Source organism: Rhamphochromis sp. 'chilingali' (assembly GCF_963969265.1).
Source record: "Rhamphochromis sp. 'chilingali' genome assembly, chromosome: 2".
NCBI lineage: Eukaryota > Metazoa > Chordata > Actinopteri > Cichliformes > Cichlidae > Rhamphochromis > Rhamphochromis sp. 'chilingali'.
Genome location: NC_137930.1, coordinates 39,428,289 through 39,684,069, shown reverse-complemented (window position 1 = coordinate 39,684,069; position 255,781 = coordinate 39,428,289). Strand labels below are relative to the sequence as shown.

Below are 255,781 nucleotides of genomic sequence, written 5' to 3'. Positions count from 1 at the left end.
ATCATAACGTATAAGGTAGTTATTTGTAGAGTTATTTGGTTGTAATAGTTATTTGGCCCAAAACTTGAGATAATATACAGAAAAAGAAATCTATATTTTTAAATATGTAAACTATAACACCAAGCTAAATCACTAAATGATCCAGAACAACACAATAATGCTAAAAATTCAGTATATATAATCCAATATATCCATCCATCCATTCGCTTCCGCTTATCCTTTTCAGGGTCGCGGGGGGTGCTGGAGCCTATCCCAGCTGTCATAGGGCGAGAGGCGGGGTACACCCTGGACAGGTCGCCAGTCTGTCGCAATCCAATATATGTAGACAGAAATAATAGTACTCTATCACAAGAAAAATTCTTTCAAAATCAGACATATTTTAAAGTATTCATAATTTGCATTATATAATAAAATATACAATTATATTTAAAAGATTTTGTTGCAACTGTTGTGTTGCATTTGAAGAGAAAGATGTTAATGTTTTTGAAGTGATTTGAAAATTATTCCAGATTTGTGGACCACTGCATGGTCACACTGCAGGCACAAATGATAATTAAGCTGTTATAACAAACACATTAAATATCTTCATCCTTTCGTGAACATTAAAGCATTTTCTTTATCTTAAAATAAGCTCCTTGAGCCGACTGTTGTGATTTGGGGCTATATAAATAAAACTGCAGTGAATTAACTTCCTGTGCTAATCATGTGTTGTTAGACAATACCTGCTAAATATGTCCACCTCGGTCTCTTGTTACAGCAAAGAACAAATAATAGACAGACTCTGATAAAACATTGATGTGTTCCTCCGCTTCCTCTCTCAGCTGCTGCTTGTTAGACACATCGTCCTGCTTTCTTCAGCTTCCGGCTGCTCAAAGACTCCTCTTCGTCAGCCCACTTTCATTCAGTTCAGTTATAAAACAAACCAAACCGATAGCCTGCTTCTATATTTCACTGGTTTACTTTTTCTTTTCTACTTAATGTATTTAATTTAGAGGTAGGGTCAAGTTTTATTCATAAATTACTTTCAGTTTTTAAAATGTCATCATGTTTATCCAAAAGACAAAAGCAGAAAAGAGGTGAGGAAGCCGTCGCTCCCGAACCTGCATCACTGCATTTCTCTGTGTTCTTAACTTTCATTGTCAAAGAGCATTTGTGTTGAATAGAAAACATCTGCTGTTTCTTTAAAATGTGCATTAGACTGAGAACGTCACCAGGTGAGTCAGACTATCTAATATAATAATGTAACACTGAAAACACCTCAGCTTTCTGTTTTTAACTCAGAATAAACTTGGCCAGTTTTCTAGAAATGAGATCTGCACCCTCGCGAGTTGGATAGATGTGGTTGCTCTCAATGAGACCAGGTTTTAACCCAAACATTTTCCAGTTATTTATGAAGCCTACATTGTTTTCTGGACACCAGTTAGACAGCCAGCAGTTAAACGATGACAGGCTTCTAATGATGTGAGCATTGGTTCGACTGGGGAGGGGACCAGAGAAACCTACAGAATCCGACATCGTTTTTGCCAAGTTACACACCGACTCAATTTTAGGTTTTATGACCTCCAGTTGATGATTCTGGATGTCGTTATTGCTGACATGAATTACAATTTTATCAAATCTATGTTCATCCTGAGCCAGGAGTTTCAGTTTAGCATCAATGTCGCCTGCTGTGGCCCCTGATCTGTATGTGAGTGTAGTTGCTGGAATCTCTGGGTCCACATCTTTAAGAACAGAGTCGCCAATAACCAGAGTTTTTTGACGTGCGAGTAGATGAAAAATGGTCTTTAAATCCTGATATAATTTCTTCTTTTTTCCTCTCAATGTTTTCAGTAGTTTTTCAAACGTCTCTTCATCTGCCAGCTGATGAAGGAGAGGTCCACAGTAAAGCCTGACAAAGCAGAAAATCTCAGTTAAAGTTGATGAAGTGTGTTAAACATCTGTGGAGCGCATCATTGGTCTGGTGTTTACCGGGCACACTGAGGTTCTGGTAGAGGGGAACACAGCAGCTGGTTCAGGTGGAGGCTCTGCCTCATGCAGCACAGCCATTGGCTGAAAGCATGAGCCACACGGGGCTGCCATTTCCTCCTGATAGCTGCATCCTTTAAAGCTTTCATCTTCCTCTCAAACTCGTCCTCTACAGACAAAATAAGACAAAGTTTCAGTGACACAGAACCAGAGACCAGCAGCAGTTTGTCTTCTTGTTCAGGCTGATGTGGAAGCATCAGTGCTGCTGCTGTCACACAAACTCTGACTACAGGAACTCTGACTATAGCAAATCTGATTATTGGAACTCTGATTACACAAACAGAGAACAGCAGCAGTTTGTCTTCTTCTTCAGGCTGATGTGGAAGCATCAGGAACTCTGACTACAGTCCATCTGCTGACTGCTTTCAAAGAGACTATAACCTGCTGTAACATGCAGGGAAATATCCTCTGTATAAATAGTCTATGTGGACCCACTTCCTTAACCATAAAGAATGTAATTATGTAGATAACTGTAAAATTTAAATGTTCAGACTTAACTGTCTTTGTGAAACTGTAACAAAATGCCAATTTATAAGAAATACAGCTAATAAACTATGTTTCACAGAGTTACAGTAGAATAATGAACACTGATTTCCTTTTTTTTCCTTTCAATCAGCAGTGGGACATATTGGCTTGAAAACAGTGTGATGCTTGCAGACCTGTGACCTTCATTCAGCTGTCTCTAAAACCATCTCTCCAGTCTGAGAGACAAACTAAGCCTAATCTAACTCTGCTCAGGTTATGATGTGATGTAGATGTCTACTTTATTAGCAAAATCTATGAAATATAATGTATAAATATAATGTATAAATATAATGTATTTTTCTCCTCATTCAATGATATTATTACTTACATAGTAATAGTAGTGGTAGAATAGTTACTTGCATATTTCCACAACCCTCCATCCATAATCACATACTGTGTATGCAACCATTGCATATAGTGTATTATCTTACTTATTTTGTATTTGTTTATATTTTATTTGTATTTTTTTCAATTTTTCTTCTGCTATCCGTACCTGAGCTGAGGTAATGCACAAATTTCCCCACCACGGGATCAATAAAGTCTTATCTCTCTTATATCATCGAGGTCATATTGGGACCACTTAAACTGAAACATGCATCTCACCTTATTTCACACTTTTATATTATTTTTGATGCTTTTTGGGCTGAATCACATTTAGATGTTCCTAATAATTAGTCCACTTCAATGACAGACACAAAGAGAACAAAATAAACAACAACACTAATTAGGAGTGAAAACAATAGCAGGCGTATCACAAGTGTTACTAATAAAGTAATGAGTGAAAATACTGATTTACACATATTTCCATGTATTTGCTAGTAAAATATCAGTCATGCTCAGTCAGCTCAGAGACTTACCTGGACCATCACGATCACACACAAACCCCAGCAGGAGGGCGTGGAGGCAGTGGACAGTTTCAGCTTTTTGGCCAAGCTTTAAGTTGTTAAACCAGAAAACAGTCACACAGACTGGCAGCTTCAGCTGGTCGGGGATGTTTTCTAAGGCTGAAGTCTGAACCTGCAGAGCTTCTTCAAACACTCTGCGACGCAAACCCTCAGGATCCTGCACAGAAAGGTACCACACAGACAAGATGCTCACGTGTACCACAGAAACACATCTATGACCTGTCAGAGTAATTAAACACATATTTCATGATTAACCTCAGTACCTTATGCAGATGCTCTAGTTGCAGTTGTTTCCCTATGGATGGGACACGTTTGTCTTTGATCTCTTCTCTATCCCTGTCATATTCAGTGCACATCTGACCTCCAATTAACAGTCCATAGAAGTACTGTCTGATACGGTAAGCAGCTGTGTAACTACTGTGCTGTGAAAAGTCCTCCACAAGAGCAGGCAGCATCATAGTCTTCTGATCCACAACACTTATGACGAAAGTGGTGAGTTCTCCACGCTCAACTTTTTTACGCACCCATGATGGCAACTCAGAACTTGTTTCTTCTGGTTGAACATATTTTTGAATGGAGAGTTTGAAAGTTTGGTTTTCTTCTTTACCAACATGACTTAAAGCTTGACTCAGAGCACGTTCTCTCTTCTGTGAGTCGTTCAAACCGTCCAGATTCACTTTACTTAAAAACCTGAGCATACCATCCAGTCTTTTAATCCTGTACTCACCAGATGAAGATGATTGTCTTGCAAACCTACCTCTATCTTCTAATATTGAATAATCATTTCCTGCTATTGAAGCAAAGACTGGCATGAGAGCAGGGTCCAATTTAAAATGCTCACAAAACTTTGAACGTGTGTAGAGCTTAGCAGGAATTTTGCCATCCTTCTTTCTTTTCCATTCAAAGTTGTCAAGATGAAGGAAACCTTTGTGCACATCATAGATGCAGAAATCTGCGTCATGGGACAGCACAGCACATTGTTTCTGATTTGCAGCAGAAACAACTTCAGGGTCTGCCTCTCCTAAACACTGTTTAAACTCTATGTCTTTCTCCTTCAAGATTTCTATGAAGACATCTTTGACCAGAGGTGGTAAGACGTTACATCCTTTTGGCACAGCGTCAGGCTCACTCTCTGCTATTGTCTTTGCATTTTCTAGTCTACGCTTTAGACGCGAATGAAGAGTTTTCTGCTTCTCTGATCCTGCAGCTCCATCCAAGAAGATGTATGGAGTGACTTCACAGTCCTTCAAAGCCTCAAAGAACTTACAGACATTGTCTTTAAATCCAGGATAATCTCCTCCACAGCGCTGGTCCAGCTTTGGATCAGAATTATAATACAAACAATAATAAAGAGCTGCACCATCAATAATGAGATTTGTTTTTTCTACTTTAACCTCTTCACAGAGACACAAATCATCTATCATTCTCTGTAACTTTGAAATCCCCATGATTCCTTGAAGAGTATGAAGGCGAGCCGTGGTTATTGTGGTTTTGCCTCTGTGTCTGTAGATTTTTATGTACCTATGGAAACAACATATAGGTACACACCCACACAGAAACTGTCACACCCAGTGTTGGGGAGTAACGGAATACATGTACCGCCGTTACGTATTTAAAATACAAAATATGAGTAACTGTATTCCGTTACAGTTACCGTTTAAAAAGGTGGTATTCAGAATACAGTTACTTTGTTGAAATAAATGGATTACACTGCGGTACTTTCCTGTTTCATTTTGTCGCGGGTCAGGACTGTTTGGGTTTTGTTTGACAGCAACGTGCTGTTGTTCCAGGCGGCATGCGGTTGCCATGGTTACAGGGCGACGCTCTCTCTCTCTCTGCGACTGTGTGTTTCCTGGGTGAGAGAGCGCCTTTTCGTTGCTGTTGTGCTAAGCTAACAGGCAGAATGCTACAAGCATAGCTCTAAAGAATGTAGCATCATGGGCAGTGTAGTCCGTGCTGCAGGGAGAATGGACTGCCATACACGTTATGGGTCTGTGAGCGTAAGGAGGGAGGGAGAAAAAGCGGAGTGGAAAGGTACGAGTTGTCATCGAGGAAAAACGGGAGCTGGAAGCATGTAAATATAATAATAACCACTTCAGCCAAGAAGAGTGCCTGACGAGCCCAGTTGTAAGTAAGCTATTAAGACTCGACTGTACACTAGGGCTGGGCCATATTATACCGTCCACGGTAATACCGGTATAATGTTAGGCAACGATAGGAAAATGACATATCGCGATAGAATGGGAGTAAAACGCGCATGCGCAGTGCCTTTGTTTTCATACGCACATGGCCGATTGTTGAGTGAAACAGATGAACCAGAATTGGTTTGTAAAAATGGTGCAACTTCAGTGATGTGGAACTGGTTTGGTGTTTGTCCGTCAGATACACAACAAAGCACATTTTTTTGCAGAACATGCAAGCGGCCGTTGTTATTGTCATATTTGTCGGACTAAGATGCTCTTAAATCTGGGAGTAATCTGGGTCCTAAACTCCGTATGCTTCAGGTCAAACGAACACTGCAGCATCACTTAGAGTTAAAAACTGTCTAAATTCTTTCATCTTTAATAAAACGATCAGCATTGCTGCTTTACCAGGTGTAACTATAAAGTTTAACTTCCAGGCATCCATGAAAACAAAAGTTATTACATTTAACGGAGTTAGAAGCTAGCAGGAAGCTAGCGGAAGTTAGCTCGCTAGTTTCGCTAGTTACCTAAGCATGATATTGCATGTTCTGACTGAGAGATTTCTGAAAAAAAATCAAACGTACAGCTCTGCTATCACTTCCAACATAAATGAAGACAGGAAACTAAACAGCAGTGACGTTTGTAGGGTTACTGAAGTTGGGCTAGCTGGTATATAATGATGTGCTACGTGATCGCTAGCGACACAGCTATGTTAGCATAACATAAACAGTGAAGCTGGAGGACGAACACTAACACTTTTCCACTTATAAAAGTTAACGTGAAGGTTCTTCATGGTTAGAGACAAATGCAATCGCATGGCAGGATGCTGTAAACGGACCAAACTTCAGTCAGGAGAACAACTGAGATAATCCATCCACAATACGAGGTTAGTCATTAATATACTGCAGCAACATGGGAATAGAGCAGCTGCCAGAGAATTCAACATTAATGAATCAATGGTACAGAAGTGGAGGAAGCAAGAAGAATGAGTTTAATAAAGTTTGATTTATCTGACTGCTTTGTTTCGCTTAATGTGCCTTATAATCCCGTGCACCTTATGGTCCGAAAAATGCGTAATGCACACTGCAGTTTAATGTTGCAAAGCACCTCTTTTTAACTTCAGTGGATATTATACATGGTTATGCTCAGGATATGTCAGCCCATTTCTACTGGAAATGCCTTTTGGTTAAACTTTCAGCAAGGAATTTGCATTTGCACTGTTACATTTTTATAAAGCTTTAATGTACATAAAAACCAGCTTCTTGTTTAAGTGAAAATAAATGGAAGGTTGTCTTTTTGCGCTAGTAATGTTGTGGAGTTGTATTTTGTCTCGCATCAATTATATCGTCGGTTATATCGTTATCGCAAATTTTCAAATATATATCGTGATAAATATTTTTGGCCATATCGCCCTGCTCTACTGTACACCGTGTTCGTGTTTTCCTCCGAAAACAATAAGTTCCGTTGGAGCAGCCTTTCAACGCCTCTCTCTGTCTCTCGCAAGAAAAGTTGACCCACACAACAAAGTAAAGCTATTTTTCGGCTACAAGCCGACAGGGACCCCGCCGTATTAGTCAGAGGTCCCTTTACTACAGTTCGGAGTCGCGGACCTTCAGTAATAGTAACAAATCACACAGCAATAGTACATTCACGTTGTTGTAAAAAGCATGATAATATATTAAGTATTCCAAAGTATTCAGAATACGTTACTGTCATTGAGTAACGTAACGGAATACGTTACAGAATACATTTTAGGGCATGTATTCTGTATTCTGTAATGGAATACATTTTAAAAGTAACCTTCCCAACACTGGTCACACCTGCTCTGACGCATCTAACATACCTCTGTTACTCTGTTGGTTTTATTTCTATTTTATTGTGTGGTTTTCTATTTAATTTTAATCTGTGGAGCAAAACCAAATGTGTTTCTCTTAATAACTCTGTTGGAACAGAAACGATACTTGGTCTTTTTCCACACATGTCCAAACAAATATGGTAGTTTGGGCTGGATCAGGTGACCCTGAATCCTCTCTTAGTTATGCTCTAATACGGTCTTTAAGTGATGACGTATGAACCCTAAACTCTCCTGTGTTCAATATGGCGCAATGCTTCGTTCCTCGTTGTGTTAACCTGCTCCAAGCATTTCCACAAAGGTCAGTCTTCTGTTGTAGTTAATGCGTCATTTTTCTTAACATAATTGGTGATATAGGTTACAAGCAAGTCTGGCGCTGAACAGAAATTGTCGCGCTATGCTCCTTTATTTATTGTGCATAAATAGTGAATTGTCGTGACACAATATTGCGTTTCGCTTCTGTTATTACCATGGTACATTGACAAAAACATATACTTTTATTCACAGGATAAAACAGTTTATTTGTATCACTAATTGCCCAGTACGATTACAACATACAATATTATTGTCACTGCTACATTTCTGTAATGCAACCAGAAATTATTTCCACTACTAATTAATTACCGTTGAGCTCAAAGGTTATATTAATAAATGGTTAACGAATGTGTATTTATGAAGATAATTTGTGAGACTGGTAAACTTACCTTTGTTCGTACGATGGTCTTTCGTTCTACACGGTGCATTTCAAGGTCCTGTACCTGTCCGTTGGTAAACTGTACCTGGGCTTGTTGCAGTGACCTGAAGTTACTAAACTTCATGAGTGTATGCACTCACTCCAAGAACCGTATAATTATAAATATGAGCGTGGTGAAAGTTGGGCAGCACGCTAACGTCTTTTGTCCACTCTGTGTGCTCGTAAGGGTCTAAACCTTTCACTCCTTTGATTTTTTTCCTCGTATCTTTTCTTTGACTTTTCATCAAGTCTGTCTTTGTACGGACCGGCATTGTTCTCCTTCGTTTTGTACATAACTTTTTTGGGGGACAAAGAAAGAGCAAGAAGGTATTGGAACCAGAGAATGAACGTTTTGCGGTGCTGCAAATGCTTGCGATTGATGCGGTACTTGAATTGTTTTGCCACGAGTTCCCGGCATGCAATGGGCGAAAGTCACGTGGTCTGTCAATCTCTATTGGATTCTTCAGATCAGCCATATTGTGGAGAGCAGCTTTTAAAATTGAAAACCATTTGTAAATAAAGCCACTTTTATCTCTTTATCTCTCTTTTTATAAGTAAAATAATACGCTATATGCAATGGTTGCATACACAGTATGTGATTATGCATAGAGGGTTGTGGAAATATAACTATTCTACCACTCTCTTTTTTTCTTTTTCTGCCTGTCCTGTCCGGCACTGTAGCAATCGCAATTATTGTCTTAAGGCCAAGAATGCCCAACAGATTTATTTTCCCAAGTGGATCATTGCGACTTTGCCATACTGATCCATCTGATTGATCTGTATTACTTATTTATTTAATTACTCATTTACTTTTAAGTTGTTACAATTGGAACAGACATGACCGGGGGATAGGAAAGGGAAAGACATAGATGAGAAGTTCAAGAAAACCACAGCAACAACCTAAATAAGCATAAGTAACAGTACTGAGCAGCACACAAGATCAACAACGCACAATGTGTTTAGAGGCACCCGTGTGCACACCTGCTTGCACACCTCTGTGCGTGAACATGCTAGTATTTAGAAGGGCCCAAGGAGGACCACCCCAGGGGCAATCGCACCACCTACCTAGAAAAAAGCTAAGGAGAGCCCAACACGGGGGTTAAAGTGAGATTCGCCTAGTGGGGGAACACTAAGATCTGTTGTCATAGAAGCATGGAAAGAAATCATCTGGACGTAAGCCACCCCCCCTCTGTTCACAGGGGGTCACACAGGGAACATAGATGGCTGCTTTCGCTCTTCTTTAAAACCATCTGTCTTCTCTGTCCAAAATGTGAACACTGGCATCCTCGAAGGAGTGACCGTTATCCTTTAGGATCAATACAGGGTCCATGACCCTCCTGGTGACACTCCCATAGGGCTTAAATCTTTGGCAACAGTGGGAAGGAAAAACTCCCTTTTAACAGGAAGAAACCTCCAGGAGAACCAGACTCAGGAAGGAGCGGCCATTTTTGGCAACCGGTAGGGGTGAAAAAAGGAAGAAAGGATAAAAGACATGCTGAGGAAGAGAGCCAGAGATTAACAACAAGTATGATTCCGTGCAGAGAGGTCTGTTAACACATGTTGAGTGAGGAAGGTGACTGAAGAAGAAATATTCAATGCATCATGGGAATTCCCCAAGAGCCCACACTTATTGCAGTCTACACCTTTATATATAGTATAAAGACATGTATTGTCTTCATACAAGACTGTATACAGTTGATATAATAAAATTTGTATAGTTAGCTTGTTTTGCAATATGATTCAAAATATAAAAAAACAAAACAAAAACAAACAAATAAACAGTTAGGTCAGGAATCCAGGTGACTGTACTCCATAGAACAGCTTCAACCTGAAAGATCTGAAAACCTCATGTCTATACATGACAGACCAGCTGGAACACCTGGTTTAAAATAAATACAGTTTAAAATTAGCTAGAAGCTCCACATTTTCATTGCTTTCTTTCATACATTTAAAGTCTGTTTTCAGCGTGAGAGTCTTTGCTGAAGGAGTTTTTAACGTATGTCAAACTGTAACTTAGTAGAACCACCAGATGAAGCCCAGCTGTGAAGTTACTGTGCATCGCATTGTCACTTTAATGCGGGTACATTCACATCATTTTTGTGATGTTTGGTCCTAAAGTATATTTTACACTGTTTAATTACAGCTAACAGAACACTGATCAGTTTGTAGGACATTCATCATTTGGGATGTTCAGTCAATAAATTTGATCTGGTGACGAACCAAATTGATTTCCATGTCTGCTTTATTGATCTCTGTCACCGGTTCCTGAAGAAGTCAAATGAAACACCACCTTTTATGTGAGTGTGCTCAGAGCTTGGTTTGTAATATTTTCATGAAGGTCAGTTTGTGGTTCAGGTGTTTTTTTTCACTCAGCTTCGTTTGTGTCTGTGTTTTGTGTTTGTCTCCTGTGGAGCAGACAGCTGCTTTCACTGACTTCAAACCTGGTTGGAAGGAACACTGGAGAAAATAAAAAAAAAACACAATTTTTTCCACTGTATTTAGCTCTTTTTAATGCTGAACTTAAACATATGCTGCTGACCTGAGGGGTAAACTATAAAGTGAGTTCAACAAAGTCAGGCTTTCTTTGCATTACCAGTGTATTCTGTTGTTCTCATCTTTGTGCGGCATCAGGACTTCAGTTGGTGCTGGATCACTGTATGACAAACAGCGAGTGTAACTCTGACTCAGAAGTTAAGACAGTGTTCTTGTGTGGAGGCTACCTACCTGTGCTTTCCTTTTTGTAAAGGAGAGAGGTCGGAGGCTCCAGAGGTGTGGACTCGAGTCACATGACTTGGACTCGAGTTTTATGACTTTAGACTTGACTTGGACTAAAATGTTCTAAGACTTGTCACTTGACTTGGACTTTTACACCAATGACCTGGTACTTGAATTGGACTTGAACCGGTTTACTTGAAGAGACTTGATATTTCACCCCAAATATAAAATTTAACATGCATATTATATAGAAAGTGTGCACCATTAATTAAATTCATTTATTCAAACCACACTCTGTACGTATGTCTGCGTGAGCTGTAGCACAGCCAATCAAATTAACCAGATTTTTTTTAAAAAAGAAAAGAAAAAAAACCCCTCAAAAATGCTGCAAGGAGTTATTTTTTTCAGGTACATAAATTATGAAGTAGTCAAGAAAAAACCGAAACGCAATATGCAAAACATACAAGAAGAGAATCACAGGCAGAGATGGAACAACTTCCAACTTTGTCCGACAGTTGAAGTTCCGTAAAGAACAGGAGGTGGTCCTTCTCTTTTGCTACGATGAGATAGCTGACTTCATCTAACTAGCAAATCTTGTCCAGGCTACGTTGGTGATGCAGTTTTTTTTAATATGTATGATATTTTTGTCATGCGATTTTAAAGCCGGTCCTACAAGCGCATCCAAGAATAACATGCAGCTTATCTCAGAACTGTCGGTGAAAATTATTCTAGGAGCTAGGTTTAATTGAGCTGCATTTTATAGAGGTGCAATTTCACAATTTGTGTATATTTTCTAAGTTCACTATTTTGTCATGTGTTGAGAAAAACACAGATTTAAAAATCACATGGTCTAATATTTACATTTAGTATATAACTGCAACATTATTATTATTATTTTTTTTTTTTTGTAAGACTCGAAAGGACTTGAAATTCAAAGTTTCAGACTTGTGACTTTACTCAGACTTTTACACCAGTGACTTGAGACTCGACTCTTTCTTGCCTGACATTACTTGAGACTTGACTTGTGACTTGGGGATAAAGACTTGAGACTTACTTGAGACTTGCAAAACAATGACTTGGTCCCGCCTCTGAGAGGCTCTTTGTAAATAGTTTGGGAAAAGCTGTGGATGGAGTGTTTTTGTATTTGGAATGTTGCATCAGGGGGCTCGAGATTACGCTGCTGTGGATGCTTTTCTGCTCTGTCAGAAAGAGTTTGTTTACTGTGTGAGTGTGTGTGTGTGTGTGTGTGTGTGTGTGTGTGTGTGTGTGTGTGTGTGTGTGTGTGTACACCTACCTGTCCCACAGTATATTACCAATGAAGGATAGACTAAGAAAAGGGAAGTGATTTAAAAAACAATCAAATCATTATATGATATCATTATATCATATAGTTATAGTTACACCAGCACCTCCATCATGATTATATATGATAGATCAGTGAGGGTAGGCACTGTTTCAGCCCTAGCCCCCGGCAGGGACAGGTTCCTCTTTTGACTCCAGAACACCAAGGACAGCATAGTTAGTCATGCAGGTGAGTAATATCTTCCTTAGCTTTGTATAGCCCTGAAGATCGTCATGAAGAGGACAGCTCCTGCGTCATTGTTGCCATATTGTGCATTGGTATCTCTGGCATCTCTATCTCTCTATGGTAATCTATACACGTACTAAAATAACATAAAGGCACACACTGACAGGAACCTGCCACACCTACTCAACTGATGTGTTTATTCCCCTTTTAAGAAACAAGAATAAAAGGTGTGGTTTCATTACAGAGGCATCACACCCATCGGGCTTCCTGGGACTTCCAAAATCAGGAAACAAAGAACGCATTGAAGCTTGTAACAGGGCGGCCCTCAGTGGCTAGATTTCAGTGTGAGGCAGACCAAGACAATCATAGTGGAACAACAAGTATTTTTTTTTTATGCAGCTCTTCTCACAAACAATTCACTCGTCAAGCTTCTTCGCACAACAATCATTGCCTAATGACATCTGGCAGCCTTAAATACAACACTGATGGCTCCGTTTTGAGGGTAAAATGATAGGTGTAGAGCAAACACTGTGCACAAACCTGCAGTTGAAACAGAAGTTTAAGATTAATCTTGACAGACAGAGCTCATTAAGCAGGCAGGTGTGAGCCTGGTTGTGCCTGTCTGCTGCTGGTTGAATAAACAGAAAAGTCAATCTGAAACAAATGCTTCCCAATAGAAAATTACAACTCGTACTGAAAAAATTCTGTCACCGTGAGCGCCAGCAATCTCCGGTCTACAGAATTCTCAGTTTTCGTGTCAGTCGAGTTTATTATATGGACGTGGTGACAGTGTAAGTACAGCCTGTACTTCTGATTTTCAGAGGAGTTTTGAGAGCCATTTTAACATTGGATTCTGTGACAGACCGAACAGCGAAGGAAACCTAGGCACAGGTTAAAGTCCAAAAAAAGGATTTTTTTATTTATCCTAAAAACATAATTGGTTAAATCATGCAAAAAGAATCAAAATCTTGGGCCCATAAAAGAGGTCAAAATAACAGAACTGTACTCAAAGTTGACAACAATATCAATCAATCAATCAAAGCTTTATTCGTCACATGCAGGTTGCCCTGCAGTGAAATGGGACCCCCCCCCGACCTTACACATATAGCACAAACATTACATGGGAATACAGGTCGGAGATTGGTAGAATCAGAGAAAAACATTGAAATGTACACTACAATGGGGAAAGTACAAGAGGAAAAAAAGAGACCCCTGCTCATGCTATGCTTCCATGGTAGGACAGCATGAGAACAGGAAACAAAAAAACTCCTCTGCACAAAAAGCACATAAATGTCCACAGCACAACATTGTGAAGACATGACAAGCCACAGGGGTGGGTGGGGGTGAGGAGTAATCCGAAGCGAACACAGCAGCCGCCCTGCACAGCGCTACCATTCCAGCGCGGCACACAGACCCGCCGTGTTCCCTCGCAATACTGACCTCACTTGATGAGATAAAGGGGAAACTTATATAGTGGTTGATCAGCCCACAAAAAACACAAAAAAGGGGTAAAACACACAAAACTTAAACTAACATAGTGAACTCCAATTGCCCCCCATGGTCTCGATTTATGGAATGAGCCAATTTGCAGTCTTCCATCAAAGCTCGCTCCACCCCTTTTCCACCTCTTGGCTCTTCAATCAAGGGACTAGAGCAGCTGCAACTAAGGTAACTCAGAAACCAAAGATTAAATCATACATAACAGTGTAAACTAAAATGTGCGCACTTATTTTAGAATGCAGTGTTATGTGGGTATGTGAATTAATTAATTTATTGTCCTGTAAATTAATTCCTATATTTAAAGAAAGACAAATATGAATGCAAGTTTATGTATAAGCCTCTACACTAATATGGTGGATATTACCACTGTGTGGCTGCTAGTGCAGCCATCACAGCCTCTATGGCAGGGTGACCATATTTGGATTTCCAAAAAAGAGGACACTTGGCTCAGTAAAAAACTTGCTTAAAGAAAAATATTTAACATATTAAAATAATGCCTTCTCTGTGCGGTTAATGAATTGTGAAATAAAATATGCCATACTGTCGTGGTCCTGAGCCTGTTGACTCAGTGTTTTGTTTCTTTATGCTTTTGTTATTCTGATTAGGTATTCCATTATTATTCGCCATTTTGTTAGGTTTCTGTTCTGTGCCTGTCCTGGTCCCTCCTTCCATGTCCCCCCTGTCTGTCCATGATGTCATTATGCCTGCTTATGAGTCTGTGTGTCTTTGTCTGTCGTGTGCTTCCTGTTTTATTTTGTAGGTCTGTGTCCTATGTCAGTGCGTTCAGCTTTGTGCTCTCCCTGTCTCGTCAGTGTAATCAGCATCAGCCGTGTCTCCCAGCTGTTTCCTCTTTGCTCCGTTCATCTCTTGTATTTAGTGTCTGTGTCTTCCCCTACTCGGTGTCGCGTCGTTAACGTCTTCTACCCTCAAGTTAACTGTGTGTTCCGTCTGCTAGCCTGCCTGTCTGCTTAGTTTATTTCTGTATTCTTAGTTTAGTTAAGTTTATGTTCCTTTTCTGCCCAGCAATAAAGCTGCTTGTTTTGAGTTTACATATGCCTCCGAGTCCTGCATTTTGGGTCCTTCCTCCCTGCCTGCCTGCACACAGCCATGACACATATACGCTTTTACAAGTCAACAAGTGCAAAAAAATATCTTAAAAGCCTCTGGAATTAAATAATGGTACAGAATTAATGCCTCATCTGCATACCCATATGGAAAAGATATATATAAATCTTATAAAGTTTGTATCTGTCTTGTGTGAAACTTGTATGAAAAGCATCCAAGTGTGAAAACAGATATAAGATCCCTTGAAAAATTATATAAATGAAACTTGTATGTTTTGGATACTTCCTAAAACAATATATGAAAGTAATGAGAAAGTGGCCACTTTCATGAGTAAATCATATAAGCCTTATATGATTCACTATATGAAGCAAGCCAAATCTTATGCAAGTCTTTTATAAGTTTTTTCTATCTCTTTTCCATATGGGTAAGAAAAATTACCAGCACTGGGTCGGTACGAGGGAAATTTTTTTTGCAGTTTGTCTGAAAATGGACTTGCGCTTCGGGATCTTTTAAACATCATTAGGTGCGTTGCTGCGTGCTGTCTGTCCCATCTGTGAGTGCAGAACAAGCGCTCACAAAGCAGCAGTTTGGGGATGACGTCACACACGTGGGTCCTCTGTTGGAATATAGGAAAACCTGGACACTTTTATCAATCACGAAAATCCCCCAGATGCCCTGGACAGAACGTGAAAAGAGGACATGTCCAGGTAAAAGAGGACGGTTGGTCACCATATATGGAGGAAATGCAGGCAGGTGGCTGTGGATTGGTGACATTCAGAGGTGGAAAAAGTACTAAAATATTTTACTCAAGGAAAAAGTACTATTACTTTGCTGAAATTTTACTCAAGTAAAAGTAAAATTACCTGTCTAAAAATTTACTCAAGTAAAAGTAAAAAGTAGCTCATTTAAAATGTACTCAGAGTAAAAGTTACAAAGTTACTTTTTTGTCAGCAGGAGGACAGCCTCTAAGACAATGGGATAAATCTCAAAGTAGTTGTTTTTTTAATTTAAAGAAAAACTTTACAAATTAAAGCGCAGTAGTAGTTAAACTGCAAGTCTATACATCAAAATGAGGATGAGGATGTTTTACCAGTCAGTGGTTGCTGGAGTACTTTTCTATGCTGTGGTGTGCTGGGGGAGCAGCACAGCAAAGAAGGACTCATCCAGGCTGGAGAAACTGATCAGGAAGGCTAGCTCTGTGGTCGGCATGAAGCTGGACACTCTGGTGACAGTGGCAGAGAAAAGGACACTAAAAAAACTGCTGGACATTATGAACAATGCTGGGCATCCTCTGCACACGGCCATTAACAACCAGAAGAGTCTGTTCAGTGACAGGTTGCTTCTCCCCAAGACAAGAACTAACAGACTTAAAAACTCCTTTGTCCCACACGCCATCAGACTGTTTAACTCCTCTCTGGAGGGGAGAGGGAGGGGAAACAGGAGGACAAAGGAGGGGGGAACAACTAAGCTGTAGTGCCTCTTCACCTCACTGTGCAATACCTTTTGTGCAATACTTTTGTAAATAGTCAACGGTGCAATAGACTCAATACTTGAAATGTGCAATTCACTTGTATTTTTATTTTTATTCCTATTTATTCTATTTATCCCCTTTGTATATTTTATTTATATATGTCTCTGTATTTATATATGTGTGTGTATATATATATAATATTCTGCTCACGCTCTGTAACTTCTGTCGGTGCTGTGCTTTTGGAAACCGAATTTCCCAGAGGAACCCACCCGAGGGATTAATAAAGTTTTATCTTATCTTATCTTAAAATGGATAATGGTCACCAAACCAACCAACCAACCAAACTGTCAAAACCATATAATTCTTTTACATGTGAAGGTGTTCTAAACTGTCAACTTAGAGAACAAGTACTGAATTGAGCTGTACGGCAGCTGCTATAAAAATGTGTTTTAATTTTTTAAACTTGGCCCTGCTCTGTTAATTTTGAGGAGCAATTCAATTCAATTCAATAAAACTTTATTGATCCTGAAGGTTGACCCCGAAGGAAATTGGGTTAAGGCTGCCAACCTTTGCCAGCGCTATCTTACCCTTCTGACCATATATACATTACACAAACATCACAAGGGGAAGACAGGTCAGAGAGGTATAACAATGGAAAATGCACAACATGAGGAAAGATAAGGAGAAAAAAAATAACTCCCGCCAGACTGAGCTCCAACAGGGAGATCAGTTTGAGAACAGAAAAAAAACACCTCTGCACATGTTATTCTTTTGCCTACAGTGTGAACATATGTGGGTTCAGTAAGAAAGTAGCCGCTTCTGTCTTCTGTCTAATTTAACTATTTTTTTAAAATAAATTATTATTATTAACAAACAGGAAAAATGTAAGTAAACACATTTTCTTTTGGCAATTTACCAATCCAGTAAAAAAATTTAAGTTGCGTGGACAACAACGTGCCCAATAACAGCTTATGTCTTAACTTAATGTGATTAACTTGAGAGGCCCATGGTGACTCTGGACGAGCTGCAGAGATCTACAGCTCAGGTGGGGGAATCTGTCCATAGGACAACTATTAGTCGTGCACTGCACAAAGTTGGCCTTTATGGAAGAGTGGCAAGAAGAAAGCCATTGTTAACAGAAAACCATAAGAAGTCCCGTTTGCAGTTTGCCACAAGCCATGTGGGGGACACAGCAAACATGTGGAAGAAGGGGCTCTGGTCAGATGAGACCAAAATGGAACTTTTTGGCCAAAATGCAAAACGCTATGTGTGGCAGAAAACTAACACTGCACATCAGTCTGAACACACCATCCCCACTGTCAAATATGGTGGTGGCAGCATCATGCTCTGGGGGTGCTTCTCTTCAGCAGGGACAGGGAAGCTGGTCAGAGTTGATGGGACGATGGATGGAGCCGAATACAGGGCAATCTTGGAAGAAAACCTTTTTGCAAAAGACTTGAGACTGGGGCGGAGGTTCACCTTCCAGCAGGACAACGACCCTAAACATAAAGCCAGGGCAACAATGGAATGGTTTAAAACAAAACACATCCATGTGTTAGAATGGCCCAGTCAAAGTCCAGATCTAAATCCAATCGAGAATCTGTGGCAAGATCTGAAAACTGCTGTTCACAAACGCTGTCCATCTAATTTGACTGAGCTGGAGCTGTTTTGCAAAGAAGAATGGGCAAAGATTTCAGTCTGTAGATGTGCAAAGCTGGTAGAGACATACCCTAAAAGACTGGCAGCTGTAATTGCAGCAAAAGGTGGTTCTACAAAGTATTGACTCAGGGGGCTGAATAATTACGCACACCCCACTTTTCAGTTATTTATTTGTAAAAAATGTTTGGAATCATGTATGATTTTTGTTCCACTTCTCACGTGTACACCACTTTGTGTTGGTCTTTCACGTGGAATTCCAATAAAATTGATTCATGTTTGTGGCTGTAATGTGACAAAATGTGGAAAAGTTCAAGGGGGTCGAATACTTCTGCAAGCCACTGTAATTGTTGATGTAGGTTACAAATAAGTCTTATATTGATTTGAACTGAATTCGTTGCGCTATGCTGCTTTGTTTACTGTGGCTTTGTGGGCTGTTTGTTGTGTTTTGTAGGAAAATGCTGGAATACAATCCAGACTGGGCAGCCTCTATCAACCTGGGTCATACCGAGTTTAAAGCTGCTACCACAGTGAGATTTGATTGGTAAAGAGGGAGAGCAAGATCAAAACAGCCACGAAAAGTGCTACACATATGTGCCCAAGTGTTTGTATTGAAGCAATCAAGTGATGAATAATTGTTTTCCAGTATGTTGTTTTGAATTTTTTTTTTTTTTTTTGCAGTGTTAATTTGTTTTTCACCGAAGCAGCTGATAAAGCACAATGGAATACAGTTTTGCCTCTTTTTTGTAAGATTCTATAATAAAATGAAACAATAACGTCAGTCATAATAAAAGACAATACATTGAATGAATTATGAAACATGTATTTTATTTCTATTGGAAGTGAAAATGTTGCATAATGCAACAACATGAAAAGACAAATAGATTTCGTTGGCCTGTACAGGAAATAAAGACAAAAATTTAACGACAGCTGTAAAATGAAGCAGTCCAAATCAGAAAATAGATCAGAATCAGAATACTTTATTAATCCCGAAGGAAATTAGGGATACACCTAAGTAAACTGGACCTGGGCTTGTTGCAGGGATCTGAACATTTCATCAGTGTATGCACTCACACTTAGGACCATATAATTATAAATACGAGCATGATGAAAGTTGGGCCACACGCTAACGTCTTTAGTTCACTCTGTATGCTCGTATAGGTTTAATCCTTACGTTCCTTTGATTTTTTCCTCATACCTTATTTTTGCCTTTTTGTCAAGTCTGTCTTTGTACGGACCTGCCGTGTTCTCCTTCATTTTGTACATACCTGTTTTTGGGGCAAATAAAATGCATGTAGGGATTAAAACTCCAGAATTAATGATTTTAGCGGTGCTGGAAATGCCAGCACTTGATGAAGTGTTTCGATTTTGTTGCCACTCGTACCCACAATGCAATGTGCGTCACGTGGTCTGTCGATCTCTATTCGTAGACTCCTCCGAATCCGGCTGAAAAATGTGTCCTCCTTTTCCCCACATTTGAAGGATGGGTCAGGTGTATCCTTTGTGGCCCACCATATCCCAGAATTCATAGCGCGGCTCAGCCTATTCCAGTTTCCAGCAATGGCGGCAGCTACAGAGGAGGTAGAAAAGGCGGCCGAGGACACCTACGTTTTTAAATGTAAGTTGTTTTTGAAGTACCAATAGAAATGTTAAGATGTTAAAGATGTTAAGGTAAATTTAATAAGGCAGTTAAATGGAAGTAAGTTTTAGAGTCGTTAAACTTACGACATAAACTCATGAACATCAGTCACGTAGATGTACAGTCCCGCTCTTTTTTTACATAAGGGTTAGTTAATATTACTCTTTCTGGGTCACAAAATAAACTTTTAACATATTTTCAGGTGAGAATGTGGCTGTGTAAACTTCAAATATCTACTCGGTTTAGCAAGACATCACATACTGTATTTTAAAAAAGTGCTCTGACGTAAGTAAATGCTTCACCTTTATTTGCATTGGATTTTTCTTTTTTTTACCAAACTATGTACAACATTAATTAATTGTGTTAAGAAAATTTATGTCTGAAAAGAGTAGCAATAGAAAAAAACAACAGAAAAATGGAATTCTTAAGAATTATTATTACAGTCCAGGATTAACCTGAATGTCCCAATAAGCACAGGTACTTTTAACCAGGCCTGATCTTTGGCTGAGCAGGAAGTCTCGGGAAGTGCTGCTGAATGTGCTGGACCAGGACCAGACAGATGAAGGAGGTGCCACAAGTGAGACCTTGATTTGTATTTTCAGCTAGTAAGTGGAGCATCATACAGGGTGATCTTCAGAAGGTCTATAGGGATGCTCGCTTCCACTGTCCACCGCATCATCTGTCACTTGGGTTTGCACGGCTGATGTAACTGACGGCTGCCATGTCACTAAGATGCATTCAGAAAGATGCAAAACAAAGTGTTGCAAACAATCCTGTTAATAAAGATATAAAAAGTAATATTTAAAAATACACTACTAACAGAATACTTGCCTGTTAAAAATAATCATGGTCCTGGTGTAGCTCCTCCAGGGCAGACACTTCAGCAGATAGCTGGTCCCGCCAGAGAGCACCACTGACCGCCTCCAAACCAGCCTCCCCCTCATCTTCCAAATCATCCTCGGGCGCATCGTCCGGGTCCATAACGTCACCAGCGCCGAGGCAGATGTTGTGTGGAACAGCACATGTTGTTATGACCTGAAACAGATGTTTTGTTTTTTAAATTGTGTGTTTATACATGCACATACACTAAAGTTCCCATTATGTCATTATAATTGTTCAAAAAACAACGGCACTATATTGTATTGACTTACATGTGGTGTGGTGCACCTTCAGTGCTTGAAGGAAGATGGCCCAGAACCTCATCTTCATCAATCCAAAAGCATGCTCTATAATAGAGCATGCCCTGGAATAGGGTTGCCACAATTAGTCGACTAGTTACGATTACTTCGACTATTAAAATCGTTGACGACTAATTTAATAGTCAGGGACAAGAGACATGGATACTTTCCATCTGCAAGGATGAAATGCCCTGGAGGAGGGTAAATGGCCTGCCGGTAGAGTGGGGTGTTGCGCAGCACCCAGGAGTGATGCACTGACCCAGGCCAGCCCACATATGTGTCGATGAAACGGTCCCTCAGGGCTGCTGGGAGGATTGATGCGGACATGGCAGCCATCAATTTCACCAGCAGCCTTTAAAAAGGCTTTGTGTCTTGCCAGCCCTGCAAACGAGACATGACATCTACGTCTTCAGGAGTCCGAGGGAGGTGGATGACCTGATGGTGAATAGCCACCACCTCCTCTGTGACCCTGTGGACGATGCAGTGAACAGTGGAACGAGATATTGCAAACACCCTGGAAATGACTCTGTAGGATGCTCCACTTGCCAGCCAGAAAAGAAACACAAGGACCTCAATTGAGGCACCCCAACCTTTTGTTCGATCCTGCTTAAGGAGATTCAATAGCACTTTCAGAAACTCCCTGCTCAGACGGAAATCAGGCCTAGTGTCCTCATTATTAAAAAACCTGTCCAGGACTGGGACACTCAGGTTAATCCTGCAGTACTGTGGTCTCGTCTGGTGAAGAAAAATATGGAAAACAACAGAAATTGTTTCTGTTGTTTTATTCTTGTCGTTATTATGAATTAATTGCTGTTTTTCCTCTTTAAAAAATGTTTTATGTGTCAAAACATTATTTTGATTATTATACTTAAGTAAAATGCACTGGTTCACACTGGTAAACAGATTTCAAAAACAGACATCAACGATGGGGGAAAAAACTGAAGACATGTCTGCGACGACTGATTTGTTGTAATTCTTCAATTAACAAAAAGCAGATAAAAATAGCAAGAATTTCAACAGCACCCATCTTTTCACCGAGGGGGAGAAAGCGCTAAGGGCGGGGAGAAGTGGTAAGGGTGGGAACAGTTGGTGACGCAAATGTGAAGGCTAGACCGTTCCATTTCACAAGCCTCGCACTTCCAGCCTTCTCAGTCTTTGAAGGACCCGGCCCACGTAGACCGTGAAGGGCGGGTCCTCCGAAGGATGCAGCCGACGTTTTGGGACACAGCTATATATTACAATACTGCTAGCATTAGATGAATCTGCCCCAGGGCAGCTGTGGCTACATCTGTAGCTGCCTCCACCAGTGTGTGAATGTGAGAGTGAATGAATAGTGGCATTGTAAAGCGCTTTGGGTGCCTTGAAAAAGCGCTATATAAATCCAATCAATTAAAGAGGGCAATGACGGCTACATTTTGAGGGTGAAATGATGGCTGTAGACCAAATGCTGTGGACACAGTAGCAGTTGAAAGAAAAGATTTTAAGATGAATATTTTGCTTGCTCCCACTCTAGCAGTTGACTTTTCTCACTCTAACTGTCAACATTCCGTGCCATAACTCTGAAACAAATGTTAAAAAGCATGAAACTTTAACAGGAAATGAAGAAAAAGTATAAAAGATATTGACAAGATAAATATGAGCTGAATAGTTCGATGTCTTGGCTTCATTTTAAAGTTTGAATGCTGGCTGTATGTCAATGTATGTGGAAGTAGTTAGAGTTGAAAGAGGAATAAGTTGAATGAGAATTTAAAAAATATAAAAGTAAAAAATTAGAAAAATACAGCAGTCATCTCCAAAAGAAGAGGAATCTTCCCACAGAGCAAAATTGGTATGGCCCGGATCTGGCCCACACAATGTGCTTACACATGGCCCACAAACCACAAAGAATCATGGCCCTTTGGTGGCCCAGATCTGGTTTGCCAGATGTGGCATGCCATCACATAGACAGTGCCATCTATGCTAGGCCTGGCACCTATCTGGATGACATACGTCTTATCATGTCAGAAGTCAGCCAGCAGTGCCGACTTGACTGCCGACAGCAGACCTCCTAGCTATGTGGGTTATTGTGGTTGAATGGTTTTTGATCGGTGTTGGAGGAGATAGACGGCAAAAAATGTACGGAAGATGAAAAGTTGCAACACTTTATTAGTGTGGATGCTTAATCAGCATCCACACTAATGAAGTGATGATCAGCCTCATCCTGAACTTTATAGTTGTCGCGCTGACCTAGTAGGTGTGGGGTAAGCCTTGGCTGTGTAATGCCAAAAATAGAGCTTCAGGCAAAGTTTGGGTTGGTTGACGCTTTTAAATTGAGTTAGGGACTTTAGAGATGAGGCCAGAAACTGTTGGACAGATACTGGTTAATTGATTACAAAAAAGTTGGACTTTATCGGTTGGACCGTTAACTTAAATTTGTCAAAATTGGTTAGGCGCTAAAGCTGACAGATCTGACAGTAATTGTAAATATAAGACGTCTTTGTAAATATAAGAGATCTCTGTGTGAAAGGAGTCTGAGGCAATGCTGGAGCTATTTTTAGACGGTGTGTGTGAGTGTGAAATGCAAATGAGTAAGTAGTGAACTGTTTAAACCACAGTTGGTTTTACAAATACTGCTGCAAACATTGTTGAATGTGTGTTTAAGATGCCATTTATGTTCATTAGAGGGTTATAAATAAAGTTTTGAGTTGCCGTAGTGGATGTATAGTAATTGACTGAGTTTGGATGTAGATATATAAACATATTGAGCGCATTGTATATACTTAAGATTAACATATTACTTTAAGTAGCAACTTCTTTCCAGCAATAGTTGCTGGTGTGTTTTATTTTTTCAATTTCTTGTGTGCGCGGTGAGAATTAATGGAGGTTTCAATTTTTCGTGTGTTTGTTGTTGACTTGCTCTTTCTGATTATGACAAGCATGTCTAAAATACTCTTAGGAAAGCGTATTTTGAGTATATTCCTGAACTCCTGTCACAGTTTAAGGGTGAATGCTGTGAGTAGGAGGCTTTGAGGGATTGGGTGTGAGGTGTACAAAATACTAAATAATAATAACACTATGAAAGTTGATAGTAGAGTGAGTGCAAGGCGGTGTGTGAACAGAGGAAGTCTGAGAGAGAAGTGTGTGCGTAGGCAAAATGCAGAGTGTGTGCGTGAAATAAGGGAGTATTGTTTTTACATCAAGGTTTAGTAGAACTAAAGTAGAACGTCACAAACAAACAAAAGAAGGTAAAATGAAGAGAGAAAATAACTGACAATTACATTAATGAATAGAAAACACACATACACAAAGTGTCATATGTGAAATTATTCGAGGAAAGAATCAGAAGTGAGATAGTTTAATATAAGATGCAATGAAGGAAGCAGCTTATACTCCTTTAATTTCCAGAGCCAGTGTGTTCCCTCCCCTGCCCACTTGGCCCCCGTATCAGGCGAGTATGGAAGGCTGGATAGCCCATGACGGGTAAGATCCCACCTCGAAACCCTGGGACAACCTAAGGCAGGCACAGTCACGATTACTCGGCCTCAGTAAGAAGATGGGACCTCAAGGGTAAAGCCGCTGGGCCAAGGCGGAGGGGGTAAGTGGCAAGTGGAGCCCTGACTTCTGGCTGAGGAGCAGGAATGCTGTTAATAAGGTGGGAACTTAAAATTTGGATTAGCAAATTTGGGAAAGAGAACTGACGGCTTAAGTGGAGAATTGTGCAGGAGTCTGAAACACGGCAAAAGCAACATATGCAAATTCACATATCACTGTAAAACCCAATAAGTTAATTTTACTCAAAACTTTTGGTGAAACTGATTACATAAAATATTTTAAGTAACTAAAACTTAAAAATAAAAGTTAAATAAACACACTTTATTTATTAGCTTTAGATAAATATTTTTAAGTACCATTGACAAATGTTTTTATGTTATATCCACATTTTTGGTTTAGTACTCTCTACTTGATATTTTGAGTTTCAAGTACAAATCTAGCTCAAGTAACTTTAAGGAATTAATTTTTAGTTTCAAAATGTTAACCATTTTAAGCTAATACAACTCAAAAATTTAAAAAACAAATGCTTGTAATATCCAAATCTACTGTGTTTTGAATTTGATATAAAAAAAGTGCCCAAAATAATTACACTTGTAAAAACATAAGACAGAAAACATAAATTCAAGTTACAAATTTATTGAGTTACTTTAACACATAGCCTTTCTAACAAAAACCCCAAAGACATAAATCCACCACATTTTATAGGGAATAATGTCGGAAATTTTGGCACAAGGTTACAATATTAGAAATAAAGAAATTCACAACATGTTTTAAGAGTATTCAAATTTGATTAACACATGAGTATGGCCTGTTTATTAAAAAACAAACAAAAGGAAAAGAAAATCCTGCATTATTAGGTGGGAAAACCGAATGAAAGTAATAGTATAGTATAGTGCAGCTAATACACTGAAATATAATTGGTAACCTTTTTAATATGCCAATACTGTGGTTATGCAAAATGCACATTTGTAGAGTGCAATCACAGTCTCAACAACAAAGCAATAAAACATTAAACAGAAAAATACTTCTTTAGAGACATAAAACAAAGTGTTATAAACCTCCTTAGCGCCTTATGTCAGTTATGAATAGTTCAGGAGGAACGTTCCTTACGTGACATTCAAGATCCCACCTAGAAGCCAGAAATGTAGTGAGATTGTCCTTCATTTTCTCTATAGATTTACAGTTATCTGACTAAAAACACAATCAAAATCAACTAAAACACAAGTGATGTTGGGGGAAAAAAAATAAATTAATAAAATAAAATCACCCCTTTTACTTTGTATGTGGCTTTTAGATAATGAAGTATGAAACAGAGTCTGCAAAGATTTCTTTATTCTATTCTCTCTTTTTAAAAAAAACAAACTTATCCAGACTTGGAAACATGATAAACTGAATTACTTGCTTTAACAGGCACTTGAGGGCTGTGTAGGAACCCTGGACATTATTCTGCTGCCAAAAGATCATTTTTAAGACTCAGCACTTTGGGCTTCAACTTCCCACCCTCCAGACCCATCAAAACGTTCTGAATGAAGTCAAAAATGTTGGCCAAACATTTTGGGTAGCTTAGGTGCAGGGCGTAGGTGAGTCCAAATATCACTAGAAATGCATCAGCCAGGGTGGTGAAAACAATGATCATGTTACCCTCGACCAAAACTGCAGTCTTCTCAGGGCAGAAGAATGTTGCATCGCTGGAATTGGCTCTGATCAGGAGTCGTCCAAGTGGCACTTCACTAATATCTGGTCTATCAGAATGCATCATCTACAGAAAACAAAATTACTTCATGTTAGTGCATTCCTATTTCTCTTAGTTTCATCTATACAAGTCACATTTCTGGATTATTACTAGCTCAGAAATCAATTGTTTGAACAACAAAAAAGCCACAACACACCAAAGATTTGAAAAAACAAACTGACAAAAATAGTACTTTTAGTAAAGCAAAGTCATACCTCTTCGTAGCAATAACAACAGAAAGTCAATAGGAGTTATATATCTTTTTTCATTTGTACAGTGATGTATGGTTGGGCTAGGAACATTATAGAAGGTCTACGCACATTAAAAACATGTAGTGTTTCCATTATGTGACATGGACACTGTTGTAGACAGATCCAAGCATGGAGATGCTTCTCAAACTCTCAAAGTGTCATAATGTTTTGAGAAATCTAAACAAGGATGCTACTAAGATATTGTTCACAACTTTGTCCAAAACTTACATCCCATGTTTTGATGAAGGTAGAGGTGTCTTCGTACAAATAGGCAGAGAGGGCATGAAGCACACCAGCACTTTGGGCATGGATATCAGCTTGTTCCTACATCACAAGAAAATTTTTATTTTAAATTATTGGCTAACCTAGTCAAGAATGGTAATTAAAATTGGAAAAATTGATCAAATTAAATAAAGCTCAAAAACAAGACAAAAACCCACTAACCTGGAGATTATAGCTTCTGAAGAGCTGAGACAGGACATCAGACACGTTCCCTGTGCAAACAGCTTTCTTTCTGAATAAGCTCTGGAGCCGGGGAGCATGTTGGTCCAGCACAGCATAAAAGTGGTTCTTCAGGTGGAGGTTTGTAATCCTGTGGAATTCTGCACAGATCTGAACACACAGGATACATTTGTGTTTACAAGTTTCAATTAGTCTATAAATCTTTGCAAAATACATCAAAATCCTTACACTCCAAAGGCATAATTTGTTCAGACAGGCCAGATAACAGGAGTTGATATAAAATACACCTTGTTAGATACATCTATATACATTCTTACCTGGGACTGGGATTTCAGAGTAGGCCAGCAATCCAGGATCTGACCTACTGGTAGGTCATCATTGATGATCTCTTTGCATTGCAAGGCCAAAGTTGTGTGCATCAGCTTTGTAATCAGGATTCTTTTCACTTTTCTCGACTTCATCTACAATCTGTAGTCTTAGCTGGTCAAGGTAAACAGCATCTTCACCCCTGAAAATTTACTTCTGCCCTGGCATGGACATAACAGTAAAACACAGAAGACAAGACAGACTACACAGAGAACAGAAAAGACACATAACCAAGGAGACACAGATGAAACATAACCAGCCCAGAACTCAACTAAACCTTAACTAATAATAACAACAATACAAGAACTTCACCTCATTTCAATATAACATAAGAAAGCAAAAATACAAAATAAACTCAAAATGCTGTGTCACAGACCCAGCCCCTGACAGATAAAAAACTAAGTCTTTCACTAATGAACACTGGGCATCAGAATAAAATAAAACGAAAAAATAACTGTTTGGTAAATATATTATTGATGGATTCACCCTTAAGCTAACCTAAAATAGACCAGGCACAACAATTTTACAGTTCAGAAGATTCTACATTTCAACTTGGTATACATAACTATTTGCAATGTAAACCAAGTTCTACCGCGTAATTATGTAATGATTATTCACTGCTTTTGTAAGTATGTCCTGTGCCTACAATTTTGCTGCCCCAGTTTTAATATGTACAACTCCAGAGAACTAAACGTAAGTTTTAAGTTCCACCAGTTAGCAAATGGGTTAGCCAAAGTCAATATCCACGTATGCGCTAAGTGTGAAGCAGCGCAGCAGTGCATATTGATTCAACAATTTAACCACAAGGCAGTTTATAATCTGCAAATCCAGAAACGCCTTCTAAAGACTTCTTTTAAAATAGTAAGAGATTAGAAAAGTTATTAACACATTATTAGTCCCAGGGACTAATAATGTGTTATACTAAATATGAGCGTATTAGCATAATTCATGCAAAACACTTTGGGGCCAAGCCAACATGGATAAAACGACGCATGCATGTAATTCTTAAATGCCTGCTAGAGTTGTACATTTATGACGATAAAAACCCATATTACAATGGAGAACTATAGTTTCAGAAAAATAAAACTTACCACAAAAGCGCTCCTGAAGATGCTGCAAAGGCGGTAAATGCAGCTAGCCAAGTGCAGAGCGTTAGCTGTTCCAGTTCAAAAGTCCGTAACATACCATAGCATGCCCTCCTTTATCCAGCGTCAAAGGCAATGCCGCAAAAAACCCCTTGACAAATGTTTTTATTTCTGTTCGGATATTAACGTTCCACAAGTTTCTTTCGGAGTAATGAGCGGGCATTCGCACTCGAAGCGAGGAATCCAAGATGGTTGCCAGCACTTCATAAAGAAACAGGTGGCGCACGTAGGTACGTACGTAGGCACGTAAGTGACGTCAGTGTTAAAACTCAAATTATTTGAGGGCAATGCCAGAAACTAATCAATATATTCAAGTACTGATAACTTGAAAAAACAAACTTGTTCAAACTACTCAAAAAATAAAGGTGTATGAACTTATAACAGGTTTTTAAGTAGTTGGAACTCATTTCATTTATCAAACTATTACTATTCGGTCTTACAGTGTACACAAGCAGAAAATGCATTAACCTTATAAAGACAAGACAAGCTCATGATGATTATTTGTATAGATACTGATTAAACCTGGCTAAGAACACAAACATATGCAATGAAGAACAGCTTGCTACTTGTATGAGTGGTAGAATGGTGTGAATGTTTAATAAAATACATTTGAGTTTGTAATTGAGGAATAGAAGAAGTCATATGACAAAGGGAGTGAGTTATGAAAATAAAAAGTGATTAAAGTAGTTTTAAAAGAGTGACTTAGGAGTGCTCTCTCGTACTGAGTGATCAAAACCAGTGATCACTGTAGAAAGAAATAAAATAATTTAATAAGGGGGTAATGTTTAAACATATGTTTCTGTTGTTACGGCAACTTCTTGAGAGATGACTCAGTATGCAAATTAGCTGGAGTGAGTGGTGACGGAGGAACTTCCTGTGTGTGTGTGTGTGTGTGTGACTGAGGAAGTGACTTTCAGAAGAGGAAGCATAGCAGAGAAGAGAAGTGCAGATTTGGGTAGGAAATTTATAGTTTAGTGATATGTTGTTGTAAGGGGGGTTGTGTTTTATGTTGAATCCAAGTATGTTGAAGTGCATAAAGGGGGTGATTTTTTTGTGCAAATTGTGTGGTTTTAACGAGACTTTCGGTGTATTGAGGAGGTGACATTATGTGGTGGCAAAACTTGTGTGTTTAAGGTTGTTGGGGTGATGGGTTGATTTTGTCAGTTAGGTTTGGGTTGTTTTTGTTTTTAATAGAGGGAGTTTTAGGAAACATGTCTGAGAGGGGCCCATTATTTTTAACAGTGCACTTAAAGAAAACCTGCCAGGTGATTTTGTTTTGTGTTTTGTGAGCTAATAATCAGCTCTATTTTTTCTCATTTCTGTTCTAAGCAGGCCTGCAACAGCGCTGACAAATTCTCGGGGAAAGCAAATGTAAGGGGGGCTTTCCAGATTACAACTGGCTAAGGAGAAAGCTACCTGTGATCAGGTCTAAGTCCCTGTAAAAAGGATTGTAGCGATTCAATCCAGTCCAAAAGCATAAAGAAATATTTTCCTATGGAAAATAAAAAATGAGCTCATTTTGCTGAGGGTGGAGAATCTGATCTGAAGCTCCACTATTAGCAAATATATGGTGTGACTGAATGTGAATGTGTGTGACTGGATGAAGGTGGGGGAATGAATAAATGTGGACAAACAATTGGCTTCTACCAGAGAAAATTTCTGTTTTGTTGACTGGGGTTAGATTATGGGATTATAGTATATTGTTGGGAGAATGCCAAATGTTAAAGGGGAAACATTTTCGGTTATGACTCAGTTACCATTAATTGGAGGAACACATGACTGATAATTGTTCTGTTTTAAGTTTATTTTTATGACATAGATTGGAGCATGAGTGGGGAAAACTGAGCATTTTAAGTTTTGTATAGTATTGTGGATGTATAGTATTTTTGACACATGAAATGTGTCAAAAATAAAAGGGGGAGTTTAGGGTTTAATAATTTAGGATTATTTCAGGACTTTTTGGGGTTTTTGGTCATTTGGGTATGGTAAAACTGAAACTGTTATTTTTATGTTAAGGTTAAAGGATTAAAGTGAACTGAATCCTGTTTAGAAGATACAATGCCGGTTTTTCAAAGCTGTGAATAAATCTTAGAGGGAAAATTAGTGAGGGTTGAAGGAGGAGAACAGGTTTGATTTCTTTTGATTTCTAGAAGAAGTGGTTATAATGAAGGCGTACACATACAGATATTACATAGGTTTATTTTTAGGATAAAGAGGAGAGCTTATACGTAGAAATGATTTTTATACATATTGCATTTTTTGATATGAGTTAATAAAGGATTGCACACGCTTACAGACACAGAGTCCAGAAACACACATGACAGTATTGATTCCAGGCAAAAGGCCTCAAATTCATTTAGCTTTTAACTGAACTTAAAGAAGGACCAAAGGAAGGAAAGCATATATTTTGGTTAAGTCTGATAAACTAGAATTAGAAGGTATTGTTACATTAAAAGGAGCAAAATGAAATAAAAAGGCTATACCAAAAACAAGTTATAACATAGGAAATGTGAGGTTAAAATGAAGTTAGTGTTAACACACAGGAGTTGTTTCTAGGCAGCATTTAGCTATGATGAAATGTATACAGGAGTAATTGCTTATATGCTTAAACTTAATTGATTAAAGTGGTTGTTTTCTTTTGGAGCTTTTAGTAGAATAGGCGCATATAATGATTTTCTTGTTAAAAAGGTGACTTAAGATTAGAGTGGGGGCACTTGCAGCAGCGACAGTTTGTATACAGGATGTTGATGATCAGATAAGGGAAAATAGAGCAAGCAACCGGACGTGAAAGCAGCGCTTAAAGAGTTTCAAAGTGATGAGTAACGTTGAAGAATATATATAAATACAAGTCAATAAGTTAAGAACATAATTAGGATCAGGCTTTTGATTACAGAGTCCAGGTGCAGGAAAAGGTGCAGGAAAAGGTGTTTTGTTTCCTTTGCAGAAGATCTCGACGACCACAGGGAGGTCCGAGGCCACAAGAGAGGGACCGAGAAAACCTAAGCTTACGCATGGAGTGTTCTCGAATGGGAGCTGGTTGAGCCAGAGGACGGCTAGAGAGGGTCTGAGCGAGGACACAATGTATTGCGACCTCTGGTGTTCCAGAGGTCGAGAGAGGGAGTGTGGAGCAGGGAAATTATTTTACTGCTATTGTTAAAAATCATTATTACCAGCATAATATAATCTGCAATATGATCATTGCTCTAACAATGTAACAGATAGCTTTAAGATGGCCTTAAGATGTTTATGCATACAAGTTATTATATTAACTTTGTATTTCAGGTGCAGTTATAACTATTTTATACACAATGCATATCTGTGCCTATTTGAGTTGATGTTCAGGTTCATTAATGGTCTAAAGCTTCACTAGTGAGAGTGTCTAGATGATCCATGCTGAGGGAAAACTAGAACATAGAAGGAATTGCAATACATGCTTACAAAACACTTATATCAGTTTATTTTAATATCTTTTATATGTTCATATTCTTGTATTAAGCTTTTAGTAGGGGTTCTTGATTAAAACATTTATTTAGTAGATGACATATCCATAGTTTTAGTTCAGTTATTACATATCTGAGAGTGGCTTCTGTCTCTCTGTCTGGTTAGAGGTCAGGAGCTAGTCGGCGAGGTGAAATAGGGTGCAATTGTGGTTAGCACACAGACACACACACACTCAGTTAGAGAGAATCATTTATAGGTGAAAGTTTAATCATGTTTTGCTGGGGTTGCAAAAAGAGCAGTTTGTTGCAGAACTGCTGCTGAGGTGTCAAGATGACAAGCGAGCATCCGGCAGTGACAGGAAGCACCTGTTATGAAGATAGAAGACAATTGTTCTTTTAAATTGTGTCAAAAGTCGTTGTGGTTTTGATATTGACGTATGTGTATATATCCTGTCTGTGACGCATGAAGGGGCGTCAGTAAATCAAACCCTGATGCTATAAAAATCTGTGTATGCTTTAATTAAGTTGAAGACCACTTGCTGTCTGCGTACAGAGTGTTCTTCCCACACGTGTGTATTCATTAAAATCATTGTTTGACCAAGATCTTCTGGACCATGGTGGTTTGTACTCTCCTTCCTCAATTTTTGAACCTTAACATAGGTGTGGCTGTTATTCCTCTCTTCCTCCTCCTGCCCTCTACCTGTTCGGTGCTGCTGCGTGCGCATGGCCGCTGATTAGACCTGGGGTGCAATCAACAACTAAGCGCGGCCTGGTGTGCGCCGCCCTGCTAAGTGAGCCACATTAGAGCAATCAAGGGTGGGCGTGCCTAGTAGACCTTAAAATGCATGCAGCAGTCATTCAACCCGTGTGCGACATACTGAGAGGACAGCAAACAAAGTACGATCCACTTTTCCACTGTGAGGAAGACTTTGAACAAGATGGGCTATGGGTAAGCTCTTGAGCTCACATTTGCTGCACATATATTTGGAACTATGGAAGCTCAGTTGTGCAAATGTTTTACGCTTAGGGAAATAGTTGCTGCATTTAAGTTTAAAAAATTATATTGACAAAACAGAATGTTTAAGTTTGAATAAATTGTTTGTGCAGTTAGTGTTCCCACATATTTATGTTACTTAATATTAAAAATAGTTACCCCCAAATCCTTGGGTGGATCGTAAAACTAGTGAATAAATGTTTGGTTTTGATTTAAAGAAAATAATTCTTTGTAAAGAAAATCCTTAGTTAAAGTCTCTATTAAAATGTTTGTGAACTCTAAAATGTATACTTTAAAATACAATTGTTTATAAAAAAGTGTTAAATGGAAAGAAGACACATTTTGTATATTTAAGAACCACAGTTAAATTAACATAGTTAACCACATGGTAAATGGCTTTACTGAAGTGTATTTTGTTATTTCATCTGTCTTCTGTGTAATGCATGTAATTTATCTGAATGGTTACTGGGTAATAAAATGTTCTTTATTTTTGTGTTGAAAGGTTTTTCACCTGCTGCTACCTATCTACCTACCAGCTATCAAACTAGCTGGTCTAAATAAAGTTGAGTGAAATTTAAAGTCTGGTCTTTTTCAAGTGTGGACACCTCACAGTCAGAGGACACTTGACAATAGTGAGACCAGTTCTGTGGGCATGCAGACATACTGAATTCTGGAGTCTAACTGGCTGTTGTACAACATATCAATTCCTGTGTCTATTGTGTGACAGAACATAATAAAAAGATCAATTACTGACAATAAAATTATATCTGACTTTCTAAAAATAAAACAAAGGTGCAAGCTTCATCGCTTTGGTCCTCAATCTACATCTAATGAGTGTCCTTTAGATGTAGATGCACAGCTTAGTCTTGTCGTGTCGAGGTGGCTCTTCTATGTTGGTATGGTATCTTTGGTCTCTCTAATCTAGAGGTCTGAGGATTCCTTGCTGCACTGCACAGCATACACTGTTGTTTAGTTTGTGTTTGGGAGTTTTAAAAATTGGTCCCAGACTTAAATGTGGGACTCTCCACCATGAAGAACAGTCCCGAAGCATTGAAGCTTCTCGGATGAGAGGTAAAATGTCTTCAAGAAGTCCAGATGGTTTTTCTTTCAAAGCTCTTTAGACTACCATGACCTGGAAGGCTCAGAACCTTCACAGACATTCACACAGATTCTTTTTCTGATTGATGCATCGACAAGCAACTTGGGTTTAGTATCTTGCCCAAGGATATTTGGCATGCAGACCCGAGCAACCACCAACCTTTTGATGACCTATTCTACCTCAGCTACAGTCACCCCTAACAGTATCAAGGGCTGTATTAGGGTCCAGCAGGACCTCACAAACACAGAGATAACTCTGCTGTCAGAGGCCATAAGAAGACCCTTTGTGAAAATATGCTGATGCCTACATGGTCAAATTCATGAATATGAACAAAGTCTATTTGACTTTCCCTGTTCTGTTTCTTACTGCTGTATCTGACTAAGAGCACCATCAGTCAGTTAACCCTTTAAAGCCGGTCGGAGCGGGCACGCTCCGTTTTGCGTAACTATTTTTAAATCCTGGTAGCACTGCAACCATGTAAGCTAGTGCAATAATTTTTTTTGCATATGAAACCGGAGGAGTTGTACTTACATCTTATGCCATCAGCTTGTCCTAGGACACGGTTTCCTTCCACATATAGCTTTTCAAAAACTGCATAAAAAGCGCTTGCAGCAACAAAAACATAATATTCCAGAAACACGCTTTGCCGATCTGATCAGCTGTTCATAACACTTCCTACGTCCATCAGCGCGAACTATGCATATCCCCCATGACCTGCCTGAAACCGGAAGTGATGTCATTTTTGCAGAAATGTAGTTTTTTACAATCAGGGCCTTGTAAGGCTATACTGGTGTTTTTAAAAGTTATGTTTGACTTTATGACTTTCTGTGTCATTTCTGGGATGCTTAGAAGTCAAATTGCACTGCTGGAAATAGTTTATTTTGATGCATATGCAATTTATTTGCAAATTTGCATTATAATACTTATTTGAGTTTTTCCTGTAGTATATAAAAATTGGTGAATTTCAAAAATAAAACTATGAAGACACTCAAAATAAATTTCCTGTTGTGGGAAACTATTTTGTGCAACTTTTTTGTATTTACAGCTTTGAAGGATAAGCCTCTTAAATTTCTCTAACTAGAAATATATGTTAAAAAAAGCAAAATGATTTTCAATTTTTTTTGTAGTTTTTTTGCACTTTTTTGCAATTTATGTAATTACTATGCACTTAATGCATACATATTATTAAAATTTGGGCTATAATGGTTGTATTGGTGTACAGCAACTTGAAATGCTCCCAAAAATGGCTCCACAGCATGTAAAACTATAATATAAGCTCTGGTGGACTTCGTTCTATGGTAGGTCTTAAAGGGTTAATAAAGCTTAAGCTCATTTTAACAATTTTTATTTAAAAAAAAAAAAGAATATTAAACATCATAAATCAGTGCTTGTGAGGAAAGTTGTGTCCTTGCAGGGTGACTGGCCTCAGTAACCAGGGCTCGTCACTGATTTCTAGAATCGATTCGATTCCGATTCACAAGGTCCCATAACGATTCGATCCACGATTTGATTCAATTCGATTTGTAGTTACTGACTACTCATCAGTTACTGATAGGGGTGGGTTTTGATAATCGATTTATTGATTAAAATCGATTCTGGCTTGGATAACGTGATATCGATTCATTAAAATCCTGAATCGATTTTTTAAAATAAATTTATTTTGTCCAAAATGCCAGAATCTCAGGTGAAACCTCACAGATACAAATCATTTAGGTTCTAGGAACCCGAAACTATTTAAAGTGGTAGGAAGAAACAAATACTTTGTTACTGCAGTTAAGTAGAATTTCCAGTTATCTGAAATAGTGCAGGCAAACACACAAACTGTTTGTGTGCAGTTTGTCGCACAGTGTGCTACTAGATAAAGGTCCAGCTGCTGTACTCGTGGTCAGATTTAGGTTACATAGTAAATGGATTCATTCATACAAGCACTTTTTCATCCTATGTAAGTGCTTTCTAACTGTCATGATCCCTGTGTCTGCCCGGCCGGCTCAGCGAGGCTATATTTGTTATGGTTGTTTACTCTCCCCCTTGTCACTCTGCCTGGGTGGAGCTTACTGCGAGCTTTGGCACACGCACCAGGCTCTAATTGCTCAGATGATTACTCCATGGCTATCTGAGTCCTCTCCCTAACGGTGACTCTAACTGACAAACATTAATACTCTGATGGATGCATTAACGAGGAATATGGGGTTAATATTTTACCCAAGGATATCTGGCATGCAGATCTGGGCAGATGGGGGATCGAACCACCAACCTTGCAATTATTCATCTCAGAAAAATCATGGTTCTTAAATGGTTCTTCAGATGTCTTTATCGTTCTTAAAACAACCATCATATGTCAAAGAACCTTTTTATTTTGTGAATGGTTCTTCAGCTATTACAAATGGTTCTTTAAAGAATAAAAGGTTCCTTATCCTTAGCTATCTAGGTTCTAAAGATCCCCCCCCACCACCACCACCACCACACACACACACACACAAACCCCAACCCTGCAAACCCACTGATCACAAATGATATGGTAATAGAATATGGAATTTATTACTAAGACATTTATGAATATGGAGAGTGAATAACTTCGTGGCTCAAGAGTTGGCAGTTCGTCTTGTAATCGGAAGGTTGCCGGTCCAACCCCGGCTCCGACAGTCTCGGTCGTTGTGTTCTTGGGCAAGACACTTCACCCGTTGCCTACTGGTGGTGGTGCCAATGTCCGGCAGCCTCGCCTCTGTCAGTGCGCCCAATGGCGGCTGTGGCTACAATGTAGCTTGCCATCACCATTGTGTGAATGGGTGGATGACTGAATGTAGTGTAAAGCGCTTTGGGGTCCATAGGCACTAAGTAAAGTTGTCATGGTGCCGGTGTGTTTGTTAGAGCAGACCCAAAAGCAGACACTGGAGGCGAGCCTTTATTTCGACTGAAAATATGAAACACCAAGCATAACTATGTGAAACTATGACTGTGACTAGATGGAATGAGGAAAATTGGCAGACGTCCTGACAATGATGTCATACACACATGAGGTGATGAGGGGAAGTGGAGACACATGAGGAAACAGCTGACTAGGATGAACATAATGATGCACAGGAAATGTAAACTAAAACACAACGACATGAAAACTGGACTTGACAAGACAGGCATGACAGCATTAACCAGGCAGACCAGAAAACATGACACATAAGACACAATAAACAACAATGGGAACTTTAAGACATGGGAAGACGACCCAAAGGAGACCTAATAAACAATGAATAATAACTACAACTAAGGAACCCAGGACCTAATGCCAAAAGGACTAACTATAAACAATGAATATCAAAATACAAGAAAACAAAAGGCGCTGGGTCATACGACCCCGGACTGTGACAAATGTGCTATACAAATACAGGCCATTTTAAATTAACAATCCATTCAGGGGAAATTAGACACATTCAAAGTTTTCAATTTTAATTAAGAATTACTATTTTCTGCTTCAAGACATTACTTTTGAAAATATTATATACATATATTAGAAAATGTAGCATAATGATAATACTGGTTATTGTGAACTTTACAAACCACCCAGCAGTATGTAAAGTCAAATTATAAAATAAAATAAGTAAATAACAATTTCAAAATGTCAATGTAATGAACACACTTTTGCATATGTTCATTCAATACTTATAAAAATTCTACATTTTGTATGTAGAATGTTTAGTTTTCACAAAGCACACTGCTTAGGTAAATGATCTGAATACTTGTTCGTCACTGAGCCATTTATTAATATGTGTTTCGAGCCAAATGACAAGGAGAGAGAGGGAGTGACGTTAGAACGCGCCAGCTGTGGGCCTTGAACTTTCTAAGGGAAAAAAACTCTTTCTCGTGGATGGTGACAGCAAAGCTCTGGATTCTGGGACTGTTGGAAAAGGTAAAACATTTTCATTACAACATTTTTACGGTTTTGTTTTTGCTGCTTGTCATTGTAGCTTTAATGTTGCGCTAACAATAATGGTTAGCTATGCTAAGTACATTAGCTGCTGACGCTAACGCAATTTAGTATCTGGTATACAGAACTGTTTTCCTAACAAAACCACTGTTATAATTAAGTGAAGGTGCTCCCAACTAATTTGAACCTTAAGCTTCTAAAATATGTGGTTCAACTGTGTGCTGAGTACATAAACGAATATATTAAAATTTATAATATTGTTAAAAATGTGACACGTGAGAAGGTGTGTCTTTGACTGTTACTGTAGTGGCGAATTTCTGTCCCAAGCTTCGAAAAAATAATTCTTCCACTTCTTAATGTGAGCTGTTCAGATTTATTTCTGACTCGTACATACAAACAAAAGATGTCACGGTCAAAAAACTATTTGCTGCTACAGCGCACACTTCCATTGCCGTCCTGGCTCACTCTAACCTGCTACAACACATGCGCTGTAATGTTTTCTTACCCGACACAAATTAAACACGCAGCATTTATTCTCTAACAACATATAATACAAAATTAAACATGTAACAATAACTGAAACAGTATCAAAAATATTTCTCTATAGATTGGCTCTAACATTTCCAGCCCCCTAATTGGAGGGCGTGAAGACTGACAATTAGCGAACACTTACAAAAGAGCCAAATAACATTAACACTTCCTGTATCACACATGGTCATTCAAATTATCTTTCACAAAACCTGTAACCGATCAGAACATATACTGTATTTTCTCATTCCAAGTTACATGACATTCTCACAGATCAAGCATAGCTTGTCAATGGGTCTTTCTAAGGTGTTACGGTGTGTTCACACCGAACGCGATGGACGCGAATAAAACGCCCCAAACGCCCCTAATTTGACGCGTGTACATTCGCGTCTCAACGCGTGTCCAAGAAAAATCCATCGCGCGTCAAAATATGATATTTTGACGCGCGTGAACCGGAAATGTGGGAGGAATGTGGGAGGGAGTTGTGCCAGACCGGTATCTTTGCAAGATGGCAGCTATCGAGCTAGCGCTTGAAGAGAGAGTCTCCCTTCTCTATGTACTGTGGAGAGCAGAGCAGCAGCGTAAAAGACGTCCTCGCCGTACCTGGGTCCATCAGGTCCTCCAGAGGCATGAGCAGTTTGGTGAGTTTCACCACTTGCTCCAGGAGCTGCGCCTGGATGACGGCCGATTCCAGCGCTATCACCGTCGGCCAGTTTGAGGACCTGCTTTCCCTCGTCGGTCCCAGCATCGCCCGCCTAGACACCAACTACAGACGCTCAATCCCACCTGCAGAGCGCCTGTCCGTCTGCCTGAGGTTAGTAAAACTATTTAATACGGTAGTCCTTTATTGATATCTGTGCTAATATGCTAATCCATCCAGTTATACACTGCTAACATGGATGTGCTATGCTAACAGTGAATGCTGTCGGTGTTTACTGAAAGCAAACTGTGGTACAGAGACGACTCTTTATAATATTTCTAGTGATACTCAGAAGCTCTCATCAAGCCCCGATTTAATTCGATTTATGCTGTTATCAGTGTTTGCATGATAGCATGGCTGTGGTGTCACATCAATGTATGCGCTCGGTGTTTGCTGATATCAAACTGTAGCATTAGGACCACTGAGTTAACCTTTGTAGTGATACTCACTCCTTTTTATTTAGACCTGGTTTGATTCTGGGATAGTTGAATATTTGTATATAATCCCTGCAGCTGTCAGACTCTATAGCAGGGGTCACAGCCTTTATTAAAACAGAGTTAGATAAAACTGTGAACAGTTTGGTTCATCTCTAGTTACATGGTTCTATCTTGATAAGCTGTCTTATCACAGATTAATTTTTCAAAAATATTAATGATTTAAGCAAGGAAAGGGCTACATGTCAACATACAACTCTTTATTTCTATTAATGTCTCACTTCATTCCTACCTGATTGACATGTTTAGGAATTATGAGTGATTGGCTCACTGTAGTTGTGAAAGTTGCTACCAATCAAATTATGATATGTTAAAGTTAAAACAAAACACAACTGTTTTAGATATTATGTAATATACATTTTGTAATTATCCTTATAATTACAAAATGTTTTATGTAAGATTTAAGTTTTGTGATTAAATCTGACATCACAAAAGTATTTTGGAATTTGAATAATGTATTTTGTAACTGCAGCACACATAATACTGATTTTGAACAATTTTGTCCAGGTTCATTGTCACCGGGGACTCCTTCAGGACCATCGCGTTCAGTTTCAGAGTCGGTGTGTCCACGGTGAGCCAGATCACCCCCCAGGCAGCGACGTCCATCTGGGACTGTCTAGTGGACGACTTCATGGCTGTGCCTTCACCTGGAGACTGGCGGTCCATCACAGAGGGATTCCAGGAGCGCTGGAACTTTCCTCTGTGCTGTGCAGCTCTGGATGGGAAGCACATCCAGACAAAGGCACCCCATATATCATATAGGAGACACACACATTGATATACACTAAATATTCATTTCATTTCTTTTTTGTGGTGCCCAAATTGATGCACCTGCTTGATTTTGTTTAAACAATTATTGCACACTTTCTGTAAATCCAGTAAACTTCTTTTCACTTCTCAAATATCACTGTGTGTGTCTCCTGTATGATATTTAACTGACATTTTTTATTGTAACAACCAACGATTTATACAGGAAAATAATGTCTATTAACAAGGTTGCCCAAACTTCTGCATCCCACTGTATCAGTATATTTTGTCATTAGTATAATATGAAATAAATTCTACATGTGTCAAGTTGTGTGCCAACATTTGCTGTGTAGTAGAACTGAGACATTAGTCATTATAAAAATTTATTTGAAATAATATTAAAAGTCTCAAACAGAAAAACATTAAACATAAATATATAAAATATAAGAATTTACAGAGAGACAGGAATAAAAAGGACCAGCTGCTCTCCAGAGCAGGAACAAGGCTGAGGAGGAAATGCTCCATTGGAGACTGGTGTGGCCTCTTCAGGGACTCCAGGATGGCCAGCTCCACCGCCGATGGACCGTCCTGGGACCCGTCCCTCATCTGCCTCGGAGCCGTCCTCCTCTGTGGGCCTGTAAAACAGCACAAAACACAAAGAAATGAGAAGGCTGCTACTAGATTTTAATTTCAACATTGAAAAAAAAAAAAAAAAACAATAACAGGATATAATCAGATTGGTTGTAGATATTTAGTAAAGGTGATCACAAGGGAATCCCACCGACTAAAAAGGTATCAGTGCTTGCTGTACATATCTGTGGGTGCAGCAGCAGGAGCTCAGGGACTGGGGATGCTCTGCTGCAGAATCAGTTGGTTCTCTATCAATACAGTATTAAATGTTAACAGGTTGGATATAATAATCGTAGAGTAGACAGTGGTCCCTCATTTATTGCAGGGGTTCTCAGAATAACTAGCCCCTGGTCACAGTTCTCACAATTGATTCTCAAAGTGCAAACCTTTGTAGATTGCAAAACGTAAAAGTATTATTATGCCGCGGTTTGTCTTCATCTGCCCGCCACTTTCGTGCGCCTTTTTCCCTCACGGTGCAGGTGTCTATTTCCGAATGAGGCTCATAGTTATGGGTGTTTTTGTGCTGTTTTTTCTATTGGACGCGATGGTTATCAAAACCAAACGTGATAAATTTGGCAAGCGCAGGAGATTTGTCAATCAGGCTGCAGAATGCAATGCTGTACTGTGCAATAAAAAATCAGCGAAAAAGCAAAGCAGTGACGGATGAACAGCGGGACCACTGTGTGCTGTTTATTAATAAACAATAAAATATATTCCTAAATGACAACATGCATAAAAGCAGAACGGTATTTGTACGTCAGTGGGAAAATAGCGGTGGCTTGCTAGCTTTTGTGCGGCTTCCCCGGGTCAGTGAAAACTTTCAAAACAGAAATGAATGAACTTACCAGGTTGCCCGATCTCTTCACATATCTTCCTCCAAGCTCAGTCCTTTTTATTCCTGTCTCGGTACTGAAAGCAGCTGGTGTTGTACAGCTCCGAGTTGTTTGCTACCGCATTGATTAGCCTTCCCCTCCATTGAAGTATGAAAGGCTTTGGCTGGATCTGCCCCTTTGACCTAGGTAACAGCCACGTCACCAGGCTCCTGATTGGTTGTCGCGGCGCGATTTGACGCTGGAGTTCAGATTTTTCCAACTCGAGCGGTAGACGCGAAACGCGCGTATGCACAAAATGCAACACAAAAACTCACGCGCGTGGTTTTATTCGCGAGTCAAACGCGCCAGACGCGCTGCACTGACGCGCGTTTCACGCGTTTTGGCGTTTTCGCGACGCAAATCTGCTTCCGAATTTTCGCGGGACCCGCAATCGCGCGTCATCGCGCCTTTCCATTGACTTTACATGTAAACCTGACGCTCTATTCGCGTCCATCGCATTCGGTGTGAACACACCGTTAGTCTTTGTCTTGATGATCACACGCCGCACCAGACCCTTAGCATCTGGAATGACACGAAGAACTCTCCCCAACATCCACGAGCTTCTTGGCGCTGACTCATCGACCACCATTACAATGTCCCCCACAGTTACATTTCTTCTGACCTGAGTCCACTTTTGACGCTCTTGAAGCATAGGCAAATACTCGCGCACCCACCTCTTCCAAAACAAGTCAGCAAGATATTGCACTTGCTTCCAACGGCGGCGGGAGTATGAGTCTTCCTTTCTGAAAAGTCCAGGAGGCAAACCCGGCTTTTTCTTCATTAGTAGCAAGTGGTTAGGCGTCAGTGGTTCCAGGTCTGTTGGATCATCTGTTACTGTAGTCAGCGGTCTGTCATTTAGTACTGACTCCACTTCACACATTAGTGTCAGTAAACCTTCATCATTGACCAACTGTTCCTTCAGTATAGACCTCAGGACCTTCCTCACGGTTCTGATCTGCCTTTCCCATATCAGAATCAGAATCAGAATCAGAATACTTTATTGATCCCTGGGGGAAATTATTTTTTGTTACAGTGCTCCATTTTAAACCAACATTAAGACAAGACAGGCAATACACTAACTAAGAATAGTACAATATATACATATATATACATACATACATACATACATACATACATACATAAGTCACTTATAAATAAATATTTGAAAAAGAAACATGTGTAGCTGTAGCAGCAAACAGTGTGTTAAGTGGATGCGTTGTACAGGGAGATGGCCACAGGCAGGAATGATTTCCTGTGTCGTTCAGTGGTGCTTTTCGGTAATCTCAGTCTCTCACTGAACGTGCTCCTGTGACTGACCAGCATGTCATGGAGTGGGTGGGAGGTGTTATCCAACATTGTCTTTATCTTGGACAGCATCCGCCTCTCCGACACCACCTTGAGGGAGTCCAGCTCCATCCCCACAACATTGCTGGCCTTACGGATTAGTTTATTAAGTCTGTTGGCATCTGCGACCCTCAGCCTGCTCCCCCAGCATGCAACAGCATAGAGGATCGCACTGGCCACAACAGACTCATAGAAAATCCTCAGCATTTTCTGGCAGATGTTGAAGGACCTCAGTCGCCTCAAAAAATAGAGACGACTCTGGCCCTTCCTGTAAAGTGCTGTGGTGTTTTTAGCCCAGTCCAGTTTATTGTCAATGTGTACTCCAAGGTATTTATAGTCCTCCACAATGTCAACATTGACCCCCTGAATTGAAACAGGGGTCAAGTGTTTCCTGGTCTTCCTGAAGTCCACGATCAGTTCCTTGGTCTTTGCCACGTTGAGCTGCAGATGATTCTGCTCACACCACGTGACAAAGGAGTCGACCACAGCCCGGTACTCTGTCTCATCATCCCTGCTGATGCATCCAACCACCGCAGAGTCATCAGAAAACTTCTGAAGATGGCATGTCTCTGTGCAGTGGCTGAAGTCTGTGGTGTAGAGGGTGAAGAGGAAGGGGGAGAGGACAGTCCCCTGTGGTGCCCCTGTGTTGCTGATCACCTTGTCAGACACACACTGTGGGAGACGTACATATTGTGGTCTTCCTGTCAGGTAATCAACAATCCAGGACACCAGAGAAGCAGCCACCTGCATCGCTGCTAACTTATCACCCAGGAGGGTCGGCCTGATGGTGTTGAAAGCACTGGAAAAGTCAAAAAACATGACCCTCACAGTGCTCGCCGGCTGGTCCAGATGGGTGTAGACACGATTGAGCAGGTAGATGATGGCGTCCTCAGTTCCGAGACGAGGCTGATAAGCGAACTGAAGGGAATCCAGGTGTGGTCTTACTATGGGTCGCAGCTGGTCCAGGATGAGCCTTTCCAGGGTCTTCATGATGTGGGAGGTCAATGCCACGGGCCTGTAATCCTGGGGGCCACTGGGACGTGGCGTCTTTGGTACAGGGACGAGGCATGATGTCTTCCACATCACCGGGACCCTCTGCAGACTCAGACTCAGCATAAACAGTTTATGAAAGACTCCACACAGCTGGGGGGCACAGGTCTTGAGGACAAGGGGACTCACTCCGTCTGGTCCAGCAGACTTGCCTGAGTGAAGTCTCCTCATTTGCATCTCAACCTGGTATTGAGTGAAGGTGATGGGTGGGGGAGGGGTGTCAGGAATCTCACAGGAGGCAACAGCGCCATGTGAAGAGAGAGGCTGGCACAGTGGTGTGGCTCTGGATTCCAGGCTGACTACAGGTGAGGTTGTGGGGGTAGGAGCAGACACTGTGGTGTCGAATCTATTGAAAAATATCCCTCCAAAGTGAGAACCAGCGGGTGGGTTAAATACCCACTGGATTCCCTTTTGCATGAGACAATCTAGAATCTTTGACTGATTCCACTCTTGAATGGCTTCGCGTAACTCCCGTTCAGCAGCAACTAGATTGGTGCCATTATCTGAACGCATGACAGATACCTGACCTCTTCTACACACAAAGCGTCTGATGGCGTTCAGACATGAATCAGTGTCCAAAGTGTGCGCGATTTCAATGTGCACTGCTCTTGTTGTAAGGCAGGTAAACACCACACCATACCTTTTTACTGTGCTGCGGCCATGCTTCACATTAAACGGTCCAAAGTAATCCACCCCAACATTAGAAAAGGGGGGTTCATCAGGTAGAAGCCTATCCTCTGGCAAATCTGCCATCTTCTGTTCCAGTGGTTTGCCTCTAGTTTTCCTGCAGATTACGCACCTTGACAGAAACTTCCTCACTTCTGAGTTAGCGGATGGAATCCAATACTTCTGTCGCAGCCGTGAAAGCATATACAGTCTTCCACAGTGCCCAATCTTCTCATGTATATCCTGCAAGATCAGTGTGGTGATATGTGAGCCCTTTGGGATAATGACTGGGTGCTTCACATGTTCTGGCATCCCAGCAGCTGCGAGGCGACCACCAACTCTCAAAACTCCGTCCTGCATCACGGGATCAAGTTTCCTCAAGTGACTAGTCTTTGTCACACACTTGCCTTTCTTTAACATGGTGATCTCTTCTTGGAATTGTTGACTTTGACAGAACTTGATGATCTCTGTCTCAGCTTGCACCAGATCTTTCAGGGTAAGTGTTGTCTGCATTGATTCGTTGTCTTGTTCTTTCTGTTTAACGTACGTCTTGTTGAATTCTCCCAATTCTTTGAATCTTTGGGCTGAAGGAAGGACAATACTCGGTGTATAAATGCTCAATCAACAATCATTTATTTCCATACAATTCAACAATAAGAGCATTACAACGTCCGGACGGGAGAGATGCCTGCAGAGGTTCGACAGCATGTCTCAAAATGGTGGCAACTTTCACAGACTTTTATAGCTAATCCCAGCCCCCCTCTTTGTCATAAAAGCTGCATCTTCACATGTTTTTCTAATTCTTAGTGAGCCTGGCTCCTGACCTTGCCTCCCTGTCTTTCTGTGTGAAATTGGAAGGGGGGTAAAGAATGTGGTTTTATCTCTTCTGCCCAGACACCTAGTCTCCCTCTTACGGCCTTCTTCACATGATTCAGCAATAAAACATTTCAAGAAAACAGTGTCAGACATTCACAGCTGATCAAGGATACAGAGTAATGCACATTTTGTCTAATGAACTACAAATGATTATGTTTCTTTTATTCAAGAGTATAATAGAGACTAAACTACATACATAGCACACCATTAGAACTAAAGGATAATATATGGCCTGCAGCTGTTAAGCTAATTTACTACATTGACTACTGGTCATAAAATGGCATATGTTTAACTACTAGTCTTTAACAACACCCTCTTTGATCTCTTTTCTCAAAGAGATCACTTACAACACGCACTCCAGGGTCACAAGGTCCACGTCTCTCCATTCCTCAGGCTCATCCTTTAACAGAGGCATCATGACCCCCCGGCCCTCCGGCCCTGAGGTTACGGCCCTGTCAATAAGACGAACTACTAGTGCTCTGAGGCATGGGATGAAACAACAACCACATGTGGTTAAGACTGCAGTGAAAACAGACAGTGAGACCAAGATTGACATAACAAATCCCTTCCATTGCCCAAAAACAGAAGTCATCCATTCCTCCAGCGGATTTTCGATACCTGAATGTTCATGCATATTATGGGCCAGAGTTCGTAGCCCCTCCAGTGCTCGAGTTACAGAGCCATCCGGAGCAGTATTATTGGGAATAAAAGTACAACACATTTGTCCAAACATTTCACAAACCCCTCCTTTTTCAGCCAGAACCATATCCAGCGCCATCCGGTTCTGCACTGCCATCAGAGAGGTTGGACCTACTTGTTCTGCTAACCCCTGAATTGCATCACGGGTCAAATTTGACAGTCGGAGAACGTTATAATGCACATAGTTAATTCTATCTACGTTTTTGTTGGGGGTGACGGGAAACAAGGCAGAAAGTACTGGGATGTTTTCAAAACCGGCTGCTATCTGATCTACTAATTTAAACTCATTTGGAACGCCACGCGGAACACCGATAGAATCTATATATGTGGGTGAATTAACAGTTAAATCAAACGACCAAGATGATCCTTTAGGCCACCCTTGACGTCTGCGCCTAGGTGGTCGTCGCGCATTTCCCTCTACCCCCTCAGATTTATCCTTACCCCCTATTATCAGCAGAGGCGCTCCTAGTCTGACCATGGCACAAACACCAACCGCTTCGTTTGGTATTCGCACATGCAGACTCCCACCTCCACAATAATAGTACAAACCGGCTCGAGCCCAAGTCCCCACGACCGTGGCGCCCGCACGCGCTGCCTCTCCTCTTCCTGGAAATGTGACCTCACACCAATCAGCCGGGATCTCTCCAGCGTCATACTCCTGCTCTCCGGGATCATCTGCAGTAAAATTGAAACAAGTGTAATTAGCTTTCCTAGGTGTGAATGGTCCGGGAATGGTGTTATTATCTATTGGGGGAAATAAAGCAGATAATGGCGCACATTCTCCTGAATTTACTGCTCTCCGAGTAAGTCGGAGCATGCAATCAAAACCCCAGGGGTCCTCTGGATACAGAGGTGCCGGTTCAATAAATAAACGTGGGCGTGCTGTAGCGCATGCCACACAATCAGACACCTTTTGCTCTTTTGTATTTTCAATCAGGTACTAAAAATGCTCTTTCTCCATGTGTATTACCTGAAGGATGCACACTGATCCAATATGTGGACGATTTGCTGATTGCCGCTAAAACAGCTGATGCTTGTTTTCAAGCGACAATGACTGTGCTTCGTCAGCTGGCTAAAACAGGCTTTAAAGTAAGTAGAGAAAAACTCCAACTTGTCAGAACTGAAGTTACATTTCTAGGTCGTGTGGTGGCGATGCAGACGGTGGGCATGTTGGCGTCCCAGAGGGAAACAATTATGTCACACCCCCAGCCACGTACAGTCAAAGAAATGTTGTCATTTCTTGGGCTCACAGGTTACAGTAGACACTACATTCCTGACTATGTGGGCAAAACCAAACCTCTGAGGGATTTGGTAAAAGAACACGGCATGAGAGATCTCACAGCTAATCTCAACTGGACCACTGAAGCTGAAATGCGGTTCATTGAATTAAAGCAGGCCCTGTCTCGTGCAGCAGATTTGGCAATCCCCGATTATAACTCTGATTTCTCAGTTGATGTTTCTGAAACAAATGGAGTAGTTGCAGCTGCTGGCCCCTGTAAGTAAATGAAAAAATATCTCTTAAAGATGGATGCAGAGGGAGACAAAAGAAAGCATTTGCCAAATCTATGCATGTGAACCACCGCTGATCTGGAGATAAATTAGTCAAAGCTGTGTACGGGTTTGGTACAGGTACTGTTTGTGTCTTAAGGACAGCGTTTATTGCCCTAAGGTCATGTGCCATGCGATACTTGCCCGTGCCTGACTTTTCAACTGGGAGGATCGGAGTGTTCCATGCAGAGGAAGACGACTCCAGCACACCCACCTGCAGGAGCCCTGAAATAGTTTCTGCAATCCCATTATCTGCCTCTGGACTGTGTCTGTATTGTGAACGCCAAATAGGGGTGTCCTCCTTTAACTCAAATGTGATGGGTGAACAAAATGTTAAACCCACATCAGTTGGACCTTTAGACCACAGAGTGTCTGGGAGTTCTGTTAAGCCTTTAACAGCTTCCTCGTGATCAGATTTCTCCCTGCCATGTGTTCGCTTTAAAAGTTTGTGTTCTAACACACTCTGATCAGTAGCAGTCACAGAAATTCGATATGTTTTACAACTGGGTGAGTATGAGACATCAGTGAGTTGTGTTTGTTGCCAATCTGTGGCCCTTGTGGCTGTTCTCACCATGGGGCCTAAATCTTTTGCTTGATGACCCTCGTGTACTGCCAAAGACACATGGGGAACCGCTTCATCCCCCATTCTATACCAACTCATTTTATCTTCAGGGAGTGGAACAAACGCTGCCACTCCAGCTGTACCAACATAAATGTCCTGAGAGTTAAGCTCCCAAGTTGTCTCATCTAAACACTCATTAAACAATTCCTCAAAGCACTCAGTGCGCTCGCGATCATAAAACAAGGTCACGTGGTAGGGGTCACGCAAGGGTGAGTAAACAGACATGGACATTATCCAGGGACGCCAGAGTTGGTACTGTGCCAGAATTCCATCTGATGTGGTCAGTCGCGCCCAGTAAATCTGCGCTGTACATTCACAATCCTCAGATAACAGCCACTGTCCTCTCATTCCTGATTGCAAACAGGACAGCTGTGTGCCATCTTTCAAAGTCACTGTTAATCCATCAGCTCCACACATGATAGTAGCTCCCAGCTTAATGAGCAGGTCCCTGCCCAACAGATTAACTGGAACTTGTGATGAAATCATGTATGAATGTGTTAAGGACTGGCGTCTGTGACCAGGAGATATTTTATTTTGTATTCTCATAATCAGTTATCATTGATTAATCATTTACCATTGTGGAATCTGATGACAGTATAATCTTTGTTTTATATCTATGGTAATCTGAGTAAAGATTAATGTATGCAGGTTATCATCATTGTAATCAAGTCTCAAATGGTATCCACAGCATTGTATTCACCGTCCATAACTGGAGGGTCCAGCAGGACCTTGTTCTAATTCATTTGCAGGCCTACATCAGAACATGCACATAGAGAGTTATGTAAACACGCACGTTCACCCTTATTTACACAGGGAGGTCATGTCAGGACATTCTCTAGTTGGACACACAGGCTCACAGAACTGCACAACATGACATGTCACACACTTCTTTTCTGACATCTGATGTTTGTATAAGGAGAACTTTGGACTATGGGGAGACTGTTATCATTTCCAGTAAGGTCTAACTGTGTGATGTCGTCATGGGTTATATAAGGATAGGGAACGGTCCACTCTTTGGAGATCTGTGGCTGTACGCTTGTCTTCCCATGCTTCTGTCTTAGAAGTGTGTAATAAAATCACTATTTTTGTCACCTACACGGACTCGGCTGTTTTTCCTTCTTACCCAAACTGAACCAGACGTAACAACTTGGTGCCGAAACTCCGGTTGGGGGAGAGGGGAGCTTGCAGCTATCGTGTGGGTGACAAACAGGGGCGAAGGCCAGCAGCCTATCTGAGTGACGCTAGGCGACATAAGAAAGGTGAGTGCCACCTGTTGATTTTTATCCAAAGGCGCTATATTGGAAGTTAAAACTAAATTTAATTAAATAATATTCACTCAGTCTGGGTTTCTGGTGTTTGTCCATAGTGATTTTTTTTTTGGGTAATTTGTGTTTAAAGTTTGGGGAACATTTGACTGATAACATTTATTGCTGTTCATTGTGGGAGCGAATTTTAAGAGGTTTAAGAGGTTATATGAGGTTAAAATAATACGGTTTAAGGTGTGTGGAAACAAATAATACGGTTTAAGGTGTGTGGAAACCGATGTGGGTGGCTGGATGCCAGCAGTCACCTGGGTAGTGTAGGGCATTTGGTTTTAATTGGGTAGCAGAGACTGGGTCTTGGGCGTCAGATAATTGAACTGGAGGCGGCGACCTCACAGTGACGCTTATAATATATTGAGTAAATCTGTTTAGGACTGGGGACCAGGTCCCTTAAGGGCGCAGCTGCTCAGCGCCGTGGCGGCGACACCTAATCGCGGACGCGTGGCTAGGCTTTTTGCTCGGTTGGATTGCCGGGGGAGGTCGAGCACCCCGAAGAATCGGAAGTGATCGACGGAGATCGCTTTCTTTACTGCGCCAGATTGATTGAGAAGGTTAGACCTGGCTGCATCCTATCTAACGTTGGGCACACTGAGCTTTAAGTAAAGCCAAAAGCGTGATCTGTGAGGTGTCACGTGGCCGGTGGAGCTCCGTGTTTTCCTGGCGGGGAAGTAGTTTTAAAAGTAATTAGAATTTAGTAATTTGACCGTTTTTCAAGGCGGCGTACTTGAGACGTGTAATTGATCAGCAAGAGCTAGGCTCTGGGCTGAAAGATGCTTTTAAATTAGTGGAAAAATTTAGGAACACCAGCAGAGAAATAGAGAAGAGAAGTTGTTCTGGCATATGGTGTTTTCTGAGGAATTCGAGCGCTATCGGGAGGGCGTTCCCGAGGTGTGTATTGACCAGCAAGGCTAGGCCTGGGCTATAGGTGCTTTTAAATTAGTCAAAAAAGTTAGGTGTAACCTCTTCTAGCATATGACGTCTATGCGGGCCCGTGTGTATATTGTATATAAATTACCCGTGTGTGTGTGCATTTAAAAGTGTAAATTGTATAAACTGTCTTGTGTTGTTGAATTTCTTCTGTGTGGATCCAGAGTGTGAAAAAACGAAAACGCCTTTCTCTTCTCTCGCTGTTAGAGAAGAGGAGAGTGTGTGTGTGTATTTCTCCTTAGGAGAAAGGAGGGGTTGTGTGGTGCTGCGCGGTAGCGGGCACACGCGCGCGAGTACGAGCGGAGTGTGTGTGTGTACAGCTGCGGCCCTTGGTTTCATCTCCCTATTTCTCCATTTCTGTCCTTCTGAGCTTCTCTTTGTTAGGTGAAAGGGGGTCTCAGAAGTATGGTTGAAAGATTTCAGTATATTAAATAAACTAAACCTTGTAGTCTTGTGTTTGTGATTTCCTAATGTGACTATGGTTTAATAGAATTCCATGAGTAATGATCCCTTGTGTAAAACTCCCGTAAGGTAGGAGTGCGGGGATAAATATCTTGACAAAATTTGAGAACTTTGTGTGATTGCTGGGAGATTTTTTAGTTGGGTCGTATTTCTTCTCTACCTGGGAAAGGCAGAGATCTGTGCTTCATTTGATGTTGTGTATATAAAGTCTTTTAAAAAAAAAAAAAAAAAAAAGTTGGTTGAGCCTCTCGTATGAGGAGGGAAAACGGTGCATGGTAGATTGTCTGGATTATTTTTGTATGTGAGAACTTTGTAGTTGTTAGGGAAGTGAATGTGAGAGTGAATTTTCGCTGGCTTTGCGTGCTTAAAACTGTTGTATTAGACGTTTGTGAAGTTTTGTTGTGAAAGGAGGATTAGAGTGTGTGTGTGTGTAGGTGTGTCTGTGAGAGAAAGACAAGGTGGGGGCCGAGTGCTGTGTGTGTGTGACTTTCTGCATGACAGAAGAGGAAGGAGAAGTAGGTCAGTTGATTTTCTGTGAAATAATAATAGTCAAGGAAAAGGGAAAACAATAAAGTGTGGAAGTGTGAGTGAGATATTGTCTCTGACTGGGGAAGCAGTGAGAGTAGAGGTCACCATATTCCCCTGCGGGACACAAGAGAGAACATGATTTGGAGTGTTGTGGAGGAAAATGATTAGTAATAACATCAAGCAGTTTTTGTGTTTGCAGTCAAGAACATATGAAATTTTTACTTGTGGGGTTTAAAGTTAGTAAAGAGTTAAATCTACCCTCCTCAAGACTAGGAGTGAGTGATAAATACGGGAAATGAAGCAGGATTTATAAGGTCTTCAACTGATCTTTGGTTCAGTTCAATAATTTAGGCAGTTATGTTTATACAAATACTAAATGTATGTTTAGTGTCTTCATACAGGTGTTTTTTCTTAACCTGGAAACCTGAGTACGGCAGCAGAAGACAGGCCAAGCTTTGGCTAAAAATTCACGGCTGGACACCAGAGTTGTCCCCACCCCTCCCGGACAAAAAAAAAAAAAAAAAAAAAAAAAGGAAAAAAAAAAGAGAGAGAATGTAGTTTTAGGCAGGTTTTTCTCGCTGAACTGCTCTGGGTGCTGTGTCCCTGAATCTCACCAGTGTTAACCTCTGGCGGAAGACATGGAGAAAAGGAAAAGATGTTCCTGGTAAATGACTGAAACAAATAAAACCACACACAACCAGAGAAAGGTATGAGAAGTGTGAGGAACAGACACATGTGCGTGTTAGAGAAATGCCTCATTTGAGAAGAAGTTAAATTAACCCATACACTGCATTTCGTTGCCCTGTACCTGTGCATGTGCAATGACAATAAAGTTGAATTCTATTCTATTCTATTCTATATACAGACGCACCCATACATGCAATGAAGAAACAGCTTACATACATGTGCACGTACATGCAAGATTAAAGTAGCGACACTTAACATACACCTGTTTTTAAATGATATAGTTTATACACTACTGACAAAAGACTCTCTGGGTTGCAGGACGACAACTTAACGTTAAAAGACAAAGACACTGGTCTGATGATTAAGTGAGGATACGACAAATTTAGTGGTTAAAGTGGGATATGTTTTTGTTGAGTGTTTAAGACAAAGGACTACTGAATGGTAGAAAATTCCTTTTTAGGTTTCTAAACAGGATCTTAAGAATTTTAACACGTGCCTGTGTTGTCCTGTCAACTTGAGGGGTTATGAGTTGATTATATGGTGAGAAAAAACAAAAAAGGGGGGATAACACAGCCAACACAGCACAGCCAACACAACATCATTTTCCTGTTCGCCTGTTTTGTTTTGTTTTTGTTTTTTCTGAAAGCCGAAGCTGACCTGGACTCCTACCCTCCCCTCTACCATCGTTGCCCTCTCCGCAACTATCTTTGACCCTTTGACCCCTGAAGGCCACAGCAGCTGGACTCACAACAACAATTTGAGGATGTCAACAGTGCTGCAAAAAAGCGATCTCATGCAGCAGAGACGGAGAGCACTAAACCTAAAGCCCGTTTCACTACACGGGGGAAATTCCCAGACTGCGTCAGCTGACAGAGCTGTGACGAGACGCGCATTAAGCCCGGAGGAAAAGGGAGGGTGAGCAAAAGAATGCTGACCTCTGAGAAGAGCCGAACAGCAGAGCTGCAGAAGGCCGTGGAGCAAAGTAAGGACAACATAAACAGACTCCAATCTGACGTGGAAGGAAAAGACTCTGAGGTTTTTGCCCTCAGTAAGAGCTCAAGGCATCAGAGCAGAAACTGAGCATGGCTCCGGAGGAGCCGGCTGCTAATTGAACCCATCAGTCAGACTTGGAGGCCCACATACAGGACTTGAAATCAGGCGGAAGCTTGCTGGAGCAGGAGGTCGTCAGACCTGACGCAAAGCTCCAACAGCAGGAGCAAACCCTGAAAGAGTTACAGAAGCAAAAGGGTCAAGTTACAAGGAGAAGATGCAGGCAGCTGCAACAACGGATGAAAACAGACCCAAAGAGGAGGGGAGGACCCCAGGGCATGCTTCAGGCCGCTGGTTTACCCAAACAACAGAACAGGAAGGTGATGAACACAAACACACAAACACACACTTCTGCATCCGCCGACTTAGAATGAAGAGAAACACACACATGAACACTTATGCACTCGTTGAGGGAGTGAAAACTGATACACACCCATGCACCAAAATCAAAATGTTGATTTAATTCACTAAGAAGTGACACACAATGCTCCAGCTGCTGCAATGAAGAATGCTTTACTGACAAAGGCTCAATGCTGCACACAACAAATTCAAATACAGAATTTGCTATAATAATAAGCCCAGAGGGCATTTGTGTGGTCTGGTGAGCAGGGGCCGGAGCGGTTTGGTTATGAAAACGATGCCCGTGCGAGATATCTGGGGCTTAAGGCCTCGACTCAATTGTTTACTGTACACTAAAAAGAAAAGAAAACAGCCTGAGCAGTGATGCAGAGTGAAAACGATGAATTAACAGTGTGAGTCTTATTTCAGAGCGCCACATCATTGTGATGGAGATTTAATAAAAGGAGGAACACACGGACAAAGAAGAAGAGAAAGGGGGGGCAGCCCTTGAGCACGATTGCCTGAGGTATTAAAGATCTGTACTAAATTCTGGTTTCCAGTGTGAGAAAAGTCACGCAGTGCCAGTAGTAGAGCTAGGTTGAGTGATGATTCTAAATTACTGTAAGTAAATCATTGTACACCCGTTCAAGTTTCATGATAACGGGGATCTAGACTTTGTTGAACCCTAGGCAATTTGAACAGGTAAAATTTGAGTGACCAAGTAGCAGTTGAATAAAAGTCATTGAATAAGTGTTGAAATAAACTGGCAGAATTAAGAGAATTAAAACATTTCAAGAGCTCAAATTACTTAATATGGAAACGGTTCTATTTTGTTTCACGAACGCAAAACATATAGGTTTATGAATATGAAAAGGTTGAGGTGGTGTTGATTTGACTCTGTGTAGGGTTAGGTGGGCATTTTTACTGATAGGAGGAATATTCAGTGACAAGTCCTAAGACCCGGGCGTCTGCATTTTTGTTTTTGTTATCTTTCATTTTATTTTGTTTTATATTTTGAACAGTGCACTGATTTTTGTTTGTGAATCTTTTCTTTAAGCAGATCTGCACATCGGAAATTACAAGCATTACACGTCGGCGAGAAAATTGTTGTAAGTGAGTTTCTCCGCATTAGAATTGGCTCTGGAGGAAACCACTTATGGGGACAATTAGAAAATGAGAGTCCCTGCCCAAAAAAAAAGGATTCAGCGAGGTAATCCGATCTCAAGTTCTTCTTTTTCTTTTTGAAATGACGTCATTTTGCTGAGGGCGGAAATCTAAATGCGACGATGGTTTCCACTATCAGCAAAGAAAGAAAGAATGGATGAAAGACTGGAAACAAAACAAACGGACTGACTGGTAAAAGCTGACAAGACTTGACTACGACTTAAGGTTAACCTCCACCGAGATAGAACAAGAGGGTGGATGAATTTATGTGTGATTCTTTTTACAGGAAATCTTTTTATAGCACCTCTGGAATGTGGATGGGCTGCTAATGTTTGCTTTGCTTTGTTAAGAATGCGTGAGAAGGGTGCAGTAGAAAACAGACAAGTGACATGAAAACAAGTAATAATAACAAATAACAAATTTGGGGACAGTTTAACCTAGAGCCCACTAACTGGCCATTAGGGGCTCTCTCTCTTGGAGTAACATTGCCCAAAGGGTGAATAAAACAAATTGTGGCAATAAAAGTGATTTAATGATTGGAGAAACCGGAACATGATACTTGTCTGTTGTGCTGAATCTTTTATTACTCTTATGATTTGCAGGTGGTTGTAAATAAGCTGTTTGCTTTAACAGGTTTGCTTTTTAACTGAATTGCAAAATACAACTAGAACGATTAATTGAGACTAATCGCAACTAACCTGAAACTGAGGAGGTTCTATATAAGGAAGAATTAAAACAGGTATGAAGTGCATTTGATCTTTAATTGCAGGTGTGACCATGAAGATTTTTGGTACAGATTGCAGGTTGTTGCTCATTATTGAAGTGTGCTCATAAAGGCAAAAGCTATATAGGGGGTCTATGATTTAGTCTGTGTTTTAATAATTTAGGTATGGCAAAATTAAAGGTTTCTAGACAATTTAGGGAACGAGTGAGAAGCATAATTAGATGATCAGAAACTGAGTACTACACTTAAGTTAGAATTGAGTACGCCCAATTTGTTTGAGGTCTGTTGTTCACTTTTATACACACATTGCAAATGTGCTTATAAGGAGCTGGCACTTAGTCTGTGAAGGTCAAAAGCTTCATCCGACAACGGATCGGATTGATATATTGGAGCTATTGACTTCACGTGCAGAGGGTTAAGTGCATGCACGCTTACACACATAAGCATGGCATAGGATTGGAATAAACAAAGTCAACAACATTAGGTTAGGAGAGCCAGCGCAGGAGAGGTGTTGGCTTTCTGTCTCTTGCAGAGAAGGGAACAGACACCAGACGGGGACACGGAGATATGGGGACCCTTCACAGCAACTGGGGTCAAGTGTCATGGCCTTGGGGCTCCTTGAGAAGATGGATCCCATAACCACAGCGATAACCAGGAAGGGGTTGGCGAAAACTAGGAACACCAGAGACCAACGAGGTTCGAGAGGCTTTTGGCAAAAAGGGGGACACGGCGGTGACAACGGACAACAAACACACAGATCTTTGTTTGAAAGTGGGGCAGAATAATCCCCAGATCTGTGTAACGACTGAAGGGTGGTCTACCCCGGAAGTCGAAGAAAGAAGAATCCGAGGGCGTTTCTTCACTCCAAGAGGAGGTGGTGAAGGGGCCTGAAGCGTGACAGGCTGAAACTCGAGTCTGAAGCTAAAAGAACAGCTGGGTTGTGGGAAAATTGGAAAACAACGGAGGTGTTGGGGTTGATAAGTGTCATAACGTGTTTGTTTGGTTTGGAGACAAATCCTGGTGTGAGTTGGGCTGGCAAGCCAGCCCAAAGAGGAGGAATGTGACCAGGAGATATTTTATTTTGTATTCTCATAATCAGTTATCATTGATTAATCATTTACCATTGTGGAATCTGATGACAGTATAATCTTTGTTTTATATCTATGGTAATCTGAGTAAAGATTAATGTATGCAGGTTATCATCATTGTAATCAAGTCTCAAATGGTATCCACAGCATTGTATTCACCGTCCATAACTGGAGGGTCCAGCAGGACCTTGTTCTAATTCATTTGCAGGCCTACATCAGAACATGCACATAGAGAGTTATGTAAACACGCACGTTCACCCTTATTTACACAGGGAGGTCATGTCAGGACATTCTCTAGTTGGACACACAGGCTCACAGAACTGCACAACATGACATGTCACACACTTCTTTTCTGACATCTGATGTTTGTATAAGGAGAACTTTGGACTATGGGGAGACTGTTATCATTTCCAGTAAGGTCTAACTGTGTGATGTCGTCATGGGTTATATAAGGATAGGGAACGGTCCACTCTTTGGAGATCTGTGGCTGTACGCTTGTCTTCCCATGCTTCTGTCTTAGAAGTGTGTAATAAAATCACTATTTTTGTCACCTACACGGACTCGGCTGTTTTTCCTTCTTACCCAAACTGAACCAGACGTAACACGTCCTAACTCCGTCTTTAGAGGGACGGTCACTGGCAAGGTCATGGGTACCCCAGAGAAGCCGATAACACTGATTTTTGTGTCTGTGAGTGGGATGTCGTCAGGAGCTGTACGAATGGTGGAATACGTCGCTCCTGTGTCCACTAAAAAGGGCAGGTTACGTCCTTGAACCCTCAGTGGCAGCAGGGGGTCTGCCCCTCCCCCTATGCCCAGGCCTCTCTGTGGGGTGTGTCAGTATTGTCCCTGCTGCCAGCATTCCACTGAATATTGGCCTGGCGGAGCCATCTGTGAGTTGGGGGCCGACCATTGTCCACGCCCCCTTCTGGCCGAACGTGGCATGTCGCTGAACGGCTGAGGTGGTTCTGGGCACTCTCGAAACCAATGTCCAGTCTGACCACAGTTGAAACACACAGTCCCTGGCACATATAGACCTCCTCTTAGCGCACCCCTTTGCCTGCCCATGCCGCCGCCTCCTCCCCGTTGACCACCACGTGAGCCCCAATTTCCTCTACCGACCCCACGGCCACCCCAATTTGTGCCTCGCGCGGGTCCCGGTGTGTCTACTGGCAATGCATTAGGATCAACATCAGTCCCCATTTGCTGGAAACCTTGAGCTACCATTACTTTTGCTATTTTTTCATCCTTTTTCTTGTCATTTGCCTTTCCCCTCATTTCACCCAGCTGTAATTTCAACAATTGCTCTTTCATGCTATCCATCTCCTCAGTTTTAGCCATAACCTCATCATGAGCTATCTGCAGGCGATGCACCAGATGTTTCTCCCACACGTGAGACTCCGCTCCCTCCATGTCGGGATTATCAGTCATGGCCACTCTGACCCTTTCGGGCACACCTTTTAACACAGCGTCTCTAAACCACAATTGTTGCATCCCCTCTCTGCCAGGATGCTGGCCAGTGTTAAGGGCCCATGTGGCTTTAGCCTGTTCTATGTACTCCCTTGGAGTTTGATCAGGCTTCCACAACAACTTCAAAATCTTAGCAGCATTTGGAGTGGGATATTTTTCACGTAATGCATGAGATATCTCATTCACAACACGGCAAAACGGGGTGCTATCAACCATCAATGCTGTACCTGCTATTTTTTCTATGTCATCCAGTGCTGTGCCTTTAACACATCTGGCCACCACAGCTCTGAAATCACCTAGGGCCAGTTGAACACCTGTTGTTGCTCTATCAAACTCTCTCAACCACCCCGCACCTCCGTCTGTAATAGGAGGTAATAACTCAATCAATGCAGTTACATCTCCCACCCCGTATGGCTTGTATTTCATGTGACCCCCAGCGGTCACCACCAGGGGGAATGTCCCCGGCAGAGACAAAGTGTCCCTATCATCCTGGCTCCGACGCGTCATGGGGTGTGGTTTGTTTGCAATTTTGGGCCTGACTACTCTGCCTCTTCCTGCTTTTTCTCTAGCTGCTCTATTGTGAAAGGCCTCTTCTAGCTCCGGCACTGCATCTAATTTCTGCTTTTCCCAGACACTTACTGGCGTATTATCATCCAGTGTGCCGGATAACCAGCCCTCGTATGCGTCCCCATCGGGCCCGCACACCTCACCTTTCTCAACCTGTGGTGCAACAACTACTCCACTACCTGCCTCATCCTCAGAAATTTGATGACGCTGCTCTAGAGTTATTATAGCTGTTTCAAGCAGCCGCACAGCCCGCTCTTCTTCAGTCTCTACCTGCTGGGGAGACTGTTTCATGGGCGGTGTCTGCACTCCGCCACAAGCTCCCTCTTCATTAACAAAAGTGGAGCTCTGCTTTATTCTTTCACCCTTCGGGGGTGGAGTAGGTCGTTTGGGCTCTTTAGATATATCACAATCTACATAACCTCCTGTCACTTCTAAAACTTGGCCATTTTCACTAGAGAGACAGCCCTGCTCCACCCTCAGCACAGGGTAGAGGGGGGCGGGGGCCTGATAGGGAGGGGGAAAGCCAGTGAGCGATGACTTCACCGGAGAAGCCGGCAGCATCAGCTTCTCAGGCTCCTCCCTTCTCTCCCTCATCCAGTGCTCCACCCCCTGGCATGTCACAGCCCACCTCGTTACACGGGCTTTCTCCTCCTGAACTTCCTGCAACTTTTTCCCGAGTTTCCGCCTGCTCCAAAAAGCGGCCTCCTCTAACTGTGTACTAATGTCCTGTTCTTCTTCCTGGAGCTTCTGTGCTATTCCCAGAAGTAATTTTGCCAGCGAACCTCTTGTTTCTCCTCTCACTCCTTCCTTATCACACAACTTTTTGACTTTCGCTGCTACAGCTGCAGTCTTTGATTTTTTCTCACCCACGCTGCCAGGTCGCATGACCCTCAGCGCCCGCAACAACTCCTTCACCTGCTCATCAACAGTTTTCCACTCACCCTGCATTTCTCCTCTTTCTATGTCAGATTTAAGACCCGACATATTCACACCACCACACACTTCTCACCCTTTCACTCCTTTTTTATATTTTTAATACTTTTTAAATGTTTACACCACAGAGTAATACACCCAATTATGCCCGTCTATCTCTATGTGGCTCCAAATTCCCTCTTTATTCTAATTTCACACTCGTCAGGGGACAGGCACACAACAATTTCAACCACTGAAACGAGGAATTCAACCTTTTTATATTTCTTTACTAATCTAGACTCAACGTTTGTTCGCAAAATGTGTCTTGTTCTAGTCCGGAAATAAATGTGAACCCGTGATTACACGGCCGTTCCAGTGTTATTTCCGTGGCTATGCGGGGGCCCTCACCTCCCCAAGTCACCACCTCGGCACCCGGACGACGCCGGTCCTGGCCACGCGTCCACGGACAGGAGGGTCGCCACTCCTAGGGCAAAGTTCCACAGGTATACCAAAATAGACCAAAATACCCCTTTCTCTGCGCTTATGACCGCCACCACGGGGCAAAGTCGCATCATAAAAGTGATGCTTGCATCCCCGAAGTTATACCTGACATCATAAACCAGGTGTTGCTATGTACTTAAATTTTTACTTTGTATTATGACCGCAGCCCTTTATACTCGACTGACGCCACAAACCACCGTCAAAACCTCTATCCAATGTACTAAAATTAGCACCAACCACTACTGCACTTCACGGCCGCACCACCGGAACACGCCGTATCATAAACCAAACCTACGGACGTGTTTCGCTCTCGCGTTGCCAGCGTTCAACTGCACCGTGAAGCCAGCATCTGCTTTTCCTTAAATCAACTTCTATTTCATAGCCGGCAAAAGCCAGGACGTCACTGACACCATAAACAAAATAAACAAACCTCGACTTCAATGTACTGGACTAATGGCCGCGTCTTCAGAATAAATTCTAATGTATTATTGCTACAGAAGCCAGTATTAGACAAAATTAAATGTGGAAGGTAAAGTGGCTGCAACTAGTCCAACGTAGTATGTTATTAGTATCTCGGTAGAAGCAGATTACTGCAACTAGTCCAACGTAGTATGTTATTAGTATCTCGGTAGAAGCAGTTTATTTAACACACTGTAATTCAGCCTCAACTTATGTTGTTAGTATCTTGCGCCAAAAACCAGACACCGACAAATTTACTGTGAAAATACATGTGACTCAGCGAACAGATTAATTTGGAAAGCCCAATATGCACATTTGGTATAATACAACAGGCTGTGCTTACCTTTTTGTTGTTAGACCGGTCTTCCGTTCGCCTCGCCCCACGATCTCACCAAAGGCCAAATCTGCACCTCCTCAGCACACCAAAGATCCGGGTCACACGGCACCAAGTTGTTGAATTCTCCCAATTCTTTGAATTTTTGGGCTGAAGGAGGGACAATACTCGGTGTATCAATGCTCAATCAACAATCATTTATTTCCATACAATTCAACAATAAGAGCATTACAACGTCCGGACGGGAGAGATGCCTGCAGAGGTTCGACAGCATGTCTCAAAATGGTGGCAACTTTCACAGACTTTTATAGCTAATCCCAGCCCCCCTCTTTGTCATAAAAGCTGCATCTTCACATGTTTTTCTAATTCTTAGTGAGCCTGGCTCCTGACCTTGCCTCCCTGTCTTTCTGTGTGAAATTGGAAGGGGGGTAAAGAATGTGGTTTTATCTCTTCTGCCCAGACACCTAGTCTCCCTCTTACGGCCTTCTTCACATGATTCAGCAATAAAACATTTCAAGAAAACAGTGTCAGACATTCACAGCTGATCAAGGATACAGAGTAATGCACATTTTGTCTAATGAACTACAAATGATTATGTTTCTTTTATTCAAGAGTATAATAGAGACTAAACTACATACATAGCACACCATTAGAACTAAAGGATAATATATGGCCTGCAGCTGTTAAGCTAATTTACTACATTGACTACTGGTCATAAAATGGCATATGTTTAACTACTAGTCTTTAACAACAGTCTCTTTCCTTTTTTCACATCGTCGTAGCAGTAAGTCTTTGAGTTTGATCATCCATGCCACAGCTCTCTTCACTCGATGCCAGCTGGAATAGTGATTGATCAGCTTGTTCAACGTGTGAACATTCTCAGCTGCATTTGTGAGATGTACCATGGTTGCATGCCTCACTTCGCTGTCATCTTTATCAATCCTTTCCTTGTCAGGTCTTTCTGGCCACTGTCTTTCTGGGGTTTTCAGGAAAGCTGGGCCGTGGAACCAGCTTAGATTCTTCATGAGCTTAGATGGTGCAAGCCCTCTGGATGCACAATCAGCTGGATTGATTGCTGTACCAACGTACCTCCACTGCTGGGGATTTGTTAGCTCTCTAATGACCGCAACGCGATTGGCCACGAATGTCTTGAAGCGAAGGTTTTCATTTTCAATATACTTCAACACAGTTGTGCTGTCAGTCCAGAATGTAGATTCAAGAAGATTCATCTGAAGCTCCGTTCTTAACATTTTGTCTGTCTTTGCAGCAACCATAGCTGCAGTCAACTCTATTCGTGGAATAGTGGTTTGCTTCAGGGGCGCCACACGGGATTTTCCCATCATTAACGTACAGTGAACCCGTCCGTCATTGCTGGTCATCCTCAAGTATGATGCTGTTCCATATCCACTTTCGCTCCCATCAGAAAAATGGTGGAGCTGTGCTGTTGCGACAGGACCGAAGTCCAATGGTCTCACACACCTGGGTACGGTTACCTCTGACAGCTGGCACAGCTCTTGTAACCACTTGTTCCACTTATGACTGAGCTGTTCTGGGATCTCATCATCCCAAGCAAGACCCTCCCTGCATAACTGCTGCAAGATCATTTTTGCGGGGAGAGTTCCTGGGGAAAGGAATCCCAGTGGGTCGTAGATGGAGCTGGTGACGGAAAGTATTCCAAGTCTCGTCACAGGTCTTTCTTTGATGTTAATCCTGAACTTGAATGCGTCAGACTCAGGGCACCATAGAACTCCTAAAGCACGTTCCATAGGCAGCAGGTCATGGTTCAAGTTCAGGTCTCTGACATCTTTGGCTCTCTCATGCTCAGGGATGAATGAGAGCAAGGCACGACTGTTGCTTGTCCATTTCGTTAGGTGAAATCCTCCACCAGAACACAATTCAGTGAGGTCTGTGTATAACTCCATACCTTGAATTTCCGTGGCAACAGACTTCAAGCAGTCGTCAACATAAAAATTTTCCAGAACTGTGCTTACAGCTTCAGGTGATGATTTGCTGCGGTTCTCCTCTGCTGTTCTTCGCAGTGCATAGTTGGCACAACTGGGAGAAGAAGTCGCACCGAAGATATGCACCATCATCCTGTACTCAGCAATGTCTCGATTGAGGTCCCCTGCTGGCCACCACAGAAAGCGCTGCAGGTCAGCATCGTCATCCGGGACACACACCTGATGGTACATTGCTTCAATATCTGCTGTAAAGGCTATAGACTCTTGCCTGAACCGTGTCAGCACTCCGATCAATGAGTTTGTTAAATCTGGCCCTTGTAGAAGTTCACTATTCAGTGAAACTCCTTGGTAGCTGGCAGCGCAGTCAAAGACCACCCTCAGCTTCTTTTTTTGTGGATGGTATACCCCATGGTGGGGAATATACCACTGTTTTCCATCCTTGCGGTTTAACTGTGTTGTTGGAACCTCAACGGCATATCCCTTGCTCAACATGTCACTCATGAAGGCAGTGTATTCTTCATGGAGTGCAGGATTCCTTTTCAGCTTGCGCTGAAGGCTCAGTGCACGCTGTAACACTGCACTTCGATTGTTCGGCATCTGAACGCACGACTTCTTCGTAGGAAGACTTATGGAATAGTGTCCATCAGTGAGACGAGTAGAGCTTGACACAGACTCCATAAAGTGGTGGTCCTCTTGAGACATTCCTGCTTTATCATCACAGTGACGCTCTGGAAAGTCGTGGTTATACTGTCGTACAAGCAGTTGTTCCACGTTGTCGATGGCTATTCTGTTCACAATAGCACATGGTTGTACATCATTGGCTGCAGTATCCGTTTCTCTGAGTGGTCCATTCAGAATCCATCCAAGTGCTGTCTTTACGGCATATGGACCATTGTCCTCACTTGGGATCACCTTCCATGGCTCCAATATGGTGTATTCTTTAGTTCCAATGAGAAGCTCCACTTCAGCCTCAATATGAGGCAACCTCACTTCGCGTAGGTACGGCCACTTGTCAACCTCTTTCTGGAGTGGGATGTTCTCTCTGGAAACAGGAATACTTTTCTGTGTGAAGACCTTTGACAGTGCGATAAAGTTGTTGTCTGCCAGACTGCTGACTTCCAATTCTGTGAGCACATAACTCTCCTCTCGACTTTTGGAATTAATAACAGTTACTGTATGACTTATTTTCAGACTAGTTGACAAATTATGCTCTGGTCATTTGAAGTTACCAAGATAGATGTCCTTTTGTAATATAGTTTAATTTTCTTTGTACATTTCCTTTATCCACCATCATACATTAAACTAAGAAGAGTCATAGAGCTGAAGCAGGTAGCATCAACACATAAATCTATTTGTGCTGCCGGCTTAAATCACAAGATTACCTCTGGCTGAAAAGCTGTCGATTTTTTTTTTTTGCACAAATTAATTCAGGTTCACACTAATTCTGTTCACAGCTCCAACAAAATGGGGAAGTGGAGGGGGGTAAACACAATTAGATTGAATTACAATTGGATGGAAGTCGAGGACAAAGGGAAGGAAGCTTAGGATGAGGAGGAAGAGAAGCAGCCGGAGCGTTTTTAGGGATCTCTATGATTTCATTGAGGTTTTCTTTCATTAATATGGTCCTCTCACAAAAAAGATGACCTAGTTCACCTACTTCCTGTATTAAATAGTGATGTGGAAAAATGGTAAATGGCCTGCATTTGTATAGTGCTTTACTTAGTCCCTAAGGACCCCGAAGCGCTTTACACTACATTCAGTCATCCACCCATTCACACACACATTCACACACAGGTGATAGTAAGCTACAGTGTAGCTACAACTGCCCTGGGGCGCACTGACAGAGGCGAAAACCACAGAGCAGGCACGTATAGTGCATCTAGACTGACTAAGATCTGTATTATAGTTTTAGTCTTAAGACCTTATGTTATATGTTATATATTTATCACCCTTGTGATAAAACCCAGGTCAGCCATTGATCCAAGTTGTGCCCTGAAAACAGGAAAGTCGTCTGCATACAGGAGAACTTTAATAGCAGGCTTGTAAGAAGTGAGGATTGTACTCACATTTGCTGCAAACTCTCATTGTAATTCTGTCACCCTGTTTTGATGCAGAATTCATTTCAAATCAGGCAAGAGCGGGACTTTGTTTTATAATGTGTTCTTGTGAATTGAATGTATATCGCATACATTTGACTTGGGTTCCAGTCCTTCTTTCTGGAAGACAACAATTGCAGGTAGGTGGCCAAAAAACTTTTCCAAATACCTCCACGTGATCAAGCCTGGATGTAGATTTGGAGGCAAAGTCATCCTCTCCCAAACAACACCTCACCAAGAGGTAGGTGTTATTTATTTAAATTCTATAGCAATGCTTGTGTCCTACATAACAGAATAAAGAGTACATTCATTAGAATTCAGATTTAGACTGGAACAGCAATTTATTGTCATGTAATAATATTTTTATTATTCTATTAATATAATACAAGCTTTAATTACCTTTGTACAAAAATCCTAGTAGAATGTCCTTCAACAGGCTACTTTTTACTTCATTACTCTGAGTATACCATCTGGGTATACTCTGAGTATATTGCAGTGCTACTTTTTCACTTTTTCTTGAATAAAGAAGTTGCTTCAGCAATTAAACTTTTACCTGTATATATTTTGTTTATATACAGGTATCTGTACTTCTATTTATGTAAAGAATTTCTGTACTTTTGCCACTTATGACTACTTTACAAACGGTGAACAACACAATGATAATCAGGTTACTGAAGTCCCAAACAAAAAAATTGTAAATCATTTCCGTGTTTATTGAACTGGATCAAACATATTTAGCCCATACTGCTAAAGATTTTTACCTACATGAAGAATGCATCACATTTGACCAACCCTCTGAAAAATTGAGTTTAATCATAAAGACAAAGCGAATAATAAGAACTGTGTAATAGTCCTCCTTTGACCAGCAGCTCTTTTGTTCCTGCCAGGAGTAGCAACATCATTCAATTTCAATAATCACTTCTTTTTCTGCAATTTGTTCTTCTTCCCCCCTTCTTTTTTCCCCTCTTTTTTCCCCTCTTTTTTGTCTCCCACTCCCGACTAGAGGACTCCATGTCAGTAGAGGAAACCTCAGCCTTAGAGGACTGAGAGGATCCCTCTCCAGAATATGGATTACAAACAGTTGTTAGGTTCTCATACAATTTCTTCTTTTCTGCTCTCAGTGTTTTCTGTACTTCTTCAATCGTGCCTTTATCTGCCAACCGATGAAGAAGAGGTCCACAGTAAAGCCTGACAAAGCAGAAAATCTCAGTTAATGTTGATGAAGTGTGTTAAACATCTGTGGAGCGCATCATTGGTCTGGTGTTTACCGGACACACTGAGGTTCTGGTAGAGGGGAACACAGCAGCTGGTTCAGGTGGAGGCTCTGCCTCATGCAGCACAGCCATTGGCTGAAAGCATGAGCCACACGGGGCTGCCATTTCCTCCTGATAGCTGCATCCTTTAAAGCTTTCATCTTCCTCTCAAACTCGTCCTCTACAGACAAAATAAAACAAAGTTTCAGTGACACAGAACCAGAGACCAGCAGCAGTTTGTCTTCTTGTTCAGGCTGATGTGGAAGCATCAGTGCTGCTGCTGTCACACAAACTCTGACTACAGGATGTCTGATTACAGTCTTAACCTGCTGTGACATGCAAGGGCATGAGTCATCTCTGTGGGCCCTCTTCCTTTCAGTGTAGCCAGTAGTGATTCATATTCTACATTTATTAACAGTCCACGATGTCCATGTCTGCACAGTTTTCACATTGATTTCCCAACACTTTATAATCTACAAATATTTTTTGGTTAAATAAGTTTTTTTTTGTGTATCTTGAAAAATTGAAAACTCCGATTACACTTGTAACACTAAAGACAACTAACAACATTTCACCAGAAACATGTTTTTGCCACTGTCATCCTCTGTCATGCTCACAATCTTCTTCTAGCCTGGTCCCAAGTTAACCTGCTTAGAGCCTCAGACTGTTTTCGACCTGTTTGGTGTTGAAGGTCAACAGGGGTCAAAGCAGCTCATCAAGACACACCAGAATAACTGTAAATAATATACTTATCTTTGTAACTGAGAAAGTTTAAAGTTTTGAAACTTGTACTTAGGGTGTTGATACAACTGTTTATAACTTAAGGTCTCCGCTATATGAGCTCACCTTGTTTCCCATCATTTGGAGAGGAGGCTGTCGATGCTGCTTCAACCTCTCTGTTAGGCTACGTTCACACTGCAGGTCTTAATGCTCAATTCCGATTTTTTGATCAAATCCGATTTTTTTGTCTGCTCGTTCACACTACAAATAAAATGCGACAGCAAACGCGCTCTAGTGTGAACGCTCAAAGCGGCCCGCATGCGCAAAAGAAGCTGTCACACACAACGAGCTCTGTTTAGACCCAGAGCAACAGTATTGTTTGACTGATGGCCCTTAATATGCAGACTTCGGACTTCGTTTCCCAATTTTTGCTTTAAGTTATTTTGTTATTTACATAATAATGTAAATAACCTAATAATGATCCTTATTGCTGTTTAAGAGAGGAGCGGTGCTTCAAATGATAGCTGCAGATTTCTGTCAGAATCTGCAGATTATACAGTACAAATAAAATGTTCACATTGTCTTCCCAACAGTTTCACTAACATCTACACTGGATGGCCAGGAAGCGTTCGCGATGTCTTCTCGGGCGCTTCTCTGGCGCTGATAATTGGCTTCAGTCTTGTGTCGGTGACGTAAAAGGCGGATTTAATGCGACTTGACCGTTCAAACAGCAGTCGCTTTGTAAAACATCGGATATGTATCGGATTCAGTACCACATACAAAAGTGACCCAGATCGGATTTGAAAATATCGGATTTGCGCCGTTCACACTGTCATAGCATGATCGGATATGGGTCGCATAGGGTCAAAAAAATCGGAATTGATGCGCTTTCGCCTGCAGTGTGAACGTAGCCTTAGCTTCTGAAATGAAGGAACATCTTTCACATGTGACACTTTTTCATTGTTTTCAGTGACAGCTGATAGCTAAACCAGATTTTATTTTAAATTGTATAACAGTTAACTTCCCTCATTTTGCTTTTCTTGATTTCCTTCTTTTCATTTCTAATACCTTTTATTCTTCTTCCATGGGGAAAGATATCCCTCATGGTGCACATTCGCAATTACTTAGATAGAATAAATAAGCAGTGACGTCCAGTGTAGGACGGACAACACAATCTTATAAGTGCCATCAGAAAGCCTCCATTATATTGTTTTTTTTTTAACCATTCTTCCATAAAAAACAATTGTAAGGTCACTGATGTTGGACGAGTAGGCCTTGCTCGCACTCTCAACTGTAAATCATCCCACAGTTGTTCTGTCAGGTTGAGGTCAGGACTCTGTGCAGGTCAGTCAAGTTTGTCCACATCAAACCTACTCATCCGTGTCTTTATGGACCTACTTTGTGCAGTTATGTGCAGCGATGTTGGAACAGGAAGGGGTTGTCCCCAAACTGTTCCCACACAGTTGGCCAAAATGTATTGGTATGCTGAAGCATTAAGAGTTCCTTTCACTGGAACTAAGGGGATGAAACCAGCTCCTGAAAAACAATCCCACACCATAATCCCCTCTCCACCAAACTTTACTCTTGGCACATTGCAGTCAGACAAGTACTGTTGTCCTGACCACCATCAAGAACAGACTCATCAGTCGGATATCCAGACAGAGAAGTGTGGTTCATCACTTTAGATAACATGTCTCCACTGCTCTAGAGTCTTTGCATTGTGGTTGGTGATGCAAAGCTTGGATACAGTTAGTTGCCATAGAAACCCTTTACACAGGGCTCTCTACGCACTGTTCTTGAGCTAATCTGAATGCCACGCGAAGTGTGGAGGTCTGTAGTGACTGTCTGCACAAAGTTGGTGACCTCTGAGCACAATGCTTCTGCTTACTCTGTAATTTTACATGGCCTACTACTTTGTGAGTTGCTGTCATTCCCTATCGCTCCCACTTTGTTATACTGCCACTAACAGCTGACTATGGAATTTTAGGCTACGTCCACACGTACACAGGTATTTTTGAAAATGCAGCCTTTTCTATGCGTTTGGGCCTTTCGTCCACACGTAAACGGTGTTTTGGATCATTGAAAACTGAGATTTTTTAAAACTCTTTGCATTTACGTGTGGACGAGGAAAACTGAGATTTAGTCAACCAACGTCAAAGGTGTGCGCCATTTTTGACTTCATGCTGTGTTCACATGAGATAAATTTCTACAATGGCAGATATAGACAAAATACTGTTGCAGTTTTTTCATGCTTATATACACACACGGAGTTACTTTCCCTCCATTTAGAAAGACTGAGGCGTCAGAGTGAACTTCTACTTCTGTGGCTTCTACATTCAACACATATGCTCTCACAGCCCAAATCCCAATGCCAAAGTCGTCTGTTTCTGACGAAGACTGGGTCGAACCACCTCTTGATAGACAACTTTGAAAGCACGGAGGTACTTCCAGAAAAATGGCGAGAGAATTTTTGCATGTTGAGGACTTCACTTTTGGCTCTTTGTGAGCTACTTCGTCTGCACATTGAAGCCCAAACAACCAAAATGAAGTTGCCTGTCAGTGTTGTAAAAAAAAAAAAGTTGCATGCACATTGCATTATTTAGCTGATGAAGTGAGGTTATGCAAGACTGCAAACGCTTTCGGACTATTAAGGCAAGTGGTGTTGAAAATTGTAAGACAAGTTTGTACTGCAATTACTGTTCACTTGGGCCCTGTGTTTATACAGTTACCAGCAAGTACAAAGTAGAGGAACTTGTAGCAGGGTTTTACTGAGCCTATGGAATTCCTCAGTGTATTGGTCCTGTGGATGGGACCCATGTGGAAATAAAGCAACCATCCATGAATTCTGTGGACCATGTTAACAGGAAGGGGAGGTTTTCTCTGAACATACAAGCCACCTGTGACTAAAGGTATTAATTTATTGATGTTGCGTTGGCAAGGCAGTGTACACAAAACCCATATTTTTGCAAATTCTATGCTGAACACACATTTGAAAAATGGCATGAACTGTGGAACATAAAGAGGCAATTCCAGTTTTCCTTATTGAGGATCCAGCATACCCATGGCTTCCTTACCTAAAGAAAGAATACGCAACTGTGGGAAGCACTGCTCACGAATATTATTTTGGACTATGCTTAAGTCGAGCTCATTGAATTTGTTTTACAGACTGAAAGCATGGTTTGGAGCATTGCAAAGGCCCTGGCAAGTCTCCCAGTTCGTGTTTTCGTGTGTTTTTGCTGTTTTATATTCCAGCGTGATATTGAGGAATAATTCCACCTCACTGTCTCTCCACACATAGGACTCCTTTCTGCTTTTATGTGCCATCTTTGTTTGTGCTTAACTGGCCAACATGGTTAGGATTATTTTGCCACCTTTTTATTTATTTTATTTTTTTGCATGTTCTTGACAGCATTTGATTTGTTTTTTGCCTTTACATGTGGACAGAGATATTTTTTCAAAACTGCATGTGTGGTCCGGATTTTTTTTTTAACGAAAACTGAAAATCTCTGTTTACAAAAGTACCTGTGTACATGTGGACATAGCCTTGGTAGGCAGGAAATTTCACGACTGTACTTGTTACACAGGTTGCGTGGTACCATACTGGAATTCACTGAGCTCCTGAGAGCGAAGCATTCTTTTACTCATGTTTGTAGGAGCAGTCTGTATTCCTAGGAGCTTGAGTTCAGACACCCTAGACCACGAGAGTCATTGGAACACCTAAACTCAATGATTTGGATGGGTGAGTGACTACTTTTAGTACAGGGTGGGCCATTTATATGGATACACCGTAATAACATGGGAATGGTTGGTGATATTAAAGTCCTGTTTGTGGCACATTAGTATGTGAGGGGGCAAACTCTTCAAGATGGGTGGTGACCACGGTGGCCATTTAGAAGTCGGCCATCTTGGATACAACTTTTGGTTTTTCAATAGGAAGAGGGTCATGTGACACCATAAATGTCACAAGAAAAACAATGGTGTGCTTGGTTTCAACGTAACATTATTCTTTCATGAGTTATTTACAAGTTTCTCTTTGTTCACAGCCATTGACATGTCGAAGAGGTTAACACGTGAGGAGCGGATCGAAATTGTGTTGATATCTGGTGAACGCAGTAACCAGGTCATTGCAGCAGATTTCAATGCAATACACCCTACGAGACCACCCATCTCCCATGCTACAGTTAGCAAACTGTTTCGTGAAACTGGTTCAGTGTTGGATTTGCCAAAATGTGGACACAAGAAAACTGTCACTAATGAAGAAACATCAGTGGCTGTCCTAGCTTCATTCAGCAAGAGCCCACAGCGTAGCACTCGCCGCATGTCACTGAAGAGTGGCATTAGTCGAACATCCCTTCAGCGGATATTAGCTACTCACAAATGGCACCCTTACAAACTCCAGCTACTGCAGCATCTCAACGAGGGTGACCCAGATCGGCGCACAGAATTTGCAGAATGGGCAAAACAAAAATGGGAACAGGACCCTCAGTTCACGCAGAAGATTTTGTTCAGTGATGAGGCAAACTTTTATGTGAATGGTGAAGTTAACAAACAAAACCACTGCTATTGGTCTGACACTAACCCACATTGGATGGGTCCCTCTAAGACTGTTGGAACAACAAAAGTGATGGTTTGGTGTGGTATATGGGGTACAACGATAGTGGGTCCATTCTTCATCAATGGAAACATCAAGGCCACTGGATATTTGAAATTGCTACATGATGATGTGTTTCCCTCTTTATGCACTGAAGCTGGCACGCTCCCTGAGTTTTTCCACCACCACATTATGGGTGCCAGGTCCAAGCATTCCTAAATGAACAGTTTCCTGGAAAGTGGATTGGTCGTCGTGGGCCAGTTGAATGGCCCCCAAGGTCTCCCGATCTGACCCCCTTAGACTTTTATCTTTTGGGTCATCTGAAGGCAACTGTCTATGGTGTGAAGATACGAGATGTGCAGCACCTGAAACTACGGATACTGGATGGCCCTCCCTGTAGTACAGTATATTTTCTATCCATTATGTGGGAAATATATACCATGTTACCCAGTGAGACTTACCTGGACTGTAATGGTGATACACAAACCCCAGCAGGAGGGCGTGGAGGCAGTGGACAGTTTCAGCTTTTTGGCCAAGCTTTAAGTTGTTAAACCAGAAAACAGTCACACAGACTGGCAGCTTCAGCTGGTCGGGGATGTTTTCTAAGGCTGAAGTCTGAACCTGCAGAGCTTCTTCAAACACTCTGCGACGCAAATCTTCAGGAGCCTGCACAGAGAGGTACCACACAGACAAGATGCTCACATGTACCACGGAAACACATCTATGACCTGTCAGAGTAATTAAACACATATTTATTGATTAACCTCAGTACCTTATGCAGATGCTCTAGTTGCAGTTGTTTCTGTTCATCACTGATGAAGAGTATTGATGGGACATGTTTCTCTTTGATCTTTTCTCTATCCCTGTCATATTCAGTGCACGTCTGACCTCCAATTAACAGTCCATAGAAGTACTGTCTGATACGGTAAGCAGCTGTGTAACTACTGCGCTGTGAAAAGTCCTCCACAACTGGAGTCAGCATCATTGTCTTCTGATCCACAACACTTATGACGAAAGTGGTGAGTTCTCCACGCTCAACTTTTTTACGCACCCATGATGGCAACTCAGAACTTGTTTCTTCTGGTTGAACATATTTTTGAATGGAGAGTTTGAAAGTTTGGTTCTCTTTTTTACCAACATGATTTAAAGCTTGACTCAGAGCACGTTCTCTCTTCTGTGAGTCGTTCAAACCGTCCAGATTCACTTTACTTAAAAACCTGAGCATACCATCCAGTCTTTTAATGCTGTACTCACCAGATGAAGATGATTGTCTTGCAAACCTACCTCTATCTTTTAATATTGAATAATCATTTCCTGCTATTGAAGCAAAGACTGGCATGAGAGCAGGGTCCAATTTAAAATGCTCACAAAACTTTGAACGTGTGTAGAGCTTAGCAGGAATTTTGCCATCCTTCTTTCTTTTCCATTCAAAGTTGTCGAGATGAAGGAAACCTTTGTTCACATCATAGATGCAGAAATCTGCGTCATGGGACAGCACAGCACATTGGTTCTGATTTGCAGCAGAAACAACTTCAGGGTCTGCCTCTCCTAAACACTGTTCAAACATGATGTCTTTCTCCTTCAAGATTTCTATGAAGACATCTTTGACCAGAGGTGGTAAGACATTACATTCTTTTGGCACAGCGTCAGGCTCCCTCTTTGCTATTGTCTTTGCTTTTTTTAGTTTATTTCCAAGGCGAGACACAAGTGTTTTGTGCTTGTCAGGATCTGAGCCTCCATCCAAGATGACGTACGGAGTAACTTCACAGTCCTGCAGAGTCTTAAAAAAGTTACAGACCTCATCTTTGAATCCAGGATAATCTCCTCCACAGCGCTGGTCCAGCTTTGGATCAGAGTTATAATACAAACAATAGTACAGAGCTGCACCATCAATGATGAGACCTGTTTTTTCTACTTTAACCTCTTCACAGAGACACAAATCATCTAGCATTTTCTTTAACTTTGAAACCCCCATGATTCCTTACGGTGTGGTGAAGGTGAGCGGTGGTTATTGTGCTAATGCCTTTGTGTCTGCAGATATTTATACACCTACTAGAACATCGTACAGGTACACGCCCACACTGACAGAACCAGTCATACCTGCTCTGACTAATCTAACATACCTATGTTACTCTTTGGTTTCATTTCTTTCATCTTCATCTTGTGGCTTTCAGTTTTATTTCACTATGTGGTGCAAAATGAAATGTGTTTCATTAACTTTCCAGCTCTGTTAATATATCAAAGATACTTAGTTCTTTAAGATAAGAAAATGATACGATAAACCTTTATTAGTCCCAAACTAATAAAGGTTAAAAAAAATTTATTATCAACACATGTCCCCCAAAAAAATCAGTATTTAAATTCAGTAATGAACCATGTTGTGAAGAGGAGCTTTTCAAATTGAGAGCCACTGCTAAAGAAAGGCACTTTTACTACAAACAGTCCAAACTCAGGTGCACTGGCTTTCTGTGAAACAATGAATTGATTGACTCATTAGACCATTCACCCATACTTTTAAATAACAGAGTGAAAACAGTGTTAGTGATAAGTTAGACAGAATCATTACCTCGGACTGTCTTCTGATTATTGAGAGAAATAGAAGTGGAGATACTTCTGTTACAAATGCAATATTAATATAATATCAATAGATAATAATACAAATTTTATTTCAATGAATGTAATCACTCTGATCATCTTTTATGTAGAACATAAGCAAAGAAAAACACTGTACAGCTGTGGTCAGAAGATCTTAATAATAACCCCGAACCACCAAGGCTGCAAACAAGTCGACAGCTGAGCTACTAAGTTATACATGAAAAAACACTATTTTTTTTAAAAGAAAGATAGCGATGTAGAAATACACACGACTGTGTTTTCAGATAAAAGTAACAGTCACACAGAGAAAGGCAGAAATAGATGAGGAACAAACGGTGCTAAAAGAGAAAGTTATCATATTCATGAAGCTAAACTTAATAAATTGTGCGTTATTGATCAGTATTTACTCAGGTGTGGATTTATGCATTTGTAATATAGTCTTACATGTGTTTATATTGATTATTTGTGTGTGGATTGAAGCACGCATTTCCTGAAAAGTTACACACAAATCATTGTACACATTTGTGAGTCTAATTTTAAGCTTTTGGGTGATCCTTGAATGAATGTTTGGATGAAACACCCTCGCTTTCGCAGAGAATTCATTCCAACAGCATTTTGATTCTATAACTCCTCAATCACAATATCATGAGTCACAGGACATTCTGGACATTCATGGACACGCTTCATGCAAAATGCACCTTTTATTTGTATGGATGTGTGCAGGTATATGTATACGTATGTATATTTAGTGTACATGTAGTATAGACATGTACATGTGTATATTAATATTTACATATATCTATTACTTACATAGTAATAGTAGTAGTAGCATAGTTAAATTCATGTGAATCTCTGCTACACTTCATGTAACCTACCTGTGACCATGAAACCACAGACACTGTGCAGCAGTCACACACAGTTCTTTACTTTGAATCCATCACAGTGCAGCAAACTAACCTGTTTATCCTGCATTACCTGCAGAGGATGTTCATGTAACCTTTAACACAGTTTACCTCAGTTCGTTTAGCAGCAGGTTTCACAATATGAAAAAGCCCAAGTCTCATGTATGCAATGTGTGATTTAAAAACATGAGCACTTACATGTAAGCTTTAACCCTTGGATGCACAACCTACCAATACCTACGCTCTTTCTTTTTGTGGGGTCAAAAATGACCCCAAATAAAATCAGTTTTTGCAATAAACTGGGTGTTATTCTTCAAAATCTTTAAAACAAAGAGTTGTAATATATTCATATTCCAGGTGTTCCTCATAAAACACATATGTGACATGAGGCCATTTGCATTTTTACGTATTTTTTCATTAATTTTAAGAAATTGCAGTTTTTGTATCACTACCTAAGTCTTCACAAAAAATCAATGCTTTTTTGCAATAAACTAAAGACATTTCTCTCATTTTGGTTAAGATGATATATCTTGTTCAAACAAAAGAGTAATTTCATTTTTGACATGTACATTTTTTTATTTTCATTCACATTTTAGCACTTAGCAATCAATCAATCAGGCGTCAAAACATGTTTGTGTTCAGAACTACAAATTAAATGTCTTTTATCAATTATTTTTTTTTAATGTCTCAATTCCAACCCTCCTCCTTTATCCGGGCTTGGAGCAAGAAAAAAGTGACCCGAAATAGGCTCTCTGGTGAAGTTACTTTGTGTGTGTGTTTGCATTTATAAGTAGTTTTAAATCTTGTGATCCACAAAACATCATAACAGTAAAAGAAGAAGTGACTGCGTTACAGTCATTACGGGAGCAGCGGCTTCACTCATGCACGATTCATTTGGAGGTGTGAACGTCTTCTGCCCTGATAGCAGCTGGGGGAGGACTATCCTCCACCTGTGAGCGCTTTGGCACGGGTGAGGTGCCCACGGCAGCACCTGCTGCTTGTTGAGATTAAGAGTGATAAACACTTTCACGTCAAAAAGTTGTCATAAATAAGTCTCCAATAACACCAGAAAAAGTCGCCAGATTTGTCGCTAGTCGCTTTTTAGAAAAATAAGTCGCTATGGGGGTCTGAAAACTCACTAAATATAGCGACAAAGTCGCTAAGTTGGCAACACAGGTCCTGGATCATTTGTAGGGCAAGGTCCACAGGGATCCTAGCTGGCCTTCGAGCAGCCATGTTTAGATCAGAGGTTCCCAAAGTGTGGGGCACCTAGATAAACACAAAGCAGGAGATGAAACATCGCCAAATATGTTTCCAAACCAACTTCATTCCAAGCCAAAGACTAGAAAATATGATGAAGCTTGATTGAACTGCTCCAGTAGGAGAAACTTAAGTTATTTTACTTTTCCTTTCTTGTTATTTTTCCTTGCTTTTGTGCAGACATGGTACCTGCACAATCGTTTTGTGTTGTGTTTATTTATTGATTATTGAACATCAGCTCCAGTAGCCCTTCTTAAGTCTAACGATCGAGGCAACTGATAATCGCACAATATCTAGCTTAATACCTGGTTTCTATGAATTCATTAGCACTTCATCAGTGTTACATGAGGTTATAGTCTGAGAAGCAGTGCCAAGACAAAAGGTATTGATATTTATGCAAACAAAAAGAGAAAATAAAATGTCTTTATCTTAAATAATATTTTCTTTTTTCCTGCTAATGTGCCCGGTAAACTCTGTAACATTGTTCATGGTGTTACATGTGATTTCTGTGTCATAAATCTTTTACATGTTGGTTAAACTGCAATAAAAATGATGGGGCACATAAGGATGTTGAGTAACTTGAACTCAATAGTATAATGTGGACTCATAAAAATATTAATCCTTGATGATATTAGTGAACAAAAAAACCTCCAAAATCATATTTTCAAATTTGTTGTCCATAACGCAGTTGAAAAATAACAAATTCGAATGATAATTTAAATTTTATTTTGTTTTTTATTCCAACATTTTATATCCCACTACGTTTTTCTGACCAATCCCAAAACAAAATAGAAAACATTCTTTTAAAACAATTTATTACTTAGACTGTAAATTAGTATTTACAAACTCATAAAGCATAAAACTCCTAACAACATGTCTCCTGTACTTGATGAGGTACGGGCTACAGCATGGCGATACAAATGACATGCAACACACACACACACACACACACACAGCATTAACCTTGTACAACAGCAGCACAAGCTGAAGCACAATATGCAACACAAACTGTGCTCACCCGACTTTATTGATCATCAATGACACGTTCTATTAAAAGGGTCCAGGTGATCAGGAAAATTGACAAAATGTGTCCCAGTCAGAAAAAGGAGATAGGGAGGCAAAAGGGTTAAATTAAAGAGTTTTATTTAAGTTTCTATTAATAACTCAACTAAAAGAGAAGGACAAGCCGCTATGACCAGTTAAAGAAACAAACAACTCAGACATTGGTCAGAAAACTGAAAAGTAAATAAAAAGAAAAAAAAAAAAGAGTTTGGTCACCAAACACTCCTCTCCACAGAGCAGGCGTAAACAATCACCAAACATAGCTCTCTAGCTGCAACAACCAGAGCTCACCGTTCTCCTGCCTTAAATACCTTTAATTGCTGATGGGAGTCAGCTGTTCAAAAGCAAAAAGGTGGCAGCTCAGGCAGGACATACGTAGGACACGCCCACACAGGCAACTTCAGGAGAAGGCCCTGCTAGGGCCGTAACAGAAACAAACACCCCTACAATCAAACACCAGTGAAACACACACACACACACACACACACACACACAGGGACATTAAACAGAGCAAAACAATGTATTTATTTTTCATCACCTTTTATTTCCTGAACTAGCAAAACTGAGGCTGGTCCAAGTTTGTATTTGTTAAACTGAGCATAAAGGGGGGGTGGGGTGGGGGGGATCTGATGAAAAGAAAATCACCGGAGAACAGCATGAAATCACAGAGTTAACAGGATTAGGGGCTGTATGTCAGTATGAGCAAACAGAATGTAAGATGGCTGATTACAGACACCACCTGAGATTCAGCCTCAGATGCAGAAAAAACAGAGTCTGCAAATGAGCTCTGTTAAGGCCTTGAAGCAACAAAAATACTCCAGAAGGCACAGCACCAGCTGAACGGGTAAGATAAAGACATTTTTACCATCAACATGCTAAAATTTAAAGAGGACCGGATCTGACAGAGACTACAGTTTTTCTGGATGAGAATACTCTCCAAAAGGTGTTTGATTTTACAAAAAAAACTTGTCTATACCAAATGATTTGTCTGATAAATTCTTGAAAGGCTCCTCCTTTCCTCTCTCAGCTGCTCATTAAACACCTGACTGGCATCCATGTTCCTGTTTTCTTCAGTTTCCTGCTGCTCATAAACTATATTTGAGTTAGTGCAGCTCAATCACCTGACTGAAAGAAGTAAAACAAACCAAACTGACAGCTCTTTATTTCCCTGATTTTGTTCTTTTCTTCTTGCTGTATTAAATGTTGAGGCAGGATTGTGTTTTATTTCTGCATTACTTTAAGTTTTAAAAACGTCATCATGTTTATCCAAAAATATAAGGAAGCCATTAATCTCTTAAACCTGCATCACTTCATTTCTCTGTGTTCTTAACGTCTACTGTAAAAATAATATATTTAGTAAACCACATTTAGCTGTTTTGACTCTTTGGTGTTATGGAGTCACAGTCTCTATGACAACAGACCCTAACTCGGCTTTCTTGTCCAAATTCTGTATAAATTCATCCAGACGTCTAGAAAGGAGAGCTGCACCATCCAAAGTGGGATGGATGCCATCTTCCACAATAAGACCAGGGTTTTCCCAGAAGGTTTGCCAGTTATCTAAGAATTTCACGCTGTTTTCTGAACACCATGCAGACAGCCAGTGGTTCAATGACAGCATGCGGCTATAGATGACATCATTGGTCTCATAGGGGAGGGGACCAGAGAAAACTACAGTGTCTGACATTTTTTTGGCAAAGTTACAAACTGATGCAATGCTAATTTTAGTGACCTCGGATTGACTGAAAATGCTGTCATTACGGCCAACGTGAATTACAATCTTCCCATATCTATGTTCATTCTGAAACAGCAGTTTCAGATAAGCTTTAATGTCACCTGCTCTTGCTCCTGGAATGCAATTGATCACAGTTCCTGGAGTCTCTAGCTGCACATCTCTGAGTACAGCATCACCAATAAGCAGAGTTTTTTCCACAATGTGTGGATTGTCTGGATTGGTTTTGGAATCTTCATCTGAGTTCTCCTCTATCTCAGTCTTCTGTACTTGTTCCTCACTTGAGGGCCCTTCCCCAGTAGTTTTTGGATAAGAAATCGTCTTTAAATATTCATATAATTCCTTCTTTTCTCCTCTCAGTGTTTTCTGTACTTCTTCAATCTCGTCTTCATCTGCCAGCCGATGAAGGAGAGGTCCACAGTAAAGCCTGATAAAGCAAAATCTCAGTTAAAGTTGATGAAGTGTGTTAAACATCTGTGGAGCGCATCATTGGTCTGGTGTTTACCGGGCACACTGAGGTTCTGGTAGAGGGGAACACAGCAGCTGGTTCAGGTGGAGGCTCTGCCTCATGCAGCACAGCCATTGGCTGAAAGCATGAGCCACACGGGGCTGCCATTTCCTCCTGATAGCTGCATCCTTTAAAGCTTTCATCTTCCTCTCAAACTCGTCCTCTACAGACAAAATAAGACAAAGTTTCAGTGACACAGAACCAGAGACCAGCAGCAGTTTGTCTTCTTGTTCAGGCTGATGTGGAAGCATCAGTGCTGCTGCTGTCACACAAACTCTGACTACAGGATGTCTGATTACAGTCTTAACCTGCTGTGACATGCAAGGGCATGAGTCATCTCTGTGGGCCCTCTTCCTTTCAGTGTAGCCAGTAGTGATTCATATTCTACATTTATTAACAGTCCACGATGTCCATGTCTGCACAGTTTTCACATTGATTTCCCAACACTTTATAATCTACAAATATTTTTTAGTTAAATAAGTTTTTTTTTTTGTGTATCTTGAAAAATTGAAAACTCCGATTACACTTGTAACACTAAAGACAACTAACAACATTTCACCAGAAACATGTTTTTGCCACTGTCATCCTCTGTCATGCTCACAATCTTCTTCTAGCCTGGTCCCAAGTTAACCTGCTTAGAGCCTCAGACTGTTTTCGACCTGTTTGGTGTTGAAGGTCAACAGGGGTCAAAGCAGCTCATCAAGACACACCAGAATAACTGTAAATAATATACTTATCTTTGTAACTGAGAAAGTTTAAAGTTTTGAAACTTGTACTTAGAGTGTTGATACTGATAGATACAACTGTTTATAACTTAAGGTCTCCGCTATATGAGCTCACCTTGTTTCCCATCATTTGGAGAGGAGGCTGTCGATGCTGCTTCAACCTCTCTGTGAGCTTCTGAAATGAAGGAACATCTTTCACATGTGACACTTTTTCATTGTTTTCAGTGACAGCTGATAGCTAAACCAGATTTTATTTTAAATTGTATAACAGTTAACTTCCCTCATTTTGCTTTTCTTGATTTCCTTCTTTTCATTTCTAATACCTTTTATTCTTCTTCCATGGGGAAAGATATCCCTCATGGTGCACATTCGCAATTACTTAGATAGAATAAATAAGCAGTGACGTCCAGTGTAGGACGGACAACACAATCTTATAAGTGCCATCAGAAAGCCTCCATTATATTGTTTTTTTTTTTAACCATTCTTCCATAAAAAACAATTGTAAGGTCACTGATGTTGGACGAGTAGGCCTTGCTCGCACTCTCAACTGTAAATCATCCCACAGTTGTTCTGTCAGGTTGAGGTCAGGACTCTGTGCAGGTCAGTCAAGTTTGTCCACATCAAACCTACTCATCCGTGTCTTTATGGACCTACTTTGTGCAGTTATGTGCAGCGATGTTGGAACAGGAAGGGGTTGTCCCCAAACTGTTCCCACACAGTTGGCCAAAATGTATTGGTATGCTGAAGCATTAAGAGTTCCTTTCACTGGAACTAAGGGGATGAAACCAGCTCCTGAAAAACAATCCCACACCATAATCCCCTCTCCACCAAACTTTACTCTTGGCACATTGCAGTCAGACAAGTACTGTTGTCCTGACCACCATCAAGAACAGACTCATCAGTCGGATATCCAGACAGAGAAGTGTGGTTCATCACTTTAGATAACATGTCTCCACTGCTCTAGAGTCTCTGCATTGTGGTTGGTGATGCAAAGCTTGGATACAGTTAGTTGCCATAGAAACACTTTACACAGGGCTCTCTACACACTGTTCTTGAGCTAATCTGAATGCCACGCGAAGTCTGGAGGTCTGTAGTGACTGTCTGCACAAAGTTGGTGACCTCTGAGCACAATGCTTCTGCTTACTCTGTAATTTTACATGGCCTACTACTTTGTGAGTTGCTGTCATTCCCTATCGCTCCCACTTTGTTATACTGCCACTAACAGCTGACTATGGAATTTTAGGCTACGTCCACACGTACACGGGTATTTTTGAAAATGCAGCCTTTTCTATGCGTTTGGGCCTTTCGTCCACACGTAAACGGTGTTTTGGATCATTGAAAACTGAGATTTTTTAAAACTCTTTGCATTTACGTGTGGACGAGGAAAACTGAGATTTAGTCAACCAACGTCAAAGGTGTGCGCCATTTTTGACTTCACGCTGTGTTTACATGAGATAAATTTCTACAATGGCAGATATAGACAAAATACTGTTGCAGTTTTTTCATGCTTATATACACACACACGGAGTTACTTTCCCTCCATTTAGAAAGACTGAGGCGTCAGAGTGAACTTCTACTTCTGTGGCTTCTACATTCAACATGTAACCTGGACGTGTGTCCCTCTATCTATAAAGAGATGATCTATACTGCTCGCCCAAGTGCAATGTCTACAATATCCGAATCTAGGTTTGGGAAGGAGATTGGCGGTAGCAACTCTGTAAGAGCAATGAGACTTCCAACCCACATAACACGCACGACCACAGGTTTATGAAACAAAGTTTGCTTTATATATTTCCTTTTGGATCAGTTCCCTTTGCTCATCCTCAATGTAGGGATACCTCCAAATGCAGTAACCATCTCAAATGCATCACAAAATAATTGAAACAATCAAAATAGATGTAAGACAAGAAACACAATATTTCAACACCCCAAAGAAAAGGAAAAAGAAAAGAAAATAGCACGTGAGTGTCCAGTTCCTTATGGTGTCAGTTTATTCAGTTACCCACTGTCCTGGGTTAAGAACTGAAAACGACCTGAATCTCAGGCGGAGAAAAAGTAGCAAAAGAAAATGATAAGGTATCTCTCAGGTGGGCTTCCTTTTGTTTTTTTTCCTACCGCCCTCCTGGTACGGCAGGCATCAACGTGTAGCGTCCTGACACAGAGAAGGCCTCCACAGCAGCAACAGTGTCTTAGACCCACGATACCAGCTCCTCACTTGGCACCCATGGAACTGTACCTCAAAAAAAAACCAGTCTGCACACAAATATGCAGAATGTTAGATGTCCACATTCCTTAAATGTCCTTGTTCCTAATGTCCTTGGTTCTTTTGAAATATTAAAATAAATTTGCATCTTGTGACACATTAAAAGTAAACACACCGGTATTACTGTGCATCACCCGCAGTTACAGTAACAGCACAGCTATTGCACGTGAACTGCGCATAACCACTTAGCTGGCCGCGGCTGAACTAGCAGGCCCAAGAAAGTAAAACACTAGACACTCATAATAACCAAAACTGTCACAACATTGCAATACTATGAAAACACATCTTAAACATCATTAAACACATTTACTACTATTCTGACTGGTTAGTTATTTTTTCCAGTGCATTGAACTGCAATAGCGGTGCTAAGTGAGCTAGGCTAACTCACCAGAATAGTTCAAAAAGTTCAAAGAAATACTCCGGCTCCTTTCAGGTAGGTACCCGTCTGTGGTTCACCGCTAACGACAGCTCTCTCACAAATGTTAATTAAACCTCTTTCCTCTCTTTCAACTGGAAAAAACCGTGCTCCGCGGCAGCATGGAGTTTTTCCTTGCCGTCCTTTTTCCTCTACACCACACCTTCACGCGCACGGAGCTGCAGATGGTGCCTTCAGGGCAAGCCCGGAAATTAAACTATCAGACAAGGACTACGATGCATTCAAAGAACCCTGTACTTCTGATTGCTGTAAATCTTACCAGGGTTACATTCTCCCCCTCTAGACTGCATGAGTCCCAGCATGCATACCTGCCCCTACCGGTACAGACACATGTGAAATAGCAGCCCCTAAAGCCTGAAAGAATGAACTAATGGCCAAGGTTAAAGGCTCCCCCAGCTCATCGTAGGTGAGTTTCCGAGGCGGACGTCTCTCCCTAGTAGAACGCCGGACACTTGCGTTCTCGGACTCTTGACTCTCAGATACTACATTGTCAGTGTCTGCAACTACAGGGTCTGTGGTGATGAGATCTGTGTTCTCTTCATCAGGTGAGATTTGTGTCACATCAGGTTCAGGAATATCAATGACAATATGGTCCGGAGTCCTACAGTGTGAAGTAGGATGTGTAACTGAACCACTATTCTCAGAGCTAACATAAGGAGTTCCTGGTTGAAGCTCGTGAGTAGGTCTTTCAGGTAAGTGTGCGGAACTTTGGGGCACAAAAGAAGGGGTGTCTGGGTTTAATACCCTGGAAACTGGCTGAGGCTCATTGAAGCCTCCTTCCCTCTGCAGGAAAGGACCCTTCGTGATGATTTCTGGCATCCATGTATTAGGATACAGTTCATCTTCATCACTGTACGACTCGTCCTCCTGACAATCAGTGTCCCCTTGCACGCCTTTTGTTGTTTTGCCCCTCAGTCTCATTTTCCTCGATGCGTCAGTGGAAGAACTTTGCTCTCTGATCTCAGTTACAGGTAGGAACCCGCACGGCAAAAGAAGGTCTCTATGCAACGTACGGTGTGGCCCCTCCCCTGTCTCAGGTTTGACTACATAAACAGGACTGTCGCTAATCCGTCTGACAACAACATGGATTTTCTGTTCCCACCGATCTGCCAGTTTGTGTTTCCCCCTGATATTCACGTTTCTCACTAAGACCCTATCCCCTTCTAAGAGTTCAGCTGCCCTGACCTCCCTGTCAAACCTAGCCTTGTTCTTCTCTCCCATCTTCTTGGCATTTTTAGCAGCTAATGAGTAGCTCTCCTGTAGGCGTTGACGAAGGCCCTTGACATACTCTGAGTGGGTCTTGTGACTTGCCATATCAGGTTGGATTCCCAGGACAAGATCAATCGGCAGTCTGGGCTGCCTACCAAACATTAGTTCGTAAGGCGAATAGCCTGTTGTACTGTTTCTCGTGCAATTGTATGCGTGGACCAGAGGTTTGACAAAATCTCTCCAATGATATTTGTCTCTCTCTTCCAGGGTCCCTAGCATACCAAGGAGGGTCCGGTTAAATCGTTCCACTGGGTTTCCCCGGGGATGGTACGGGGTGGTACGAACTTTGTCTGCTCCAATCAGTGTGCAGAGTTCTCTGATCGTCTTAGACTCAAAGTCCCTGCCCTGGTCGCTGAGCAGACGACTGGGGAACCCGTAGTGACCAATAAAGTTCTCCCATAAAGCCTTCGCAACAGTTCTGGCTTTCTGATCCCTAGTCGGCACCGCCACAGCAAATTTTGTAAAGTGGTCGGTGATGACTAAAATGTTTCTCGTGTCTCTATCATCCGGCTCAAGGGATAGATAATCCATACAAAGAAGTTCAAGTGGATAAGTAGCAGAAATGTTTTCCAAAGGCGCGGCCCTCTGAGGCACAGCCTTCCGCCTGAAACAGCGTTCGCACTTTTTGCACTTCTCCTCGATGTCTCTGGCCATTCTCGGCCAGTAGAACCTGGCACGAGCAAGCTGAAGTGCACGCTCAGAACCGAGATGGCCAACATCATCATGCACTCCTTGCAGTGCCCTCTCTCTGAACTGTTCGGGTAAGACCAACTGATACACCAGTTCGCCTCGCTCAGACCACTTCCTGTACAGGACACCATCCCTGAGTTCAAGTTTTTTCCACTCCCTAAAAAGAAGTTTGACATCGGGATGTTCAAGGTTTGTCTCTCTGAAACTGGGTTTTACAGCTCTCCTCACAAAGGTGATGACACGTGAGAGAGACGGATCATTATTTTGAGCATTACACCAGTTAGCCATGGATGGTAAAGTGCCCTCATCGAAAACATCAGGCACTACAGAAGGGTCGACAACAAGAGACTCCGCAATGACAGGCTGCTCTGAATGAGGGTGACGTTCATCTTTAACCATCACAAGATGACGTTGACATAATGCAGAGAACACCTCATGATCCATGTCATCTCCTGCTTCCATGAACCGTTTTTTCATGTCCTCTATTCTCTCTCTTTCTTTAGTGAAAGCTTCATCCTCAAGAGGCGGACCTTGAGGCCGCCGGGATAACCCATCTGCATCGCGGTTGGCCTGCCCTGCTCTGTACTTGATGGTAAACTGGTAAGTAGAAAGAGCGGCTAACCAGCGATGACCAGCAGCATCTAACTTCGCAGATGTCAAGACGTATGTGAGGGGGTTGTTGTCGGTAAGCACAGTGAAACTTGACCCATAAAGGAAATCACTGAACTTTTCACAAACGGCCCACTTTAAGGCCAAGAATTCGAGTTTGTGCGTAGGGTAGTTTCTCTCGCTCTTGGAAAGACCTCGACTGGCATACGCGACAACTCTGAGCTTCCCCTCCTGCTCTTGATAGAGCGCTGCCCCCAATCCATCGCGACAAGCGTCAGTATGTACAACATATGGTAGTTGTGGATTCGCAAAAGCAAGGATGGGCGCAGACGTCAGTTTCTTGATCAGGGTTCTGAATGCACTCTCACACTCCGAAGTCCACTCCTCACCGAGCGGTGCATTAGGGCTCACAAGAGTCGTGAAGCGTTCCCTCTTGTACACTTTGCCCCTTTTCTTTGGTGGATAGTAGCCTGCTGTCAGGCTATTAAGAGGTTTGGCTATCTGGGAATATCCTTCGACAAACCGCCGATAATACCCAGCGAAGCCTAAGAAACATTTAAGCTCTTTCCTATTTGAAGGACGAGGCCAGTCTCTCAAGGCGGATATCTTGTCAGGGTCAGTATGAACTCCTCGTGCATCCACGACATGACCAAGATACTTTACTGACGTCTTAAAGAAGTGACATTTCTCCGGAGAAAGCTTTAGACCGAAATCTTTAAGACGGTTCAGCACCTTCATGAGTCGTGCTTCATGTTCTTCCAATGTGTCTGAAAAGACAATCAAGTCGTCCAGAAACACCAATACCTCATTGAGATGCAAGTCACCAACACACCTTTCCATAAGGCGCTGAAAAGTGCTTGGTGCGTTCGTGACACCCTGAGGCATGCGATTGAATTCAAAGAAGCCGAGGGGACACGTGAAAGCGGTTTTAGGCTTGTCTTCTTCGGCCATCTCAACCTGGTAATAACCAGATTTAAGGTCCATGACGGAGAACCATTTAGCACCGCTAAGGGCAGCAAAGGTCTCCTCAATGTTCGGAAGAGCGTATGCATCTCTGATGGTTCGAGCATTTAGCTTCCTGTAGTCGATGCATAACCTGATAGAACCATTCTTTTTCCGGACCAAGACCACTGGGGATGCAAAAGGGCTCTGTGACTCTTTAATAATTCCTGCATCAAGCAGTTCTTTAAGATGCTCCTTGACTGCCTCCCTGTCACTGGGATGAATAGGCCTTGGCCTCTCCTTAAAAGGAGTCTCGTCATGTAGCCTGATGTGATGTTTCACTGCAGTGGTGTGACCATATGACAGGTCATCCACAGCAAAGACTTCTGGAATAGATCTAAGCTTGGTGATGATACGATCTTTCCATTGTTCAGATATTGGTGAATCATCAAGATTGAACTCGAGGTTGTCACTGTCAGGCTTATTGTGATGAGAGTCACCTTTCACTGGTCCAAGTGATGTGACCTGCTGAGCTGCACATATTTGAGCAATGATGCATTTTGGCTGCAGCGTAACATCATGGTCACTAAGATTGCGCAGGACGACCGGGACCTTGCAGCTAGACTTAAATGGAATGTCCATCAGAGCAGCCTCAAGGAACACGCCACCTGGCAACCTGTGATGTTCATTGGGTTCAAGCACAAATGTGGTCTGACTGTTCCTTTTCAACCTGACATCACCTGTGATGCAGCACTTTTGTTTTGCAGGGATGGTGATGGGGTTTCCACCATGTAACCTGACAGGATGAGCATGGTTGTTGAGGTCATGGATCTGGGCAATATGCTGGAAGATCACTGCAAAATCTCTAGAGAAGAGTCTGCAAACAACCTCTGGACCATCCTGTTCAAGTACTTGTTCATAAAGTCGTAATAACACATTGGTACCAATCAACAGGGGGGTCCTGCTGTTGAACTGACACTCTGGCACCACAAGTGCTAACACGACTAGCTCCTCTTTCCTGCCAGGAACAGACAGCGGGAAAGTGACACGCGCTTCTATGTAACCAAGATAGGGGACCTGCTGTCCACCTGCTCCTTCGATTTCAAGAAGGGCATGAATTGGATGTATAGGTAAGTGAGACAGATGGTTCTTATGGAAACACTCGGACACTGTTGTAACTTGTGAGCCGGTGTCCATTATGGACTCACACTGTACACCCTCAAGAAAGACAGAAGCCGCACAACGAGGACCTACAAGCCCTGCAGGTATAGATCGCTCTGTGCAACGGTAGGTTTCAGTCATTGTGTGGGTTATGACTTTCTTCTGTGTTCCAGCACCATCAACTGATCTGTTGGGACAGGGGTTATCATCAACTGCAGCTCCTGGACGTCCCACAACAGGAGCTGCTACTAGTTTAAAGTGAATGGGGAAGCAGCCTGCTGAGCTAAAAACTTATCCTGCCTCTCCCGGAGTTCTGCATTTTTCTTGCGAACCAGTGCGGGGTTGGGTTCATTGGAGCAGTGAGCAGCAATGTGGTTGTCTTCCCCACACTTAAAACAAAACCACGGCCTCGGCATTCCAGGCACCTTAAGGCCCCTCTTCATGTTACTACTACTGATTGCAAAGCAGTCGGTCTTTTCAGTACTCTCTCTCTGATTTTGTGCTAGTTTTTCAACTTGCTTTGTCAGTTCAGCTATCTTGTTCTCAATATCAGAGGTTTCATCTCGCTTTGCTTTTACCACTAGGGGAGGATTACTATCATGAGTGAGGCTCGGTGGCTTTTTGTTTAGCTTTTCCAACTGTTTAGTTAGCTCATTTACTTTCTTTTCAAGCTTTGATGTCTCATTCGGCTTTGAGTTAGGCAGTGGGACAGGCTCACAGTCATAAGAGGGCATATCAAAAACATGGTGGGCATACATGTTAGCTTTCGAAGCACCTAAATGCTTTTTCATCCTATCTAGCTTTGTGGAACGGCGGTCTTCCTCAGTCCTCAGCATGAGGAGGAATTCAGGAAATGTTGGTGGATTTCCCTTTTTGCACTCTAACTGTAAGCCGATGATGATGCTCTGATCCCAACAGCCCCTACAAAACTGTCTGAGCAAATGATCATTGGAATTTCCAGCTGAGGCTCCCCCTCTAGAAATTGCTCTTGTGAGGAGGCTATGGAGCCTGTTCAAGTATGTTGATGGCTTCTCTCCACTATCTTGGTTAGAGCCGAGAAATGCCGCAAACAACTCCTCTCCATCCTCCACAACACCAAAAGCAGAATCAAGTTGAGTGATGTAGACACTTGGTGGTGAAGAGATGCCAAGAGGCTTCACAACATCAGCTGCTGGACTCAGCAAGCTCTCAAGAATCCTTCTCACCTTGTGAGCATCATTCAAGGAAGGATCGTTAAGGAGAAGATCAACTTGGGTGTGCCATGTTTCGTAGTCCACCTCACCGTTTGGCCTTGGCATCCGCCCAGAGAAGGTGCGCAACCTTATTTGTGGGGATGGTGAAGTGGTGGACTCACTTCGGATGACATGCTCCACAATCACTCTCTGGATCTGGGGGGGGTTAAAAACATCCTCACTGATGTGGACTGGGCTCGTTGGTAAACTAGCAGATGCACTATAAACATGTGTGGGCTCTGCAGGCTCATTTTGATCATTATTAGGTGTGTTAGCATTTTGAGCTGCATAGGGCTGTGTAGCATTACTGTGTACGTCATGTGATGTGCCCTGGTTCCCATGCAGTTCCTCCTGAAGCACATTCAAGAAACCTTTCCTGCCACTGCCTGCGACAGACTTTAGTTCGTCCAGGTATCTGCAAGCTATCTCCCTCCCCACCACTTCCTGACAAACATCTCTAATGGTCCTCGCAAACCACATCACAGCTGGGTCCTTTGGACTTGGTACGGTACCCAAAGTAATGGGGTCGATTCTAGAGATAGACCTGTCAGATGCATACTGGACCAGGGCTCTACCCTCTGGTTGTCCTGATTCGTCAGGGATCCTCACTAATTTAGAAATATCTCCATTAACTTTGAACACAGCAGTTATTTCCTCATCTGTGTATTCTGGTCCTATACCTGTTACATACAGGGAGTTTTGACCATTAACCTCAAAACGATTGCAAATATCCATACCTGACTCAGTGGAACAAATCTCAAAAATCTCAAACGTGCGTAGTGTGGGGTGGAAGATCAGAAAGCTACTATTAACCAATCTCCTGGCTGGCTCGCCACTTTTTATGTAACCTGGACGTGTGTCCCTCTATCTATAAAGAGATGATCTATACTGCTCGCCCAAGTGCAATGTCTACAATATCCGAATCTAGGTTTGGGAAGGAGATTGGCGGTAGCAACTCTGTAAGAGCAATGAGACTTCCAACCCACATAACACGCACGACCACAGGTTTATGAAACAAAGTTTGCTTTATATATTTCCTTTTGGATCAGTTCCCTTTGCTCATCCTCAATGTAGGGATACCTCCAAATGCAGTAACCATCTCAAATGCATCACAAAATAATTGAAACAATCAAAATAGATGTAAGACAAGAAACACAATATTTCAACACCCCAAAGAAAAGGAAAAAGAAAAGAAAATAGCACGTGAGTGTCCAGTTCCTTATGGTGTCAGTTTATTCAGTTACCCACTGTCCTGGGTTAAGAACTGAAAACGACCTGAATCTCAGGCGGAGAAAAAGTAGCAAAAGAAAATGATAAGGTATCTCTCAGGTGGGCTTCCTTTTGTTTTTTTTCCTACCGCCCTCCTGGTACGGCAGGCATCAACGTGTAGCGTCCTGACACAGAGAAGGCCTCCACAGCAGCAACAGTGTCTTAGACCCACGATACCAGCTCCTCACTTGGCACCCATGGAACTGTACCTCAAAAAAAAACCAGTCTTCACACAAATATGCAGAATGTTAGATGTCCACATTCCTTAAATGTCCTTGTTCCTAATGTCCTTGGTTCTTTTGAAATATTAAAATAAATTTGCATCTTGTGACACATTAAAAGTAAACACACCGGTATTACTGTGCATCACCCGCAGTTACAGTAACAGCACAGCTATTGCACGTGAACTGCGCATAACCACTTAGCTGGCCGCGGCTGAACTAGCAGGCCCAAGAAAGTAAAACACTAGACACTCATAATAACCAAAACTGTCACAACATTGCAATACTATGAAAACACATCTTAAACATCATTAAACACATTTACTACTATTCTGACTGGTTAGTTATTTTTTCCAGTGCATTGAACTGCAATAGCGGTGCTAAGTGAGCTAGGCTAACTCACCAGAATAGTTCAAAAAGTTCAAAGAAATACTCCGGCTCCTTTCAGGTAGGTACCCGTCTGTGGTTCACCGCTAACGACAGCTCTCTCACAAATGTTAATTAAACCTCTTTCCTCTCTTTCAACTGGAAAAAACCGTGCTCCGCGGCAGCATGGAGTTTTTCCTTGCCGTCCTTTTTCCTCTACACCACACCTTCACGCGCACGGAGCTGCAGATGGTGCCTTCAGGGCAAGCCCGGAAATTAAACTATCAGACAAGGACTACGATGCATTCAAAGAACCCTGTACTTCTGATTGCTGTAAATCTTACCAGGGTTACAAACACATATGCTCTCACAGCCCAAATCCCAATGCCAAAGTCGTCTGTTTCGGACGAAGACTGGGTCGAACCACCTCTTGATAGACAACTTTGAAAGCACGGAGGTACTTCCAGAAAAATGGCGAGAGAATTTTTGCATGTTGAGGACTTCACTTTTGGCTCTTTGTGAGCTACTTCGTCTGCACATTGAAGCCCAAACAACCAAAATGAAGTTGCCTGTCAGTGTTGTAAAAAAAAAAAAGTTGCATGCACATTGCATTATTTAGCTGATGAAGTGAGGTTATGCAAGACTGCAAACGCTTTCGGACTATTAAGGCAAGTGGTGTTGAAAATTGTAAGACAAGTTTGTACTGCAATTACTGTTCACTTGGGCCCTGTGTTTATACAGTTATCAGCAAGTACAAAGTAGAGGAACTTGTAGCAGGGTTTTACTGAGCCTATGGAATTCCTCAGTGTATTGGTCCTGTGGATGGGACCCATGTGGAAATAAAGCAACCATCCATGAATTCTGTGGACCATGTTAACAGGAAGGGGAGGTTTTCTCTGAACATACAAGCCACCTGTGACTAAAGGTATTAATTTATTGATGTTGCGTTGGCAAGGCAGTGTACACAAAACCCATATTTTTGCAAATTCTATGCTGAACACACATTTGAAAAATGGCATGAACTGTGGAACATAAAGAGGCAATTCCAGTTTTCCTTATTGAGGATCCAGCATACCCATGGCTTCCTTACCTAAAGAAAGAATACGCAACTGTGGGAAGCACTGCTCACGAATATTATTTTGGACTATGCTTAAGTCGAGCTCATTGAATTTGTTTTACAGACTGAAAGCATGGTTTGGAGCATTGCAAAGGCCCTGGCAAGTCTCCCAGTTCGTGTTTTCGTGTGTTTTTGCTGTTTTATATTCCAGCGTGATATTGAGGAATAATTCCACCTCACTGTCTCTCCACACATAGGACTCCTTTCTGCTTTTATGTGCCATCTTTGTTTGTGCTTAACTGGCCAACATGGTTAGGATTATTTTGCCACCTTTTTATTTATTTTATTTTTTTGCATGTTCTTGACAGCATTTGATTTGTTTTTTGCCTTTACATGTGGACAGAGATATTTTTTCAAAACTGCACGTGTGGTCCGGATTTTTTTTTTAACGAAAACTGAAAATCTCTGTTTACAAAAGTACCTGTGTACATGTGGACATAGCCTTGGTAGGCAGGAAATTTCACGACTGTACTTGTTACACAGGTTGCGTGGTACCATACTGGAATTCACTGAGCTCCTGAGAGCGAAGCATTCTTTTACTCATGTTTGTAGGAGCAGTCTGTATTCCTAGGAGCTTGAGTTCAGACACCCTAGACCACGAGAGTCATTGGAACACCTAAACTCAATGATTTGGATGGGTGAGTGACTACTTTTAGTACAGGGTGTGCCATTTATATGGATACACCGTAATAACATGGGAATGGTTGGTGATATTAAAGTCCTGTTTGTGGCACATTAGTATATGTGAGGGGGCAAACTCTTCAAGATGGGTGGTGACCATGGTGGCCATTTAGAAGTCGGCCATCTTGGATACAACTTTTGGTTTTTCAATAGGAAGAGGGTCATGTGACACCATAAATGTCACAAGAAAAACAATGGTGTGCTTGGTTTCAACGTAACATTATTCTTTCATGAGTTATTTACAAGTTTCTCTTTGTTCACAGCCATTGACATGTCGAAGAGGTTAACACGTGAGGAGCGGATCGAAATTGTGTTGATATCTGGTGAACGCAGTAACCGGGTCATTGCAGCAGATTTCAATGCAAGACACCCTACGAGACCACCCATCTCCCATGCTACAGTTAGCAAACTGTTTCGTGAAACTGGTTCAGTGTTGGATTTGCCAAAATGTGGACACAAGAAAACTGTCACTAATGAAGAAACATCAGTGGCTGTCCTAGCTTCATTCAGCAAGAGCCCACAGCGTAGCACTCGCCGCATGTCACTGGAGAGTGGCATTAGTCGAACATCCCTTCAGCGGATATTAGCTACTCACAAATGGCACCCTTACAAACTCCAGCTACTGCAGCATCTCAACGAGGATGACCCAGATCGGCGCACAGAATTTGCAGAATGGGCAAAACAAAAATGGGAACAGGACCCTCAGTTCATGCAGAAGATTTTGTTCAGTGATGAGGCAAACTTTTATGTGAATGGTGAAGTTAACAAACAAAACCACCGCTATTGATCTGACACTAACCCACATTGGATGGATCCCTCCAAGACTGTTGGAACAACAAAAGTGATGGTTTGGTGTGGTATATGGGGTACAACGATAGTGGGTCCATTCTTCATCAATGGAAACATCAAGGCCACTGGATATTTGAAATTGCTACATGATGATGTGTTTCCCTCTTTATGCACTGAAGCTGGCACGCTCCCTGAGTTTTTCCACCACCACATTATGGGTGCCAGGTCCAAGCATTCCTAAATGAACAGTTTCCTGGAAAGTGGATTGGTCGTCGTGGGCCAGTTGAATGGCCCCCAAGGTCTCCCGATCTGACCCCCTTAGACTTTTATCTTTTGGGTCATCTGAAGGCAACTGTCTATGGTGTGAAGATACGAGATGTGCAGCACCTGAAACTACGGATACTGGATGGCCCTCCCTGTAGTACAGTATATTTTCTATCCATTATGTGGGAAATATATACCATGTTACCCAGTGAGACTTACCTGGACTGTAATGGTGATACACAAACCCCAGCAGGAGGGCGTGGAGGCAGTGGACAGTTTTAGGTTTTGGGTGGTGTTGTAGCCACTTGAACCAGAAAACAGTCACACAGACTGGCAGCTTCAGCTGGTCGGGGATGTTTTCTAAGGCTGAAGTCTGAACCTGCAGAGCTTCTTCAAACACTCTGCGACGCAAATCTTCAGGATCCTGCACAGAGAGGTACCACACAGACAAGATGCTCACATGTACCACGGAAACACATCTATGACCTGTCAGAGTAATTAAACACATATTTATTGATTAACCTCAGTACCTTATGCAGATGCTCTAGTTGCAGTTGTTTCTGTTCATTACTTCTGAAGAGTATTGATGTGACACGCTTGTCTTTGATCTCTTCTCTATCCCTGTCATATTCAGTGCACATCTTATCTCCAATTAACAGTCCATAGAAGTACTGTCTGATACGGTAAGCAGCTGTGTAACTACTGTGCTGTGAAAAGTCCTCCACAACTGGAGTCAGCATCATTGTCTTCTGATCCACAACACTTATGACGAAAGTGGTGAGTTCTCCACGCTCAACTTTTTTACGCACCCATGATGGCAACTCAGAACTTGTTTCTTCTGGTTGAACATATTTTTGAATGGAGAGTTTGAAAGTTTGGTTCTCTTTTTCACCAACATGACTTAAAGCTTGACTCAGAGCACGTTCTCTCTTCTGTGAGTCGTTCAAACCATCCAGATTCACTTTACTTAAAAACCTGAGCATACCATCCAGTCTTTTAATGCTGTACTCACCAGATGAAGATGATTCATTTGCAAAGGTAACATTGTCTTTTAATATTGAATAATCATTTCCTGCTATTGAAGCAAAGACTGGCATGAGAGCAGGGTCCAATTTAAAATGCTCACAAAACTTTGAACGTGTGTAGAGCTTAGCAGGAATATTTCCATCCTTCTTTCTTTTCCATTCAAAGTTGTCGAGATGAAGGAAACCTTTGTTCACATCATAGATGCAGAAATCTGCGTCATGGGACAGCACAGCACATTGTTTCTGATTTGCAGCAGAAACAACTTCAGGGTCTGCCTCTCCTAAACACTGTTCAAACATGATGTCTTTCTCCTTCAAGATTTCTATGAAGACATCTTTAACCAGAGGTGGTAAGATGTTACATCCTTTTGGCACAGCGTCAGGCTCACTCTCTGCTATTGTCTTTGCTTTTTTTAGTTTATTTCCAAGGCGAGACACAAGTGTTTTGTGCTTGTCAGGATCTGAGCCTCCATCCAAGATGACGTACGGAGTGACTTCACAGTCCTGCAGAGTCTTAAAAAAGTTACAGACCTCATCTTTGAATCCAGGATAATCTCCTCCACAGCGCTGGTCCAGCTTTGGATCAGAGTTATAATACAAACAATAGTACAGAGCTGCACCATCAATGATGAGACCTGTTTTTTCTACTTTAACCTCTTCACAGAGACACAAATCATCTAGCATTTTCTTTAACTTTGAAACCCCCATGATTCCTTACGGTGTGGTGAAGGTGAGCGGTGGTTATTGTGCTAATGCCTTTGTGTCTGCAGATATTTATACACCTACTAGAACATCGTACAGGTACACGCCCACACTGACAGAACCAGTCATACCTGCTCTGACTAATCTAACATACCTATGTTACTCTTTGGTTTCATTTCTTTCATCTTCATCTTGTGGCTTTCAGTTTTATTTCACTATGTGGTGCAAAATGAAATGTGTTTCATTAACTTTCCAGCTCTGTTAATATATCAAAGATACTTAGTTCTTTAAGATAAGAAAACGATACGATAAACCTTTATTAGTCCCAAACTAATAAAGGTTAAAAAAGGTTTTATTATCAACACATGTCCCCCAAAAAAATCAGTATTTAAATTCAGTAATGAACCATGTTGTGAAGAGGAGCTTTTCAAATTGAGAGCCACTGCTAAAGAAAGGCACTTTTACTACAAACAGTCCAAACTCAGGTGCACTGGCTTTCTGTGAAACAATGAATTGATTGACTCATTAGACCATTCACCCATACTTTTAAATAACAGAGTGAAAACAGTGTTTGTGATAAGCTAGAGAGAATCATTACCTCAGACTGTCATCGGATTATTGTGAGAAAACCTGATATTGTTGGAGACTATGTGAGGAGCAGGCATTGCACTGAAGTAAAACACATTTACAAAAGATTTCAACATTTCATATCTTGACTCATGAGCTTTGAATAGCTGCAAATCACTGCAGTGTGTTTGTATTCACATTTTTAGGTTTCTAATCATACTTGTTAGAATCAGAATCAGAATCAGAATCAGAATCAGAAAGGGGTTTATTGCCAAATGTTGAGCAGGTTTACAACATTAGGAAATTGCTGCGGTGCTTCAGTGCAAACATACTGTCATAAATTACGCTTAAATAGACATGAAAATAAAAATAAGAATAAGAATTAAAAGTGCTAAGTAGATAGATATATACATGATATATACATGATATATACATGAGTGCAGGTGGTGATCAGTGCCAAACATGGAATGATGCAGTGAACACAGCGTAGGGTCATGTGTTAGTGGTGGGAACAGTCATATGGTTATTGTTCATGTGTCCAACAGCAGAGAGGAAGAAACTGTTCTTATGGCGAGAGGTTCTGGTGCGAATGGACCGGAGCCTCCTGCCTGAGGGGAGCAGGTCAAACAGACTGTGTCCAGGGTGAGAAGGGGCAGCTGAGATCCGAGCTGCACGCCCCAGTGTCCTGGAGGTGTACAGGTCCTGCAGAGATGGGAGTCTGCAGCCAATCACCTTCTCAGCAGAGCGCACAACACGCTGCAGTCTCTGTTTGTCCCTGATAGTGGCTCCAGCGTACCACACGGTGATGGAGGAGGTGAGGATGGACTCGATGATTGCAGTGTAGAATTGCATCATCGTCCGTGTTGGCAGGTTGAATTTCTTCAGCTGCCTCAGGAAGTACATCCTCTGCTGGGCTTTCTTGATGACGGAGGTGATGGTGGGCTCCCACTTCAGGTCCTGGGTGATGGTGGTACCCAGGAAGCGGAATGAGTCCACAGAGGTGATGAGGGTGTCAGTCAGGATGATGGGGGGGAGTGGGGCTGTGTGCTTCCTGAAGTCCACAATAATCTCCACTGTCTTCTGGGCGTTCAGCACCAGGTTGTTGTGGCTGCACCAGGACACCAGACGTTCAACCTCCCTCCTGTAGGCAGACTCATCCCCGTCCGAGATGAGTCCAATAACGGTGGTGTCATCTGCAAACTTGATTAGCTTGACAGACTGGTGGGTGGAGGTGCAGCAGTTGGTGTACAGGGAGAAGAGCAGAGGAGAAAGAACACAGCCCTGAGGGGAGCCGGTGCCATATTAATATAATATTAATGCTTAATGTGAGATTTTTCACATTAAGGGCTGTAGCAGGACAAACGCGTGTTGGTGTTGGAGTCAGACACAATATTAAAATATGTCATTCTTTATGTTAAATTTGATACAAGTATATACATTCATTCTTCTGTATTTACTGTCATTAAAACACACAGTTGACCTGAGTTGTACTTCAACTTGGGCAGGACTTTCATTTTGAAGGAAATCCCCTCCATCACCACCACCACCCTACCTGTGGAAGGACAGAGAGCATGACCAGAAATACTGTGAGTGTTACCTGAACAGAGAAAATCTGATTTTCATACATTTAAAGATTTTCAAGACTCGCTGAATCCAAATATATGCAGAGATGAAGTTTGTTTCCTCTGCTATCTGAGTCAAAATGAATGACATGAGTGTTGAGATGAATTCCTCAGCAGGCTGCAGTGGCCCTGAGGAGTAAAACTGGGGAGTGGTTTTCCACGACCATCTATGGATTACCTTATATTTTAATTACCTTTCAAAGTAAATTCCACAGAAGAAAATAAAGATAAAAAAAGAGAAGTGGCTCCTGTGTGCGCCAGACTCCATTCAATATTTAGGTAAATTACTGTGTCCTTGGTTTGCAGCCAAGAAAGTGAGTTTTATATCAACTCCAAATTTGTGCTTGAATTATGCAGGGAGGTTTTAATGAATTCAACAATGGATGTTGATTCCAGAGAATTTCTCCTCAGCAGAGCTGTGCAGCCCTCATGTAGCATCCCAACCGAAAAACTCAATTAAAAAAAAACAAAACATGGGAGTTTATTTCCCATCTCCTGCAAGATCTTCTGAAACTGAATGAAGCACCTTTGTTAGATCGGGTTCACAGGTCCCTTGGGTCAAAGCCTAGAGAGGGAGCGCCTCCTCGCCCACTTCTCATTAGAGTCCATTACTTCCATGTCAAGGAACAGCTGCTACGTCTTGCAGGGGCAAATTCTCCTCTACTTTACCAGGGCAGAAGGATTTCCATTTTTCCAGACTTCACACCTGCAGTGGCTAAAAAACGTTCACAGTTTACTGGTGTCAAGCGCCTTCTGCATTCCTGTCCTGGGATTAAGTTCGGCCTGTTCTATCCTGCGGAACTGAGGGTGACACTTCCAGATGGAGCTATACGTAAGTTTACTGATCCTGCGTCTGCCACGGACTTTGCCAATAAGATCCTGGGGGGCCCAGCCTCTCAGGGTACATAAGTGTCTTAGTCCATGGGCTGATATGTCCATTTTGCTTAATTTCTTTGAAATAATTTTTTTTTTTTTTTTTTTTTTTGATTTATAGGATGTGTCTCGTTCTAATATATTCTCATATAATCCTTGATTTGTCTTTGCCTTGTAATGCATGGAGCTTGAACTCAACTGGGACTTCGAATTGTTGGGAGGAAGTGCTCAGGGGTGTGTTTAGCGAGGGGTGCGCGCATCTTGTTAGGGAAGATGCTTCAGCATTTAGGGGGAAGTTTGGGTGTTTTTTGTTTTTTATGTTGTACTGCTCTGTACACTGATTTTGTTTTTTGCGTGTTTTTCATTGGTCAGCTTTGGCTTTTCTCAACCTATGTTTTAACATGGTATCGCAATTAAATATTAATACTCAACAAGCAGGTTACTCATTTAAGTTCTGTAGCTGGAATTGTAAAGGCTTGAACCAACCTATTAAAAGGAGCAAGGTCCTTCATCATTTGCAATTTTTGGGCGCCCAGGTTGTGTTCTTACAAGAAACACACCTAAAAATTTCAGATCATTTTAGACTTCGCAAGGGGTGGGTGGGTCAACTCTATCACTCTACATTTAATTCCAGAGTTCGTGGTGTTGCTATTTTAATACACAAATCAGTGCCATTTGTTTCTTCTAAGGTTATAGCGGACCAGAATGGTAGATTTATTATTGTGAGTGGTAGTATTTGGAACACTAAATTCATTTTTGCCAATGTTTATGCTCCCAATTGGGACGATCCAAATTTTTTTAGTATTCTTTTCACTAAAATTTCTGATTTGTCTTCCCACTATTTGGTTCTTGGTGGCGATTTTAATTGCTGGCTCGGGCCGCTGGATCGATCCTCAAATAAGCCTGGTAGGCAATCCAACTCTTCCAAAATTATTAATACGTTCCTTAAAGAATTCTCTGTTATTGATGCCTGGCGTTTCCTCAACCCTACACGTAGAGAATACACCTTTTTCTCCCCTGTTCATCATACATACACTCGTATTGATTATTTCCTACTGGACAGTCAACTTACTTCACAGATTCGCTCTTGCTCTCATAGTGCTATTGTCATTTCAGATCATGCTCCGTTGACTTTAGATTTGGCAGTGGGCCAATGTTCTCCGCCAGCTCCATGGTGTTTGAATACACGCTTGCTGTCAGACGATAAGTTTACCACATTTCTGAATTCCAAGATAGACTTATTCATAGAGACAAATATTACACCCGGAATCTCACCCTCTATTTTGTGGGAAACGTTTAAGGCTTTTATCAGGGGACATATCTTATGCTGGTTTTGAGGCAAACCAAAGGAAAGCAAAATTGTCCGAGCTCATAATACGCATATCGCAATTAGACAAGTTGTATGCTGTTTGCCCGGCACCAGAGGTCTATAATGATAGGCTGTCTCTGCAGACTGAGTTTGATCACCTGTCCTCTGCTCGGGCTGAAGAGATGTTGCTGAAATGTCAGTACTCCCAGTATGAATATGGGGATAAGGCCAGTAAACTGCTCTCTCATCAGCTCCGTAGTGCAGCAGCTGCACACTCCATTCCTCGGATTCAGACATTAAGTGGTGTCTCTACGGATCCTAGAATAATTAATGACCAATTTCGAGACTTTTATTCATCTCTCTATGCGTCTGAGTGTGCATTTAGTACGGAGGCTTTGGACTCATTTTTCAATCATCTTAAGCTCCCATCAATCGATCAGACTCACAGCCTCCAGCTGGAGGGACCAGTAACTGTAGAAGAGATCATGCAAGCTATCAGCAAACTGCAGTGTTCTAAGTGCCCTGGACAGGACGGGTTTCCGGTTGAGTTCTATCGTAAATTTATGCCTAAACTGGCTCCGCTCATGATAAATATGTATAAGCACTCACTGGAAGTTGGATCCCTCCCACCCTCTCTACTGCAGGCATCTATATCCCTGATCTTAAAAAAGGATAAGGATCCACTACAATGTGGCTCATACCGTCCCATTTCTTTGTTAAATGTGGATTATAAAATCCTTGCTAAACTTCTAGCGATGCGTGTAGAAGCAGTCTTACCATCTGTAATCAACCCGGACCAAACAGGCTTTATTAAAGGGAGATACGCCTTCTCTAACCTTAGACGTTTGTTTAATGTTCTTTACAATCCTTCAGACTCCAAAAGCCCGGAGTTTGGGATCAGTCTAGATGCTGAGAAGGCTTTTGACAGGGTAGAGTGGGGATACCTCTTTTATGTCTTAGATAAATTCGGCTTTGGTAAAATATTCATCTCCTGGTTGAAACTTCTTTATACCTCCCCGCTTGCCGCTGTCAAAACAAATGGCACATGCTCTGACTTCTTTCCTCTGTTTAGGGGGACCAGGCAGGGCTGTCCTATGTCGCCGTTGCTATTTGCAATTGTAATTGAGCCCTTAGCCATATCGCTAAGATCAAACCCAGGTATCACCGGGGTTTCTAGAAATGGTATAGAACAAAGAGTCTCCTTATATGCAGATGACTTGCTTCTTTATATCTCAGAGCCAGCATCCTCATTCCCTTTGGTACTTTCAATACTTGAACAGTTTAGCCTTATTTCTGGCTATAAACTGAATCTTGCCAAGAGTGAACCGTTTGCCCTGAATGCTGCTGCACAGAAATATCAGTGCACAGCACTACCTTTTCGAGTTGTATCAGACAACTTCACATATTTAGGGGTTAAAATTACAAGTCATTTTCATGCTCTTTTCAAGCTTAATTTCGACCCACTTGTGGAGAAAGTTAGGCAGGATTTGGACAGATGGTCTCTACTCCATCTGTCTGTAGCAGGGCGCATAAATACAATTAAAATGAATATCCTCCCCAGATTTTCTTTTCTTTTTCAGTGTGTCCCTGTATTTATTCCAATTTCCTTTTTTGTTAAATTAGACAAGATTCTGTCTGGGTTTATCTGGAACAAAAAAAAACACCCAGAATACGCAAGACATATCTTCAAAGACCGAAAAAGATGGGGGGGGATGGCTTTACCAAACTTTGTTCTATTATTGGGCATGTAATATTCGTATTCTCAGGTATTGGCTACAGGGGGAAGACACGAATAATGCCCCGGCCTGGCTCAGTTTGGAGACTTCTTCCTGTGTCTCAGCCTCTTTACCAGCCCTGATTTATGCCCAAAAGCAGCCTTCGAGTAAAGGCTCTTATAATAACTCTATTGTCAAAGTTACCTTGAAAATATGGTATCAATTTCGTCGTTATTTTAAGTTGACCTTTTTTCCCCTTCAATCACCCATCTTGAAAAATCCCTCTTTTCAGCCTTCGTTAGCTGATGGTGCTTTTTATTTGTGGGCCTCTTTGGGTATCAGGTCTTTTTCTGATCTGTACATTCAGAATACATTTGCCTCCTTTGAACAGCTCTCATTGAAATTTGGCCTTCCAAAAGGTCACTTTTTTCGCTATTTATGTAACGCTAAAAAGAAAGATTCTTTAAAATACAAGGGGGAGCAAGCGAGTCAGATACCACGGGCACAGAGGGGAAGCAGGTCTGATCAGAAACAGTTTATTACTAGGCCAGGGAGCACAAATAAAACACCCTTAAAATGTACGTAATAAAATGTTTGCTCTCTACTAAAAACAATTCTAAAACCCGTAAAACTACCATTTTCTACATTCACTAAACCCCCCCCCCCCTTGCTATAATTAGGCCACATGTTCATTATGGGTCCATCAGCAGGCCAGGAATTCCTCCTTTAGAGCAGAGTCCACGCCAGCCCCGTCTTCAGCAGACAAGAAAGAGCCACCCATCTTCTTGTCCTTCCGCTGGCCCATCACTTCCCAGCCCGGCTTGCGTTCTGCACCCGAATCCATGATGCGACCACCGCCACAGCTCCCCTTGCGTCGGTGTCCTGCAACATAACAAATAGGGGCCAGAACAATGGTCCCAGAAGCGGCCCTGGCTCATGGCCATGGTGACCCTCTCCCAATCCAGCTGCACCCAGTAAACAACAGTAGAGACCCTACTCACAAATGCAGGCAGAGGTAAACCTCTGCCCTGCTGCCAATCACACGCGTTGTTTCTTACTGTTGCCGTTCCATGAGGTCAGGACTTGGTCACCGCATCACACTGGCCATCTCGCATTAACCTTCCAGTCTGGGGCCTCTCTCTTTCAGTGCCCAGCTAGCCTGTTTTTAAAAGGTCTTTACACAGCTGATAGGCCACCTCTGGGCACACCCCTGCCTCAGCAGGTGGTCCCTATGAGCTAATTTGTCCCATGTGCAGCCAGTCCACAGTGGATAAAAACCATGTCACATAAAACACTAAAAACCATGCAATAGAAACAGAATAAAACCATGCAAATAAAACACTCATAAATAAACACTAAAAATCAGAATAAAAACAATATACAAGATAAATACAAATTTCCACTGTGTGACATTTACAAATCCGGAGTTTTGTTAAGGAGAAATCCTCTCAGTTCCCATCTAGACCTTCTTATCATGACTTTGATAACCTTCTATTGCCTCCGCCCTCATTACAGGGCCTGATCTCCTGTTTGTATGGGAGAATATGTTCCTTTGGCAACTCTTCAATCTCGGCTATTAAATTGGCATGGGAGCAGGATCTGGGGTGTGTGATTCAGGATGACTCTTGGGATAAAATTCTTTACCGGGTCCATGGCTCCTCATTCTGTGCCAAACACGGGCTGATTCAATGTAAGATTTTGCACCGTGTACACTGGACTAAAGTCAGACTAGCTCAAATATACCCCAATCTTAGCCCTGACTGCGACCGTTGTCATCAAACACCTGCCTCTTTAATGCATATGTTTTGGTCATGTTCATCCCTCAAACAATACTGGATTAATATTTTCTTGATTTTATCTAAGATCATCCAGCTAACCCTCCAACCTGTGCCCTTAACTGCTTTGTTTGGGGTTCTTCCTGATTCAGTTGCCTTGCCGACGCCTCAAGCGGATCTGGTCGCATTTCTCACCTTATTGGCAAGACGCAGAATATTGCTATGTTGGAAGTCCCCTTCTGCCCCATCCTGGGAAATCTGGATCAGAGACGTTCTGCATTTTAGCAAACTCGAAAAGATTAAATTCACCCTGCGCGGGTCTACGGCCAAATTTTTTAAGACCTGGCAACCCTTTTTTGATCATGTTCAGACTTTGCGGTCTCGCAATGCTCCCAATTAGCCAGCTCAGACTCTATCATATTTTATTTTTTCTTATCTTATGTTCAAGTAAGAGGCCTAAGTTTAAGTATATGGATTCTATTGTGCCTGCGTTCTATGATGGTATTTATTTAACTACTTTATACATATTTCTTTTCTCTAACAGAATTGATTTATCCCTATAACTAAGTTGACCATTTATCATGTGTGGGGGTTTTTTTTGTTTTTGTTTTTTTTGTTTGTGTGTTTTTGTTTTTATGTGTCTGTGTGGAGGTGGGGGTTTTGGATACTCTCCACATCTCCCTTGTACACTCAGGAACTGTTGTCTTGTACCCTAGGGTTTGTTACTAGTATTATTAGATTGGATTTTTTCCTTTTTCTGTTTGTACACCCACTGGTACTGCTATAATTATGAGGTGGGAGTGTATGTCTTATATTGCTTTATGTTCTTTAAAAAGAAAACGGCATATTGTTCAATTTGTCTTTTGTAAAAGTCGATGCAAAAACTTTAATAAAAATATCGGGAAAAAAACCAAAAACCAAAAAAAACAAAACAAAACAAAACATGAAGGTCAAGTATTCCCCACAGTGTGAGCCAATTTTCTCAGCAGGATGTGTACCTCTGCTTAGAATAATGTTTGAAGCCGTATTTCACAAATGTACAAGTTTGTCTTTTGTGAATTAAGCATGTTAATCTGCAATAATAAAGGTGTTTTTTCTGACCTACATTTCAAACTTAAAACCATCATTTTAACCGTTCAGTTCTCCAAACTTTCGTGAAGCTGGGCTAAAGCCGTTCACCATCACCTGTCCTCCTTAAGATTGGAGATTGTGGGAAGAAACCCGACATAAGCCTGAACGTCTGATCAATATTTTATTCTGGATTTGTAGGTTGACCGACTGGTTTACTCTGTGGTGTCATGAGTCATCTTTGTGACCTTGTTAATGATTTGATCAAAGTAATTTATACTTTTAATGGACATCTGTGATGTGGCTGATTTCCTCCTTTCGCACTCCCACTACGCAGCTTGCAGTCAGACAGCGATGCCCTAAGATTACTAAATATTACAATTTTTATACGGAGTCTGGTGAGGTCTGTCGTCTTAAATCAGAGACTCTTATATCTCAGTGTGTGGCAGGTTGGTGGAGCTGCAGGTTTTGTTTTTGTCATTTAAACAAAAGCAGACTTCCTCCTTCAGTTTAACGCAGGAAAATAAAGACAGCAAAGCAGTTTTTAGTCCACACATACACTTAATGTTCAGAGGCAGCATTCAGTATAACAATAATTAAGAGAGGTTTTAAAATAGAGGCCAGATCAGGAGCTGTTTCAGAGGCAGTCAGCAGCAGAATGAGTCCAGGTCCTGCTGGGATTCAGAAAATCTCCATATCTGAGTCCTGATGCAAGATCCGGACCCTGTGGAGGTCTTTCTGTTTGAGTGCAGCAGGGCCGGGTTTCTCTCTCCTCCCCCCTCCTGATGGTGTCTCTCTCCCAGCCAATCATTGCTCCCAGCCTGCAGGGCGGGTGAAGGTCAGTCGGGGGTGGGAGGGTTGTTGAGTCGGCTTTTGTTCTGCTGCCTTCAGCCGTCCAATCAGTAGCGTATGAGTACAATCGATCTGTGTATATTACCCACAATGCCTCAGTGTGTCTCACAGGCTCAAAGTGAAAGCAGAGAATGAGGAACAGACTCAGACTGGCGCTCTCTGAGCCTCTGTGTCTTCTTACAGATGTATAACCGACCCAGCAGCACCCAGACGTGTTTCTGCTGCAGTTTCCCACCAGTTTAAACGCAGTTTAAGCCTCTTCCCACTGTAACCGTGACTCAGACAGCTTCCGTGACGGAGGGCTTTAAATAGCTCCCGGGTCCTTGGAGCTGTCGTGTTACTTCGGTAGCACATATACTAAAATTGGAACGATACAGAGAAGATTAGCATGGCCCCTGCGCAAGGATGACACGCAAATTCGTGAAGCGTTCCTCATTTTCCCTTTTAAAAACACGCACAAAATCTGTGTTTAATCATTCTTTAGCTGACTGACTGTAGCTCCTGTGCGCGCCAGACTTCGTTCAATATTTAGCTAAATTACTGTGTCTTTGGTTTGTAATCAATAAAGCGAGTTTTATATCAACCCCAACGTTGTACATGAATTATGCAGGAGGGAGGGGGGGGGGGGTTAATAAATTCGGCGATGGTTGTTGGTGACAGAGAGTTTCTGCTCTGCAAGCTTTGCAGCCCTCATGTAGCATCCCAGCCGAATGTCTGAAATAAAAAACATGAAGTTCAAATATTTCCCACAGTGTGAGCCGATTTCCTCAGGAGGTTGTGGAGCTAGAATAATATTTAGAATAGAATAGAATAGAATTCAACTTTATTGTCATTGCACATGCACAGGTACAGGGCAACGAAATGCAGTTTGCATCCATCCAGAAGTGCTTTAGTGATATAGATATATTACAATATATATTAGCAATAATATAGATATGTGAGTATATTACAGAAATGGGTCTATTATGGTATGTTATAATGTACACGGTATGAAGTATGTTGTGAATATTCTATAACTATAAGTATGTACAGGCTGTAGTGAGTACAAGCTATGTACAGGATATGAACAGGATATAAATATGAAAAACTATACAGAATATGAAATAAATAACTTTACAGAATCTGGGATATACAGCTATACAGAAATGGGAACTATGCAAGTTGTAAACAGTTGTAGGGTTAAAAATTATCGAATGTACAGAATGATTATTTACACAGAGCTATACAGTAGTGCAGTTAAGATAAGTGAGGGTGTAGATAGTTTCTACAGAGGCTATATAAAGTGCTAGTGGTTGTGAGTGGTGGTTCAGTCCATGTTATTATTGTGTTTGAGGGTACAGTTGTCCATTGTGGGTGTGTGTATGTTCAGTCCATGTGTTAACGTGGGTCAGATGTCAGGAGGCAGAGTTCAGGAGTCTGACAGCTGTGGGGAAGAAGCTGTTCCAGTACCTGGTGGTCTTAGTCTGGAGGCTCCTGTGGCGCCTCCCAGAGGGCAGGAGGGTGAAGAGTCCATGTGATGGGTGACTGGGGTCTCTGATGATTTTCCCAGCCCTTTTCAGACACCGCTTCCTGTAGATGTCTTTCATGGCAGGAAGTGGTGCTCCGGCGATGCGCTGGGCAGTTTTCACGACCCTCTGCAACGCCTTCCAGTCCGAGGCAGAGCAGTTCCCGTACCAGACTGTTATACAGTTGGTCAGGATGCTCTCGATGGTGCAACGATAGAAGTTCACCAGGATGTCTGAGGACAGGTGGTTCTTCCTCAGAGTCCTCAAGAAGAAGAGGCGCTGGTGAGCCTTCTTGACCAGCTTGGAGCAGTTGGTCGTCCAGGTGAGATCCTCGGAGATGTGGACTCCCAGGAACTTGAAGCTGCTCACACGCTCCACAGCCGTCCCCTTAATGTGGATGGGTGGATGTGGGTCAGCATTCCTCCTGTAGTCGATGAGCTCCTTGGTCTTCTCGGTGTTAAGCAGCAGGTTGTTTCTGTCGCACCACTCAGCCAGACGATCCACCTCCTCCCTGTAGGCGGCCTCATCGTTGTCACTGATGAGGCCAATCACCGTGGTGTCATCTGCAAACTTAATGATGGTGTTGGAACCATCAGCAGGTCTGCAGTCGTGGGTGAAGAGGGAGTAGAGGAAAGGGCTCATCACACAGCCTTGTGGTACACCGGTGTTCATCGTGATTGTAGATGAACAGTGGTTATCCAGCCGGACATGTTGGGGGCGGTTGGTCAGGAAGTCCAGTAACCATTTGCAGATGAGGGAACTGATGCCCAGGTCTGTCAGTTTCCTGATGAGTTGTGAGGGGTGGATTGTATTGAATGCTGAACTGAAGTCTATAAACAGCATTCTGGCGTAGGTGTTGTTGTTGTCCAGGTGTGAGAGGACAGAGTGCAGTGCGATGGAGACTGCATCCTCTGTGCTCCTGTTCTGGCGGTATGCGAATTGGTGGGGGTCCAGGGTGGGGGGGAGACAGGATTTGAAGTGTGCTAGGACCAGCTGCTCTAAGCACTTAGTGATGATGGGGGTGAGTGCTACTGGGCGGTAGGCATTGAGGCAAGATGGGTTGGAGTTTTTGGGTATCGGGATGATGGAGGTAGATTTGAAGCAGGCTGGTACCACAGCGTGGGCCAAGGACAGGTTGAATATGTCTGTGAGCACTCCTGCAAGCTCCCCAGAACATGCTCTGAGAACACGCCCGGGGACGCCATCAGGACCTGCAGCCTTGTGGACATTGATCCTGCTCAGCACCGCTCCTACATCGGTGGGGGAGAGGGTCAGAGGTTGGTGGTCTGGCGTCACGTCTGCTTTGGTTGTGGTTGTGGGGTTCCCTCGCTCAAAACGAGCATAAAAGTTGTTGAATTTGAAGCCGTATTTTGCAAATGTACGAGTTTGTCTTTTGTGAATTAATACAGAGCATGTTCATTTGCTGTAATAAATGTGTTTTTTCTGACCTACATTTCAAAATTAAAAGCACAATTTTTAACTGTCCAGTTCTTCAAATGTTAGTGAAGCTGGGCTAAAGTCTTTCACAGTCACCTGTCCTCCTTCAGGCGGGGATTGTGGGAAGAAAACCGACGTCTACTGAGCTTGGAAAGAAAAGAGTCTGGACTTCTTTAAGTTGCTTGAAGACGTTTCACCTCTCATCCGAGAAGCTTCTTCAGTTCTAGGGTCAGATGGTGGAGAGTCCAGAAGAAAACCGACATAAACCTGAAAATCTCACAAATATTCTACGCCGGTTTGTAACCTGGTCCAACTAGTTTAGTGCAGGCTGTCATGAGTCATCTTTGTGACGTTGTTAATGCTTTGATCAGAAGTAACTGATAATTTTAATGAGATTGGTGATGCGGCTGATTTCCTCCTCTTGCAGTCACACTCCTCAGCTTCGCGTCCACACAGCGACGCCCTGAGGCAGCCACTGGAACTGCGGCTGGTGTTTTAAGAGATAAGAGATAAGAGATAACGCTTTATTGTCGTTGCACAGTCATACCTAGTGCAATAGTACAATGAAATTGCACAACTGTCCCACGTTGGCAGTACGTACAACACAACACAAACAAGAGAACACAACACAGTAACTTAATAAATAAAAAGAATGAGTGTATATTTTTATTGCACATTATTAGTATTATTTTTATTGTCCATAAAGGCAGATATTCAGGTCAGCTTGGACCTGATTGGCTGCTGTCAGCTGTTAGCATTGATTAGGGCTATTGCACTGTTGTACAAGCTGTCCTGGAGTCTGTTTGTCCGCGACCTCCGCAGCCTGAAGGAGCTGATCAGTGTTTTTGCCCACAATAAGCTGAGATTCTGAAATATACTATGTGCCGAGTAATGTTTGTTATTATGGCTCACATTAAGAACACTATTACTTTTGTTCTGCTGCCTTCAGCCGTCCAATCAGCACCGTCTGAGTACAACCGATCTGTGTATATTACCCACAATGCCTCAGTGTGTCTCACGGGCTCAAAGTGAAAGCAGAGAATGAGGAACAGACTCAGACTGGCGCTCTCTGAGCCTCTGTGTCTTCTTACAGATGTATAACCGACCCAGCAGCACCCAGACGTGTTTCTGCTGCAGTTTCCCACCAGTTTAAACGCAGTTTAAGCCTCTTCCCACTGTAACCGTGACTCAGACAGCTTCCGTGACGGAGGGCTTTAAATAGCTCCCGGGTCCTTGGAGCTGTCGTGTTACTTCGGTAGCACATATACTAAAATTGGAACGATACAGAGAAGATTAGCATGGCCCCTGCGCAAGGATGACACGCAAATTCGTGAAGCGTTCCTCATTTTCTCTTTTAAAAACACGCACAAAATCTGTGTTTAATCATTCTTTAGCTGACTGACTGTAAAGTTAAATCATGCAGGAAGTGCCTCTGACTCCGCCCCCTGGTGGTACACAAGCAGGCGATGGCAGCGGTGCCGAAACATTTAAATTTTAAGATTTAGGATTTTTGTCCACATGCTAAGTTCTGCTTCTCCTGCACGACTTTTACTGAGATCACAGCAGGATTGTAACATGAGATCAGTGTGAAGTTTAAAGCCGCACATTATGCTGTAAACGTTCCTGATCAGAGGCTGGTTAGGTGCTCAGAAACGTGTTTAACAGCAGTTAAGTAATATTTTTATATTATTAAAATATTTATAAAATTAATGAGTGCGTGTTAAAAGAGAGAGAGGGGACACTTAAACGCTCTGAATTGAAATGTAAACTTTGATCAGAGTTAATGAAGTTTTTATATCCTGTTGGTCTCTGAAGATAGGGTTAGTGTGGATAATGCTTCAGTCCTGTGCCAGGACCAGAAGTACACAAATACTTAGATACTCAGAAGTACAGAACAGCCTCAGGGAGAAGCTGAAGTACTGATTTATCTTTAAAGAAATGGAGAAGTTGAGGCTCTGAAATATGCTTAAAGGTTAAAACGGCAGCAGATTTCTGTAACATTTGTTATGTTTAGTTCTTTATAGACTCGTTCACGCTCGGCCTGACTCTCCTCAGACGACTGAGCTAACCTGTAGTAAGCAGTGATAAAGTGTGTCTGTAGAAAATGTCCTTCTCATTCTGCAGTGTTTCCTCCTGACATGGAGGCCACGGACCGACTCCTCAGTGTGACTTAATATCTGAAATGTGTGGTGGAGTGTAAAGACCTTCATCACTGACACTGATGTTTCTAATTGAACTCCATCATATGACTGTGAATATCTCAAAAATTGGTCTGAGCTGAAATCACACAGAAGTGAACTCTGTTATCAAATCAGGTGTAATTGTAATTCAATCATGTTTGCACTGTTTGACCTGTTGAGCTTGTCTTGTTGTTTACATGCATGTCTAAATATTTCTTCTACCTTGTATATTTTATATTTTCTTCTGTTTTTGCATTATTGTTATTATTGTTCTTCGGTATGCTGCATCTATTGATTTATTCCTTCTCTTTCTACTTTGCTGCTATAACAAAGTGAATTTCTGGGACTAATAAATTCTTTCTTATCACTGTGGTGGAAATAACTGTAAACAAAGATGGCAAATAGTTCTTTCTTTTTTAAAAAGGAGTCTGGAGACATGTCACTGTGCTGGTGATATCCATGTCGATGATTTGATTTGATGAAGCCTTTATTTGTGACTTGCAGTTGCCTGCAGCAAAATTGGACCTCTTGCAACCATACATACATTACACAAACTTCACATTGGGGAGACAGGTCAGAACAGGTAGCGTAAAGAACAACAATGAAATGTACAACACAAAAGGGCAGTGGAGGAGAAAAAAGAGAACTCTGCTCAGACTGAGCTCCTGATAGGGGATCAGTATGAGAACAGAAAACAAAAACTCCTCAGCACAAAAATCTTCACACCATAACACCATGGAAACACGTGACAAGCAACAGGGATGGGTGAGTAGGGTCAGAGTAAGCCAATGCAGACGGCAGCATCAGGTCATCTCTGCGCGTTGCAGCTGACCCACCGTCTGCATCGGAAGGGGGGAAGAATTGGAGGTGATGACGGTGGGTCGGTCCCCTCGTCCAGAACGTCAGCTGACATCTTTGAGCTTGATGCCTGCTGCTGCTGCAGCTACTCCACCCCGATCAGTTTTGTGTAACTCATCACACGTAGATCTCAAAGTATGAACGTCATTTATACTGTGAGAACAGAGCAGCTTAAAGGTGAAACCTGTGTACACAGCAGGCTTGATCAAACCCACGTGAAGACTAAACACCTTTGGCTCACCTCATCTGGTCTGGCAGTGGAAACCAGGGCTCAGGTTGGACGAGGTCAGGAACTGCTCGGTTATGGTGGAGGAGCCACCAAAGATGGAAGGGGAGCCTTGTGAGGAGTAGCAGCAGGAGATGGCACCTCCGCAAGCTGATCCAGGCCCTGTGAGACCTCCAGCAGCTCCTCCTGTGACTCCTGGTAGGAGCTGGATGTGGTTGTAGTGAGAGGCTGAACGAAAGAGAAGTAAATGTTTTAGTTCATGAAGCGTTTGATGTTTAAATTGAAGAGAGTGGAAGCTGATCAGACTGCAGAAAGAAACCATTTCTTGTTGGTTGGTGTAGCTGGTGTAACAAACCCTCTGAGGCATCCACCTCCTCTGGGCTCCGCAGCCTGCCCGACGTGGACCAATGACCTGGACTTCTTTGGAGGCTTCTAGGATGAGGGTCCCAGTGGGGGCTCTACCAGATGTTAAATGCTCCTTCTAAAATTAGGCATGAGTATGAGATAGTAAATGCAGTGATTAAAGAAAAATCTAACTCAATATGTTTGGTTTTAAAGCACTTTGGATGTGAAACAGAGAGAATTTGACACAGTTTTTAGTAATCTGCTCACTCTTTCATCAAAGCCTTCACTTGTAGAATCAGGTGTTTTATACAGTTTGATGTATGCAGCGAGCACAGATGTTATGATGATGAGCTGGATCATCCTCTCACAGTGGAATAAGTCACCGGATGTACAGCGTGAACGGTGCTCGGTTAACACAACACTGACCAACACTGTGTGCTGACTTTAAATCCTCCACCCGTGTGTTAGATAAACATTGAAATCACTGATTCACACAGTCACAGAAAGAAAATCACAGAGAGCCTCGTGTGAGTCTGAAATAATATAATTTAACTGTTTTTCACCATTATTTCATGAAAATAAAGCAAAGAAAGACTGAATAAATCGGTACTCACAAGATCCTCTGGAGCTCTGCCGATGGGAGGGTCAATGAAGAAACTGGAACAAATCCTCGAACTGTGTTGCTAACAGGGATGTTGAAGAGTGCCCTCTAGTGGATAAACTCTGACAATGATACTCACAGCACAGATGAATGGTGTTTCTCTCGTCTCTTCTTTACTTATTTAGATTTACAAACCATTTTAAATGCTGATGCTGATAAATCAGGTTGTTTAGGCTATACCACGTATTAGTATTGTTTTAAGGACCTTAATCACAGCCTGTAACCAATGTACATTTACTGGAAATATCATTTATACACGTTTTCCTCATACTGGTGCTGAGCGTGCAGCATCCACAGCATGAAACAATTCACACCTGGATTCACTTTCTCATTGGCTCTGCCTCTTCGCTACTTGTCCTGAATCTTTTAATACTTTTATCTGCACATGTGACCAGTCAGCATGACTGATATACACTTTATTGGTTATTGGGTCAGCAGTTATTTCAGACTCATCACTTTGTGGATGGTGTGACTTTAAAACAAGAATAATGTAGTTTATTGTTTTAAATATGAAGCATGGCTTTGTATTTCTGTCTGTTTTCCAATGAAAATTAACACTAAAGTGACTTTATTTCTATTTATTTCATAAAAGAAGACTTTAAAATCTTCTTTTATGTGTTAATGAGTGTAAACTGGGTGCAGTCACCTCCACTCTACTGTAAAAAGCAAAGATAAAGTCACTGAATCTGTTTCCTGTCATGTGCCTCTGACAGACAGCCACAGCTGCCCCGGACCAAAATACCACTGGGGGAACCGACCCAAACAAGGGGTACCCACATGCACCACCTCATACCTCCGTCACCTCCCTCCCTCTCTTACCGCTCTGCTGAGGTGGTTCAACCCCTTCAGGGTTATTTTTGGCCTCTGCAGGGGTCGGCCTAAGAGGAGAGAGAGAGGGCACCCGAATGTTAGTGAGAGTCCTGCACTCCCTCAGCCTGTCCCGCCCTCGGCTGCTTTCTCCTTCCTCACTGTCTCCTCTGTGTTTTGTTTGCCCGGCACAATGACTGTAGGGAACATGGAGCGAGCCGAGCTGTTTGATGCCGGGAGCAAAGGTCGAGGCTTGAGGGCCACCAAAGAGCTCAACACGGGGGAAGTGATCTTCTCCGAGCCCAGCTTTGCAGCTGTGGTCTTCGACAGGTACGGGTCTCCTGGTCGTTCTGGGTTTTGCATGAACATGTCTCAGGTGTACTCAGACTGTGGGCGTTGGTCACCATCTCAGGGTCGTGACCTTCCTTCTAGACCTCTGAATTCTATGACATCAGCAACACGAAGGCCATCGAGGTGTCATGTGAACTTGAGCGTGACATTCTGGATCCAATGTGAGGAGGCTCCAGCAGAAAGGATTATGGCACCTTTACAAGGTTTAACGTTCAGGTTATATTAATATAAGATCAGATTTGAGAGTGTAACGGCTTTTAGCATCATATATGGAACATAAAAAAGCACATTGTGGTTGGTTTCAGGTATGCAGTGATCTGCAGGTTGATTCTCACTGTTTAGTTTGGCCTCTGGAGACAGAAAACAGACCTGTCCCCGAAAATCTGAGAGGGATGGATGTTTGACAACGCAGCAAAAGTCAAACTGGGACACACAGGAGGCCATTGCGACGTCATTAGGAACTGGATTGATGTGGTCTGCTTTGCTGGTTTCAGTGGTTTGAATAAGCTGCAGCCATCTGAGTTTAAAGTCGTTCAAGCTTGGTTTTGTTTTTTTGGCGCCAAAGTTGACAGTTGACCTTTTGACATAGAAAATGACTCTTGTGTCCAAATGTAGGTAAAAGAGAAAAGATTTATCCAGCAAATTATTGGAAAACAAACATCCAGAGAACCAGTTTGTTTTTTCTGTTCCTCTACGAGGACATGGAATCTTTGATCTTTATTGAAACTATGAGATATTATGATGAGGGCCTGCAACTGTAATTTCATACAAGAAGGTAAAAATTTTATGCCTTCGTTAAATGAACTAAAGTTATTGGATCTCAGGATCAGGCGGGAGCTGATTCCTGATTTTTTTTTTGAGCGTTCTACATGTTTGCTTTGGTTAGTAATGATTTGCTGATGGCTAAAATCAGCTGGTATTAAAGGGAACACTGGTTTGTTGATGTGCTAGAATACCAGACACAGATCTGGTAGCAGTGTTAGTGTTACAGCCTTATAAGAGCTCGTATCTGCAAGACGGCAGCTCACCGAAGCAGGCATGTACTGAGGGTTTCTGCACAGTGTAAGGCGGGAGCTGTCCAAAACTACAAAGAGACTGAGGACGCTGTAAGTGGTGAGAGGCATTAACAACGCTGCTTGGCGTTGTTTTGGACCGGCACAGAGGGCTAAACAAACAGTTTACACACAGACCTGCAAACTTCTGTGAGGTTTAAAGAATGATAAAGAAATGAGAATCAGGGAAACTAGAAAAACAGCTACATACTTTCATTATTCTCTGAACATAGGAGCACTCCTCATCTCTGTGATTTTACCATTAACCTGTCTGTGTTTCTCTTTCAGTTTGGCCACCCAGGTGTGCCACAGCTGCTTCCGCCATAAGGCCAATCTGCACCGCTGCGCTCAGTGCAAGTTTGCCCACTACTGCGACCGAACCTGCCAGACCGCGTGCTGGAACGAGCACAAGCAGGAGTGTGGCGCCATCAAGAAGCTCGGCAGCGCGCCCAGCGAGAATATTCGGTAAGAAAAGGTGCATGACAGAGACCTCTGGGTTTCCCACCATCGAAAAATGTGCTAACATCTGAAATGTTTTTGCTTCCTGGATAAATAAAGTTTGTAGAAGAGAAGGGAAATAAACTTTGTATGAAAAGACAGATTTTCACTCCCCTTGAACGCTTACAGACTTCACACATTCCCTGCAGTTAAGAGCTGTTTACAGGCCGCGAAGTACCAGAAAGTGTGCTTAAACTAAGATTTATTAATACCGGAAGTGATGTTAAATGTGATAATGCAAGGTTTGTCCAAATGTGCTCAATCTTGTTTTGTATTTGGTTACTACCAGCAATCCCATTTATCTGTTATCCCCAAATTACCTGTGACTCATCTAAAGCTAAGATTGGCATTGGATTTTGTTTTAGCCACGTGCTAAATAGGTAAAGTTTCTTTTGGGGTGGGGTTCAATTGGGGTGTTCCAAATTAGGTGGACCAACCCAACTAAAAAGCTTAACCAAAGTCTAAATAGGTCATTGGGGACCTGGTTAAAGCCTTTGCTGCTGTCATGATCAGAAGGTTGAACTTCCAGGTATCTGAGGCTAATAAATCAGCCAGGCTGGGGGTTTGTGTCACATGATTGTTTTAGAATTGTGTGTCTACAACAAAATCCCAGTTACACCTGGAATCATTGCACTACATCATGCGTTTCCTGCCAGGTTTATTGTTCTGGACTATGATCTGGCTGATATTCCCAGGAATCTTGGACATGGATGAATGAACCTTCAATTTCCTGTTTCTTCCTGCGACAGCTTGGCAGCTCGTGTGCTGTGGCGTATGCACAAGGACACGGGCATCGCTTCCGACAGTCAGCTGATCTCTGTTGACCAACTGCAGGAGCATGTGGCCGACCTGGCCGCCGAAGACTTTAAGCAGCTCCGGGCTGACGTGCACAAGTTCCTTCAGTACTGGTCTTACGGGACGAGGCAGCACTCTGTCGACTATATCTCACACATCTTTGGCATCGTTAGTGTTTCATCATTAATCACCAAATCCAACATCCTAGCCCTGCCCCTGCTTCTTCTTACCCTTCCTGCCATCTGTGTCTGTTCTTGCAGATCAAGTGTAATGGATTCACCCTGAGTGACCAAAGAGGGCTGCAGGCTGTGGGTGTGGGTCTTTTTCCCAACCTGTGCCTGGTCAACCATGACTGCTGGCCTAACTGCACCGTCATCCTCAACCACGGGAAGTACGTATCCGAGCTGCGGAGCCCTGCTCCATCATGAAATAAACCTCTCAGGGTCATTTCATAAAAAACACTACAATTTGAAAAAATCTTAATGAAAGCACGCAGAATTTTATCCTCCTAACACTAAGAAGTTGTTTATTATGTGTCTTTTGCGCTTGTGACGACTTAATTTACAGATATATATGGAGGCATATATTAGGGAAGTAAAGTACAGTAATAAAGCCAGAGTCTGGCAGATTTAGTGGACCACACCGATGCTTTACTTTAAACAGAGTGCAGCGTATAAACGTCTGACTCTCTCTTTTCTTTGCAGCCAGTCAGCTGTGAGCTCTGCTCTCCACTCTCAGAGGAGGTATGTTTTGCAGACGTTCACCACTCGTTCCGACATATGACTGGCTTTAGTGAGAACACACAGAGACACACGCCAGTGTTTATTCCAGCTATAACGCAGAACGCTACATACAGTTTTATTATCTTTCTGTTTCTCCTGTGAGGCTGAGGAAAAAAACACAAATATTAGACTGAGGTTAGAGTTGCAGTTCCTGTGATGTCCACTGGAGGCTCCCTCGAGAAGTGCACAAGTCCCCATAGGACTTGTGTTAAAATATACAACTTCACAGCAGAAATAAAAATGTTTACAGCCTGGTACAAAATCAGTTTTGATCTCTGTGGATAGTTTCCTCTTCATAGCATCTGTGCAGGTTTGGTTGCACTAAAGAAGTTCTTAGACGTGAACTGCTTTTCCACAAGAACTTTTGAAGTTTTCAGTTTAATAACACAGTGTCTACAGGATCCACCTAAGGCTGTTAACCACTAAGGTTGCATATAGCTAAATATCCACGTTAGTTCAAATATAGTGTATCCAAACAGTAGCCAAAACGTCACTAGTCTCAGGGCTGCATTAGGTTTTTACCTTACAATTCTATGATTATAAACAAGAGATCAACCTGCCCCATATCTCTAAAAGTACACTTGTATGCAGAGATCATAGTGAACATGGACTAATCAACTTCCAGGATTCAAGATATTCAGATAGGTAACAAAGTCCAGTTTCCTCCGCTATAAAACAATTTACATGCATCGTGGTGTCCTCAGAGTTGTCCCTTAAGACGGTTGATAACCATCGTAAACCCTCACTGGGGTTTACTGAGACTCTACACATGGAACCAAATGTCTTCACCAAACTTAAAGAAGTCCAGTCACTTTCTGTTCAAGCTCCTTAGACTACCATGACCTGGATGACTGAGAAACACCATCCGGTCCTTCTCTGTCCCAGGATTGAGCTACGGGCTCTGGGGAAAATCCCTGAGGGAGAAGAGCTGACCGTGAGCTACGTGGACTTCCTGAACCTTTCGGCTGACCGCCAGAAGAAGCTAAAGGAGCGTTTCCACTTTGACTGCACCTGTGAGCACTGCGGCAAGCACATCGAGGATGACCTGATGACAGCGGGTGCAGACAGCAAAGTGCGAGGGCAAACATTAGACTGTTTTTAAAGTGCATTTTCAGTTTATTACCTCGACTTTTCTCTCATTCTCTCAGCCATCTGCGGATAAGGTAAAGGAGGTAACAGTCTTCAGTAAGGAGTCTTTGGAGAAGATTGAGAAGTCACGTGTTGAGGGAGATTACAATGAGGTACACCACGCCCCTGTCAGCTTCCTTCCACCTAACCCTCTCTTGATGACTGTTGCCATGCTTTCGTTAACTCCTTCAGTCTAGTCAGCATCTCTCCTTTCCTCTCTCAGGTGCTGAAGTTGTGTTATGAGTGTCTGCAGAAGCAGGAGAATGTCCTGGCAGATACTAACCTGTACAAGCTGCGAGTGCTCAGCATCGCCAGCGAGGTCCTGTCATACCAGCGGTCCTTCGCCAAGGCAGCAGACTACGCCCACAGGATGGTGGAGGGATACAGGTTAGTGCTGATAATAGACTCCGTATCATATCAACATAGCCGCCAGGTTTGAGAAGTGAGGCCAGTCTGGAAGCGCTTCCATGAGGCAGACCAGAACAGCACATTTAGGAGTCCCGATGTCTGCTAAACTCTCTGCAGACCTCCATAATTAAACTTTGGTAGGTCATGCATGGGAGCTAGGGTCTAAAACCATGTGTGAAATGGAAGAAGTTTGGAACCACCAGGACTCTTCATAGAGAAAGTGACTATCTGAGGTCTTGATTGGGGAGCAACGATGAACTGGTTATTCCAACAAAGCTTCCTCTGAAGAGATTAGGGATAGCCATCTCAGTAGCTCATTAATAGGGCCCTTCTGTTAGAACAGCTGGAAAGACCCAGACTATTAGACCTGATGAGGCAAAAAATTCAGTTTTGAGGTAAAAAAAAAAAAAAAAAAATCAGTCCCTGCCTGTAATCTGCTAAAACTGCCCCTATAGTAAAGCATGGTGGTGGTAGCATCATGCTGTGTGGTTGCTATGTTAGTAACTTGGACATGGAGGCTGGTGTAGACTGAGGAAAAAGTAAATAATACCTCTGGTGTATACTGGGTTTGCCCCAGCACCTTATCCTGGTAGGATGTGTCCTACACTTCACTTAGATTGCATCCAGGTGGCATACTAGTCAGATACCAAAACCGCCTCAACTGCCTCTTTCAATGTGGAGGAGCACAACTCAAATGGTTGCAAACAAAGGCTACGTTCTAACGCTTTTTATCTGCTGCTTCTGAGCTTTGAAACAGTCCATCACTTCATAACAGATCTGCCTAAACATCAGCGCCTTTTAAATGAATGCATGAGACACTACTTCAACCTGGCCTGTAATCCTGCTGGAGCTCAGAGTTAATGTAAAATAAATCTACAAATAATAAATAATTTATAATATATACTCATTGCTTTAGAGTGTGTATGTAAAGCATCTAAAACGTTGATTTTGGATGACTTTCGCCCCCTTTGCTTTTGGAAACAGGAAGTTGTACCACCCCAATAACGCCCAGCTGGGTATGGCCATTATGCGGGCAGGTGTCACCCACTGGCATGCAGGGCAGATTGAGGAGGGCCACAGCCTGATCTGTCAGGCCTACCGCATCCTGATGGTCACCCATGGATCCAACCACGCCATCACCAAAGACCTGGAGGTCACAATGCACTCACATGTTTGGTCTTTAAGTGCTATAATAAATTGTAAATTCATTGATTTCACTGTTTTTGCTTTAGGGGATGCGCACACAGACCGAGCTGGAGCTGAAGATGTTCAAGCAGAACAAGGCTGCGTACCAAACCATGAGGGACGCTGCACTGAAGCACTGAACACCAGAAACCTTCACCGCTGATGCTCCTATCTTAACTGTCCGCTGACATGTACATACCGAGTCCCCTAAAGCTCTGCAAACAGCCCCTGAGCAGAGATTGATCTGATTGCAAAGCTGCAGCTAGTAATGCAATATGCTGCATGTATGTACAATAAAAGTGGAGATACATGTGCTGTAACTACAGGCATCATTAGTGTTTATCATTCAGTGTAAATTTTATCTGCCTGAGTAATGCATCTACACAGCTCGCCGAGCAAGGACAAAGTTGACACTCCTGCTTCTTGTTGAAATACAGTCTCACAGTCTTCCCCGATGCCCAAAAACCTAAAACCAGTGGCTGAACTCACGGTTGCTACATCCTTTTTTTACTTACAGTCTGTGGTTTAGCCTCATCATTTACGTGTAATCTCACTGACAAACCAACAGACTCTTTGGAGGAGGCAATTCTCTTTAATAACTGACAGTTTTAAATCTTACAGTAAAGCGACTTTAAAGGTTAAAACTCAGGTAGCTACACAGTGCAAAATCACTCAGCTGAAATCCTGAAAACATGAAAAACTTCACTTTATTCAAAGCAGTTTTTGCACCGACACAAATTCTATTAAAAAGGGAAAAGACTGAGCAAGAAAACTGTATCAAAACAGCTGGGAAGCATCAGCATCACAACAGATCACAGTGAGCCCTGAGAAGCACCTCTTCATGGGCGTCTGCATAGAGGTCAAAGGTCGTACACTAACAGGGAGTATTGCTTCCGGTATTTCACCCTCATCGCTCCTTCCTTTTTGTCTTTAATTTAAAACTCTAAATTCATAGAAACATAGAAATCTCTCTTTAAATAAAAGCAAATGTTTGAGATTCATTTTTAAATAAAGTCAACAACAAAAACAAAAAAAGAGGAAATGAGGAGGTGTGAATGTTCATAGCCGCCACACAGAGGAGGAGACACACAGGACTGTACATTAGTGTTGCACGTGTAAAGTCACATCAAGAAGACCGCCAAGTCTTCAGAATCCTCTCCTGAGAAGCTCCGCCCCTTCTCCCTTCTCATTGGATGACGCAGAGCTCAGTGCTGGACTGATTGTGAGGCTCCTGCCCCCCCTCAGCGTCTCTAGGACTCCGGCCGTGCTCCTGCGCCGCCCCCTCCTGATCGTACAACCCTGGCGGCTCTAGGCTCTGCCGCAGCTCCATCAGCAGCTCCTTCCCGTCACTCGAAGGCAGGTTTCCAAGGAAGTACTGTGGCGCCAGCTCCACAAGCCTATGAGGAATCACGATAGGCGTCAACAGAGATGCTTAAAGGTGATAATAATCAGCACTAAGTGACAACAGCGTCTCAAAACACGACTCTTTTACGCCCTCATCCTTCACAGGCTGCTCGAGGCAGCTGAGAGCGTTGTGGAGGGTCTGATTTTTAAATTAGATTATAATGTGCTCAGACACTGGGATTAAAAATGTTTTTCACTTTAATAAAGTTGCATGAAGCCACTTTTTTACTACATTGCAGCCAATTTGCAGCTTTAGCTCACATCTGTGGGTGGACGTCAGAGGCGATGCGAATGCAGTTGTCGCGGGAGATGGTGAACTCGTGATAGAGGACCCAACTGGGGGGGTCGGGCCGCGGCTGTCGACACAGGTAAGAGGAGAAGGGGTGAAGGTGAGCCACGTGGCGGTGAGTTAGCAGGAGGTAGTTACCGGAGCCGTCCACATCGTGAGCCACCTGAGGAGGAGGAGTCAGTGTTACACAAATTCACCAAGTGGAAGAGCAGAAATATGGGTAAAAATATTTTTAAAATGAGGAGTTTACTTTGAGGAAGAAGCCTGAGATGAGAGCCCGCTTGATGTTCGTGCAGTTGTCTTGGCATCCGAAAGTGGGAGGAGAAACGGGAAGCTCTATCCGCTGCATCACCTCCAGCAGCTGCGCCCTGATCACCACAGCCAATCGCAGGGCGGCGTGACAGAGGAAGTTCGTCGTGCACCAGGCCTCATCCTGATTGTCTGCAGTGATCACACACAGGCCGGCCAGCAATCAGAGGAACCAGCAGAAGCAGTTATTGAATTTCAGGACTTGTACCCAGAAAACAGTGAAAATGTTTTTGGGGTTTTTTTTTTTCCTTTAGGCTTCAACTTGATTAATGTCAAATACAGCATGGAAACGGGTCCACGGGCTGTTCTGTTAAATTTCTGTTTCATGGAAAAAAGTTGCCTAAAGCTTCTGAAAAATATTGCACCATCACTGCTGAGCACAGTACATCTGTGATGAAGGTTAAGTGTACGTACGCTCCAAGAAGGCATTATATATATTGATGAGAGTCATGTGATCTCCCTCTGTGTGCATCAGAGGCCTCCAGTGTGTGACGGCAGCCTCCTCTCTGCTGGGCTCTGCAGTGACGAAGCAGGAAGGAGCTGCAACAAGAAAACACAAAGATCAGATCAAATGTTCTTTATTAAAAGAGTCAATGTAGAACGAATGTCTCTCATCGGGCTTCACTTCCTGCAATGCTTGCTTACCCGTGAGCATCGCAGCTATCGTGAGCAGCTCGTCGACGCAGTCGTACTCGCAGGCGGCGATCAGGGCTTTCGCCAGCGACGGCTCCAAGGGCAGCTCTGACATTATGATGCCGACCTCCGACAGGTTTCCGTCGTCGTCCAGCGCTGCCAGATAGTCCAGGTCCTCCAGGGCCTGCATCAGGGCCTCAGGGGCTGGGGGGAGGGGCAGAGAGAGGAGGGTATGAGGGTAAATCCAAACTACTACCAGTTTGGACTGTCTCCTTAGCATGGGTACAAACGTGTACCTCCTTCACTGTGTGCTCTGTGGCACAGAGGAGGTTTGCAAAAAGTCACCTGGTCTGTCCAGGAACTTGCACTGCCCCATGTCAGCAATATCCAGCCTCTTCAGCAGCAGCACCAGGTGGCTGAGGTTCTCCTCCATCACACCTGGACAGTGAGCCTCCGCCATCCCCTCTTCATACAGGGACTGGGAGTACAGACGCAGGCACAGGCCTAAAAAGTGAGAGAAGTCACACAGTTAACAGCCATGGTGAAACACTGCAGGTGTTAAAGGTATTTTCTGTAAACTCCTGTTTAAAAATAGTTCAAATCCTCCCAGAATTATCCAAAGCAGCCAGCAGAGTGTGAAGAAAGATACAGAGCTAGGCCTCTCCCTGTCCATGTAATACCAAACTTTACCATAAGATGGCAGCATGCAGTCTGCCGAGAGGAACTGCACTATAACTACATGGACGACCCTGTTTTACACCTCACAGTCACCTAAAGTTAAAACCATTTAATCCCCGCTGTATTCTGCTCATGTTTAATGGTCTTCTTTTACTTCTGTAAAACCATCACTGATACATTTATGCTATCATCTACTGAAAGGTTTTGGAAGTTACCGTTTGTCCCTAAATCCTGCACTGAGCTTATTTTGGGGGATTAGTTAGAAAAGTTAGAATTTGTCGCTCCCTTTGCCTTTAATCAGTTGGTAAAATTACATCTAAACTAAACCTCAGTGAGCTGCTGTCACTAAATCAATTTCAGGCCATTTAAAGTTACCCGGCAGCTGTTCAGCCTGGAGCGACTGTAAAGATGAGCTGTTCTGCTGCCTTAAAATGGTAGATACTGCAATACACCCTATAATCAAGCACTTAGTGACAGTGGAAAGGAAAAACTTCGTTTTAACACGAAGAAGCCTCCAGCAGAATCAGGCTCAGGTAGGGGCTGCGACCAGCTGGGGGTGCAAATATGTGCAAACTTAAAATTAGATCAACGGTCACTTCAGACTCTCACCACCAAAGTTGAGAAACCAGCAGGTGACATCATGGCAGCTATGGACATCTTTTATTTACAGTCTATGGGAAATACCAATGGAGTTTTATCTTTCAGTCTTTGAGCTGTGATTAGCTCAGTCAGTGCTTCATAACTCTTCAGCAAACTGTTAACCCTCAGGAAGCATTTGTGTGGGAGTGAAACCTGAACAGATGCGTACCTGGAAGGTGGCTGTTCACCCTCTGAGTGCGCATGTCGGCCTGGTGTTTGCTGATCGTCCTCAGAACCTGAGAGTTTGCTCTTATTTGTGGATTATAAACCTGCCACAGAACATGAATTAAATTCAAGCTCAAAAACAGGCCTGAATATGCGTAAAGCTTATTAAGTGATAATTAAAAAAAAAGAGTACTTTTACATGAAATATTGCTGTTGATACAAAAACAAACTCACATTTTTTAGTTGGAGCCCCATGTCGATGACGTAGCGAACTCCGGGCAGTGAGAAGGATGCCTCTGCAAGTGCATCGGTGAGGATGACTTTCCTTTTTTTGCCCACACCTCCAGCTCCCAGTGCCGAGCTGTCCTCAGAGCTGCCGTCCTCCCTCAGGGTGGACGCATCAGGGTCGGACTCGTAGATCCGCTGTGTAAGCCCACCCAGTCCGGCATGGAGGGGGAGGAGTCGCAGAGCGCCGAGCTGAGGACTCAAAGCTACACACTCCTTCTCCAGCAGGGCGGCGCACTCTTCTATTTCCTGTTTAACAGAGAGGAGACAGGACATGATCAAATCCACTGTGAGGGTGTGATTCAGGGGACATGTTTTCATCACCAGGCTGAAAAAGCACCAACAGCTGCAGTTCCCCTGATGTCCACTGGGGCTACAGCAGTGAGGCCCCATACTCTCCCGTGTTAAAGTGCCTGACATTAAAGCAGAAATAAACATTTACAACCTGATACGTAACCGGTTTTGCCTCCATTGCCGATTTCCTCTTGTTTGCGCTGTTGGTTCCTTTTGGGGCATTTCTCTAAAAATGAAACACCTTCCACAAACAAACAAGCACAAAAAACCCTCACCTAGCTTGTGCTCTGTGAGGTTAAATGATGCTCCTGCCAAAGTTTGATGGTTTTAGCTCTCTGATAGAAGACAAAGAAGTCAAAATGTTCTAAATAAAGAGCACACTTAACAGAGTGAATGTTTTTAGGTGGCCTGCTGTCACCTGCAGCTGTCCTTCTTTTCTAGCGTTGCTTCTCCAAACTGAGGACGAGCTGATTGTCACTTAGTGGCAATTTAAAAAGAACTTGACAGTGTTCCACTCCAGGTAATCCTAACTAAACCACCCTCGAGGGAGACAAGGCCTCAACAGTGAGTGAAGGAGCAGGAGGTGTGGTGATGTTGACACAAAGGGAGTTTAAATGAGAGTCTAAAGTGAAGGTCAATATGTACAGAAAGCACATGAGGGATTTCTGCATATTTGTAGTTTCATTTGAGCTGAGACATCAGACACCTGCAAAGCCCCAGACGCCTCTCAGGCGGAGCTGACCTTATTTCACTGCTCTGCAGGACAAAGGTGGTGAAACTCTACAACTCAGAATAAAGAATGAAGATCGGTTTGGGTAATTTGCTTTGTGTTAAAGTGTAAAAACTAAACACTGTGTTAAAGGAATAAGATCAGGGGTCATTGTACCAACAGGCCCAGGCGTTGTTTACTTTGTTTGAAACAGAGATAGCTCAGTGGGTGGTTCCATGATTGGAAGGTCGGGGGATCGAATCCACCGAACCCTGAGGTACCCCTGAGCAAGGTACCGTCTCCGCACACTGCTCCCCGAGTGCTGGATTGGTGGCTGCCCACTGCTTCACTGAGTGAATGGGTTAAATGCAGAGGACTAATTTCCTACAGACTAATTTCCTATGGCATTAATATAGTGTACATCATTATTAAATCAGTCTTTGGTTTAGTTTTTGTTAAATGAGTCATGCTTTCCTTCATTAGAGGTTGTATTTAAATAATTTTCATGCCTGCTGATGTGGAGATTAATTTTTAAAGATATTCTGTCACAAAAAACCTCGGAGGATCTACTTTCTTCTCCGTGGCCGTTTACTCGTGTACCTGTGCACTGGCCAGAAACACCATCACGTCTCCTTCCTCTCCTCTCCGGTGCAGATCCAGCACCATGTGACATGCGACGGCGGTGGGTTCCTTTCCCGCTGAAAGCTCCCTGTACAGTGTCTCCACCTCCGCGTTCACAGCCTTCCTTTCCACTGCTCCACCCTCTTCCTCCTCCTCCTGGTCTCCATTAGCAGGCTCTGAGGGGAGGTTGTCCAAGGAGAGGTGAGGGACAGAGGGTCCCAGGAAGGTGGCGAGCCGAGGGGCGAGAGTGGGGTGAGTGAGGAGGACCACTCGGAAGTTGTCAGGCCTTTGGCGGCAGACGTCGCACAGCAGGCCAAGCAGCACGTCTGTGGGCACTGTGCGCTCCTGGAGCTCATCCAAGACCACGACGCCGTACTGATGCAGCAGGGGGTCTGACATCATTTCCTCCAGCAACAGCGTGTCGCTGACAAACCTGCGGAGAGGGCATCAAAACAGGACACGTGGATCAATCTCAGAGGAAACTAAAGTGTACAGAGTATAAGAATTGATGGTGAGGCTGTGGGCAGAAGAAAGGCAGAGGAATATTTTCATCCAGAACCAAAGAAATCCAGAGATGCAGAAGTTTAGACTTTAACATGGATCAAATGTTTCATGCAGGTTTGTTTCAGAGACTTTTCAAAGAATAACAAAAAGGAATAATTTGATACTTGCTTCCTTGTTGTGAGTTAAATGAGAACAGGGAACGAGCTGCAGTAGCTCCGTTCAAAGCAATCCTTATTTATCTTTTATCGAGCCTTTATGTAACCACTCTGTTCATCTAACTGAAACGAGCCATTTCAGCTCCCGTCTTTTTAAGACCCCCCTGATTGATCACCTTCTGAAAGCCTGCAGAGGGGCATCATCCAATGCTTATAAGATATACTGCCTGTACCTGCTGGATTAGAGTGTAAACGTGTTATGAAGTGATGGCAGCTGATCTTGAAAGCAGAAGAAAGACAATATCTAGTGTAAATATTGAAGCAAAGATTCAGAGCAGTCTAAGGTTTATCGCAGATTAATTACTTTTACTTACGATTACCTAATTGTTTGATACTGACAACAAGAAGCAGTGCTGCTCTGTTCTATGCACTGTGTGCCTCATTTTTTAAATAACATTATAATTCACAATAAAAAGCATTTATCTTAAAAATATATTGTATCTAAAAGGTACAAGAGACAGAGTAAAGGAGAAATTTCAGAGTAATCTGAATACTTTTTATTTGCCACTACAGAAATGAAATTACTTTGAAAACAGCGTAAGATTTCAAAAGGATCTAACCTGAGCATGGTGTCAGGCGTGCAGCCGTCATCGTTGGGCACTCTGTAGCCGACCTCCAGACCCAGGCTGAGGTCCATCTCATCGGCCACGCGCAGGGCCAGACTCACCGCCGCCACCGAGTGAGGCTGCGAGCAGCACACGAGGCCATGAGAGAACTCGTAGGAGAGCGCGTACTCCACGCACCACTGAGGAACCTGCAGTGAGCACATGGGAGGACAGAGGTCACACAATGTTTTTAGACTTATTCACACTATACTTGCGCAACATCATGAGCTTTTGGATGGACTGCTGTCATTTGGCTGTAAGCATTCAAATTCTGAGTGCTGCTTGTGATTGGTTCTCTTGCCCTCGTCTGCTAGTCAAGTCTGCTCACTGAGCCTGCCATGGCTGCGACCAGACAACCACCGCCATGCTGCATGACCTCAGACACCACAAGAAACCAGTGCACAAGTCCCAAAACCTGCACATGACCTACGTTTAGTCATCTTCAAAAGGTGCAGAAACCAGTGGGTGACATCACCATGGCTACATCCATCCCTTATTAACAGCAATAAATAAACTGCCAACAAGTGTCATCCACGCATTACCAAAGAGAACAAGCTGGGCCTTAAATGGAGCTTAAATCCATGTTTAATCAAAGCTTTCATTTGATCTTAAGAGGAGGAGGGGGAAGCTGATGGGGACCCAAACTAAGAATAAAGAATTAAATACAAAATAAGCAAAATATTCAGACCCAGAATAGACAAAAATGTACCCTTATGACACGTTTTTGTTCTTCTAAATTAAACCTTGAAGAGGAACTCAGGACTCATCAACACTGAGTAAAAACAGAAGAAATTACTGACATACAGCGAGCGCACTGAGGGGCAAAGGTCAAAGTGATAACAGATATGTGACCCAGATTCAGGTTAATAAACAGACAGCGCAGATAAAGGCTGTAACACAAAAAGAAAGACAAAGTGAAGGTATCACAGAAAACAGCCGATCAACAGAGACCGAAGCAACGAGCACATAAAGACTCACAGGGAGGAGGAGGAGGTGGTGCTGGAAATGAGATCTGTGGGTGTTTCAGGACTAAATGAGCGTTCAGGTTACAGCACAGCACTGTGAATCTATCACATTGGTTTAATGGTGTCATTCATTAGCCTGTGGGTGGATGTAACTATGGAGCAGGCATATAGATAACCAGATTGTCCCTGAGAGACAGACCCAGCACAGAAACCACCTCCAGGCCTGCAGTTCCTCTGATGTCCACTTGAGGCTGGCTCCACACACGAGTCATGTTAAAAGACCGGGTGTCAGACTGGACACATACAGCTCAGTCTGATCTTAAATGAGTGAGACCAGTAAAACCACCGTAAAGCACACAGGCTTCTAAACCAGCAAAACTCAAAACACAGTTTGAATTTACAAAGAAAAGACCAAAAATCAAGCCAAGTGTAAGATAAAGAGGGATTATTTTGATGCAAGTCATGCAAAGCGTCTCTAGTAGAGTCCAAGAATGAAAATATGGATTAGGAAATTTTCTAAATGGGAGCAACTGGGAGGCAGTCACAGATCTGACTGGCTTTGTTACATTTTCGAAAAAAACAAAACAAAAAATGTTTTCCTGCCTGTGGTTACCTGCGTGCTTTTCCCAGACCCACTGGGCGCGCTCAGTAGGACCATGTTGTGGCTCTCGAGGTGCTCCAGCAGACTCTGCCTGAGTCGCCACACTGGAAAGCGCTGCCTCTCCTCCAGCAGGGCATAGTATCGCGAAGAAAAGGGCAAACCATCATAAGGGTTCACCTCCAGGTCTCCCAGTCCTTCATCCTCACCGCCTCGACTTCCTCCATCTTCTTCATCGTCCAGATCCCCGCTTAAGAGGGAAGACACGGACAGTGAGTCCAGAGCTGTGGAGGGCCGAAGTTGGGAGGCAGAGGCAGTGGATGGCTTTGCTGCCATCGGTGATGACATCATCAGCAGGTTATCTGAGATTCCTTAGATTACCTGCAGAGAGAAAAAAAAACAACTAAAGGTCACAACGAGCAAAGTTCACCAATTCCTGCAAAACCAGAGAGGAAGAGTCTGAGGGCCCAGACTACTTCCTGAGACTTCACAGGAACCATCATGTTTGGTATGTAGCTGAGGAATGTGCGTCTCCGCCCAGACGCCACCGTGGTCATCAGACAGCTGCAGCACACACCCGCTGGGTGCCTGCTGCTCGGCTCACTTATTAATGTGTGAGGAAGCCAGAGAAGCAGATAAAAGCACAAGAAGAGGGAAAACACTGAGGTAGGGATGTGCAGCGAGAGTTCAATTTTTGATCTATTTTTAGATCATGATCACGCCTAATTTCTCCAGCGGTCCTCAGGGTTTGACTCAGTTCAGTGGGAACTGCGAGGTGTCTTTATGTAAACAGCAAAAAGTACTCTGCATGGCCAAAAACATCCAAACACACACAAAGCAAAACCAAAACCAGCAGGTGGAAGTTAAACAGATGACAGAGGCCGTCTACAGATTTTGCTTCATGTGCCACACCCTCCTCCACCTCCCTTTCCCTCCTGCTGACCTGCGCCCCTCCCTGAGCGTCTCCTTTTTGTGTTTGTGTGGTTTCAGGTGTGCCGGAGTCAGACCAGAAGCACACCGGATGACAGCAGCTCCATAATCAAATACTCAGCCCTGCCAAATGTGCCGGCGCCAAGCCAAATTTATCCACCTGTGCTGCTTTTCAGCACTCGGCCTTTGTTGCTGGTTTCCCAACATTCATCCTTTTCTATGTCTTCTTTACAGTCTCCAGATATGCTGCTAATAAGCCTCCCTTCCCACTCCACACTAACCCCCCTAATCCTGCTCCCATCTATCCAGACAGCACATCAATAGATTTTATTTAAGCCTCTCTGCAGCTTGAGGACATGTTTTTTGATATGTACTGTATTATTAATTATCATTAAAAACTCCTCGATTGTGTTACGGTGACAAAAACTACTCAGACCGCCTGGATACTCCTGCTCAGTAGCCCACCCACTTCTGTTTACAAGGAGCAACCAATCAGAAGAGGACTGTATAAGATGAAGGAGGATTATTTTTTAATTTGAAGCATGCTAAGCTACTCATATGCTCAATACATAGCTTGAAATGAGCAGAATGGATCTGTTTTTAATGAAAGATGAGAAACAGAAGCAGGTCGTTCATGTCGATGGCTGCTTCCTTGCTCTATTCAGCTACTGAAAACTGTTGGGTTGGATGTGGCTGGGCTGAACCCATCATATCAGCCTCTGGCAGAGGGGATATTCCTAACATGCCATCTCAGTCACACAGAAGCTCCACCCACTTCTGCCAATAATTAAAGAGAGAAAAGCTAAATAAGACCATTATATAATAAAGAAGGTTTATTTTGAAGTGTGACTCATGCAAAGCTATTCAGTTCAGTCCAGAAATAAAAAGTTTGGAGCAGAATAAGTGGAGGGGATTATCTAATATGAATCACTCATGGGTGGAGCCACCACCAGGTTCAGGTGTTAATGAAAACCACTGATTAGATTTGGATGACAAACAAAAGACCTTCTCTTGTGACTCTACAGCAGAGACAGTGGAGTCTCTGTTTAGGAGAAACTCGGGTTTAAAAACAGTCTCTGAGAAATAAGCCTGTATCAGGGTGATGTGGCACCGTTCTGACCCTTAACCTTAATAAGCCTGACGAGTCTATTTAAGCAGACTAATGTCACAGCAGTCAGCCGCCCGCTCCTCTTTTCTTATCTCTGAGAGCCATTTTAATGCCAACGGGTCACCTGACTTGGCCGAGAGGAGGGAGGAAAGCCAGCACAGCAACGAGCCATCACAGGTACGCCTTCTTACCTGAGAGACATACCGGTCGACAGGTGAAGAAGCCCCGCTGAACCAGCCCGCCCTCCGCTCCTCCTGTTGTTGTTGCTGTCGGTTCAGAAAAAAAGCCGGCTTCACGTACCGGACAACAGCGAGACAGAGACCGGGACAGACATCCGCTCACCGGCCCTCTCCGTGAATCTTCCCCGGGCCCGCTGATCTCTTCACTGCTGACAAAGATAACGATAAAGACGGAGGAGGAGGCGTCTGCGTTAGCTGCCAGCCGCCATGTTGGCACGTCGAGCTGTCAAAGCTCGTGTTACTTTGAGGAAACCTCGGAGAGTTCAGAGCGTGACAGAGAGGCGTTCACGGAACAAGTTCGACATTTTTACTTGAGTAAAGACAGCCCAGTTAATATTTTCTTCCATTTTCCCCTCCCACATTCCCTTTATTTGTTTTTTTACTTATGAAGAAATTAAAATTATGTGTATTATTTGGACATCAAGGTCAGCAGTTCTGTGGCGCGACAACGAGACATAACCACGGTAATACGAGAAGAATTAAGATTGTTAAAAACAAATGAATAGAATAAAATAAAATACAAAAAGGGTACAATATCACACAAAAATGAATAAATATTTAAATAAATCAAAACTTTTTGCCTGTCTCCTTTGGATCTTTAGACATCAGAATTGTTGCCTGAAGGCAACAATTCATCATGGCCTTGCCATATTGGTCAGTTTGACTGACCTTTATTATAATTCTATATTTATTTAATTTGATTTTCGGTTGTTACAGACATGACTGGGGGATAGGACAGGGAGAAAGAATGAAAGAAAGAGAGGGAGAGAAAGAAAAATAGAGGGGAGAAGAGATGGTGAGGAAGGGGGGAAGAAAAAAAAAGAAAAACAAACAAAACACCTGGATCACCTGTATGGAGATAAGAGAAAACAGAAGAGAAAACAAACAAGAAAGAGCAACATAATAAATACAACATCATCACAATAAACTAGCTAACGGTAGATACTAAATATTACATGTTATTGTGCAGTACGCAAGATCGAGAGCGCACAATGTGCTTTGAGGTAGCAGCCAAGAAAGGTGTAGTTTGTGTCTGTGAACACCCGTGTGTACACCTGTGTGCACACCTGTGTGGATCAGCACGCTTGTATTCAAAAGGTTTCTCCATGTAACGATCTGCTAGGGAGTGTGGGGAGCCATAGCCCCGCCCCTCAGGGCATGAAGCAGGTATGGAGGAGATTCAGGCCCCAGAATACGAATGAATGTTAGTTTTGATGTTTGATGAGTAAGCTTTAAAAAAATTCTTTATGTAATTTTATACTCATGTGTCTGTATTTCATATATTTCTGTATTTTCATAATTAATAGTTTAGATTGATTTATTTCAGTATGTATACACTGATTGTTATCTGTTTTAAATATATTTTAACAATAATTTGTTTAATTCTGTATTTTTTGTGTTGATTATTTATGAAGATTTATTTTTAAATATTTATTTCTTCATTTATTATGGCATGATGCAAGTATTTATTCCTGTATCTGTATTTTAAAATTTGCTGTACTACACTGATATTTATCTAATATAAAGTATATCTATAGCCACATCCAGTAAGCAGTTTAATTAACTAATTTATTTATATTTTTGCACATATGTATTCCTGTATTTTTATATTTATTTCTAAATCTTTATATTTCATTAATGAAATTTATAAATCTATATTTCTCATTTTTATAAATATATTTGGATATTTATGTATGTCTACATTTATTTAGGTTCCTCCACCTTCCTTTCTGTATTCATATATTAGTATTTACTTTAAACCACATGTTTTTTCAGTCATTTGGTCACAGGGCAGCTTTAAGGAGCCAAAATGAGTATATTTTATCAAAATAAATGTGCAATCTTACCATAATTTTTGACAAAAGTGATAGTGACAGGAATATTTATCTGTTGGTGTGTGTGGGTTCTTTTAACCTCCCTCAAATCTGGAAAACTTTCACATTTAAAGTAGTGTTTGTAATTGCCATCTGGAAATTTTAATTGATACATTCCCCAGCAGAGGGCAGTGTTTTACCAGTGGCTGTGTTTAAAGGTTTCGTCAGCTGATTCCTCTTCAACATGACACACAAAAACAAAAGTTGTAAAATTATTCCAGGCCCCAAAAGTACAAAAAGTACTTGATCCTGATATGTAGGTGCCAAAATATGATGAAGAATGACATGCCAAAAATGTATTTGTACAAAAATATGTGGATTTGACATTTCAGGGTGAGCTGTCATGAAAGCTAGACTGTTTTTATCTGTTGACCAACTCATAACTTAAAAATACATAAAGGCCTCAAACATCCTTTTAGTGTTTCCATGACTGCATGACTACAGTGATAAAAACAGCAGCTGAGACGGTTAAAGTCATAGAATTTAGCTTCATTTTATTTGTCACATACAGTTTGAAGCTGTGGAGAGACGGCTTCGTTTCAGGTGTGAAAACACAAAAGTCATATGACACCACAGACCAAAGTCCACCTGAGGGCTCACGTGATTCCTTTGCCATCAATATCATTCACTAAATCCTGATAAGCAGGTTCAGAGATCAGCGACGTGCTGCCACAGTCACCTGACCTGAAAACTGTTTAATGTCCACTCAGGTGTAGTAAGTCATGCCATTCTTCCTCGCCACGCTCACAGACTGGATTGTCTCTCTCAGTCTGTCCTCCCAGTCTTCGCACCAGTTCTGGCACCGCTCCAGCTCCTGATAACGGGTCGGCAGCTTTTCCAAAGCCAGCACCGCCTCTGGAAGGTCAAAGGTCAAAGCTGCCTTCTCCACTGCTGCCTGAAACTTGGCCGGAGAAGCAGTTGCAATGTAACATCTGTAACGAGAGAAAAGTGGACTTAACACGCAGATGTCACATGCCTCCCAGCAGGTTATTACTACTGCTAACTAACTTTATTAGAGCAACTCAGTGAACTATCAGCTGATTATTATCTGTCACAGAATAAAATATCTGCAGAGGAGAGCCTCAAGAACAGCGGGAGCACAGGTGATATGACTGAATATTTAAACTTGGCATGTCTGACCTGTTGAGCTGGGCACTGTGAGGACAGTGGTAGTGATGCCAAACTGCCACAGCTGTGTGAGGACACAGCACATACTGGTTCTCCTCCCAGCAGCTCTTCATGGTCTCCAGGATCCCCTCGTCCGTCACTGTCCCCGTCGACAGAACCTGTGACAGCTAAAAAGGAAAAAAATCAGATTAGAAGCTCAGAGGAGAAGCACTGGCGTGAACCAGCTAGGTGGCGGGTACCAGTCTGCGGTGGTTTTCAGGCAGCAAGTGTCGGCGCGAGCGCTGAAACCCCTCCATCATCGTCTTCACTTTGGCACCGTCTCTGCCCAGCAGCAGCCAGAACACTCGCTCCATGTTGTATGGGTCCTGCAGGAGACAAATAAACCAGAGACATGTCACCTGTGTTACCACCCACCTGTCAGTCAAAGAGGCCACGCCTCTAATAATGGAAACTTTAAGCATTTATACAATTTAAACAGGTGAGACCAGGTGAGATTTACCCCAGTGCAGCTGATATAAAGGAGGAAATCTGCTGTAAAGTTGGACATTTTAACTGACTGTCAGCGCTTCAAGTGAACATCAGAGGAACTGCACTGTAATAAAATGCTTAAGCCATCAGGCTGTCTGAGGACTGGAGGAAATAGATACACTCTGCACACATGAGCAGGTGTAGTGTCTCTACCTGGATGTCTATAGCCGGGGCCAACGTCTGTGTGACATTAGCCGCCATGGAAAAGTCACCGCTGGTTACCATCCTGTGCACGATGTCATTGGAATTCACCATGGCAACCAGTTTCAAGGGGAGTCCCATCTGCTTTACGATGAGGCCGGCTGACCAAAAAGAAAAGAGACAGGAACAGCTTTTATAAGGAGGCACTAGTGTAAGGACAGAGAGACAGACACACAGAAAAAAAGAGGACCAAAACGACAAGATTATTACAGCTGTTCATAGATTCTAAGAGTATATGATTTAACTTTAATACAGAAAAAGAAAGAGAAAGAAAAGAAGGGTCTGGAGAGAACTGAGCAAAATCACAGAACTACTTGGTTAGTGTTAGAAAAAGACTTTTCAGAGTCTTACTGGCAGCTGTGGTGACACTTTTCTTCTTAACACTCAACAAAATATATGTGCTGCAGACAGGAAACATACTGACTAATGGAAACCATCAGTTTCAAAATAAGAGAGAAAGATTTTTTGGTGACTATTTCAAATTTTTCCATGGGACCTTGCAGATCTATGTGGCCCATCCACTGGGTGTGCACCTGCGAGCTTGACCTCAGGTCCCAGTAATTCTGTACAAAGCAAAGTGATGTGCTCGCTTGGTCTTTTCTTCATAGACGTCTTTGGATCATACTTAGTCTACTTAGGACGTAGGATAAACTTTCCCCAGGACCAAACAGAGTGTCTGCAGTGATCAGGACATTGCAAAGGTCTGCTGCATTGAAGAGAGCTGAGCTTCTGTTTTGATAGAAAAGTTGATCCATGAAGTTCAAGCTCAAACATCACTAAGCTCCTCCTCCTTTTCTGACTGATGGTAGCGTTAGGAGAATCCACGGTCTGTGATATAGTATCTGCAGATAAATCCATTTCTTTCTGCATCATCAGGTAAATTTGCATCAATTTACCTCATTTCATGGGTATGAAATCGAACTGTGGAAAAACTTCACACTTTAAGAAACAGGACAAGGAGCTTAGAGAGGAGTCGATGCTCCTCCACATCAAAAGAGTCAGTGAAGGTGGTGCAGCATCCGACCAGGATGCCTCCTGAACACCTTCTAGATGTGGCGTTGTGGGAACGTGCGACTGGGAAGAGCTCGGGATGGATTGTAACGATAAAGAAAAACATTATTTGTGTCATATTTGGAAAATTCTTGATGTTTCCTGGATGCTGAGGACACTGACCTGCAGCCAGGACCCAGATAAGCGGATGTTATTTTTGACAAAATAATAAATAAAACTGAGTAACTGAAATCTCCCTTTTTAAATAAAAATGGTTTTTAAAAAAGTAATGCTGGTGATTTTACTTTGGCTCTCAGATCAGTCTGACCAAGATTTCTCACATGGATGAGAAATCTTACATTATCAACCCACCTGCGATGTTTCCTGCCCCTCCCGTGGGAACCACCACCTCTAGCTCCGGCAGCGCTGCGCCCACATCGTCCTGCTTCACCCCACTGAGCTCCAAGTAGGCGTAGACGAAGTGGGCGAGCTGGATCATGACCCTGGACCAGTTCACTGAGTTGAGGCTCATAAGGCCGTGAGACTTAACAAGCTCCTGGTCGGCAAACAGGCGGCGCAGTGGCTGGTCTATGTCATCAGAGCTGCCGTCGGCTACAGACGGAGTGAGATTGATTCAGAGAAACTTTATAACCATAAAAAACGTGGCTGTTTGAGCTTCTCTGCGTGTACCTGCAAAAACATGGACGTTATCCTTCAAGCAAGAGATCATGTGCTTCTCTTGCACTGGAGTGATGCGTCCACGGGGGTAAACCACCACCATGTCCAGCCCAGGGAGACCTTTGGCGCTCTGGATGGCCGAGCCGCCGGTGTCCCCAGACGTACCTGAGGATGACATTTATGCCAGTTTTTCACCTGCATCTAGTTCTCTGGTTTTAACCCATAATAAAAACATGTTTCCCTCTCACCTACGAGAACAGTCGCCCTGCGGTTCTCTTTTTGCAGGAAGTAGTTTAGGAAGCGTACAGTGCAGGTCATAGCCAGGTCCTTAAAGGCCAGGGTGTCTCCATGGAAGAGCTCCAGGACAGACAGACCCCCCTTCAGCCGGGCAATTCGAACTACCTCCGGCACAGAGAAGCCAGACAGGGCTTCACCCACGAGAACTGGGAGAGAGAAACACGGGAAACAGGACTCACTGATTATCTGATCAGTTCTACCTGCATGCAACGGTGAATTTTTCCCCCCAGCTCACCTTCCAGGTGGTCTCTGGGGATCAGCTGAGGAGGGATGAACAGTGAAGCAACCTCCATCACTACTTTGGTGTAGGACAGCCCCTTCCAGCTCCTCAGGGTGTCGGGGCTCAGCAGAGGCAAACTCTCCGGCATGAACATCCCTCCATCTGGGGCATAGCCCGAAAACAGCACCTCCCGGAAGTCCCAGCCCCTGACCCCCCCACGAGTACTGCAGTACTGCATCCTACACGCCTGTGAAGGAAGGTAACAGTCATCATATCCTGGTCTGAGTTCTGTGACATCATTCTGCATCATCTGCCAGGGTGCACTTCTCTGAAACTATGTGTGTGTGTTTTTCTGTAAAGCAAAAATTTATAAGAAAAGCTTGAATTTAAGCCACACTTTATGTTGTTATCGGTACAGGTTCATCAGCAGTCTTGACACAGACAATACCAACATGTGAATGGGTGAAAGTTTTGACTGCCATTGTACACATCCTTGGAAAGCAGGACTAAAACGCTAAGAGTAAATGTGCATGTGTAAAACAAATCAGCTTTGTCTGTGGCGACACAGAATAAACAGATTTTAGAGTAAACACAAACATGTTGTGACCTTTATGAGTTATATTAAGCAGTAAATGAGCACTTTAAATTTTACTTATTATTATTTTGTGGCAGATATTGTTCCTACAAAGAAAGCCCATTTCACACTGCCAACTATAAAACACACACTTACCGCTCCGCACTGAGCAGAACTGCTGCAGTCCTTTTTTCATAATTCAGAAGAACTAACTCACAGAGTTGCTTTTTAACCAAAGCTTTCTAAACCTCGAGGCATGGCTCTACTAACCAGGAAGAAAAAAACCTGGACTTTGGAACAACCGTCCTGAAACCAGGACACACTTACTTAATATAAAGTCAGTCTAACTAAGATTTTCCCAGGTTTTCACACACATCCATGTCAGCAATATTTTCTGAATTCACTGAAAATAAAACACAGTGAATAACCGTCACATGATTCTAACATAAGCTTTGGTTCTCATTATTTTGATTGTGTTACATAAAATCTAACTGTTCTATCACGTGAACAGTGTGAAGCACCAAAACACCCACCTGTTAACCGTGCACTAACAGTGATTTTAATAAAATGCGGCAAATAAATCAGAGCCATCAGACACATGAAATTAATCTGGTACTATAACTATTATCAATCTTGAAGCTCAAGTTATCCTTCTTTTGAAAGTCTGCCGTTTTAAATTTGTTTTAAAACTTTTTTTTTTTTTTTACCACTAATTTGAGTTTTTTTAAGGTAAATTATTCTGAATCAGTTTTGGTGATGCAACTGTTTTTAAATTAACCCTTTCGGCAGCAGCAGGTTTAAGTGAACCTCTACAAGAGTTTAGGTGATTTTTGAACAGGGCAGCCTCCTGTGATCAGGTAAGAACACAGTTGCGGGTAACACCACACCTCCTGAGGCCAAAGAAATTAGATTAAGTGAATATTTGTAAACAAAAGCGGTAACTTCATGTCAGCTAACATTTGTTTATCCTCTGCAGGGTTTTCTAATCTGTTTATACCTATATTAATATGCTGAGTGGGGTGCTCCTAAAGCAGTTTTCACATGACTAAGGTTGCATTCACCACAAGCCAAAATAGAAAAAGCAATCAGGACTTCATAAATAAAAATCAGTTTAACATAGTGAATTCTCATCAAACATGCAGTGTGTGCGGTTCTGTGTTCACTAAAATAGGCAGTCATTAATTTTAACCGTTAGTTTTTGCTTTTAAAGCCGCTAAAACTAGCCAAGTTACCTTCAGTCTCCAGGGTTCCGAAGAAACGATGGGAGAAGTTAGAAGTGTCCGTTAGCTTAACGTTTTTTACGGAGCAGGGGAGGGAAACCGGTGCGTGTATGCAAAAACATCTTACTCTTCTTTCTTAGTGTCCCTCTTTTGCTCAACTGAAAAAAACCCCTACTTTAAACACATCTAATAGTGAAGAAATGTGAACTTTGTGTGAAGCTTATTTATCCATAAGCAGCATTTTCATCAGCGAACTGAGCTCATTATTGCCCCCTGCGGTGGGAGGATGGAACAGCACCCGCTGGTGTTCAGTATGGGAGAGCAGCAGCAGGCCCTTTCTGTATCGGAGTTGTTTCAAAGTTATTTATGCATGTAATAAACCACCCGTAGTAAAAGCAATGCGCTGTTGTCACCTTACCTGAAGAGTAATGTGTTTCCTGTTATTTAGGACCATACGATACACAAATGCCCACAACGCTTGAGTAAAACTAATTAAATTATGCAAAAAAAAAAAAAAAAAAAAATTTATTGATGAATTGTCTACACTTTGTGCAGTAAAAAACAAAAACAAAACAGTAATGTGGGTCGAGGATGTCTGATTAATTAAGTCTTTTTGTTTTACTCTTACCCTGTAAGTAAGTGTGTGTGTGTGTGTGTGTGTGTGTGTGTGTGTGTGTGTGTGTGTGTGTGCGCGTACATAGCTACTGTGATACCACCCACTGATTTCAGAACTCATTTTAGAGCTTCAGTGTTTGTTGTGGCTGTCACACCATGTTAGATAATTCTGTTAATTCTTCAAAAGCCATCAACAAAACAAACATGGTCTTTAGGTCCAATTCAGGCACTCCAGCTCATTCCCCTAATATACTAACTTTAAGCTTAAGTACAGTTTGAAGGAGTGAGAACCAGCCTCAAGATAACATTAGAGCAACTGCAGCTTTTATACTTCAGTGCTGGAGGCTGGTGCTTGTTTCGATCTGTGATAAGAAAAACATGTGGTTTATCAGTAATGATGTGTGAAACTGTCTGCTGTAAAACATGACTTAATCTCAGGGTAGGCCCAATCTAAGGCATACATTACTTTTACTGTAAATGAGATCATGATTGTAAATAAAACATGATAATTATTTGACCAAAGACTTGAAACTAGCAGCTGAGATCATAAACTCATCATGAAAGTATTTACAGAGGCCACCGGAGAAGTAGGGTCCTCATAGACAGAATTTTACAGAATCCGACTTATTCTGAAACCAGAAAGAAAGAGGCATGCGATTTATCCCATTGTTCATTTTAATATTTTAATGCACGTCTGCAAACATGTAAAAACATATTTACAAGTCTTAACACTGGAGACGTTTTACAAAAATCATCTTACAAAATCCATTCCATGCATATAACTGATATAAGACTGAGTATAGAGAACATCACCCCCTTCAACACACACACACACACACACACACACACACACACACACACACACACACACAGGAAATAAAAAATAAATACACATTAAAAGAGGAGCATGGGAATCTAACTAGTAACAGTCCCTCAAAATAAAAAAAGTAAAAATCCCAACATGGTAAAAATACAGAATAATTTTGGTCTTCGTAAACTTGCTCTTTCACACTGAACAGAATATTCCAGATGTTCAGAAGTGGTTTAATGAGACTAAAATACACTTCAATACTTTCATTTTCATGCCGGCTTTTTCTTGAGATGCAAAAAAACCCAAAAACTGCAGATTTAACTTCAGCTGCAGGTTGTCAGGAAACAAAGATTAGTGTAGTTGTGCGTTTGTTCCTTGCGGAGTCAGAAACATGAAAGATCGATTTAACAGTGTCAGCAGAAATGTGAACAACCTGTGTAGCTGTGGCAGGGCTACTTATGGTAAAAATCATAATTGTGATTATTTGGGGGGAAAACTAATCTCAGATTTTTAACGTGATTACTGATCTTTAACCTCGTATCAGTCACAGTGATGTTGCATTTTAAGCATGTTAACAAACATGCTTAAACAGCACGTGGGCCTCTCAATTCAACTCTCAAAGCAACTTTGGCCTCAACGTTCGTCTGTTATAACATAAAACAGAAAAGGAAGATCTGACTGAACCCTTAACTACTCAATGGACAGTAAGAGGTTAGAAAGTACAACAAGAAGTGCGGAAGATTTGATGTAAAATCAGCAAAATATGAGAAAGGTTCCCAGCGGACCTCCTCAGAATCAGCTCATTTTTGTTTGTACAATAACGCCAGTGCATTTATTGAAGCTACTTATAATTTTATCTTAGCACCATGGCTGTTTGTACACTAACAGGACATGGAACCTCAGCAACTGGGATGAAATTTGGTGCTTTTTTATTTATTTAATCTTTCCAGAATTTCTGAGATCTAAATATTTTTGTGGTTGAAAAACCCATTTAAACAGCAGGAGTCACAGCTGGAGGACAACCCTGGTATCAAAGTGCAGGTAGAAAGGAGGCCGGTCATATGTTATCACTTGTTTTAAGCAGCCATATATCTCACATGGTGATATGAGCCTTGAAAGTTTTACCCAAACTGCACTTTTTGAAGTTTTCTGCAGTTTATTGTCAGGAAAGATTAGAAAAAAAAAAATCTTGCTGACTAAAGATCTGATTGTGGCTTCACATTATGAAACCTGTAGTGGGTCTAATACTGATCTGGTTGCAGTTTTTAAAACGGAGCTCAAATGTGTTTTTCCAGCCTAATATTTTGCACAGCTTCATTAAATAAACTGAAATTATTGTACAGAAAAAAATGATTCCAGTTTTCCTTAATAAAAACACAAAAACAGCTCAGATTATTTGAGACAATCTGAAAATACAGATTTTGGGAGATCTGTCATTTCATTTAAAGTGCGACGTACCATCTCCAGCTTGACTAAATATTGATTTCTATTGTTAGTTTAGGGGGATTTCACACCTATTGTTCGTTTAATCTGGTCTAAATAAGTGATGAGTTTGTAAACTTGTAGATTTTCCCTGTGTTTTGGTCTGTTTTCACACAGAGATGAAAACAAGTGAACTGTTCGGTCCACTCAGCGACCAGATGTGTCTGTACTGTGACTCCAACCTTATATTACTCTTTTAAGTTTTTTAGCTCAGACTTGTAGCGTATATCTAGTAGTTGGTTTAGCCACCATAAACGAACCGCAGCGTGACCACCTCCAAAGGGTCTCGGTGTGGTTGATTTGCTGTGATCACCATGTTCACACATCCTCGATTTAAACAGACTAAACAGCGTTGGTGGGAAAACACCTTACGATCACTTTTACAGCAGAATGTATGGGCCATTGCAGGTTTAAAGAAGAGTGATATTTAAAGAAAAAAGTTAAGCATTAAAGTTTTTTGTTTTTTTTTGTTCTTTAAAAAAAAAAAAAAAGAAGCCAAAATGACATTTTAAAGTCATAATTTTGCAAGAAGATTTGTGTTTTTCCCCCATCAGGAAAAACTTTATCTGGATTCACCTCATCACCTTTTTCTCACAAATGTTGACTTTATCGTCTCAAAGTGTTAAAGCAGTTTATGTGTAATTCATAAATTTTTCCCTACATATGAAGCTATTGTTAGATTAACAGTTAGTGTTATATTAAGTCTGACAGTTAAAAGCGGTCACTAAAACTAAAACAAAACAGCCATTTCTCAGGTTCTGAGATTTTACTGGTTTTAGATTTAAGTGGATGCATTGTTCTAATTTCCAGCTCCAGTTTTTTCCTGAACTCTACAAGAGGAGCTTTGCATAATTCACAGTTCAAAATAATACTTCTTTATTTTACACGGAGCCTTGGAGCAGACCTTTAGATCTCAAGCTAGCCATTTTAGCTCCTCCCCCTTTAAGCCAACTTTATTCTGACTGACTGCCCCTTGTCAACTGAAGTGTGTGGGTCGTCTGTGCTTAACATGACTGTATTAGGGACGTCCCTTCTCTGTGACTTCATGCAAGTCCAAAAGTAGAAAGGAAAAAAATGAGTGTTTGGAGCATTTTGCAGCCTGAGCTTTGGTGTCAGAGGGACTAACTGTACACTGACCTTGTTATTTGTTAACTTTGGCCGTGTTTAATATGAACATCCACCACTGGAGCAGGAACTATGAGACAGGAAACAGGAAAAGAAGAACAGGTCCACTTTGATTCATTATGATAAGTTGAGCAAGAATAATCTTTTCAGTTTAAGTGAAAGAGCAACTTAACACTTCCTCAAAGTTCAGCACTGTTACAGACTGTAGGTAAAAGTAAATGAAGAAAAGTAATGTTTCTATAGTGTGGAAGATTAGGTTTAATTTTTAGAAGCAGAAAATAAAAAGCAGACAGGGAAAGCTTAGATTATTTAATGCCGAAACCAACTTCTGAGAAGTGTTTGTAAAGACGATAAACACTGCACTTTAATGGCCCTGGGCCTGTGCATGTAGGGCCACATTACAAATTCTTAGAGTTAGAATGACCTCTTTTCATTCGTGTTCAGATCAAATATCCACACAGAGTGCCTTCATATGAGCGTCATCACTCAATAAGCTTCAACAGTTCGCTTCTTTTCTGATTCTGCATTGATTCTCCTCACTGACGTGTTACAAGCTCAAGGCTGGACACAGACGTGCACATCAGAAGAGAAAAGTGCAATGAGCCAGGATGCCGTTTTCACACTGAACATCATCAGTCTAAACCAAAGTGATTAACTTAAATTTAGCAAGGCTATTATTTTGTTATAAACAGCCAAGCCTCCTTTCTGACTGAACAACTGCACTCTGTAAAGAAGAGGAGAAAAGAAGTGTTTCATGCCAACTTTTAGAAAGTTTGCCTAAAAGGCAGCTGTGTGGTTGATGCATTGCTATGTAAAGATAATTCCTCACTATCCAAAAACATCAAACAAACAAAAAAAACACCCTCTTTTCATTTTAAGTTACTTGAGCAACTGTGCATGATTCATAGATAAGAATAATCCTTCTTTATCTTACACTGGGCTCAGTTAATCCTTCTGTCTCAAACAAGCTATTTTAGCTCCTCACACATTTCCTCCGATTGGTCGATGACATTGGCAATTTCCAGAAGCTGGACTGATTGCTGATCAAAAATTAAGAACTTCACTAAACCATACTGTTAATATTTCATTACTATTAAAATTAAGTGCACATTGGTCCCAACGTAGTTGTGAGACTTGCTTCTTTGGGCTAGAGGAAGAAAAAAATAAAACTGCTGTGAAAATAGTGTTCAGTATGAAAAAACAACACCATTCTTTCAACAGCAGTTTCCTTCTGCTGTGATTCTCCAAAAGGTTAGAAAGCATTGCTGAGATGATAACAGGCGGAAACTATCGCTTCATGTTTCTGATGTCAGAGTGAATATATACACAGAAATGCCATCTCCCATTTCACATCCTTCAAAAGGTAAGGCATACATGTTTCTTACATCAGCAAAAATCATTGAAAATTAACTTTTTTTTTTTTAGAAGAACAAACATGCACATACTGCTCAACACAGTTAAACTCAATCGGACTACATACGTGATCGCAGTGGGAGTTTCCTTTGAATTCTTGGCTCCTTCGTTGAACATGTGGTTACGATTGGTAGTGTAGGATTACTGTGGCCCCGCCTCCCTACAGACCTTCATTTGTCTCCACGGGAGAGATGGCTGAGAAAGCAGGACAGGCACGTACCAAGGGAGCCTTTTCCCATAATGCATTATGACACAAGGCACCCCTCCATCCTCCACTCATTTCGAGGAAGTTTCAGCATGTCCTCCCAAGTTTTGCACGCTGTCCCCAACATCCGTGCAGACTCTTCATTGGTCAGGTCCATCCACAACACATTTGACATGACAAATGTTTTTTTGTTGTTTTTTTTTTTTTTTTTCTCCTTTTTGTTTTAGACTACCACCTACCACACGTGACCAGAGAAGGCGGGAGGACGAGGACCAGGTTAGGATGTATCCTGCAGGTCTTTGGCTTTGGTCAGGATGGTGTGGACGTCTGAGATGGGGTAATCCTGAAAGACATATCCAGCCCAATTAATCCCTGTAGCATCAGCTGCATGTCTGAACATGAACACTGTGTGCTTTAGAGTTGTACCTGCAGTAATCTCATGTTCACTGTGAAATCACCAGCCAATAAGTTATCCCGGATAAGTCTGTGAGAAGGAGGAGTTGACACAGTGTGAATGCTTCCCTTAGGAAATGTTATTTAAAAAACAAAAAAAAGAAAGTGCATACACTTCTATGCAGATGACACCCACTTATATCCATCTATGAAGCAAGACAACTAATGCCTACTTCTAAATTCACACAAAACTCAAGTACTTCTGCAAAGACTGCCGAGTCATTTTTCCTCTTCGCAAAGAACACTGTAATGCTAAATAGCACCCTGACTCGGACTTTGAAAGCCTAGTCTGCCCATAGTCTTTTACACCTGAATAATTAACATTTCATGCTCTGTGCGCGTTCTTCAGGTAATCTATTAGAAAATAACACAGTTTCTATTGTATGCAGATGATACCCAATTATAATTATGAAGATGACAGATCAATTAATAAAACTAGAGTCATGTCTTAAAGACAAAGACCTGGATTGCTTGCATGTTTGTATTTATACATTTAAAGTAAACTAAAGTTATTGTATTTGGCTCTAAAAATCTCAGGAGAATCATGTCCAATTGATGACATATAAAAATAACTGAAATAAATTCAATCCAGTCTGAAAGACTCACATGAGCATGGCGCAGCAGACCAGGATGAGGAAATGGAATCTGTCCTGGTCAGAAAAAAGTGTGTCCCAGATGCGGATGACATCTGGCAGGAGGAACTCCTGAGATAACAACAGGGTGAGCCAGCGGAAGGTGAAATATTGTGGTTTGATGTTCTGCTCTTCCTGTGGGGGGAAGACACACAGGAAGTCAATGCAACAATTTTTAAACAAGAATTTAATCTGCATTTTACTTTTTTAAATTTTTATTGCAGGGAGAACATGAAGCTGTTCCATAAATGAAAGAAAACACAGCAGTACTGGTTTGTTTTGATTTTGTGTTTGTTTATAATTATGACTAATTATGAATTTATGAATAATCAAAGTACCGGTAGATATCTTGGTAATTCCAAGGGCTGTTTATTTTTTCCTTGCACCTGCAGCTGATCAAGAAAAAAATTTAATATTTTGACAGTGAATTAGAAGTATGCCCTATGGGTGCTGCTTTGGGAGCACTAGGTGTATTGCCCAGAAACTGCTTAGTTTGGGTTGTTGAAAGTAACTCAGAATACTTCCCAGTGGGCTCACACCCAGGCAGCCATTGTCACCAGATCTATTTGGAGTTGGAAGGTTTATTAGTATCCATTTGGATTTCGCTCAGGTCTACAGTTTCAGTCTTGACTGCAGTTTTTACCTGTCTGCTAGGCCTATCCTCAGCAAATTGGCCCAGAAGATGCAAACACCATACAGTCCAGAGGTCCAGTTCTGAGACTCCAGTTAGCTGAGGTGAAACCTAATAGACAGCTAGCAGCTACAGATGAATGTGTCACCATCCACCTGTCAGTCACATTCTAGAAGCTGTAAAGGTGTTTATTTTTGCTGAAAAGTTGGACATTTAAACCCGGGAGTCTACAGGGAGTGCAGAATTATTAGGCAAGTTGTATTTTTGAGGAATAATTTTATTATTGAACAACAACCATGTTCTCAATGAACCCAAAAAACTGGAAGTAGTTTTTCGTTTGTGTTACGGCTGTGGCCATAAGAACACTGTGTGGGCTGTTTGTTCTGTGTCTCTTTACTGTGTTTAAGACTCTTTACAGGTCCCTCCCCTAATGAAGAGTAGTGAGCAGCTGATTGGACCATTCAAAAAGCTGCTCTGACAGCTCCAGAGAGAGAGAGAGAGAGAGAGAGAGAGAGAGAGAGAGAGAGAGAGAGAGAGAGAGAGAGAGAGAGAGAGAGAGAGAGAGAGAGAGAGAGAGAGAGAGAGAGAGAGAGAGAGAGAGAGAGAGAGAGAGAGAGAGAGAGAGAGAGTGAGTGTGGAACGAGCGAGTAGCCTGACAGCCGTCGCAGTCCTGACCCTGGTTTTCCCAGCCTGTGTTTATCTTGTGTATTTGTGGGAGTGTGAATTGTAAAAGCCGCTCCTAGTGCATTAGCTGAGAGCTTAGGCACTCGTGGGCTGAAGCGGAAGGGGTGAGCTGCCTTTTCTTTTGGAATCGTTTTCTCCTGTTTTCTTGGTCAGGGAGCGAGGGATAGCTCTGTCATTTGTTTGTTCTTTTTTCTTTCTTAGGGTTTAGTTAGTCTTTTCTGGTGGGACTTAGTTGGTTTTGTTTATTATTTTGGCCTGGGCTCACCCTGGAGCTATGCTTCTTGTCCTTAAATAAAATCACTTTTTTTACTCACAACTGGTTTGGACGTTTGGCTTGGGAACCAGGGCGGGGATTTGTCTCTCTCTCCTCCAACCTTATGTGCGTCCCTACCCGCCTAGACTAGGGGCGTAACAGTTTGTTTTTAGTTTTAGCTATTTTAGGGGGATATCTGTGTGTGCAGGTGACTATTACTGTGCATAATTATTAGGCAACTTAACAAAAAAATATATACCGTATTTTCACGACCATAAGGCGCACTTAAAAGTCTTAGATTTTCTTCAAAAAGTGCGGCGCGCCCTATAGCGCGGTGCGCCCTATGTGTTGTAAGGAGGACGTAGTAGAGAACACCATGAGAACGTTAAAGGGTGAAGTGTGGGCGTTGATGGTATATACCGGGACAATCGCACATACCTGTATAAAAGAACAGGTATGTGCATTATGCAGGACATCGTTGTTTTAACAACCCTGAAAATGGCAAAGAGACACGCTTACGAAGCACAGTTTAAACTGAAGGCCATCAGCTACGCGGAGGAACATGGAAATCGAGCAGCCGTGAGAGAATTTAAGATTAACGAATCGATGGTTTGCAAATGGAGGAAGCTGGAAAACAAGCTCCGACAGGTCAAGAAAACGCAGCTGAGTTTCCGCGGACATAAGGCGAGGTGGCCCGAGTTGTAGGAAAGACTCGAGCGGTGGATCATCGAGCAAAGAGCGAGCGGGAGAAGCGTTTCGACGGTCACCATTCGGCTAAAAGCAGTTTCACTAGCTGAAGAGATGAACATTGAACATTTCCAAGGAGGTCCGTCTTGGTGCTTTCGTTTTATGAAACGGTGCCATTTTTCCATCCGGACCAGGACTACGGTAGCGCAGCAACTTCCAGCGGATTATAATGAAAAGCTGGCCATCTTCCGCTCCTACTGCAGCAAACACATCGGCGACAAAAACATCCAGCCCAGCCACATCACAAACATGGACGAGGTCCCGCTCACTTTTGACATCCTGGTGAGTCACACTGTGGAGAAGAAGGGGACCAGCACGCTAGCGATACGCACAACGGGGTATGAAAAGTCTTCTTTTACTGTTGTGCTTGGCTGCCATGCTAATGGACAGAAACTGCCGCCTATGGTGATTTTTAAGCGAAAGACTTTGCCTAAAGAGAAGTTTCCAGCAGAAATCATCATTAAGGCAAATGAAAAGGGCTGGATGGATGAGGAAATGATGAAAGACTGGCTGAGGGAGGTGTATGTAAGGAGACCAGGTGGTTTGTTTCACTAAGAGTGGAAGGCAGCGCCGGGCGAGTTACGCCACAATTTGCCAATGGATTGTAGATGCTTGGGCTAACATGTCTGCTGGCACTGTTGTTCGAGCTTTCGCAAAAGCCGGCATCGTTTCCGAGGAGCCGCACGGCACGGAAAGTGACTCTGACAGTGAAGACAGTGAACCTGGCATGTTTGATGGAGATTTAGCGCAGCTGTTCAATTCAGACACAGAGGATGAGGACTTCGATGGGTTTGATTGATGATAAAAATGTGAGTACCAAACTTTGTTTTGCTCCTGCTTTATTTTTAAATACGCACACTTGTATGCTTGTGTGTTGTTGATGATGACGATTACCGGCAATAGAAATGTGAGTAAGGTACCGAATTCAGGTTTGCTCCCGCTTTATTTTTAAATACGCATACGGTACTTGTATGCGCCCTATGGTCCAGTGCGCCTTATGTGTGTGTTAAATACAGTAAGGGCACACATAACTGAGACTGCGCCTTTTAGCACAGTGCGCCTTATGGTCGTGAAAATACGGTACCCATTTCAATTTTTATTTTTACCAGTGAAACCAATATAACATCTCCACATTCACAAATATACATTTCTGACATTCAAAAACAAAACAAAAACAAATCAGCGACCAATATAGCCACCTTTCTTTGCAAGGACACTCAAAAGCCTGCCATCCATGGATTCTGTCAGTGTTTTGATCTGTTCACCATCAACATTGCGTGCAGCAGCAACCACAGCCTCCCAGACACTGTTCAGAGAGGTGTACTGTTTTCCCTCCTTGTAAATCTCACATTTGATGATGGACCACAGGTTCTCAATGGGGTTCAGATCAGGTGAACAAGGTGGCCATGTCATTAGTTTTTCTTCTTTTATACCCTTTCTTGCCAGCCACGCTGTGGAGTACTTGGACGCGTGTGATGGAGCATTGTCCTGCATGGAAATCATGTTTTTCTTGAAGGATGCAGACTTCTTCCTGTACCACTGCTTGAAGAAGGTGTCTTCCAGAAACTGGCAGTAGGACTGGGAGTTGAGCTTGACTCCATCCTCAACCCGAAAAGGCCCCACAAGCTCATCTTTGATGATACCAGCCCAAACCAGTACTCCACCTCCACCTTGCTGGTGTCTGAGTCGGACTGGAGCTCTCTGCCCTTTACCAATCCAGCCACGGGCCCATCCATCTGGCCCATCAAGACTCACTCTCATTTCATCAGTCCATAAAACCTTAGAAAAACCAGTCTTGAGATATTTCTTGGCCCAGTCTTGACGTTTCAGCTTGTGTGTCTTGTTCAGTGGTGGTCGTCTTTCAGCCTTTCTTACCTTGGCCATGTCTCTGAGTATTGCACACCTTGTGCTTTTGGGCACTCCAGTGATGTTGCAGCTCTGAAATATGGCCAAACTGGTGGCAAGTGGCATCTTGGCAGCTGCACGCTTGACTTTTCTCAGTTCATGGGCAGTTATTTTGCGCCTTGGTTTTTCCACACGCTTCTTGCGACCCTGTTGACTATTTTGAATGAAACGCTTGATTGTTCGATGATCACGCTTCAGAAGCTTTGCAATTTTGAGACCGTTGCATCCCTCTGCAAGATATCTCACTATTTTTGACTTTTCTGAGCCTGTCAAGTCCTTCTTTTGACCCATTTTGCCAAAGGAAAGGACGTTGCCTAATAATTATGCACACCTGATATAGGGTGTTGATGTCATTAGACCACACCCCTTCTCATTACAGACATGCACATCACCTAATATGCTTAATTGGTAGTAGGCTTTCGATCCTATACAGCTTGGAGTAAGACAACATGCATGAAGAGGATGATGTGGACAAAATACTCATTTGCCTAATAATTCTGCACTCCCTGTATGGGGACTAACTCGCTTTTAGAGCCAGCATCAAGAGACCACGAGAGAAATTAGCTTGTGGTGCTGCAGCACTGGCTTTGATATTTATTCCCAGAGGTTGATTCTTACCAAAAAATAAATGAATAATAATAATAATAAAAAAAAATCATCATCTTTTACATACAATCTAACATGAAAATTACAAGTTGCTTTGATTGTGAGAGCTCATGTTTAGTAATTCAGAGTCAGTAGGCTTTAAACGTATCTGGTCAGCCCAGTTTAACCTGTGGGAGTTTCTGTTTTGCTGCTTTGTAGGAAATAAATTCCTGATGAGTGAGAAGAAAGTCTGTCAAACAGCCAAGAATCACAGCAGTTACAGGCGATTATCTTGAAAAGAAACATCATGAAAAGTGCTGACTGTCCGACAAAAATTATTTAAATCCTACAAGAGGAAGGACAGGAGAGATCTTTTCTACTTTTTTAAAGTATCTTATCAATAAGAGAAACTGGAAAAGGGCTGACTGGAAGCAGCTCTGTTACAAACAAGGTTATCATCGTTAACGAAAACTAACGAAATAACGAAAACTAGAAGTGAAAAAACATTTTCATTAACAGAAATAAAAACAAAAAAAGGAAAACTAACTAAAACTGTAATGAGTGCTCACAAAACTAACTAAAATTAACTGAATTTATAGCAAAAATGTGTTTAGTTTTCATTGATGTGTGCGTGTCATACAATAGTCAAGAGTGAAAATGAAGTTGAGTTTCCAGATTTTTGTCTTGCTGTCTCATTATGCCTGCAGGTGGCAGTATGTTAGTCGAGTCGTCTGTGTTGCTCCGTCCTCGCGCAGAATCATGTCAGGAAAAGTCGGGAGAAAGCGCCCGAGTCCAATTTGGGATTACTTTGAATATGACTGTGTTTTGGATAAAGTGACTTGTAGTGGAAAGACACAAATTATGAGGGACATTTCTAAAGGGAAAAAAAATCCCACAAACCTTAAAGTGCACTTGAAAAGCTCACACAAGAAGGCTAACCTAGCTTACCTTGAGAAGGTAAGGGAGCACACTCAACCCTCATCCCCAGAAAACAGAAGCTAACCCCAGGCAAGGCAGCGTGATGCATCCCGAGACAACAGGACTGGGATGTCTACATAACTGTGTGAGTCAACTGCCTTCAAAAAGTTTATCAATTCACTTGAACCAAAATTATGAACACCCGGTGCTGCAAGAGTTAATAGTCTCAGTGGGGCCAAGATATACATTTTATAGTTGCCTGGTATCAATGGTTGTTCATCTGCCCTAATTTATTTATTTATTTATTTAAAGAACCCATAGGTGGGAATGTGAGTTGTCTGTCTCTGCGTGTTAGCCCTGCAACAGACAAGTGACCTGTCCAGGGTGCAGGGTATGGTAGCTGGAATAGCAACATACCCAAGGATAAGCAGAAGAGCATGACTGATATGATGAAACTGGGATTTTGCTGCACGTAATTATTGCAAACACAACTAAAACTATAACTGAAACTAAGGATTTTCAAAAAAATAAAAACTAAACTAGCAAACAATTGGTAAAAACTAATTAAAACTGATATAAAATTGAAAATCTGAAGTCAAAACTAAATAAAAATAAAAACTAATGAAAATTGCAAAACTATTAAAACCCTGGTTACAAAGCATATTCAAGTCAATTTGGTAATTGAGTTATTGAAGAAAATACTTGTTTGCGTCTGTGTTTAGTGGAAGGAACAAGAAATGTGTTAAAGGTGAACCTTACCAGCTTAAGATATAGCTCCATGTCTTTGTCTTTGAGCATGGAGTACACACTCTCCATCTTGTAGGTAATGCCACACTGAGAGTCGTCCAGGCTCTTGATGAAGTTATCTCTGTTCTCCGACATCAGATTGGTGAAACAGAAGAAGGTGTCTGCCTCAGCGTGCTCTGTGAGATGCCGCAGTAAAAAAAACAAACAAAAAAAAAAAATCACCAAAAGGAAAACAGAGTTTATGTAAGCTTTTTTCCCCTTTTAAACGTTACAAACCTTTCCACTCGCTGTTGGGATCTGTGGCAAACGTGTAGTAAATTGGCCCCACAATCTCATTCATGCCCTGGACGTAGGCGATGCCAGGGTTCAGTTTGGCATAAATGAAGAGGATCCGCTCTACCACCTCCCAGTGGGCTTCACTGCCATTGGGCAGCACCTCGTACTCGTTAGATGGATACAGGTTCAGCGCCTTTCCAGGTGAACTCACCTGAGAAAACAAGACACAGCTGATCCGAAACAGATTTTAAGTAACATACACTCAATGGCCACTTTGTTAGGCACACCTGTACAACTGCATAGCAACAGTAATATCTAATCAGCCAATCACATGGAAGCAAGGATTAACGCCGCTTCTAATTTTTTATGCTAACAGACAAAACTGTAATGCAAATATGCCAAACACATAAAATATTCTTATTATCACAGAACACATGCTATTAATGACAATTAGACATGTGCCCATGTTATTATCGTTTACTGGCGAAGGAAACACCTGATTTATGCCAGTTATGTCTGTAAATGTTACCAAATATCAAATAGATGTGAAACAAATGGAGACATGGTGCTCATGCTGATTAGTCATATCCACATGAGCAGGGTTTCTCCACTACATAAATAATCTTGCTGCCCTCTGAATAAAACTGTTTCTTTGTACACACAAACTGTGTGACCAAGGCTGCTTTGTGAACACACACTTTTTCTGCACATAACTCAAACTTAACGTTTACACATTATGTGCACGTTTTAGCAGTCATCAGGGGGTTTAAGTTTTAACAACTGCCAAGTTTTTATTTCCTGCCTGGTACAGGACATGATCTACATTTTTCACCATTAACTGAGGTTGAAAGACTGTCACGGCAGAGAGAGGAATCTGTCTAGATATTATCCAAAGAACCACGATCATTCCTTTGAGGTAAAGTATTGCCCTTTCAGTCATTTACATCTAAATTTCTAAGTTAATTAAAACCCCTTTTACAGATATTAACCTGAGGGTTAAAATGCCTGACCTGTAAAAAAATGCTGCACCATTTCCTCTTTAAGTGACTGTGTAAACGTGTAGTTTTAAAAACTTTATGTAATGTTGCAGTAATTAAGCAGTAATTCAGGTCTGTGATTTATAGGTGGATAAATGTTTACAGAAAAGTCATGTACAACAAACGAATGTAAATAGCTGACGATGGCCATCATCATTCCATCATAAGTTATACATTCCTATTACATTTCTAATGAGATGAATTCTTAGTCATTAACTGTTTTGTTTTCTCAGCTGTACCGGTGTCAGCTTTGATGTAGGCCGTGTGAGTAACTTCAACCCTTCCTGCTGTTAATACCAGGATGATGGTTTTGTTTCAGCGCGTCACTGTACCTGAACTAACCTGTTTGTACTGTAAGCGGGGCAGAAAAGTCAAAATTCGACAGATGGGCCTGAATCAGCAAAACTGAGCTGGACCCCACAATCGCATTCATGCCCTGGATGTAGGCTTACATTGGTGACCCCGCTGCGGTTGCAGTTCACCGTTTGTGCCTTCAGCGTCGTCTGCTCCACTCGGCGACGCAGTGTCTCGTAGTCGTTCTGAGGGTCCAGGATCAGCTGACAGGGGTACTCTGTGGGGCGCTGGAAGAACGCCATGTCCGGGTACAGCCGCCTGCAGGTGAACACTCACATTCACATTACTGTTATTTAACAGAAGTAACAGAACAGCTGGTAAAGGTGTTTACCTCACGTCTTTGTCGATCTGCAGCAGAATTTCATTATCTTTAAAGTAGGTGTTCCACCTGCTGTCAGGGTTTGGATTCAGAGGCTGAAAAGAATCAGATCAGATAAAAACTATTCAATCAAACTCGTCAAGACAAGTGGCTCATGACAAAGAGCCACAGGAGAAGGTGATCTATATTTCTGTGATCTGTAAGGACGTGCTGTACATCTCTTCAGCGTTTATCTGACTGCAGAGCAAATTTGACTTTAAAGTGACTTCAAAATATAAATCCGACAGTTTCAGAATCACGCTGCTGCGTGTGTGCACTGTGTGCATGGAGATAACTTGGCTTCTTATCACTTCAGACTCTGACTCCCACGTTTTTAGAGTCAAACAGATGAAGCACAGCCATGTGCATATGAGTGATAAATAATGATGATAATAATAATAATAATAATAATAATAATGGATTGGATTTGCATAGCGCTTTTCAAGGCAGCCAAAGTGCTTTACAATACGACTATTCAGTCACTCTCACATTCACACACTGGTGGAGGCAGCTACAGTTGTAGCCACAGCTGCCCTGGGACGGACTGACAGAAGCCAGGCTGCCATGTCGCGCCATCGGCCCCTCTGGCCATCACCAGTAGGCGGTAGGGTAAAGCGTCTTGCCCAAGGACACAACGACCAGGACAGAGAGCCCAGGGATCGAACCAGCGACCTTCCGGTTACAGATGCGATTCCCAACCCCCTGAGCCACGGTCGCCCCCAAATTAATTCATGGTAGGCACTCATTGTGATGGATTTGGTTGTTTAAAAAGCCTCTGTAACAGCTCTAGTTTATGCTACACTGTGTGCCATCGTTCAAATATAAATTACTGCACAGTCTGTGCCCAGTGTGGGCAGCAGTCACAAAGTGAAAGGTATTATTCAGTACTCACACGTTTAAAGGTTCACTCAAGCACAACCTTATGAAGCCAAGCCATAAAATTTAATGTTGCGAGTCCAGTAAAATCTTTATTATGCAGACCTCAGCTAAAGATCTGTAACAGAATCAGACCAAACTCCTGCTTGCTGAGTGCTCGAGTTGAAAACGGCAGCAGTGAGTGTTTTACGACTTTAGACTCTGTAATTATATTCACCTGACACAGTTTAATGGCACTCAGCAGGAGAATCCACACTGTTTATCTCAATCTGACACTTGTATAACTGTTGGGAGGTGATGCTAATTTTCATTTCGATTTATCACTCATAGCACAATTTGGTTTCATTATTTCTTTCAGCTCGTCACTGCAGCGAAGAGAGAACGACAGAGGATGACTCACGTGATCCTCCATCGTCACGTCTTCTCTGGAAAGGCCCAGGTTGGCGTTGGCAATGCCGGGCTGGATGATCATCTCCTTCAGGAACTGGGAGTACACCTCTCTGTGAGACCCATGGAAGAAAAGGAAAGAATACATTAATTGATTAATAATCACTGAATTTGATTAGTCACATCAGATTCTCATATATTAGTGAATCACATGGAAGGATTCACGTCCTGTTTTTGAAGTTAAATAAAGTTTCTTTTTAGATTTTCTATTCTTTGACAAGTTTGACTGATTAAATAGTTTAAACTCTAAAAGAAAAATGACTACAGTTTTTCCTCTTGTAAATTTGTCAGCGTTTCCCTTCTGAGTTTGCTTGCTTTTCCCCCTGTGTATGTGTCACCTTTTTTAAATAATAATAATAATAATAATAATAATAATAATAATAATAATAATAATAATAATAATAATGGATTGGATTTATATAGCACTTTTCAAGGCACCCAAAGCGCTTTACAATGCCACTATTCATTCACTCTCACATTCACACACTGGTGGAGGCAGCTACAGTTGTAGCCACAGCTGCCCTGGGGCAGACTGACAGAAGCGAGGCTGCCATATCGCGCCATCGGCCCCTCTGGCCAAAAGTTTTAAGATTACTTTGGGTCCTTGTATTTGGATTGCTGATGACTGGTAAAACTTGTGTGTCCTTTTCCAGCTACTGAAGTGAAGCAAAAAGTTTAAGAACTACTCAACTGAGCCGCAGCATTTAAAATTAGGTTGACTCATCTTTTCAAATTAAGCAGCATTCACAAAACAAAGCAAAAGAACCACAGTGTAGTGTGGCCACTCGTGAGTTCGGCACATTTAAAGTGAATAAGAATCGAGAAGCCTCCAGCTTTCCATCTATGCACATGGAACATCGGGAAGCTCACAGAGCAGACTTACTGCTAAATCTAAATAATCAGAGGTGGAAAAGACAATCTTCTTTAGGCTGCATATTCATTTACTAAAAATGTCCTTTTTCAACACTCTTAGATTTCACTGATTACCCCAGTAGAAGGAAAGAGTGGTTAAGACCAAACTGGGTCTCAGTGCTCTCATGTGAAACAGAGGAAACCACAACAGAGCTGCGACTTCAACCATAATGCATCATAATAAGCAGCATCAGGTTTTGTGAGTCAGACTCAGAGCAGCTGACACAAAACAAGGGTTCTCCTAAATAAAATCAAAGCACCAGCTCTTTGATCGGGCTTTAAACTGATCCACTTACCTTTGCTTTTTCAGGAAAGACTCCCACTGGGTCTGATCAACAGGTAGGTAATTAAGAAGGATCTGAGAAGGAGGTAAACAAAACACAAGAAGAACGACGCTCTGTGTTAAAAACATAATTAAAGCTGTTTCACTCCTACAAACAGATCAAAGCTCCTTGCACACTCCAAAACCACTGGGTGACATCACTGAGGCTATGTCCAGCTTTTATATACAGTCTGTAGTTTGGTCTCATGTGGTGGGAGTGTTGGAAGTGTCATGTGTCAGCAGGGATGTAGACACAAGCTGTAGTATTAAAAAGAAAGTGCAGACAACAGATCAGCAGCTATTAGTGAAACTCTTAGACAGCATTTTTTCCGTGTTTCCTGGAGTTTGGATATTTCACGGAGAGAAAATCAGTTCCCTGATATTGTTAGTTGTCTTAGACACCAACAGCCCAGTAAACTGTAAAGTGTTCAGCCGTAAAAGGGCAGCACATCTTTTCACAGTATGAGGTAATAAAGTATTGGAGGCATTTCCTCAAAGTACACCTTTGAGTCTGCTGGTATGTTTTTGTCTGTAAAGTGAGACGCCAGTTTATACAATTACAACCAGCTAAAGCTAAAATGGTCCCATGAGGCAGGGCGACTCACCTTCCAGCACAGCGCTCGTATGCCTCCTTCAAAAGGGATTCCTGCATTAAATAAAGAAAGGTTCCGTCAGTAAAGCTTAACAGAATATTGTACTATTACATTACCAGTCCCACCCCTTCAAAAAATCCAGTTACCATTAAAGCACAGCTCCCTCAGTGTCTTCAAGTTGATTTTTTCTTCAGCCAAGGCAACTTTGAACTCTTGTATCCTGAAAAAAAGGAGGCGAGATTAGAGCCAGTTTCATTTCTGACCCAAATGTTAACTCACCAGAGTTAGAGAGACAACAGGAGAGAGTGAATTTTAGAAGAAGATTGATGACAGCCTCTTGTCTCTGAGTCAAATATGAAGATGGGGAAATGGCATCGCTCACTATTAACACTTTTCAATCCCGACTGAAAAGTCTTAATTAGGGCTGCACGATTAATCGTTAGAAAATCGCGATCTCGATTCATACTTATGTGCGATCTCATTTCCAAATGACAACGATTTTTTAAAAAAAAAAGAGAGAGAGAAAAAAAAAGACGACGACGATTGTACCGCATTTTGATCCGGGACGTAATCTGCATGAAAACAAGCGCTCACTCTTCCTGCTCAACAAATGACAAGGGCGGAGCCTTATACCACGTGATACAGAAGCTGTGCCGTGTGATGCTAAAATTAGCAGGGAAAAAACAGCGGAGAGCAAGTCAGGGATGACGAGAAAGTGACAGGAGAAAATCCGTCCCGGTCAACCACCCAAACATCAATAACGGGAACCTTATACAGCGCTTCCCTATACACGTCGAACTCCCGCAGGCACAAAGAAATTACGGAGGCTATCACTTATCACCTGACCAAAGATATGGCTCCATCAACACTGTGCAAAACGAGGGATTTAGGAAAATGATCAACACCCTAGACAAACGCTACACAGTGCCGTCCCGCAACTGTTTTTCTATTGTTGCACTACCTGCTCTATACACGCAGTGTCGAGCAACGGTGGAGACGGAATTTCAAGCAGTACAACATTTTGCGGCAACAACAAAACCTGAGACATTTGTTGTTTTTATGTTTTTATGTTTTATGCAAAAGAGAAAAAAACCCCATAAAAAGGCATTATTAAGGTCTTTTTGTCGAGCAGTTATCAGGTCAGAGGGCCGGGTTCGTTTGTAGTAAGCACATGTGTTTGAATTTCCGTTCAGGTCTAGTGTTTATGTGTGAACAGCTGATTTATTGTCAATCTTTCGGTGACACAAACAAAGTCAGCACATACCGTTAGCCGGACAGTGGCTAATTGTTAGCCTTTTGGGAGTGGAGGAAGTTGTGTCACCTGATGTGCTAACACGGAGGTAGCATAATACTTGAGTTTACAAAGCACCCTGCGCGCTTTCCATCTGCGATACTAACGGTGACTCTTTTTTTAGCTGAAAAACCCATATTAGCGTTCACAATGCGCGTGTTCCAGCGGCTGTAACTGGGCTCGTGTCTGGTCAGCGGGGCTGCTAATGCTAATTCTACGCTTTGGAGGCTAGCTGCTGAAATAAACAGCTTCAGTATGTGCGCGCGCCCTATATCCCTCACGAGGGCAGAGATTTGAATGCCTCTCACCTGTTTTTGTACGCTGTAGACATGTCGAGGCAGGAGACGGTGCTTTCCTTTAACTGTTTCCAAAGAGGAATGAATTATTGGCCACAGGGAAGTCTTCCTACTTCTCTTCTTCTTTTACCAAGGAAATCCGACAGGTAATGCACTGTCGGCTGCAATGCTGCCTCCTGCAGACCAGTTAGTAATACATTTTTAAACGGAAGAATTCGAGAAGATTTATTCCAGAGAATACATTCTGAGTAAAGCTTTTGAGGTCCGAGTTGAGCTTTTAATTAATAAATTAAAAGACAGTTAATTACTGCCCAAACCTTTCTTTGTAACTGACAAATGTTGGCATAGATCTGACATAAATACACTCCCGCTGACAGTCCTCCCCTCAACAGCTGCAGGGTCTCTGCATGCCAAGATGCCTGAATACACGTAGTTATGGATTCACAAATATGTGACACCATCTGTAATACGACTGTTTGATCTTTCTGTTTTTGCAGCGCAGTGAGTGAGAGATAAGATGTAGGTAGTTGATTGCAGGAATTTGCTTTACAGACACAAAACATACATCACATACATCAGGAAACAAATCAAAATAATCCTACACTGTCTCCATGAATCATGGTGAAAATGTTTTGTATTTTTTTGTAAATAATAAACAACAGACTATTGTAAAAACGACAGTCTGATTCTGAACTATTAAGCATGCTGAATGTCTGAAACGATTATCCTTTCCAAAGGACAGTTAGAGGAGGTTGTCATGCAATCAGTAATATTTATTCATTTTGTTATTATGTAAAACATACAGATTTAACACAGACGATGAAAGTCACTCGGCTGGCATCACTAATCTCACCAAACAAGTAAACAGGAAATAATAAAAAATAAGATAGACGTAAACAGGAAATTCAAGTATCGTGTCATGTTTACATTAATACTCAATCTTTTACCATGGTTCCTGCTTTTTTTTTTTTTTTTTTTTAAAGAAGAAGCTTTTTTGTAGTGTTCTTCTTATTATATAATTGCACTACAGCATCCTCTAATTACCCAAAACCTTTGCGCTATTCTTTTGCAACAATCTCAGTCTTGCTTTTAATCCTCCTGTAGGAAGGAAGGGAAATTAATTATTTAACTGAGTAATACCTCTACTTTCTCTCTTTTTTCATTTTTTTCCTATTTAATAGCATTTGTTCGTAGTTCTGATTTTTGTTTCTTAAACGTGGCAGTTTGGGTCTTCCACATACAAAGGTAAGTCAGTTTTTCTCATTTTTGTGGAAATGACAAGGTTTTGTTTTGTTTTTGTTTTTTAAAAATTCATCAGATTTCGTCCTCCATACAAGGGAATATAGATACATTTACCTTTTTTCCTGTATGTTTTTAATATCTTGGTGGGTCTAATTTTGATTTTTGATCCAGTACTCAAAAGAACTGCTGGGATGACCAAGATGGCTGCTGAGAGGCAAGAAAATAAAGGACTAATCTGCGAACGATCTTGGGTTTAACAGAATTTAAATAGGTGTCCACGTCAAATAGTATGTGTGACTATAAACATCTTTTTACTTGTGGCGATTTACGTAAACTTTACAGGTTAATAATGAACCGTTATTGGTATTGTTTAATGTATTACTTTGTTGGAAATCCATATTTATAGGAGTATTTCTGCAGATTTGGAATCAGCCTCACTCCACTGGCGGAAGTTCACCTGGCTGCTGGATGCCACCGACCTCGGAGAAGAAAAAGACGACGAAGAAGAAGAGTTGTAGAAGTAGCAGGAGGCGGAGCCTGTTTGTTGACATCGGGTGAAATCGAAAATCAGATGAGTGAAGGCTGCTGATAATTATCAGTTTGTCGCTACTACCGGAACGCGAAGCCTTGGCGAGAGCTAAGGTAGGACCCCAGCGGGGGAACCTGGCACTCAGATGCCGCTGCCCTGCGCTCGGATCCCGGCTTCACACACGCACAGCTCTGCGCTAGCTCCTCCGGCTAAGTCTGCTAGCGTCGTAGCACAGGGGGAAAGTCATCGTTAGCTTTGAGCTAATGCAGACGCTGAAATCCACTGCTGACCCGAGTTATAACTAAACTCTGAATAACAAGTGCTCATCCACGGTGTTTGAGCCTGTTGAGACTCTCTCATGACTGTTGTGTGTTTTCTCGCAGCGTTAATGATGTTAAAAGGAATTATTTTGCAGTGTAGGTAGCTAGCTAAGCTAGCTTGCTAACTTGGTAACAGTCAGAATTCATTGCTGTGTGAGTGTTTGGCTAACTCAACAGAAAAAAAAACAGTGAAAGCTGGACCTCTGGCTTCAGTCCAACAGGAGCAGTGATCACCTTTTGGTATTAACACGAAAAATGTGTTTATAGAAAATGTTAGGAGGTACAGAGCAGTTAGAAGTAAAATGCTAACATGTATGCAAATAAGTGTAAACACGCTGTGTGACAGCAGTTAGGCCCTTTAACAGAAACATGTTCATTTAACTGACAGGACAAAAACTCAGCGAGTTTGTAGGCAGACAGCTCACTTCAGCTCCCAACTTATGCCACAGAAAAGTTTTGCATTTAAAGTATTTATCAACTTGCAGAATTAAGTGTTTGAACCTTTAGTGGAGTTTACAAAAAATAATTTGGTTATATATTCAGTTTCAGGCAGCAGTTAATGCTAAGTGGCAGGTATTATCTTATTTTAACATTTGTAATAGCAGTGATCAGAGCAGTCACAATGTGAGGTTATGGTGGTAAAAAAAATTGTGATGTTAATGTAAAAAGTACAGAAAATTTGTGTGTGTTTGGGGGGGATAATAGCAGTTTCACGATCAAAGTACTTCTGTTTATTGTGATTTTCACCAATTAAACTCAAAATAAAAGTGTCAGCATCTATAAAAATATGATTATAACTGTTTAAATAATTATTGTGTCATGAATGGGACAGGGACCGAGTTTTGAGTGGAGTTAACTTTCAGCGTTGGTCGAGGTCTGCAGGCGCAGTCTGCTTGTCTATTTGATAAGAAATAAGAAATGTTTTTGCATATGCACATAGCTCTGATGATAATCATTTCACCACAAGAGGAAGGCTTAAAAGGTTGCAAGCACACCACTCGAATTGCTCTAAAAATAACATAGGGCTTCTAGAATAAACAATGTTATTACCTGTAAAACCGTATAGTTACCTGATATATCAAATATAGTACCAAGGTTGCTAACGCATAGAAGCGCTTTGGCCTTCCGCCTAAAGAAAGTCACCAATTTTCTTAATCAAATGGCCAAAATTAACAGGAAAATGCTCATGTGATCCCCCTCATTCATTGTCTAAATTACTTGTGGGCCAGTTGTTTTTCTGAGCAGTGTAAAAACCCTGACCGTAACATAAAAATGCTAAATTTACTTGCTAAATATACCTAATTTTCCGAGTAAAGTGTATGTGGTGGGATCATTATGGTCATACTTTGGAAGGAAGTAGTTCTTCTATTGCCTGAATATTTATGGGTTGAAATAGCCCAGAAATCTCCAGTGAATTTATTTGCACGAGCGATCCGAGGCTAAACTGATCTGTCTCTTACAGCTGTTCCTGAGTAAATTTGGGTGCTGTTTAGTTGGGTTTAAAGGCTTAGAAAAGGGAACTATTTTTTTTCTTCTGTTTCATTAGAAATGCTTCACTCGTTTTATTCTCACAGGTCCCCTGCACTGCCCCGTCTTGATCTGAGCCAGAGAAGAAGAGGCGAACATGGCAGCCAAAGCAGGAGACAACCCCGACAGCCTCATGACTCTGGCGACTGTCTTCTGCCTGAGGAACCTGAAGAAGACGATGTGCTACCAGGGCTTCAGGAACAAGCTGTGCCTGCGCTCAGACATCTTCCTCCCCAGTGAGATCTGCGACAAGCTGGTCAACACGTGAGTAACAGTCTAAAGGGTTCAGCCTGTCATGTCAGTAGCCATGGACTTTTAATTGCTTTTTGTTGTTGTTGTTTTTTTTACAGATACATGGAACTGGTCCACACAGACAGTAACTTTGAACCAGAGGAGAGCTTCTTCCAGCTCTTCTCAGATCCCCGGAGCACCAGACTGACCCGGGTGCAGCTCAGAGAGGACTTTGTCCGTGACAGAGACCTGGAAGCCATCAAAAAACAGGTGGGAGGCAACAAGGTGGTAAGAGTAACCACACCAGTTTAAGCTTTTGGCAGGAGATATGACCATCGAAACCCACCAAAAATTAAGAAAATTTGTTTTTGTTCAGCCAGTGCTGCTTCTAATTTCTGGTTGGTACTTATTCTAAAAAATAAAATCTCTGTTTTGAGATAAACTATCCATAAAGTATCAGAAATCATGGAAGAAAAACTGCATTGAAGGTGGATGGTGTAGCTGACAGAGCATGTGACGGAGTCTATCCAGTCTTTTAAATTACGTCTTAAAACTTATTTTTTTACTTTGGCTTTTGATTCTGTCTAGTTGGCTGTTTTAGCTTGTTGCGTTGTTACCTATTGTTTGTTGTCCTCTTATTGTTTGTTTTAACTGTCTCATGTTTTTATTGACTGTGAAGCACTATGGTCAAAACTGTTGTTTTAATATGTGCTATATAAATACATTTTGATTTGATTAACATTTAAACACTGGATAGTTTAAAATGCTTGAGTTTAAGGCAGCTGAGCTTCCGGTGGGTTCTTGAAGATGTCTCGCCTGTGATCCAAAAGGTTTCTTCAGTTCTAAAAGTTGATGGGGAGTCTCAGGCATTACACCTGCAGTGTGTTTCTCACAAAACTGAACAAATCAGATTTAAATAAAATTATAAGTGACAAGGGAATTCTCCTAAAATGTCTCTAAGCAGAAAATAACTGTATAATTTAGATAAGATGAAGTTATATAAACTGTATTTATCCATAAATTCCTGCGTTACAGCAGCAAAACATTAAGCACAACCTTGGGCACTGAGATAGACGAGCTTGAGGGAGCACAGTGAGCAGAGTTTCATGTGTCCCATGGAGACGTGGCTGCTCGTTCCCCTCCTGGATCACAGTGTTACTGTGTGTGGATTCTGGACTGTTTGTCCTAAATAGTGATAACACTACAAATAAAAGACTAACAACAGCAAAAACTATTTTCAGCTCCCACTGTAGTGTTGTATGCTCTGATGTGAACTGCCCTGGTTTTAAAAACAAGTCAGTGTATAAATCTGTTTGTTACTTGACCTTTGACCTCAGTAGAGACTTTCCCGATGAGTTTATGATCTCAGACTCTAATGGGACCATAATTCAGAAAAGTAGAGTGAAAAAGGGCATCAAGGCAGGGAGGATTTAGGGTGGGGCTAACTTGTGATTGGTAGGTTGCTATTGTGTGATCACACAGTGTCCCTGTGTTTCAGATCTGCCATGAGGTTTCACCCACAGGTTATTAATAAACTAAAAAGCTGGGGGAAAAAATGCCGAACATGCAGCTATAAAATCAGGATTCCCCATGTCTCTCATTCTGTTGTTGGACAGACTCCAGCTTTACCTTCTTGACTGTAGTTGGTGGTGGGTCACTTTAAGGAGAACCTGCAGCAGGTGGAGAAGTGGTCTATGTGCTTCTAATCTAAACAAACCGAGGCTGCAGAGCGAGCACTAGCAGCTGCAGACCAAGATGGAGGAGCTGGAGTCTATCTGACTGCTGGATGACATCCTCTCTGAGGATTTATATTGAGGACTGGCACAGCAGCAACGTTCCCAGAGAGCCAGCCAGTGGAGACACGAAGTGCTAGAGCTGACAGCAACTGAATTTTCAAAATAGGACTGAGGGAAATGTTTGCTAGTAAATTAAGTGTGACTGGCATTGTCCTCACTGGTGGCCCGCACAAATAAAGCCTGTGTGAAGGAAACATGAGCTCAGAACAAGGCTTTGCATGGCAGTAAGCACGATTAGAGTGTAAAGTCAAGTGAATGAATGCCTTGTTTAACAGAACTCTGATGTATTTTTCTGACCTTGTTATCATCAAAAATGCTAATTATTTGAAGTAAATACACAAAACCGGAGGAAGGAGAGAATTCATGTCTCAAGCCTGGGAAAACCCCGTCTGACAGGAATTTCATGATATAGAGACAGTGAGAAGTTAATGTCAGTGGTTTCTTCTCTTGGCCCCACTAATCACTGCCTTTGTGTGCAGGACCTGATCGAGCTCCACCTCACCTACTGCAACAACCTGTCGTCCCGCAGCTTGAAAGCACTGTCCTGCTTCCGCGACACTTTGGTGTCTCTCTGTCTTTTCGGCTGCAGCAACATCTTCTACAGGAAGTGCGGCGCCCCACTCGCCTGCAACGAGGACACAGACGAGGACGAGGAGGAGAGCCCCTCCTCTCGGCATGCTTTAGAAACAGACTTTAACTTCCAGGGATTCAACCGGCTCAGGCTGCTCAACCTGGGTGGCATGCCGAAAGAGCTGGACCCCGAGACACTGCTCAAACCCCTGAAGTCGCTCACCTCGCTAGATCTGTCCAATGTACAGTTACTGGGGACATCTTTTCTCACCCAGTGGAGGGACAGACTGGCCTCTCTTGTTCTCTACAATGTGGACCTATCCGAGGAGTTGATCAGCACAGTTTTGGAGCTCGTTAATCTCAGGTAAGCTCTGGGGGTGGGGGATGAGAGGTTAACGTTCATTTAACGCATCAAATAAAAAGTATTAATGTCTGGTTCAAGACTGGGAGGAGACCTAAATCCACAGAAGGGTCAAAGAGGGCAACCAGTGTGAAAATCAGTGCCAAATCAAAAATTCAGATCTATCTGCTGTGGTCATCTCTTGTAGGTAAAAGGAGACCTTTCATCAGACACTGAAGTTTCCATAAACTAATCATGGGCATGAATGATGGGGAATCTTGGGCTTTTAATGATATCTTTAAACTGTTCTGTGAAATGACTGTACCGCATACATCTGTAAGGGCTGTAAAAAAAGCCAAACAAACAAACAAGAACTGAGTGCACAAGTTTGATTTTATTTTGGATTTTCTCTAATCCACACAGGGTTAAAAGATATATCTCCACTAATATTTAAATGTCCCTTAGCAAATTGCTGAGGAGTCCTTAGCAACCAGATGCTTTGGTAGCCATCAACAAGCTTCCCTGATAATTCTGGCTGGATATTTGATCACATTTAAATTGTTTGGTGTCCTGGCACGAACTCTGGCATTTAAGCAGGAAGGGAATTCCAGAAGCTTAATGTTTGCCTGCTTTATTTATTCTAAGACCAGTTTTGATGTGTTTGGGATCACTGTCCTGTTGGAACATCAAACTATGTCTAAGTTTAAGCCATCTAGATGCTGAGTTAAAGTTGATGAATTTGGAGGTAGTCGGTTTTCATTGTAGCAGTACCACTGGCAGCAAAACAGCCGTGCAGCATCATGTTACCACTGCTGTGCTTCACACCTGATGCAGTGTTCTTAGATTTTAAAGCGTCATCTTTATTTGTCAAAACAGACTCCCTGTCATTTTGGCTAAATGGTGACATCATCCTGAGCCAAGAGAAGGAAAAAAAACTGTGATAAACTGAGAGCAGTTTGCATGTTGTCATTTTAGTACATGTGTAGCTCCCCTTGTATGCCCACTGATCACTTGAAAAATAGTCACTGATGACACTCCCTCCTTCTTCAGGCACCTCGACATCTCCCAGGAGAGCAGGCGGATCTCAAAGTTTAAGATGACCAAGAAAATCCTGACGGCCATCGTCCAGCGTCTGGTACACCTGATGTCCCTGGACATCTCGGGTCACATCATGCTAGACAACTGCACAGTTCCACACTTTGAAGAAGCGATGGGGCGTCCGAGGTGGGTAACGATGAGCTGAGGCTGGAATCTCCCTTTATTGACCCTCAGATGATAAATGAGGTTCTTAACAAGCTGTGTTTTTCTCTCCATTAGCACTGAACCGTGCAAGAGCAGCATCTACCCTTTCCAGGAGCTGAAGAGGGCCCTGCAGTTTCTGGGCTTGTACGACACCACCCTCTGTAATGTGACGCACATCCCTGCCTATAAGGTACCTGAACCTGGGTTTCTTTCAGCTGATCACACCAGGCTGAACTGCAGATTAATACAATCTATAGCGCTTTATTCAAGGTTTGTTTTGTTGGTTAAATCTTTGTGTTTCTGGACTTTTTCAGGTGACTGGATCAAAGAATGAAGACCAGGTCCTGAACGCTATCGAGGCTTACACAGAGTTTCGCCCTGAGCTCGCCCACAGAGCCATCAATCAGCTGTTTGACATCGCCAGGATACAACATTGCAGCCAGCTGCTCCGCGCTCTGCAGGTAGGACTTAAAGTTCTCCTTCAATTACTTCCTGTGATCATCTCTCCTGACTGCTTCTCATTCCTCCCCTGAAACCTTTGTTTCCTTGTTTGCAGCTTGTCATCGCAGCACTGAAGTGCCATAAATACGATAAGAGCATCCAGGTGACGGGCAGCGCTGCTCTTTTCTACCTGACCAACACCGAGTACCGCAGCGATCAGAGTGTGCGGTTACGGCGGGAGGTCATTCAGGTGGTGCTGAATGGGATGGAGCACTACCAGGAGGTCACTGTAAGTCTGATATCATCCCCATGAACCAGCTGCTGCATAAATAAGCTGAGCAGAGTGTTATGGTCAGTGGCCACACTAACAGAATTAAAGCAGAAGGGCAGATTTTGTGTTATGTGAAGCTCTAAAACCTTCAGTTGCGTTTTTATTGTAGGACTGAAGTATGTATAAAACGGCGTCTTCAGAACTGGGGGCAGGATTGGGAGATCAGAAAGGGCTCAGAAATTGTTCAGGTCCACTATTTGATAGGAAACCTTGACTATGCATCTTAGCCTTCAGTTGATTATTAACAAAGGCCATCATATATTTAGAATCACGCTCTTCGATTACATTTGATTTGTGAATCTGTGAGTTCCTGTTTCCTCACCAGGTCCAGAGGAACTGCTGCCTGACTCTGTGCAACTTCAGCATCCCAGAGGAGCTCGAGTTCCAGTACAGCCGCGTCAACCAGCTGCTGCTGAAGATCCTGGAGCCGGCCCGGCAGGATGAGTCCATCCAGAGAATCGCCGTGCACCTCTGCAATGCTTTGGTCTGCCAGGTGGACAACCACCATAAGGAGGCTGTGGGCAAGATGGGATTTGTGAGGGTAAAGAAACCTTGGAAAGTCTTGGATAAATTTCCTCCTTAGTGTAGAAGTCGGTGATCCGCTTCAGATCTCAGGCCTGTTACTTATTGCCAGTCAAGGTCAGCAGCAGGAGTTCCTATTATCTAACAAGCTTATTTTTGGTGTGGCAGGAAACCAGAGCACCCAGAGGAAAGCTGTGTGAACACACTGAGAGCATGTGATGACAGCAGTGCAGATATTTCAGATCCAATCTCAGCGCTTTAGCCATGTTTGGAAAAAGAACGTGCTCTGTAATTTGAATTTTATACCAACATGCCATCGCACTCACTATGGGCTAACATGCTAAAATTGTACTACATCTATGGTGTGATATATGGCTGCAGCAGCATTATTTAGTCTGATTTACGATAACTTAAAGCAAACGTTATAGTAAAAGTAGCCTTCAGGAGTCTGTTGCTGGTGTCCTACCTTCAAAGTGGATTCAGGATTGTTTCTCTGTAGCAAAGCTGCATTTTCTCATGTTTGTGTTGCATTTTGACTGAAATCAGCTGCTGATTATACAGGTGATAAATTCATTCCTGACTCTTTTCTCATTCTCAGACAATGCTGAATTTAATTCAGAAGAAGTTACAGGACAGAATGGTGAGTTTAAGTGCTTTACAGATTTATATGTGGCTTTTAGAAACTGAAAGAGTGCTCACAAAGGCCGATGCACTCTCTCTCACTAATAGCGCCCCGTTTAATCATCTTTTCACGGCCTACAGGCTAGTGACACTGGCTCATTTTAGAGAAATATTCATGCTTATTTTTAATACTACTGTATACATCAAAATGAGCCCTGCTTTACTATTAAAACCATGATTACTAAACTCAGCTCAGTAATCATGTGACTAAATTGATATGCCAGAGTGTTTGTAGCATTTTATGTCTTGAATGTAGTATACTCTCCCTCTTAGTGAAACAAATGTGGAGGTGTTTAATTTTGAAAATTCCCAGACATTTATAATGACTGAGAAGGTGTTACAGTGTTACAGCGTCTCTTCCTTTGTCTGTGCTCCACCAAATCTCCTGAAGCCCAGTTTTTGTTTTTTTTATTTATTCTTGGTGAGAAGCAGGCAAACAAGCAGCACTGAAAACATAACACTTCCACCTGCTGGAAGCAGGAAACAGATCCTCATCATCATCGTTTAAATGAAAACTAACCTTTATTCAGTTATACTTTATTTTGTTTTGTTGTTTAAAGCAGATGTTTTGTGTTTGCGTGTGTGTCTCAGTGTGACCAGGTGATGGAGTTTTCCTGGAGCGCCCTGTGGAACATCACAGACGAGACGCCCGACAACTGTCAGATGTTCCTGAACTGTCGGGGCATGAGCCTGTTCCTGGAGTGTCTGCAGGTGAGTCCAGGCTGCACCCATCTGTGTCTATGGTGATGAAGATGAGCCAGGCTGCTCGTTATTCTTCAGAACTGATATAGAAACTGAACTGATATAGGAAGTTGCTCGATTCACAAGAAATGACTCGAGAACAACGATCGCTTTTGTTATTAAAGCCAAAACCATGAAAGGAGCTGTTAGGAGTATAAAATAAAGTGCAGCCGTCCTTTTACTACTCGTGTACAGCTCGTGTCCACACACTGTTAAGGTGATGATAAGTGTAATAATTGAAAAATACTAAAATAAATATTTCTGTCAAAATTAATTTTGTGTCAGAGGAAACAGTTTTAAAAAAAAAGTTCACCATTATCCTTAAACTTAGTGTGTACCTTTATTTTGCTGTTATGTTCCTTTCAAAGAGTCGTTACATTTTTGCTTTTTATGGGTTTTTTTTTTTTCTGCTGTAAGTTTGGTCTGAAATTTGTCTTCACCTGTAAACACTGAGTGGATTTGAGGGGATACAATTATCACTTAACTATACAGTTCTGCAATCGTCATGGAGAATTTCGCTGTGCCATCATTTCTAAATGTTTTCATCTCATGTTGTATGATTTCTGTCTGCAGGAGTTTCCAGACAAGCAGGAGCTTCATCGCAATATGTTGGGTCTTCTGGGAAACGTGGCTGAGGTCAAAGCTCTGAGGCCACAGCTGCTCACCCCACAGTTCATCACAGTGTTCAGGTACCAGAGGCAGAAACACCTGGACTGAGACTCTGTTGGTGGTTACTATTGGTCCGCACAGTCTCTCCACTCAGCCTCTTCATGTCCTCTTCTCCGTCTGTTTTCTTTGCAGTAACCTGCTGGACAGTAAGGCCGATGGGATTGAGGTGTCGTACAACGCCTGTGGAGTGCTGTCGCACATCATGTTTGACGGGCCTGAGGTTTGGAAGATGGAGGAGCCGCGGAGAGACATGGTGATGGAGAAGATGTGGGAAGCCATCCAGAGCTGGGACGTCAGCTCGCGGCGCAACATCAACTACAGGTGATCGATTACCGTTTCCCCTCTACAGTGAACTTCCACAGCTGCTGGTGGCTTGTCCTGTCTGAATGTATTAACAAAGCGACGGTCCTCTCTCAGGTCATTCGAGCCGATCCTCCGACTGCTGCCTCAGAGCATCTCTCCTGTCAGTCAGCACTGGGCCACATGGGCTCTTTACAACCTGGTGTCAGTTTACCGTGAGTATCAAGAGGCTTTGAGAGCGCAGCGTGTGTCGTTTACCCCTAAAGCTGTCCTGAAGGGTTTATATGTCACCTGACATATGTGAAACATTGGGGGTGTCCAAATTCATGGGCTGCATCCTCCTAAGTAAATCGGTTTGGCTGAGATTAAAGTTATAGTTTTCACACAGCTGAATAAACATCAAACAGAAGTGTGAGATGATCGAGAATTTGCATCAGTGTCCTGTTATATTTTGGGTAGAAAGGAGTAGACGGCCGAGTTTATTAAACTCCTCCGACACAGCAATGACGCAAATCAGAAGGCTAGACCGTCCAATTTCACAGCCGCGCACTTCCGGCCTACCCGACCTCCTGAGGACCCGGCCCACGTAGACCGCAAAGGCCGGGTCCTCAGGAGGATGCAGCCCATGAATTTGGACATGGCTATTATCTTTACTTGTTTACTTGTCTCCAAACTGCTTTGTTTTTTTTGTTTTTTTTTTATTTAATTTTTTTTATTTTCTTTACCTGCTTCTTTTGGGCCTAATGTTCTATCCAGTCCACTCTCTGGGAATCTCACACTTGTTCCATTTGCATTTTTCCTACTCTGCAGCAAGCAAGTATTGTCCTCTGCTGATAAAAGAAGGAGGAATGACTCTTCTGGAGAAAGTTCTGGAGCTGGAGAGTTCACATCCGGACACAAAGGACATGGCCCGGTGAGACTGACGGCTCTGAACAAACTGTAGGATGATGTGGTAACTGAGTCAGAGGCTGGGCAGCAGTCAGAAAGCCTCATTTTCCTGCTTTTAGAAGCCCTCTGTTGCATTCAGCAGAGAGGATGATAAGAGTTGTTGGGGCTGATCACCGAGTGTTTGAGGCTGAATCACATATTTCTGTATTTTTTTTCTTACAAACACAGCAGGTCAGATATCACAAGCCCTTTTTTTAAAACATGTATCAGGTGACATTTTTCTACTGTTAGGTGCTTTAATGCCATTACCTTAATAGATGGTAATTCAATTTTTTAAAAATGGGATCTTTCCTGAGTCAAACTAACGCTAGCTGAGAAATAAAGCCCACCAGTCACGACCAGCTCCCAGCACAGCAAAGAAACTAACGCTGATGTGGCTTCACAGATGATTTCCATGGAAATAAAATAGATATATATAATATTTTTACGAATTAAGAACGTCTTGGTCAAAATTCCAACCTGTGACTGTTGTCTTCTTGCAGAAAAGTAATGGAGCACTGTGAAAACTTCAAAGAAGACCCGATGGAAACAAATCCCGGACAGGATGCAAACTTTGGACAGAGAGGGTGACGCCAAGGGAGCCGAAATTCCCAGTAAATATCCAGAAAACCAACCTGAGGCCCCTCCCACCATCATCACCACAAGGGTCAATTGTGTGCATTATTCTTATAATTCTTCTTTTGTAGAGTTAGAACAGTGTCTCTGACCCTCCTCACAGCAGTTTGATATTTGACACATAGAACTTAAGACGTGGTGCATGGTATTTTGTCGTGAGGGTGTTTACATCTGCTGCACATCTCTTCTGTTGGGGGCAGGTTTGTGGGGTTGGGTGACTGTTATTTCTCAGTGTGAGTGTGAGTGTGTTTGCGTGTCAAAGGTTTAAACCAGAACAAAACAGCCGTAGTGATGCTCGGTTCTCAGCGGACGGCAGCGCCAGCCGCCCCCAGCTCGCTGTCGGTAACCGAACAAAAAAAAAAAAAAAGGCCGCGTGGCGAGTCGGAGGCCTCAGCTCACACTCGCTCGTGCTAGCGAAGGCCGCGGAGCCGTGGGACACATGTACAGTGAATATTAGCCATTAAGTGTGCGGGCTGCAGACCTCGCGGCTCTGTGATGGACTTCTTTGTTTATATATGTAAATATTATGTGTGGGTCTCATCCTTTTACTGTGTGTATGTTTTATAATACAACTGTAAACACTCATGACTTTACGCTGTATTTAAATCTCTTTAGGTCTGGCTGATTGCAGTCAGTGCTAAGAAACTATACACAGAATCATTCATAGCAGTCCTGTAAACTCTTTAAAGGACCATTCACATGTAATTCAGCCTCCCGTCTTAAAGGTACTCAAACTGCAGATTCCAGCTTTTAAAATGAGTTTAAAGTTAACTCAAGGTAACAACAGACTGTAAAGAAACAGCAGTTCTGACATTATGTCCAACGCGTCTGTGTGCTGAGCTACAGAGATATCAGCTGAGGTTTTAATGGGGACAGGCTGTACTGTTGTGCAATACTTTGAACCAAAAAGTGCAGTCGGCCAGTGTAGCATCCTTTTTTTCTAACATTATAAAGCCTACATTCTTTCTAGTGACCAGCAGGGGGCAGCTTCTTGGGTTGGGGGGAAAAGGCTTCTGGTTGTATAGAAGTCAAACTTGAGTTGATATCTCTGCAGGTCCATACGTAACAACGTAGTAATTTCTTCTCATTCTGTTGGTGTTTGTGATTTTTGTTTAGGTTTTAAACTCTTTTTAAACAAAGACTTACAACAAAAAAGTACCTTTAACCAGTCTGGTAACTCTTACTGGAAGCAGCGGTGAGCTTTAAACTAAGAGGGAGGTGAAATTAATCAAAGCAAATACACTTCATGGACAAATGTATGTGGACATTAAGGCTTCTGGATACAAAGTGATAAAGCCTCTATACAAACAAAGAGCTACTGATGACAGACAGTAAGAATTGATCCCTGCACAGGCTCTGGGTGAATTGACTTGGACATATACTGTATATCAAAAGATTCACATAGCCTTTTGGGCAGACATGTGTTACTTCTAATGTCCAGCAGGGGGTGACTCCTGTGAAGTCAGATTATAGAAGTCTAATGGAAAAAAGACCCAGACATGCAGACCTCGATTCTCATGCTTTGTTTTACAGCACTAAACATGGACTGTCAAATGCCAGACCTCAGTGGTGTCACATTCAGCGGTTCTACATGATGAGAATCTCCATCAGTGTCAGTACAGCTCTACTCAACTCAGTAAAATATTCAGCAATTTTCATTTCATTATTAACAGAGTTGAGTCTTCTGGAAGCCCAACACTAAATTAAATGAAACAACAATAATCCAGTACAGCTGGACACCTAAACACCTGGAAACGCAGGCTAATGGAAAGCCTTTGGAGTTCCTCTACAGGTCTACTCACGTGTCCACATACTTGGCCTTTACTAGAGCTTTGATGCTTCGTACTGCTCTCTCTGTGGTGTTAAAAGCCCAGAACCCTCTGAACTCCCTGGTGCTTCCAGTGGTCCAGATGATACTAAAAGAGAGGAGGTTGGAAGATAAACGGTTATCCTTTGAGGACACCTGACGGCCCATCATGTTTATTGGTCGTTCAGCTTGCTGCTAAAATAACTCCTTCACTTAAATCAAACAGTTTTATTTTGAAAAGCTAAGGGGAGGAAAATAAAACTGCGTGTTCACTTGTATGTTCAAAACTGGTGATGGGATCTTTAAAAAAAGACAAAAAGAAAATCACATCTGACTTGTTTCAAATTAAGGTTTAGTCATCCAGAAGGAAGGGAGGTTAAGTTTCATGTTTAATCCCCACCCCTGCTGACCAGGTTACGGTTAAACTTAACACTTTAACACATTTAAACACATTAACAACAACCAGACTCTTAATTTCTCCTCTCTGTTTGCTGTAGTGTCCCTGAAGATGCCCTGTGGAGGTCCCATGGTCAATTTGTTTGTTTCACAATAAACATTCAAAAGCTGAATATCTTGAACACCTGAATCAGAAATCCAGGAAAAGTGTTCTTTCTTAGCTCAACAGCACCCCTAGTGGTGGAAAAAAGAAAGGAAAAACCTCCACAGGGCACCTTGAAGATGTCTTTGAGTTTAAAAAGTTTCTTCACTGGCATTTTTCGTCTTGTAGCTTTAAAGATGACTACAGGAATTTCCTCTTTTAAACGGTATTCTTAATTTATTAAGTAACTAAAACTTTACTTTATTAAAAAAATTTAAAAAAAATATGTCAATCTCAATTCCGAAAAGTTGCTTTTAGCTTAGTAGGTGGAAACTTCCAAATGCAGATAATTCTAAAGAATTTTAGTGTTTACAGATTTAATGTAATTATTTATTTCTAAACTGCAGTTTCAGGTTGTTGTAGTTTTTTGTTTGTTTGTTTGTTTGTTTTTTTAAAATTACATTAATCACCATTAGCAGAACCAACCAAGTAAGACCAACAGCTTTGGCAACGTCACAAACCACCTGGTTACATCTGGCTGTTTGATTTTAGTGTGAACAGGACAGTTGGCATTCGTTTCCTTTTTTCCTGCTCGATTGGTGCTGCTCCTCTAGCACGAAGTTGTGAATAAATCCTTCGGTATCTTCTGTCACATCAGTTCTGCTCCTCCTCGCACTCGCCTCTGATGTGTGTGTTTTTTGTTGTTGTTTTTTTGGGGGGGGGTTCTGAGGAAAAACTTTGAACCTTCAAAAATATCTGTTAAACTGCCAGAACTACAAACAGTACAGGATATGGAGGACTGTGGCTCTTTAATCGAAAATAAATAAATAAATAGGTTCTAAATCTATAATTTTCTATCATAAACTAACCAGTTTAATGTCAGAGGATATTACAGGTTTTTTTTTTTTATTATTTTCTCTCCTTTAGTCTTTAAATCAAGTTTTTAAAGCAAAATTGGTTCCTACCTCAGTTTAACATTGGTCAGTGTGACTTTAATAACCTGAAGCTATATATAATATAGTCCATAGTTTATTTGTTCATTTCCAAAAATGTAAAACTTTGAAAGGAAAATTTCAAAGGTTTTTACAACCGTAATCTCTGTTTCATAATGTTTCTTGCAAATTTAAGACATTTCTGAGGTTTTTATTGGACATTTGAGTTTTATAACCTCAACAAATACTTCAGTGCTTTCTTAGAAGTGTACTGAGAGACTTTGTTTTTAACCATCAAAGAATATTAGTTTTTCCATCTCAAATTTAGAAATTCAAACTTTATGACCTAAATACATATTAGTTTATTTTCTTTTAATTTAAATTTGATTTTATTGTATCAAAAGAATTTTTTTTACTAATTTATATTAAAGTTTTGTCCTTCCTGTGATTTTTATATTTTCACAGAATATCAATGTAGTTTTTTTTGGTTTGCAAATAAACAGCAAACCTAGGAAACAATATTAGATTTTCATTTCTTTTTCTTTTTTTGACTTTTTGTCTCAGAGATCAGTCGTATCCAGTGAATTAACAGCTTTAATCTCACAGCATTTTTGATATTTTTACAAGTTTGATTTCAATAAAATTGCAGTTTTTCTCACATTTTTTTTTTTCAACCATCTCAGAAATGTTTGTTTTCCTTAACATTAAAATCTATAATTTCATAATACCTCAGAATATAAGAGTAGTCCTTACAGATTATGCCTCTCGTTTTAAGAATATTACAGTTTGTTCCCACAACGTTGCGACTTTAGCTTCAGACTTTTCCTCTGAGGATAATCGCCCTTCCTCGGCTCCTCTTTTTAAACCTTATGTAATGCCCCCAAACACTTATTTATTCTTTGAATGCAGTTTTACGTCAGTGATTCGTTAATTCTCAGAATTGATTTGATGCCACTTTAATAAATTGCCTGCGCGGGGCTGGAGGAACAGGGATTAAGTACTGTCTTCACTTCATGGGGTGAAAGCGGCGCTGATGCTGTTAACAGGATTTAGTTGGAGTGCAGTTTGATTCACCAGGCTTCTGACGCTGGGCTTCCCTCCCAGATGACGCCAGTGAAGGAACACATCACCAGCTGTCCTGTTTCCTGTGGTTTAACGTTACAGTCCTCATGCTCATGAGCGGTGCCTGACTGATGGATTTAAGCTACTTCATATCAGCCGCGTCGGTTTTCCAACCAAACGCGCTTCCTGGTTCTCGTGTACAGTTTTTCTTTGTGTGATTTCAGGGATCAGATTGGTGCAGGTCTCTGTTGCTTTCTCACGGTCACCATTATGATCATGATGATTCAGTGTGTGTGGAAGTTGAATATGAGGAGGACTTGATGCATGATCAAAGCTCTTTAGAGTCGCACAGATCTTCTTTCTCAGTCGCCTGTTCTGTTCATTGAATGTCTCCATTTATGCTTTCTGGACACAACATTATTCTTTGGGTTTAACTGTTCTTTATTTATGAAGATGTATGTACTGATAATAATAATAAAAAAAAAACACAGAGAGAGAGAACTGCTGTGTGGCAAAGCCTTTCAGATTTCATCCACTAGGTTTCCTGTTTGTCCACACTCTGTTCTCAATTTGTTTTGTAACTGCTGATAAGTTTAGTCCAAACTGAAGTGAAGAACTTTGGATCCAGACAGTTTGGAGTTCCACGTTTTCCTGATCACAGTAGTTCCAGGACATCGGTGTAAAAATATGACAAAGCAATAAAGATGGAGTGGTTTAAAAAATAATGTGTTTTTTTTTTCTTTGCTTGTTTGTTTGTTTGTTTGTTTTAAATCCTCAAACATTTAGACCAGCGGTCCTCAACCTTTTTTGCGCCACAGACCCTTTTATGTCTGACAATATTTTCACGGACTGGTCTTTAAGGTGTCACGGATAAATACAACAAAATAAAAAAATAAATAAAAAAAGGATTTCTTCATAACACACGGGAAAAGAGCCAGGGAAACAGAGTTAACGATAAAACCCCTTAAAACCATGAATTTCATACCCGGTACCAAACGCCTCACGGACTGGTGGTTGGGGACCACTGATTTAGAACAGTCCAAATTCGAGGGCCTTTCCTCATGTAGATAACAAACTGCAATTCAGTAATAGGGGCATTTTGTCTGCCCAAGAAAAAGAAGCTTGCCTTATATGTGACATTAGCAACTCCTTACAAATCTATTATAACAAATTAATTTTTTATTAAAAAATAAATAAATCAGCATTAAATCATCTTTATCAGAGGACTGAAATTCAAACAAACAAAAATATTTTACACAGTCAAAAACTGCTGTGATTGTACCACCTTCAAATACAGTAACGTAAAGTTCGTCTGTCTGTACCTTAAGATTTAAATAATGATCATTGGCTAAAACTTGCTGTATTCCTGATGCAGCCCTCCCCATTTCTCCAGGCCTGGGATCCAGTGCTAAGAGTATATGTGCACACTTCTTAAGTATTTACCTTTTGCAAGTTAAAAAACTCTGCATTTTATATGTATTTGATCTCAATCTGAAATATACAGGCAGACATTTCAGTCTTCACCTGCTTTCAACTAAATCAGTGGTTTCCAAACTCTTTTTGCTAGGCCCCCCTTTGTTTTACAAGAAAAATGTTCTCACTGTAACTTTACTGTATAAAGAGCTAACATCTCCAAAATGTCAGGAGTAGTTCTGACATTCTAAAAATCAAGAATGTGGGATACTGTTTGTCCGTGATTTAAACAGCCCAGCATGTGCACCCAATGAAGGGGAAACCAATGCTGCAGGGGAGACCAAAGGGAAGACATGCTTCACCATATTTTCTAGTCTTTGGCTTGGAATGAAGTTGGTTTGGAAACATAATCAGCTATGCTTAATCTCCTGCTTTGCGTTTTTGTAGGCGCCCCATGCTAGCAGTGTCCAAGCGTTTTGTCCCCCCCCCCCCCCCCCTTTCATACCGTGCCCCCCCTGCCATGGCTCTGCCCCCCCCCCCCCCCCCCCCCCAGGGGGCGGGCCCCACACTGTGGCAAGGTCTGAACTAAATGATATATCCGTAAACATATTTATTTGGATACTTTAACATGGGGACCAGCTCACTGTTAAGAGCCACTAGTGGACACTAGAGGGACTGCAGGTTTTGGTGTTTTGTCTGCAGCCACCCCATCAAAAAACCGTAGAAACGCCCCTGAATGATGGATGTGACTGGAGAAGACATGAAAAGCAGACAGGTCCGCTTTGAATGCGTTTTTTAATGCAGATTTGTGATATTTCCGCAGTGCTTTTGTACTCAGCTGCCGGTAAAGGTGTCAGGGGAGGTCATGTGGAGATTCAGTACCGCTGCAGGGGAACCGGAGGAGTCGTGACTTGCAGCCCGGTGCGGTGTCTCTTTAAGCGCAGGGCGGTGAGCAGATTTCCGATCGTGCACGAAGCGGATTACAGTCCCTGACATCAGTCCTCCTCATCCTCCTCCTCTTCCTCCTGTTCCTGCTGCTCAGCTGATCCGGAGGATTCCCTCTGCGGGGACACTCAGCACAGCCCCGCCTGTATGCTCGCCTCCGCTCGCCTCCATCATGGACTTCAACGTGAAAAAACTGGCTTCTGATGCGGGGGTCTTCTTCACCCGGGCAGTGCAGGTAAGACCGGACCTCCCTCCAGCTGCAGGCGGTGATGTGTGGACCGATTTACTGCTAGGCTCTCACTGCATCCCGTTGGGCCTGGAGCTCGATGAAAGCAGCTGAAGCCTTGCGTTTTCTTCGTGAGGTCTGTGGGTATAACGGAGTGTATTTGTGTGGCGTGTTTTCCATGCAGACCGAGCAGCCCGCTGCGTGTAAGCCGATAAAGGTTTGTCTAGCCTCGATCCATTATTGATGGCTGTGATCGGGTGCATCACCCATGTGACTCCAGCAGACTCTGTCCTGCTCCCCTCCAACTCCCCAACATAGAGATTCATTCATTTATCTGGCTCACCAGCAGTAAACAGCATTAAATCCTTCACTCTCGAGAACTTGTACACCAAACCTCATTCGAAAAATTGGAAATTCATTGATAAAGTCTGTGCTACGAGTCAGGTAATGAGCAGAACAATACTGGATCTTTAGGCTTCAGTAAGAAATTCGGCAGCCATATGATACACTTTTTATTAAAAGCTTAAAAAGGTCTCCCATCTCACTCAACAAAGAAAGAGAAGACATCAAAACTGTATTTAAAACGTTATAATCAGGATACACTGAATTGTTACAGTAAGAAGCAAATATAAGATTAAAGTAAAAAAAAAAAAATGAGGGCACTTCAAAGAGTCAAGTTTTTAAGCCCTGTTTCAAACTAACTCACCATATTTTCAGGATGTTTGTTCCACAGCTGGAGAGCATGAAAACTGAAAGCTACTTCACTTTGTTTAGTTCCCATTTGTCGCAAGTAAATTCACATGCATCTATACCCAAGTTCATTTAGTGCTGCGTAGACTAAGAGCTGGGTTCTTGGGATCCCCTTTGGGCATTAGTGGGTGAGTTGCAGTTGTCTGTCACCTGTAAAGACAATAGTCTACAGTGCAGGAGGTCAAACTGACTTTCATTAAAGGCTGAAGTCGGTTTGGGATCACATCAAGGGCCACATAAAAACAGGGTCTTCTGTATAATATTGTTGAACATTGTGGATAGAATTTAATCTGCATAAAAGCCTCAATGACGCAACAAAAATTCAACAAGTTGCCTCATTGTTTCTGAGCAAGTCGAGCACAACAGCTGCTTATTTTCACTGTTTCTGTTAAAATCCTGAACATGGATCCACGTCACACCAACTCTGCAGTTAGAGCTGGATGTTGTCCATGAGCTTAAAAACTTGTGGTCTGACCAATGCATGAACAATGCATGAATGCATTTTTTCTGGGGGGGGGGGGGGGGGGGGGGGGGGGGGGTTTCTAGTCAGAAATCATTGAATTTATTGCTAAGTTATTATGCTGTTAAAGATTTCTTTATTTGAAGAGTGACACTTCATCCTATCCAGACAGAGGCTCTTCTGACTTCACCAAACATGAATGTTCACAGTATAATTCAAAGATTAAAATAATGTATTTTAAATCATTTAAGAATAATATTAATCAATAAAAGGAGAAAAGTCCAGTGAAGCATATTAACTGGTTTATTCTGCACACTGCTGCTCCTATTGGAAAAAATGAACCCATGAATGCAACAAGGTCAGACTGCTTTCCTGGAGGTTGTCCAAGTGCATTGTGGGAAAACACAGGAAACCAATGAAGGCAGGAAGCGGGATAAAAAACAAACAAAAAACAGCTCTGCACAACACCAGAAAACCATTAACTGTTTCTGTATTTTACATGTCTACACGTGTCATATATGACTCACGGACTGGGAGTGAAAGGGTTCCTGCACACTGACTTGAAAAGTCTGACCAACCATTAGTGAGACACTAAGAGAGAGAGGGAGAGAAAGAGACTCAGTCGTTGTTCTGTGTCTCTTTGTGGTTGGTGCTGCCAGGGCCGGCCCGTGGCATAGGCCGTATAGGCAAATGCTAAGGGCGCCGTCCATCAGGGGGCGCCACGCCAGTGCCACAAATGTTGAAAAAAAAAAAAAAAAGTTGGTACTATTATTTCTAAATACAAAAAATAATCCCACGTTAATTAAAATGCAAAGTAAAGCTTATTTAATAGAAATATTATTTGTTACAACATTACACTACACTGCTGATGTAGGGGGGCGCCACCTAAAATCTTGCCTAGGGCACCAGATTGGTTAGGGCCGTTTCTGGGTGCTGCGTCTGGGTGCAGATTTTGACACAATGCAACTACAGTACTGGATGTTGTGTTTTAGTGGTGCCAGTGACCAAGCAAAAAACTTAATAAGCAAATTTAAAGACCGTTAGATTAAATTTTGTATTTGGATAAACACTCAAATTTATCCCAGTTTGACTCTTCAAGATTCAAGATTCAAAAGCTTTATTGTCAATACAGCAGTATACACAGTATACAGAAATTCTGTTTCATCCCAAGCCACCCATGGTGCATAAAAGATATAACTCCAAGAGATATAAAACTAGAAATTGCAAAGTGCTGAGTTAATGTATTTTGCATAGTCCTTAAATTGCTCTGCTGTAAAGGATGGGAACGGTTAATTAAATACCCACAAATTAATTAAAACTTGGTGGACCTACGGCTTTTACAGTCCCTAAGGCCCTAAGTGGAGTCCAGTAATCCAGCCCTGAATAAGAGACTGTCCATCGTAGAGCTCCTGAATACCTGCCAGTACTTTTGCCTTTTAAAGAACCGATCTGGCCCATGAAGCTGCTGTCAGTCAGAGCTTCTCCCTGCTGCTTGGTGACAGTGACGGTGAATTCCTCAGCCTGCCTCTGAAGTCCAGCTGGCCGCCGTCGCTGTATGTCAGTCAGATTTGAATGAAAGAAATCATCTGACAGCCCGGCCTGATACCACAGATGGTGATCTTTGGCCTCAGTTATTAGAGAGCAGAACTGGGCCTTCTCATCTTTGATTGCATAAGACATGCTTCAAAGTTCCAGTTAGTGAGAATAAAAACTTATGTGTAAGTTAGAAACTGAGGTTTAAGATAATTTGTCTGGGTCTTAAAATATGATGGGTTTGTTCTGATTATTATAGAATTGCGATCATAAAGATCGAGTAAACGGTGGATGAAGAGCATGAGGACAACTTTAAAAATTAAGATATTTTCACATTGGTTTGTAAAACCTTTGAGATTTTCTGTAATTTCTGTATAAATAAAAACTAAAATGCCATGTGATCCTTTTTTTTTTTTTTTTAATGAACATCCTTTTGAAGTAGATGAAGAGAACCTTTGGACTTAGTCAAGGATTACCTTTTAATCTTGGGAATGCCAACCGAACAGTGACAAACTCTATTGATTTGGTGGTTTGTTGGTAGATAATTCATTCTGTTAAGTAAGTAATTCAATCTGTGACTTGTTGATTATGTCGCACTTCTTCTAATATGATCACAGATTAAGCATTATTAGAGATTTTACGATATGTACGCTGTGTTCACTGCATCATTCCATGTTTGGCACTGATCACCACCTGCACTCATGTATATATCATGTATATATCTATCTACTTAGCACTTTTAATTCTTATTCTTATTTTTATTTTCATGTCTATTTAAGCGTAATTTATGACAGTATGTTTGCACTGAAGCACCGCAGCAATTTCCTAATGTTGTAAACCTGCTCAACATTTGGCAATAAAACCCTTTCTGATTCTGATTCTGATATAGTATTCCATAGAAATCTAGGCAATAACTGTTGAGATGTTCACTCAAAGCTCCAAACATCAGCCCCATGCAGTCCCTCTCCACCTACGTGGGCCCGTGGCCCAAACGAGAATGGATTCCACCAAAAAAACAATTGGTGCCAGCAAAGTTGGAATGATGTTGAAGTGGCTATTGGACCCCTACAAAGCTTTTGGCAGATGCAGATCAGAATATTCCCCATGAAGTTACCCCAACTTCTGTAAAAATGCTATGTGATGATCAACTCTCAAAACTGTCAAAATATCAGCTGGTTTTCATAATCCAAACCGGCACTAGAACTGTGTGGTGATGGGCAGTGGATGACCTGGTTTAGATTCATACAGTCGTTGTTCTTCTAGAGCTTGTTTGCCTGTTATCAGTGTCATCTACCTGTGGCTTTTCACTCTTAGTTCACAGAAGAGAAGCTTGGCCAGGCTGAGAAGACTATGTTGGATCCACACTTGGAGAACCTGATCACTCGTGCCGACTCCACCAAGAATTGGACTGAAAAGATCTTAAAACAAACAGAGGTGCTACTGCAGCCCAATCCAAGTAAGTTCTACACATCGCGGAAGTTCCCCTACATATACAGGGAGTGCAGAATTATTAGGCAAATGAGTATTTTGTCCACATCATCCTCTTCATGCATGTTGTCTTACTCCAAGCTGTATAGGCTCGAAAGCCTACTACCAATTAAGCATATTAGGTGATGTGCATCTCTGTAATGAGAAGGGGTGTGGTCTAATGACATCAACACCCTATATCAGGTGTGCATAATTATTAGGCAATGTCCTTTCCTTTGGCAAAATGGGTCAAAAGAAGGACTTGACAGGCTCAGAAATAGTGAGATATCTTGCAGAGGGATGCAGCAGTCTCAAAATTGCAAAGCTTCTGAAGCGTGATCATCGAACAATCAAGCGTTTCATTCAAAATAGTCAACAGGGTCGCAAGAAGCGTGTGGAAAAACCAAGGCGCAAAATAACTGCCCATGAACTAAGAAAAGTCAAGCGTGCAGCTGCCAAGATGCCACTTGCCACCAGTTTGGCCATATTTCAGAGCTGCAACATCACTGGAGTGCCCAAAAGCACAAGGTGTGCAATACTCAGAGACATGGCCAAGGTAAGAAAGGCTGAAAGACGAGCACCACTGAACAAGACACACAAGATGAAACGTCAAGACTGGGCCAAGAAATATCTCAAGACTGGTTTTTCTAAGGTTTTATGGACTGATGAAATGAGAGTGAGTCTTGATGGGCCAGATGGATGGGCCCGTGGCTGGATTGATAAAGGGCAGAGAGCTCCAGTCCGACTCAGACGCCAGCAAGGTGGAGGTGGAGTACTGGTTTTGGTTGGTATCATCAAAGATGAGCTTGTGGGGCCTTTTCGGGTTGAGGATGGAGTCAAGCTCAACTCCCAGTCCTACTGCCAGTTTCTGGAAGACACCTTCTTCAAGCAGTGGTACAGGAAGAAGTCTGCATCCTTCAAGAAAAACACGATTTTCATGCAGGACAATGCTCCATCACACGCGTCCAAGTACTCCACAGCGTGGCTGGCAAGAAAGGGTATAAAAGAAGAAAAACTAATGACATGGCCTCCTTGTTCACCTGATCTGAACCCCATTGAGAACCTGTGGTCCATCATCAAATGTGAGATTTACAAGGAGGGAAAGCAGTACACCTCTCTGAACAGTGTCTGGGAGGCTGTGGTTGCTGCTGCACGCAATGTTGATGGTGAACAGATCAAAACACTGACAGAATCCATGGATGGCAGGCTTTTGAGTGTCCTTGCAAAGAAAGGTGGCTATATTGGTCGCTGATTTGTTTTTGTTTTGTTTTTGAATGTCAGAAATGTATAATTGTGAATGTGGAGATGTTATATTGGTTTCACTGGTAAAAATCAATAATTGAAATGGGTATATATTTGTTTTTTGTTAAGTTTCCTAATAATTATGCACAGTAATAGTCACCTGCACACACAGATATCCCCCTAAAATAGCTAAAACTAAAAACAAACTAAAAACTACTTCCAAAAACATTCAGCTTTGATATTAATGAGTTTTTTGGGTTCATTGAGAACATGGTTGTTGTTCAATAATAAAATTATTCCTCAAAAATACAACTTGCCTAATAATTCTGCACTCCCTGTATAAAGTCGCATCTTCAACTCTGCGCACGGGGTTTAAAGAAGATGTAGTTCTTAAACTTGTTGACAAAAGATCTGTTCATACGTGTTTTGCTAATTGTTGCTCAGTAACATTAAGCTTTGAAACTAAAAGTTAAGGTTTCTACTAAAGAAATTTCCCTGGGAAGCAGAAACCGGTTGAGCTCTATCATTTCCACCAGAAGTTCCCGAATTCCAGCGATAGATTATTTCCCCCTTTCCCCTTTTGTTGAACTGTATATGTAATAAGTCTTTGCTCAGGAGCTAGTATTTTCTGAAGATTGACAACCTTCCCGTGTTAACAACTAATGCTAAGTGGTCATGTATAAAAGCTTTTTAATCTTGCAATTTTTTAATGCTCTACATTTCTGAGAAACCACTACTAAAAGCAGGATTTGTTTTTAGTGTCTGACAGTAATTGAAAATAATTAGCCAGGGGGATTTTGTGTTTGGACTAACAAGAAAGTCGAAGCTTCTGAGGTTGTTAGGTCAGAATTTGAGACAATTTCCCAAATTAATTTTAGTTTAATCAGTTTAACTTGCTGGAGGAACCTTTACCCTGGGGAAGGTTCCTGGACGTTAGTTCCTGGGTGTTTTGGGAACTTTCTCTGGAAATGTGCCTTTTAGAAGCTTCTATAGTTAAACGTGAACATGATTGGGTTTTTGGGAGTAATGCCTAACCTTTGACCTGTGTATTTTGTACCCTCCATGCTTCAGTTGACCACACTGGTAAGTCTTGGCCTTGTTTCCCAGAGTGCTTTGTGTAAAAAGCCTCCTCAGCATTGTGATGTGACTACAGATTATACATACATAGCTGTGGTCAAAAGTTTCCATAAACTCATCATGGGCAGGAATGTCAAAGTAATCTTGGGCTTGAGAGGTGGTGTAGTGGCATAAGGTTGGAAAGCCTCACATTTACTCCTCCAAACACACATATTGTCATTGTGGCCAAATAGCGGTGTTCATTTTAGAGCAGGGGCTTCGTTGTGGGTTGGTACCCTCTCAATCCAAGGTGGTGTAAAGCTCTAGATAGTTTATTAAAAGCCCAAAATTACTCTGGTTTTTCATGCACATAAACTTCTGACGACATCTGTAGTCTAGCACATACCACAGACCTACAGTACGGCCCCACATTTTAAGCTTCAGGCACCGTCTGCTGTGCTGTTTAAGGTCTGAACTGGAGCTTGTAGATACAAACAGGTGTTGAATTACTAATGACCTTCTATTCAGGAAGACAGCTGCCAACTTTTGATGGGATACAGCCATTGATACCTTCGTGAGGCCTGGTTGATTCAAATACCATACTCGGGTACAATTGTATGTACTTGTATTTTTATTTCCCATCACACATTATACCAATCAGACCCATCAGATGGTTTGAAGTCATCCTGGAAACTATTTGGAGAAGGGCTGGTTCTTTGATATAATGATTAGCAGGCGATTGAACCATCTGTCTGTCACTGCTTTTCATGGGCCACTTCAACCAATCATGTCACGACAGATATGATGCCACCCACAACATTTATCTGCTGTTATATGCTGTCGTTAAAAACAGGTTGAAGTCTAGATTACAGATCCATTTGTGATCCAGCTGCCATGGAAAGCAAAGGCTATACTTTCATTAGCTGAACGGAACATTGGGCTGCAGCTTTGATCTTGCTGCCAATATTTAATGATCAAAGACGCCGATCCACTCCTACCCCTGGATAGCCCTGTTGGTGGGATTGGTCAGTTGCAATTCTGGTCCCAGAGAAACATAATGTGATACCATAGGAAGACCACTTATGTGGCAATGTCAGATAAAATATCAGATAGAAGATTATGACACTAGTGGGTTCCCACTAAAAAACGCTTCAAGAGCTGTACACGCCCACCACCGACCCCAACCACCTCCTGCCAGCTCTGATGCAGCTTGAATTATTAATAACCAAGGTTACATCTGTGCATAAGTGAATGTTTTTCAGAACCGCCAACATGTCTGCACTTACTGAAGATTAACTGAAGATTAAGCATCTGCAGTGAACTGGTGTTTACACATAGCGTATCAGAGGAATTTGGAGGAATGTTTCCCCATTTAAAAAAAACTTATTTTAGAAGCAAAGATAACCTTTGGTATTAAGAGTAAACTATGGATAAATTCAAGACAAAAATGACAGCAAATTACCTTTTGTTAAACTCTCTTTGTTCAGAGAGATTAATAACACCTTTCGTACAATTGAACTCTTAAATGTAGGATAATAAACAGTGTGGGATATTCCTTTTAATGTGTTGGTCACAGTTGTCTTTTTATCACCTTGTATCCAGGTGCTCGGATCGAGGAGTTCATCTATGACAAGCTGGACAAGAAGCTTCCCTCCAGGACGACCAACGCGGAGCTGCTGGGTCAGTACATGCTGGACGCCGCCATCGAATTCGGTTCAGACACGCCATACGGTGAGTGGACCTGCAGCTGAAACTGACACTGCTGCAGCTAATGACTCATGAAGCTCTAAATGCTCCTCTGAAGCAGCTCTCTTTCTGTTAGCAGTTAAAGAGCACACCATTTTACAACATTTTCGAGAAAACAAAAAAAAAATGTGGATGTGGATGCTGCTTAAACAGCTAAAACACACTTTAGTCCAAATTGTATTTAAAAACCGATTTGATTGTTTTGTCTCCATCAAACCTGTGGTTTGAACCTGAGTGTGCTGCTGTGCTGTTGTAACTGTAGGCAAGACCCTGATCACAGTAGCGGAATACCAGAAGAGGCTCGGAGGAGCCGAGCGCGAGTTCCTCCACACTTCAGCCGTCACTTTCCTCTCACCTCTGCGCAACTTCCTGGAGGGAGACTGGAGGACCATATCAGTGAGTGTGTAGTATGAAAATATGGTAGTATATGTAAATACGGACGTGCTGATACAAAATAGGAATGAAGTCTTTGCAGCTGTAAGCATCCTTATTACATCCTTTAGGAAAGCAAAAGAGAAAGTGCCGTCCCAGAATTCACAGCATCATTAAAAACAACAGTGATGTGTCGGTCGCGAATGAAACTGCTCTTAGAGCCGGCTCTTTGAAGTGAATGACGCGAGCCGTGGGTTGTTTGTTTTTTTTTTCTTTCTCTCAGCCTCTCTCTCGCACTTTTTTCCGCTTCACTCTGCACGCGAGCCTTGTGCTTGCGCTGGGCAGAGGGGGGAGGGGCGGTAATTACACTCACAGTAGCACAGGAACAGAGCGGGAGGGAGAGAGAGAGAAAGAGAGCCAGGGACAACAACGTCACATCAGAAAGGTATAGTAATCATCCACAACTATATTCAGTTGCGGATGATAAAGGATTGAGAAAGTTTATTCATGCAGGCCCATATGACAGAGAATGTGCATCTTCTTTTTATTTTCATATTTTAATTTATATTTAATTGTGTTGTGGTTTGCAGTGTTTTGTGTTGTTTCAGTTTAAATTTGTAAAAGGAAAAAGCTGAAAATTTAAATAGTTAAAAGTTGAAATGTGAATAGTTGGTTTTTGTATTATATGATTTATTTATTACATTTTATGTGGAGTGAATAAATAAAAGTATATTTACGGTGGCCCGTACAGACAAAACACGTACAAAACACAACAGAAGTGCTCTAGGATGCTGGGCGCAGTGTTGAGCTTTTGTTACCTGGTGGCTACACAAGCCAGGAAGTACCAACGACCGGATTTGATGTGTGGTAGTAACATGTAAATGAACATTTTTTTATTCTATTTTTTGTATATATATGAGTGCTTGTGTATAAATACACAAACAATACACATATGCTTTCAATTGTGTTATTTAAGTGATCTAGGTAGCTCTGTTTAGGAAGTTCAGTTAACTCTAGGAATGTGTTTTGGAGTTTGCGTGTGCCTTGTCTCTAGGGGCCACCGTATATATTTATATATAAATAAAACCACGTTTTTTTAGATTAGTAATTCCTTTTGTGCATAATTTCATATTGTTGTTAATAATAAATTAATGAAAGCAACAAAACAACCTGAAGAGCCGGTTGGGAGTCGAAAGAGCCGGCTCTCTAAAAAGAGCCGGAAATCCCATCACTAAAAAACAAACAGTCAACATGGCTGTGTGGTGAATATCATGAAAATGTTCATTAATAGTGTGTTTTTCATTTAATGCCATAACCTGCTGATATGTTTGAACCTTTAAAACCGCAGCTGAACTCTGACCTTTACACAGCTGCAATAACAGATGAGTAGGTTTCAGTGACAGCGTTGGCATGCATGATGATCTCAAGCATACCTGAAGTGAGAATTTGGACAAAGTTAAACTACTGACAAAGTTTAACTTGTAATTTGCACTTATTGGAAATCTCAGCAAGTCTCAAAATGTTAAAAATCGCAGTAATATCATATTGTGATTTGTGATAATATCGTATCGTATTGAGAGCAGTCAGGCTCTCTGAGCAGCAAACCTCTCCTTTCCTCTGTCCTGACCAGTTCTTCTTCACATTTTTCCCTAACCTCATGACTTTTTCCACAAAAAAAGAGTGACTGGGAAAGGGAAAGTGGGAAAGGAAAGCAATACATAGGAAAAAGTGCTTACCAAAATAAAGCGGGAAGCTGAAAGAAAGAAGAAAATGTTCCTAACGCAAAGATAAAGAAGGGAAAGAATATCAGTAAAAATAAAATGGTGATCAAAACACAAATCCTGAACTCAGAGTCAGAGTGATGTACTCGCTGCTGGAGGTCTTCAGGGTGATGATGTGTTGCACAGGTTTGCTGCAGGTTTGATCCTCGCGGTTGTTCCTGAATGAATCATTTTTCTTCCTCGTGCAGAAAGAGAGGCGGCTGCTGGAGAATCGCCGGCTGGATCTGGACATCTGTAAGGCACGCCTGAAAAAAGCCAAGCTGGCAGAAGCCAAAGCGGCGGTGAGATCAAATTTCAACAGTTCTTCTTCTACCCTAAGATCAGAAACCATCAGAGCACAGCCAGACTCAGACAGCTTTAAGTGAAGTCAGTCAGGTGCTCATTTTGTTCTTGTTTTGGTCACATGTTCAGAGTGCATGTGTGCAGATTCACCTCTGACATGTTGGAGAGCTTACTGGCTGGCTGCGCTGCTTGTCGCATGTTTGTCAGATTCATGAAGGAAAAGTTCCTAACGCTTCTTTATGCACCAACTCTGCATGGAAATATTACAAACAGTCTTTTGGTTTAGTCTTTAAAAACTCCAACAGATGCAGTGGACGCCTCGTTAGCAGACGGGTTGATGGCTGCTCTGTTAACACTCGTAGAGCAGCAGATGTCTCAGCCATGACCGGATTATCAGAACTAAAGTCCAGTTCAGTGATCACTGGGAGCCTTCAGAGTTCATCTGTTCACCATCGCATTGATTTTAAAGTGATTTAATCTAACACAGCTACCTCAGATTATCCTATGCATGCAGGAATGTAAGAAAACAAACACGGTAAACCTGATATTAGTTGATGCTGGTGAGCTATCTCAGACGCCTGTGGTACCAACAACTCTGAATCAGGAACAGCAGGGGGCGCCCGTGTCACAAAACAAAACATCAGTACCGGTTTACTCCGATCAAATGAGCCCTTCAGTAGTAGATTTATGACAGGGATTAATAATCTTTTACATCACAAGAGACATTTTATGGGGATTTTTGATCCTCAAAAATCTTAATGGGGCCACAAAACATATTTAAGCTTAAAAATGGAAGGTCCAATCAATCCAATCAATGTCATTGATGTTAGTAATTCAGATATTTTAACACAAGATACTTTAAGTTCAATTTTATTTCTACAGCATATTTAAAAGCAACAAAGTTGATGGAAGTTCTTTACAAGTTAGTTTAAAACAAACAAGAAAAGACCATAGACCAATAAATAAATATTATAAAGTAAGTCGTGAAAACAAACAATAAATTTAACTTACAACAAGCTAAAAAAAGACACTACAAGATAAAAAAAAAAGCCAGATGGGACTCAACGTGAAACTTAATTTAAAGCAAAGGTAAACGAAGTGAGTTTGAAGACAGGATTTAAAAGAATCTCCAGCACAAATATGGAGTTTCAGGTTATTCCAGAGTCTCAGGGCTTCAACTCGAGACCTCAGCAGTCAGAGGAACTTTAGCTGCTTTAAATCTAGAAACCTGAACAGAGGTAGAGTCTGTGTAAACCTGCTAAAACCGCAGTGATGTGATCATGTTTCTAACACCTGTTAAAAGATGAGCAGCAGTATTTTGGACAAACTACAGATGAGTTTTCAAGACACACCTGTAGAGAATTACAGGCATGAATGAGGTTTTTCATGGAGGACGATAGGATTTCTAAAATTATAGAAGCTGAAAAACTTCTATTTCCAATAAAACACAAAATTTTTAAAGTGGAAGAAAAATCTACCAGCATGATCAGACCTTCCTCTGTTTGTGAAAAAAAAAATCAAATCAAAAGTGTCCTTTTAGTAAACTTTAAAAAATAAAACCACACAGCAGCTTTAAAAGGAGATAAATTATTCACTGTGACGTCTCTTTGGGGTCAGCAGGAGTCACAGGTTAAATGCTGTGGATGCTTCCAGCTTCAGGCTCAATGATCCGCTCTCGTTGTGGTTGCTTTGTGCTTCCTGCTAACATGTTTTTCTTTGTCTGCTCACGGTTTGTAACTGCATGACAACCTGTGTTTGTTTCCTCCTCCTTGCTCTCCTTTGCTGTAGGCTACACCTGATTTTCAGGAGACTCGGCCTCGAAATTATGTTCTTTCTGCCAGTGCATCTGCGGTAAGAGAAACGAGCAGCACCGCAGAGCTCATGGCTCACATGACAATCAAGAAACTGCATTTTTAACATGTCATATGCAAACAACTCCATAAGAAGCTAACAGCAGCATCTTTAAGTCTGACTGGCAGCTGAAGCTGTTAACACAGGCTTGTTTAACAACCGGGTTTCCATTTACCATCAACCTGTTTATGTATTTTCTTTGGTTTTACTTATTATCAAAAATTTAGTTTTTCTTTCTTTTTATATTAAAATATACTAATTTCATGGCAATCACAAATGAACAAAGTGAACCGGAAGTGAGGACAGTGGGGGAAAAACAGCCGTATGATTTTTCTAAAAAAAAAAAACCAAAATGCAACAATTTCTGCATATGTTGGAAATATATGAAAATGGATTTTTAATTGTATTTTTATTTATTTTCTTTTTGAGAAAGCAACCTCACTAGTCAAATAAACAAAAATAGCCTGAGGTGAGGAAAGTGAGCCGTCATTAAAAAAACAGCCATTCTGTCACATTAAATATGAATTTATAATTAATGACTCATCAGGTTACACAAAGGTTACATTGACAAACAGAAAAAAGCCAAATGAAATCAATTGTATCCATAATGTAGGTGCAGAAACGTAAAAGTCTGGTTTACTCTCTTAGTTTTAAATTATTATTATTATTATTATCATTATTGTTATTAATGATAATGATAATAACAACAATGAAACAAGCCTTGTTCTGATGGAGGTTTCTTCCTATTAAAAGGGAGTTTTTCCTTCCCACTCTCGCCAAAGTGTTGCTCATGGTGGGTGATCTGATTGTTGGGGTTTCTCCGTATTAATGTGTCTTTAATTTACAGTGTAAAGAACGTCGAGGCCGCTGTTATTGTGGTGAAATAAAACGGAAATGAACTATCACTCCCCTGATACTAGTACTGCTACTGTTATTAGTGCTGCTACTGCTTCTGCTACCAGTCTTGCTATCAATATGATTTCAGCTACTGTAAAATAGAATTTCCCAATAATGGGCAGAAATACTATTTATTATTCTTTTTTATTATTATTATTTATGTATTCTTTTTTTTTTTTGCTTGCTTGAGAAAAGGAAACCCAATAAGCTAAAGGTTTTGTGTTTCACTGCTTCAGTTTTTTTTAATGGTTCTCAGATGTATTAAAAAACTGTTCAAATCAAAATGTAGTTTTGCCACAGCTGTATTAGCGAACACTGCAGGCTGCTGCTGTCACTAACAATTTGCTGCTTAAATGAAAGTTAAATAAACAGAAAAGGGGAAAAAAAATCTAATTTCATTACCAGGATCTCAGATTTTTAATCTGAGCAGCATTTTTCTGCAAATCGCACTCAAAAAGTTTTTTTTTTTTTTAGACTGAAACGCACACGTGACAGCTTTTTAACCCAGTGAGATCCTGACCTGTTGTTTTTAGAGGACAACACAAGAGTTTATTTCTTTACTTCTGCTGGAACGTTTATAATTTCAAAGAAAGCTCAGGGATGAACAATAGGAAGGTATAAAAATGAAAACACAACACAGCATGTAATCTAAACCTGGCCGTGTCTTCTCAGAAGAAAAGCTGTTTACAGAAGTCTGTGAGCACAGATGAGGAACACAAAGATCTGAAAGTGAGATTTGTTTTATCTCAGCTGAACCCATCAGGGCTCTGGAGTTTACACTTCACTGGCTCCTTTATTTTGTGCTAACACCTAGAAAATAAAAAGTTGTCAGATTGCAGATTTCACAGCATGAGTGATCTTTCAGGGCTGTGTTTTGAATGTTTAGTCAAGCATGTCGTGTTAGCCATGAGATAACCGTGTTTGTGCATGACGTGTTACAGATGACACAAGCATGTTTGAGCATGGTTATTATTGTTTAGTTTTGGCTCTGATGCTTTTTAAATGAGGCCTTGTTGAAGTTTATTGTATGTCCATGTGAAATAAAACAAAAACGGCAGCTTCAGCTCAAACAGAAACACCGCTCAGCAGAACCTGGAAGAAGCATGGACTTTTATTTTGAAAAATCACTGTAATTCATTGGAGTCATAAGTTCTTAATTATTTTTATGATCAAATCACATTTCCTGATAAATACAGTCCCTGGGATCCTTGTCACTTTATATTCAACTATCTTGTATTTGTAACCTGCCTGATTTTTATGGCTTCACTTACGATCGTGGCTCAAGAGTTGGGAGTTCGCCTTGTAATCGGAAGGTTGCCGGTTCGAGCCCCAGCTTGGACAGTCTTGGTTGTTGTGTCCTTGGGCAAGACACTTCACCCGTTGCCTACTGGTGGTGGTCAGAGGGCCCGGTGGCGCCAGTGTCCGGCAGCCTCGCCTCTGTCAGTGCGCCCCAGGGTGGCTGTGGCTACAATGTAGCTTGCCATCACCACTGGGTGGATGACTGGATATGTAAAGCGCTTTGGGTCCTTAGGGACTAGTGAAGTGCTATACAAATACAGGCCATTTACCATTTATTTTACCATAAAATTAAAATATCCTTAAAGAGCCTCTGTGCAAAGCCTCAGTTCATGCTCAGTCTGAAACAAGCCTTTTTAGCTCCTCCCCCTTTCAGAGGGCTTTCTTCTGATTTAAGCAGAAGTGGTTGGAGCTTCAAATACCTGGTTTAGAGTCGACTGAAACCTGAGGTTATACCTTCATGTTGTTATTTATTGGCCGTGTTTAATATTAGTGCTGGAAATGTATGTGACAGGAAATAATCTGTTATGTTATTTCAGACAGTTACAGTGTTTATGCAGCGTATGATTTTTTTTATTTATTTTTGATTTTTTGACCCCCTCTGTGGTTTCATTAAACCAGCTGCAGAGCGGCTGGGAGAGCTGGGACGTGGAGCCCGACCCGGTCGTGTCAGAGCAGAGGAAGGTTGGACACGTGGAGAGACTAGAAGTCCCGTGTTTGTTTAGTAGTTTGGGTAGAAAAGACATGTTTTTTAGGGTGTTTCATGGTTATTTCCCCCCCTGTTTAGAATTCACAGTTGTTTTGTTCCCTCCCTTTGTTATTTTTAGAGCGCACAGAACACAGAGATAAACTAGGCATCGGTTAGGACACTCTCAGAAGATCAGATTTTAGGAAATTCACTGATTACTTTTGCAGATTGAATCAGCAAACTAGACCAAAGAGATGTCACACAGTTTCCACTGGAGACTTTTCTGGTAAATTTGGGAAATAAATTAACTTTATAAAAATCTGTGAAGCTGGAGAAATGCAATAAATTGTATTCTTTGTGTGACACAAGATAGGAAGGACCGTACCTTTTATTCACAAAAAGAGCCTCAAGGTTACCGTTTCATTCATCCCAAATGGACAGGGGAATTTTTTATTTTAATGTTAATAACATTATAACAGACATGCAGTGTTTTAAAAAAAAAAAAAATCATAGCCTCTTTAAATTTTTCACATTCAGACCAACACGTTGTTCAAAATGTTTTACAAATAAAAATCTGTGTGGCCTGCGTATGTATTCAGGCCCCTTTACTCTAACAGCCCTAAATAAAAGAGGTCGTCTAATAAATAAACAGAGTCCAGAGTATGTCCTTTAATCTCAGTCTAAATACAGAACACGGTTCTGTGACAGCCTCAGAGGAACATTAGAGAACAAACTGCATCGTGAAGACCAAAGAACTCACAATTTTTCACATAAACTAGTATAAACCTGCACACAGGGATACACATCTACATTTAGGATGGTTAAACATGAAGTATCTGTCCATAAAGTCTTTTCAAAGCGAAAGATGCTCCCTCCCTGCTACAATACTGCATGTTTACCACCGGGGGGCGCAGCTCCACACTAGTTCCTCCAGTCTTCAGCATCTGCAGAATGCAGAGTAAAGGTCGTGTGAAGTTCAGCAGCAGCTGCAAGAGGCGCGTCATCGCTGTGTTTACAGTGCATTTGAGGTCATGCTTTCCCTTTACTCAGCATCTCCTGTAACTCAGGTTCACTCAATGAAATGATGCGTTTGAGTCTTAATTATAAACATTAGCACAGTTTATATCGCATGCTGTCGTCATAGCCCGGGTAGAAGGGCATGAATTTGGGATCATTTCACAGGGAGACCAGATCCCAACGAACCAAAAAGTGTTTGTAAAGCAAAGTGTGTAAAGGTCGCTAATGCAGGGTTTGGCATTACTAACACAAACAAAAAACTGCTTTTATTTGATTTAAATGTTTCCTTTCTGTAGTGGAATTGTTCAGCAGCGGGGTTTCCCCTGTGATTTCTGCTTTCAATGCAAACAACAAAAAGCAATTTGTTGTTTCTCATTTGGAAGGTGACTCACACGATTTTATCCTTTCCCTTTGTAATCCATCTCACTTCTCCCACAGCACAGGATAACCCCACCCACCAGTCTTATTTACAAACGGAGATTCCTGCCTTGGCATCTTTTTATAGCTCTGTGTGCTGGATGATGAAACTTGAGCATTATTTTCCAACATGGGAACATTTAAAACCTGCAAAAATCCTCAGAGTCCCACTGCGTCTCGCTAAGTAACTGAAATAAATTTTTGTTTTGGTATGTAATGCAATGTAATGCAGGCTCGACCCCAAGTAAAAGATGGGATGTTCTGAGAAGATAGAAGTTAAAGTTAAGTGGGCTAAATAAACTTAATTAAAGTATACTTTTCTTCCATAGTTTGTGCCTAAAAATTGCCAATAAAAATTACTTTAAATCCACCTTAAATCTACCCTGATGGCTGCTTTCCCCCTTCCCTGTGTGAAACTAAAGCCCTAATGTAGATTTAGTTGTGTCTACCAAGATAATCTGCTCTTCCTGACTTTTTCTTTCTTTCTGTCCTTGCCACACTCGTCTCAGCTGCTCAGTGAGGAAGTGGACAAAGTGAGTACCGTCACCAGCAGGAAGCGCTCTCTAGATTTAAAGCATGACTCGTGTTGTCAGCTTCCTTCCTTCCTCTCGTCTTGTTTTCCAGGCAGAACACGAGCTTCGCGTAGCCCAGACGGAGTTCGATCGCCAGGCTGAGGTCACCAGGCTGCTGCTTGAAGGCATCAGCAGCACACATGTGAGTCACCGCAGGCCAGTCACCCCACTGGGCTCCTGTTAAAGGCCTGGCGGTGTAAATCACTTCAATGTTTTTGTCAAAATATTGCAGATGAACACATGGGAACCAAATCATGTTATTCTCACGGTGATCTTAAATTGGTTTTAAATAAGCTTGAAATGAAATGCATGAAGGCAGACAGCTTTTAGGTGCCAGATAAAGCTTTGTTGATGTTTACACATGTTTACACATCAACGAAGCTGGCAGGCTTTAGAAAACTTTTGAACTGTCTAGATTTTTATCCAGTCGATGGTGCTGAGAAACTTTTATGTGAGCCCACCCTTCAGGCGGAGAGGTTTGTGTGGGAGTTTGGGAGCATTTCAGTGGCCTGACGTCATCTTTGTCTGTGTGTTTATATTGTAATATATGTGTTTATTTTTAATAAAAGTACACACACACACACACACACACACACACACACACACACACACACACACACACACACACACACACACACACACACACACTTGTTTTCATATCTTGGTGTGGACATCTAATTGACATAATGCTTTCTCTAGCCACTTACCCTAACCCTTAGCATAAACCTGATCATAAACTAACTGTAACCCTGAAACTAAAACCACATTTTGAGCCTCAAAAATGCCTTCAAATTCGTGCGGACGGGCATTTTGTCCCCACAAGTATTGTGGCATGCCAATTTTCACAAAGACTTCTAAACCAGTACACACACATACACACCCTCTCACTAACACAAACACACTCACACCTCATTGTTTCCAGACGACCAGCTTGTAGATATGTCTCAGTATTACAGTATGAGTGGAAACATACGAAACACATCGGTGGTAACAATGTTTCAGTATCATCACAGCTTCATCTCTCAGGTGTGCGACACTCATTAAGCATAATTTAAAATGCCGGCTGACTGCTTGATAAGACACTCACTGAAAAAAAAGCTGTTGCACAGTTAACGTCTACGGGTTCACCGCTGTTTTGCACAGACGACAGGGAAACACAAGCGATATTTTTCCCAGCATGCCCTTCCAACATAACCATTTTCCTTTTGAACCATTACCAGTTTATGCAGTATACATTTTCCTTATAATCAAAAGTTAAAAAAAAAAAAAAGAGCCGTGACTAAAACACACAGGGGGACTCTTTTAATGTGTCCATCCTACTGTAATGCTGTGAATATAAGCATCCTGTGGAATATTATCAGGCCGCCATGATTAAAGCATTTTTGTGCCTTTAATCATGGCACAAAGCTGGGCAGTAAATGGTGACTGTACAGCTTTGATTCTACTGTTTGACTGTCAGTGGTCATTTCTAGAGCTAAATATTTCAGTCCCATCTTCATCCATGAGTGGGAAAACTGGCTGTAAAAGGTGCATGATGATTTATAAAATCTTTGGTGTCCTTCACTCCTGTTGAGTAAATCATCTCCTTTCTTTTCCCACCAGCTCAACCACCTGCGCTGTTTGCAGGACTTCGCTGAAGCTCAGGCCACATACTACGCTCAGTGTCATCACTACATGCAGGACCTTCAGCGGGAGCTCAACAGGTCGGCATTTATTTGCAGAGACTGCTAGGACTCCCACTGACCGTAATATTTCTTGAATCAGAAACATTTTTACCTTTTCTTGAATTGTTTAAGTTATGGGGAAAGATCAGAGTTAGTCACATCATAAAATACTGAAAATGACCACATAGTCTGGGTCTGGTTATGTGCAGCTGGGAGTTGGTGCAGTCTCTCAAGGACCCATGATGGCTTTGTTTCCAATAATTAACTCGGATCCAATGTCTGACTTATCAGTAAGGCCTTCAACTAAGCAATCACAATGATCAATAGTTCATGACTATGATTTTCTCTGTGTTATTGGAGGGTTTTGACCTTACAATATAAATCACCTCTAAAGGGGAGGATATAGTCACAGAGGTTTTCACACCATCTACAAGCAGAAAACAGGTACACAGTCACTCTGCCTTAAACACTGAGATTTCTCCTGGGTACCTGAATAATGTTAGCAATAAAAAAACATCCAGAGAAACATCCAGACTCAAAGAGATACCCAAAACTAGTCCAGTCCTTACTGACCTCAGGGTCATCCAAAATGCTGCTACTTACAGGAACTAAAGATATTAGTAGAAAGGGATGGTCCCCAAACTCTTCCCACAAAGCTGGGAGCATGAACTTCTCCAAGATATCTTGGTGTGCTGAAGCATCATGAATTCCTTTCACTGAAACTAACCAACTCCTGAAAAACAACCCTCCACCATAATCCAACAAACTTTACACTTGGCACAGTAAAGTCAGACAAGTACTGTTCTCCTCTCAAACGCCAAACCCTGACTTGCCCATCGGATTGCCAGATGGAGACGTGTGATTCATCACTCCCAGTGTTGGGAAGGTTACTTTTAAAATGTATTCCATTACAGAATACAGAATACATGCCCCAGAATGTATTCTGTAACGTATTCCGTTACGTTACTCAATGACAGTAACATATTCTGAATACTTTGGATTACTTAATATATTATCATGCTTTTTACAACAACGTGAATGTACTATTGCTGTGTGATTTATTACTGTTACTGAAGGTCCGCGACTCCGAACTGTAGTAAAGGGACCTCTGACTAATACGGCGGGGTCCCTGTCGGCTCGTAGCCGAAAAATAGCTTAACTTTGTTGTGTGGGTCAACTTTTCTTGCGAAAGACAGAGAGAGGCGTTGAAAGACTGCTCCAACGGAACTTATTGTTTTCGGAGGAAAACAGGAACACGGTGTACAGTCGAGTCTTAATAGCTTACTTACAACTGGGCTCGTCAGGCACTCTTCTTGGCTGCAGTGGTTATTATTATATTTACATGCTTCCAGCTCCCGTTTTTCCTCGATGACAACTCGTACCTTTCCACTCCCCTTTTTCTACCTCCTCGCGCTCACAGACCCATAACGTGTATGGCAGTCCATTCTCCCTGCAACACGGACTACACTGCCCATGATGCTACATTCTTTAGAGCTATGCTTGTAGCGTTCTGCCTGTTAGCTTAGCACAACAACAACAACAACGAAAAGGCGCTCTCTCACCCAGGAAACACACAGTCGCAGAGAGAGAGCGTCGCCCTGTAACCATGGCAACCGTAACGCTGCCGCCTGGAACAAAGAGCGTAGCTGTCAAACAAAACCGAAACAGTCCTGACCCGCGACAAAATGAAACAGGAAAGTACCGCAGTGTAATCCATTTATTTCAACAAAGTAACTGTATTCTGAATACCACCTTTTTAAACGGTAACTGTAACGGAATACAGTTACTCATATTTTGTATTTTAAATACGTAACGGCGGTACATGTATTACGTTACTCCCCAACACTGATCACTCCAGAGAACACATCTGCACACAGAACAGTGAACACTTTGGTAATGGAAGGGTTGGATACAGCTGGTCACCATGGAAACCAATTCAATAAAGTTCTCTATGCACTGCCCTGGAGCTAATTAGTGATGGGATTTCTAGCTCTTTTTAGAGAACCGTCTGTTTCGGCTCCGAACTGACTCTTCAGGTTGTTTTGTTGCTTTAATTAATTTATTATTAACAATAATATTTAATTATTTACAAAAGGAATTACTAATGTAAAAAAAAGAAGTGGTTTTATTTATATATGTTTATATATAAATATATGCGGTGGCCAATAGCGACTTTCCTTACTGAGGAATTGGCAACACTGGCTCTAAGAGCCATTTCGTTCGCGACCGACACATCACTAGAGCTAATCTGAGGGGCACATGAAGCTTGGACGTGCACTCTATGTGCCTCAGCACCCATTGACCCCACTTTGAGTTTACATGGCCTACCACTTCATGGCAGAGTTGCTGTCATTTCCACTTTGTTATAATACCACTAACAGCTGACTGTGGAATATTTAGTATTCAGGAAATTTCAAAGCTGGACTTGTTGCACTGGTGAGCTCCTATCATAGTACCACGCTGGAATTCACTGAGCTTCTGTGAGCGACCCATTCATTGACAAATGTTTGTAGAAGCAGTCTACATGCCTTGATGCTTGATTCTATACACCTGTGGACATGGAAGTGATTGAAACACCTGAACGCAATCATTTGGATGACTGAGTAAAAACCTTTGGCAATACAGTGTAGCTTAAAGACCTCAAAATAGCTACTATTTAAACTAAGCACTTTACTCTTCACCTACTTGTAGTAACTTGAGCTAACCTGCATCATCCTTTAGTAATGTCACTCTTTGCCTGTTCAGTCTAATGTCAAAAAGAGTCAAAAGTGGTCCAAATTATTTCCACTGCAGTGAAATGACTTTGGCTGATGTCTCGGGTGTTGGAATAAAATCCTGGCATCCATGGCTACGTCCACACGTACACGGGTATTTTTGAAAACGGAGATTTTCCGTTTTCGTTTTAAAAAATAATCCCGTCCACACGTAAAGGCAGAAATGAAGAAAAACGCTGCTATGAACATGCCAAAGCAACAGGTGGCGATATATTCCTAACCTGTAGAAATGTTGACCAATCAGAAGTCTAGAAGCCTTGGTGGGAAAAAGTAAACAAAGCTGGGGCATAGAAGCAGAACCGAGTCGTATGTGTGGAGGGACAGTAACTGTGTGTATATGTAAGCATTTAAACACTGCAGAGAGTAGAATTAACAGTAACAGTATTGTAGAAATTCATTTCACCGAAACAATAACGTGGCGCACAGTGTGACGTCAAAAAATGTGCACACCTTTGACGCTGCGTTTTCTCCATTTTTCTAGTCCACACATAAATGCAAAAACTGAGTTTTCAAAAATATCCACCCTGGCCGGAGTTTTTAAAAATCTCCGTTTTCAGTGACCAAAAACGCCGTTTACGTGTGGACGAAAGGTGCAAACGCATAGAAAAATCTGTGTTTTCAAAAATACCCGGGTACGTGTGGACGTAGCGCATGACAGGGAGGCTGATTTATGAAGCTGGACCCGTCATTGGCCAGAATCTGGAGGCGTTTGTGTCAGTGAAGGTCAGAGGTCACTGAACACACTGCTCTCCGTTTGTTCCCACTGATGTGAAAATGTAAATAAAAGAGCCATGCAGTGTTTTGGAAATCATTAAATGCCAGTATCTGATTAAAAATAAGAGATCATCAAATGACATTAAAATGGAGTGTTTACGTTTGTAAAACGTTTTGAAATATGCCATACTGAGCCAAAAAAACAGAAAGACGTTCCCTCAAGACCAAGTTGGAAAGACTTGATTCATAGTAATCTTGAGATCTGGTTCAAATCTGAAAACTAATACTTGTTGGTTTCAGTATTCAGACAGCATGTGAGAGAGATACTCCCATACAGCTTATGACAAAATTTAATCCGAAGTGATTGATGGCCCTAATCACGACCTTTTGACCTCCCCCCTCCCCCCCGGAAGTGTGTAATGAGCGTGACGAATCGCATCCGGAGAAGGGGGGGTGAACCCCGGAAGCGCGCCATCTGTTGCTAAGCGTGACGAATTGCATCCTGAGAAGGGAGGGGGAAACCTCCGGAAGCGCGCCATCTGTTGCTAAGCGTGTCGAATTGCATCCTGAGAAGGGAGGGGGGAAACCTCCGGAAGAGCGCCATCTGTTGTTGGGAAAAAAAGTTTTTAGTGGGAGGGAGTGCAGCAGGGGAGGAGAATAAAAAAGCAGAGAGGTGGAGTCCGTCACAATTTCTAAGGCACAGACGCAAGATGGATTTCCTTCTGCAGCCCAGCAGCGTTCCTGTGTCCGATGAGATCTGCTCTCCCAAAGAAGAAGGCTTTGAATATGACATATTCAAATACAGCATATTTACTATGGAAGGCCTCGATCCGGACCTTATGACCCTACCGGAAATACTCCGGAAGTGTCTAGTCATTTTCAGACCTGATGCGTCATGTTCCCTAAGCACAGCGGTGATGCAGCAGCTGATTCTGTGCTGTATAGAGAGACAGAGCGGCAGCTAGTTTTCCGCAAACTCATAGTCTGAATTCTGTTTCAATATTATGACAATTTTCTCTGTTTTTTTTTTACAATAGCGGGTGTAATTTTACTTTCTTAAGCTGCACCGGCGTTTGTAATGGAAATAAAGAGTGACTTCCTGTAGAGATTTCAATAGTATTTTATTTTCCTATAATACAGACGCTGTAAAAAACCTTTAAGATACACCATAGCTTGTGATGAAAAGAAGAACTTTCTATCCGTTTGTAACCTACAGGCTGCCTATGTGTAAAAAACGAATAAATATCCCTTAGTGAATACTACTTTTCCTTTTGAGAGACTGAAAAACAAACCATAATTGCAGCGACAGGCGATCTTGTTTCACACACACACACACACACACACACACACACACACACACACACACACACACACACACACACACACACACACACACACACACACACATCGCGGGTCAAGGAGGAGTTTTTTCCTTCATTACTTTTACAATGGGTTTTCTCAATAGATAGAAAATGATGACGTTGAGGAGTCAACAGCCGATATTATCATTGCTTGTAACCCGGTAAATAATTTCGTACATCTCCTCCCCTAAAATAAGCCTTAGCGGAAAAAAAAGCTCATATTCGAATAAGTTTATTCCCCTCTGTGGGAAAGAGTTTTTTTCTCAGAGTCAACCATGAGGCGAGTTTTGTCAACAACAAGAACAACTGTTGCCCATAAAGTAAAACAAATATCCGCCTCTAAGTCGTATTTTACCGTTGCAGAATGTGGAAAACAGACAGCCCTCACAGGAGGCACCATAGTTAAAATATTTAAATTTCAACTAAATTTGTAGTAATGATCGGATTTCCTCACTTATCTACACCACACTCCTTGTCCTTGATTTCTTATCGTTTCTTATCGTTCCTCTGTCCCTTAATAGAAACCACATATATAGAAACTATCCTCCCTTTCAGTTGTCTTTTGCACTTCCATATCGCAAAGCAGTTACTGTAGGTTATTTTCTGCTTATGCATTAATGTAATTAATTAACTTATTTATCCTTAAGTAAGGTAATGACTTGAGTTCTAATGCTTTTTGTCTCTTGAGTTAGCTGTCAATGTGGGATTTTTTTCCCCTTTTGTCCAGTTAAAGCTGCCTTTCATTCTTCAACACAGCTTAAACTCTAATAGGTAAGCTTTCTTGTAATTTCTTAGTTCTGCAGGCTTCTTGAAAGACATCCGAGACTCTTCTTTGGATGCTGGCTGCCTTTTGTTTTGTTTTCTGTCAAGATGATCCCACACTGCTTCGATTATCTTGAGGTTCGAACCCTGGAGAGATCAATCCATGACTGATGCGTTGTTTCATCCAGGCATACTTTGACTACATTGGCAGTATGTTTGCGATCATTGTCGTACTGAAAAATGAAGTTGAAGCCAATCAGACACTACGTGGTAATACATGGTCGATCAAAATCTGGTGGAACTTTTCTACATTCATAATTTGATTAATTTGGATAAGAGCTCCAACAACACTGGCTGAAATCCAGCCTCAAAGCACGGTAGAGTATCCACGCTGTGTTAAAGACGGCTATAGACATTCACTGTTGTATCTCTCTTCGGACCTCTTCCATGCATATTTCAAATTTGGATTCATTACTCCATAAGACATATTACAGCTGATTTCTTTTTCCAGTCAATTTCTTGTGTAATTTGGCACACCTCAGCCTTATTTTTCTCTGTTCTCCTTCCTTAAGAATGGCTTATTAACAGCCACCCTTCCAACTCAGATAACTTTTGATGAGGTTTCATGAAATGTTTACAGCACTTGAGTTACTCGCCACGGCCATCCTAAATGCTAAAAACACTAAACTTTAATTCTAAATTACGTAATTAACGTTAACCAGAAAAAACAAGCCAAAGTCGAAATGTTGCTGAGCTGACCTGTGGTATGCTATGTCTTCTAAAGCACGTATAATGTAAACAGAACTGGTCTTTGCACAGAAGCCTGTGGAGCTTCATAATTAACCTCAGTGTGTGAAGAGGACTCTCCATTTAATAATAGCTGTAATAAAATGTTATGGCCGACGGTGTTAAACGCTGCACTTGGGTCTAGCAGGGAAGATTTCAACTTTTCAATATGAATGAAGGCTGAAAACTGATTAGATTAATGTCTGATGATCTTTTCTGTGCTTCTTCAAGTTTGTAACACCAAACATATTAAAGGATGATGTAAGGCTCACAGGAAGAGTTTAATTAGACACACATTTACTATTTTTCTTTATACTCTTTCTTTCTTGACATGTTTAATATGATTACTATCAGAGGAGAAAATGAACCTTGTGTAGTCTAAAAACTTTTTTATTTAATCAAACTGTAATGTTGTTGAACTCTGACGGACGTGTCTTTTAATCTTGTCAACAAATCCTTAATCATCTAAATCTGCCATTTATCATCTTGTAAAATGTTCCCTCTGCTTCTGTTGCACATCTCCCCCGACACTCTCTGCTTCACCTGTCCTGTGCAGGTGGTCCAACCCCTGCCTGCCTCCTTAAACTGGGGTGTTTAAATCTCTTTACCTCTGTTGTGAACTTCACACAAAGTTTGTGGTAACAAAATCAAACTGACGAGGATCTCGTTTGAAAAACACACACACACTCACGAGACAAAATAAAAACAGACTGCTCAAAGCAAAAGCAGAGCCCTCACAGCTGGTAGTACAAACACAGTGACAACATGCGTATTAGATACCCTCAGTGCCAAAAGCATAAATATGAAAAAAATGTGATCACCAAGAATATCCTAAAAATGGCATTGAGGTGCGTGTTACAGTAAAGAAAAAAAAAAAAAAAAGTAGCCAAATTTTCATCGGAAAATGTTGAATTTTAGTAAAAACAATGCTCTGTAGTTTGATACTGTCGTTACAGACAAAGCAGATGTTTAAAGCCTTTGGACGCACATTTGAAATGCACTCATTCTCCTTATCAGCTGGAAACATTAAAGCCGTAAAATGACTTTTTCAAACGGATAAAAACTATTGAACAGCAGCAATGTTGAGCCTGTTCCAAAATTTGAATGTACATGTGTTGAAGGTGCGGGTCTTGTTGAATTATTAAACATACTTTCTTTAATTTTTCGAGCCACAAAAACAACAACTTTTAATTTCTTCTGCTTGAGTCTCGGCCTCGGGTAGCTCTACTTATCATTGCTCAGTCAGTTGTCTGTTTGCGCTACTTTTTCAAGGAGCAGCGGATTATTGGTAAGGGTGACTTTATGTGTTTAGCTACTTAAGTGGAAGTACTGTGGATAGTTTTACCTTACATACATAAGGCTGACAGTACAGCTTCTGAGGTAACTGTTTACAAAATGTTATATTCTATCCACAAATTCTTTGCAATTTTACATTGATAAACATTATCCTTAACACATTTGGCCCACATAAAGTACTATGGCCATCACACTGTCATTTAGAATTGTTTAAATAACTCGTGTCTTAAGTCCTTCCATCAAACAGAAAAAAAAAAAAGTCGCATGGTTCACTTTATATTTCTAACATTTTGTGATATAAAGTCGTTCATAACAAACTGAAAGGCCGGGAGTTTAAAATGCAAACCGATGGAAGCAGAAGTAGAAGACTATAATGTCTCAGAGCACACGGTGTCTATTAATGTGTAGACATGTATAAATAAGAGCTTAATAAAGATGCTTAATTTCTTAAGAAATAAACAGGTGGAGTGATCTTTATCAAAAGTGGATGTTGCATCTGTGGCTAAACCACTGTACCCAAAAAAAACTTTAAAAATCTACTGTGTGTGAGGCTGTGTAAGTAAAGCTTGCCCTTCACACCTGCGTGTAATAAACCATTTGTTGGGGGTTGTGGATTTGGCACCTCAGCATTGTGAAAGTGGGGAAACATGTTTCTGGCTGTGCATAAGATTCCTCCTTACAACTTAGAATCTCAGTTCTAAATGAAATTCAGATGTTTTTTTAAGTATGGCTAATGTATTATTTGACTTCTAAGGCACACACACACACACACACACACACACACACACACACACACACACACACACACACACACACACACACACACACAAGAACAACACAGAGAAGAAGAAGAGGGGGTCGTTTTACTACACATCATAAAAACGCAATCATTCATCTTCCAACTGTATCTTTCTGTTCTGTCTTTAGAATCATAGGTTGTTTACTGAGCCGTACTTTGGGAGTCATACTATTGTGATACTGGGGAGAAAAGGGTGAGGTTTGATAGACTAAACCCTTACACACACACACACACACATAACTTGAAAAACCTAAAGAGTGTGTGAGACTGCTAGCTGTGTTGTTCAGCATTAAACTCATCTACAAATGTGTTAGTAAAGAGTGACTTGTACTTCTGTCCCATTAAGCAACGGTTTAACAAATGTCACTGCAAACTATAAAAGGAATCTGGATTTATATAGAACATAGTAGTGATGGATTAAGTGCAGGAAACACTAGTATAAGGTGTCTATTGAACAAATCTCCTTCAGCGTTCAAAATGACCAAAGTGAGGCCTACAGGCGTTTCTCTCGGTTGGTTGTGTTCAGGGAAAAAGCAGCTAAATACACTGAGATTGCTCCACATTGTTAGTGAGTTAACTCTGGATATCTGTAGGTTTTGTCAAACTTGGAGTGAACAAAAGCAGAAAAACAGTAAAAGATGCAGACAGTGAAAGTCTGGTTTATTTCATGAACACAATGAAACATTTTACAGTCCACAGAGCAAAGTAGCATACATGATAAATAGATACACATAACATGAGAAGTAAAACTCGTCGTCTTACCACATGTTATATTCTGTAAACTTAAAATAACCACAGAAATTAGAGTTTAGTGTTTTAAGTCATCTATTAAAAAACATGAGTCAACATTACTGAAGTGACGCTTTAACGATGCGTCTTATCACCGTGTTTATGATGATAAAACATGTTCTCTCGTTAGTAGTTGTCTGCGCTGTCACTTGTCATGAAAATGTCCAGAGCCAGGGTTCCTCTTTAATCACCATTGATCATTAATAGGGTCACAAAAGATTTGTCACATTATCCCCATAAACAAAATGCTTTTATAGAAATCATTGTGATACAAATATTTAGATTCTTGATTCACAATGTGCACGAACTCAAAATCTTTAGAGGTTCATATTTTTAAAGTATCGCAAATAATACATTTATACCATTGTATGAGCTACACTTCTTGTAAAAAACTGATTGAAAAAAGCTCCTGTCGTGACCTTCCTTCTGTGAGGACACACACACACACACAGAGAGAGAGAGAGAGAGGGGGGGAAGATCATTAGGATTGGAGGCGTTTTTGGATTTTCACTTATTGTCGGCTTTACAGTCACATAAAATTCATTCCAATTTTTTTGCCTTTGCTTCAATTAAGGTGTTTCTTTAAATCTACAGCAGCTTCCTTTTCAAAAAGTTTACTGACATAGTAAGGAAGTAGCTAGGGAACTCAGTAAGTATGAGCAACAACAGCTTAGGGACTGTTTCTACAATAAAGAGGAATTCATCATCATCTGCAGTTCATCAAAAAAAAAAAAAAAAACAACAATTCAGCAGATCCTCAAAGTATGGATACAATCTGTTTTCAGCTGTAGAGGTACGCTTCATGTACTTATCAACATGCAGTTTAGAGGCTTGCATTAGAGTGCTTTGGTACTTGGGCCTCTTTTATTTAGCACGGTTATACCATTGTGTATTTAGCTATATAAATATGCTCAAGAGTCTATTGTATGTTTGTCATGCAATTAAAAATTCAAAAATATAATTTTTAAATCAGTAACTTTGCAAATTTAGAGGAAATGTTTTTGGATAACAAATGTGTCACATTTTCAACAGGGTTTGAATAATCAGCGTTAACACAGAGACATTTATGCGCTGGGTATAACAGACATCCTTACCTTGGAGCAGAGAAACACGGTGTATTGTTGCTTTTCTCTATTGTATAAGCAGCGCCCGACTGTCAGAAACGCTCTGTGCGGGTAGCAAAGTCGGATCCGACGCACATCCAGGAATCCGTGTGAAAGAAAGGTCTCGCTGCAGCTAGGCTCTCAGGATAGTCAGGCTTTTATTTATATTTGCATTCTGGTGCGTTAAAGCAGCCTTTGTGTCCCGCTTGGATCCTCATTCCGAAAATTCAGATATTTAAATAAAATGGTGAATTGGCTAGTGATGAGGAGCCACTTAGATCCGTAAAATGAGGTTTGATTAAATTAAACTCTTATGAACAGCTATGAACTCTACCTCTCTGCTGATGTGTTCCAAACAAGCAATGTTTTCTACACGTCCAAACTGTGTGCTAACTACCTCACACCGCTGTGTCTGGGATCCGAAAAAAAAAGTTAAAACGCTATACCTTGCGGCAGTTGTGAAGTGCTGAGGAAACTACTGTGTGTCTGATGGGGTGTTTTTATATAGGTGGACTTGGTTTCAGTTGGCCTCTGACATGATAAGATAAAATAAAGGAAACTGATTGTAATGGAACTACAGTGCTGGGATGCTCTTGATAAGGGAGCCTCTTTTATTGTTTTATGACTTGTTTTGCTGACTGTTGAGGGCCTAACTGTAACCAACTCTGTCTAACTGTTGCAGAGTTAAGAATCTGTAGTTTTTAGAAGTAACACAAGAAAAGTTTATTTCTAAAGGAATACCTGTTGTTTGTGGTGCTCTATTTAAAACTATTAGTGTCATGAACCGAAGTTCAGCGCACAAGCTGGACCCAGAAGCAGAGCCAACACACACAGGAGTACGAGAAAATAAACTTTATTTTAACTGAAGGTGTCCCGGGAGGGTAGAAGGAAAACACGCGTGAAACTCGAGAAACCAAGGGACCGGGAGATGAGTCGCGCAGGAATGCCGAAAACGGGACTGTGGGAGGCTGCAACACAAACAGGACAAGAATTATTGGGGCGCGGGGAAATAGCAGCATACGTGGGGGAAGAGTATGAGTCTTACGGTGACAGCGGGGCCGTGGGAGCCGGAGGGAGGGGTGAGGGTCCGCGCTAAATTTGCAAAGTTACTGATTTAAAAATTATATTTTTGAATTTTTAATTGCATGACAAACATACAATAGACTCTTGAGCATATTTATATAGCTAAATACACAATGGTATAACCGTGCTAAATAAAAGAGGCCCAAGTACCAAAGCACTCTAATGCAAGCCTCTAAACTGCATGTTGATAAGTACATGAAGCGTACCTCTACAGCTGAAAACAGATTGTATCCATACTTTGAGGATCTGCTGAATTGTTGTTTTTTTTTTTTTTTTTTGATGAACTGCAGATGATGATGAATTCCTCTTTATTGTAGAAACAGTCCCTAAGCTGTTGTTGCTCATACTTACTGAGTTCCCTAGCTACTTCCTTACTATGTCAGTAAACTTTTTGAAAAGGAAGCTGCTGTAGATTTAAAGAAACACCTTAATTGAAGCAAAGGCAAAAAAATTGGAATGAATTTTATGTGACTGTAAAGCCAACAATAAGTGAAAATCCAAAAACGCCTCCAATCCTAATGATCTTCCCCCTCTCTCTCTCTCTCTGTGTGTGTGTGTGTGTGTGTCCTCACAGAAGGAAGGTCACGACAGGAGCTTTTTTCAATCAGTTTTTACAAGAAGTGTAGCTCATACAATGGCATAAATGTATTATTTGCGATACTTTAAAAATATGAACCTCTAAAGATTTTGAGTTCGTGCACATTGTGAATCAAGAATCTAAATATTTGTATCACAATGATTTCTATAAAAGCATTTTGTTTATGGGGATAATGTGACAAATCTTTTGTGACCCTATTAATGATCAATGGTGATTAAAGAGGAACCCTGGCTCTGGACATTTTCATGACAAGTGACAGCGCAGACAACTACTAACGAGAGAACATGTTTTATCATCATAAACACGGTGATAAGACGCATCGTTAAAGCGTCACTTCAGTAATGTTGACTCATGTTTTTTAATAGATGACTTAAAACACTAAACTCTAATTTCTGTGGTTATTTTAAGTTTACAGAATATAACATGTGGTAAGACGACGAGTTTTACTTCTCATGTTATGTGTATCTATTTATCATGTATGCTACTTTGCTCTGTGGACTGTAAAATGTTTCATTGTGTTCATGAAATAAACCAGACTTTCACTGTCTGCATCTTTTACTGTTTTTCTGCTTTTGTTCACTCCAAGTTTGACAAAACCTACAGATATCCAGAGTTAACTCACTAACAATGGGGAGCAATCTCAGTGTATTTAGCTGCTTTTTCCCTGAACACAACCAACCGAGAGAAACGCCTGTAGGCCTCACTTTGGTCATTTTGAACGCTGAAGGAGATTTGTTCAATAGACACCTTATACTAGTGTTTCCTGCACTTAATCCATCACTACTATGTTCTATATAAATCCAGATTCCTTTTATAGTTTGCAGTGAAATTTGTTAAACCGTTGCTTAATGGGACAGAAGTACAAGTCACTCTTTACTAACACATTTGTAGATGAGTTTAATGCTGAACAACACAGCTAGCAGTCTCACACACTCTTTAGGTTTTTCAAGTTATGTGTGTGTGTGTGTAAGGGTTTAGTCTATCAAACCTTACCCTTTTCTCCCCAGTATCACAATAGTATGACTCCCAAAGTACGGCTCAGTAAACAACCTATGATTCTAAAGACAGAACAGAAAGATACAGTTGGAAGATGAATGATTGCGTTTTTATGATGTGTAGTAAAACGACCCCCTCTTCTTCTTCTCTGTGTTGTTCGTGTGTGTGTGTGTGTGTGTGTGTGTGTGTGTGTGTGTGTGCCTTAGAAGTCAAATAATACATTAGCCATACTTAAAAAAAATCTGAATTTCATTTAGAACTGAGATTCTAAGTTGTAAGGAGGAATCTTATGCACAGCCAGAAACATGTTTCCCCACTTTCACAATGCTGAGGTGCCAAATCCACGACCCCCAACAAATGGTTTATTACACGCAGGTGTGAAGGGCAAGCTTTACTTACACAGCCTCACACACAGTAGATTTTTAAAGTTTTTTTTGGGTACAGTGGTTTAGCCACAGATGCAACATCCACTTTTGATAAAGATCACTCCACCTGTTTATTTCTTAAGAAATTAAGCATCTTTATTAAGCTCTTATTTATACATGTCTACACATTAATAGACACCGTGTGCTCTGAGACATTATAGTCTTCTACTTCTGCTTCCATCGGTTTGCATTTTAAACTCCCGGCCTTTCAGTTTGTTATGAACGACTTTATATCACAAAATGTTAGAAATATAAAGTGAACCATGCGACTTTTTTTTTTTTCTGTTTGATGGAAGGACTTAAGACACGAGTTATTTAAACAATTCTAAATGACAGTGTGATGGCCATAGTACTTTATGTGGGCCAAATGTGTTAAGGATAATGTTTATCAATGTAAAATTGCAAAGAATTTGTGGATAGAATATAACATTTTGTAAACAGTTACCTCAGAAGCTGTACTGTCAGCCTTATGTATGTAAGGTAAAACTATCCACAGTACTTCCACTTAAGTAGCTAAACACATAAAGTCACCCTTACCAATAATCCGCTGCTCCTTGAAAAAGTAGCGCAAACAGACAACTGACTGAGCAATGATAAGTAGAGCTACCCGAGGCCGAGACTCAAGCAGAAGAAATTAAAAGTTGTTGTTTTTGTGGCTCGAAAAATTAAAGAAAGTATGTTTAATAATTCAACAAGACCCGCACCTTCAACACATGTACATTCAAATTTTGGAACAGGCTCAACATTGCTGCTGTTCAATAGTTTTTATCCGTTTGAAAAAGTCATTTTACGGCTTTAATGTTTCCAGCTGATAAGGAGAATGAGTGCATTTCAAATGTGCGTCCAAAGGCTTTAAACATCTGCTTTGTCTGTAACGACAGTATCAAACTACAGAGCATTGTTTTTACTAAAATTCAACATTTTCCGATGAAAATTTGGCTACTTTTTTTTTTTCTTTACTGTAACACCCACCTCAATGCCATTTTTAGGATATTCTTGGTGATCACATTTTTTTCATATTTATGCTTTTGGCACTGAGGGTATCTAATACGCATGTTGTCACTGTGTTTGTACTACCAGCTGTGAGGGCTCTGCTTTTGCTTTGAGCAGTCTGTTTTTATTTTGTCTCGTGAGTGTGTGTGTTTTTCAAACGAGATCCTCGTCAGTTTGATTTTGTTACCACAAACTTTGTGTGAAGTTCACAACACAGGTAAAGAGATTTAAACACCCCAGTTTAAGGAGGCAGGCAGGGGTTGGACCACCTGCACAGGACAGGTGAAGCAGAGAGTGTCGGGGGAGATGTGCAACAGAAGCAGAGGGAACATTTTACAAGATGATAAATGGCAGATTTAGATGATTAAGGATTTGTTGACAAGATTAAAAGACACGTCCGTCAGAGTTCAACAACATTACAGTTTGATTAAATAAAAAAGTTTTTAGACTACACAAGGTTCATTTTCTCCTCTGATAGTAATCATATTAAACATGTCAAGAAAGAAAGAGTATAAAGAAAATAGTAAATGTGTGTCTAATTAAACTCTTCCTGTGAGCCTTACATCATCCTTTAATATGTTTGGTGTTACAAACTTGAAGAAGCACGGAAAAGATCATCAGACATTAATCTAATCAGTTTTCAGCCTTCATTCATATTGAAAAGTTGAAATCTTCCCTGCTAGACCCAAGTGCAGCGTTTAACACCGTCGGCCAGAACATTTTATTACAGCTATTATTAAATGGAGAGTCCTCTTCACACACTGAGGTTAATTATGAAGCTCCACAGGCTTCTGTGCAAAGACCAGTTCTGTTTACATTATACGTGCTTTAGAAGACATAGCATACCACAGGTCAGCTCAGCAACATTTCGACTTTGGCTTGTTTTTTCTGGTTAACGTTAATTACGTAATTTAGAATTAAAGTTTAGTGTTTTTAGCATTTAGGATGGCCGTGGCGAGTAACTCAAGTGCTGTAAACATTTCATGAAACCTCATCAAAAGTTATCTGAGTTGGAAGGGTGGCTGTTAATAAGCCATTCTTAAGGAAGGAGAACAGAGAAAAATAAGGCTGAGGTGTGCCAAATTACACAAGAAATTGACTGGAAAAAGAAATCAGCTGTAATATGTCTTATGGAGTAATGAATCCAAATTTGAAATATGCATGGAAGAGGTCCGAAGAGAGATACAACAGTGAATGTCTATAGCCGTCTTTAACACAGCGTGGATACTCTACCGTGCTTTGAGGATGGATTTCAGCCAGTGTTGTTGGAGCTCTTATCCAAATTAATCAAATTATGAATGTAGAAAAGTTCCACCAGATTTTGATCGACCATGTATTACCACGTAGTGTCTGATTGGCTTCAACTTCATTTTTCAGTACGACAATGATCGCAAACATACTGCCAATGTAGTCAAAGTATGCCTGGATGAAACAACGCATCAGTCATGGATTGATCTCTCCAGGGTTCGAACCTCAAGATAATCGAAGCAGTGTGGGATCATCTTGACAGAAAACAAAACAAAAGGCAGCCAGCATCCAAAGAAGAGTCTCGGATGTCTTTCAAGAAGCCTGCAGAACTAAGAAATTACAAGAAAGCTTACCTATTAGAGTTTAAGCTGTGTTGAAGAATGAAAGGCAGCTTTAACTGGACAAAAGGGGAAAAAAATCCCACATTGACAGCTAACTCAAGAGACAAAAAGCATTAGAACTCAAGTCATTACCTTACTTAAGGATAAATAAGTTAATTAATTACATTAATGCATAAGCAGAAAATAACCTACAGTAACTGCTTTGCGATATGGAAGTGCAAAAGACAACTGAAAGGGAGGATAGTTTCTATATATGTGGTTTCTATTAAGGGACAGAGGAACGATAAGAAACGATAAGAAATCAAGGACAAGGAGTGTGGTGTAGATAAGTGAGGAAATCCGATCATTACTACAAATTTAGTTGAAATTTAAATATTTTAACTATGGTGCCTCCTGTGAGGGCTGTCTGTTTTCCACATTCTGCAACGGTAAAATACGACTTAGAGGCGGATATTTGTTTTACTTTATGGGCAACAGTTGTTCTTGCTGTTGACAAAACTCGCCTCATGGTTGACTCTGAGAAAAAAACTCTTTCCCACAGAGGGGAATAAACTTATTCGAATATGAGCTTTTTTTTCCGCTAAGGCTTATTTTAGGGGAGGAGATGTACGAAATTATTTACCGGGTTACAAGCAATGATAATATCGGCTGTTGACTCCTCAACGTCATCATTTTCTATCTATTGAGAAAACCCATTGTAAAAGTAATGAAGGAAAAAACTCCTCCTTGACCCGCGGGGGGTGTGTGTGTGTGTGTGTGTGTGTGTGTGTGTGTGTGTGTGTGTGTGTGTGTGAAACAAGATCGCCTGTCGCTGCAATTATGGTTTGTTTTTCAGTCTCTCAAAAGGAAAAGTAGTATTCACTAAGGGATATTTATTCGTTTTTTACACATAGGCAGCCTGTAGGTTACAAACGGATAGAAAGTTCTTCTTTTCATCACAAGCTATGGTGTATCTTAAAGGTTTTTTACAGCGTCTGTATTATAGGAAAATAAAAATACTATTGAAATCTCTACAGGAAGTCACTCTTTATTTCCATTACAAACGCCGGTGCAGCTTAAGAAAGTAAAATTACACCCGCTATTGTAAAAAAAAAAACAGAGAAAATTGTCATAATATTGAAACAGAATTCAGACTATGAGTTTGCAGAAAACTAGCTGCCGCTCTGTCTCTCTATACAGCACAGAATCAGCTGCTGCATCACCGCTGTGCTTAGGGAACATGACGCATCAGGTCTGAAAATGACTAGACACTTCCGGAGTATTTCCGGTAGGGTCATAAGGTCCGGATCGAGGCCTTCCATAGTAAATATGCTGTATTTGAATATGTCATATTCAAAGCCTTCTTCTTTGGGAGAGCAGATCTCATCGGACACAGGAACGCTGCTGGGCTGCAGAAGGAAATCCATCTTGCGTCTGTGCCTTAGAAATTGTGACGGACTCCACCTCTCTGCTTTTTTATTCTCCTCCCCTGCTGCACTCCCTCCCACTAAAAACTTTTTTTCCCAACAACAGATGGCGCTCTTCCGGAGGTTTCCCCCCTCCCTTCTCAGGATGCAATTCGACATGCTTAGCAACAGATGGCGCGCTTCCGGAGGTTTCCCCCCTCCCTTTTCAGGATGCAATTCGTCACGCTTAGCAACAGATGGCGCGCTTCCGGGGTTCACCCCCCCTTCTCCGGATGCGATTCGTCACGCTCATTACACACTTCCGGGGGGGAGGGGGGAGGTCAAAAGGTCGTGATTAGGGCCATCAATCACTTCGGATTAAATTTTGTCATAAGCTGTATGGGAGTATCTCTCTCATGTGGACTCAATCATATCAGAAACCAGGATGGTGTCAAAACATGTACACGAGGTCCAGACACTGAGCTGCCGTCTTTTTCGTAACCTCCGGTAACATAGTTTAAACTGGAAAAAACTTTTTTTGATGTTGTCTTGTTATGCTTGTTTACATCATCATCAGTGATGCTCGCATTAATGCTGACCCTGGTCTATGAGTTTTAGAGCTCATGCCAAACCATGTAAACAAAACTGCTGCTTTCACTGGACCCCACGTTCATTTAAGCCATAGGTGTCAAACTCTGGCCTAATTACATTTGGCCATACCAAATTATTATTAGAGCTGGCCTACTGGTATTATACAGATAATATATATATTGTTTAGTATTAAGCTTTGCTTGTTTCATATTCAGTTTTTCAGCAAAACTTGTTTGAGTCCATAAGAAGAGATTCATTCTTAAATCTGGAGGAAGATTTTTTTTTACAATAAATATTGATGTTAGCCCGCGACCTTGTTCCAGTTTTGAATTTTGGCCCACTGTGTATTTGAGTTTGACACCCCTGATTTAAGCCATCGTGGGGAAAGTTGTAACTGTGGGGGGGTTACATCTCTTGGCCGGCTTGGGAACACTTCAGTCTCCTCAGAGGAGCTGGAGGATGGAAGATATGAGGAGATTTTGGGGGAATGGCCATCAGCAAAATGTGGTTTTAACATTTTGTACGTATTTCAGCTGCATGACTCCACATCAGGACAGCCCAGCTTCTAAACAGGCCTGCCAGTAATTCTGAAGCAGTGGATCCTGGGGTCGTGTATGAGGTTATGAAGTGAGAGATGAAAGCTTTTTGCTTATAAAACTGTTGCTAAAAGTCCAACTGCCCCCCCCCCCCCGAAATAATTGCATACACTAGAAGAAAAAAAGAAACACCAATAAAGCCTTAAAGTTTTTGAGATTCTTTCAATAAAAATAGGCTTTAAATTATTTTTTGTAAATAATAATTTTTATTTCTTCCTTTTTGGAAGGCATAAAATGTTTGTTTACAGTAAGTAAACCATACCTACCATGTATGTGTCTTCACACAGATGTGCTAATGCTGTCAGTGCACCCCACTCCTCTGCCTCCGTCTGCCCCAACCCTGTGTCCCCCGCCTTTCTGTCTGGACCGGCATCCTCCGGAGCCGCTGTCCCTGCCGCCTCCTCCTCATCCAGCCAGAAGCCGGTCACGCTCGCCATGGAGCAGTCACAGCTGCCCGTCACGGGTGCCAGGAAGGCCAGGGTCCTGTATGATTATGATGCCCACGACACCAGTGAGCTGTCATTGTTGGCTGATGAGGTACAGCAGAGTCAAGCTGAGTCACCACATACACACACTTCACTTCACTTCACTTGTAAGTGAAGTGTGGCTCTTCAAATGCCTTATTGCTATAGGTCGCCTTTTTTTGGAATCTTTTTGCAGCTTTCAATGTTTCCACACAAAATACAGATATAAGCTGTCCAAAACAATGCAAACTGTTAGTGTTTGTTTCAATGGCATGTGAGACAAACCAGCACCTGCCTTCGTCTCAGACACTCCTGAGCCTAAGGCTACGAGTATGAATAGAAAGAGCGCATGGGCATGTGTAGCATTTTTTTGTGATCCCTTTGAAAACTCATTGGCCTAAAATCCCGACGTCAGGTCGAGACATGATTCTCAACTTTTAAAAAGATATCTATTGACAGGCTGTGAATCCCCCGATTGCAATAGTGCAGTCATTATTATCACGCAGGGTTTGCACTAAAGAGACGGAACTTGAAAGAGTGTCTAATGTCAGATCAGACATTTGTAGTTTAACTTCTAAAGTTCAGGCCACACAAACCACAACCCTATATTTCTGAAAAAGTCCTAAAGAAAAAATGTTGATGTTTCAAAGATTTGAGAGAACAACTTTCCAAAACCTAAAAACCCCTTGGACACGCCGTGACCTTGAACATATTTTTGGTTATTTTTCCAGCAGATGTCGTGGACTGAGCCATGTAGCACCATTTCTGTCTGTCTTTTCTGATTTGGGGTTGAGCATTTTTTTTTTTTCTCAAATCTCTTTATTTGGTTTTCCAGTGTTCTTTATCATAAAAGGCAACTAAGATTCAAATATAAATGATTACATATATACAATAGAAATTAAACACAGTAAAAAAAAAAAAAAAGGCAACAACAAACAACGTTGGACAGAGGATGCTATTTATCGAACTAACAATGAGGCTCAGTGACCATTTATATCTGTACAGTATTGAAGAAATCTATAAAAGATTGCCAGGTTGAATGGAATTCCTCCAACCTCCCCTTTAGTAGGAGTTTAATTCTTTCCAGCTGCAAGTGTCTCAATACATCTTGTATTAACGCTGATGTGGTAGGAGGCACCTTTTGTTTCCAATTTAGTAGAATCAAACGGCGTGCCAGCAGCGTCACAAAACGTATCACATTATTTTGGGTGGCTGATAGGTCTACAACAACCGGCTTCACTCCAAATAAAGCACAGATTGGGTCTGGCTTAAGTGGTTTTTTTAGAATTTTAGACAAGATATGAAAGACATTATTCCAATATGTTGTTATACAGGGACAATTCCAAAACATATGCGCCAGTGAAGCAGGTTGCTGTTTACATCTTTCGCAGGACGAGTTTACATTGGGGAACATTTTTGACAGTTTCAACTTTGATAAATGGAGTCTATGTAGCACTTTAAACTGTAAGAGTCCATGACGAATGCAAACAGAGGAAGAGTGTACATTTTCCTGGGCTTTTGTCCATTGATTATCTGTAATTCTCGTACCAAGGTCACACTGCCAGGCCTCTCTCAGATAGTCAAGTGTGACAGTTCCATCCAGTTGTGAGTGCGTTGTGAATTTTTGTTATTAGTCCTTTCTTGAGTGGATCAAACTGAAATAAGTTATCTAAGGCAGAGTCTGGGGGCCGACCTGGAAAAGATGGAAAAAGCCTCCTTACAAAGCTTCTGCTCTGTAAGTATTTGAAAAAGTCATTACTATGCAAGTCAAATTTTTCTTGCAGTTGCCGGAATGTGGGAAAAACCTTGTTGATGAATAAATCCTTTATTGAGTGCAGCCCATTGTGGTTCCATTGGAGAAATGAAATGTTTGAAAGTGATGGTGTGAATGTTGCGTTATTCATGAGTGGAGTTAGTATGGAAGCTTCCCTCCACCCGAAATGTTTCCTTATCTGTGTCCAGATTTTAATTGTATGAGAGACTACAGGATTTTTAAAGTCATGTTTAGGGATAGGGAGAGCTGAATAGATCATAGCTTCTAATGAGGAGAAGCTTTCATTCTCCATCGTTGTCCAGTCGGCCCCCTTAGTCTGCAACCAAAACGACATGGAACGAACATTACATGACCAATAATATAGACGGAAGCATGGTAACCCCATCCCCCCCTGACATGTCGGTCTCTGTAGGTAGCTTTTCTTGATTCTTGGATTCTTTCTGTTCCATATGAAATAGGATATTAAGGAGCCTAATTTATTAAAACAGGCTTTATTAATCACAATAGGGATACACTGAAATAAAAATAAGAATTTGGGAAGAATATTCATTCTAACAATGTTTATCCTCCCTGCTAGTGAAATTGGTAGATTAATCCATTTGTCTATGTTATTTTTGGTTTCATCATATAGTTTAGAGAGATTGTGTTTAAATAAACCATAATAATCCTGAGTGATATTTATTCCAAGATATTGGAACTGATTAGAAACCCGAAATGGCAAGGTATTGAAACAACTTGGGTTACCTATTGCTTTAGAGTTGACTGGGAATAGCACACTTTTAGATAAATTCAATTTGTATCCTGACACTTCTCCAAAATTCTGCAAAATTTCCATGATGACTGGGACTGATTTTGCAGGGTTAGAAATATACAGTAGTAAATCATCTGCATAAAGCGAGACTTTATGTTCTGCTTTTCCCCTTCTGATCCCTGTATATTCGTCTGTTGAGCGCAGTAGAAGAGCTAAAGGTTCAATAGCCAACGCAAAAAGCAGAGGTGAAAGAGGACAGCCTTGTCTTGTTGAACGATTCAGATCGAAATAGTCGGAGTGGACATTGTTTGTTTGTACCGACACTTTTGGTTGGATGTATAGTAGTTTAACCAGAGAAATAAATTTAGGGCCAAATCCGAACCTCGACAGGGTCGAGAAGAGATAATCCCACTCGACCCTGTCGAAGGCCTTCTCCGTGTCCAAAGAAAGCAAAATTTCAGGACTAGGATTGTGCTTGTCTTGCGTATAGATAATGTTTAAAAGTCTTCTAATATTAAAAAACAGCTGCCTGTCTTTAATGAATCCTGTTTGGTCCTGAGATATAATTGTTGGCAGAACAGTTTCCAGGCGTGTTGCCAAAATCTTTGCAAGTATCTTATTATCTACATTAATTAAGCTGATCGGTCTATATGAAGCCGGGTCTAAAGGATCTTTTTCTTTTTTATAGATCAAAGAGATGCTTGCCTGATATAAAGTCGGCGGTAGGGCTTTTTTGTCCAGCGCCTCATTATATACTTCTAGTAACAGGGGTGAGATATGGTCTTTAAAGGCCTTGTAAAATTCCGAAGTATAACTGTCTGGACCTGGAGCTTTGGAGTTCTGTAAATTATCTATTGCTTGCTGTAGCTCTTGTATAGTTATGGATTTTTCGAGTTGTTCTACTTTGTCTGGGTTGATCACAGGTACACTAAACTTGTTAAAGAAAATCTCAAATAGTGCGGGGTTCTTTTTTGATTCTGAGGCGTATAAGTCTACATAGAAACTTCTGAATATACTATTTATCTCCTTTGGGTCCCTCGTTATTTGTCCCGTATTGGTGCGAATTTCTGTGATCAATCTTGTTGCTGCTTGTCTCTTGATTTGTTGTGCTAGAACTTTACCCATCCTTTCCCCCTGTTCATAATATTTATATTTTGCCCTGGTTAGAAGCTTGACTGTTCTTGCGGTATACATCAATTCTAAATCAGCTTGCAGGGACAGTTTCTTCTTGTGCAAGACTGTTGAGGGCCGCGCTGTGTGTTGTCTATCTACTTCCTGTATCTTGTCTTTTATACGTCTCTCTTCTTCTCTTTGTTGTTTATTCATTAGACTCTTCCGCGAAATTAACTGCCCCCAAATGTACGCTTTTAGTGCTTCCCACAAGGTAGACTTGGTAATATCCGGAGTGTTGTTAATTGACAGGTAGAAATCAATTTGGTTCTTAATGTCTTCTATCCCCTGTTTATTTGATAATAAACTATTATCAAATCTCCATATCTTTGTTGTGTGATTGAACCCGAGGGCTAGTTGCAAAAGGAGGGGGCTGTGATCTGACAACATTATTGTGCCATATTCACAGTGCTTTACTGATGGCAGAAATTTAGAATCGATTAAAAAAAAGTCCTGGTATATGTCTGGTGGACCGGAGAATAGAATGAATATTGTCGCACATTAGGATTCTGAACTCTCCACGGATCAATTATTCCATAATTTCCCATAAATTCCTGGATGGCCTTTGCCGATTTAGATATTTTGGCAGGTTTACTCGATGATCTATCAAGGTTAGTATTTAACACCAAGTTAAAATCACCTCCTATGATTAATTGATGAGTATCGATATCCGGAAGCTTTGATATTATCGACCGTATAAATTGCTCATCGTCCACATTCGGAGCGTAAATATTTACTAACATAACTAAATGACCATAAAGTTTGCCAGTTACAATAACATACCTACCCTGAGTGTCTGGTAGTATTTTTGCTGCTGTAAATGGTACCGATTTTTTGATCAGTATGGCTGTGCCTCTGCTTCCAGCTTTAAACGCAGAGTGAAATATTTGTTCTATCCATTTGCATCGTAATCTGTTGTGGTCTTGTACTTATAGATGCGTTTCTTGCAAAAAGATTATATCCGCGTTTACTTTTTTTAAGTGAGCTAAAATGTTTCCTCGTTTCACTGGTCCCCTGAGTCCCATACAGTTCCATGTTACAAAGTTGACAAGATTTTGTGGTGCTCTCTCAGTAGAGGTACCAATAGTTATTAACTGTTACTGAGTGGTTGATGGATCTTACTCTGAGCTTTCTAAAAGTGATCCTCTGAAATTCACAACTTTCTTGAACCAAACTAAAGAACAACCTCATGAACTCAAACCGGAACCCTTTCTTCATTTGCAAAGAAAAGAAAAACAATTTTTGTCCAGCTTTTTACAGGCTGTAGACATCAGACTCACCACTAAACTCCTTAAGATTGTCTATTATTATATGCTATTCCCTCCTGGGTCATGTTTGTAAAGATGTGGCTAAGCGGTAGATGTGGCTGGGTTCTGGACGTGGGTACTGACGAACTTCTCTGCTTCGCGCGGATCTGTGAATGAGTGCTTAGCGTTGTTCACCGTTATAGTCAGCTTCGCGGGGTAGTACAGACTGTACGGGACGCCAGCATTCCGCAGTTTCCCTTTCACGGGGTTGAATGACGCTCGAAGTTTGCTGACCTCAGGATTCATGTCCGGGAAGATGTGTACAGGTGATCCTTTGTAGAAGAGGCGACCTTTTTCCCTGGACAATCGTAAAATCTTCTCTCTGTCGGTGTAGTAGTGCAGGCGGACTATCATGGCTCTTGGGCGCTCCCCTGTCCGTGGTTTCGGGGCGAGGGTTCTGTGGGCTCGGTCTATCATGATAAGCGAATCATCATTTTCTTTCCCGAGCACTTCTGAGAAAAATTCTGCCATGAAACGGCTGGGGTTTCCCCCCTCTGCGTCCTCATTAATGCCCACCACACGCAGATTGTTTCTGCGGCTTCTATTTTCTAAATCCAGGCATTTGTCGTGTAGCTTGTTGTAATCTTTCTTTAGGGTTTCGTGATCTTTCTCCAAGGCTGTTAACCTGTCTGTAGTGTCGCAGAGGGCCCGCTCCATGTCCTTCTGTATACTTGTTGTTTCTGCATGAGTTTCGTGCAGTGCCTCTATTTTCTGTGATAGCTCATGTCGAAGCTTATTGGTGTCTGCTTTAGCTTCTTCTCTTAGCGAGGAAATGTCCTCACGTAAGTTTTCATGCATGTTATCTATCTGCATCTTAATATCGTTCGAGTTCTCGTCCGCCATATCGTGTTGTGGCTCTTCGCCGCCAGATGTAGCAGAAGCTGACGACAAAGTTTTTTGCGTGTATTTCCGACTACTCTTCATGACTCGCTTTGGTCAGGAGGAGTTTGTACAGTTGAATCTTGGTCCAAATCAAAGTCAATATGTGTCCCAGGAGGTTTGGATAATCAAAAATCTTAGCGGAGCTGCCTTTCGCTGCTACTTACTCCATCGGCCGGAAGCAGAAGCCCGGGGTTGAGCATTTTTGATGTTCTGTTCTGGTCTAGGAAGAAAAATCTTTAATGTTTTGGGTGTGAGGAAATAATGGCCTGTCTTGATATGGGTAGCTGGCTTTAGAAGAACAAAGCTTTCACGGCTGAGAGCGCGGTAAGGGAGGACTCTAAGGCTACGTCCACACTAATGTGTTTTCGTTTGAAAACGCATCGTTTTCTCTCCGTTTTGGCCTCCCGTCCACACTGAGACTACGTTTTTGCTCAAGGAAAACGCCGCGTTTTGAAAATGCTCTCGAAAAAGAATACATTTGAAGACGGTGCGTTTGCATCGCAGTGTGGACAGTGAAAACGCAGACTTTGTAAAACGGTGACGCATTTTAGTCATGTGATGCTTGTATTGTTATAAAGGGCATTATACAGCAGTTGTTTTGTTTGCTCTCAACTTGGACAGCCCTATTAAAGATTAATATCAGTCTGTACATGCTCCAGATAGCTTTTCTTCAAATTCTTTAATTCTCACTTGCTTTTGCAACTTTGTACTTTTGTGTTACTCGCAGCAACAACTCCACCTCATTGTTAGTCTATTTAAAAAAACTTGGTGCTTTTCCTCAACCTTTTGCTGCGACGTTTCAAAGAGCCAGAAAGTAAATAAACGTCAGACAGAAATGAGGCAGGCCGAATCTTCTTGCGCTTCACGCATGCACAGTACTGGAACATAAGCGTTTTCGGCCGTTTCAGTGTGGACGCATAACTTTGTGAAAACGACTGAAAACACTAGTGTGGAAGCAGAGCGTTTTCAGATGAAAACGGCGTTTTCAAATCTATCTGAGTTAGTGTGGACATAGTCTAATGCAGACAGCACGCGGAGAAGCACGTGTGAAGTGAAAGGGACTTTATTTACACAAGATGAAAAAATAACACAATGAATAAACGAGAACTTAAAGTGAGCACGCTAAACAACTGTCTCAGTTTCTAGCTCTTCTGAGGAAATTACGAAACCAAAGATTCACTCAGAAACTTAAATGAAAGCACATGGACCCTCGACTCAAAATACAGAATTTCCTAAGCACAATAAACACTAACGTCTCTCACTATGGTTAACGTATGAACAGAAATAGTGTGAGCAACACTAAGAGAACGTCACATTTACTGTTTTTCACCATCTTTTGTTTTGAACTGGAAACACTGCTTACAGTAAAGAGTTTTTAGTAGCCCTAAACCACTCCATCTATATCATCCCATTTCCATTAATTATAACCGTCATTTACAGAATGAACTATTTTTTTAATATTAAAGAAGTATTTGCACAGTGTTTACTGTGACCAACTGGTTATTGTATGAGCGTCAAAAAGTCTGCAAACTATCATGACTCAGACCGACCGCAGTCACTAATTTATAAACACAGATTGCCAAATGTTACAGTCAGTCTGAGTCAGTCTAAACCGATGAGCTCAACTCGTCTTCTCTTTCTGCAGTACAGGACTCGACTCAGTTAGCAACCTGTGTTTTGGTTACATTGCTATATCAAACCAAAGTTACTGAGCACTCATGTTTGCACTTAAATTGCTGTCCTGCAGCAGCTAAGTCACTGTTTAAATTTCTGTTTCATATCTGAGGTTCTTGCTTGAAGTATGTATGTTTTCTTTTGTAGACAGATTTGGGATTATACCCTGATTTATCGCTGATGGATTGCAAACATGGCTCCATTCAGTCCAAACTAATCGCAGACTGAGTTCTTCTTATTCCTGTGTTACAATGAGGTCATTTTGAAGATGGTAACTAGCTATGAGTGGTCAAAGGTCTGCAATGGCGTGTCCAGCGGGGTGGCCTGGGGGGGCACAGGCCACCCCCCAAACCAGACTGGCCACCCCAGGTGCCACCCCAAAGGCAAAACAATAAAATTCAATCAAATATCAAATGTCCGATTATGTTTTCACGGTGACGCTCAGATATCCGAGTGTAAGTGAATGCAGCATCGCTTCTGCGCTATGCGCATCACGTTAGCAAAGGCAGGAGAGCCAAGCACGAAAGACGGCACTGCAGGAAACAATTTTTCGGTGAAAGAAAATGAGGACAGAATAAATGTCCCGGTAAGTAATATCAAGTTTGTTGAGTTTAGTAAACTTCGGTGAAATTAGAATACCAAGGAAAAAAATAACACTTAAAGAATTATTGCAGCTGTGGAATATTTCAGACAGTATGCCAGAGGCGGAGCCAGACATTTGAAACACCCGGGGCTTAGCCCTAAAGGGTAGTATGCATATGGGATTTTTTTTTTTTTTGGGGGGGGGGGGTAGAAATGACTGAAAGATTAATAGGCTCTGTTTTGAGTTTTGTTCAAAAAAGAATGACTTCATATAGGGAAAAATATATATCACATATGCAGGACACCTTAAACTAGTTTTTTAATTAAGCAGCGAGGCAGAACAAAGTCAGGCCTGTATCAAGACACGAGGACTAACCCCAATTCAACCAGACCCAAAACTGATCCGGAATTAAAACAGGACTACAACAGTTCAAAATCAGGACTACTGAGGACTTAACCAAGACATAACCAGAATCAGAACTAGATGATAGCAGCACTAAAAATCATCATAGACCTGCACTACACTTATTTTTTTAATTCTACCAAAGTAAACTATTTAGATTGAGAAAAGTTTATATAATTATTTAGCCTTGTTGTGCAAACAAGCCTGCATAACTTAATAAATATAGAATTTGAAAAATAGCAAACCTAAAAAGAAACACTAGGTACGAGATACATGAGGACCTATGATACGGTGATACTTTTGGTAAACAACCATTTGACTAACATGTGTGTCTCACCTGGGCCCTATTCCAGGAAGCCGGTTTAGTGCAAACTCTGAGTAAGTATACCCTGAGTTAACGAAAACTCTGGGTTTTCAGTTTCACAAAGCGAGTTTAGATTAATCCTGAGTGAGTCACTATGACGACACACTCCGTGAAGCTAACCTGCCCCCTAGCAGGTTTACTTCTACTAACCCTGACTTTCTCCGCCTCTGTGTCGGAAACCTGACTGTAGGAAGTGTCAGACATGGCGTGCTCCTTCCTTGAAGAGCCAGTAGATGTTGAAGCCCAAATTCTCCGCAGAGCTCTCCGCCGGGAGAGAGTGATCAGAGCGCGTTTGGACATTTTATCATTTCCTGATGATTTCCTGTGTGAACGTTACCGTTTTTCAGCACAATCTATAATTTATTTGAATAACATCCTCAGGCCTAATATTGCTCATGTGACACATCGCGGACATCCTCTCAGTTCTGTACATATTATTTGTATTGCACTTCGGTTTTTTGCAAACGGGAGCTTTCTGTATAATATTGGTGACGCTGAGCACGTTTCCAAGGCTACCGTCTGTCGGGCAGTCAGGAATGTTACAGTTGCACTGAAACGTCTCCTGCACTCGTTTGTGGTGTTCCCCGGTCATAGACCCACAAGATTTATCAAAGAGAGATTCCACAAAATTGCAGGTAGTAGGATGAACAAAACTTAATTCATGATGTGGTGATACTTGAACTACTACTTAAATTTCACATTTATTTTCAGGGTTCCCAGGCGTGATTGGCTGTATAGATGGCACTCACATTCCAATCATTGCTCCTTCAGTAAATGAAGGAGACTATGTGAACAGGAAGTCTTTCCACAGCATTAATGTACAGGTGCATAGTTCCCTGTAGCATTTCAAACTAACAAATCATTTCATTATAGTAATGGATGCTAATTTGTGTTCTCTGCACTGTGAAGATCATATGTGATGCTGCCAACATTATCACAAATGTGGAAGCCAAGTGGCCAGGCTCTGTGAGTGGTAGTGGTGGTGGTAGAGGACCCCCACCTGTTTTTCGGGCCTCCGCTTTTTTTCTGTTGGCTATAACGGGCCACATTTGAGCATACAGAGTAAGCAAATATGTACTTGTAATGTGCTCAGATAATTTCAATAAGTGCTTACAGAGGGGAAATTAATGTAGCCTCTAACTGCAATTGATTTACATCGGACAAACAGACCAAGCACTATGGCTCATAATACAATTACACCTTACCTGTTTGGACTATATTTTTATATTTCATTTTTACTTGCTGCCAGGAACGTTTGGGGCCTGTTGGGTTGCACCTGCGCACACATCACATCACAAAATAAAATGTATAAAATAAAAAATAAGATATAATAAAATAACGTGTTAAATGGGTGGAAATCCCTCGATCAATGTTTATATTAACACTCACGCATTGACTCTGTCGGCTATGTTTTGCCATGCATGCTCTCTTTCTTTTGCAGCTGAGGCTGTGTTACTTTTTTTCTGCAAAATTTGCATGTTATCGGCATATGCTGCCATCAGAATTTCGGCCTCAAGCGCTGTAAAATACATTGACCGCGCCTTCTTTCCTTCCGTCTCCATGGTGACTCGCTTAATCTGTGCTCCACTAATCAGGGCTTTATGTATCCTCGTGCGCGCGCTTAACTTGGGGTTAAAGCAACTCCGCGTTGATTGAACTACTTGTTATCAGCCTTTCTGAAACCGAATATTCCGAGTTGGACAGTTCGGGGTTACTCAACCCTGAGTATCGTTTTTCACTCTGAGTTTTCTAAACCGGCTTCCTGAAATAGGGCCCTGCTCTTGTTCCATCTCTGTTCTGTCCTCATTCTCTCTCTCCCTCTTTGTGCTGACAATCATCAAATATACAGATATTTACAAACTCTTCAGATCAAAACACAAACACTTTTTTAATTGTAACATCAAATCAGACTAAATGTTTATTTTTTTAGATTGATAAATATAAAAAACATATTTGTTAACTTTAAGAGTAAAGAGAGAAACTATCTGTATTTCTTAATTGCAAATGGCACCAAATTGTATTCAAACTGAGCCACACTTATGGAGCTCCATAGTTCTTTTCCTGGTGTTTTGGTTGAACATCTCTTGATGTTCCCATGTCACAGAAACAGGCTCTGTGTTTTGCCTTATATGCATCCACAGCTGTGCCACCAATTTACTCACATGGACTCTACTAACCTATCAGAAGCTTCTTCAGCTCAGAATGGAATCGTCTGGAGTTTCTTATTAATTAACAAACTTAGTGTACATGTACTCCAAAATTTGATCAAAGTGATAAAAAACAGAAAGCTCTGTCTCTTTATTCTGACATTTAACTAATTCAAAAGATATATCAATATTTATCTAAAACAAAAGTTTACTCTAAATTGATGTTGTACAGTAAAAATGTTTTATGTTTTCTCCATAAAGTGTATGTAAATATCTGGTTACAAATGTGAATATCCTGCTGTGTACTGAAATCCCTCTTGTTTTGCATAGAAATATACTGAACAACATACAAAGCATAATATATAAAATAACATTTACCTGAGTTTTTTCTTTGAAAGAACCCTCTAATGTCCATTCTTATATTTCAGTACATAACTGAAACCGATTTAGTCGGGGAGGGTAAGAACTGAAAATATGAAATAAACACATGTAAGCTAAGACTCTAAAAAAATAGCATTTTTTCGGCTTTTTGTTTCGCCATTTGTTGATTCACTTGAAGAGCAAGTAACGTAATATTGGTCAAGTGATCAGTTTGATATCAATCTTTCGTGATTCACCGTCATATTTACATTATTTGTACGGTATGAATGATTTGCTTTGGTACCTGGTCAAACTTCAGCTCTCCTTAGTATGGCTGGCTCCGTTTCTCCAACACTGACAGGCAGCAGCTGCCCCGCCCCCTCGCTCAGTCGCTTAGTGCCTGAGCTCGGATCATACCAATATCAGGGGGGATTCACGCACAGTCGTAAATTCCCACAGTGTGCACTATGTGCTTCGAATATTGTGTGTACTTTTTGTTTTATACAGTTGTCAGCCAGGCATCTAACTATGAAAAAATTACACTCCAAAAGACCCCGGGCTTCTGACAAAACAACCCGGGCTTAAGCCCAGTAAGCCACCCCCACGCTCCGCCCCTGCAGTATGCTACTGAGGGCAGCTAACATAAGAGTTATGAGTTATAAGATATAATCTAAGTCGTAACATTGCTGTATGGAGCTGCAAATTTGGTTGCAGGTTAACATAGCTGGACTGGCCATCGGGCATACCGGGCATATGCCCGGTGACTTATTTTTTATTTTTATTTTGTAAGGGCATGAACAATGAGAGGTGGTGGATTGGCCAGATGCAGGTCGATGTGTAGCAATAACTCCGTTGTTTGGTGGTGGCTATGACGGGGCTTCCACAGAGGCAACAGGTGGATGAGGGAAGGGGAGGCAGGAGGAGAGCCCCGAAGCAGCCGCCAGTCCGAGTGTCAGGTGAACTGAACTTCAGGTAAGAAGTTATGACCTGCAGTCTATCTGGGTCAGATATAAACCAAGTTTAGGTGGAGTTTATTTTCATGTTGCTGACTTTTTACTGTCAGTTGCAATAACTCATACTGCGTTCTAGCCAGCTTGGAGTTTTTATACAGCTGTTCGGTTGCTATGATGTTACTGATAGTGAACTTTATTTTATTCATAAGGTTAGTAGAGTTGCCAACGGCTCCTTAAAAAAATGGAATGGTCCCTCATTCAGAGAAAATATTACGCGTTTCGTATTGAGCTGAGAAGAGACGCAGTTTGTCCCGAACTTCAGCTAGAATGGAAAAAGACACAAAGCTGGATTTATTCTGTCTTTATGCTGCACAGCTGCCTCTTCTCTCATTCTCTCCCCCTCCCTCTCCTGTTGCTACTTCAATCATGAAACTGATCAATGATCAGCTGATCGGCTTTTCTCTCTTGTTTGTTTATCGCCCACTTTGCGCCAGAAAGAGGAAACCAGCAGATATTGCGCTAAACAACAGCAGCACGTTTAAGCTTGATCAGCTGTTGTTAGAATTTATTTAATATTAATTTCTAGTATCAGCTGATGTTTGCTGGAGCCACAGCTGTAAAGCTGCTGGTCATGATGTCTGTTTAGATATGTGGTGAGAGGGAAACATGAAGATGAAACCAGGAGATGTCCTTACTGAATCATCAGAGCTGAACAGGTGATGGAGAAACAGGTTTACCTTTTAGGTGACATGAATGAGTTGAAGTTATCAACTGTTTCTGAGAGATAAATAACACCAGGATCCTTTTTTATGTAGCTGACAGCTGGTAACTGTGCAGGGGCGGGTCTAGCAAAGTTTTGCCAGGGGGCCAGGTAGGGCATTAACAGGGAAAGGTGGGCACAAAGAAATACTTTTCTTTCTTATTCTCATTTAAAATATCTAGTTTTTATTAAATAATTATCTAAATCTTACAACCAAAGTTTTTATCTGACGTAAAATGTATAGAAATCATACATATACCAACAAGACTGTACATCACTGTCACAACAGCATTTGTTTTCATTCAAAGTCTTTATGGCTTTACTACCTGGTGGGTCGGTCTGTAGTAAAAATGCCCAATTTTTTTGTCCCAGTCCAGCCCTGCAGGTTAATACTGGCAGTGTCACCATGCCAGCTGACTGTATTTTATCATCAGCCAGTGTTGTTCTTTATCAATATTACCAAAGTTTACCATAAGGCAGCATAGAAAGTATTTACTTGCTTTCAGGTTTTATTCAAATGTTAGTCTTTTCATTTGTTTCCCCACTTTTTTCCTGTTTCAAAATCAAACACCAGTTTGTGAGAAGATTATCTTCTTTTTTTAACAGGCAGATAAAGTTTTGCATTGGCATTGGCTAATTTGTCAATTGTTTGTTACAAATGTTCGTATTTTAATTTTCAAAAATGTTTTTGCCCAAAACATATGTGCACTACATGTCAGTAAAAATACTATGCAAATATTGATGTCCTTGAATGCTGAGTAAACACTGACAAAGCACTGATTGTATCTCTTGTACTTTATCAACGCAGTATCTAAAAACTTTGCACCGTAGTGGTTAAAATCTCATTCTAATAAGAGTTAAAAGTGCATTTGGTTATTAGGTTTATAGGATTATTGAATTATGGTTAAGGGTTGGTAGAATTTTTTTTTTAAACATTATCTGCCAATTAAATCTGCCACCCTTCTCCAAATCTGTGCCCCTACCTGGCCCCCCCAACAAAAATTTTCTAGACACGCCACTGAAGGTCTGGTTCCCATCCCCATTTCAGCTTTCAACAAGGAGAGCTCAGTGCACACACAATCACTTTTGCTATCATTTTGATTGTTCTGCAGTGAAGTCACTGTTTTCCTTATTGTGACTGTAGCATTAGACCAATATTGTTATTTTCTCATAAACTTTTATACAGTCTGACTTCTTCTTGTACCCAGGGGAGTCACCCCCTGGGTACAAGTCAACCGTACAGCATGACATTGGTTATGGCGTCCACCTGAACGGTAGTGAGACTTCGAGCTCTGACCTCAACGTCCTTTAAGTACGCCTAAACAGCGGTTAAAAGCCAACCTTTTAGCGGCTGTCTCTCCGACCTAAGCTTCTGCTTTGATCTAAACAGCCAGAATGCCGACTAAATATAGGTCCAAGCCTAAAACAGCCGGAAAGGATGGATCAGACGACAATCCTAGCAACGAACCTGAAACCGAGAAGATGGAAGGAGCTAGTGCTAGCGCCCAACAGACCGAGGCGAGTGTTTTGGCCGCAATTCAGTCGCTGAAAATACACTTCACTGCCCAACTGCAAGAAGTTATAACATCAAACCAAGAAATAAAAGACGCAATTGGAGTGTTTTCGGAGAGGCTCACCTCAGCAGAAACTCGCATCAGTAAAGTTGAAGACGACGTCTCTTCTCTCACAAGTAAAGAGGCTTCCCTTCATAAGAAACTTCAGGATCTCCAGCTAAAGGTGGACGACCTCGAAAATAGAAGCCGGAGACCCAATCTGAGACTCGTCGGATTACCCGAGAACACTGAACAAGGAGAAATTACAATATTCTTGCAAACATGGTTAATTGATGTTTTGGGACGGGACGCGCTCCCATCCCCACCTATCATTGAACACACAGGCTACAGGGCCGAAACACTCCAAATGGCCCACCCCGTGTGATCATCATGAAATTCTTGAATTATCAAGACAAGGGTGATTAGAGCGGCACGTCTGACAACGGACATCACGTTATGTTTTTCCCTGATCTGTCAACGGAGGTCCAGAAACAGCAGAAACAATACAACCAGGTAAAACAACAACTCCGTGAAATGCACATAAACTTCGGACTGATCTTTCCAGCAAAAATGAGGATTCTCCACCATGACAACAGGCTCCTCTTCCACACACCAGCGGAGGTGGAAGATTTCATACGAAAAGTCCGGCAACAAAACGAGGGATAAACTTCACGCCCACTCAGAAACGCTACCATATCAAACACGTGTAACTCTGATGAACAATTCCAAATCGGACATACAATGGCTGCTGGTGTACAGGTATGATATACCGTAATTGTCGGGCTATAAGCCGCTACTTTTTGCACAAGCTTTGAACCCTGCGGCTTTTAGTCAGGTGCGGCTTTTCTATAGATTTTCCATGATTTTTGTGATATCGTAAGACGATTTGTTTTGTTTGTTCCGCTGTTGTACGGCACTACGTTGCCTGGCGGAAGGATCGGGGTTCAAGAGTGGTATGTTGGTCACATGTCCATCCGCCAGGCAACATAGTGCCGTACAAGTAGCGCGAAAAACAAACTTCAAAGTAGCGCTACGCATTCAGCAGGAGTCGTGGATGACGAGCGGCGATAAACTTGCGAAAAGCAAGTTGTGCTCAACTCTACCGGTGGATTCTGACAGCGTGGAAAAGTGTGCAAACATCCACGATCACCAACGGATTTCGAAGGGCTGGACTGCTGCATGATGAAGAGGAGGACACCGCCACGGCCCTTCAGAGGGTGTTCGACTCCGACACTGACAATGACAATGAGGATTATCTTTGGTTTTGAAAGTGACAATGAAGGAAAGAAGCTGAGAGTGGATGACGAAGCCATCCTGAGCCTGTTCGTTTCCGACACTGGAGAAGAGGACTTTGGTGGTTTTAGTGCGCAGGAAGATGGTGGTGAATGACTGACTTTTCTTCTTGTTAAAGCCGTGTCACTGCACCTGAGCCTAAAAGGTAGTCTGAATCTATTTTTCTGGTGTGCTGTAGGTTACTGTTATGTACTACATTTGTTACTCATTTATGAAGCACAGCACATGTGCAAATATGTACCCATAACTTGATTTTCAAAATATTAATAAAAGGGGTGTGTCTCCAAACAGCCATCTCTTTCCTGACAATTCGCTTTGTGCATATTCTCTTACATATGATAAGTCAATATTGAAACACCTGCGGCTTTTGGTCAGGTGCGGCTAATGTATGTACAAAACAGGATTTTCCCCTGATTTTAGCTTGTGCGGCTAATATTCAGGTGCGCTTTGTAGTCCGGGAAATACGGTAGATGGCCTTAGATATGTTATGTTTAAATCTTTTCATTCATTTACATTGTGTGGCCACTTCTTTAGTTAATACGGTCGGACCTAAGTTTAAAGCTTCAATCTTGAGGACGCTTTATCAGCTCCTTTACATGGATCTGATGCATAACCAAGCTGCAATGACTTTGGGGGGGAAGGTTTTGAGATCTACACCGACGGGAGGTCTCTGGGTTGTTTTGTTTTTTTTTTCTGTTTTTTTTGTTTATAAGAGATTGTTTTTAAAGTGTAGTGCTCTTGAAATAATAATTTGTGAGTTCCGACAGGAGAGACGAGATGTAGTCAAACCCAGGTTACTAAGGGCACAAACTGTATGAGTAGTTATTCAAATATTGAACTAATTTCCTGGAATGTAAGAGGCCTTAGGAAATATATTAAACTGAAAAGAGTAATGGATAGAATAAAACAATATCACCCAAAGATAGTCTTTATTCAAGAAACACACTTACTCGCGAGTGAAACTGACTGGATAAGGAGGAGATGGCCAGGTCAGGTTTTCTTTAGCCACTTCTCAACACATGCTAGAGGAGTGGCAACACTCATTCATGTGTATTAAAAAAACCATCTTGGACCCTGCAGGGAGATTCATTATTCTACAATGCTCCGTGCTGAACCAAGATTTAATATTAGTTAATGTATATGGCCCCAATATTGACGACCCCAGCTTTTATAATAATCTATTCCTCTCTATTGCAGCCCTCCACGGTGAGATAATTGTTGGGGGGGACTTTAATTGTACCCTAGAGCCTAGGCTTGATAGATCATCAGGTTTAGACTCTTCCCACCCAAAATCTAGACAAGCCATACAACACTTTATGTCTGAATTGAATCTTAAAGATATATGGAGATTAAAAAATCCAACAGGGAGAGAATACTCTTGCTACTCAGCCAGTCATAATAGCCGCAGTCGCATAGACTATTTTCTTATTTCAAACTTTCTTATCTCCAGAATTAACAGCTGTTCATATAAAAGTGTGCTTATATCTGACCACTCATTAACCACGATTAACTTCTCAGTTACAACAGCTTTTAGACGTAACCCTATTTGGCGTTTAAAACCACACTGCACAATCAAAAATTTTTGGAATATGTAGGCAAAAATATTGATGACTATTTTTACTTTAATAAATCCGAAACCACAGCCTCAGTAAGATGGGAAGCCTTTAAGGTTTTGGGATGAGCTCAATTCCCCAGCTACTTAAAACAATTAACTTCTTTGGCAATATCTCCGGTTATAAAATTAATGAATCCAAATCGGCCATCCTCTTCTTTAATCATTCTGAAAGAACTAAACCACCTATTCAAACAACGTTTCAAATTGCCAGAGACAGTCTTACCTATCTAGGTATAAAAATCACTCCAAAAATTAACGATTTGGTACATGCAAATTACTCTCCTACTATCAATTCTGTTGTTGACTTAATCAATAGATGGTCTATGCTGCCAATCTCGTTGATTGGACGTGTAAATATTCTCAAAATGAACGTCCTTCCAAAATTTCTATATTTCTTCCAAGTCATTCCTCTCAGCCCTCCAGATGACTTCTTCACAAAGGCAAAAACAATATTCATTAAATTCATTTGGAATAACAGACGAGCCAGACTGCGTCTTTCGCTACTATATCTTCCGTATGACAGGGGAGGTCTTTGTGTTCCAAACCTCAAATGGTACTACTGGGCTGCCCAGCTCTCTGCGGCCTCATGCTGGTTTTCAACAACAACCTTACCCTGGGTAAATTTAGAAAGGACAAGTACTACCCCCTTACCACTCAACACTTACCTGTACTCTGCAAAGTATAAAGATCTGATGAAAGATACATCAAACCTCTTTGTTAAAAATACCATTCGTGTGTGGTTTGACGCACTCAAGTTTAAAAATGAAACGCCAGCACTATCCCAATTCTCACCTATCTGGGGCAATAGGGCCTTTAAACCCGGTTGGAAAGATTTGGGCTTTAAAATGTGGGCCGACAGAGGCCTGTGCAAAGTTGCAGACCTATTTGACAAGGACACCTTACTATGTTTCAATGGCTTGACACAGAAATTTGGCATCCCAACCAAACATTTCTTTAAATTTCTTCAAATCAGAAGCTTCATTTCAAAAACCCCAAAATCCCTAACATTGCCCACTCTAAACTCATTAGAGGACATAGCAATAAACCATCAGCTGAGGAAGGGTTTAATATCTCGCTTCTACAGTAACCTCAGAGATGGCTCTCAAACATCCTCAGAAAAAGAAAGACTTGCATGGTGTCAAGACTTAGAGTGTAGAATAACTACAGAGCAATGGCAAAAAGCTTGCTTGAAAGCCCAAACACAATCTATAAACACTCAATTTAAACTAATCCAGTACAAATGGTTAATGAGAACATATATTACCCCAACATTATTAAACAAATTTGACCCCAAAACTCCGGACATATGTGTTAAATGTGGGGAAAAAGGCACACTGATGCACTGCCTGTGGGAATGCTCAGAAATCCAAAAGTTTTGTAAAGAAGTTTTAGAAGTAATTGCACATATTACAAGTGTCAAATGGAATCTATGTCCTAAACTATGCATCCTAGGAATTTTCCCCGCTGAAATCCAGCTGAGCAAAGTTAACCAAAAAACCACAATCTTCTGCCTGTTACAGGCGAAATACAGCATAGCCAAATCATGGAGATCCACTAGTAGACCACACTCGAGAACTTGGTTATTGACATTGTCAAAATCCCTTGCTTTGGAGAAACTTACGTCTATGATAAAGGGTAAACATGCTTCCTTTAAAAAAATGTGGGGAAATTTTTTGTTATTTTTGGAAAGTGAGGAAATGATCGATAGTGAACAGAAATGATTCTATCCATTTAACCTGTATGGGAGAAGTAGTGCTGCAGCTGTTAAAGAGAACCTGGGGACCCTGCGAGTGCTGGACTGCTAAATAGAAGGACAGGAGAAGGGATGTGAAATTAAATGGACTGGAACTGAAGAGGACGCAGCTTATCATTGCAACCACTAATTTGGATGCCTCTCTAACTAACTTGACACCCTTGGACTAAACTTCAGCCCGAACCCCTGGAACAATGCACTTAAACCTAATGTCTCACTATGTTATACCTGTTTGTTTTTTTTCTCTGGAGCACTATCTGTTAACCTTTTGTTTTTGTTTTGTTTTTTCTGTTTTCTTTGTTTTTTTTTTTTTATTTCGTTTGGGGGGGGGGGGGGGGGGGGGGTTATTTTGGTTTGCTATGCCTGTATCTATGTGTCCTCCTAACATTATTCATTTACGATGCACATACATTACTATTACACTCAAATTTTTTTTGTTGATGGAAAGGCAATAAATAAATCTTTATAAAAAAAACCCGTTAGTCAACCACTCAACCGCTCATTCAGTTCAGGGTTTGGAGCCAAGTTTGTCCAAAGAGCTAAGATCTTTTCCACAACAGGACAAGCTGAGTGACATTTAAGTCTGGAGAACAGCAGTAAACGCATCAAAGCGCAGTGGCTAGATCAGTGAGAGCTGTGACCTTTTCATTTGTGGTTTTCTCTTTAGTTTTTCGTGACCTTGTGTGTCTGTGAGCCCACAGTACTGGATATTGTAACTGATCACTGGCACTAATGCCTAAGTTGATGCCTTGGGAAAGATTTAAGCTGTAGCAACACACCATAACCTCCTATAATGGCATTAGTCATCAATAAACATACAGCACCAGCAACACATATATTAGAAAATACACAGATACTTACTGTGAGAGGTGTCACACACCCACAGATCGGGTGGGGTATTTTTGAAAAATGCAGCTTTTTCTATGCTTTTGGGCTTTTCGCCCACACGTAAGCGGCGTTTTGGATCACTGAAAATGGAGATTTTAAAAAACTCAGTTTTTGTGTTTGTGTGGTCGAGGAAAATGTAGAACTAGTCACGCAACGTCAAAGGTGTGTGCCTTTTTTGACGTCACGCTGTGCCCCACGTTATTGTTTACATGAGAGGAATTTCTACAGTGGCGGATAGAGACAAAATACTGTTGCTGTTAATCTTATTTGCAGTTTTTACACACTTACATATACACACGCAGTTACTGTCTCTCCATTTAGAAAGACTGCTTCTATGTGCCATCTTTTTTACTCTTTTCATCGCAGGCTCCTTGACTTCTGATTGGCCAACATGACTAGGATTATGTCACCACCTGTTGCTTTGGCATGTTCTTGACTTTGTTTTTTGTGTTTACATGTGGACAGAGATATTTTTTCAAAACTGCATGTGTGGACGGGTTTTTAAAAAAAAGTGAAAACAGAAAATGTCCATTTACAAAAATACCCATGTACGTGTGGACGTAGCCTAACACACTGCTTTGACTGCTGCCCCGCTGCATTTAAGTGTTTATACTCAGGTGTACGTGCCAATGCATGGAAGACCTGAGGGTGTATTCAACTTACAGGCCACAACTCAAACAGCTGAACAACTTCCATGCAGTCACATCTGTCCCGCTCACTCCAAATGAACATCAGAACACCTCCAGCTTGGCCTCCTGTCTACGTTCAAGGGTTCAAGGGATTCAAGTTTCTTTATTTGTCACATGCATAGTTATACAAGTATAACATACAGTGAAATGTAGCCTGACACGCTTCTCGACATGTGCAAAAATTGGGGGGGGGGCTGTAGAGGAAGAACATTATATATATATATATATATATATATATATATATATATATATATATATATATATATATATATATATATATATATATATATATATATATATATATATATATATGTATATATATATATATATATATGTATATATATATATATATGTATATATGTATATATATATATATGTATATATGTATATATATATATATGTATATATATATATATATATATATGTATATATATATATATATATATATATATATATGTATATATATATATATATATATATATATATGTGTATGTGTATATATATATATATATGTGTATGTGTATATATATATATATGTGTATGTGTGTATATATATATATATGTGTATGTGTGTATATATATATATATGTATGTGTATATATATGTGTATGTGTATATATATATATATATGTGTATGTGTATATATATATATATATATATATATATATATATATATATATATATATATATGTGTATATGTATATATATATATATATGTGTATATGTATGTATATATATATATGTGTATATGTATGTATATATATGTGTATATTAGTATATACATTGGGTGAATGTGCAGTAGTAGCAGCAAGCAGGTGAATTCTGTACATTAATATGAATAGACATCTGACTATTTTACAGGATAGACAATATAAACATATTTAAAATTAAAGGAATTTGAAATGTACATTGTGCCTTGGTTTAGTGTCTGGAAGAGTCCTGTCTCAGTCAATTATAGATGATGTGAGAGGGCGGGTGTGTGTGTTTAGGGCACGGATGGCTTGGGGATAGAAGCTCCTCTTGAGTCTCTCTGTCCTTGCCCGGAAGATGCGGAACCTTCTACCAGATTGCAGAAGTTGGAACAGTTTGTTGCCAGGATGAGACGGGTCCTTCAGTATCTGCGCTGCTCTAGTCCGGCATCTCCTGGTGTAGGTGTCCTGAAGCGGGGCGAGAGCAATCCTGCAGCAGCGTTCTGCTGTACGGATCACTCTCTGGAGAGCTTTTTGGTCCTTCACACAGCTGTTCCCAAACCACGATGTCATGTTCTGTGTGAGGATGCTCTCCACAGCGCCTGTATAGAAAATCCTGAGGATCTTTGGAGAGACCCTGAACTTCCTCAGTTGTCGTAGGTGATACAGGCGCTGCCTAGCCTTTTTGGTCTGGACCTGAATGTGGGCAGCCCATGTCAGGTCTGAGGAGATGTGGACACCAAGATACTTGAAGGACTGCACCCTCTCCACTGGAGCTCCATTGATGATGATGGGCTTGTAGTCTCTGTGCTGACCCCTTCTGAAGTCCACCACCAGCTCCTTGGTCTTGCCGACGTTCAGCTGGAGGTGGTTGTCCTGGCACCACGATGCCAGATTCTTCACTTCATCCATGTAGGCCGTCTCATCGTTGTTGGAGATGGCACCCAACACCACTGTGTCGTCAGCAAACTTCACAATGGTGTTGGAGCCATGGGTGGCCACACAGTCTGAAGTGTAGAGGGAGTAGAGCAGTGGCGAGAGGACACATCCCTGAGGTGCTCCTGTGTTGATGGTGATGCTGTTGGAGAAGCACCTGCCCACCCTCACCACCTGAGTTCTGCCAGTGAGGAAGAAGAAGAATGTTTCAGTGTCACCGTCTCCAAACCATGACAGCAGGTCTCACTGCCATCTTTAAACCTCTCTTTCACTCTTGCTGCTGTCCTTGTGTCACAAATTAAACCTGACACTTGTTTCCACCCTCCACAGAGTACCTGGCTGAGGAATACAAATCACAGCAGATTTTTATAAGTGTTGGGAGTGGAAGGCACAAACTGATTCTTCTTGGAATGACTCCCTGCTTTGGGCTGCTCGGTTGCAATACAATAAATGTTTTCCTGCTGAAGCCGTCTGATTTCACTCTGGTTGTGTGCCAAGCGTGTTTTAGGAACTTGTCCAAGTGGACAGTTTCCATGCAATATTTTTATATTTGGATGATCTGTTTGAGCAGCTGCAGGATGTGTAAACTTCCTCAGGGCTTTTTCTAAACCACAGTCTTTCCTCAGTATTACTACACTCGTGTGGGTGCTTGACCACAAGCAGGATGCAGCACATAAGCTCATAATCTCGACCTCTGTTTGCCAAACTTACACTTAACCTTTGGTGGGCAGGAAGAGAGATTTTCAGTGACCACAGCAACAACTCATTGAGTACTTAGGAATACTGTAGAATTGACTGTAGTATGTTTTAACATGCTGCAGTTTTGTATGGATATTTAAAACCGGTCACTCTTAGAAATGAGACCTCGTGTCTCGATGAGAAAGAATGATGAAATGAAAAATATATATGTGATTAAATGCAGCTTTTCTGGGTTTTTCAAGATGGTGGCTTGAAGTATGGTTGTAGCAGAGAGTGCTAGCACACAAGTTCGCTGATTTTACACTGATAACCCGCATTTAAAGCTACAACATGGATATTAACTATTTGTAAGTCTGGGATGAGCATCAGCAACTACTTTTTGAAACAGTCTGACTACATGCCGCAAAGGAAAGTTGTAATGTCTGACACCACGGAGGGCCCCAACCTACAGAGCAGAGAAGCTAATGAGGAGACTAGCATGGGAGCCGACGCAGAGTTGGATATTAGATCGGAACCAGCGGTCCACGAGGTGATCCGGGAAGTAACTGTGAACCTCACTAGAGTCATTGAAGATAAACTCGGACCGGTCTCTCTGCTTTTACAAGTGCAAGGAAAGCAGCTGGAGGACCACGAGACACGGATAAAGGAAGCGGTTTTCATTCATTGCAACGTCAGGAATCTGCCCTCCCGGGATAGACATTGGCACTTTGACCCTTCTATCCTGTACGATCTTGGATTACCTCACAGAGGAACTTGTCTCGCAGAGTAATGACGGATAACCCGTCATTACTCTGGGAGAGCATGTCTGCTCTGTATTGACTTGATTTATGTGACACAAGGAGCCAAGAGAACATGACTCTACGATTGTAGATGATTAGAATCAGAGACCGAGCTTCTTAATCTAGATCTTCTGAGCATGGGTCTGGAAAAATTTTGTAAATATTTCATGCAACTGTGGAAGACACCCGACTGTCTCGCTTTTGGAGACACACATGCATCCTCTGAAGCTGAAAGTGGAACAGTTGGATAGCACCAACAAAGCTTCAGCTCCCGTGTTGAATCATTTTGTATGCTGCAAACAGCCTCATAGTTTTCCAAGCATTTGCTGCGCTTTGTTCAGTATTCAGACGTGTGGTGGGCTAGAGAAGCCGCAGAGTGAGTATGGGAAGATAAAAAACTTTTGAACCACTAAGTGTTGGGTTTGTGACGAGGTCATTATTATGGGAAGGAAATGACAGAGTGAAGACTGAAACTCAGTTTATGCTTTTGCATTGCCACCACTCATATCTGTGGAAAATGGGAAGGACATGCAGTTACTGTGTTTGTTTTCCATTCAAACATGTATATACATAGCTTTGCTTTGATTCTATGTATCCTTTAATGATTGGGAATGATTTGCTGGAAGCACTGGCCTGCTTAAACTACTGCCCCTCCAACCCAAACCCTGATAAGGTAACAGATAAGAGGATGATGGATGGATCAGCTGAAAGTCCAGATGTGCCTCTCCAGTCCTGATTCAGGTCTTTGCTGGATTTTTCCTGTTTCTTAAGGACATGGCTTTCAGATACTGTTCATCTGCTGTACATAGCTTTTTTTTTATGGCTGCCAGTTAACTTATTTTCCTCTGATCTATGATCCTCAGAATCCTCTATGTAGCTCAGGACATAGGGCAGGTCATGTAGTAATCAGAAAATTGAATTTTTTAAATTCATTTATTTATTTATTTTTATCTCTGGACAGGATACTAACCTCAAGTTACTCTCCGGTGAATCCAGCCGAGTGTGAATGCTAAAAAGAAAGCACTTAATCGTAGAAAAAACTGCATCTGTGAATGTGCGAATGAGATATGTTGTATAAAGGGCTTCGAATGCTTTCCAGTTTCCTCAAAATCTTTTCAAGGACACCCTGCACACCATGCTGAGAGATGCCAGGTTTTTAGCTGATAGGTGTTGATTAAACATTTTTTAATCTCTGTAACTGTGTTTATTTGGCATTTTCATGGTTTCAAATAAAGAAATGGAAGACTTTTACTTGTTTTTGTGACAGGCTGTGGGTAACAAAGGAAAGTGTGGGACTGTGGGTTGCATGAGCCCGATGTGTTTGTAGCGAGTTGCACGCCAAGTTGCAGCTTTAATTATGAAAGGGTTTTTGGTTTGGCATATTTATGGTGTAGATCTATGATACAAGTCTAAAATGTCCAAAAAGATGACAGAAAAGGGTGATTATGTCAAAGGGTTAAAAACTCCAGGGGGTAGGGGGCCGGTGTTTTCACGGGATTAAAGCTAAAAGACTCAGTGAGTCTGTCAGTGTAGGAGCTTATCAACCAACCTCATGTTAAGATTGAAAAATGCAGTTTTAGGCATCCAGTTTAAAGTACTGGCTCTTTTTTGTGTAAAAAATCACTGTCAAAAGCGCACCATCTTAAAATCCTAACCTCTTCAATCCAATCATTCTTATTAAGAAATTGTAACCAGAGTTTTAAAGGTAGGTTAATCCATTGGTTTCCTTGATGAATTTGTTTTTTAATAAGTGTCACATCCCCTAGAATTGCCTGAATTGGTGAATCTTTTAAGGTCACTGTTTCTAGTTCTAGTTCTTTCCATCTCGCTTGATAATCTACATTACACCAACACACTAATGTCCTCAATTGAGCAGAAATATAATAGTCTTTCAAACATGGGAACCCCAACCCTCCTTTGTCTTTAGCCAACTGAATAGTTTGGTACTTAATCCGTGGTTTTTTCCCCTGCCATATAAACCTAGAGATTATTTTGTCCGATTCCCGAAATTGTTTGTCAGTTATTTCTACAGGGAGTGTTTGGAACAGGTAGAGCATCCTAGGCAAGATATTCATTTTAACTGTATCTATACATGATTCAAAATTTAAAAATGGTAATAAATTCCATCTTTTAATATCCTCATTTATTTTATAACTTAAAGGATTAAAGTTTGCATTGTATATCTTAGATAGATCTTTAGTAATATTTACTCCAAGATACTTCATCTGCTCCGTCTCCCATTTCAAATTGGCTTTAGCCTTAAATTCATAATAGTTAAAAGTTAATATCTGAGTCTTCGATATATTTAGTTTATAACCTGATATTGAACTAAAGATCTCCAGAAGTGACAATAGCTTGGGGAAAGTAGTGTTTGGATTTGTGAAATAAATCAAAATATCGTCAGCAAACAAGGAAATCTTATGCTCTCGACCCATGATCTTGACTCCAGTAATAGTATTGCTTTGTATTACACTTTGACTCAGGGCCTCTATGAAGAGAGCAAAGAGTGAGGGGCTTAGAGGACAACCCTGACGTGTCCCTCTCTGTAGGTTAAAAACATTCGAAAGCACCCCATTAACTTTGATTCTTGCCCTTGGTGATTTATATAATGCTTGTATAATCCTGATAAACGATTGATGGAATCCGAATTTACCCATGACTTTGTATAAAAATTCCCAATTAACCCGATCGAAGGCCTTTTCTGCATCTAAACTCATAAGGACCATCTGAATTTTATTTTTTCTAACATAATCAATAACATGTAGTGTTCGGCGAATATTATCTTGCGTTTGTCTCTGCTTAATAAAACCAGTCTGATCCAAACTAATTATCTGAACAAGAATATTTTCAATTCTTTTGGCAAGAATGTATGTAAATATCTTAAAGTCCTGGTTAAGAACACTAATGGGGCGGTAGTTTCCACAGTCAAGCCTGTCCTTTCCTTCTTTAGCTATTATAGAAATAGAAGCCTCATTCCAAGATGGGGGAATTACTCCCGTCTTTAAAATATAGTTGAATGATGTTCTCATCAAAGGAATCAGTACCTCTTTCATTTCTTTATACCAGTCTGATGGGAATCCATCTGGGCCTGGGGATTTATTCGGTTTCAATTTTGTAATAGCTTTTTTAATTTCAAATTCAGATATGTCCTCGATTAGGGTTATATTCTGTTTTTCATTCAACTTTGGTAAGTCGAATGAATCTAAAAAAGATATCATACCTTTAGTGTCCACTCTAGGTTGTGTATATAGTTCTTTGTAGAATTTTTAGGAAGGTTGACTGAATATCTTCAAGTTTATAGACAATGTTATTTGTTTGAGGGTCCTTTATTTTATATATTGTATTTTCTAATTGTTGTTTTTTTAATTTATAGGCCAGTAATTTAGCAGATTTGCCTCCTACCTCATAGTATCTTTGTTTTAAAAAAAACCATATTTTTTTGTATTTCACTTGAAAAAATTTCATCGATTTCGTTTTTCTTCTTTTGTATTTCTAATTGTAAATTTGTAACTGCGGTTATTTTATGGGCATCTTCAAGATATTGTAGTTGTGTCTGGAGTTTTCTTAAATGCTCATTTCTCTTCTTTTTTAAGTTAGCGCTGTAACCTATGAGTTTTCCTCTTATCACTGCTTTTAGGGCATCCCATAGAATACTCGGGGAAACTTCTTCATTATTATTTTCCGCTATATAATCTATTATATCTTGACTAATTTGTTCTTTCATCGTGCTTAGAATACTTGTATTTAATCTCCAGGATGTAACTCTTCTTTCGTATCCAAGCACTACTTCCAGGTACAGTGGGGCATGGTCCGATAAATCCATCACTCCTATCCTGCAATTGATCATCCTGTTAAAGTCTTTTTGGTACATAAAAAAATAATCCAGTCTAGAATAAAATGAATGAGGGTGAGAAAAAAAGGTATAGTCCTTCTTGTTGGGGTTTAGTTCTCTCCATACATCTATGAGCCCTACATCCTTTAAGATTAATTTGATGTTTTTGGTTATTTTATTCAATCCCGGGGCGTGTGGGTTTGATGAGTCCAAGGACGGGTTGAAGCGAACATTCCAATCTCCTCCCAAAATCAGAGTACCTTGTGCTTCTCCAACAATCAATTCAAAAACCTTTTTGAAAAGTTTTATCTCTGATCCTGGGGGAGCATATACATTTATAAGAGTAATCAGTATACCCTCCAGGTACCCTTTGACTAACACAAACCTCCCCTCCTTATCACTGATTTCTTGGATGCATTCAAAATTGAACCTACTAGAGATTAGAATTACCACACCCCTTTTAGAGCTCTGAGGGCAGGAAGAGGAATACTGATTAAATTTCCATTTCTTTAATTTATCATGTTCGAGCTTCGATAAGTGAGATTCCTGTATAAAGGCGACTTCTATTTGTTCTCTTTTTATTTTTGACATAATTTTACTTCTTTTAATATGGCTCCCCAGACCATTTACATTAAATGACACTATTTTAGTTACCTTACAGGGCATTAATGTACGACCTTATATAATGTTGTGTTTAGTATGTTGCTCTGTTTTTTTTTTGTTTTGTTTTTTTGTTTTTTTGCTTGTTTTCTCTTCTTTTTCTCTCAACAGGTGATCCAGGAGATTTTTTTTTCTTTTTCCCTCTTCTTTCTCTTTTTAAGTGCCCTTTCTCACTGTCCCTCTTCCCTTCTGTTTTTCTTTTCCTTCATCTTTCTTTCTCCCTTTCCTATCCCTCAGTCATGTCTGTCCCATCTGTAACAACTGAAAATATAATAAAATAAATAATAACAACAAAGGTCTATCAAATGGACCAATACGGCAAGGCCGTGATGATAACATTTGGCAAAGTAAATCCATTGGGTATCCTTGTTGGTCTTCAGACAACAATTCTGACAGCTAAAGAACCAAATGGGACAGGCAGAAAAAATAAAAAGCAACCAACCCCCTCAACAGTTGGGACAAATCAGTTGGCAAATAAAAAAGCAAAGGGGACCAAACATTGAGAAAGAGACCCTCATTTCCTCCTAAAATAGCAGCAGTTCTTTCATGAGGAATAACTTTTAATAATTCCCTGTACCACAAAGTCACAGAGGGAGGTTTATCCTTAACCCAGTTAATGAGAATACATTTCCTAGCTACCAGCAATAGTTTGTCACATAATTTGCGCTGCAAGTGATTTAGTGTTACTCCTTTTGAGGGTAGGCCAAGAAGAAAATATCCGGGGTCCCTTTGGAGCCGATTCTTAAAAATATTACTTAGTTCTTGACATATGGAGCTCCAAAATCTTTTGATTAATTTACATTCCCAGAAATAATGAAAAAAGTGACAGTTTCTTTTTGACATTTGCTACAGAAGGGGTGAATATGAGGTGCAATCTTATGCAAGACATTAGGAGCTATATAAAGGCGATGTATGATTTTGTATTGAGTTTCTCGCAAGCGGTTGCAAGTAAAAGTGGAACTACCTATGTTAATGGCTCCTTTCCACTCCTCTTTGGCATATTGATTATTAAGATCTCTCTCCCATTTATGAATAGCGCTCAATGTGTTGCTACTGAGAGTATATAGGGGAGAATAAAAGGCTGAAATAAAATGAGTTCTGTCTTTTCGCCTAATAAGAAATGTCTCAATATCATCATATATAACTATTTCTGAAGACTTTGGAATTTTAGAATGAACAAAGTTACAAACCTGGAGAAAGCCAAAAACGTCGTCTCTAGGAATATTAAAATTTGACTGCAATTGCTCAAAGTTCATCAGTGTGTTGTTTTGAAACAAATCGCCAATTACCCTTAATCCATTTTTGTGCCACTTATCGAAAATACTGTGAGACATTCCTGGAACGAAGTCTTTGTTTCTCAGTAAAGGAGTCGAGAATGAAGTGCAATCTTCTCTACCCAGTCTTTTACACATTTTACGTGAAAACAATTTTTCAATATCCAGAGGACCCCCATTTAAAACGTTTCGCAGCTCACTTTTAAATATGGACATGAATAATTCAATTCAGTCAGTGGACTGGTATACCTGTCATGTCAAATAGTAGAATCAATATAAAACTTGAATGACTCCTTCCATACATACATAGAAAATGTAATTATGAAAGTGACTGCATTCAGAATACTTTAATAGAGTATAATGACTGTAATGGACACGACATTTTGACACTCGTCACATGTGGAGAATTTGGACAAAGCAGAATATCCTGAACTTGACGAGTGTATTTTTCTTAAAGGTTAATGTCATTAAATGGCACAGATTGGTAACAATGACCCATAAACACAGTGGAGAGGTCCACTTTGATCATTACAAGTAAAGCAGGTGAGGACTAGTAGTCACCATCAGCCCCCACCTTCACACTGCTGGATGTAGAACATTTGTCTGGCTTAGCTGCCGCCCTAAACAAGAATAAAACCACAAAACAACACCACAACAACATTGACATCCCACATGACAAATGAATCAGTAACAGCTGGATGTTAACTGTAACAACAGCACATCTGCAGGGAGTTAAGTTAATCCTGTCATCCAGTTTATTTTCCAGGGAGAAGTTCAGCCTCACTTCCTCTTCTCATGCAATGTTGTACTGTATGTTTGTGTGGGAAGACTTGACAGCATATTCTCTTACAGGCTACAAGACATTATCTGTAATATCAGCATGTATGGAAAACAAAAAGTGTGATTCATGTATTTAAAGTACTTTTCTAGCACTTCCCTGGCCTCGGTCACAGTTGGGTAATATTTTAGACTTGCGGTGGGTTGTGTCAGATTTCCTTTGAGTTTAACTCAACTATAAACTCATAAACATTCAAGCTTCCATATAACACCTTGTGGAGAGGAAAGAGATTTTCAGTGACTACAGACGCAACTCACAAAAAAATTATGAACACCTGCAATCATCTGAGCTGTTCTCAATGTAAGACTTTTAAAAAGTCAAATTAGGAAAATTTGGTAATAAAACACACATAAACATAAAAGTGGCATCCTACTCAGTTTAGCTGGGTGTAGGTAATTTTTAAGGGTTTTTCATTAGGTGGTAGTATCTGGTACCAGGTACTTTTTAGGACCTACTCAGCCAGGTTTCCAAGCGATCCAGCAGACTGCATGCCACAGACTGGCCTCTCAGTGATGTCACTTGATGAGTCATGAGAGCGTCTCCTTCATAAAAATCAAAATCACAACTTTTAAAACCTGACAATGAGAAAAATGGCTTCACAAAAATCACCATGGTCCCAGAGTCTGACAAAAAGCCAAACGCCCAGCAGCAGGTATGAAAAAGCATCGATGGTACAATAATTATGTAATGCTGTTTTCAGTTTGCCCCCTTTTGTTCACACATGGGTTTCCCTTAGCAGACCTTTAGAAATGCTGGCACAGGTGCTAATTGGAGGAAGTGTTTAAAGATGATAACACAGAGATGAAGTCAGGGAAATTCCTGATAATGGGCTGGCATGAAAAACGTGAGCACGAGCAGCAACGGGATTGCAGTTATGCTACGTCACTAGCTATTATTTTCTTTCCTCTTAACGTAACATTGGTCACTGTAACCTGTATGTGTGTATGTTTTTAGTTTTTTATTTTTGTCTCTCTCTCTTCAGCTCATTACCGTCTACACCGTACCAGGAATGGACCCCGACTGGCTGATCGGAGAACGAGGAAACGAAAAGGGCAAAGTACCCGTCACCTACCTAGAACTGCTGAGCTAATGGACCAAGCAACACACACACACACACACACACACACACACACACACACACACACACACACACACACACACACACACACACACACACACACGCACACACCCCTGCAAAAACCTCTATCCACCGTCACACATGTGGACTGGGTAGACCTGCTGTTGGCCCCAGTTTGTGCTCCTTGTGTATTGGTTCAGCTCACAGAGGGAACCCCTGCACTGACTTCTATGCTAATAACCCAGCACTGTTTGAAAATGCTGTGCAGGTATCTTCTAACCACCTGGATAAAATAATATAAAGATTTATCAAGGTGAGATAGTGGAGAACTTAGTTAGCAAGCTCTATCCATAGACTGTATCTGATAATTAGTGCCAATTACCAGGCTAATAAATTCCCCCAGAGCTCAGATGTTCTTGGACAGTCTTTTGATACAATTAACTCTACAGAATGGCAATAATGATACAGTTATTTTATTACATTTTTCAGTTTATTCAACTCAAAAAAGAAGAAAAAAGTTGAGTCATTTAAATTTGGACTTTTATGAAGGAGCACATAGAAAAGAAAAGGAGTGCTGAAAAACTAAAATGAGCCTACACTTCATTATGACACAAATTTTATTTACACCAGATGTTCTCGTAGCTCCTTTGTTATGGTACAAAGGAGTTAGTGAATGCTTTAATCTCCACACAGCATTTGTTGAGTATCAAAAGCCAGTCCTGGTAACTTTCGATTTCAGATGAAAGCAAAAGCCTCTTTAGTAGGCACCAATGTTTTGTGTGCTTATGTCGACCATGTGGATGGGAGTCTTGAGGTTTTCATGATGATCTCTGTAGGTGTCCTGCCATTTCAAGAGATTGAACCTAATTCTGGAAATACCTGCACAGCTACAGTATTTTAATTTTTATGAGACCAGAGAAATCAGTGTGACGGTCCCCTCTGTTATACGCAGAGACCAAACTGCAGCTGGCTTCCCATCTCCTGATCTGAGGCTGTGTGAAAAAACTTATGCAAAACTGCCTGTTTGACTCATTTCTAGTAATACTGATGATTATCAGAAAGAAACCTGTGACTGTACGAGTCAGGTTATGTTGATGTGGCCTATTACTTAGATTTCCTCTTATTTCGTAATGTGTACACAGAGTGTAATGAAGCGCACAGTTTGTTGACTGCGCAAACGTGTCTGTTGTTGTGTGGAATCTTACACAGTTCTGGCAAATACTCTGACATCTGTGAAAACTTCAAAGACCCAGGCCTTGTTTGATCCATTAAAGAAAAATTCCATGCAATAATTATTACAATGTGAGTCATAATTTTGCACATTTTATCAGCTCTAACTACATTTTTTCTCCACAATTTTCTTTCAGCTGTTTCACAATAAAAATCCTTGTAGAAAATGAAGCATTTCAATCCACAGATTAGGGCTTTTAATTTGAAACATATTGGAAAATCTTGAGTGTGTATAAACAAAAGTGCAGTAACTTTAATGAGGTGTGAGTGGACTGGAAGTACTAAACAATACTATACAACCAATTATAACTTCTCAAGCATGTAGATAAAGGACAGTCACACATTTCTATATTTGTTTGAATTTTTTTCAGTTAAAAAGAAAAAATTAATTCAGTGTCCAGTTTAGTGCTAGCCCGCAGCCTGCAGCAATAACATTTAAGGTAACTTAAGTCACTGAGGCAACATTGACCAACATGTCAGTTTGTCTTTACGGGCCCTTCTGCTTTAAATAAAGCTGGATTACAGTAAATGCAGGTGTCCGTACTTGCACTCTGGTACTGTTACACCTACTTGATGCTGGGAAAGAAAAAAAAGAACTTCACAAACAAAATCAGGAGCTCAAATTTCCACTAAATTTACAGTTAAGCAAATAAAGCGGGTTTCCTATTAAGAATACAAGGTTTAATGGTGCAGAATGATGCTTTCCTGGATATTGTCGTGCTTGATGAATTACATCATCTACTATTTGCTCAGCAGGGCTTTCTAGTTTGCCGTAAAGCTGTGTCACACACGTGGAAGCTCAAAAGTTCCCATTTTCATGTTTGTCATGCAGCACTTCATGACAGCGATTCCACCTTCTAAAAAGAAAACAAGACCCCGATAAGAACCAGCTCATTATTTTTCTTCTGTTACTTCAGTTTATTTAATCATGTGATGCAACATTTTACATCCACGCTATGAGCATTTTCTGAGGTGTGTAGGAATTTTGGGCTGAATATCATATTAAGGCTCTGTTTAAACCTGCAACAAAGTCAGTTAATAAAATAAATGCTCTCCTGTAGAATCCATCTGATTTCACTCTGATCGCATCTTTGTTTTCTTCAAGTGTTAGTGGCACAGCTGTACTCAGTGTGTTGGTTGGATGAATATAATGGAAACATACTGAGAGAGAACCCACATTTAAGTGTTGTATCATTTGATTACTGAGTCTTAAATATAACAAATGACTTCCCTTTTTCTTTATCAAGAGGCAGACAGAGGCTGGAAGTCTTAGCATATTCCACTTTCTCTAACTTCTTTCCATCAGTTCTGGAGAAACATTTGAGCAAAGCACACATCTAAAATACTAAGTGTGTATGTAATTTGCTAGTTTGAATTGTTATTTAAAAGAAAAACAGCAAAGCAAACAAAGGTGTAATATTTCACAACATTCACTGACTCGTGCTGTAGGCTGCGACTGTAACACCTAAGCATATGCTATTCCTAGAGCATTGGGTATCTGTCAGTCAGGTATTTGAGAGAGAATTCAATCAAATTCAGAGAGCTTCAAACAGGAAACTGAAATGCATGCGTGCACTGTCTGATATGACAGAAACTGTTAATGTACCTGTTGATCTACATTCCCACCCTCATCTGTACCTGTCAACTTCAGGAACTAGCTGAAAGAATGAGTTTCATGCATACAAGGAGCGGAAATAAGCTTCCTCAGAAGGGTGTCTGGCTTCAGGTGCACAGGCAGGGTGCCGAGCTCGGTTGTTCAGGATCTCTCACAAGGTTATTATCGTTAACGAAAACTAACGAAATAACGAAAACTAGAAGTGAAAAAACATTTTCATTAACAGAAATAAAAACAAAAAAAGGAAAACTAACTAAAACTGTAATGAGTGTTCACAAAACTAACTAAAATTAACTGAATTCATAACAAAAATGTGTTTAGTTTCATTGATGTGTGCGTGTCATACAATAGTCAAGAGTGAAAATGAAGTTGAGTTTCCAGATTTTTGTCTTGCTGTCTCATTATGCCTGCAGGTGGCAGTATGTTAGTCGAGTCGTCTGTGTTGCTCCGTCCTCGCGCAGAATCATGTCAGGAAAAGTCGGGAGAAAGCGCCCGAGTCCAATTTGGGATTACTTTGAATATGACTGTGTTTTGGATAAAGCAATTGTCTTGTAGTGGAAAGAGACAAATTATGAGGGACATTTCTAAAGGGAAAAAAAATCCCACAAACCTTAAAGTGCACTTGAAAAGCTCACACAAGAAGGCTAACCTAGCTTACCTTGAGAAGGTAAGGGAGCACACTCAACCCTCATCCCCAGAAAACAGAAGCTAACCCCAGGCAAGGCAGCGTGATGCATCCCGAGACAACAGGACTGGGATGTCTACATAACTGTGTGAGTCAACTGCCTTCAAAAAGTTTATCAATTCACTTGAACCAAAATTACGAACACCCGGTGCTGCAAGAGTTAATAGTCTCAGTGGGGCCAAGATATACATTTTATAGTTGCCTGGTATCAATGGTTGTTCATCTGCCCTAATTTATTTATTTATTTATTTAAAGAACCCATAGGTGGGAATGTGAGTTGTCTGTCTCTGCGTGTTAGCCCTGCGACAGACAAGTGACCTGTCCAGGGTGCAGGGTATGGTAGCTGGAATAGCAACATACCCAAGGATAAGCAGAAGAGCATGACTGATATGATGAAACTGGGATTTTGTTGCACGTAATTATTGCAAACACAACTAAAACTATAACTGAAACTAATCAAAACTAAACTGAAACTAAGGATTTTCAAAAAAATAAAAACTAAACTAAACTAGCAAACAATTAGTAAAAACTAATTAAAACTGATATAAAATTGAAAATCTGAAGTCAAAACTAAATAATAAAAACGAATGAAAATTGCAAAACTATTAAAACCCTGATCTCTCACATCTAAATGAGAAAGCAAGCAGGACCAGGATACACTGAAGAGCTCATGTGTCTTGGCGAGCTTGTGAACCCTCCAGAAAAGCTAGTGGAGGTAAAATTCTGTTTGAACCAGCAGCGAAATGACTGAATGGATGAACACACATCAATAAAGCATTCACCTTTTAGGGTTAACAGTCTGTTTAGTCAACTAATAAGCCTATTATTGAGATATTCTTTTAAACAATCTCACAGCAACTGAACCTCTTAACCACCAGTCACCAATCAAGTTTTTTTGTGCTGGAATAGATTCCAGCTCAGTCACGACCCATAATAATTTTGGTGGAAGAATATGATAATCAAATATTATACTCTTTTCTATGAGACCTCTGATTCCTAGAAATTTACATCCTGAAGATCTCTGAATAGCAGCAGAAATATTGCTTCACAGATTAGCCATAATCAATTTACCCTACCAGTAAATTAAACTCAAAAGCAGCCCTACAGGTACAAAACCAGCCAATCTGGCAACACTGCCCCAGCAGCTGTGACAGGGAGTTTCATATGCAAAGTTGGTATGCAGTACATGTGTCAACAAAGCTTTACATAAAAAGGTAAAAGAGGTGACTCATCTTGTGAAACTGAAGTCTTGCACATCCCTTTGTTTGTAATCTGTAAGTCACAGTAAATGATGAAAAGTGCTTATGCATGGGTTACATCAGCAGTGAAACATGCATACCAGACCTGCGTGCACTATCACAAGGGGAATCCCCATGAGCTTTCATGGCTGCCATAGAATAACAATAGAAACCTAATTTAAAGTCGCTCAATGAAACTGGCCCTGGCATATTTCTATGTGCCTGCTGTAGTTTCTGTGACACCTGAATATCAGGTCAAATATGCTTTAGTTCATAAGAAAAGAAACTTATTGACTGAGAATCCCCAGGAAAAAAAAAGAGTTTGGACTCTGCACTCCAAACCATGTGTTTAACCCCTCAGTAACAATCACCTGCAGTGTCTGATGCTGCTAGCAATACCTATTGAGCTCTTAAGACTCTTATTAAGCTTTCCTTCAGCTGCACTGTTAAATAATACTTTTTATTCAGCTGATCATATAATGCATTACATAGTACCGCATTACATCGCTACATCTTTACCATATATTTTGCACCATAGTCTTATACCCTCGCTACACTGTAGCTCCTACACCATAGTTACACCTTACAGCTACACAATAATTACATCATAGCGTTGATTTCCAAAATGTAATGTATGATTAGGTTTAGGCCAACTCATTAATTCATAATCAAAATGGATGGATGATTGAACAACTTGAGCCCCTACACCACAGCTCCTAAACTATAGCCCAAGTCCATGTCATCACTGGGTGGTTAACAACTATGACAGGTCTTTTTGGTATGAACATTAGCACAAGGACAACACATCTATGAAACTGAATGTAAAAGGCTCTAATTTTAGCTAGCCTTAAGTCTTCTCTTTTCCCCCTCTTTCAGTAAAAGTAACTGTTACGCAAGATTTTGGCTTCAGATGCAAGACGATAACTTTAAGGACTTTAAGGATGATAACTAAGGAAAGATATGCAGATGCAATTATAAATGAAAACTAACAACATTGCTACTTCATGGTGTGAGGTCCAGCAGTATTCACCTTTAGAAGTATTTTCCTTCCCATGTGAAAGAGCGGATTTCCTACATGAACGCCAACAAAATCACAAAAATTAGAGTTTGTGTTGTTTGGTTTATTTTATCTCATGGTGTAAGGGATAAATTCACAATCAGAACTAATGTGGCAAATCTACCCCAAAAAACAGCCTCATTATCAGAAAAGGAAAAGAAAGTGAAGAGGCAGAATAACAAAACCTCAGATGGGGATTAATGCAGGCACGTGTAGGGGGGGGGGGCTAGAGGGGCTTGAGCACCCGCCCCTTTCCTGGTGGGTGCCCAAAGTGCCCTTTTGTTGAGGCAACTTTTAAAAAAAAAATTATTATTATTTTTTTTAATGTGTGTGTGCGTGCGGAGTCCTGTCTGTGCCCCTCAACAATAATATTTAACTATTAATCACAGTTTTGCTAAATAAAAGGATCTGGCTTGCATCAGTCACATGATCACATTTAACCAATGATCGCCCTTGACGGCAGAACGCGCTGGTTACGAGCCGCGAACAGCAGAGTGAAGCTGACCCCCCACCCACTTGAAACGTAAAGGCAAATAGGCGGAGCGGTTAGTGCTACGTTTGTGCAGATTTGTGCAGGTAAAATTAGCGTTTGTGCTGCTACGGTTTCCGAGATATTAAACTTTATTTTATAGGTCATTCAAAGGTCACCATCCCCCCAGACTGCTCCAAAACGGGCCAAAATGGTCTACTTTTTTAGTGCTACGTTTGTGCTGGTTTGTGCAGGTAAAATTAGCGTTTGTGCTGCTTCTGTTTTAAAGATATTAATGAAAATGTAAAGGTCAACCAGCCCCCCCACATTACCCAAATCCAACAAAAGTGGTATCAAACGTTTGTGCTACGTTTGTGCTGGTTTGTGCTGCAAAGATTTTCGTTTGTGCTGCTATCATTTTAAAGATATTAATAACAATTTCTAGAGGTCATCAGAGGTCAACCAGCCCCCCCACATTAATTAAATCAAACAAAATGGGTGTCAATCAACTGTGCTACGTTTGTGCTGGTTTGTGCTGCTAAAATTTTCGTTTGTGCTGCTTCTGTTTTAAAGATATTAATGAAAATGTAAAGGTCAAAAGGTCAACCAGCCCCCCCACATTACCCAAATCCAACAAAAGTGGTATCAAACGTTTGTGCTACGTTTGTGCTGGTTTGTGCTGCAGAAATTTTTGTTTGTGCCGTTATTATTTTAAAGATATTAACAAAAATTTCTAGAGGTCAACCAGCCCCCCCATATTAATGGAATCAAACAAAATGGATGTCAAACGTTTGTGCTGGTTTGTGCTGCAAAAATGTTTGTTTGTGCTGCTAACATTTTAAAATGTTTAATAAAATAACGTCTTGATGCGTGCTTAATCATCCAGGTAAGTAAATCCCAAAAGGTTGATTCTGTTCATCTGGACATTTTCAGTTGGAGAAACGTTTCGTCACTCATCCAAGTGACTTCTTCAGTCTCAGCTGACTGCAGGTTTCCCCAACCTTATAAACACCCGTGAGTGAAGTTGCCCCCCCTACCTTCTTCAAATCGAACAAAATTGATGTCAAACATTTGTCCTGCAAATTATTTTGTTTG

At 41.3% G+C, this 255,781-nt stretch overlaps 9 protein-coding genes and 1 long non-coding RNA gene across 15 annotated transcripts; 3 read left to right on the top strand and 7 right to left on the bottom strand.

Moving 5' to 3' along the window:
- Positions 1 to 25,169: 25,169 nt before the first annotated feature.
- Positions 25,170 to 28,873, bottom strand: LOC308392144 (uncharacterized protein). Its single transcript, XM_080875037.1, has 5 exons — positions 28,409 to 28,873; positions 27,269 to 27,519; positions 26,934 to 27,101; positions 26,718 to 26,813; positions 25,170 to 26,265 (listed from the first exon to the last, which is right to left on the bottom strand). Exons 2-5 carry the CDS (start codon positions 27,410 to 27,412, stop codon positions 25,948 to 25,950), a joined length of 726 nt encoding a protein of 241 aa, XP_080731163.1. The 5' UTR covers positions 27,413 to 27,519; positions 28,409 to 28,873; the 3' UTR covers positions 25,170 to 25,947.
- Positions 28,874 to 65,756: 36,883 nt separating this feature from the next.
- On the bottom strand, positions 65,757 to 73,840 carry LOC308392143 (single-strand DNA endonuclease ASTE1-like). Its single transcript, XM_080875036.1, has 4 exons — positions 72,615 to 73,840; positions 72,304 to 72,508; positions 66,547 to 66,712; positions 65,757 to 66,466 (listed from the first exon to the last, which is right to left on the bottom strand). The coding sequence occupies exons 1-4, from the start codon at positions 73,815 to 73,817 to the stop codon at positions 66,187 to 66,189; spliced, it is 1,854 nt and encodes a 617-aa protein (XP_080731162.1). The 5' UTR covers positions 73,818 to 73,840; the 3' UTR covers positions 65,757 to 66,186.
- Positions 73,841 to 78,235: 4,395 nt separating this feature from the next.
- On the bottom strand, positions 78,236 to 95,688 carry LOC308392260 (single-strand DNA endonuclease ASTE1-like). Its single transcript, XM_080875229.1, has 5 exons — positions 94,463 to 95,688; positions 94,152 to 94,356; positions 80,739 to 80,798; positions 79,896 to 80,061; positions 78,236 to 79,817 (listed from the first exon to the last, which is right to left on the bottom strand). The coding sequence occupies exons 1-5, from the start codon at positions 95,663 to 95,665 to the stop codon at positions 79,052 to 79,054; spliced, it is 2,400 nt and encodes a 799-aa protein (XP_080731355.1). The 5' UTR covers positions 95,666 to 95,688; the 3' UTR covers positions 78,236 to 79,051.
- A 17,882-nt stretch (positions 95,689 to 113,570) lies between these two features.
- Positions 113,571 to 119,998, top strand: smyd1a (SET and MYND domain containing 1a). Of its 2 annotated transcripts, XM_080874898.1 has the most exons (10): positions 113,571 to 113,789; positions 115,151 to 115,327; positions 116,110 to 116,323; positions 116,416 to 116,546; positions 116,860 to 116,898; positions 117,823 to 118,009; positions 118,086 to 118,178; positions 118,289 to 118,452; positions 119,458 to 119,626; positions 119,706 to 119,998. In XM_080874898.1, the coding sequence occupies exons 1-10, from the start codon at positions 113,653 to 113,655 to the stop codon at positions 119,796 to 119,798; spliced, it is 1,404 nt and encodes a 467-aa protein (XP_080731024.1). In that variant the 5' UTR covers positions 113,571 to 113,652; the 3' UTR covers positions 119,799 to 119,998. The 2 variants fall into 2 exon arrangements, with proteins under 2 accessions (XP_080731024.1, XP_080731025.1); XM_080874899.1 differs by lacking the exon at positions 116,860 to 116,898.
- A 240-nt stretch (positions 119,999 to 120,238) lies between these two features.
- On the bottom strand, positions 120,239 to 131,216 carry dqx1 (DEAQ box RNA-dependent ATPase 1). 2 transcript variants are annotated; one of them, XM_080874218.1, is made up of 12 exons: positions 130,814 to 131,216; positions 128,587 to 128,952; positions 126,964 to 127,157; positions 125,664 to 126,117; positions 124,010 to 124,309; positions 123,780 to 123,879; positions 122,639 to 122,797; positions 122,306 to 122,497; positions 122,075 to 122,200; positions 121,602 to 121,792; positions 121,324 to 121,514; positions 120,239 to 121,055 (listed from the first exon to the last, which is right to left on the bottom strand). In XM_080874218.1, the coding sequence occupies exons 2-12, from the start codon at positions 128,920 to 128,922 to the stop codon at positions 120,845 to 120,847; spliced, it is 2,454 nt and encodes an 817-aa protein (XP_080730344.1). In that variant the 5' UTR covers positions 128,923 to 128,952; positions 130,814 to 131,216; the 3' UTR covers positions 120,239 to 120,844. The 2 variants fall into 2 exon arrangements, with proteins under 2 accessions (XP_080730344.1, XP_080730343.1); XM_080874217.1 differs by having other exon boundaries at positions 130,801 to 131,213.
- Positions 131,217 to 133,195: 1,979 nt separating this feature from the next.
- Positions 133,196 to 138,823, bottom strand: thnsl2 (threonine synthase-like 2). The gene is made up of 9 exons (XM_080874521.1): positions 138,571 to 138,823; positions 136,780 to 137,011; positions 136,496 to 136,690; positions 136,260 to 136,412; positions 135,942 to 136,181; positions 134,532 to 134,680; positions 134,090 to 134,215; positions 133,863 to 134,017; positions 133,196 to 133,654 (listed from the first exon to the last, which is right to left on the bottom strand). The coding sequence occupies exons 2-9, from the start codon at positions 137,000 to 137,002 to the stop codon at positions 133,429 to 133,431; spliced, it is 1,467 nt and encodes a 488-aa protein (XP_080730647.1). The 5' UTR covers positions 137,003 to 137,011; positions 138,571 to 138,823; the 3' UTR covers positions 133,196 to 133,428.
- A 1,007-nt stretch (positions 138,824 to 139,830) lies between these two features.
- Positions 139,831 to 158,678, bottom strand: tbc1d13 (TBC1 domain family, member 13). 2 transcript variants are annotated; one of them, XR_013970867.1, is made up of 13 exons: positions 158,539 to 158,678; positions 157,086 to 157,159; positions 156,952 to 156,992; positions 156,321 to 156,382; positions 155,066 to 155,165; positions 153,763 to 153,845; positions 153,530 to 153,689; positions 152,041 to 152,251; positions 151,777 to 151,940; positions 145,269 to 145,429; positions 144,636 to 144,693; positions 144,072 to 144,552; positions 139,831 to 143,738 (listed from the first exon to the last, which is right to left on the bottom strand). XR_013970867.1 is itself a non-coding variant. In XM_080875983.1 (12 exons), exons 1-12 carry the CDS (start codon positions 158,559 to 158,561, stop codon positions 144,487 to 144,489), a joined length of 1,203 nt encoding a protein of 400 aa, XP_080732109.1. In that variant the 5' UTR covers positions 158,562 to 158,678; the 3' UTR covers positions 139,831 to 144,486. The 2 variants fall into 2 exon arrangements, 1 of the variants encoding a protein (XP_080732109.1); XM_080875983.1 differs by having other exon boundaries at positions 139,831 to 144,552.
- A 1,549-nt stretch (positions 158,679 to 160,227) lies between these two features.
- Positions 160,228 to 176,635, top strand: zer1 (zyg-11 related, cell cycle regulator). The gene is made up of 16 exons (XM_080875982.1): positions 160,228 to 160,410; positions 162,192 to 162,408; positions 162,495 to 162,645; positions 164,651 to 165,105; positions 166,132 to 166,305; positions 166,399 to 166,513; positions 166,638 to 166,784; positions 166,880 to 167,053; positions 167,421 to 167,636; positions 168,216 to 168,257; positions 168,890 to 169,009; positions 169,613 to 169,728; positions 169,841 to 170,029; positions 170,126 to 170,223; positions 170,819 to 170,921; positions 171,439 to 176,635. Exons 2-16 carry the CDS (start codon positions 162,242 to 162,244, stop codon positions 171,524 to 171,526), a joined length of 2,355 nt encoding a protein of 784 aa, XP_080732108.1. The 5' UTR covers positions 160,228 to 160,410; positions 162,192 to 162,241; the 3' UTR covers positions 171,527 to 176,635.
- Positions 176,636 to 178,280: 1,645 nt separating this feature from the next.
- Positions 178,281 to 248,514, top strand: sh3glb2b (SH3-domain GRB2-like endophilin B2b). 3 transcript variants are annotated; one of them, XM_080865810.1, is made up of 11 exons: positions 178,282 to 178,503; positions 182,552 to 182,693; positions 186,605 to 186,733; positions 187,011 to 187,144; positions 189,090 to 189,182; positions 190,972 to 191,034; positions 195,859 to 195,882; positions 195,974 to 196,063; positions 197,524 to 197,624; positions 216,513 to 216,762; positions 248,297 to 248,514. In XM_080865810.1, exons 1-11 carry the CDS (start codon positions 178,441 to 178,443, stop codon positions 248,402 to 248,404), a joined length of 1,197 nt encoding a protein of 398 aa, XP_080721936.1. In that variant the 5' UTR covers positions 178,282 to 178,440; the 3' UTR covers positions 248,405 to 248,514. The 3 variants fall into 3 exon arrangements, with proteins under 3 accessions (XP_080721937.1, XP_080721938.1, XP_080721936.1); XM_080865811.1 differs by lacking the exon at positions 190,972 to 191,034 and having other exon boundaries at positions 178,281 to 178,503; XM_080865812.1 differs by lacking the exons at positions 190,972 to 191,034; positions 195,859 to 195,882 and having other exon boundaries at positions 178,281 to 178,503.
- On the bottom strand, positions 206,712 to 209,587 carry LOC308386363. The gene is made up of 2 exons (XR_013969777.1): positions 207,961 to 209,587; positions 206,712 to 207,292 (listed from the first exon to the last, which is right to left on the bottom strand). It is a non-coding gene; the product is annotated as an uncharacterized lncRNA (long non-coding RNA).
- Positions 248,515 to 255,781: the final 7,267 nt, after the last annotated feature.

Excerpts from the sequence above, each read along its gene's own strand:
- thnsl2 (XM_080874521.1), bottom strand. The coding sequence starts at position 137,002 with ATGCAGTACTGCAGTACTCGTGGGGGGGTCAGGGGCTGGGACTTCCGG. Across the intron at positions 136,413-136,495 it reads CAGGGCGACTGTTCTCGTAG|GTACGTCTGGGGACACCGGC; the intron begins GTGAGAGGGAAA and ends TGTCATCCTCAG. Across the intron at positions 133,655-133,862 it reads CACAGTGCCCAGCTCAACAG|ATGTTACATTGCAACTGCTT; the intron begins GTCAGACATGCC and ends CTCTCGTTACAG.
- LOC308392260 (XM_080875229.1), bottom strand. The coding sequence starts at position 95,665 with ATGGGGGTTTCAAAGTTAAAGAAAATGCTAGATGATTTGTGTCTCTGT. Across the intron at positions 94,357-94,462 it reads AACTAGAGCATCTGCATAAG|GATCCTGAAGATTTGCGTCG; the intron begins GTACTGAGGTTA and ends CTCTCTGTGCAG. Across the intron at positions 80,799-94,151 it reads GTATCACCATTACAGTCCAG|AAGCTCACAGAGAGGTTGAA; the intron begins GTAAGTCTCACT and ends CCTTCATTTCAG.
- tbc1d13 (XM_080875983.1), bottom strand. The coding sequence starts at position 158,561 with ATGTCTACAGCGTACAAAAACAG. Across the intron at positions 153,690-153,762 it reads CAGATCGACAAAGACGTGAG|GCGGCTGTACCCGGACATGG; the intron begins GTAAACACCTTT and ends GTTCACCTGCAG. Across the intron at positions 145,430-151,776 it reads TGGAGCTATATCTTAAGCTG|GAAGAGCAGAACATCAAACC; the intron begins GTAAGGTTCACC and ends TTCCCCCCACAG.
- LOC308392143 (XM_080875036.1), bottom strand. The coding sequence starts at position 73,817 with ATGGGGGTTTCAAAGTTAAAGAAAATGCTAGATGATTTGTGTCTCTGT. Across the intron at positions 72,509-72,614 it reads AACTAGAGCATCTGCATAAG|GCTCCTGAAGATTTGCGTCG; the intron begins GTACTGAGGTTA and ends CTCTCTGTGCAG. Across the intron at positions 66,713-72,303 it reads GTATCACCATTACAGTCCAG|AGGACGAGTTTGAGAGGAAG; the intron begins GTAAGTCTCACT and ends TTTTGTCTGTAG.
- zer1 (XM_080875982.1), top strand. The coding sequence starts at position 162,242 with ATGGCAGCCAAAGCAGGAGACAACCCCGACAGCCTCATGACTCTGGCG. Across the intron at positions 169,010-169,612 it reads TGTTCCTGGAGTGTCTGCAG|GAGTTTCCAGACAAGCAGGA; the intron begins GTGAGTCCAGGC and ends TTCTGTCTGCAG. Across the intron at positions 170,922-171,438 it reads GACACAAAGGACATGGCCCG|AAAAGTAATGGAGCACTGTG; the intron begins GTGAGACTGACG and ends GTCTTCTTGCAG.
- dqx1 (XM_080874218.1), bottom strand. The coding sequence starts at position 128,922 with ATGATGTCATCACCGATGGCAGCAAAGCCATCCACTGCCTCTGCCTCC. Across the intron at positions 121,793-122,074 it reads ATATAATGCCTTCTTGGAGC|ACAATCAGGATGAGGCCTGG; the intron begins GTACGTACACTT and ends TGATCACTGCAG. Across the intron at positions 121,515-121,601 it reads TCTCAGGCTTCTTCCTCAAA|GTGGCTCACGATGTGGACGG; the intron begins GTAAACTCCTCA and ends CCTCCTCCTCAG.
- smyd1a (XM_080874898.1), top strand. The coding sequence starts at position 113,653 with ATGACTGTAGGGAACATGGAGCGAGCCGAGCTGTTTGATGCCGGGAGC. Across the intron at positions 116,324-116,415 it reads TCTCACACATCTTTGGCATC|ATCAAGTGTAATGGATTCAC; the intron begins GTTAGTGTTTCA and ends CTGTTCTTGCAG. Across the intron at positions 119,627-119,705 it reads CCATCACCAAAGACCTGGAG|GGGATGCGCACACAGACCGA; the intron begins GTCACAATGCAC and ends TTTTTGCTTTAG.
- LOC308392144 (XM_080875037.1), bottom strand. The coding sequence starts at position 27,412 with ATGAAGTCGAGAAAAGTGAAAAGAATCCTGATTACAAAGCTGATGCAC. Across the intron at positions 27,102-27,268 it reads CTCTGAAATCCCAGTCCCAG|ATCTGTGCAGAATTCCACAG; the intron begins GTAAGAATGTAT and ends CTGTGTGTTCAG. Across the intron at positions 26,266-26,717 it reads CCTTCATCAAAACATGGGAT|ATGATGCATTCTGATAGACC; the intron begins GTAAGTTTTGGA and ends TGTTTTCTGTAG.
- sh3glb2b (XM_080865810.1), top strand. The coding sequence starts at position 178,441 with ATGGACTTCAACGTGAAAAAACTGGCTTCTGATGCGGGGGTCTTCTTC. Across the intron at positions 178,504-182,551 it reads TCTTCACCCGGGCAGTGCAG|TTCACAGAAGAGAAGCTTGG; the intron begins GTAAGACCGGAC and ends TTTCACTCTTAG. Across the intron at positions 187,145-189,089 it reads GAGACTGGAGGACCATATCA|AAAGAGAGGCGGCTGCTGGA; the intron begins GTGAGTGTGTAG and ends TTCCTCGTGCAG.